At 50.3% G+C, this 275079-nt stretch overlaps 8 protein-coding genes across 8 annotated transcripts; 4 read left to right on the forward strand and 4 right to left on the reverse strand.

The window, feature by feature from the left end:
• Positions 1-11644: 11644 nt before the first annotated feature.
• On the reverse strand, positions 11645-58526 carry SLC43A2 (solute carrier family 43 member 2). Its single transcript, XM_056865050.1, has 13 exons — positions 58364-58526; positions 44535-44739; positions 42185-42240; positions 40432-40508; positions 36288-36380; positions 32107-32240; positions 30138-30340; positions 29162-29311; positions 25461-25599; positions 24012-24144; positions 22054-22127; positions 13878-14001; positions 11645-11829 (listed from the first exon to the last, which is right to left on the reverse strand). Exons 1-13 carry the CDS (start codon positions 58521-58523, stop codon positions 11680-11682), a joined length of 1698 nt encoding a protein of 565 aa, XP_056721028.1. The 5' UTR covers positions 58524-58526; the 3' UTR covers positions 11645-11679.
• A 9902-nt stretch (positions 58527-68428) lies between these two features.
• Positions 68429-83061, reverse strand: SCARF1 (scavenger receptor class F member 1). Its single transcript, XM_056864995.1, has 11 exons — positions 82952-83061; positions 81496-81557; positions 79956-80057; positions 78029-78554; positions 75101-75319; positions 74276-74404; positions 73791-73894; positions 73539-73659; positions 72958-73082; positions 70856-70996; positions 68429-69246 (listed from the first exon to the last, which is right to left on the reverse strand). Exons 1-11 carry the CDS (start codon positions 83059-83061, stop codon positions 68429-68431), a joined length of 2457 nt encoding a protein of 818 aa, XP_056720973.1.
• Positions 83062-87388: 4327 nt separating this feature from the next.
• RILP (Rab interacting lysosomal protein) lies at positions 87389-100319 on the forward strand. Its single transcript, XM_056864996.1, has 8 exons — positions 87389-87850; positions 91085-91214; positions 93876-93997; positions 94090-94281; positions 95103-95263; positions 97812-97934; positions 99396-99485; positions 100181-100319. Exons 1-8 carry the CDS (start codon positions 87389-87391, stop codon positions 100317-100319), a joined length of 1419 nt encoding a protein of 472 aa, XP_056720974.1.
• A 3077-nt stretch (positions 100320-103396) lies between these two features.
• Positions 103397-129530, reverse strand: PRPF8 (pre-mRNA processing factor 8). Its single transcript, XM_056865210.1, has 42 exons — positions 129419-129530; positions 128941-129109; positions 127923-128087; positions 127611-127829; positions 127264-127476; positions 126342-126467; positions 126158-126263; positions 125238-125428; positions 124037-124156; positions 123762-123951; positions 122998-123117; positions 122757-122891; positions 122531-122660; positions 121483-121679; positions 121185-121391; positions 120672-120835; positions 120384-120510; positions 119316-119508; positions 118851-119038; positions 118508-118746; positions 117067-117213; positions 116742-116952; positions 116495-116611; positions 116161-116408; positions 115894-116073; positions 115238-115373; positions 114887-115056; positions 114666-114795; positions 113300-113446; positions 112936-113096; positions 112633-112824; positions 111260-111497; positions 110990-111118; positions 110731-110844; positions 110409-110582; positions 109233-109426; positions 108830-109069; positions 108575-108716; positions 106777-106917; positions 104767-104906; positions 104429-104631; positions 103397-103574 (listed from the first exon to the last, which is right to left on the reverse strand). Exons 1-42 carry the CDS (start codon positions 129516-129518, stop codon positions 103420-103422), a joined length of 7008 nt encoding a protein of 2335 aa, XP_056721188.1. The 5' UTR covers positions 129519-129530; the 3' UTR covers positions 103397-103419.
• A 10562-nt stretch (positions 129531-140092) lies between these two features.
• On the reverse strand, positions 140093-149106 carry TLCD2 (TLC domain containing 2). The gene is made up of 4 exons (XM_056865209.1): positions 148934-149106; positions 147942-148024; positions 143349-143431; positions 140093-140446 (listed from the first exon to the last, which is right to left on the reverse strand). Exons 1-4 carry the CDS (start codon positions 149104-149106, stop codon positions 140093-140095), a joined length of 693 nt encoding a protein of 230 aa, XP_056721187.1.
• Positions 149107-168739: 19633 nt separating this feature from the next.
• Positions 168740-205188, forward strand: LOC130491286 (apoptosis-inducing factor 3-like). The gene is made up of 19 exons (XM_056864997.1): positions 168740-168804; positions 178318-178427; positions 179297-179406; positions 180795-180839; positions 181742-181823; positions 181938-182050; positions 182430-182549; positions 190412-190503; positions 191692-191855; positions 192104-192219; positions 194084-194155; positions 194794-194857; positions 196263-196339; positions 196479-196596; positions 198741-198839; positions 199751-199826; positions 199949-200053; positions 204769-204826; positions 204970-205188. The coding sequence occupies exons 1-19, from the start codon at positions 168740-168742 to the stop codon at positions 205186-205188; spliced, it is 1905 nt and encodes a 634-aa protein (XP_056720975.1).
• An 18609-nt stretch (positions 205189-223797) lies between these two features.
• Positions 223798-244247, forward strand: WDR81 (WD repeat domain 81). Its single transcript, XM_056865208.1, is given in 11 exon segments — positions 223798-227272; positions 229141-229248; positions 229349-229539; positions 232859-233049; positions 234305-234468; positions 235728-235754; positions 236081-236254; positions 237713-238378; positions 239722-239867; positions 239972-240151; positions 243850-244247. Coding segments are annotated over 11 exon segments (5643 nt in total). The 3' UTR covers positions 244171-244247.
• Positions 244248-252367: 8120 nt separating this feature from the next.
• SERPINF2 (serpin family F member 2) lies at positions 252368-265419 on the forward strand. Its single transcript, XM_056864998.1, has 8 exons — positions 252368-252427; positions 254762-254833; positions 257446-257836; positions 259181-259324; positions 260215-260418; positions 262222-262364; positions 262621-262825; positions 265094-265419. Exons 1-8 carry the CDS (start codon positions 252368-252370, stop codon positions 265417-265419), a joined length of 1545 nt encoding a protein of 514 aa, XP_056720976.1.
• The last annotated feature ends 9660 nt before the right edge of the window (positions 265420-275079 follow it).

Genomic DNA, 275079 nt, shown 5'->3' on the forward strand with positions numbered 1-275079 from the left:
TTTTTACTAGTAGCCATGCATAGCCCTATCTTCCATGAACATGTCCACTCCCCTCTTCAAGCCTTCCAAGTTGGCAGCCATCACCACATCCTGGGGCAGGGAATTCCAGAATTTAACGACGGTTGGATGGCGACCTTGCTTGCCGGGACGCAGGGTGCATTCTGTTACAGGAGGACGAGAGCGCTAGACCTAGGCAAAAGAGAGGCGAAGCCCAGACAGCATGGTTTACTGCTAGTGCGTTCCTACTTCTGACCAGCAAGCACAAAAGGTTTAGTTAATGCCTCACCCCAGGAACCCAGTTATTACATCCCACCCCTTCTCAGCTGAAGCTTCCCTGTTTACTTACTTCATTACCGTTCTTACTGCAATTAACTATGTGTCACTACAGTTGTTGGAACCTGCCAGGGTTGACATTAGAAGGGTTGCCAAGCTACTGCTGGCATTTGCCAGGAGCCTTTTGAGGGGCGGAGGCTGATGCGCAGATTTCATGCCGACACACTGACATTACTTCTGTCAAAAAACCCTCTAGAATTGCAAAAACGATGGTTCTACCATAGAGATTAAAAAAAACCAACCCTACAGTGCCCCCGCACCATGATGTCACTTCCGGTTTTTGACAGAAGTGACGTCAGCATGATGGCGGCACTAGGGTTGCCAACCTCTAGGTACTAGCTGGAGATCTCCTGCTATTACAACTTATCTCCAGTCAATAGAGATCAGTTCCCCTGGAAAAAATGGCCGCTTTGGCAATTGGACTCTAGGGCATTGAAGTCCCTCCCCTCCCCAAACCCCACTCTCCTCAGGCTCTACCCCAAAAACCTCCCGCTGGTTGTGAAGAGGGAACTGGCAACCCTAGCCGGCACTCACATTTCTCATTAATTCCCTCTCATTTGCGCTTCAGTCGGGCAAGGACTGGGGCAGTGGGATGTCTCCTACTACCAGCAACAGGCTGGTAAGCCTAATTAGATGTGCCAACTCTGAAGTGCGTTAAGCACTTCTCTCAAAGCTTGTCACTGAAGGCACGCTACTAATCTGTATTGATACTAAAGCAGTGTTTCCTTTTGTTTGTCCTGTACCTATTGCCCATCAATTTCCTTCTAACTAGTAAAAGTACCCTCTTTACCACTGTGTCTGCCGAGTGCCATCTGGATTGTGAGGGGGCTTCCTGAGGACATAGACCCAAGACTGTGACTCATTTGTGAGACTTGTTCTGTATCCTTCTGGTGCACAGATTCGTTGAAAGAAAAAGGGGATCGGTAGAAAAGGATGAGCAACACTCTCAAGAAGGTATGGCAGAGGAAAACTTGGTGGATATGTCACTACAAGTCCATGTACCCTCTGAAGGCATCCAGTCTTTGAGGAACTGCCAGGAAATTCTAGTGAATCTGATAACGCACTACAGGCAAAAAACAATAAAACCCAGCGAGATACCCTGAACCCCAAGCCTCGATTATCAATGAGTTGGGTTTGGCTTATGAATATAGAACTAGAGCAGGAAGATACACCCAGAAACCGTTTTGGTTGAACGATTATGCACCTTCCTAATGATTACGTTATAGTTTTAATGGTTATCGGACCATCTCTACCGACGGGTGATGCTCTTGCACATCTGAGTACACATAAAACTGCAGTTATATTAAATCAGATCGTTGGTCCGTCAAGGTCAGTACTGTCTACTCAAATTGGCAGCGACTCTCCACTGTCTCAGGTAGTGGTCTTTCCCATCACTTCCCTCCTGATTTTTTTAGCTGCGATGCAGAGGATTGAACCTGGATCCTTCTGCGTGCCAAGCAGATGCTCTACCACTGAGCCACAGCCCCTCTGTTTGGGTTGGTTCTTTATTTTTTCTAGTTGCTCTGTGCTCTGGGGAAGTTCTGCTTAACTGTTTTAAGATCTGTGCTGGAGACCACTTGGATTCCTTTCATTAAAGTTGGCTCCTTAAACCATTTGTTTGAGGATCTTAGGCTGCACCGGCTGTTCCCACCCCACCCTGCTTCGATTTCTCTGGCAGGACAGAACCACTAACAGCTGCAGGCAGTAATTGCACTGGGGACGTAAAGGACCCAAACTGCATTGCTGCTGTTACAGTAATCTTCCTTGCAGCTGCTGCCCTGGTGGGTTTCTCCTTTGCTGTTACAGTAGGAGTATTGTGTATGCGGTAAGTAAAGCGCTGCACCTGGAGTATTTTGTGCAGCTCTGGAGGCCTCACTTCAAAAAGGATGTGGACAGAATCAAGCGGGTGCAGAGGAGAGCGATAAAGATGATCAGGGGCCTGGAGACGAAGCCCTATAAGGCTGAGGGACTTGGGAATGTTCAATCTGGAGAAGAGAAGGTTGAGGAGGGACATGGTTGCTCTCTTTAAGTATTTGAAGGGCTGTCACTTAGAGGAGGGCAGGGAGCTGTTCCTGTTGGCAGCAGAGGATGGGACTCGCAATAATGGCTTTAAATTGCGGGTGGAAAGGTACCAGCTGGATATTAGGATTTTTTTTTACAGTAAGAGTTCTTTGACAGTGGAATCAGCTACCTAGGGAGGTGGTGAGCTCCCCCTCACTGGCAGTCTTTAAGCAGAGGCTGGACAAACACTTGTCAGGGATGCTCTAGGCTGATCCTGCATTAAGCAAGGGGTTGGACTAGATGGCTTGTATGGCCCCTTTCAACTCTATGATTCTAGGTTCCTGAACGGCTGTGCTGTGGCTCCCAAGTAAACCAAGGCCCTGGCCCTGGAGACAGGCTTGCTCTCAGAGAGGCGGACTGCGGTCCGAGGCTATATACTAGTAATGCCAATTGATGGACAACATTGGGAGAGAATTCTCCTCCCTGTCCTGCTTGTGAACTTTAAAGGCAGGTTGCAGAATTAGGTAGACCCACTGTTTGTCTGCTACAGACTGGATGGTTCATAAGTAGACAGTTGCATATACAAGCTCAGACTTCAGAAATAACTCTTGTAGCTCACAGAGCAATGCATGATAGAAAAAGCGGTAAGCAGAGCACGGTTTTTAAATTGATCACCAGGGCTTGCAAATGGCCTGGCATTCAAGCACTTCCTTACTACGTCATTCGCCGAGACGTCCTGCAAGCATGACCTCAGGATGGAGTCTGACCTGCTTCCTAAGAATCCAGGCCAGGCGGTTTTACCAGAGAGGTGGCTGCACCCCCATTATCAGAGTCAAGATTTATTTGATGAAGGCAACCTGAGTCATGTCTCTAGCCTGGCGCTTGTAACATCGCACGCCTGGGCATTAGGGCCTGCGAAAGGCTAAATATTAGCTTTGTTAACAACATGAGTCCAGTTTGCCTGAGACTGTCACACCACCTGGAGGTGACACCTGGTACAACCCTGGTCTGAAAAGAAAGAGGAAACGTTGGTTTAAAAAACATCTGTCTAAGGTGGGCAATTGGCTTAAGGTCAGGGCAAAGCAGAAAAGGAGCCATTGTAGAGGAGGATGGGGGGGGGGCGTTGAGCGTGGCAATAAGATCTTCATCACCTCCTGCTTCTGAGGCCACGCAGAAGACAAATCTATCCTGGCATGAGAGTGCTTTAAGAAACTTGAACTGAAAAACATCCTCAGGTGTAAGGATGTGTCGCTGCAGTCCAAGACCAATATAATTCATACTGTGGTATTCCCCATTACTAGGTATAGATGTGAAAGTAAAGAAAGCTAACAGGAAGAAAACTGATTCATTTGAAATGTGGTGAAGGAGGAGAGTTTTACAGATTCCATGGACTGCCGAAAGACAAATAGGTGGGTTCTAGATCAAATCAGAGCCAGTGTGGTGTAGTGGTTAAGAGCGGCAGACTCTAATCTGGAGAACTGGGTTCGATCCCCCCACCTCCATATGAAGCCTGCTGGGTGACCTTGGGCTGGTCACAGTTCTTTCCACGCTCTCTCAGTCCACACAGGGGCAGGCAATGGTAAACAATCTCTGAACGTCTCTTGCCTTGAAAACCCTACGGGGTCGCCATGTCAGCCGTGACTTGAGGGCCCTGTCCACCCCCACACAGATCAAATCAAGCATGAATTCTCCCTAGAAGCTGAAATGACTAAACAGAGGCTATTGCATTAACTTTGGTCACAAGACTTGCTGGAAAAAGACAATAATGCTAGGAAGAGTTGAAGGAAAAGAGGAAGACCCAACATGAGATGGATTGGCTCAATAAGGGAAGCCCATGGCCTTCAGTTTTCAAGACCTGAGCAAGGACATTTTGGAGGTAATTTGTTCATAGGGCTTCCAAAAGCTGAAAGCAACTTGAGAGTGCTTAACACGCACATGAGTGCGCTTGGCACTTACAGTACTCTCACGTTCTCCCGCCCCAGAGTGGCTTGACCATCCTGGCTGCCATGTTGCTTCCTAGCAGGATTCTTGAGATAAAATAACAGAAGGGTGGGATATAAATGGCTTCTCTAGCCATTTATATCCCACCCTTCCTCCAAGGAGTTTAGGGTGGTATACATGACTTCCCCCCACAGTTTTATCCCCACGATGATTCTGTGAGGTTGGTCAGGCTGAAATAGGGTGGCCAACCTCCAGGTAATAGCTGGAGATCTCCTGCTCTTACAACTGATCTCCAGCCAATAGAGATCAGTTCACCTGGAGAAAATGGCTGCTTTGTCAATTGGACTCTATGGCATTGAAGTCCCTCCCCTCCCCAAACCCTGCCCTCCTCAGGCTCCGCCCCAAAAAACCTCCCACTGGTTGTGAAGAGGGACCTAGCAACCCTAGGCTGAAAGAATGTGACAGGCCCAAGTTCACCTAGTGAGTTCCATGGGTAGGGTTGCCAACCTCCAGGTGGTAGCTGGCGATCTCCTGCTATTACAACTGGTCGATAAGAAATCAGGTCACCTGGAGAAAATGGCCGCTTTGGCCGCTTTGGAAATCCCTTCCCTCTCCAAACCCTGCCCTCCACAGGCTCCACCCTCAAAATCTCCAGGTATTTCCCAACCCAGAGCTGGCAACCCTATCCATGGGTGTGTGTCTGTGTGTGTACATACACATCTGGGTCTTAAAAACATTACTGGTCCTGGTCTTAAAAATATCACAGTGTAGAGTTGCCAACTAGCTGGAGATCTCCTGCTATTACAACTGATCTCCCCCAGAGCAGGACAGGGATTTATGATTTCACTAGTCAGTCCTTTTTAGAACTAATATCTGTTTGTTATGCAGTGTGTGAATTTTAAATACTGAATTTGTACATTTTACGTGGGGGAAAACTGAATGTTGTAGAGTTTTAAAGTCTGTGCTGAACTGGTCTATTGACCGCAATAAATGAATGATGATGACAACTGATCTCCAACTGTTAGAGATCAGTTCACCTGGAGAAAATGGCCACTTTGGCAATTGGACTCTATGGCATTGAAGTCCTTCCCCTCCCCTCCTCAGGCTCCACCCAAAAAAACTCCCACTGGTTGCAAAGAGGGACCTGGCAACCCTACCACAGCGCCAGATTATCTCAGAACACTTTGTCAGAGTTACAAGTTGGCCATAATAGATTTGACAGAGACAGCTGACAGGTAGCTGGCAGATCTGGGACATCTAGTTGATGCAAGAGGCTGCAAGTGCCCTGAGGTCCCAGAGTGAACTGCAGCAAACCAGATTAAGGTAGTAAAGCTGATGCAATACTGTGGCCAGGTCTACAGGTGGCCTAATTGGTTTCTGATGCTGGAATGTATATAAGTCTGTATGATTATAACTGTGTTGGGAAGTTTGGTGGAGAGAAGTGTACGTGACGGTTTGTCTTTTTGTATCTGTCCACTGTAAATTAAACAGCACTGTTTCCTATAAAGCCAAGGAGGTCTGGTGGTGTGTCCCGGACGACTGCTAATCCACTTATTCCCACGTCACACTTTGTGGTATGTTAACATTCCTCCTGGCCATGGATGGCACGGCCTTGATCCTCAGGCACCCACCAAGGGCCACTACCACATCTGTGCAAGATCTTTGTATTTGGGAGTAAGCCTGCTATTGAACAAAGCTGCCACATTTCACTGGGGTGTGTGTGTGTTTTCCTGTTGAGGTGAAGATGCTTGCATACAGTTTTGGCACAGCTTCCCCACCACCTTTCTAACTGCCCACGCCTGACTTGCACGTGCATCGTGATTACAAATCGACCTTTGCCTGGTACAGCTGTACATCCCTGAGTCTTAACATCTTTGCCTCACCCTGGGTGCTTGCTCTGCAGCAGTGGTGATAAGTCTTTGCTGCTGGTGTTAGAACCATACCACTGTTTAGCTCCACTCCACAGCTCATCGCGCCAGCTTGCTCAGCATCACTCTGGCTTGCAGTCAACCCAGCGAGGCTGGACTAGGGTTGCCAGCTCCGAGCTGAGAGGAGGCAGTGGCTGAAAAGGCCGAAGAGCATCTTGTCGGGGCTTGTGTGCCCCATCAGAGGGGTGCTGAGCCCGGCCTCCTGTTCCCAGAGCAACAGGGGTTGGAACTAGGGTTGCCAACCTCCAGGTACTAGGATGTGAAAGAACCTATGCTGAAAATAGTGAATGCTAAGTAAGAAGGCAGCACGTGGCTCAATATTCAATTCAAACAAAACCAAGGGTTAATTTATTCAAATAAAATCATTCAAAATGATGATTTTATTTGAATAAATTAACCCTTGGTTTTGTTTTGAATTGAATATTGAGCCACGTGCTGCCTTCTTACTTAACCTCCAGGTACTAGCTGGAGATCTCCTGCTATTTCAGCTAGGGTTGCCAGCTCTGAGTTGGGAAATACCTAGAGATTTTGGGAGCAGAGCCTGAGGAGGGTGGGTTTTGTAGAGGGGAGGGACTTCAATGCCATAGAGTCCAAAGGCAAAAGTTGCCATTTTTTCCAGGTGAACTGATCTCTATCGGTTGGAGATCAGCTATAATAGCAGGAGATCTCCAGCAAGTACCTGGAGGTTGACAACCCTACCTGGAGAAAATGGCCACTTTGGCAATTGGACGCTATGGCATTGAAGTCCCTCCCCAAACCCCGCCCTCCTCAGGCTCTGCCCCCAAAATCTCCCACCGGTTGCAAAGAGGGACCTGGCAACCCTAGGTACATCCCTTCCCCAACTGAATGGGGCCTAGAAGCATGGAGAGGGATTTTCAAGGCAAGATATGTTCAGAGGGGGTTTGCCATTGCCTGCCTCTGCATCACAATCCTGGTATTCCTTGGAGGCTGCCCATCCAAATAATTGCCAGGGCCAACCCTGCTTAGCTTCTGAGATCTGGCGAGATCAGGCTAGCCTGGGATATCCAGGTCAGGGCCCCTATGAATTAATGACCTCCAAAATGTCCTATCATTAACAGCCTTGCTCAGGTCTTGCAAACTAAAGGCCGTGTATCTACACACACACACACACACACACACACATGTAGATATCAGCATCCTTGCACCATTGGGTGGCTGGGTGGCAAGATTATTAGGGTTGCCAACCTCCAGGTACTAGCTGGAGATCTCCTGCTATTACAACTGATATCCAGCCAATAAGAGATCAGTTCTCCTGGAGAAAATGGCTGCTTTGGCAATTGGACTCTATGGCATTGAAGTCTCTCCCCTCTCTAAAAGCCGCCCTCCTCAGAATCTGCCCCCAAAACTTCCCGATACCGAAGAGGGACCTGGCAACCCTAAAGATTATCCTCACAATGTAGTTGTGGGGCTGCCAAAAGAAACTGAAACCGCACAATGAGTTTGCAGCTGCAGAGGCATTTAAACCAAGGCGCTTCCATCTCCCACATTCAGAATGCTTGAAATATTCCAGGCTGTGGCCAGAGCCCATTGAAATCGAGGGGATGTGTTGCAGTTTCTCTGCAGTTTGAACTCGACATTTCCCCTACCTTCAGAAGGCAGACACTGACTTAAAAGCTTATTCCCTCTCCCACCCACGCCCAACCCTGCTTCTATCCAGACATCTTTTTTTCCTTCTGTTAATGCCCCATCAGCATTTAGACCATTTATCAGAATGAAGGTCAAAAACACTGAAAAGCTTCTTGGGGGTGGGGGGAGCAGGGCTAGTACTGAGAGGCAGGGTTGCCAGGTCCCTCTTCACCACCGGTGGCAGGTTTTTGGGGTGGAGCCTGAGGAGGGCGGGGTTTGGGGAGGGGAGGGACTTCAATGCCCTAGAGTCCAATGACCAAAGCAGCCATTTCCTCCAGGTGAACTGAGCTCTATCGGCTGGAGATCGGTTGTAATAGCAGGAGATCGCCAGCTAGTACCTGGAGGTTGGCAACCCTACTGAGAGGTTTCCAGCCAACACTTTGTCTGGCCAATTTTTGTTATATACCATGGGTCCCCAACGAGGACAATGGGATAATAGACCCTGCAACGGGCACCAGAAATGCCTCTTTGCTACTCTGGCTTCCAAGGACCACCTATGTGGGAACAGCTATAATCTGTTGAGAACCAGCGAAGACAGCAAGCACCTGTTCCCGAAGAAGCCAAGTAGAAGTGGGCCGTACTAGCAAGAGATTTATGAGCAGCAACTGCTCCAGGCTTCGACCCTCCTTTCATAGGACGTTTTGGAGGCCATTAATTCAGAGGGTTGCTGTAAGTCAGAAGCAACTTGATGGCACGATATACACGCTGCGCCCCAGGTAGCTAAATACAGATAAAGAAACTGCATGGTGGAAGTAGCTCTAAGGGAGCTGCAAGTAAAATATAGGCAGGGGGAGGCAGGCATGAGGGCTGTCTTGCTATCCCTCAGCCCCTGCTTGTACACTTGTGAATAAGGCAGATATTGCAGAGACTCCAGCAGCCCAAGGGAACCAGCCCGAGAGCCAGCGTGGTGTAGTGGTTAAGAGCGGTGGTTTGAAGCGGTGGACTCTGATCTGGAGAACCGGGTTTGATTTCCCACTCCTCCACGTGAGCGGCGAAGGTGAACTGGATTTGTTTCCCCCTCCTACACACGGAGCCAGCTGGGTGACCTTGGGCTAGTCACTCTCAGCCCCACCCACCTCACAGGGTGTCTGTTGTGGGAGGGGAAGGTGATTGTAAGCTGGTTTGATTCTTCCTTAAGTGGTAGAGAAAGTTGGCATATAAAAACCAACTCTCCTTCTTTGCCTCTGGAATGCATCCCACCTTAGGTAACAGACGTGTGGTGGGTTCCCCCCCCCCCCCCATCAAGTCATATCTGACTTATGGCAATCCCTGGTGGGGTTTTCAAGGCAAGAGACGTTCAGAGGTGTTTTGCCATAGCCTGCCTCCGTGTCAGCCCCTGGTATTCCTTGGAGGTCTCCCATCCAAATACTTGCCAGGGTTGAGGCTGAGAGTGTGTGACTGGCCCAAGGTCACCCAGCAAGTTTCCATGGCAGAGTGGGGATTCGAACCTGGGTTTCCCACATCCTCATCTGACACCTTCACCACTACACCACACTGGAAAAAGCAATCCCCTTTTGAGTTTCCTACAAGGCAGCAAGGCACGCACTGCGAACACAATGCCTTTTGAAGAAACCCCAATGTGGGCAGGAGCTCCATCAGAGATGACGGGAACACATGAAGCTGCCTTCTACTGTCCCAGACCCTCGGTCCATCAAAGTCAGTATTGTCTACTCAGACCGGCAGCGGCTCTCCAGGGTCTCAGGCTGAGGTCTTTCACATCACCCACTTGCCTAGTACCTTTAACTGGAGATGCCGGGGATTGAACCTGGGACCTTCTGCGTGCCAAGTAGATGCTCTGCAGAGAACAAACTGGAGAACAGAAGGGCAACATGTGGCCGTTGGACAGCGGTTTGTCTTGAAAGACAAGACACTGGAATAGTTTTGGGAGCGCCGGAGGCTGCCCTCCCCACCTGTGCTCCCATTCTGAAACACGAGAGGGCAGAGCTGCTCCAGCTGGCTGCTGAGTCACCTCCTTCCAGGGCAGAGAAATCAGGGAACTCCATCTGCCCTCCGTTAGCCTTTGAGCTTTTCCCCACAGCTGTCCTGGGCTCGGGGTGGGGAAATCCACACCGCACCAAGGAGGGGCTGTGAGCACCTGCCACCCACACCTGCCCTATTGGCCAGTGGCACAGGCGGCTCTCCTTGGCAGGAGGAGGACACACAAGCCTGTTGGCCTGTAGGGTTGCCAACCTCCAGGTACTAGCTGGAGATCTCCTGCTATTACAACTGATCTCCAGCCGATAGAGATCGGTTCCCCTGGAGAAAATGGCCGCTTTGACAATTGGACTCTATGGCATTGAAGTCCCTCCCCTCCCCAAACCCCGCCCTCCTCAGGCGCCGCCCCAAAAACTTTAGGGTTGCCAACCTCCAGGTACGAACTTATCTTCTGCTATCACAACTGATCTCCAGCCGATAGATCAGTTCCCCTGGAGAAAATGGCTGCTTTGACAATTGGACTCTATGGCATTGAAGTCCCTCCCCAAACCCCGCCCTCTTCAGGCTCTGCCCCAAAAACCTCCCGCTGGTGACAAAGAGGGACCCTGGCAACCTTAAAAAACCTCCCACAAGGGGTGAAGAGGGACCTGGCAACCCTAGTGGTCTGGGGGGCAGCAACGACCTGTTGGAGAGTTCGGCAGTGGCAGGAAAGGAAGCCCTACACCAGACAGAAAGGTCCCCATGAGAGAAGGAATGCAGCCAGACAGCCTTTCTGTGCTCCCGCTGCAGGACGGCGACAGCCCCCCTCAGCAGGCCATTTATTGCTTTTCCAAAGGTGGTCACCAGCCGCTCCACGCTGAGAAATGGGTCCATGTGCCCAGGATGCAGCGGCAGCACCATACCCTGGCGAGCCTCCAGTGGGGACCAGTTCTACACCCAGCAGGAGCCCAGCCCAGCAGGGTGACCTCGCGCCCCAGCCGCTGCCGGTTCAACACGAATGAGTCCATCCAGGGTTTCCAACGTGGGTCTCTTGCTCTCTGTGTCCCCTTTTCCTAGTTTCCAATCCATCTGGTAGAACATGCACAGCGGATATGTTTTCTCAACGCTATGGAAATCAGCACCAGGAAAATGGGGCGGGGGCGGGATATGCTACTTCCCTCCCTGGCAATCTCCAAACAGTTGCTCTCTCTGAGCCCGGGCAAGGAAAGGAAGGGTACGCCAGGCAGAAGTGTGCTGCTGGGTTTCCTTCAGGCAGCAGACGGGGGTGGGGAGGCTGTGGGCAAGGGTGGGGCTCTGCTTTTGGCACAGGGGGGAAGTTCAGCCATCCTCTTCCCTGCCTCGGGACAGCAGAGGTCCCTTGCCCTCCATCTTGGATTGGCTTTAACGCTGAGCTGAAAGAGAGGGGTCACGCAGACCCCAGGAGGAACAGCCTTCCCAGGCCTCCGGCAGGGCCCAGCTTGTGGGTGGGGGAGCAGGGACAGAATCTCCCTCCCACCTCGCTAGAAGCCAAACACCGGGGTATGGGGGGTGGCAGGGGAAGAGAGCGAAGGTAGCCCAACGCCCTCCTGTAGTCAAGTAACCTGGTAAGAAGAGAGGGGAGCATTTGGGTGAGGGGTAAACGGCAAAAAGGGCAGGCAGCACCCCTAGCTCCTGCTGCCGCTCCTGCCCCAGGGCTTCCACCAGATGCCAGGAAAAGAAAGCTGGAGGCATCTGCCCCCCCCCCCTCGGTGGCTTTGACAGAAGACAGCACGAGCCATGCGGTTCGGAGGAGAGGTGGGCAGCCTCGGCCCTCCGTGGAGGCGGTGGAGTGTCGAAGACGAGACGGGCAGAGAGGGCCGGGGGAGAAAAGGCGGCCCCCTGCAGAACGGTCCCAGCCGCTGGCAAAGCAGCCCCCCTACACAAAGGCCTCCGAGTTGCCTTTCAGGAAGAGTTTGGCATCGTCCATCTGCTGCTGCTGCTCCCGTTCCAGCCTCCGCCGGTAGCAGATCAAGTAGATCGGCAGGCAGAAGCCGAGCATGCTCAGCCCCAGCAGGCCCACGTTGACCTGCAAGACAGGAAGGAGCAGGATTAGCGTGGGGAGGGGGAAACACACATGAACACATGAAGCTGCCTTCTACTGAATCAGACCCTTGGTCCATAAGAATATAAGAAAAGCCCTGCTGGACCAGACCAAGGCCCATCAAGTCCAGCAGTCTGTTCACACAGCGGCCAACCAGGTGCCTCTAGGAAGCCACAAACAAGACGACTGCAGCAGCACCATCCTGCCTGTGTTTCACAGCACCTAATATAATAGGTATGCTTCTCTGATCTTGGAGAGAATAGGTATACATCATGACTAGTAGCCATGAATCGCCCTCTCCTCCATGAACATGTCCACTCCCCTCTTAAAGCCTTCCATGTTGGCAGCCGTCACCACATCCTGGGGCAGGGAGTTCCACAATTTAACTATGTGTTTTGTGCCTGTTTAATATATATTCAGATCTTGGGTCAGGACTTGGAAGGGAGACTGCCAAGGAAGGCTCTGCAAAGGAAAGCCACAGCAAACCACCTCTGCTTCTCACTTGCCTTGAAAGCTCCTTGCTGGGGTCACCAGAAGTCAGCTGCGACTTGACAGCATCTATGTAGGTAATTTATATGAACCTTGTGAAGGACCTTGAGTAGGTATCTGGAGAGGTGGGGTATTTCTTTAGAAAACGTAGTGAAATGCATTCATGTGCTGCATTCTCGGTCTGGTATCTTTCGACCCCCAGTAACCCAGAATGACTTGAGTGTAAGCTGGGTGGTGGTGGGAGAGAACTGTTTGACCTTTTCCCCTCTTGTTTTCTTAACACTCCCTCCTTCTGGTTTTCACCAGCTTTTCAGCCTAAGGGTATCAACCTCCCCGCACCCCCGTGGAGGAGAAGGAAACCCGGTATCAGGGGGTTTTAGGATAAAAATGACTGGCTGGGAAAGGGTTAATCCCCATTCTTCCTCTTAAACATACTACCTTCCAAAGATGCTTTTGGAGAAAGCACAGGTGGTAGCTGGAGATCTCCCACTATTACAACTGATCTTCAGGCGACAGAGATCAGTTCCCCTTGAGAATATGGCTGCTTTGGCAATTGGACTCTATGGCATTATACCCCATCAAAGTCCCTCCCCAAACCCAACCCTGCTTAGGCTCCACCCCCAAAATCTCCAGGTATTTCCCAACTCAGAGCTAGCAACCCTACCTCTGCTGCATCTACAAAGCATCCAGCTCTCCATGTGACCTACGTTTTGAACCTCAGAGTATACCACAGATAGGGTTGCCAGGTAGCTTAAATTGGTGGGCAATCGCTAGCATTTTGGGGGTTTGAGTGCTAAAGTGTCCTGTTGCAATGCAGTGCTTTTGGGAGTGACATAATCGCATCGCGCGCAGGGTCATTGACCCTGCCCCGCCTCAAAAACCTCCCACCAGACTATAGGGGGGGATCTGGCAACTCTAACCACAAACCTTGTTCAGAGCAGCATAGGATTGGGAAATATCTGGAGATTTTTGGGGCGGAGCCTGAGGAGGGGAAGGACCTCGATGCCATAGAGTCCAATTGCCAAAGTGGCCATTTTCTCCAGGTGAACTGATCTCTGTTGGCTGGAGATCAGTTGTAATAGCAGGAAATCTCCAGCCACCACCTGGAGGTTGGCAACCCTAGAGTAACATCCTGTGCCAATGAGTTCCCCAGGCTATTCCCGTCCCTAACCTCTACTGGAGATCTTCTCCTCCCTGAGCTGGAAGCAACGTGGTGTAGTGGTTAAGAGCGGACGTTTGGAGCGGTAGACTCTGATCTGGAGAACCGGGTTTGATTCCCCACTCCTCCACATGAGCAGCGGAGACTAATCCGGTGAACTGGATTTGTTTCCCCACTCCTCCACATGAAGCTAGCTGGGTGACCTTGGGCTAGTCACAGTTCTCTCAGAACTCTCTCAGCCTCACCTGACCTCACAGGTTGTCTGTTGTGGGGAAGGGAAGGTGATTGTAAGCCAGTTTGATTCTCCCTTAAGTGGCAGAGAAAGTTGGCATAAAAATAACCAACTCTTCTTCGTCTTCTTCTTTATCATCAACAGGCCACTTACCCAGTGTGGGTCTCCTTCTAGGGGTCCCATCATCATCAGGAACAGGGGCTGCTGCAGCAGAGCAAAGAGGGCGCTGACCAAAGACTGTAGCCCCGTTAAGCTGCCAAACTGCGTAGAGGGATACCTGTTCAAAGCAAGGTGGAGACATGTTAGCCAAGCTACACACTCAGGCAACGCTCTCTGCAGCTGTTTGCTGGCCTGCTCCCTTGGGCCCCTGTCATAGAATCATAGAGTTGGAAGGGGCCACATAGGCCACCTAGTCCAACCCCCTGCTCAATGCAGGATCAGCCTCGAGCATCCCTGACAAGTGTTTGTCCAGCCTCTGCTTAAAGACTGCTTAAAGTGAGGGAGAGCACACCACCTCCCTAGGTAGCTGATTCCACTGTCGAACAACTCTTTACGGTAAAAAAATGTTCCCTAATATCCAACCGGTACCTTTACGTTCATAATTTAAACCCATTACTCCGAGTCTTATCCTCTGCTGCCAACAGGGGGGGTTACCGCATTATGTATTCCCAGTGATGTATTAAGAGTTTGAAAACGTTATAAAAAATACTGTTCGCACTTTGTTTGGCCCCTTTAGCTGTGAAGACGTCTTCCAACCTTTTTTTAGCCGTGGCATCCAAAAACCCTTTTAAAGCGATGTTTTTTATAACATTTTCAAACTCTTAATACATCGGTTCTTGTAGGTTATCCGGGCTGTGTAACCGTGGTCTTGGAATTTTCTTTCCTGACGTTTCGCCAGCAACTGTGGCAGGCATCTTCAGAGTAGTAACACTGAAGGACAGTGTCTCTCAGTGTCAAGGGTGTAGGAAGAGTAATATATAGTCTGAAAGGGGTTGGGTTTGAGCTGAGTAGGACAATACTCAGCTCAAACCCAACCCCTTTCTGACTATATATTACTCTTCCTACACCCTTGACACTGAGAGACACTGTCCTTCAGTGTTACTACTCTGAAGATGCCTGCCACAGTTGCTGGCGAAACGTCAGGAAAGAAAATTCCAAGACCACGGTTACACAGCCCGGATAACCTACAAGAACCAATGAACTCTGACCGTGAAAGCCTTCGACAATATCTTAATACATCGCTGGGAATACATAATGTGGTAACCCCAAGGAACAGCTCCCTGCCCTCCTCTAAGTGACACCCCTTCAAATACTTAAAAAGAGCAATCATGTTCCCCCTCAACCTCACATGAACACCTGAAGCTGCCTTATACTGAGATCCTTGGTCCATCGAAGTCAGTATTGTCAACTCAGACCGGCAGTGGCTCTCCAAGGTATCACGCGGAGGTCTTTCACATCACCTATTTGCCCAGTCCCTTTAACTGGAGATGCCGGGGATGGAACCTGGGACCTTCTGCATGCCAAGCAGATTCTCTCCTGGACGGGGACCCTCCCCTTTCTTTCAGGGAAGCTCTTCGGTCCAACCTTCTGCTCCCGACACTGACTGCTAGATGCCTCCAACAAAACCCACAAGCAGGGCAGCAACTGGTGTTCAGAGGTATGCTGCCTCTGGACCTGGAGGTTTCACTAGCTGGGCTAGCTAAATTGGCTGCTGATAGCGCAACTGTCCACTTGTTCAGCCAATCCCTTCCGAAAGCCATCCAAAGCCACTGAGGGGCAGATTTCTCCAAGCTGCCTATGTGTTGAAGTCAAATTCACAGGGGTTAACTTCTTTGTCCCAAACAGCCACAACTAGTTAATCATTTCTCCCCTGTACAGATAACTGCTGGAGTCCCTCAGGGGTAGAGAGATCAGGAAGGAAGGAAGACGGACTATACCCTACCTCGGTCAGGGTCAAACGACAGGTTGTTGCTTTTTTTACACTCAATTTACATACAGTTTCCCAGCAAAAAACAAGACATACATGTTTTAGAATGAATGGTTTTGTGAAACGCAGCTACGGCTTTTTTTTCCAGGAAGTAAAGTGAAGGGTGCTCCTTAACCCTGTCCTTCCTGACACTGTCTCACTGAAAAGAACCATCCCCCATGACCCCACCTGCTTAAACCCCCTAGGAAAGGGGCTTTCTTCCACGAAAAAAGCAGGCCAAGTGACTACTTAAAAAAAAAGTCTTCTAAATCAACATAAACAAATACCCCAGAGTCTGAACTTCACTCATCCTCCTTTAATTTAAGCCAGCGATCCACAACATGGTGCCCATGGGAGTCATGGCACCTGCCAACACCTTTTCTGGTGCCCGCCAAGGGTTTTTAAGAAGTGGGTGAGGTAGGTAGGGTTGTCAACCTCCAGGTATTAGCTGGAGATCTCCCGCTATTACAGGGGTGGGGAACCTTTTTTCTGCCAAGGGCCATTTGGATATTTATAACATCATTCGCGGTCCATACAAAATTATCAACTTAAAAATTAGCCTGCTATATTTGGTCGAACATTTAGCCAAGAGGCAGGACCGGAGACAGCTCCGAGCGTCTGCCACATAGAGCGACTCGCTTTTGAGCTCTCCTGTCCCCAGCTGGGCCCAAGGGATTCAGGCAGGGCAACATCCTTCTGAGCTAGAGATCTGCCAGGACCCATGAAGTGCCAGACCAAATGATTCCGCGGGCCTTATACGGCCCCCGGGCCTGACGTTCTCCACCCCTGCGCTATTACAACTGATCTCCAGCCGATAGAGATCAGTGCACCTGGAGAAAATGGCTGCTTTGGCAATTGGACTCTATGGCATTGAAGTCCATCCCCAAACCCTGCCTTACTCAGGTTCCGCCCCAAAAATCTCCAGGTATTTCCCAGCCCGGAGCTGGCAACCCTACTGGTAGGGCTTTTGCCCAGCATGGCTTGATTGGCTGTGCAGATGTCTTTAGATGTTGCTTTGCCAGCAGCTGCTACCACAGCACAGGGATCTACACTGTGTTACTGAAGTTAAGCTGTGGCTATCATTTTGTGGCCAGCTCCGCCTTCTGCGGCAGCCGTTTTGTTACTGCGCCCGCCATGCTGGTCCAGAATTCCAAATGTGCCTGCAGGCTCAAAAAGCTTGAGGATCCTTGGTTTAAGGCTTAAACAGAAATTAATCCCAGATCTATCCAAAATCATTTCAACAATAGGACCAGAAGCAGAGAGAGTGCTTGGGCCCCAGGCCCCTGTCCGCTGCCATGCCCTGTGCTTACGCCCATGTCTCACCCACTTGCCCCTGTGCCCTTTTCCCAACTACCAGTCCATAGGCCCTTTGCTGCCAGCTCACTCACTTGCAAGTCCCCAAATGGCCCACTCTTCCAGCTGCAGGCACCTGCAAGCACTTTTCCTGATGGTGCTGGGTGGCAGGAGGTCATTTGGGTGGGCGGCAAGGGAGCTCGGGTGAGAAGAAGAAGAAGAGTTGGTTTTTATATGCCGACTTTCTCTACCACTTCAGGGAGACTCATACCGGCTTACAATCACCTTCCCTCCCCCTCCCCACAACAGACACCTTATGAGGTAGGTGGGGCTGAGAGAGCCCTAACAGAGCTGTGACTTGCTCAAGGTCACCCAGCTGGCTTCGGGTGGAGGAGTTGGGGAAACACATCCAGTTCAACAGATTCCCCACTCCTCCACAGGAGCGGTAGAGGCTAATTAAACCCGGTTCTCCAGATCAGACTCCACCGCTCCAAACCACTCTTAACCACTATACCACGCTGGCTCTCACTGAGGGCACTAGAAGTGGGTTCTGCTGGAAGCCCGGCAGCTGCCCCACATCATGGTACTCTGACGCCGGCCCTGACTAGAAGCCTGAGGAATTTTAAGTGTGTGTAGAAACCCTGACATGGATGGCCCAGACTAGCCTGATCTCGTCAGATCTCAGAAGCTAAGCAGGGTCAGCCCTGGTTAGAACTTGGATGGGAGACCTCCGAGGAATACCAGGGTCGCTGTACAGAGGAAGGCAATGGCAAACCACCTCTGTTAGTCTCCTGCCTTGAAAAACCTATGGGGTTGCCTTAAGTCGGATGCGACTTGACAGCACTTTATACACACACAAACAGAAACCAAAGTCCTTAGGGTGGTATAGACATAACCAATTTCTACACAGATTTTCATATCCTATACTCGGCAGTCCAGGACAGCAAGACACTACTGATTGATTTGTCAAAACATGAGGGAGGAATCCTACATGAAATATTCCAAGCCTTCTCATTGTAACCCTACAGGTAGAAAAAGAAGAAGACTTGGTTTTTATATGCCGACTTTCTCTACCACTTAAGGTGGAATCAAACCGGCTTACAATCGTCTTCCCTTCCCCTCCCCACAACAGACACCCTGTGAGGTAGGTGGGGCTGAGAAAGCTGTGGCTAGCCCAAGGTCACCCAGCTGGCTTGGTGTGTAGGAGTGGGGAAACAAACTTGGTTCATCAGTTTAGCCTCCACCACTCAAGTGGAGGAGTGGGGAATCAAACCCGATTCTCCAGATCAGAGTCCACGGCTCCAAACCACCGCTCTTAACCACTACGTCACACTGGTAAAAAGGAATACAAAGAAATTGACAGTGGAGGCGTCAGTCACGTCCTGCGGCTGGATTGTTTACACCCCAATCACAGGCTGATTTCACACCAAAGTAGTCCTCTGGAATTCTCGTTGCTAATGAGAATGCAGATGCATTCACAGTGGCAATGAAGCATCCACACAGTGGTTTTCTCCATACTTTCCTCGCATCAGTCCCCTGCAACCACCATTTCTCCCCCTTCCCCAAAGGGCAGTTTAAAAAAAAGGAATTCCGCTATATTGTTATAAGGATGCATTGCCATGACCTACTAGTTCCCAGCTTTCCTTTTCTTAAATCAGTTCCTAGCCTATTTTGTTGCAGTTAAAAGGAAAAGGTACAGGCTGCACATTTCCCCATTTAGCTCTGCAAGAAAAAGGGCCAGAGACGGGCAGCCCAATCCTGAAGGGGGGTGCTTATGAGGCGGCTGGGGATGGCACCACCGCGCTGACGCCTGAGTGACTTGCAGTGGCGTAGGGGGGTAGCGATTTCCCCCCAAGCCCCGTGAAATCCGCCGCAAGTCACTCTGCTGGCGATGCAGGTGCCAGAGTCTCGCACCCCTACACCAGTGTAAGTGCTCTTGTGCCAGCGTCCATGCCACTTTGGACGGCACAAGCTCCAGCCCCTCCTTCAGGATTGCTCGGTTAATGTTGGGAGGAAAAAAACCTGGGAGCTAGCAGATCAAGCCAATACACTGTTATAAAACTATATCAAAAACAGGAATTGGTAGAATGCTATAACAATTTAGCGCTCAAAAACAGCCCTTCCAGTCTGGGTGGGAATAGTGGCCACAAGGGATGACGTGAGGAAAATAGCATTGACATGGATGATACCTGCCCACCTACAAATCAACCAAAGACTGTGATCTTAAGATCGTACCAAACCAGGTCTGAGAGATACTGCCGCAAAGTGGGGGGAAACACAGATTGAGGACGCCTGTTGCGCGAATGCTTCTGAAATCACTGCCACTAAATGGAAACCAAAGCAGAGCAACCCATTCATGTAGAAACAGCCGTGAACACTTAAGTAACTCTCAAGGATTCTGTTTGCTTAGGATCAGAGAAGCTGAAATTCTAAACACAGAGAAATCAAGGAACACAGAGGAAAGCAGGCATGTATATTCTGTTTCCAAACCGAAGAGGTTAAGCTAGAAAATGCTAAAATTACAAATATATAAATTTTAATAAGGTGTACAGTCAAGTTAAAAACATAAGGCCTATAACAGGCCAATCTTTCACAGTCAATAAATACATGCAATCTCATTCGCTTTTGATGTAAAATCTCTCAATGACCAAAGTAGGACCCAATACGGACCAAACGCATTTCGGCCTAAAGAAGGCCTTCCTCAGTGGTCAGACATAGAATTGTAATCTAGTAATATAATAGTGTCATAATGCACAGTAGAAAAATACATAAAAGCCCTTTGAGTATAATGAAGATTCCTGTAAAGTTATTTATTCCTTATATACTAGAACGTGGCTCCCATGTCTCACCTTCTGTTACATGCCGGGCTTCTAAGGATGTGTATACATCAAACCGTGTATTAGGTCAAATGTATATTGAACACACATGAACACATGAAGCTGCCTTCTACTGAATCAGACCCTTGGTCCATCAAAGTCAGTACTGTCTACTCAGACCAGCAGCAGCTCTCCAGGGTCTCACGCAGAGGTCTTTCACATCACCTATTTGCCCAGTCCCTTTAACTGGAGATGCCGGGGATTGAACCTGGGACCTTCTGCATGCCAAGCAGATGCTCTACCACTGAGCCACGGCCCCTCCCATCTCTCACCTACCCTCCATCAATGGCTTGCACACAAACAGCGCACGCCCTGAGGTGCTGCCCCCATGATCCGGAAGGTTTGGAAAAGCAGAATTCCCATTCACAGGAATGGAACTCCGTGCTCATGAATGAGCCCGCAGTGGTGTGTAGGTGGGGACCGCACAATCCCGCCCACTTCCCCTTTATGCATGTTGATTTCAGCACAAGTCAGGTCGCCTTCAGAGGCGACATCCTCCAACGCCTGGGCTTCCTCCCAAAGCTGGCTCAGCTAAGACGGCCCCAGCCAAGGGAGAGCTCCCTTCCGAAGGACAAACATGCTCTCCCGCACACGTCACTGATTGCAAAGTGCTGAATGCTAGAGACTGGCAATGAAAAACAGACGCCTGGGAAACCAGCTCAGAGTGGGTTTGTTCCCTGGCAGTTGTGCAATGATTAATTTGCAATGATTAATTTGCCTCTGACAAACAAACCCTGGAACGGGATCAAAGCCCTCATTGATTCGATTGGTACACATTCTTGCAAATCAAGGAGGAGCGCTGCTCCCTCCTAGCATGCTGCAGCAGACCAAAGCTACCTCTAGCTCACAAGTGTGCGTGGACATAAGCACCTAAGGAAAGCCCTGCTGGATCAGACCAAGGCCCATCAAGTCCAGCAGTCTGTTCACACCATGGCCAGCCAAATGCCTCTAAGAAACCTACGAACACAATGACTGCAGCAGCATTATCCTGCCTGTGTTCCACAGTGCCTAATATAATGGGCATGCTCCTCTCATATTGGAGAAAATAGGTATGCATCATGGCTAGTATCCATTTTTTACTAGTAGCCATGGATAGCCCTATCCTGCATGAACATGTTAACTCCCCTCTTAAAGCCTTACATAAGAACATAAGAAAGGCCCTGCTGGATCAGACCAGAGCCCATCAAGACGAGCAATCAGTTCACACAGTGGCCAACCAGGTGCCTCTAGAAAGCCCCCAAACAAGACTGCAGCAGCATTATCCTGCCTGTGTTCCACAGCACCTAATAGAATAAGCATGCTCCTCTGATCCTGGAGAGAATAGGTACGCATCATAACTAGTATTCATTTTGACTAGTAGCCATAGATAGTCCTATCCTGCATGAACACGTCCACTCCCCTCTTAAAGCTCTGCTGGATCAGACCAGGGCCCATCATTTCCAGCAGTCTGTTCACACAGTGGCCAACCAGGTGCCTCTAGGAAGCTCACAAACACAATGACTGCAGCAGCGTTATCCTGCCAGGTTCTACAGCACCTAATATAATGGGCATGTTGGACCCTAATAGAGGGTCCAACACGCCCTTCCATAAGGTTGGGCGTGTAGGTAGCCCCCAAACAAAGACGGCTGCAGAAGCATTATCCCGCCTGCGTTCCACAGCACATCCTGGGGCAGGGAGTTCCACAATTTAACTACAGATCGGCCTTTCACACACTCACACTGTCAAAAAGATGTAGCAATAGCTCCAAGGTGGGGGAGCCAAACTGGAAGGCTCGGGTATCGAAAGACATTTTGGCCTGGGAATGTCACTCCTGGCCAAAAAGGACACCGGGAGGGGGAAGGGAGAAAGAACAGTCTCTCGCTGACCCATTCAGAGCAAGGGCAGAGCCCGTTCTTAGGTAACTGTTTTGCTGTGCAATGGAACGCAGCAGCGGCTGGAGCAGATGCCAAGGAGATAAGAGCCAGCAGGTCACGTCAACCGCCCCCCTCTTCAGCAACGCCCAGAAAAAGTGGGCCAGCCTCCAGGACCCACAGCTGCTCAACCTTCTGGGCGGGGGAAGGAGAAAAACATGACCCAGAAATCAGGGGAACATTTGCATCCGCAATTGGGAGCGCGAGGGTGCAGCTGGCAGCGAGCCCCCCCCCCCCCCCCGATGCCCAGGACGGGCAGCCCAGAGCACCCCTGGAAGGCTTACACAGCTGCGTAGAGGCCTCCCACTGCCGAATGGATGAAACCTCTGACGATCGTATGCAGGATGAAAGAAAGGATCTGGAAAACAAGGAGAAAGGGCCCTGAGTCAGCGGCATGGGATGGGCTTCAAATAGGTTGCCAACCTCCAGGTAGTTGTGTAAAACTAATCCCAAAAAGGAAATATTACAGTAACGCGACCACTAATGTGCTAATGATGTATAAGGTCCCACAATTAAACATTTATTATAGTATTTATGCACAAAATATCCAATCACATACAGTATATTAACATCATGTAATACAGTTTAGTAAACAGTGCAGCCGCACCACATACCCTCTCAATTGAGGAAAATAACACACGACAATGCCCTGAACATTGAAGGAAACAAGCACTGGGAAAGACGTGCTCAATTAAAAGTCCTCCGTGATTTCAGTCCCGTTCTTAAAGGCGAAATAACGATATTTCTATGCTTTAACTGTAACTCAAATTCCGAAAAGATAGAGATGAACTGTAATGTGACTCCCCGTTAGAAATAAACTTCGTACCGGGAGGTTTTTCTTTCTTTCAAAAAGCAGTGGCGTGGATCCTACGCGCCGCTTGAAATGATGCACTTGACAGCACTGGCCGGCTGGAGTTGCTGGTCAAATGGAGCGCGGCTCCTACTGAAAAGGATGCACTTGGCTGCGTGGGCCAGCTGGAAGCACTGGTCAAAGTGGGACGCAGCTGGTCAGTGCTGTCAACTGCATCATTTCAAGCGACGCGTAGGATCCACGCCTCCGCTTTTTGAAAGAAAGAAAGAAAAACCTCCCGGTACGAAGTTTATTTCTAACGGGGAGTCACATTACAGTTCATCTCTATCGTTCCGGAATTTGAGTTACAGTTAAAGCACAGAAATATTGTTATTCCGCCTTTAAGAACGGGACTGAAATCACAGACGACTTTTAATTGAGCACGTTCTTCCCAGTGCTTGTTTCCTTCAATATTCAGGGCGTTGTCGTGTGTTTTTTTCCTCAATTGTGAGGGTATGTGGTGCAGCTGCACTGTTTGCTAAACTGTATTACATAATGTTGATATACTGTTTGTGACTGGATATTTTGTGCATAAATACTACAATGAATGTTTAATTGTGGAACCTTATACATCATTAGCACATTAGTGGTCGCGTTACTGTAATTTCCCCTTTTGGGGATTCGTTTTACACAATTTCCTATCAGTACACTCTCTGTTTTGCTTGTATTTCAAAACCTCCAGGTAGTAGCTGGAGATCTGGCAACCTTAACTTCAAAAGGGCTCTTTGGCCCACGCAACCACTTCGGCCACATCAGATGGCCCCCTGCCACCACCAACGCCCCCCCAAGAAGTTCAAAGCAGTGCAACAAGGTGAATGGGGGGGGTTCCTCAGTAGGGTTGCCAACCTCCAGGTACTAGCTGGATATCTCATGCTATTACAAACCATCTCCCGCCTATAGAGATCAGTTCCCCTGGAGAAAATGGCCGCTTTGGCCATTGGACTCTATGGCATTGAAGTCCCTCCCCTCCCCAAACCCTGCCCTCCTCAGGCTCCGCACCAATAACCTCCTGCCGGTGGCGAAGAGGGACCTGGCGACAGTATGCCTTCCCGAGCGTACAGCCCTTGGCTGCTTTCCCGACACTAAGGTAAAGGTAAAGGTCCCCTGTGCAACCACCGGGTCATTCCTGACCCATGGGGTGATGTCACATCCCGACGTTTCCTAGGCAGACTTTGTTTATGGGGTGATTTGCCAGCGCCTTCCCCAGTCATCTTCCCTTTACCCCCAGCAAGCTGGGTCGTCATTTGACCGACCTCGGAAGGGTGGAAGGCTGAGTCAACCTTGAGCCGGATACCTGAAACCAACTTCTGTCGGGATCGAACTCAGGTCGTGAGCAGAGCTTGGACTGCAGCACTGCAGCTTACCACTCTGCGCCACGGGGCTCCTACTCACTTGTAAAGGCAGGTTGGGGATCAGGCAGGTGACCCCAAATGCCACCAGTAACACGTTGGTGAAAGCGAAGGCCCTCGTGGCGTTGGCCACCTTCTGGATCTGCCGGTCGCGAGGCTTCTTCTTTTTGTCGCCCCTGCAAAGAGAGGCAGGACCACAGTCACCACACAGGACTTGTGGGGTTAGAACAGCCCATCCGGCTGCAGCAGCCCTCCTCCTAAGAAAGGAAGGCCCCCTCTAACCTAAGGATGGGGGCACTGTCCACCCTTTCTGGCACACAACTTCTCCAGCAGACAGCAGTTGTTGCTTGGGTCCTCCCCAGGTCATCGCTCGGCAATGATCCTCGTTCCCAGAAAGGGCCAGTCGAACTGGCTCCAAGTTATTCCCCAGTGTCATTTTGCCCGAACCTCAAAAGCCACAGTAAGACTCTCCCCAACCACAGGCGCTCCTCGTTTCTGGGTCAACAGGGCGAGAGCACGCCCCATGACGCCACAGGAAACTTGACCCAGTGACCTTACCCTGCCTCCAACTCCCACTTCTGGTTAGAACAGACCTTGCGCCAATCTGCTCTCGGGAGTTATTTGCCCAGGGAGCATGTTTTTTTTTTCTTATTCTGCTGAGCAGGATTCCTGCTCTGGGTTGATGTGAGGAAAGGGGTGGGGTGGGGGAGAAAGACACATGAACACATGAAGCTGCCTTCTACTGAATCAGAGTCTTGGTCCATCAAAGTCAGTATTGTCTACTCAGACCGGCAGCGGCTCTCCAGGGTCTCAGGCAGAGGTCTTTCACATCACCTGCTTGCCTAGTCCCTTTAAATGGAGATGATGGGGATTGAACTTGGGACCTTCAGCATGCCAAGCAGAGGCTCTACCACTGAGCCACGGCCCCTTCCCATGAAGCTGCCTTAAACTGAATCAGACCCTTGGTCCATCAAAGTCAGTATTGTCTACTCTGACCGGCAGCAGCTCTCCAGGGTCTCAGGCAGGGGTCTTTCACATCCCCTACATGCCTAGTCCCTTTAACTGGAGACTAGGCCGGGGATTGAACCTGGGACCTTCTGCATGCCAAGCAGAGGCTCTACCACTGAACTGCAGCCTTCCCAGGCTGGATATCTATACTTTGTGCTTCTTTCTCCTGCCCCTACACTTCTAGGACTGAAAGAGGTTACAGTTACTTTTAGACTCCTCGCTAGAAAGGTGCCCTGACCTGGATGGCCCTGGCTAGCCCGATCCGGTCAGATCTTGGAAGCAACAGTGTCAACCCTGATTAGTACTTGGATGGGAAACCATCAAGGAAGTCCAGGGTTGCTACGCACAGGCAAGACCACCTCTGTTCATCTCTGGCCTTGAAAATCCTATGGGGTTGCCGTAAGTCGGCTGTGAACGGACGGCACTTTACCAACACAGAAGGGCAGCCGGCTGCCACAGATCATGCCCAGGGGAAGTTACGTACGGGCTGGCATCCTTGTTCTCTGCCTCTTCCGAGCCGTCCACGCACTCTTTCATCTTCCAGTCCATGATGTAGCCTATCAGGGGAGCCGTCATCAGGCAAAGCAGTTGCAGGACCCCGAAGATGGAGGTGTAGAGATTGACTGGAAAGGGAGAAGCCACCCGTCATTACCATGAAAGCCCAGCACGAGCACCCACGGTCTTTCCGAAGAGACCCTCCGCTTGGCAACAGCATCCTTTGGGACACATGCAGCTCAGGGCCTCCTCTCTGGGAAGGGGCCCCAAGGATTGCTCAGCCACACCACGAGTATTCAGAAACGGGCACAAAGGCCAAGGAGGTTGGATATAAGGGTTTCTCCAGGGAGGAGCAGGAGGGCTTGCTTGGGCTCTGGGTGGGAAACCTAGGTGGGCAACTCCCAAGGTAAGCAGAAATTGGAAACCAGCGGCAGCACTCGGAGGAAAGTGGGGCTGGAAATCCAAAGTTGGCAAGGGACGGGCAGGAATGGGCTCAGCCGAGGCAGAAAGCAGGGACTCGGAGGGGCTGTTCGCTCTCTTGCTCTGTGTCCAGAAGAGCCAGCTTGGTGTCGTGGTTAAGAGCGGTGGTTTGGAGCAGTGGACTCTGATCTGGAGAACTGGGTTTGATTCCCCACTCCTCCACATGAGCAGCAGAGGCTAATCTGGTGAACTGGGTTTGTTTCCCCACTCCTACACAAGCTGGATGACCTTGGGCTAGTCATGTTCTCTCAGCCCCCCCTACCTCACAGGGTGTCTGTTGTGGGGACGGGAAGGGAAGGTGATTGTAAGCTGGTTTGATTCTTCCTTGTGTGGTAGAGAAAGTCGGCATATAAAAACCAACTCTTCTTCTCATTGCCTCTCCTTTGCCTCCCCAGTCAATCAGAAGAGCTCAAGGAATCCCTGCCGAAGTGACTCAGAGCTCGACGTGGCCTGAGGATGCCCCTTCCCCTCCCCGCTGCTCCCCCCACCCCTCTGTTTTCATGAACGTGCCTCTTTCCCGATCTGCAGCACAGATTCCAGATTTAACAAGCCCAGACTGGATCTGACTGCGCAAGAGAGAAATGGGTTTCGCCTCGGTTGCCTTTCTGCGAAAACAACCGAGCTCCTGTAATCTCGTCTCCCTTTCCTGGCTGGCATCCTTCCAACAGCTATAAATACGGGCTGCGAGTCACAGGCGGAGAAAGCAGGGACTCGGAGGGGCTGTTCTCTCTCTTGCTCCATGTCCAGAAACCGGGAAGCCTGAGAGCAAACTGCTTTCTCCACCTCACCCCCCACCCCGCTTCATGTCAAACTAGCTTCCCCAAGGCAGACTGAAAACATTTCGAGAGGAGCTAAACCCAGCTCCGAGATCACCTCGCTAGCGTTATCTAGTCTGGAAGCGTTGCTGGAAGCAGGAGCGACCAGCCCTGTGTTTGGACAGTCCAGCTGGCCCCCAGTCCTGCCAAGCCACCCACAAGGCTGCCAGGGTTATTCCTGAGGATGGAAGGGTGTAGCGGTTAAGAGCGGTGGACTCTAATCTGGAGAACCGGGTTTGATTCCCCACTCCTCCACATGAGCAGTGGAGGCTAATCTGGTGAACTGGGTTGGTTTCCCCACTCCTACACATGAAGCCTGCTGGGTGACCTTGGGCAAGTCACACTCTCTCAGCCCCACCTACCTCACAGGGTATCTGTTGTAGGGAAAGGAAGGTGATTGTAAGCCGGTTTGATTCTTCCTTAAGTGGTAGAGAAAGTTGGCATATAAAAACCAACTCTTCTTCTAGGTGCATCACCACTCAACAAGGGCATTTGCTTTGCCGTTTACACCTCCCTGCAGGGAGCCCAATGCCAATACCACTCATCACAGTGCACCCTTCACAGTGCGACCAAATCTTTCTTTCATGAGCGCATTTGTATGTGGCTTCCCCACACACTCCAATGGAGTGCTCAAGACAGCCAGCTGCTCATCTAATGAAGCGCTAGAACTAAAACAGTCCTTCAAAAAAATTCTAATAAATCAAATACAGAAACACAAATTGAAGAGCTGCAAACCATTTGCAGGAGAGGGGGGAAGACAAAAGGAAAATGCCCATAATCCAGGTTCAACCTTGGTTGAAAGGACCTGAAATGACATCATCTTGACCTGGCATTGGAAGGCTCAAGCAAGGACCAGGTGGGTAGACTCTGCCCCACACATCCCCTGACCTCACTTGCTGATGCTTCCATAGTACCCCTGTGTGGAAATTAGCCATAATTAGGCAGAGAAAGAGAGAAAGAGAAAGAAAGAGAGAAAGAGAAAGAAAGAGAGAAAGAAAGAGAGAAAGAAAGAGAGAAAGAAAGAGAGAAAGAAAGAGAGAAAGAAAGAGAGAAAGAAAGAGAGAAAGAAAGAGAGAAAGAAAGAGAGAAAGAAAGAGAGAAGAGAGAAAGAGAGAAAGAAAGAGAGAAAGAAAGAGAGAAAGAAAGAGAGAAAGAAAGAGAGAAAGAAAGAGACTGGTTCAAAGTCACTCAGAGAGCTTGATGACAAAGTGGGGACTTGAGTCTCTTGGGACTCAAAACAGCTTAGAACACGGTTCTCCCCTCCTCCATTTTCCAACAACAGCCAGGCTGAGAGCTTGCGATCGGCCCAAGGTCACCTAGAAAGCTTCCATGATAGAAATGGGGATTTGCACCCAGCCATCCCAGGATGCTAGTCCCACACTCCAGCCACTCCGGCTCTCCTCCGCCCTCATGTGTGGAAGCAGCCTGTAACAGACCCAGGAGCCAAACAGTCACATGTGCGACAGGTTGAGAGACATTTTATCTACTGAAGAGACGGCCACAGAGGATCATGTTCCCTGGAAAAAGCCAGCGGCAGAAGGGGTTCTGTCAACTCCTCCAGCCTGAAAACCTCGCCCAGCGCTTGGTGACTAGAAGTCAGCACGAAGGTTTCCTGAGGCACTTGTCATTTCCCAATGTCATCGGTCACCTGAGGCCAAGTATTTTTGTTTTGTTTTGATGTACCAAAAATTTAATCTTACAATAAAAAAAGGAAAAAAACCCATAGATATAACATTACTAAAAAAAAATCAAATACTAATGATACAATTTTTTAAAGGAAAAAAAACTAAAACAGTGCTAATATACCGGTAATTAAAATACCCAGGTAAAGCTCCCCCGTGCAAGCACCGGGTCATTCCTGACCCAGGGGTGACGTCACATCCTGACGTTTCCAAGGCAGACTTTGTTTTTACGGGGTGGTTTGCCAGTGCCTTCCCCAGTCATCTTCCCTTTACCCCCAGCAAGGTGGATACTCATTTTACCGACCTCAGAAGGATGGAAGGCTGAGTCAACCTGGAGCCGGCTACCTGAAACCGACTTCCGTCGGGATTGAACTCAGGTCGTGAGCAGAGCTTTTGACTGCAGTACTGCAGCTTAACGCTCTGCGCCACGGGGCTCCTAAAATACCCATAGCACTTAAATAATACTCTATCTAAAATCCGCATGATTATTATATCACTACCTCTCTACAATTTACACATTAGAATGCTTTCTCCATCCTTGAAACTGTTGAATTCTAGCAAGCATCAAGTTCTTCTGTATTTTTATCATTGCTATAGTACGTCAACTTAATTAAAGCACAGGTTTCCTTAACCTTGTCGAGCCAATTATTTAAGTCAGGGGATTTATTGCTTTTCCTGAGGCCAAGTATCAAGGCAAAAAGAGAGATACTCACCTGCCTCCAGGTCATTACTGCCCACCAGGAACTGGAGGATGTTGTTCATGGCTCCCATGTAGAAGATGAGCCGTAGCTGGGTAATACACATAGTGCCCAGGCTGAGGAGCAGGATGGGGCTGAAGACACTGTGCATAAAAGAGGGGGAGGCTGCGGGGGGGAGGAAGAAAAGTCAGGAGTCAGTATCCCTGTAGGACTGGGTTTCTGTAGCAGATCTTTACCCCGACGGGGATATGTGATGTACTCTACAAGGCATTGATAACATTATATAAATACAAATATTAGAAGACCATTGCTTGAAGGACTAATGAAGAATAATTTATTAAGAATTTGAAACGGTCGTATCCTCATCAAGACTCTGGCTTCAATAAGACTACTTGAAATTACAAATCAAGAATACTTATTGTACTCTGGACAGAGACAATTTTGAAACTTTCATGCCCAATTGTCACTTTATTTGTTGTTACATTATAGGTCGTGTATATGTATATTCACTTGTTTGTGTAAATGTATGTTATATGTTACTTAGTAGTTTATAAAATCACTTTTTGCACTTTGTTTGTAAGCACCTCGCTCCTGTACTAATTTTCTAGGGCTGATGTTCTCCCCAGAACCCAGACTAGCCGCCGAAGAGCTAGCATCAGGGCCATGGGAATGACCGGCACAGAGGGGGATACCCACGTTGGGCTTCCTACCACTCCCGACCAGCTATGCCATGAAGAACTAAGGCCCAAAGGTCCCTCAAGCTCAACCATTGACCTCTAGGAGCCATCAAGCTCAACCATTGACCTCTAGGAGCCATCAAGCTCAACCGTTGACCTCTAGGAGCCACCAACCGGATGCTAACCAGCCAGGGGTCAAAGACCCGCCCTCCCCTTTTTCATCCCCCCCCTCCCAAAAGGAGGCCGGGCAGCAGGTGGCGGAAGAGGGGCCGGCCTTCTCCCTGGGCTCCTGACAACCCCACGCCGAGCCACACCTGCCATGTCCGGCTGGCACTTCACTTCCAGGTCCACCGTGGAGAGGCACAGCTTGTTGCCGTCCTGCAGGGCCGCCGTCTCCTTGTGGCCCTTCATAGAGCCTCCCACGCTGAGGCGGCGGCCCACGGTCGTCACTTGCTTGTAGAACTGCTTCCCAGTGATCTTGTGGTCGAAGCCCAGCCAGCTGAACTTAATCTTCACCCTGATCGGCGGCAGCAAAGAGGGCAGACAAGAAGAAAAAGAGTTGTTTTTTATACCCTGCTTTTCTCTCCCGAAAGGAGCCTTGAAGGGCCTTGCAGTCGCCTTCCCTTCCCCCACAACGGGTACCTTGTGAGGTAGGTGGGGCTGAAAGAGTTCAGAAAGGACTGTGACTGGCCCAAGGTCACCCAGCAGGCCAGCGTGGTGTAGTGGTTAAGAGCGGTGGTTTGGAGCGGTGGACTCTAACCTGGAGAGACGGATTTGATTCCCCACTCCTCCACATGCATGGTGGACGTTAATCTGGTGAATTTGGGCTAGTCACAGTTCTCTTAGAGCTCTCTCAGCCCCACCTACCTCACAGGGTGTCTGTTGTGGGGAAGTAAAGGGAAGGTGTTCGTAAGCCAGTTTGATTCTTCCTTAAGTGGTAGAGAAAGTCAGCATGTAGAAACCAAATCTTCTTCATGCGTAGGAGTGGGGAAACCAACCTGGTTCACCCGATTAGAGTCTGCTGCTCATGTGGAGGAGTGGGGAATCAAACCTGGTTCTCCAGATTAGAGTCTGCCACTCTTACCCACTACGCCACGCTCTTAACCACTATACCAGGTGAGTGCCACTTGGCTTGGCCCAGCTCAGCCTTGCCTTCGGATCCATATCTGGTGGAAAGGCAGCCTTGGCCACTTAGTGAAAAGCTGTGCGAGAGGGAGGCTGAAACTAAGCAGGGTCAAACCCGTGTGCCCCTTCAGAGCCAAACCACATCAGGAAGGTTTCTGGCACAAGATGCACAGAAACCAAGGCCAGGGTCAGCATGCCCTGTGGTTAGGGTCGCCATCGCCGGGTTGGGAAATTCCTGGAGATTTTGGTGCTGGAGCCTGGGCAGGGCGGGGTTTGGGGAGAAGAGGGACTTCAATGGGATCTGATGTCATAGAGTCCACCTTCCAAAGCGGCCATTTTCTCTAGGTCTGTCGCCTGGAGATCAGTTGTAATCCCAGGCGATCTCCAGCCACCGTCTGGAAGTTGGCAACCCTACCTGAGTTGGGGCATCTGCCAGGGCCCAGAGTTTCTGGCAGGGCCCCCTGCCACTGAGCCCCCAGCCACACAATGCCAGGGAAGTATGCACAGGGTGTGTACAATGGAGGCGCTCCTGGTGGGCACAGTGGAGTTGCTCCCGTCTATATATACCACCCAGCACCACTGGAGAAAGGATACGAAGTCAGTGCAAAGGCTGGCAAATGGGCAGGGGAAGGACACAGGCAGGTGGAGATATGGGTGAGTTGGAAGGAAGGGGGCCCTGGTGGGAGTCCAAGGAGGAGAGGGTCCCCCTTGAGCATCTTCTGCCTAGGCTCCTCCAAACCTGGAACCTGTTCAGGCTGGAACGAAGTTGTGTGAGAGCTAGGGTTGCCAACCTCCAGGTACTAGCTGGAGATCTCCTGCTATCACAACAGATCTCCAGCCGATAGAGGATCCGTTCACCCGGAGAAAATGGCCGCTTTGGCCATTGGACTCTATGGCATTGAAGTCCCTCCCCTCCCCAAACCACGCCCTCCTCAGGCTCCCCCAAAAAAACCTCCCGCCGGTGGCAAAGAGGGACCTGGCAACCCCAGCCGGGCTCCCATTCATTGCTGTGCTAAAGGTACTCCAAGGAGAATTGTGCCTCCTGCATCCCACATCCATGGTTATGCTTGGAAGCTTTGTGCTTGATGAGCTCCCCCGCTTCCTCATAGAGAATCCCACCCCAGAGTCCCTTCACCCCCCACCCCCGAGGGGACTCACGTGTAGTCCATGTCTTCTGGCCCTGGGAAAGGCTCAAGCGGCCAGTTGAAGAAGCAGTTGAAGAAGACGAGCCCCGCACAGCCGGCCCAGACCAGCAGGATGAGGATAAAAGAGACCCCGAAGTCATAGATCACCTGGAAAGAAAAAGAGAAGACCTCCCATTACCGGCCAGATTTCAGAAAGTTGGGAGCCCAGAGGAGGCCTAGGAATTGGGTGCCTATGACCCAAAAGATGCCACTTGTGCTCACCGCTGTGGAGGTGGTACAAGTCTCAGGATTGCCTCATCTGCAACTGGACCGGACTTCCCCACTGGAGAAAAAGGGTCCACCTATTTATTCATTTATTTATTTAATTCATTTATTTATTTTGCCATCAAGTCACATTTGATTTATGGAGATCCCTGGCGGGGTTTTCAAGGCAAGAGACGTTGGGAGGTGGTTTGCCATTGCTAGCCTCCGTGTCATGACCCTGGTCTTCCTTGGAGGTCTCCCATCCAAATACTTGCCAGGGTCGAGGCTAAGAGTGTGTTACTGGCCCAAGGCCACCCAGCAAGTCTCCATGTCAGAGTGGGGATTCGAACCTGGATTCCTAATCCTACACCTTCACCACTACACCTTGCTGGCTCTCAGATTCATTTATACCCCACCCTTTCCCTTAATGGAGACCGAAAGCAGCTTACGTCATTCTCCCCTCCTCCGGTTTATCCTCACAACAACCCTGTGAAGTAGGTTAGGCTCGGAGTGCGACTGGCTCAAGGACACACAGCGAGTTTCCATGGCGCAAGTGGGGATTTGAACCTGGGTCTCCCAGATACTAGTCTGATACACTTAACCACTACACCACAGTGGCTCTCTGCCTAGCATTTGCCGGAGGCGATTCCATCAGCTGCCCCTCAGCCAACAAACTCTCCACCTCCTGCCCTTCTCATCTGTCATCTTTAAAACAAACTTATTGAATATTCCAGAGAAATGCACATTGGCATGAGATGTCAGGAATGGAAGAGATACGAGGGTACAGGAGCATCCATGTATAGTTCAGTCGTGGAACTCCCTGCCCCAGGATGTGGTGATGGCTGCCAACTTGGAAGGCTTTAAGAGGGGAGTGGCCATATTCATGGAGGATAGCTAGGATTGCCAACCTCCAGGTACTAGCTGAAGATCTCCTGCTATTACAACGGATCTCCAGTTGATAGAGGAGCCCCGTGGCGCAGAGTGTTAAGCTGCAGTACTGCAGTCAAAAGCTCTGCTCATGACCTGAGTTCGATCTCGACGGAAGTCAGTTTCAGGTAGCCGGCTCCAGGTTGACTCAGCCTTCCATCCTTCCGAGGCTGGTAAAATGAGTACCCAGCTTGCTGGGGGTAAAGGGAAGATGACTGGGGAAGGCACTGGCAAACCACCCTACAAACAAAGTCTGCCTTGGAAACGTTGGGATGTGACGTCACCCCATGGGTCAGGAATGACCCGGTGCTTGCACAGGGGACCTTTACCTTTACCTTTTACCAGTTGATAGAGATCAGTTCACCTGGAGAAAATGGCCACTTTGGCAAGTGGACTCTGTGGCATTGAAGCCCCTCTCCTCCCCAAACCCCTCCCTCCTCAGGCTCCACCCCAAAAACCTCCCGCCGGTGGCAAAGAGGGGCCTGGCAACCCTAAGGATACGGCTAGCCATGGCTATTAGTCAAAATGAATACTAGTCATGATGCATACCTATTCTCTCTAGTATCAGAGGAGCAGGCCTATTATATTAGGTGCTGTGGAATACAGGCAGGATAATGCTGCAGTTGACTTCTTTGTGGGCTTCCTAGAGGCACCTGGTTAGCCACTGTATGAACAGACTCCTGGACTTGATGGGCCTTGGTCTGATCCAGCATGGCTTTTCTTATGTATCTCATGGCAACAAATTCCACAAACTGGAGCGGCTGCTGACTTCTATGGCTTTAAAAGAGAAGTCAGTCCCCCAGAAGAGAACCTCCTTGTTCAGAGGCAGTGTACAAACACCAGCTGCTGGGTGACCAAGAACATGGGCAGGGGCCTTCGTGCCCTGCCTGTGGGCATCTGGCAGGCTGCTGCTGGCAGCAGAATGCCGATCTACATGGATTCCCTTGGGGCTCCTCCAATGATTCTCACTCTCCCATGCAGGGTGTGGCAACTCTTTACACAAACAATTCGGGGCTGCCACCTCCGCTCGTTCCTGGGTGGCTACCTGAGCTGATGCAAAGTCCCTGGTGGTTGCCTCATCCTCTTCAACCTGGCACTGATCAGTCCATAATCAAAAAGGCACGCTATGAGCAAACTTTCTCATCATTAAGACCCTGAAGGATCCAGGGCAGGAAATAAAAATCAGTGATGGGTGTATGCACACACGCGTCTCCTGTCCCATATTGTTAAAAATGCCCTGCCAGGTGTATTTTGTTGAGAGCCGGGAGAACATAGTGGCAAAGACTGGAATATCATCCTCCCAGGCCAGAATTTCCGTCAATGGCTCAAACTGCAGCTTGGTGCCTAGGGGACCAAGATATGGCCAGGGACATGCCTGGTGTCAATCTTGCCTCTTCCACAGACCTAGGAGGTGGCCTGAGGCAACCCACTCTCCCTCACTCCAAGTTGAACAAGGTAACGTGTGTGGTCTGGGAAGCCAGAGTGGTGTAGTGGTTAAGAGCGGTGGACTCTAATCTGGAGAGCCGGGTTCGATTCCCCACTCCTCCACATGAGCAACAGGCTCTAATCTGGAGGCTCTATCTTTGGGATCAGGGGAAATGATCCGGGGTGGGGTAGGGTGGGGAGGGGGGCGAGCCACCACTCCCCATGAAGCTACTATTAGCATTGGAGATGGCCATTAACAGAAGTGAGATTGTGGACTGGTTGCTCTCCAGTTGAATCTGCAGCCCCACCTCATGCTCAAGCTTTTTCAAAGGGAGATTAGAGAGACTGCTGAATTACAGCTAATAATGAAGCCCAAGACAATGCATTCTTCTGGGTTGAATAGAGACCTGGGATTCCTGTCTCATTAGCAATGCTAATTTCTCCACTACTCCTCTACATATCACACCTAATCCAATCAAGCCTGCTAATGTCATTTACTTGCTTTTGACATTTACATTGCCATTGTGTGTCTTCTTCTACTGCAATGGTTTGGTCTGCCTGGATTCTCTATAAGGAACACTCACAGGTAAGACAGAAAAGTTATAGCCTGGAACTGATAAACAACTGCCTATCCATTTAGGCCAAGCAGAAACCAAGCGGTGCTTGTTTATTTCTCTGATTGCCATCTTACGTTCTTAAATGCATGCGAATAGATCTAATTTGGGCGTTTAGTAAGCCTGCATGTTCCAAGCCGGGAATGGATTTTACCTTTTCACCCCACATTAATTGCCTTTGTCCTTCTAGCCAAACGATTAAAAAAGGAAGTTGCCTCCTCAGCCCAGGCATGCGACAGAAAGTAACAGCTCACTGCCCCAGGTCATTCTCTTGAACTAAGCACCCACCCCTAAGAGAGCCAGCGTTGTGTAGTGGTTAGGAGCAGCAGATTCTAATCTGCTGAACTGGGTTCGATTCCCCACTCCTCTACATGAAGCCTGCTGGGTGACCTTGGGCTAGTCACAGTTCTCTCCAAACTCTCTCAGACCCACGTACCTCATAAGGTGTCTGTTGAGGGGAGAGGAAGGGAAGGCGATTGTAAGCTGGTTTGATTCTCCTTAAAAGGTAGAGCAAATCAGCATACAAAAACCAAAAAGCAACTCTTCTTCTAAGAGAAAATAGCCCTGATTTGTAGTGTGTTTTAGGGCACATTTAGACTAAACACCTGTCCAATCCCATTTAGCCTGTGATGACCCCCTGGGTGCCGGAGCTACAGAGAGCAGCAAGAATACTCCGAGTTCCCCAATGAGCATCACACATCGCTGCCAAGTACCTTGGGAGGGGCTGTGGCTCAGTGGTAGAGCATCTGCTTGGCATGCAGAAGGTCCCAGGTTCAATCCCCGGCATCTCCAGTTAAAGGGACTAGGCAAGAAGGTGATGTGAAAGACCTCAGCCTGAGACCCTGGAGAGCCACTGCCAGTCTGAGTAGGCAATACTGACTTTGATGGCCCCAGGGTCTGATTCAGTAGAAGGCAGCTTCATGTGTTCATGCTTTTCCAGCCTCGAAGCTGCACCGCAGAGCTCACAATGCTCCATCCCACCTACCTTGATTCCAGGGAAAGTCACTGCCGAAGAGGCGTAAGAGCCGATCATGAGGGCGATGAAGGTGGAGCGAAGGTCGCCAAACATGTTGGGCAGCTGAGAAGGGACAAAGGATTGAGAGAGTGGTTAAAAGAGGGCTGTGGAAAGAGAAAAGGATTCTGTTTACTTGGGAGCAAGAGGGAGGGGTTTGCATGGGGGTGGGTGGTGATTCAAATGTCCCATTCATCAGTACATGCTCTAGATCAGCCGGAGGCCTTCGAATTGCACCCTGCCCAAGTCTGAAAGCAGGCCTTTTGCTTTTCCAGACAGCATCAAAAGCACTTGCACCTCTGGGAAATAGCTTTTACCCCATTTCAAAACCCAGGTCAGACCAGAAGTTACACTGCTACAAAAGAAACATGTTTCTGTCTGGAAAGTGAGCCCTCTCTCAAGTCACTTTTGATTCTTGGGCCGGAGACAACAGATTTTCAGAAACTGACACACGTGCAGAAACTCGCAAGGCAAAACATGGGAGGAGTGTGCACCCTGCGAGTAAAGGGCCCTCCAGGCTATGAGCAGGTCCATCTGAAGAAATGGGTCTAGCTGATCATTCGGGCTGCCAGAGAACCCAAATGGTGCACCTCCTTTGCCAAGGACTCTTCAGAGAGTAGTCCAGCCTGGATTTCATAAGGAAAGCCATGCTGGAAAAGACCAAGGCCCATCAAGACCAGCAGACTGTTCACACAGTGGCCAACCAGGTGCCTCTAGGAAGCCCACAAACATTATTATCCTGCCTGTGTCCCACAGCATCTAATATAATAGGCATGCTCCTCTGATACTAAAGAGAATAGGTATGCATAATGGCTAGTATTCCTTTTGACTAGTAGCCATGGATAGCCCGCTCCTCCATGAACATGTCCACTCTCCTCTGAAAGCCTTCCAAGTTGGCAGCCATCACCACATCCTGGGCCAGGGAGTTTTACAATTTAACTATGGGTTATGTGAAGAAACACTTCCTTTTATCTGTTTTGAATCTCTCACCCTCCAGCTTCAGCAGATGACCCCGCGTTCTGGTATAATGAGAGAGGGAGAAAAGCTTCTCCCCGTCCACTCTCTTCACACCGTGCGTAATTTTATAGACCTCTATCATGTCTCCCCTTAACCACCTTCTTTCCAAGCTAAACAGCCCTAAGCGTTTTAACCACTCCTCACACACACACAAGCAACTAACAAAAAACGCCAATGAGTCACCATTTGAAATGTACCCCCTGCACACAAATCCTTTCGCCACACCACCTTCGGCCAGAAAGAGTCTGCCAGGAAGAGTCTGGGGAGGGGCTGTGGCTCAGTGGCAGAGCCTCTGCCTGGCATGCAGAAGTTAGAGACTAGTCAGGTAGGTAAAGACCAGTTAGAGATTAGTCAGGTAGGTAAAGGTAAAGGTCCCCTGTGCAAGCACCGGGTCATTCCTGACCCACGGGGTGACGTCACATCCCGACGTTTCCTAGGCAGACTTTGTTTGCGGGGTGGTTTGCCAGTGCCTTCCCCAGTCATCTTCCCTTTACCCCCAGCAAGCTGGGTGCTCATTTCACCGACCTCAGAAGGATGGAAGGCTGAGTCAACCTTGAGCCGGCTACCTGAAACCGACTTCCGTCGGGATCGAACTCAGGTCGTGAGCAGAGCTTTTGACTGCAGTACTGCAGCTTAACGCTCTGCGCCACGGGGCTCCTAGGCAGGTAGGTGATGTGAAAGACCTCTGCCGGAGACCCTGGAGAGCTGCTGCCGGCCTGAGTAGGCAAAACTGACTTTGATGGACCAAGGGTCTGATACAGCTTCATGTGTTCAAGAGTCGTATAAGACAGCCAGTGGTAGAGGCAGATTCCAGCTGCTTCCCATCGGCCAGATGTGGCGCCAGAGGTGATATCATTTGCCTTCCTTCCAGGGTTTCAGAAACGGTGTTTTTACTGGCTGCCTCCGGGCTTGCTGGAGTGAGGCAAATGCAATCGCCAGAGAACGGCCCCGGGGCAGGGAGAAGAGGAAAGAACATAGCCACAGGCTGTGCCCAGTTCCCAGGCCTCTTTCGAGTTCATCTGCCTGTTCCATGTGCTCCAGAGGCCAGCAGACAGAGCACCTGCTTCACCTGGCCTCTGGCGTCACTCCTCTCTGGTTGCAGAACTTTGGATGGAATGCAGCAGCCGCGTCCTCAGGCGACCCCAGAACAACTGGTTGCACAGGGCAGATATTGTTCTATGGAAGGGGAGGGGGGGAAGCAGCATCAGAGACTGCGCGGCAGCGGCACCCTATCCCTGCCCCCAGGGCCTGGACCCGCCTACAACTGTTGCAGCTGGGGCACAAAACACACCACCGAGTCCAACTGCTCAAATGAGAGGTGCCAGGAGGAGGAGAAGAAGAGTTGGTTTTTATATGCCGACTTTCTCTACCACTTAAGGAAGACTCAAACCGGCTCACAATCACCTTCCCTTCCCCGCAACAGACACCCTGTGAGGTAGGTGGGGCTGAGAGAGCTCTAAGAGAACTGTGACTAGCCCAAGGTCACCCAGCTGGCTTCGTGCATAGGAGTGGGGAAACCAACCCGGTTCACCAGATTAGCCTCCGCCGCTCATGTGGAGCAGTGGGGAATCAAACCCGGTTCTCCAGATCAGAGTCCACCGCTCCAAACCACCGCTCTTAACCACACCACAGTGGCTGACTGATGCAAGGGGGGCTGACTCAGTAGGCAGCAGCTTGGTGTGCTCACTGAGCCCAAAGACAAGCAATTGGGACACCCCCGGTCCAGTCCTTTTCCAGCTCAGTACCCCAAACCACAGCTGCATTTCCAGGAGAACTCAGTGCACCCCAGCCGCTGGGAAGTGCGCAAGCCTCGGAGGGAACGCCTTCTTCAACATGAGTCCTTCAACTCCTCCTCAAGCCCCAGACAACCACACTGCCAACCTCCGCTACTTTAGTCGCTCCTCGGAATGGTGTGTCCTTTTCTCAAAGCCTTGCCTTTGAATTCACGCGCACAAGAGTAAAAAATCGGTTGTTCGGCTTTGCTCTCCTTCCCGCTCCAAGAGTAGCAGCAGGGAAAGGCGATTTAGGATGAGCCATGCCAAGAGAGTCACCCCTGGGCTCCGGGCTGCTGCCAAGGAAGAACTCAGCTCCGCAAGACTGCTTTGGGCTGGTTCCTTCAGGCACAAAGCCATTCAAAGCTTCAGCCTGGATTCAGGCGCCCAGCCTCCATTCTCAAACACATGACTGCTTGCATTGGTAAGGCTGGAGCCCTTTGGGAATATAAGAACATCTCATGAAGCTGCCTTATACTGAATCAGACCCTTGGTCCATCAAAGTCAGTATTGTCTACTCAGACCAGCAGCGGCTTTCCAGGGTTTCAGGCAGAGGTCTTTCACATCACCTACTTGCCTGGCCCCTTTAACTGGAGATGCCGAGGATTGAACCTGGGACTTTCTGCATGCCAAGCAGATGCTCTACCACTGAGTTATGGCCCTTCCCTTATGTGTCCCATTACAAACGCCCCCCAAACAGTGATAAAACACCACTCACTCCACAGCCGAAAACGTTCCTTGAGACTGACACCCTGGCTATTTTTTATATAAAATACAAGTCATATTTCTTTTTGTTCCTCTAATGTGTTCAGGGTACCATCAAGGGTTGGGTTTCTAAAATTCATTTAGTTGTGTTATTTATAGTCCGCCTCTCTCACTAGGACTCAAGGCAAAGTACACAGAGTGATCCAATACAATCAACAGGATGGGGCAATCAATAAACAGAGAAATAGGATTTGGGTTGCTGAACCAACCAGAAATCTAAAAACTAGAACTGAAGCAAAACATAAGTATTAAGAAGACACATTAAATGATGCAAAATTACAGAAAAATTACAAAAAAGCCCTGCTGGGTCAGACCAAGGCCCATTGAGTCCAGCAGTCTTTTCTCACAGTGGCCAACCAGGTGCCTCCAGGAAGCCCCCAAACAAGGGAAGGCGGTGGCAGGGACTTTGCCCCCCCACCCAAAGGAGTTCCCATTTCTGACACAGGGATGACAGAGGATGTCCAGTAATCAGCCTCACCGGACAGAAAGGCTGGCCCAAGTGCTCAGGGACAGCTGAGAGACACAAGCACCCCCTTCCCACAGCAATCCCGGTCAGCACTCACCGTGAGCGACGTGAAGGTCATGCACATCCCCCCAAAGCCGTTCAGCGACAGAGCAAAGAAGATCAGCACAGACAGAGCTGCGGAGGGAGGACGAAAACCCGTGAGGAGTCAGGAAACCTCCCAAGCTGCACTGGCAGCCCGGGGTCTCCTGGGAACGGGGCTTCTTCAGAGCTTGGTGATTATGGAGACCATGACACTGTGGGAGGCAGGCCAGAGAGGAGCCTGGAGGATTGTGGGAGCCTGCCATAGTCTGGCCGTTGAGAGTTTTGAACACACACGAAGCTGCCTTATACTGAATCAGACCCTTGGCTCATCAAAGTCAGTATTGCATACTCAGACCTGCAGTGGTTCACCAGGGTCTCAGACAGAGGTCTTTCACATCCCCTGCTTGCCTAGTCCCTTGAACTGGAGATGCCGGGGATTGAACTTGGGACCTTCTGCATGACAAACAGATGCTCTGCTACTGAGCCACAGCCCCTCCCTGGGGAACAGCCCTCTGAGAAGACTCTTGAGCACCAGGGAGGGAGCGCTGGAGAGCCAGGCTGTGACAGAGCACCCACATGGCCCAGGGAAGCCAGAGGTCCATTCCCTAGCAGCTCCAGCTAAAAGAGTTTCCGGAAGCAGAACTAGCAGAGGCTAGCTGAAGAGAAACAGCCAGGTGGTGCCAGTACTCAACAACCCAGCCTAGTGGTGTATTTCAGTGTCACACGAGACGGTCTTCCTACAAAGCCAAGAGCTCTCTCACCAAGCTGTTTGTCCCTCCTGTAGTTACAGTGCAACTCCAAGTAAGGCCGCCCCCTCCCCAAATCATTGTTACCTTTAATCATTTAGATGGGGCCTTTCAACTTTGCAAAGTTGGGCTCCTGTTGGCGCGGAGATGAGGCCACAGAAGCAGCAGCCCACAGGTGGGGAGGCCTTGAGTCTAGGGTTGCCAACCTCCAGGTACTAGCTGGAGATTGCCTGTTATTACAACTCATCTCCAGCTGACAGAGATCAGTTCCCCTGGAGAAAATGGCCACTTTGGCCATTGGACTCTAGGGCATTGGAATCCCCTCCCCCGCCCTCCTCAGGCTCTGCTCCAAAAACCTCCTGCCGGTTGTGAAGAGGGACCGGGCAACCCTACTTGAGCCAATAGTCAAGTCCCCAAACTCACTAGCTCTCCCAGCTAGGGTTGCCAGGTCCCTCTTCACCATCAGCGGGAGGTTTTAGGGGCGGAGCCTGAGGAGGGTGGGCTTTGGGGAGGGGAGGGACTTCAGTGCCACCTGTGTGTTTGCACATGGACTCTCCAGATTAAGTTTCATAGATATAGTTGTATCTCACTTATAGGATTCACAGGTGTGTTAGAATTCACTGTGTTTGGTTGTTAATAAAATGTTGTATTACTTCATGAGTAGCCACTCTATGTGAGTTCAGTACTGATTACCTGGAGGTTGGCAACCCTACTACCAGCCCCCCCCCCCCACTCTTTCCTTGAACTGCATCTAGGGATGCCAGCTTCCAGGTGAGACTTAAGGATCCCACAGAATTACAGCTCATCTCCAGACTACAGAGATCAGTGCCCCTGGAGAAAATGGATACTTTGGAAGGTGGACTCTACGACATGATACCCCACTGAGGTCCTTGTCCTCCCCAGGCTCCACCTCCAAATCTCCAGGCACGTCCCAATCTGGAGATGGCAACCCTACCCACCCGTCAGTGGCTAGGGAGGGCCTGGCAGCCCTAAGCACACTCCAGTTCACAGCCACATACTTACAGTCAGGGTTGCTGGCGCCATAAGCAATCATCACACAGGACACGGCAAAAGAGGCACTGAAAAACACCAAGGGCCAACCGTCACATGCAGGCAACATACACCCAACTACAGCTGCATAGTGGTGCCTCCTCCGGGGGGGAGGGGAACACACTGAGCATATCCCAAATGCACGGAAAGCAGGGGCAGCACGATCTGCTTTCCACCGAACCCATTTTTGAAACGTCCCCCCATCCATTTCACAAGCAATTGGAAAGGCTGTTAGGAATTCAGAGGCTTCTGCCCCTCTTTCGCCACTGTACAGCTGATCACTCGTGAAGCTGCCTTATACTGAATCAGACCCCTGGTCCATCAGTCAGTATTGCCTACTCAGACCGGCAGCGGCTCTCCACGGTCTCAGGCAGAGGGTCTTGCACACCAACTACTTGCCTAGTCCCTTTAACTGGAGATGCCGGGGATTGAACCACTGAGCCACGGCCCCTCCCTAAAGTCCATCAGTGCAGACCGGGGGTGTGGGGGGGGGCAAGGAATGTGCCACAGCAGCCAACAGGGACAGTCCCTTGGCACTGTTACTTAGAAGTGTGAATATCAACAGGAATCCAGAGAAAATAAGGCCACCCTAGTAGGCAGGAAGGACAAGAAAAAGTTGCAAAGTAGAGTGTTTATTGAGCCTGAATTTAAAAAGCTGATAGGAAGAAAGTAGATTCCTTTGAAATGTGGTGTTGGAGGAAAGTGTTACAGATACCGTGGACTGACAAAAACAAATCAGTGGGTTCTAGATCAAATCAAGCCTGAACTGACCCTAGAAGCTAAAATGACTAAACTGAGGCTGTCGTACTTTGGTCACATTATGAGAAGACAAGAGTCACTGGAAAAGACAATCATGCTAGGACAAGAGGAAAACCGCAGGAAAAGAGGAAGACCCAACAAGAGACAGATTGACTCTATAAAGGAAGCCACGGCCCTCAATTTGCAAGGCCTGAGCAAGGCTGTTAAAGAGAGGACATTTTGGAGGACATGGATTCATAGGGTCGCCATGAGTTGGAAGCAACTTGATGGCACTTAACACACACACAGAGAGAGATCCCTACGTGTTTCCCATTAAGCTTCGTCAGGGGATCTTCTGTGGGAGCTGAGAAATCTCTACAGAAGATCCCCTGACGAAGCTGTATGTGAAACACGTACAGATCTACAAGGGCTCAAGAAACTTTCTACCGTGCACCTTGTTCTTCTTGTCCTTCCTACTTAGAAGCGTCCCCATTTCGCCTTAAAAGATTACGTCCTCAGGATAGAGAAGTCACTGCCAAACTCTGCAGTGTGGCCAGTAGGCATGCCATTCTGGTTCTCAAGACTCAGGTCAAGCCAAGGCAAGCCCCAGGGTTGCTCTGCTGTGGTCCAACCACAAGAGTCGAGCACCCCCTGCCAAGACTCTCCAACCTTGTTTGCATGCTTCAGTTTCGTTACAGAGCTTTGCAGTCCATCCCGCCCCGTTGGGTCGGTTGTCTGGCTCAAAGCAGTGCTGGACGGGCTTGTGAAATGCTTCAACCACAAGGACATTGGTCCAACCTGGGGAGTGTCCAGAACTCCAGGGAGGACTGGCGCAAGATTGGGAGGGATTAAGGCCTCAGAGCCCGATATATGATTTCCCCCACTCCGCTGCTGGCAGACATAATTTGGGGTTTCCAAATTGCCCTGTCTTGGATGGCCCAGGCTAGCCCGAACTGGTCAGATCTCAGAAGCTAAGCAGGGTCAGCCCTGGTTAATACTTGGGAGACCTCCAAGGAAGACGGGGTTGCCACCCAGATGCAGGCAATGACAAACCACCTCTGTTCATCTCTTGCCTTGAAAACCCTACAGGGTTGCCATAAGCCGGTTGTGACTTGATGGCCGTTTCCGCCACCAACTGTACCACCCCTTGCTCCTGGGCCTTTAGCAGCAGCTTGTCCCACGGGAATCAAAGCTTTTCCAAACTCAGAACTAAGGCTTGTCCCCCAATGGTCATGGCATGAAAACATGGCATCCTTTTTTCCCCTGGCCAGTTGGCAATCTTCACAGTTTTTCTTTCAGCAACCAACTCCGACTCCCCCGGCACTCCAGAGAGTTCACTTAGTGTACTTTGCACCCACGACATCTGCAAGCTAGGGAGAAAATGTGCCGACAGGCCATATAACAGGCAGGGAGGCACTTGATGCAGGGACCAATGCCCGAACTCTCAACCTTGCCTTATCAGAGCCGGCCTGCTCCTATGCCACCTGCTGCCCGGCTGCACCCATCCAAGTGCCATGGCCCATTTCAACCCTGTGCCTGACAAAAGCCCAACTCCCAGCACAGCCCCCTCCCAGTCAGAACCCACCTGCCCAGCAGCCGCAGCTTGCGGGGACCGTATTTGTCCATGACAATGCCCAGAGGCAAAGTGATGGCGCTCAGCAGGAAGGAGCCAACGGTAAAGGCCAGGTTCAGCATCTCGTCCTGTGCCTTGCAGGTGAGCCAACCGTTCATGCGCACCGGCGTCAGGTTGTCTGTGGAGAGGCTGTCATTGGCTGGGATGGTCACGTTCTCTGGAGGAGAAGAAAGAGGAGAAGTATGTTAGTGCCAAGAAGCACTTGCTCATTCATGGGGAGAGTGAAGACAACTCACCCTTAGGCCATTTATGCTCGCTCAAAGCTCTTTCTTTAAATGCGACCTTTAAAATGCCTGTTCACGTTCCCAATGCAAAAGGAGAAATTCCACCCCCACTCACCTGCTCCTTTGTTCCTGTTTGCATAGCCATTAGCAACCGCAGTGTGCATAGCTAACACGGGGCTGTGATTTTGCATGCTTCCTTGAGGGGATCCTTCAAGGCAGAGGAGGAGCAAACACAAAAGGTCGCGTTAAAGGGGCTCTTAAGAAACGCGAAGCAGGTATGCACCAGCTTCGCAGTCACTTCCTGAATGATGGTTCAGTGTGAAAAACTCAAAAAATATGCAGGGCAATTCAGCCTGGAACTCGCTGCTAATTACCAAGCATAGATGGCCATAGAGTTTGGCAGTGGCTCGTACCTTAGCCCAAGTGATCACCCAAGAGTCAAGCTCTATGGCAGGGGTCCCCAAACACTGTCCATGGGCACCATAGTGCCCGCTGAGACCTTTTGTGGTGCCCACCAAGTGTTTTTAGGAAGTGGGAGGAGCCACGTAGGGCTTTTGCCCAGCAAGGCGTCCGATAGGAGGTTCAGGTTTTTTAAAATGTTGCTTTGGCATCAGCTGCAACCACAGCCCAAGGATCTGCACTGTGTTGCTGAAGTGAAGCTGTGGCAATCATTTTGTGGCTGGCTGCATCTCCTGTGGCAGGCCATTCTGTGGCAGCCACTTTGTTCCTGCACCCACCATGCCGTGTCAGAATTTCAAATGTCCAAAAAGGTTGGGGACCCCTGCTTGATTTTAGGGTTGCCAGCTCCAGGTTGGGAAATACTTGGAGATTTTTGGGGCAGAGCCTGAGAAGAGCGGGGCCTTCAATGCATAGAGTCCAACTGCCAACGTGGCCATTTTCTTCAGGTGAACTGATCTCTGTCGGCTGGAGATCAGTTGTAATAGCAGGAGATCCCCAGCTACTAGCTGGAGGTTGGCAACCCTACCTCAGGCTCCGCCCCAAAAACCTCCCACTGGTGGTGAAGAGGGACCTGGCAACCCTAGACGTGGATGCTCTAGCCATCTCCGTCAAAACTCTATGTAAACCCGGAAGTTACGTCCGTGAGTCGCGCACCTCCAGCCACACCACCGCAAAGCTCCCACCAGTGGAGCAGAGGGGCCTGGCAACCCTACATGAAGCTGAATCAGATCATTGCTCCATGAAGGTCAGCGTTGTCCACTCAGACTGGCAGGGTCTTTTGCATCATTAAGAACCAACATTAGGGCTGCCAGGTCCTCTTCACCACCGGCAGGAGATTTGGGGGGGGGGGTGAGCCTAAAGAGGGTGGGGTTTGGGGAGAGGAGGGACGTCAATGCCATAGAGTCCAATGGCCAAAGCGGCCATTTTCTCCAGGGGAACTGATCTCTAGGCTGGAGATCAGTTGTAAAGGCAGGAGATCTCCAGCTAGTACCTGGAGGTTGGCAAAGATCCAAACAGCACACACAAGATACTAGAAATAAGGTAATAATTTATGAAAGTGAAAATTTGTGCAAGAAAGTGAGCGTATATACAAAATGAAATACAATAAGATACACATACAAAATTACAATAGCAATCCAGCATAATATAAAGTTCAATAGAGAATATGAATATCCCGTGAATCAGGTAAGTCAATATATGTTGTCCATAACAGACAGAGAAAAAAAGTCTGTTATGGACAACATATATTGACTTACCTGATTCACGAGATATTCATATTCTCTATTGAACTTTATATTATGCTGGATTGCTATTGTAATTTTGTATGTGTATCTTATTGTATTTCATTTTGTATATACGCTCACTTTCTTGCACAAATTTTCACTTTCATAAATTATTACCTTATTTCTAGTATCTTGTGTGTGCTGCTTGGATCTTTGCCATTATCCGTACGGCACTGACCCTTTATTTCTTGCAAGTACCTGGAGGTTGGCAACCCTAACCACCATAAATATTTCAAGTGTGACACAGTGGATTAACGGCCTTCCCTCTCCTACAGAGGCCCCTTCTGCAGGTTGCTCTGTGCAAATATTAACTCTACCCACACAAACTCTCTAACATGTCAACTTAGAGAGACAACAGGTGAAGCGTGTGTTGCCTAAGGGGTGGGGGCTCTGGGGGGAAGAAGGCCGCAGGAAACAGATGGAGGGGAAATGGAGGGGAAACACGGGGCCCAGCTGTTCAACAAAACCGGCGGCAATGGATTCACGCCATCAGCACTTGGGAAGGGGTGTTCCGGGAGTGAACGGCGTTCAGTGCCCTGGAACCCCTTCTGCAGGGGCTCATGCCAATAGGGTTGCCAACCACCAGGTATTGCAAATAGACTAAGCTGGAGCAGAAATAGCACGTTTACTACAATAGTCAAGCTAAAGGGAACGGGCAGTAAAGGCTCTATAAATTATACACAAACTCATATTCTATGAAAAAGTAAATTTAGTGCCAACAGTGAAGACTTCAAACATTGAAACTAACAAAAGGAAACTTACAAAATTGCTATGAGTACAAAACAATACGAAAAAATATATACAAAAAGCAAAAGAGTTCAATTCTTATCTCGTTCAATAGCTTATGGTCCCTTAGGACTTTGTACAGTTCATATGCTTATAAATCCCACAGGCGCAGGAAGAAAAAGACTGGCGAGAAGTGGAGAGGAACGCCGTCCGGATGCTTTGCGTTTTCACTACCACGTGGGCAGCTTCATCAGCTATCCATTCATGTTGGAGTCAAAGCTCCTTCAAGTAAGATACAAAGTTTCACAGAATTACAAAATTTCATGCGCCCGCTAGGCTGCTCTGCTCTAAACTGCCAATCACACACCAGCTTGCTTGGAGAAAAGGGAAGGCTTTGAAAACAAAGCCACTGGTACATCACCACAAACATCCCAGTGTTTATAGTCCAAACAGACCCCAGAATGTGCCCCTCCCTGCCCTTGAAAACCAACCGCAGGCCTTCGCCTTTCCTGGCTGCCATGACAGGCCTCACGTGGGGTTCAGAAGGAGGCTCCGGCCCCGCTTGGGACTCCAGTGCTGATCGGCCAAACTTTGACTTTTTTGCTGCATGTGCCAATGTGGTGCAGTAGTTCGGGTGTCTGAATAGGGTTGCCAGGTGCCCGGTGGTGGCGGGCAAACCCCCGGCAATTTGCCCCTTTGCCCGCCGACCACCTGAGGATCAGCGGGCAAATGTGCCCGCGCACACTGTGGGCAACCGGAAGTGCTGCCTCGCGAGGGGCCTTTTCCTCGTAGTTTGAGTGGTAAAGAGGCCCTTTACCACTCAAACTAAGAGGAAAAGCCCCCTCGCGAGGCGGCACTTCCGGTTGTAAACTGGAAGTGATGTGCATGCGCGTTGGTGCGCTCGCAATCCCGACCGCAGCCCCATAGCCTCCCACCGGAGGAGAGAGGGGACCTTGAAGCCCTACTCTATGGTGATATATAAGGTTGCCAGCTCTGGTTTGGGAAATACCTGGAGATTTTTGGGGTGGAGCCTGAGGAGGGCAGGGTTTGGAGAGGGGAGGGACCTCAATGCCATAGAGTCCAATCGCCAATGTGGCCATTTTCTCCAGGTAGGGTTGCTAACCTCCAAGCACTAGCTAGAGATCTCCTGCTATTACAGCTGATCTCCAGCCGACAGAGAGCCGTTCACCTGGAGAAAATGGCCACGTTGACCATTGGACTCTATGGCATTGAAGTCCCTCCCCTCCCCAAACCCTGCCCTCCTCAGGCTCCACCCCAAAAACCACCCCAAAAACCTCCTGTTGGTGACAAAGAGGGACCTGGCAACCCTATCTCCAGGTGAACTGATCTCTATCGGCTAGAGATCAGTTGTAATAGCAGGAGATCTCCAGCTAGTACCTGGAGGTTGGCAACCCAAGCAATATACTACAAACCCTGCTCTCTCCAAGCTCCAATTCCCCAAATCTCCCAGAAGTTTCCAACCTAACCCTAATCTGGGGCCCATTCACTCCTGTTCAGCTTCATCCTCAAGGGGGTGTTGCATGGATAAAACGGGGGGGGGGGCACACCAAAACGCCCCCTGCCCCTCAGCTCCTTGGGTAGTGCAAAAACATGACAGGTGAAAGTTCACACAAAACTACACAAAAGAGATGTCGCAGGACGCGCTGGAGGAAACCCCCAACTCCCCCTCAGCAAAGAAAGGCCCCCCATGGGATGTTACGGAGCTACGGAGGATCAGATTCTCTCTGGCAGACAGAACCACCGCTTGTTTCCCCTACGCTGTTTACTGTGTCCACAGAGGAAGGGAACCAGAACAGCCCCGCCAGACCAAATCAAAGGCCTTTCCAGTTCAGTGTTCTGTTTCCCCAACAGCCGCCAGGCAGATGCCTCCAGGAAACTCGCAAGCAAGGGCAAAGGCGACCGCCCTCCAATGCAAAGGGCATTCCCCAGAATACTGCCTCTGAATGGGGAGGTTGCGATCTTGGCTCGTGGTTGCTGTTGCATCGATCCACGGTGAGCTTATCCTGCCAAGGGCCAGTGCGACCCATTGGGAAATAAATTCCACAAGCTCATTACGTGCTGCCTTAAAAACAACAAGCTTTTCCATCTTCAATTTACTGCACTTGTTCTAGGGTAAGGAAGCTGCCCGCTTCATGCCACTCGCAATGTTGTATGCCAATCATGCCACGCTGCGCGTGAAATGAAAAGTCCCTTGATTGTTTTGGGTTTCCTTTCTTGCACCTAAGAGCCCCGTGAGGCAGAGTGGTAAGCTGCAGTACTGAAGTCAAAAGCTCTGCTCACAACTTGAGTTCGATCCCGACGGAAGTCGGTTTCAGGTAGCCGGCTCGAGGTTGACTCAGCCTTCCATCCTTCCGAGGTCGGTAAAATGAGTGCCCAGCTTGCTGGGAGTAAAGGGAAGATGACTGGGGAAGGCACTGGCAAACCACCCCGTAAACAAAGTCTGCCTAGTAAACTTCAGGAACCCGGTGCTTGCACAGGGGACTACCTTTACCTTTTTCTGGCACCTGTTCCAGAACCACTATATCCTTTCTGAGCTGGCACAACTTGAGCTGTGCATTACTGTTTCTCTCGTGGTCACCCCCACCCTCAATACACTACTTCAGGGCTTCGTTTTGATTATGCATGCTTTTTCCAACCGTCAGAGGTCGCCTCGCTCTCCCAGCATGTACAGCCAACGTCCAGAAAACACGGGCAGAACACGTGGAAAAGTGTGGGGAGAGCGAGGCAACCTCTGAAGGTCGGGAAATGCATGCATAATCAAAACAAAGCCCCAAAGTAGTGGAGGGGAGTGACCCCGAGGGCATCAGCCGGGCATAAAAAGCCACAGTATCCCATATACTGATGCCCCAGCGATTGATACAAGGGCCTTTGAATAATTATTGCCAGTCCGTTTTTAATAATACAATAATTTCTTTGACCAATTCATCGGAGCCCTGATTTCTTTTCTGGGGAGTCACTATCAGGTCAGAACCCGTCATTGCATGCGTGGAACAAAAACCCAAACTTCACAATAAGCATTACTGTATACCCACTTACACTGAATCCCTGTGCTGCCCATTCAGAGGCCATTTATGCTTGGTAATTAGCAGCGCATTCCAGGCTGAAGTGCCCTGCATATTTTTTTTAGTTTTTCACGATGAACCATCATTCAGGAAGTGACTGTGAAGCCGGCGCATACTTGCTTCGCATTTCTTAAGAACCCTTTAACTCAACTTTTCTCCCCCCACCTCGAAGAATCCCCTCAAGGAAGCATGCAAAATCACAGCCGCCCGTTAGCTATGGAAACGGTAGTTGCTAACGGAAGGAACGAAGGAACAGGCGAGTGTGGGGGGAGATGGAATTTCTCCTTTTGTGTTGGGACTGTGAATAGGCATTTTAAAGGTCGCATTAAAAAAGAGCTTTGAGCGAGCATCAAAATTGACCCTGCATAAATGGCCAGAGATTGTTTTAGAGTTCCTCCCAGGCTGCTTGGGCTTTCATTCTCCTGAATAATCTTGGCTCTCTGTGCCCACATTGGAACAAGGTAAATAGCAGACCCCAGTGCAAATTCTTGGGGAAGCCTAATATCCAACTTTGCGAAAAGTACGCATTTGCCAACACACTCCATTCCTTATTTTGTTAACGACAGACAAGAGGGCCTGGCCTCTTCTTCAGCTACCAGTTAGCTTCTTTCATGCACACTGAACAATGCACTTACAATCCATTTTCCGCGCACTTCGCAACCAAATGGATTTTTACTGTGTGAAACAGTAAAATCCAATTGCAAACGATCACTAAAGTGCACTGAAAGTGGATGGAAAGTGCATCATTCGGCATGTGTTTAGTGACTCACAAAGTGCATGGAAAGTGGATTGAAAGTGCATTATTCAGCGTGTGAGAAAGTGCCCCAACCAGCTTACTTTGCTGGTCATTAGGTATGACTGAGGCTGCAAAACTATACAGCCTAGTCCCCATTTCCATAATCACCGCCGCTGGATAAGCTAAAGCCAAGTGGCAGGAGCAAGCTTCAACATGTTAAGCGCCACGGAAGCTACGCTCCATAACAAGCACACAGCAGCTTCACCACCCCTGATTCGCTCAGGAGTCGAGAACATGCTTTGCCTGCAGAAGCCCCCCCCCCCCTCAATCCTCAGCAATGCTGATTAAGGATCTCAGAGGCAAGGTGAGGAAAGAATCATAGAAACACAGCTGGAAGGTACGTCCAGGGTCATCTAGTCCAACCCCCTTCACAATGCAGGAAATTCACAACGACCTCCCCCCCACACTCCCCCACACCCAGAAGACGGCACAAAAATGCCAGGATCCCTGCTCAATCTAGCCTGGAGGAAAATTGCTTCCTGATTCCTAAGTGGCGATTGGCATTACCCTGGGAATGTAAGAAGAAGAGTTGGTTTTTATATGCCGACTTTCTCTACCACTTAAGGAAGAATCAAACCGACTTACAATCACCTTCCCTTCCCCTCCCCACAACAGACACCCTCTGAGGTAGGTGGGGCTGAGAGCTCTAAGAGAACTGTGACTAGCCCAAGGTCAACCAGCTGGCTTCATGTGTAGGAGTGGGGAAACAAATCCAGTTCACCAGATTTGCCTCTGCCGCTTGTGTGGAGGAGTGGGGAATCAAACCTGATTCTCCAGATCAGAGTCTGCCTCCAAACCACAGCTCTTCACTACACCACACTGGCTGAGAAAGGGCCACAAGAGCCAAACACTGACGCAGCCCTTCCTGCCTTCCCTCTCATGATCTGGCTAAGTTCACAGAATCAGCCTTGCTGTCAGATGGCCATCTAGCCTCTGCTTAAAAACCTCTACCACCTCCTGAGGAAGCCTGTTACACTGAAGAATTGATCCAATAGTTAGGAAGTTGTTCCTAGCGTTTAGCCAAAAACTCTTTTGATTTACTTTCAACCTTTTGGTTCTGGTCCGACCTTCTGGGGCAACAGAAAACAAATTCTGCCCAAGACTGGGGGAAGTTGCAGCCTTGATCAGCTCACAAGAAGGCAGCCGAAGAGGTTCCAGCTAGGGTTGCCAGGTCCCTCTTTGCCACCGGCGGGAGGTTTTGGGGGCGGAACCTGAGGAAGGCAGGGTTTCAGGAGGGGACTTCAATGCCATAGAGTCTAATTGCCAATGCGGCCATTTTCTCCAGGTGAATGGATCTTTATCGGGTGGAGGTCAGTTGTAATTAGGGTTGCCAACCTCCAGGTATTAGCTGGAGATCTCCTGCTATTACAACCGATCTCCAGCCAATAGAGATCAGTTCCCCTGGAGAAAATGGCAGTTTTGGCAATTGGACTCTATGGGATTGAAGTCCTCCCCCTCCTCAAACCCCCCCCTCCTCAGGTTCCGCCCCCAAAATCTCCAGGTATTTCCCAACCTGGAGCTGGCAACCCTAGCTGAAATAGCAGGAGATCTCCAGCTAGTACCTGGAGGTTGGCAACCCTAGTTCCAACCCCTGTTGCTCTGGGAACAGGAGGCCGGGCTCTGCACCCCTCTGATGGGCACACAAGCCCCGACAAGCTGCTCTTCAGCCGTTTCAGCTGCTCCCTCCTCTCACACCGAAGCAAAGCAGAGGACGGTTTTCCCTGCAAAGAGGCAGCATCATTGACAGGACTGACAAGACGGTGCCTCCCCACCCACCCACCCCGCCGCATCTTCAGCTGCTTACACCATCCTGGAAGGAAAAGCCCGTCAGCAACCCTGAGCTCAGAGTCACGGGCGCAGATAAGGCGAGCCGAGTCAGCATGACAGGAGACGGAAGATGCTGACTCAACAGGTTATTACCAGGGCCGGGAACAACAGCTCGATGGAGACCGGCGCAAAGGTGCATTTAGGCGATGCCATGCCGGAGGAGGAGCTGCTGCCAGCTCAGGGGTCTCCTCCTTGCAGAGGGCCCCCCCCTTTAGGGATGGAAGCCTCTTTCCTACCCAAGGACCCCAAGGACCCGAGCGGGGCACAGAGGGAGAAAAACAAGCGGTACCCACTTCAAGTGATGGTTTACAAGTTGGGGGGGGCAAGGTCCCTCTCTCCCCTGCCTCGGTCTCAAGGTCCCACAAGGAGACGAGCTTTTTGCTGATCCGGGGAGAAGGAGCCGGGGAGAAGGAGCCGGAGGAAACTCTGAGAGCAACAGGGAACAAAGGTATTCCCTCTTAGGCAATAGTGCCAGGCGTGGGATGGGCCACCCCTCCCTTGTAAGCCCCTTTCCCCCCAAGGAAGTAGGTCCCACAGCCCCCTTTTGTGCTGACCTGGGCTGCCCCACAGTGCCTCAGCCCAGGGTAGGATCCTTTGTTTCTCTTCTGATGACAAAGGGGAAAGCCCATGAGCAGACGTAGCAGCCAGCAAAGGAAACCACGAAGCAAGTCCCATGGTTGGAGTTACTCAGTTCCTACGGCTCAGCGACTTGCTGTGTTTTTGTAGCGCCTTTGGCCAGGGGCTTCAGAGGGAATGGCCCAGGCCAGCAGGCGATGAGTAGGTTATTCAGGTATGGCGATATTCGGCAGAAGGACAGCAGGGGCATGACTGAGAAACAGGCAGGTATCCAAAGGAGGAAGAGCCCCGAACGCACCAAGTTGCATCCAGAGCTGCGTGCCAGCTTTTAAAATGGGGGGGGGGAATGTGGTAACTGCTCAAGGCCCAAGACGTAGAAGCCCAACAGGTGAAGATCTCCATGATGAGTACATCATCAATTGCCAGAATTGTACAGCCAGGTAGATTTAGAGATCTTCAGGTGGACTTCTCTCTCTCGGCCCCCAACATGCAATCTAGACAGGACACTGGCAGACTTTGCAGGGAGGGTGTCAAGCACTTGGAACGCTCAAAAGTGAAAACTGTGTGAATGCTACAACGCAGAGAGATGAGTACAAGGCATTCCCACTGCTAGGGCGGGATCCCTCTCACCTTCTCCCGCTCCCCCAGTGCTACAATGCAGCAGCATCCAATGGTATTGACCTGCAGTAGGCTCAGAAGAGAAAAGAGAAAGAGCTGTTTCACAGAATCTATACTTAACCAATGGAACTCCCTGCCACAAGATGTGTGATGGCCACTGGTCTTAAAAGGGAGTTGGACGCATTCGTAAAAGAAAGGTACATCAATGGTTTAAATGGCAACCAGATCCAAATGGGACCACCAAGTTCAGGGCGCCCTGACCTGGATGGACCAGGCTAGCCTGATCTCGTCAGATCTCAGAAGCTAAGCAGGGTTGGCCCTGGATAGCACTTGGATGGAAGACCACCAAGGAATACCAGGGACACAACGCAGAGGAAGGCAATGACAAACCACCTCTGTTAGTCTCTTGCCATGAAACCCCTACTGGGTTGCCGAGAAGAGCTGGTTCTTATACCCCGATTTTCTCTACCTTAAAGGAGACTCAAACCAGCTTACAATCGCCTTCCCTTCCTCTCCCCACAACAGACACCCTGTGAGGTAGGCGGGGCTGAGAGCGTTCAGGGAGAATTGTGTCTATCCCATGGTCACCCAGCAGGCTGCATATGGAGGAGTGGGGAAACCAACCCGGCTCACCAGATTAGAGTCCGCCGCTCTTATCCACACCACCATGCTGGCTGCGACTTGACCGCACTTTACATACACACAAGAGAAGGGCAGGGTTCATGATACGACTGGAAACTCCCCTGAAGGGTCTGGCTGACAGCTGCTGGAAAGAGTCTACTGGCCTATAGTGGTCTGATCCAGTCAAGGCGTTCTCCAATGTGTCAATGGCTCAATAAAACCTGCCTATGCAGAGGGAGAGCCCTGACCTGGATGGCCCAGGCTAGCCTGATCTCGTCAGATCTCAGAAGCTAAGCAGGGTCAGCCCTGGTTAGTATTTGGATGGGAGACCACCAAGGAAGTCCAGGGTTGCCATACAGAGGAAGGCACAGGCAAACCACCTCTGTTAGTCTCTTGCCATGAAAACCCCATAAGGGGTCGCCATAAGTCGGCTGCGACTTGACGGCACTTTACACACACACACACACGCAGAGGGAGAACTCCCCCCCACCCCCCCACCAAAGGGCAACAGCTGCTGTACTAGAGAGACCTTGGTTTGATTCAGCAGGGCTCGTGGCATCTTCTCTCTGGCACTGGTCAGTTTTCTGCCTTGGCAGCTTTTTACTGCCAAGAGAGCCAGCATGGGGTAATGGTTAAGAGCGGTGGTTTGGAGCGGTGGACTCTGATCTGGAGAACTGGGTTTGATTCCCCACTCCTTCATATGAGCGGCAAGTGCTGATCTGGTGAACCGGGTTGGTTTCCCCACTCTTACACATAAGGCCAGCCGGGTGACCTTGGGCTAGTCACAGCTCTCTTAGAGTTCTCTCAGCCCCACCTACCTCACAGGGTGTCTGTAGTGGGGAGGGGGAGGGAAGGTGATTGTAAGCCGGTTTGATTCTCCCTTAAGTGGTCGAGAAAGTCGGCATATAAAAACTCTTCTTCTTCAACTAAATCCAGGTCAAGATTGAAAGTTTCCTCTTGGTCCAAGCAGAGACTCTCCCCAGATTTGGCGAAAAATTTACTTGGTGTCCAAAGTTCAGGCTTGATAATGCCAGAGGAAGTGACCAAGAGCCACATGGTGGGGTGGGGGTGGGGGAGATGTGCCCAGTCAGCTCTTGCCAGCATCAAAGTTATCATGTTTTCCCAATTTGTATAGCTTATCAGGAGAGAATTTAGGGATTATCAGACTAAGTATCACAGACTCCCCCCCCCACAAGTAGTCACAGGTTTCCCACCCCCCACAGGCCCACCCTAATTTTATCAGAACAAAAACCCCTCCATGGGCCAAAGCAGAAGCTCCCATTATCTCATGGCATTATCAGCACAAGAAAGATACACCCATTTAGGAGGAGATCCGCGGTGGATCGTGCTGAATTTCACATCCTCCACCCATTTCGACTCCTTTCAAGCTAGCTTCTCCTTTTTTAGAAAACTGAACCCGTTCATCCTTCTGCATTGTTTTGGCTTTCCTGGCACTAATACCTCACCCATTAAAGTGACACAGTTTCAAACATCATTTGACCCTCAGCTCCAGACAGACGCGGTACAAAAGAAACAAGCAGACCAGAGAAGATCAGCAGCAACAAACGTGGTCACAAGGGCCACTCACCAAGACAAGGAGAGACCAAAAGGGCAGATTTGTACATGCTGTACTGGGAGGTTTCAGGACAGCTCCTCTTCAAAACAAGCCACTCCTGGATTCGCATTAGGAAACAGCTCTGATGAGGCGGTTTTGGCCGTTAGCTGCCTTCATTTTATGACATTAACGGCCTGGAAGACGCCAGTCATTTCTGTCTCTGAGCAAGCCAGCCTTCCTTCTAAAGAGCCTGTCTCCACAGCCCTTCGAAGGGGGGGGGCATAAATAGTTTGCCCTTCTCTGTGGTCTTTTATGCAGGGACGTTTCCTGGCTGTCACCCCCACCAACTGCTTCGGGGCTCCCTTTTGATTATTCATGCCTTTTGCGCCTGTCAGAGGTCGCCTCGCCCTCTCCGCGCGTCTTGCCTGCGTTTTCCAGATTCTGGCTAAAACAGCATCTGGAAAACACGGGCAAAATGCAGGGGGAGAGCGAGGCGACCTCTGATGGGTGCAAAAGGCATGCATAATCAAAAGGAAGCCCCAAAGCAGTCGGCGGGGGTGACCGCGGGGAAACGCCCCTGCATAAAAGGCCTGTGTTATCCTCAGAACAACCCTGTGAGGTTGGTTAGGCCAAAAGCATGTGACTGGCCCAAGGTCACCCAGGGAGTTTGGCGGAGATTTGAACTCCGGTTTCCCGAAGCCGATACTCTCTATTGTAAGGTTGTGCTTCTAGTAAAGCAGCAAGATTGGAAATGAGCCTGCAGTCAGGCTCACACACCCCTGCTCACCCACTCCCAAGATGGCAAGCCTGCCACACTCCCCCTGGGGGGACTGAGGTTGCTCCCTGCCACCCTCCACATGCTGGGTACTCACTGGCACCTTGCAAGGGGGCAGAGGGTGGAGGAGAAGAGAGAAATCACAACTCCCCAAAAGTTCTGGGGCCAAAGGACAGCCCCCAAGTCCTCCAAGCTGAGGCATCCTAAGGTTGCGAGCTGGGACCCATTTCAGGGAGCCGAGCTTGGCCCCTGAACACACGTTCCTCAGGTCTTACATTGGCCAGTTCTACCTCTCAGGGATTGGAAGGAAGGCCTCGAGCGAGGCCTAAAAAACATCACATCCAGCACCACAGCACTTGCCTATTTATAACCAGAACTGGGCCCAGAGGACTGAGCACCACCAACCCTGCCCCAAGCCCTGGAAGCCCCTCCTCCAGGCCAGGAGCTGCTTGGGAAATGGTCACCCTCACCATCCCGCTGAGCCCTGTATGATCATGGGCTTGAGCAGCTAGCGAAACCTGATGGGGTGAGGAAGATTAAGCCGGCATGCAAAGCTCGAGCCATGGGCAGGCCTAGCCAGGCACACATGAATACATGAAGCTGCCTTCTACTGAATCAGACCCTTGATGCGTCAAGCTCAGTCCTGCCTACTCAAACTGACCAGGGCTTTCCAGAGTCTCTGACAGAAGCCTTTCACATCCCCTGCTACCTGAACTTTTTAACTAGAGATGCCAGGAAGGAGCCATGACTCAGGAAGGAGCCATGACTCATGGTACAGCATCTGCCTGTCATGCAGAAGGTCCCAGGTTCAGTCCCCAGCATCTCCAACTGTAAGGATCACATGAACACATGAAGCTGCCTTATACTGAACCAGACCCTTGGTCCATCAGAGTCAGTATCAACTACTCAGACTGACAGCAGCTCTCCAGGGTCTCAGGTAGAGGTCTTTCACATCACCTACTTGCCTAGTCCCTTTAACTGGAGATGCCAGGGACTGAACCTGGGGCCTTCTGCATGCCAAGCAGATGCTCTACCCCTGAGCCACGGCCCCTCCCCATATGCAGGCTCTATCAAGAGACCCAAGCCCACCCCAAGATGCGGTCTGCCGTCATGCTGCTATCTGCTCAGTTTGCGTAGAGTGGGAAGAAGAGCAGGGCACATAGATCAAAAGGTTCAGGTGTGGCCCCAAATCCTGGCCAGCAGCCCTTCCCCAGTGAGCCGACATGGGTTTTCCTTACCTGGCTCGAGACAGAGGTAGGAGTAGAAGCCCTCCGACTGGAGCATGAGGAGGAGAGACGCCCAGCCCAGGAGGACAGCGGAGAAGAAGAGGTTCTCCACCACGGCGGTGCAAGCCATCCACCAGCGGCGCCGGTGGGCAGTGGCTAGCGTGGGGGCCATGGTGACGGGGCAGTTGTACGGGGAGACCTTCTTCACCTAGACTCCTTCAAACAGAAGAGAGGGGGGGAAGACATCTCGTAAGCAGCTTCCTCACCATAGGGGAACTCACCCACCCCCACCCCGCACAATGCAGAGTTTAACCGCAAGCGGAATGTCAAGACTGGTGAGAGACGCATCTTTCACAGCCTCTAGCACGCGGATGCACACAAATGGATCCCCGTTTCCAAACAGCGAGTCTGTCCCACATATAACGAATAGTAAGCCTACATATGCACAGAATGCATTTTTAATATATTAAGGGGCAACGATACCAAAAGCGACCGCTTTAAAAAGCAAACAGAAAACACAGTTCAGATTCAGGGCAACCGGCCACACCGGCTCTCTTGTTACAAATCGTCCTGCCCAGAACTATCCTAAGAGGCAACATGAGGACAGCAAGAAGAGATGTCTGGATGCGACTGCTGTTCCGCTTCTCTCCTCTGCAAGCAGAAGATCAGACCACAAACACGGCTGAAAGAGGAAGGGCCACCCTTCTATTTTCACCCCCACTCCCTTCCGTGGCTGCTGGTGGAAAGCGCTATCAAGTCACAGCCGACATGGCTCTTTCAAGGCAAGAGACGAACGGAGGTGGTTTGCCATTGCCTGCCTCTGCATAGTGACCCTAGGCTTCCCCAGTGGTCACCCATCCAAGAGCCAGCGCGGTGTAGTGGGTAAGAGCAGTGGTTTGGAGCAGTGGATTCTAATCTGGGTTTGATTCCCCACTCCACATGAGCGGCAAATGCCAATCTGGTGAACCGGGCTGTTTCCCCACTCTTACACATGAAGCCTGCTGGGGGACCTTGGGCTAGTCACAGCTCTCTCAGAGCTCCCTCAGCCCCACCTACCTCACAGGGTGTCTGTTGAGGGGAGGGGAGGGTGTTTGTAAGCCGGTTTGATTCTTCCTTAAGTGTTAGAGAAAGTTGGCATATAAAAACCAGCTCTTCTTCTTAAGAACATAAGAACCTGAGAAAAGCCCTGCTGGATCAGACCAAGGTCCATCAAGTCCAGCAGTCTATTCACACAGTGGCCAACCAGGTGCCTCTAGGAAGCCCACAAACAAAGACGACTGCAGCAGCCTGTGTTCCAAAGTACCTAATATCATAGCATGCTCCTCCGATCCTGGAGAGAATAAGTATGCATCATGACTACTATCCATTTTTACTAGTAGCCATGAATAGCCCTCTCCTCCATGAACATGTCCACTCCCCTCTTAAAGCCTTCCAAGTTGGCAGCTATCACCACATCCTGGGGCAGGGAGTTCCACGTGTAACTATGTGTTGTGTGAAGAAATCCTTTTATCTGTTCTTCTTCTTCTACTAACCAGGGCCAACTCTACTTATCTTCAGAACCCAAAATCACAGAGCATGCAATAGCCACTCGCTGCAGGGCAATTGGAACAGCTCAGATTGCAAGCCTGCTTCTCTTCACCCCCCCCCCCCCTCCCCAAGCCCTTGGTCAAAAGAAGAGCAGATGCTGTGGTCTGCACTCAGCTTTGGGGTGGTGGGTGGGGAGGGCGACACATGCAAACAGAGCCAGGTCAGACCCCAAGAAACAAAGCCCCAGCCACAATCTGTGGCAAGCTATTCGCCCGGCTCGTCTTTCCTGGCCACAACCCGTGCAGCTCATGTTTACCCATTTCATCTCAGAGGACCTTTGCCAGATTAAGAAGAACATTTGAGAGCTAGTAAACAAGACACCCAAAAAAAGTCAACAGGGGCCATACAGCATGCAAAGAACTCAGACGTGGAACAGCTGAACTTTCAACAAAATCCTGCAACATTAAAGTAAGTTGCCTTCCCAGAAGATTGAGCAATGGCCATTTTTTGAAAAGCAAGCTAAGGACAGACAGATCTGCCAGCACCGCTGTCCCAAGGGAATGGGTAGAAAACACGCTTAAACTACGTCTGGAGACACATATTGAGGAACAAGCCCCACAAAGGAAAAGATAGCCTGGCTTCAGCCAAGAAATCCTGCTTGAAACACTTTGGATTTGTAGGTTCAGCCAGTCCAGCACATAATATTAACCCAGGTTTCCAAAAGAGAGCTTAAGTTCCTCAAAATATACTCTTAAGTAGCACAGAAACCACACAAGAAAATGGCACGTTAACGGGTTAAGGAACAGGAAGCACAAAACATACATTTTCCCCCCAAGGGAGGGAATTAAGGTCCAGTGTGGGTCATGGCAACTCCGCTCACACAAGGAAAGCACCATCATTCCGGACGATGTTGACGGGGTCTTCTCTGGTGGTGGCCCCCCAGAAAAGAAGCGCCAGGCTTGGGGCAGTCAGCACAAAGGGAATAAGGCGGAGGGGTGAAAGAACTGCACTCCATGCAAGAAGTTATTAGGAAAGGGAACGCAAGGAGTGGAGCGGTGTAACGAAGTTGGCTCCCGCTCACCTCAAAAAGAATACCACAGAGCAACAAAAGGGCAATCAATGTGGGGAGTTGGCAGCCCTTCCCAACAAGGAAAGGTTATGATGTTTGAGACTTTTCACTTTAAGGGGAAGAAAAAAAAAGAGGATGGAAAGAGGTAGCAGGACAGATACTTACAACATCCCAGAGAGGAAGCGGGCGGCTGCTTTTGCTTCCTTACACTAGAACTTGGGCTGGCAATTCAAGCCCCCCCCCCCAAAAGCAACTATTGCTTTAGGCAGCGCTTAATCAACTTGTGAATTCACTTCCCAAGATGTAGCTGACTTGGCCAGAACAGGTTAGCGGAGGATTGATCGAACAGCAACGATCAGCCAGGATCGCTTAAATGGAGCCTCCCAGTTCAGAGGCAGTATACCTCAGAACGTCCATTGCCAGCCCTTAATCAACTCGTGGAACTCACTTCCCAAGATGTAGCTGACTTGGCCGGGACAGGTTAGCGGAGGATTGATCGAACAGCAAGGATCAGCCAGGATCGCTTAAAAGGAGCCTCCCTGTTCAGAGGCAGTATACCTCAGAACGTCCATTGCCAGCCCTTAATCAACTCGTGGAACTCACTTCCCAAGATGTAGCTGACTTGGCCGGGACAGGTTAGCGGAGGATTGATCGAACAGCAAGGATCAGCCAGGATCGCTTAAAAGGAGCCTCCCTGTTCAGAGGCAGTATACCTCAGAACGTCCGTTGCCAGCCCTTAATCAACTCGTGGAACTCACTTCCAAGATGTAGCTGACTTGGCCAGAACAGGTTAGCAGAGGATTGATCGAACAGCAACGATCAGCCAGGATCGCTTAAACGGAGCCTCCAAGTTCAGAGGCACTATACCCCCGAACGTCAGATGTCGGGAGCAGGGGAAGCCCCCAGATGTGGCCGGGCAGTCTTCGGAAAGAATCGAGAGAGGGGGCGGGGGAGGGGGGCAGACCCCCCCCTGGCCCGCTCCCGCGGGGGTAAAGCAAGAAGAGGGCGCTCCCCCTCCCCGTCGCCTCACCGCAGCTGCTAACCGGGAGACTCCGAAGCGCCCCCCCGCACCGAACTCCCCCTCCCCACGCCGCCCAGACCTCCGGCCGCCTCCTCCACCGGGTGGGGGGGGGGAAGCCGGCGCTGCAGCCCGCGGACGCGGCGAGGTGGAAAGCGAGCGCCGCAAAAGCCCCCTCCCCTCCCCTCCCCTCCCCTCCCCGTAAAGGCCCAGGCAATCGCCCCGGTGCAACGATGCACCCGGTGCAACGATACGATCCACCCGGTGCAACGATGCACGGTGCAACGATGCACGGTGCAACGATGCACGGTGCAACGATGCACGGTGCAACGATGCACCGTGCAACGATGCACCCGGTAGCCCTCCACCCTCCAGCCCGCCGCGGGTGCATCATTGCAGCCGCAGAGCCCCCGGCGCAAGCAGGGCGGCCGCGCACCGGGGCGCGCAGCTGCAGCGGCTTCACCTGGCTCCTCCCGGCCCGCCGCTCGCTTCTCCCCGGCGGCCGGCCGCTGCGCCTCCCTTTATCCGGCCGGTGGGAGCCGGGAGGCGGGCCCCGCCGATTGGAGCCCGGCCTGTTTCCAGCCCCGCCGCGGCCAATCGGAGCGCGCCCGGCGTCCTCCGGCCAGGTTGCTGTCCAGCCCCGGGCCCGGAAGAAGCCACGGCCCCCCCGGGGGAAGCGGCTTTCTGAGCGTGCACCGAGTGCGGCCCGCCCGGAGGCCTGCGGGGAAGCGGGGAAGCGGCTCCTCTCCGGGCGCCGATGGGGGGAAGGGGGTTCCTGGCGCGCCCCGGGCCCTGCTCCTGCCAACCCCGCCGTTATTTGGCCCCAAGGGGCAACCCACGCGGTCCTCTCCAGGCGAAACCCGTTGGCATTGCAGTGAACCCTCCAAATACCCACAATGATGTTTTGGGGGCCGTGGGAGACGGGGGTGTGGAGGTGCTGACAGCTGCTTTCCCGACCCCCCCCCTCCCCAAACGCACACACCTCTCCTGGGTGCCAAGCGTGCCCCTTGCGTTATCCTGGTTGAGGAGCGAGGCCCCTTTCGCCTGGCGTGGCAGAGCGCAGGATCCGGGCACGAGAGGATACCCCGCCTCTGGAAACCTTAAGCCTTTTCCCGGGTTCGATCTCAGGGGAGCGGCTGTGTGGCGCTGGGGCCACCTGAACGACAAAAAGGGCTTCTGGGGTCTAAAAAGGCTCGTTTATTGGGGTTGATGCTTTCGTAAGACTCGGCTGATTGCGGCTCAGTGGTGGAGCATCTGCTTGGCACGCAGAAGGCCCCAGGTTCAATCCCCAGCATCTCCAGTTAAAGCAGGGATGGGGAACGTCAGGCCCGGGGGCCGTATAAGGCCCGTGGAATCATTTGGTCTGGCCCTTTGTGGGTCCTGGCAGATCTCTAGCTCAGAAGGATCTAAGACTGGTGATCCGCCTCCTCCTGTGGACAGGAATAGCCTCTATTCAAGGTGGATGTGAGTTTGTTTCGCTGAGAAAAGGAACCTTTTCCCCCCCTTGAAGAAGAGTCATTAGCTATGGAGCTGCTAGGACTGCCCAACAAACTGTGTCTTGTGTTTGCTGCCCTGCCTGAATCTCTGGGGCCCAGCTGGGAATGGCAGAGCTCAAAAGTGAGTCGCTCTACGTGACAGACACTCGGAGCCGTCTCCGGTCATGCCTCTTGGCTAAATGTTTGTCCAAATATAGCAGGCTAATTTTTAAGTTGATAATTTTGTATGGCCCACGAATGATGTTATAAATATCTAAATGGCCCTTGGCAGAAAAAAGGTTCCCCACCCCTGAGTTAAAGGGACCAGGCAAGTAGGTGATGTGGAAGACTTCTGCCTGAGACCCTGGAGAGCCGCGGCCCGTCTGAGTAGACAATACTGACTTTGATGGACCGAGGGTCTGATTCAGTATAAGGCAGCTTCATGTGTTCACCCCCAGCTACCTGATGAAGGCCCTTGACTGGATGGCCCAGTCTAGCCCGACCTTGTCAGATCTTGGAAGCTAAGCAGTGTTGGCCCTGGCTAGTACTTGGATGGGAGACCACTAAGGAAGCCCAGGGTTGCGACGCAGAGGCAGGCAATGGCAAACCACCTCTGAATATCTTTTGCCTTGAAAACCCCACCTGTGGTTGCCATAAGTCAGCTGCGACCATCACCTGATTAAGAGCTTTGGGTACCTGAATAGCTTGCATGCTAGGGTTTGCCAACTCCAGGTTGGGAAATCTCTGGAGGTTTGGGGGGAGAGCCTGGGAAGAGTGGTGGAAGGGCCCCCAGCAGGGTGTAATGCCATAGTCTTCCTTCCAACGCAGCCCTTTTCTCCAGGGGAACCGATCTCTGTCATCTGGAGATCAGTTGCAATTCTGGGAGATCTCCAGGCCCCACCTGGAGGTTGGCAGCCCAAACCCCAATAAACCCCTATTCATTTACTTGCTGACTCAGGCTTCATCAACTTCTCCAAGGCACTTGCTATGCCAGGGGGCTGCCCAGACCCCCCCAGGCCAGCGAGGTGAAGGAGGGCAGCGGCAGGCAGAGGCTCGGAAAGCCGGCGGCCTCCTCTGGAGGAACGGAGAAGGCCGAGGGACACAAAAAGCCACTCCCTTGGAAACAACAGCGCTAGACCGGCTTAGTCAAGCTGCAGCCGGTGCCAGTCAGCAGACATCCCAACGCTTGGGCACCGGTGCCACCTACAGGTCAAAGTCCTCTAGCAAGCTAACCAGTGCCAACAGGAGAAGAGTTGGTTTTTTATAAGCTGACATTTTTTACCATTTAAGGATGAAACAAATCGGCTTAAAATCACCTTCCCTTCCCCTCCCCACAATAGACACCTTGTGAGGTAGGTGGGGCTGAGAGAGTTCTTAATAGAACTGTGACTAGCCCAAGGTCACCCAGCTGGCTTCATGTGGAGGAGTGGGGGAACCAACCCAGTTCACCAGATTAGAAGAAGAAGAGTTGGTTTTTATATGCTGACTTTCTCTACCACTTAAGGAAGACTCAAACCAGTTTGCAATCACCTTCCCTTCCCCTCCCCACAACAGACACCCTGTGAGGTAGGTGGGGCTAAGAGAGTGTAACTAGCCCAAGGCCACCCAGCTGGCTTCCTGTGCAGGAGTGGGGAAACCAACCCGGTTCACCAGATTAGCATCTGCCGCTCATGTGGAGAAGTGGGGAATCGAACCCGGTTCACCAGATTAGTGTCCGCTGCTCATGTGCAGGAGTGGGGAAACCAACCCAGTTCACCAGATTAGCCTCTGCCGCTAATGTGGAGCAGTGGGGAATCGAACCCGGTTCTCCAGTCCACTGCTCCAAACCACCGCTCTTAACCCACTACACCACGCAAGGCTCTTCCAGAAAGTCAAGGCTGCCTGGTGACTGCAAAAGAAGTGATGCACATGGACACCCCTGGCCTGAACAACCCTACAAGGGTGGTCGAAGGCTTCTGTCCCTGGCCCAGTGCTTTGACTGAAAAACAAGGGAGGCCGGGCCTGTTCATCAGACTCTTTCCCCCAGTAGGCAGACAGGCTGGCCAAGGCCTCACAGTGATATGGGAAAGGCACTCTGTATTCACTCAGAGGCACTATTGTCCATATTATCGCTTCTGGTGTCCGGGGCAGAGTGGATTCCCTGCTACAGCAACTGACAGCTCCAAGCCTTCCCTGCCCAGATCCCTCAGCTCCTGCCCTTAAAGTAAGCAAAGCTATTTAGGATGCCTTCGTTCCTTCAGGGGTCCTTGGTGTAGCTCCCAGAGGGGGTGGTGTGTTACAGGACGGCAAAGCGCACAGACCGGTCTACCTCTGCGAAGGCAAGACACACTCTGAGCAACAGGCCGGATGGACGGCATTCCCCATTCTGTTTATTCAAAGTCGGAAGAAAGCACAGTGGACTTCAGGGAGGCCATCGTGGGAAGAGGCCACAGATGGGGAAGCCCATGGCTGGGAGTTGTTACGAGAGAAAAACAGGTGTTACTTACAGTGCAATCCTAAAGGGAGGGGGGGCGAAGAAGAGTTGGTTTCTATACTCCAATTTTCTCTACCTTCAAGGAGTCTCAAATAGCCCTCTCTTCCTCTCCCCACAACAGGCACCTTGTGAGGTAGGCGGGGCGGAGAGAGTTCTGAGAGAACTGTGACTGGCCCAAGGTCTCCCAGCTGGCTTCATGGGGAGGAGTGGGGGAACCAACCCGGTTCACCAGATTAGAGTCCGCCGGTGGTGTGGAGGAGTGGGGAATCAAACCCGGTTCTCCAGATCAGACTCCACCGCTCCAAACCACCGCTCTTAACCACTACACCATGCTGGAAGTGGACCAGCGGCGCCGTTGTTGCGCTGCAGCCAACCATCACGGCCCTCCCAGGCCTTCGGATTGTGGTGCCCAGAAACGAAAACTTCCCAGCAAGGGTTTGCAGATTGTTGTGTTGCTACTGCAGCGGGGTCAAGGTCTCCAGCAGCCAGACGGCATCGTTGGTGGGAAAGCTGCTGAAGAGGGAGATGCAAGGGAGGGGGGTCTCACCTGACACATCCTCCAAGAGCAGAGGGTGCCAGCATAGTATTAAGTATTAATTATGGAGCACCGAGCTTAGATTCCCCCACCCCGAAAAGGGAAGAAGAAAGTCACCAAGAGAATGCCGGATTCTGGCTCATCAACTGAGAAAGCAACCGTTCTTTCACTTCTAGATTCGAGTCCAGTGGTACCTTAGAGACCAACACGACCAAGTCCTATAAGGAAAGGTTGAAGGAGCTGGGGATGTTTAGCCTGAAGAGGAGAAGACTGAGAGGTGATATGATAACCATCTTCAAGTATTTAAAGGGCTGCCGTATAGAGGAGGGTGCCGAGCTGTTTCCTGGTGCCCCAGAAGGTTAGACCAGAACCAACGGGTTGACATTCAATAAAAGAGTTTCCGTCTAGATCAGTGGTTCCCAAACTTATCTGGCCACTGCCCCCTTGGTTCCATAAACTCAACCCCAGCCCCCCTACCCTATCCTATAAAAAGCATTATTCAAAATAGGGGTTTGCATGACTCAGTAAAGAAGACAATAACAATAACATTTCAAAACAGTAAGAGTTAACTGCACATCTATTCAAAATCAAATTAAAAACTTTTTAGTTGAAATTTATTCAACAAAACTGATGAACTTGATCCAGTGACACCAGCTCTTCAAAGTCTGGAAAAAAATTCTGATAGGTTCCACCAAATTTGCCAGCATGGTGCCATCGCTTGATCTATTGTAACTTAGTGAACAAGGGGCCCACCTCTAGTACCCCCCTTCTGCCCTCTTGCCTCTTAGTGCCCCCCTAGGTAATCCCACCGCCCCCCAGGAGGTGGTACTACCCACTTTGGGAACCACTGGTCTAGACATTAGGAAGAATTTTCTAACAGAGCTGTTCCTCAGTGGAACAGGCTTCCTCAGGAGGTGGTGAGATCTCCTTCCCTGGAGGTTTTTAAGCAGAGGTTAGATGGCCATCTGTCAGCAATGCTGATTCTATGACCTTAGGCAGATCCTGAAAAGGAGGGCATCTTGGCCATCTTCTGGGCATGGAGTAGGGGTCACTGGGGATGTGGTGGGGGGAGGTAGTTGTGAATTTCCTGCATTGTGCAGGAGGTTGGACTAGATGACCCTGGTGGTCCCTTCCAACTCTATGATACGATGATCCTAATATTTGGAGATCCTAAGATTTGCCCTGACCTGGATGGCCCAGGCTAGCCTGATCTCGTCAGATCTCAGAAGCTAAGCAGGGTCAGTCCTTGTTAGTATTTGGATGGGAGACCACCAAGGAATACCAGGGTTGCTGTGCAGAGGAAGGCACTGGCAAACCACCTCTGTTAGACTCTTGCCATGAAAACCCCGCAAAAAGGGGTCGCCATAAGTCGGCTGCGACTTGACGGCACTTTACACACACACACACACAAGATTTGGAGGGGGGGATAACTTTGGTCTCGAAGGCGCTATTGGACTCGAATCTAGCTGTTGTACTGCAGGCTGACACAGCTACTCCCTGAAACAGTTCTTTAACTCGTTCAACTTGTGGGAGGTCTAAGAAGACCAAGCTGGGATGCCATGCGGCTGGAGCACCCGGCCCTGTTTCTCAACCAACCGGCTGGTGGGGTGTGCAGGTAGCCGGGCGGTATCTAAGACTGCCCACTCGGGGTGGGGAATGGAAGCTATGCACAGATGGCAACCTCTTTCTTCAGCCTCTTCTGCTGCTGTCCTGCCTCCGTTTCTCAAGCACAAGAAGGGGTCTACACCAGAGTTGCCACAGCTGGCCTAAGCATTCAGTCCTATGGGTCCATTTTGCCCAGACCACTGTTCCTGGAGGGTTGTGTCTCATCAGGGGTAAAGGAGAAGGGGCCAGAGGGTAAGGGAGATGGCTGCGCTCCTCCCGGGCAATCCAACTATCAGAATGTCCAGCTTCCAGCACAGGCTGTTCCCCAGGCCACCTCTGCTTCTTCGTGGTTGTTGTAAAGTTGGGATGAAGGCTTTAGGTTGCGATGGGAAGCTGGACCAACCCAGAGACGTTCTCATACTTTGGCTCGTGGGACTCCTCTTTGGAGACGTCTTCTCCAGTTTCCATCTTTGGCTGGCTGTGGCTTTGGCTATGACCCTGATTCTGTCCAGCCTCCTCGCAGGGAAGAGCAGGCCGTCTTCCCAGAAGGCCTTGGGCCTCAGCCTCGGTAGACTTGGATTCTAGGTCAGGCTTGCCTGGGGATTGCTGCCCCCTAGTACCTCTGTCTGAGTCTGGGTTCCTCTTGCGGGGCACCTGGAGGCCCTCAATGCTTTGCCCGAGCTTGGGCCCCTCCCTCTGCAGGCTCCCCGGCTGTTGCTCTGGGCCTTTGCCCACCATCACATAAATGGTGGTGATGCTCGGCTCTCTGCCCTGAGCGGACAAGGCGGCCTCCAGGGCTTCCACGCGCTGGGCCACGTTCCGGGAGCCGGAGATTCGTTTCCTGTGGCCCCCCGGGGTGCTCCGCGGCGAGGGCTTGTGGCCCTCTTCCATCCATGAGGCAGCCTCCAAGTTCTCGTAGCAGCACTCGGGCGAATTGTCCTCTTCACGGCCCAGGGCAGGCTGGTGGAGCAAGGCGACTTGGGAGAAGCCCCGGGCTGCCTTTGGCTTCTGTGCGAGGTGGACCGTTTCTGTGGAGCCTCTGGGACTCTGGGGGCCAAAGCAGGTGCCTTCGGCAAAGGACACGGAGGGCCTCTTGGCCTTGGCGATGCTGGACGTGCGAGGGATGGCAAAGGGCTCCAGATTCAAGGCTGGCACCTCAGGGAGGAGGCCCAGCTGTGGCTCAGAGTCTGGAGCTGAAAGAAAAGGGTGGGCCGGTCAGGAAGCTGCTAAGCTAGCCTTCCCTAGGGTGTAGATAGGGTTGAGAAGGGCGGGGATTGGAGAGGGGAGGGACTTTAATAGGATATAATTCCATACGGTCTGCCTTTCAAAGCAGCCATTTTCTCCAGGTGAACTGATCTCTGTTGCCTGGAGATCAATTGTCATAGCAGGAGATCTCCAGCTACCACCTGGAGGTTGGCAACACGAGGTGTAGAGCCTGCAGTTAAGCAGGGGTTGGATGGAACTGTAAAGCAAGGTTCCATTTAAGAACATAATAAGAACATAAGAAAGGCCCTGCTGGATCAGACCGGGGCCCATCAAGTCCAGCAGTCTGTTCACACAGTGGTCAACCAGGTGCCTCCAGGAAGCCACAAACAAGACCACCGCAGCAGCACCATCCTGCCTGTGTTCCACAGCACCCAATATAATAGGCATGCTCCTCTGATACTAGAGAGAATAGGGATGCAGCATGGCTAGTATCCATTCTAACTAATAGCCATGAATACCCCTCTCCTCCATGAATATGTCCACTCCCCTCTTAAAGCCCTCCAAGCTGGCAGCCATCACCACATCCTGGGGCAGGGAGTTCCACAATTTAACTATGTGTTGTGTGAAAAAATACTTCCTTTTATCTGTTTTGAATCTCTCACCCTCCAGCTTCAGCAGATGACTCCGCGTTATAGTATTATGGGAGAGGGAGAAAAACTTCTCCCTGTCCACTCTCTCCAAACCATGCATAATTTTATAGGCCTCTATTTTATAGACCTCTATCATGTCTCCCCTTAGCCACCTTCTTTCCAAGCTAAACAGCCCTAAGTGTCTTAATCGCTCCCCATAGGACAGTTGCTCTAGTCCCCTAATCATTTTAGGTGATTCCTCAAGGGTTTTGGATACTTGGGGGGGGGGGGTGAGGCAGAAGGCAGAAAACTGAAGTGAGGCATTGGCACTTTTCTGCAGCCCACAAGCTCCTTTCCCCAGGGAGCTAGTTAAATGCGAGCTGAGCGAAATGAATGTAAGAATATAATAAAGGCCATGATGGATCAGACTGTTCCCACAGTGGCCAACCCGGTGCCTCTAGGAAGGCCACAAACAAGAAGACTGCAGCAGCGTTATCCTGCCTGTGTTCCACAGCACCTAATATATTCGGCATGATCCTCTGATCCTGGAGATAATAAGTGTGCATCGTGACTAGTATCCATTTTTACTAGTAGCCATGAATCGCCCTCTCCTCCATGAACATGTCCACTCCCCTCTTAAAGCCTTCCAAGTTGGCAGCCATCACCCCATCCTGGGGCAGGGAGTTCCACAATTTAACTATGCGTTGTGTGAAGAAATACTTCCTTTTACCTGTTCTCACCCTCCAGCTTCGGCAGATGACCCCGTGTTCTAGTGTTATGAGAGATGGAACAAAGTTTCTCCATGTCCACTCTCTCCATACCATGTATAATTTTATAGACTTCTATAACGTCTCCCCTTAACGGCCTTCTTTCCAAGCTAAACAGCCCTAAGCATGTCAACCGCTCCTCACAGGGCTGTCACTCTTGCCCCCTGATCGTTTTGGTTGACCATTGCACACAACTGTACCTTCACTGGTAGGGTGGTGGCAGGCTGGAGCTTCGTCCTCATCTGTGTCCATGTCAGAGAAAGAGCTGTCAATGGGCCAGGCCGCAGACGGGGGTTCGAGGAAGCTGGGGGTGAAGGGGATCTCTGCATCGTGGTGGGAGACTGCCCGAGTGGGAGGGAGAGAGGCATAAAAGAAAAGAGAAGAAGAAGAGTTGGTTTTTAAATCCCAATTTTCTCTACCTTTAAGGAGCCTTAAATCGGCTTACAATCGCCTTCCCTGCCTCTCCCCACGACAGACACCCTGTGAGGTAGGTGGGACTGAGAGAACTCTAAGAGAACAGTGACTAGCCCAAGATCACCCAGCTGGCTTCATGTGTAGGAGTGGGGAAACCAACCCAGTTCACCAGATTAGATTGTGTCGCTCATGTGGAGGAGTGGGGAATTGAACCCGGTTCTCCAGATTAGAGTCCGCCGCTCATGTGGAGGAGGGGGGAATCGAACCCGGTTCTCCAGATTAGAGTCCGCCGCTTATGTGGAGGAGTGGGGAATCAAACCCGATTCTCCAGATTAGAGTCCACTGCTCTTAACCACTACACAATGCTGGCTAGGCCAAAAGGCCCTTTCCCTGTGGACCCCCCCCCCTGAGCCCTGCCCCCAAGCACAGGCCGCTTCTCCTGCCCACTCCACCTCAGATCTCGCCAGCCAAGAAGGGGGCTGCCAGCCATGTCTTGCCTGCGGAACGTGCCCTGTCGGCCTGAGGGACCTCTGGTAAAGGTCAGACTTGTTTGTGCTGTTACCCAGCACAGCATCAGCTCCTGATCAACAGGGAGGAAAGGATGGGGGGCAAAGTATGCTTTGCTCCTGCTCCTAAGTCACAAGAGTAAAAGAAACCTAACTTGTTAGGAGCCCCGTGGCGCAGAGTGGTAAGCTGCAGTGCTGCAGTCCCAAGCTCTGCTCACGACCTGAGTCCGATCCCGGCGGAAGTCGGTTTCAGGTCGCCGGCTCAAGGTCGACTCAGCCTTCCGTCCTTCCGAGGTCGGTCAAATGGGTACCCAGATTGCTGTAAGCCGCCTTGAGTTCCACAAGATAGAAAGTTGGCTAAAAATGTTTTAAATAAATCCAATAAATTCTTGATCCCTCCCGCTGTGACCTGGGGACCTCCTTCCAAGCTTGGTGTATATCCCTGCGCAGGGAGCAAGGTAGGGAAATCATTTAGGAAATTCCAGACACTTGCAAAAGACCCACGGGACTGGGGCCGAATCCAGTTGGGAGCGCAGTGCCTGATGCTGCCCTGGCCTAGAGTGCCACCTGCTGGTCTATCTCAGATTCGCAGGCTTTTTATGGAGAGACATTTCCCTGCAGTCACCCCCGCCGACTGCTTCGGGGTTTCCATTTCATTATGCATGCCTTGTCCACCTGTCAGACATCGCCTTGCTCTCCCTGTGCATTTTGCCTGTGTTTTTCAGATGTTGTTTTAGCCAGAATCTGGACAATGCGGGCAAAATGTGCAAGGAGAGTGAGGCAACCTCTGACAAGCGGAAAAGGCATAATCTAAAGGAAGCCCGAAGCAGTCGGCGGGGGTGACCTCGGAGAAATGTCCCTGCACAGAAGAAGAAGAAGAAGAGTTGGTTTTTATGTGCCAACTTTCTCTACCACTTAAGGGAGACTCAAACCGGCTTACAATCACCTTCCCTCCCCACAACAGACACCCTGTGAGGTTGGTGGGGCTGAGAGAGTGTGACTAGCCCAAGGTCACCCAGCCGGCTTCATGTATAGGAGTGGGGAAACAAATCCAGTTCACCAGATTAGCCTCTGCCGCTCATGTGGAAGGAGTGGGGAATCAAACCCGGTTCTCCAGATCAGAGTCCACCGCTCCAAACCACCGCTCTTAACCACTATACCACGCTGGCTCTCAGTCTCATCTTAGCTCTTGCAGGACCACGGTGTCAGGCCAGCCACAATCCATGGCCTGGGACACAATGCCTTTATTTACACAGCTTTAGATATGTTTTAGAGGCTCTCAAAATGTGTTTGGGCTTTTTCACAGGTGTGTTTACAACAAATACTAAGCTCTGTTACTTAGCCAAAAGACCTGGCCTGGCTTGGGCTGGCCCTCTGCTCACCTGTCACCCGTGGAAGCTTGTAGCCCCCCAAAGAGAAGCAGGGGAAGGTGGAGCGGAGGTTGGCCAGCGCCCCCTGCATGTGGTGCTTCACCTGGGAGACTGGGTCCCCATCAGCAGCTGTCACCCTAGGAAAAGGAATTAACAGAAGTGGGTTTCACACTGGTAATGCGCTAGGAATACAAGAGCTGATACAAGAGTCATGTTGAAGAAGAAGAAGAAGAAGGAGGAGGAGGAGGAGGAGGAGTTGGTTTTTATATGCCGACTTTCTCTACCACTTAAGGGAGAATCAAACCGGCTTACAATCACCTCCCCTTCCCCACAACCAACAGACACCCTGTGAGGTAGGTGAGGCTGAGGGAGTGTGGCTTGCCTAAGGTCACCCAGCTGGCTTTGTGTGTAGGAGTGGGGAAACAAATATAGTTCACCAGATTAGCCTCCGCCGCTCATGTGGAAGGGTAAGGAATCAAACCCAGTTCTCCAGATCAGGCTCCGCACCACTGCTCTTAACCACTACGCCACGCTGGCTCTTTAGGCAGGGGTTTCGCTTAGCACCTGGCACAGTGGATGCTCGATGCAAGTACCTGTCGTGGGTGGCCACTGGAGCTGACCGGCAGCAGAAGCAGCAGCAAATGCAGACAAGCAGCAGCACCACCACCAGCGGGGCCAGGATGCCCGCTAGAAGGACTTCTCGTCTCTGGCCTCCTGGAGGAAGAACAGAAGTCAGGCAGAGCGGGGACGGTCACCCCCAGGATTCCAGCAGGCACGAGCCACCTCCACACTGCGAATTCAAACTGGGGTCAGCCCCAGGTTCCATGAGACAAAAGGCCACTCACCCCACTGACAGTCCCCAGAAGAGGGGTGGCACAGTTTCCCAGGGCACCGGCAGATCTCGGAGCAGTTAGACCCATAAAATCCTTCCGGGCAGGTCTGGTTGCAGCTGCGAGAAGACAGAAAGGCAGGGCAAGTTCCAAGCTGAAGCCAAAGCTGCTGCTCTCCCCCGACTCCATAAGGTAAAGGTCCCCTGTGCAAGCACCGGGTCATTCTTGACCCATGGGGTGACGTCACATCCCGACGTTTCCTAGGCAGACTTTGTTTACGGGGTGGTTTGCCAGTGCCTTCCCCCGTCATCTTCCCTTTACCCCCAGCAAGCTGGGTCCTCATTTTACCGACCTCAGAAGGATGGAAGGCTGAGTCGACCTTGAGCCGGCTACCTGAAACCGACTCCCGTCGGGATCGAACTCAGGTCATGAGCAGAGCTTGGACTGCAGTACTGCAGCTTACCCCTCTGTGCCACGGGGCTCCATACACCCCCCTTTACCTGGTGCCCCAGTACCCAGCCTTGCACACACACGTCCCAGACACTGGATCACAGCTCCCATTGAAGCAGCTCGGACAGACAAGGCGGCAGCCCTTCCCAAACAAGCCCGGTGGACAGGGCCGGTCACACCTGCAGGGAGAGAGAGGGGGCAGGAGAGAGCCTCTTTCCTTGAAGCGACTAGACTATCGCTACCGCCCTACTAGGTTCCAGGGGTGGGGTACAATGCCGCAGAGTCCATCCTCAAGTCCAAAGTAGCCAGTTTCTCCAGGGGAACTGGTCTCTGTAGTCTGGAAATGAGTTGTAATTCTGGGGGGATTCCCAGGTCCCACCTGGACGCTGTCATTCCTAGGGTGGGGGGAAGCATTTGTTCTTTGGCAGGCCACACCAAATCACTGGGCCTGCCCCCCCATCCTATTCCACCCCCCCTGGCCTCACTACATCTTTCTCAATGGCTCACAAGGGCTACCTTGTTTCCTTGTGAGGCGGTGCACACCAGGGGCATAGACTTCCCAATTTCCTGGGGCTGGGCAAGAGACATTGCTACGGCATCATAGGGAGGAGCCAGTGACATCACAGGGAGGGGCTCCCCAGAAATTTAGGGGGGCTCCCCAGAAATTTAGGGGGGCTTCAACAAATGATCTTCAGACAGCTGAAATACAACTTTAACTTGTAATTAACAATGCAAACTGTTTCTTTATTTACATTTTTTAAAATTACAGTAAAATCAAATATTCTCCCAAAACTGTACACATCGAGTCGCCCCAGCTATCGTACAGGTGTGGCAGGGCCTGGGCCCACATTTCGAGGGGCAAGCTGGGTCCCTACCTGGCACCTCGCAGGCCCGGTTCACAGTTCTGGCATTCCCCTGTTTGGGGGTGACAAGTTTCCCCTTGGTAGCAGCGGGGGCAGAGCTGGGCACAGTTTTCCCCATAGCGCCCTGGCGGGCAGGGCTGGTTGCAGCGGGTCCCATTCCAGCCAGCGTCACAGGCCAGGCAAAAGCCATCTACTGGAGAGCAGGGCTGTCTCTGCTTGCAGTGGCCGCAGCTGCGTGAAAAGAGGGGAAGGGCTGTCAGGAGCCACACGGATTCAGCCCAAGTGACCCCCTGGAGAGCCAGCATGGTGCAGTGGTTAAGAGGGGTGGTTTGGAGCGGTAGACTCTAATCTGGAGGACCGAGTTTGATTCCCCACTCCTCCACATGAGCGGGGGAGGCTAATCTAGTGAACCGGATCCACTCCTCCACATGAAGCCTGCTGGGTGACCTTGGGCTAGTCACAGTTCTATTGAGAGCTCTCTCAGCCCCACCTACCTCACAGGGTTGTGGGGAGAGGAAGGGAAGGTGATCGTGGGCCGGTTTGATTCTTCCTTAAGAAGTAGAGGAAGTTGGCATATAAAAACCAACTCTTCTTCTTCTTCAGTGTTGGTAGCAGGATCAGTGCCACGGAACGACATCTGCTGGGCCAAGCCATGCTTTTAAAAACACTACAAGGTTCCTAGGGCTACATAACTCTTCCTCAGAAAAAATGGATAGGGCAGGGGTCCCCAACTTAGTGCCCATGGGTGCCATGGTGCCTGCCAACACCTTTCCTGGTTCCCACCAAGCGTTTTAGAAAGTGGGTGGGGCCAGGTAGGCCACTTTCCCAGCAGGGCTTCTGATGAGCCACTGGAGATCCAGTGTGCATTACCTCCTACCCTTATTATAGAATCACAGAGTTGGAAGGGGCCAAAAAGGCCATCTAGTCCAACCTCCTGCTTAATGCAGGAGCCTAGAGCATCCCTGACAAGTGCCTGTCCAGCTTCTGCTTAAAGACGGCCAGTGAGGGGGAGCTCACCACCTCCCTAGGTAGCTGATTCCACTGTCAAACAACTCTTACTGTAAAAAAATAAGATTCCTAATATCCTGCCGGTTCCTTTCCGCCCGCAATTTAAACCCATTATTGTGAGTCCTGTCCTCTGCTGTCAACAGGAACAGCTCCCGGCCCTGCTCTAAGTCAGGGCTTCTTAAACTTTTTCCACTCGTGAACCTTTTTCGCCTGAGAAATTTTTACATGACCCAGGGTATATAGGTATATAAAATAGGTATACAAATCAAACATTTACTGATAATAAATCATAAAGAAATGTATTTTAAAACAATTCTTTTACTGTTGCCAAATTTTTCACAACCCCCACATTCAGTTACGCAACCCCACCCACAGTTTATGAATCATAGAGTTGGAAGGGACCACCAGGGTCATCTAATCCAACCCCCTGCACAATGCAGGAAATTCACAACCACCTCCCCCCCACACCCCCATTGACCCCTACTCCATGCCCAGATGATGGCCAAGATGCCCTCCCTCTCATGATCTGCCTAAGGTCATAGAATCAGCATTGCTGACAGATGGCCATCTAACCTCTGCTTTAAAAACCTCCAGGGAAGGAGAGCTCACCACCTCCCGAGGAAGCCTGTCCCACTGAGGAACCGCTCTAACTGTTAGAAAATTCTTCCTAATGTCTAGACGGAAACTCTTTTTGATTTAATTTCAACCCGTTGGTTCTGGTCCGACCTTCTGGGGCAACATAAAACAACTCGGCACCCTCCTTTATATGACAGCCCTTCAAGAAGCTTTGCTCTAAGTGATAGCCCTTCAGATACTTAAGAACATAAGAAAGGCCCTACTGGATCAGACCAAGGCCCATCAAGTCCAGCAGTCTGTTCACACAGTGGCCAACCAGGTGCCTCCAGGAAGCCACAAACAAAACGACTGCAGCAGCACCATCCTGCCTGTGTTCCACCGCACCTAATATAATAGGCATGCTCCTCTGATACTAGAGAGAATAGGTATGCAGCATGACTAGTATCCATTCTAACTAATAGCCATGAATACCCCTCTCCTCCATGAATATGTCCACTCCCCTCTTAAAGCCCTCCAAGCTGGCAGCCATCACCACATCCTGGGGCAGGGAGTTCCACAGTTTAACTATGCGTTGTGTGAAAAAATACTTCCTTTTATCTGTTTTGAATCTCTCACCCTCCAGCTTTAGCAGATGACCCCATGTTCTAGTATTATGGGAGAGGGAGGAAAACGTCTCCCTGTCCACTCTCTCCACTTAAAGAGAGCTATCATGTCTCCCTTCGACCTCCTCTTCTCCAGACTGAACATTCCCAACTCCCTCAGCCTTTCCTCCTAGGGCTTGGGTCTCCAGGCCCCTGATCATCCTCGTCGCTCTCCTCTGCACCCACTCGATTCTGTCCACATCCACATTCTATCCTTTTAACCGGAGATGCCAGGGACTGAACCAGGGACTTTCTGCATGCAAAGCAGAGGCTCTTCCACTGAGCCACAACCCCTCCCCAAAATTAAGAATCCCTGTCATACATTCCAACCCCATTCAGACCAATGGGCATTTTGCATCTATTTTTGCAACAGTTCAGTTCAGTTTATTTATTTATGGTCATTTGACCAGCAATTATTAAAAATTGATCAATACAGAGCCAGGATTACAATTTTTATATGCTAACCCGAGCTCTTCACACTCTAGTGGCAATGTAACAAAACTTTGCCACTGTGTAGGAAATGCTGGCAACTTTATCCTCAAGTAAATATTTAATAATAAAATCATCTGAATGTCTAAAAACTCTGGTCAACAAGGGCAATATTTTTGCAATTGGATTGCTCTTGCTAGCCTCTTTGCCTCTGAAGAGGGGCTGGTCCAGCAGTACCAGTTCTGTTTTTGGGGTTGAAATGGGTTTTCTTTTCCCAGCCACTCACCTGTATCTGCACTGTGGCCCAAAGGTCCCGGCAGGACAGGGGTCCGTACACCTCTGGCCCTGGTAGCCAGCATCACAGGCGCACTGTCCATCTAGGGGGCTGCAGGTCCCACGCAGGCACTGGCACTGGTGTTGGCAGGATGCCCCCCACGTCCCGGCCCTGCACTCACACCGGCCGGACTCCTGGGCGCAGGGCGAGTGGCTGCAGTGGCAGGTAGAGGAGCACTTCCTGCCCCACCACCCTGGGTCGCAGAGGCAGCGGCCGGTCGCAGGATCGCAGCGAGAACCCCCCAGGTTGCATTGGCACTGCCTCTTGCAGTCCGGTGCCCACCAGCCTGGCTTGCAGCGGCAGGCACCCGTGACGGGGTTGCAGTGGCCGTTGGGCCCACACTGGCAGGTGAACTGGCAGAGCGCCCCCCATCGGCCAGGGTGGCAGGAGCATTCTCCGCTGGCTGGGTCACACTTCCCATAGGGATGGCAAAGGCAGCTCTCTTTGCAGTCGGGCCCCCAGTATTCGTCAGGGCAGCCTGCAAGGGAACGGAGAGGGCGAGAAGGAAGTATGGTGAAGATCCTACTTTCCTTGACTCCACCAAATGACAGCCTCTGAGCTGGAAGCCAGAATGGAAGAAGTCTCTTAGGAATGACCAAAAAATGACCAAAGACCTCTGCCACCGGCGGGAGGTTTTTTGGAGGCGGAGCCTGAGGAGGGCAGGGTTTGGGGATGGGGGGGACTTCAATGCCACAGAGTCCAATTGCCAAAGCGGCCGTTTTCTCCAGGGGAACTGATCTCTATCAGCTGGAGATCAGTTGTAATAGCAGGAGATCTCCAGCTAGTACCTGGTGGTTGGCAACCCTAGTCTATCTCCTGGGCGGAAATGCACTCTTGACACGCGCGTTCTAGAACAGGGGTGTTCGAACTATATTGTTATGAGGGACAGATATGACATAAATGTCACTTGGTTGGGCCGGGCCATGCCTCCCCAGCCCAGATTGAGAGTGGGGGGGTGGATGGCTGGTTCGTGGGCCTAGGGTTGCCAGGTCCCTCTTTGCCACCAGCAGGAGGTTTTTGGGGTGGAGCCTGAGAAGGACGGGGTTTGGGGAGGGGAGGGACTTCAATGCCACAGAGTCCAATTGGCAAAGCGGCCATTTTCTCCAGGTGAACTGATCTCTGTCAGTCGGAGATCAGTTGTAATAGCAGGAGATCTCCAGCTACTACCTGGAGGTTAGCAAAAGTGTGACACCTCTGTGCACAAACAATAGCTGAGCAAATCCTATTTACTACTATATGGGTGAATGTTCCACAGTTCAAGTGCATTAGTTTGGTTATTGTTAAGATTCTTTATTGTGTATATTTCAGTGTCAAGATTCTTTGATGTGTATTTTTTGTAACCTATGGTTCTATTAGCTTTTTGATAATATAGTTGTGGTTCATGGGAGTCCTTCTGCCTCAGGATTTGTCTCAGCAACCCTACCCTTGGTCCATCAAAGTCAGTATTGTCTACTCAGATGGACAGTGGTTCTCTAGGGTCTCAGGCAGAGGTCTTTCACATCACCTACTTGCCTACTCCTTTTAACTGGAGATGCCGATGATAGAACCAGGGACTTTCTGCATGCCAAGCAGGTGCTCTGCCACTGAGCCACAGCCCCTCCCCAGGCAACAGAGATCAGTTCACCTGGAGAAAATGGCTGCTTTGGAAGGTGGACTCTATGGCATTATACTCCATTGAAGTCCCTCCTCTCCCACACCCCGCCCTCCTTAGGCTCAGCCCCCCAAATCTCCAGGTATGGCAACCCTACCCGCAAAGCTGCAGGCCCTGGCAAGAAATGCGTGGGAGGAATTCTGCAGATCTCACAGCTGCATGGGGCTTTGTCAGTCCAGAAATTACTCACTTCCTGCTTCGTTTGCATACCCCCCAACCAAAACTCACGTGTATTACAGTTGGCTCCAAAGAAGCCAGGCTTGCAGCGGCAAAGACCAGGTCGCACACACACCTCCTCATCTTGGCAGGCAGCGGCTCCTTCACATAGAGCTGTTGAGGACACAAGAAGACGCAAGGCAGCTTCAGTAGGGTCGCCAACCTCCAGGTGGTGGCTGGAGACCTCCTGCTATTACAATTGATCTCCAGCCGACAGAGATCAGTTCACCTGGAGAAAATGGCTGCTTTGGCAATTGGACCCTATGGCATTGAAGTCCCTCCCCTCCCCAAACCCCGCCCTCCTCAGGCTCCGCCCCAAAAATCTCCAGGTATTTCTCAACCTGGAGCTGGCAATCCTAAGCTTCAGGACTCTGGTCATGCCGGCATGACCAGCCAGGTCGGGGCATCACCTCCTTGCTTACCCTTGCCAAATGTTGGCTTAGGCTTGCCAACCTCCAGGTGAGGCCTGGGGACCTCCCACAATTACAACCGATCTCCAGACAACAAAGATCACTTCACCTTGGAGAAAACTGCTGCTTTGGAGGGTGGACGCCACGTGGTCCCTCCCACCCCCCAAACCCTGCCCTCCCCATTCTCCGCCCTCAAATCTCCAGGAATTTCCCAACTCAGAGTTGGCAACCCTACTAGAATCCCACTCCTCCCTCTAGGGTTGCCAACTGCCAGGCGGGGCCTGGAGATCTGGAATTGAAGCTGATCTCCAGACTACAGAGATCAATTCACCTGGAGAAAATGGCCACTTTGGAAGATAGACCATATGGCAATATCCCTAATTGAAGCCCCTCCCCTCCCCAAACCCCACCCTCCTCAGGCTTCGCCCCAAAGTCTCCAGGTATTTCCCAAGCCGGGAGCTGGCAACCCTACCTCCTGCCCTCCCACATGAAGAAGAAGAAGAGTTGGTTAATTGGTTTTGGTTTGGGCTTTTTTTAATATGCCAACTTTCTCTACCACTTAAGGAAGAATCAAACTGGCTTACAATCACCTCCCCTTCCCCTCCCCACAACAGACACCCTGTGAGGTAGGTGAGGCTGAGAGAGCTGTGACTAGCTCAAGGTCTCCCAGCTGACTTCATGTGTAGGAGTAGGGAATCAAAACCGGTTCTCCAGATCAGACTCCACCGCTCCAAACCACCGCTCTTAACCATTAAACCACACTGGCTCTTGTTGGTTTTTGTATGCCAACTTTCTCTACCACTTAAGGAAGAATCAAACCGGCTTACAATCACCTTCCCTTCCCCTCTCCACAACGGACACCCTGTGAGGTAGGTGGGGCTTAGAGAGTGTGACTAGCCCAAGGTCATCCAGATGGCTTCATGTGTAGGAGTGGGGAAACATACCCGGTTCACCAGATTAGCGTCCGCCGCTCCAAACCACTGCTCTTAACCACTACACCTCGCTGAGCAGAGAGGTTGTTTAGCACGAAGCGCTTTCTCGTGCCTGGCTTAGGCTGAATGCAATGCAGAGGAGGGGGAAGTGGTGTAGAACAAAGACGAAAAAAGAGATGGACAGGGGGAGGCCAAAGCCCACACACTCACCGACTGTGCACTCTTGGCCTTCTTGCTTCCAGCCAGGGCAACAGGTGAGGACTTGGATGTGGCTGGCAAGGATGAGAAAGAGGGGGGAGTCACAAGCCCCCTCTTTATTCTAGCCCCACAACTGCTGCTTGGAGGAGAACACAAATGTGGCACTTTGCCAGCTCCATATATTTGATAACCCCCCTTGGCCACCCCCACATGCACACTGGGGATGCCAGCCTCCAGGTGGGACCTGGAGATCTCCCAGAGTTACAGCTCATCTCCAGAAGACAGAGATCAGTTCCCTTGGAGAAACTGGCCGCTTTGGAGGGTGGACTCTGTGGCTTTGTACCCCACTGAGATCCCTGTCCTCCCCAGGCTCCACCCCCAAATCTCCAAGAGTTTCCCAGCCTGGATCTGGCAACCCTACCTCCCACCCGATCCCCTGCCGGAGGCCGAGGGGACCTGGCAACCCTAACTCACACAAGAAACTTAAATTTCTGTTCTGGGAGCTCTGGCGGCCACTTGCCTCCTGCTTCTTGTGGAGGGCCCCAAACATTTTTATTTCTTCTTTGTGCTCCTGAACAAAGTTATTGCAAAGTCCCCAAAAGCAGGAGAAATTTGGTAAGAGCCAAGGCGTCAACTCCAAGCGGAACACCATGCTCAGCTCCTTGGCAGGGTCACAGTTAAAATCACCGGCAGAAGAGGTTTTTTAGACACTTGCTGGATCTTTGAAACGGAGCAGAGGACACGATTGACGTAGGCTTCAGGGCCACCAGTAGGAAATGCAGTGCAAAAGGAGGCACGGAAACAGAAATTTGGGGACCCCCACCAACAGGCAGTATGGCATCACACTCACCCGCCAACCTCCTGCAAAGCTCCCCAGCTTGTTCTCAGAGCAAGTGAATCACCCCTGGGTTGTGCCTAGGGTAGACAACCTACAGGTGCAGCCCGGAGACCCCCCGGAATTACAGCTCATCCCCAGACTACAGATATTAGTTCTCCTGGAGAAAATGGCTGCTTTGGAGGGTGGACTCTACAGCATTGTATCCCATTGAGGTCCTTCCCTTTCCCAAGCCCAGCCCTTTCCAGGCTTCTCTGCCAAATGTCTAGAAATTTCCCAACCTGGAGTTGGCATCCCTAGCCTATGCCTGCTTCCCCCACCCCCCCAGGAAGCTGACAGCCCAAGTTAGTTCGCAGCCCCCCTCTTTGGCCTGGTGTAGGGTTGCCAACCTCCAGTTACTAGCTGGAGATCTCCTGCTATTACAACTGATCTCCAGCCGATAGAGTTCAGTTCACCTGGAGAAAACGGCCGCTTTGGCAATTGGACTCTATGGCATTGAAGCTCCTCTGCTCCCCAACCTCCCCTCCTCAGGCTCTGCCCCAATAACCTCCCGCCGGTGGCAAAGAGGGATTTGGCAAACCTAGTCTGGTGACTGCTGGGTCATCCTGACGGGCCTGCCCCCACAGGGCCTACCTGTCTGACCTGCAGACATGCTTCCCATTGGGGTCCAGCTCAGAGGCACATGTCCCGATCCCCGGCCCCTGGACCTGCAAGAAGAGAACCAAGAAAGGCAGCCGCTCCATCGTCTCTGCGGGGCCCGAACAGACTCCCTGCTCACTACAGCAGCCTCCCTCTAGAGCTGTGCCTCTCCCTCCCATTTCCTCCTGGCTTTTTCCTGAGGAAGTCAACTGGGAACTTGGGGGGGGGACAGGATGCACACACTGAACCCCCCCCCCAGCTATTCTTAGCTGAGGCACCCACGGGGACTTACAGGCCCTGCCTAGGAGGCAAAACGGCGGCTTCTGAGCACCGTTTCTAGGGCATAGCATCAAAAAGCACAGACCTGCTTATGAATAGGGTTGCCAACCTCCAGGTACTAGCTGGAGATCTCCTGCCATTACAACACTAGCCGATAGAGATCAGTTCACCTGGAGAAAATGGCCGCTTTGGCAATTGGACTCTATGGCATTGGAGTCCCTCCCCTCCCCAAACTCTGCCCTCCTCAGGCTCCACCCAAAAAACCTCCCGCCGGTGGCAGAGGGGACCAGGCAACCCTACTTATGGAGGCCCTGGCTTCCCTAATATGGGTGACAACTCTGGGTTGGGAAATACCTGGAGATTATCATCTGCAGAAGCTGGAGGGTGAGAGATTCAAAACAGATAAAAGGAAGTATTTTTTCACACAACGCATAGTTAAATTGTGGAACTCCCTGCCCCAGGATGTGGTGATGGCTGCCAGCTTGGAGGGCTTTAAGAGGGGAGTGGACATATTCATGGAGGAGAGGGGTATTCATGGCTGTTAGTTAGAATGGATACGAGTCATGCTGCATACCTATTCTCTCTAGTATCAGAGGAGCATGCCTATTGTATTGGGTGCTGTGGAACACAGGCAGGCTGGTGCTGCAGTCGTCTTGTTTGTGGGCTTCCTGGAGGCACCTGGTTGGCTACGGTGTGAACAGACTGCTGGACTTGATGGGCCTTGGTCTCATTCAGCAGGGCCTTTCTTATGTTCTTACTTGGGGATGGGGGTGGAGCCTGGAGAGGGTGGGATTTGGGGAGGGGTGGGACCTCTGCTGGTTATAATTCCATAGAGTCCATCCTCTAAAGCAGCCATTTTTCTCCAGGTGAATTGATCTTGGTTGTCCAGAGATCAACTGTAATAGCGAGAGAACTCCAGGTACCCCCTGGAGGTTGGCAACTCTATTCTCTAGCTCCACAGGCCATCTCCACAATCCTATCCCAGCCCCACCAGCAAACAAGGAAAACTCGTTGCCACGGTGGGCCTTCCCTTCGTTATCAGTGCTGGTCGCAGAGGCATAGGGAAAGCACTCTGTACATGCTAAGAAGCACTCCCTTGATCTGATGTCAAATGTTTCAAGTCCTTCTCCGTCATCAGACATTGAGAACGGGTTGACGTCATACTTCTCACTAACTCTTCAAGGAGCCAGCCTGTGCCTCAAGGGGCATCCAGGCATTCTGGGCAGATTTCCCCCCCCCTGCCCTCTTCCTTTTCAAACTCTCCACCTCAACAAATTCACAGGAAACACCTTTTTCCTGCTCCGACTGATGCTTCATTCAGCGGGAGGCAACTGGTCAGGGCCAGAGCACAAGTCCCACCTAGAAACCTCAGGCATTTCTGCATTGCAGACTTGGATCTTTTTTTAGCAATCATTTGCTTTGCATGGGCTGAACTGTAGATTTGTTAAGTATAAGGCCTTCTAGCAAATGAAAAAAGGACAAAAAGATGCAAGGTGACTGGTAGATTATTCATCTTATTTTGATTAATGTGCCCTTTCTTGAGCTTATTTTATCCTGCTTTTTAATTAACATTCATTTTAATGGTTTGTGATAGTTTTAAAGCTGTGGTTCTTCTATTAGTTACATTTATTGTAATGTTATGTTTTTATAGATCCTCCTGGTGAAGCTGATACAGCGAAATGCGTAGGGGCTTTCCATGACAATAAAGCTGTCACACGACAATAAAGCTTTTTGGTTTGTTGACACATTGCTTGGCCTTCTAACACAGAATTCATAGATGCCCTCGGAAGGGGGGCTCCCCGCGCCTTCCCACACTGCTCCCCCCAAGCACCAGGGCACCCTGGGATATTACATCTGCAGCCAATCACAGCCCTCCCAAGCACTCTGTGAATAGCTCAGATAAGAAGGTGTGTGGCATGGGACCAACTGAAACTCACAAAGTAAAATCGAGGATAGGAGAATTGCACAAGCTGTAGATTCTAAGGGACACCCCTCCCCAAACTCCCCCCCTCCAGGGGCACCACCCCCAAACCTCCAGGCCAATTTCCCACTGTACCAGTGCTGCCTGGTTTTGACAGCAGTCTGGAATATAGGTTGCTGGGTGCTAACTGATGTTTTATTTTGGCGTTCCTTAGGATACTATCTTACTATCTTGTATTTTAAAGATTTCGTATGTGTTATCGTTGCCGGTTCGTTGTTCTCGGAACTGCTGTGAGCCGCCCCGGGCCCTGTGACCCAGGGGAGGTGTGTGTGTGTGTGTGTGTGTGTGTTAAGCGCTGTCAAGTCGCTTCTGATTCACAGCGACCCTATGAATCAATGTCCTCCAAAATGTTCTATCTTTGACAGCCTTGCTCAGGCCTTGCAAATTGAGGGCCGTGGGTTCCTTTATTGAGTCAATCCATCTCTTGTTGGGTCTTCCTCTTTTCCTGCTGCCCTCCACTTTTCCTAGCATGACCGTCTTTTCCAGTGACTCTTGCCTTCTCATAATGTGACCAAAGTATGATAGCCTCAGTTTAGTCATTTTAGCTTCTAGGGTCAGTTCAGGCTTGATTTGATCTAGAACCCACTGATTTGTTTTTTTGGCAGTCCACGGTATCCGTAACACTCTCCTCCAACACCACATTTCAAAGGAATCTACTTTCTTCCTATCAGCTTTCTTCCATGTCCAACTTTCACACCCATACATAGTAACAGGGAATATGATGGCATGAATTAACTTGATCTTGGTGGCCAGGGGAGGGGTAGGATATAAATAGGGCTGCCAACCTCCAGGTACTGTCAATACAGATAAAGCAAAAAACTTGAGCTGTGAAAGTCTATGGCAAAATATATATATACAGCTCTTATGGCTAAATTGTAGGCACACACAGCTTCTTAGATATTCATTTGAACATTATATTTTTTCTTTTCTTTGATTATGTTACTTTCTTTGATTATAGGTACTAGCTGGAGATGCTATTACAACTGATCTCCAGCCGATACAGACCAGTTCACTGGAGAAAACGGCCGCTTTGGCCATCGGACTCTATGGCAATGAAGTGTCTCCCCTCCCCAAACCCCGCCCTTCTCAGGCTCCGCCCCAAAACCTCCCGCTGGTTGTGAAGAGGGCCCTGGCAACCCTACATATAAATCGAAAGATTTGACCTGAAGAAGTGAGCTGTGGCTCACGAAAGCTCACACCGTACCAGGAAATATCTTTGTTAGTCTTTAAGGTGCTACAGGACTCTTACCCTTTTCTATAAATCGAAAGTAAAGGAAAGCGTAGTTCAAATAGGCCAGGCGAGGAATTCCCCAGGCTGGAATCGGCCACCCTTGAAGGCTGTGGTTCCCAACTTTTTTTGACCAGGGACCACTAGGACTTTTTTGTTCGGTGCAGGGACCCCAAGGTTCGAAATAAAAATTCCGAGAAAATAAACTTGAATCATAACTGTTAGCTAAACATTAAACTTAGAATAATATTTGAATATATATATATATATATATTTATAGTAGTCAAAAAGGGCAAGAGTCCAGTAGCGCCTTAAAGATTAATGAAAATATTTTCTGGTAGGGTATGAGCTGAAGAAGTGATCTGTGGCTCACGAAAGCTCATACCCTACCAGAAAATATTTTCAAAAAGGGCAAGAGTCCAGTAGCACCTTAAAGACTAACAAAAATATTTTCATATTTTTGAAAATATTTTTGTTAGTCTTGAAGGTGCTACTGGACTCTTGCCCTTTTTGACTACTGCAAACAGACTAACACGGCTACCCACAGAAAATATTTTCGTTAGCCTTTAAGGTGCTACTGGACTCTTGCCCTTTTTGACTACTGCAAGCAGCAGGAAAAGAGGAAGACCCAACAAGAGATGGATTGACTCAATAAAGGAAGCCACAGCCTTCAATTTGCAAGATCTGAGCAAGGCTGCCAAAGACAGGACATTTTGGAGGACTTTCATTCATAGGGTCGCCATGAGTCGGAAGCGACTTGACGGCACTTAACACACACACAAACAGACTAACACGGCCCCCCGCTGTGAATTATTATTTTTTTATAACAGAGAACTTTTAATTGAAAAATATTAACGCATCATGGGTTTATAACTTTGTGTCGCGGCCCTTCATTTAGTCCTCGCGGACCCCCGGTTGGGAACCCGTGCTTGCAGGGACGCACATGGTTGCGGCGGGGGCGAAGGGAGCGCCCAGCTGCACCCCTCCCCGGACTCCCCCGCCGCCCGGAGCGAGAGCAGCCCTCGCCCACCCTTTCCGGCGCGCCGGCCTCTCCTCCTCCTCCTCCTCCTCCTCCGCTGCGGAGCCAGGCGGGGCCTGGCGCAGCAGCCGGCGGTGCAGCGGCAGCGGCGGCCGGGCCATGGAGGAGGCTTCGGCGGGCGCGGCGTCGAGCGCTCCCCGCCGGCTGGCCCTGGAGCAGGTGTACCGGCTGGCCGGGGCGCTGGGCTCGGAGCTGCAGCGCCTGTCGGAGGTGTGCGGGCCGGGCGCGGTGGCCGGCGTGGTGCCGCAGGTGGTGTGCCTGCTGGAGCTGCTGGAGGCGCTGGCGGCCGGCGCAGGCACCCCCCGCAAGCCGCCGCCGCCGCAGGTGAAGGCCGGCCAGGTGATCGCGGGCCGGGCAGGGAGGGAGGCCGTCTGGCGCGTGGCCGGAGGGGACTCCCGATGGGGGGCGGCGGGGGGGGGGGTCCCCCGCTCGGGAGGGAGGTCTTTCTTATTTTTTTCATTTTTTTTTCCATTTTCTTGATTTAAAACGTCAACATATGTTGACATTTCTCCAACGCTTCTCCAATGTTCAAGAAGGCTCATCATACTGCCAAGTCAAAGCATGTTGCAACGTTAACCCCCAATTGACTTCCCCCTCTCCCTCTCCCATCTAAAAATAAATTGTCGAATCTTTTGCGAACGGAACTAATCCCAATACTGGGAGGGAGGTCTTTCCGGGGGGTGGGGGCCTTTGCCGAGCCCCCCCCGGCCTTCCCTCCCGGGGCGGCTCTTCTCTTCTCCGCCGCTGCTCTGGACGGCGCGGGGTTCTCGCCGGCGCCGCGAAGCCGAACAGACTCGAGCGCTCGGCTGAATAGGACTAGAACATATTAGTTAAAACATACTTTGTATTAATCTTAAACTAGGTGTTGATTTCATAAAGTTAGATATGATAAGAATAGGTGAAATAAAAATATATATATTGGGATTAGTTCCGTTAGCAAACGTTTATACAATTTATTTTTAGACGGAAGAGGGAGAGGGGGAAGTCATTATATTGTTAATGACTTGTTTTTTTTTTACTATTATTATTATTTTTAGTAGTGGATATTGTTTTTATGTTGTTAATGACTTGTTTTTTTTTACTATTATTATTATTTTTAGTAGTGGATATTGTTTTTATGTTGTTAATGACTTGTCTTTTTTTACTATTATTATTATTTTTAGTAGTGGATATTGTTTTTATGTTAATGACTTGTCTTTTTTTACTATTATTATTATTTTTAGTAGTGGATATTGTTTTTATGTTAATTACTTGTCTTTTTTTACTATTATTATTATTTTTAGTAGTGGATATTGTTTTTATGTTGTTATGTTAACTGTAGAAAATAAAAAAAATGTTGTTTTTAAAAAACTTGGGCGTTCGGGCTGGAAAGCTCCCCCCGACCCCCCCCCGCCTCGGTCAGATGGGACGTCCCCGCGGCGGACGCGAAGACCGGCGGTCGGTCTCATTTGGCAGCTGCCGAGGGGGTGATGCAACGCGGCGGGGCTGGCGGGGTTCTGCGGCGGGGGACGCGCTGGGGAGAAGGCCCCCGATAGGGTTGCCGGGTCCCTCTTCGCCGCCGGCGGGAGGTTTTGGGGGCGGAGCCTGAGGAGGGCGGGTTTGGGGGAGGGGAGGGACTCCAATGCCATAGAGTCCAATTGCCCCAATGGCCTTTTTCCCCAGGGGGACTGATCTCTTTCGGCTGGAGGTCAGTTGTAATAGCAGGAGATCTCCAGCCGCTACCTGGAGGTTAGCACAGGAGCGAAGTGTATACAAAGTGCAAAAAACTTTATAAGCTACCAAAACAGCATAACAATACAGCTGTACATCACTGTATACACTATTAAGCTGAAACATACAAGCGAAGACAAACGACGTGACTGTGCAAGGTGGAAAAAAGTGTCAAAATGACACAGCTAATGTTCATAGAGTCTCTCTCAATTGTAGGAGAAGTGGTATCCAAAGGATTTTCAGCGAGGTTCCCAATGAGGAACAATTGAGAGAGACTTCTAGGGTCAGTTCAGGCTTGATTTTGAGAGAGACTCTATGAACATTAGCAATTGAGAACATTAACAATTGAGAGAGACTCTATGAACATTAGCTGTGTCATTTTGACACTTTTTTCCACCTTGTACAGTCACATTGTTTGTCTTAGCTTGTATGTTTCACCTTTATAGTGTATATAGTGTGTATAGCTGTATTGTTATGCCATTTTGGTAGCTTATAAAGTTTTTTGCACTTTGTATACACTTCGCTCCTGTACTGAGTTCCTCAACTTCCCGATATTAGTACAGTGGTGTCTATTTCTCCCCCGCTACCTGGAGTTTGGCAACCCTAGCCCCAGAGCAGCCGCAGTGCCTTTTCTCTTTGCCTCTCCACCCACCCCCCGCTCTTTTAGGAGTCCTTCACGCCCCGCAACTCCTTCAGCCTGGGATTCTCTCTCTTCGCCCCTCTCCGTCAAGTGGTGGGTGGTGGGGGTGGCTTCGAACAGGCATCATTCTGCGACATGGGGAAGGTGTGTGCATCGGTGCATGTCCTGTATCACTGCAAGGTGTCACGTGCCCCTACGTAGAAGGGAAAGGGAGTTGTTGTTGGTGAATGTCTGCATCTGTGCATGCGGCGGGGCTGGGTCGGGCCAGGCAGGTCTTAGAATCATAGAGTTGGAAGGGACCACCAGGGCCATCTAGTCCACCCCCCTTCACAATGCAGGAAATTCACAACTACCTTTCCCTCACATCCCCGTGACCCCCTACTCTATGCCCAGAAGATGGCCAAGATGCCCTCTTCAAAGACTTCTGCTGGCTCTGGGGGAGTCTAGGTACCCCGGGGGAAGGACTTTGTGCCTGTTTAATTCCCCCCCCCCCATAGTAATACACATGAACCTGCTTTATACTGAAGTTGACTGTCAGCCCATCAGAGTCACTGTTGTCTACTCTGACTGGCAGCAGCTCTCCAGGGTCCCAATCAGAGGTCTGTCACATCACCTGTTACCCAGTCATTTTAGCTGGCGGTGTCGGGGATTGAACTTGGGACCTTTTGCATGGCAGGCAGAGGCTCTACCGCTGAGCCACTGGCTCCTCCATTCCTGGCCTGGCCCATCAATGGTTTCCGCTCTTGTCCTCGGCCTGGTCCAGTGTGATGCTTCTGCTGTGGGTGAAGGCAGGGCAGTGTCAGGCTCAGACGTGTGTCTCTAGCATCCCATTAAGTAAACTCACCCAGGCAGGTAGTCCTGAAGCAGTAATACTTTATTAGGAGCAAAAGACAGATAAAAGAACTGACTGCTTGCACACAGGTAAGGCTAGTAATGGTGAAACATTGGTAGATTACATGTTTAAAAGCATTACAGGCTATGATGGTAAACATGGCTAAGCATCCCCGAGATAAGCTATTCCCAGGACAGGCAGACTAAACATCAGTGCAGTTGTGGGAGAAAGGAAGAGTGAAATTGTACACAGAGTTTACAGGCATGGGAACCAAGGACTTGGTGTGTAGCCAGAAGCTGTCTGCTCGTGTCAAGAGCCTTTACCCCTGCTAGCTGCAAAGGCCTGACAGGCAGGAGGAGAACCGCGCAGGCCTGCTCCGACCTTGATGGGAGGTCTCTTTGCTTCCTCTTTCCCACAGGATGGGGAGCAGGCCCAGACCCTCTCGGAAGGCCAGAAGAGAGAGCACCTGCTGCAGATGCGCCTGGCCCAGGTGGAAGAGGAGAACCAGAAGCTCTTGGCCCAGCTGGCTGGGGGCCAGTCCCTGGCAGGTGAGAGAGGCTTATTTCTTTAGAAAATCTTTGTGCCCCTCCCCTCCCCCCAGACCTGCTCAAGGTAGACCACAAGGTGAAAAACATACCATGTCGGGCTGTGGTGTGAGAATTTGATCCATTCTTCAGGTGGTAAGCCTTTTCCAACCGCTTGTGCAGTAGTGTGGCCCCTCTTGGTGTAGCGTGATGTAGAGGTTAGGAACGGCAAACTCTTAATCCGGTGAGCAGGGTTGGTTCCCCCACTCCTACACATGAAGCCTGCTGGGTGACCTTGGGCTAGTCACAGTTCTCTTCGAGCTCTTTCGGCCTCACCTACCTCACAAGGTGTCTGTTGTGGGGAGAGAAAGGGAAGGCGATTGTAAGTTGGTTCGATTCTCCTTAAAAATGGTAGAGAAAATCAGCATATAAAAACCAACTCTTTTTCTTCTCCACCTCCTCCTCCTCTTTGAGGTATCTCACAGGGTAAGGGGGAATGCCAGCCCATCCTGTAACCATTCAAAATGGAAAGTCTGCATCAGGCAAGAAAGTTCCGGGGGCGGCGGGGGTCTGCTGATTTTTCTATTCATAAATTAACTTGTTGGGGGGGAAAGAGGAAGGAAGAACCAGACCTGAAGGGGGGCTTTCTGGCTGAGAAACATGACTTCATCATTGTGGTGTTTGGACTGTGGTTGCGTAGATGTTGCTCTGGGGTAATGCTCGTTGACCGCCTTGGGAAGCCCCAGTGAGCGTGTCTCTTGCATGCAGGTTTCAGAGTTCCTTTTTAACGGCAGCAATATACAGGTTGGATTTTTGCTGTGCTTTTGCAGGCCTTAGAATGGCAAGAAACAGTAAAGCGCCAACAAGGCATAGCTAAACTGTGGAACTCCCTGCCCCAGGATGTGATGATGGCTGCCAACTTGGAAGGCTTTAAGAGGGGAGTGGACATGCTGATGGAGGATAGGGCTATCCATGGCTACTAGTCAAAATGGATACTAGTCCTGATGCATACCTATTCTCTCCAGGATCAGAGGAGCATGCCTATTTATTAGGTGCTGTGGAACACAGGCAGGATGGTGCTGCTGCAGTCGTCTTCTTCGGGGGCTTCCTAGAGGCACCTGGTTGGCTGCTGTGTGAACAGACTGCTGGACTTGATGGGCCTTGGTCTGATCCAGCAGGCTTTTCTTATGTTCTTAAGGCTGACTCGCACTCGCTGCAAGGCCTGTCAGCCTTGCAAGCTGTGCTGTTGCTCCGTTGCTACTGGATTGCACGTCTTGCCTTGATCTTTTTTTTAAAAAGCAAATTGGCTGGCTCAGCGACTGGTAGTTCTCGTCATTCAACACACGCACACCCAGTGCAAGTAAAGTGACTTCCTTGAATGGGTGTGTGCGGCAGACAGCAGGTCGTCTAGGGCAGCTGCTCCCTCGGGTGAAAATGTGCTGAAGTCATCATCTGAATTTTAATTAACATGTATACGTGCTTGACCTGGCCAAGGCTGGCCCAATCTGGTCAGATCCAGGAAGCTAAGGAGGGGCGGCCCTGGTTGGGACTGGGGCGGGAGGCCACCAAGGAAGCCCAGGGTTGCTATGCAGAGGCAGGCGATGGCGAACCGACTCTGAACGTCTCTTGAAAACCCTACAGCAGGGGTGTCGGACTCAATTGTTACAAGGGCCGGATAGGACATAAATGTCACTTGGTCAGGCTGGGCCATGCCTCGCCAGCCCAGATCGAGCGTGAGGGCCAGCGTGGTGTAGTGGTTAAGAGTGATGGAGCGGTGGACTGTGGTCTGAAGGGGTTTGATTCCCCCACTCCTCCACATGAGCGGTGGAGGGTAATCTGGTGAACTGGATTTGTTTCCCCACTCCTACACACGAAGCCTGCTGGGTGACCTTGGGCTAGTCACAGCTCTCTTAGAGCTCTCTCAGCCCCACCTACCTCACAGGGTGTCTGTTGTGGGGAGGGGAAGGGAAGGTGATTGTAAGCCGATTTGATTCATCCTTAAGTGGTAGAGAAAGTCGGCATATCAAAACCAACTCCTTCATCTTCATCATTGAGAGTGGGTGGGGTGGTGGCTTCTTTGGCTGGCTCACGGGCCGGATAAGAGCTCTCAAGGGGCCAGATCCGGCCCGCGAGCTGTGTGTTTGACACCCCTGCCCTACAGGGTCGCCATAAGTCAGCTGCGACTTGAGGGCACCATACACCACCATACTTGCATAGTTGTTATTCTGACAGTGACAAGGGGGGAAAATGGCAGAAGGGAACCGGAAGAGCCCGTGATGCGGGCAAGGGGGAAGAAGAAGATGAAGTTGGTTTTTATATGCCGACTTTCTCTACTACTTAACAAAGATTAAAACCGGCTTGCGATCACCTTCCCTTCCCCTCCCCACAACAGACACCCTGTGAGGTAGTTGGGGCTGGGAGAGCTCGAAGAGAGCTGTGACTAGCCCAAGTTCACCCAGCTGGCTTCATGTGTAGGAGTGGGGAAACCAACCCAGTTCATCGGATTAGCCTCCGCCGCTCATGTGGAGGAGTGGGGAATCAAACCCGGTTCTCCAGATTAGAGTCCACTGCTCTTAACCAATACACCACGCTGGCTGATGAAGATGGGCCCCCTCGGAGCTGCTGGGATGCCCTGGCTCGAGAACCAGGGAGCCTTGCACGAGGCTGTGCCCTATTTGGTTTCAGACCAGACCACACGCCAAGAGAGAGAAGTGATGCTGCGACTCAAGGAGGTGGTGGACAAGCAGAGGGATGAGATCCGGGCTCAGGCCCACGAGATCCTCGGCCAGAGCCGCGATGTGGAGGCGGTAAGGCTGCTCAGGGGTGGCCGGGTGGAGGAACAGCGGAGGCCCAGCCGGCTTTGCGTGGTGCCGAGCGTGGCTTCGGGTCTGGTTCTTAGCTGCAGGAACAGCTCGGCCGCTTCATGGCCGTGAACGAGGAGCTGCGTCACAAGCTGGCCGTTGTCCAGGCGCAGCTGAAGAAGGCCCTGGAGGAGAAGGAGGGCCTGGAGAACAGGCTGCTAGAGGCCAGCCGGGAAGTCGACAGGATGAACAAGCCTTGGGGGAGAAGAGAGCCGTCTGGGCCTGGCCTGGTAATGTGTCCCCCTTCCCAGTTTCCCTTGAGAGGTGGACCGTCTGTGTGCCATCCCGGGGCCTCTGTGGCACAGACGTTCCAGGGGTTGTGGTTGCGATCTGGGGCTTTAGCACTTGGCACACTGAGTGTCTTGTGTTGGGCATAAAGTTCCTGGATTTTATGGCTGCAAGAGACCCCACAATGCCTGACACAATCTCATAAGCCAGTGGCCTTTTGCGGGAGGGTGATGGTGGGAGGTTTTCAGGAACGTTGGAGTTCCTTTCTCTCTGTTTGCAAAAACATTTGCATCTGGAGAGCCAGCGTGGTGTAGTGGTTAAGAGCGGTGGTTTGGAGTGGTGGACTCTGATCTGGATAACCAGGTTTGATCCCCCACTCCTACGCATGAGCCGCGGACGCTAATCCGGTGAACTGGATTTGTTTCCCCACTCCTACACACGAAGCCAGCTGGGCGACCTTGGGCTAGTCACAGCTCTCTTAGAGCTCTCTCAGCCCCACCTACCTCACAGGGTGTCTGTTGTGGGGAGGGGAAGGGAAAGTGATTGTAAGCCGGTTTGATTCTTCCTTACGTGGTAGAGAAAGTCGGCATATGAAAACCAACTCTTCTTCCTCTTTCTTCTCCCTCCTCTTCTTCTCTCTCTTCTTCCTCTTCTTCCTCCTCCTCCTCTTCTTCCTCTTCTTCTTCGTTCAGAGCTTGCCTCTCTTGCCTATTCTAGCCTGGAGCCTTCTATGGTCCAGGCCTGGACCTCTGCAGAGGTCTCCTATGGGGCTGGGCTCACAGCCTGGGCCACCTTGGATCTCTTCTCTTCCCCCCTTCCCCAGGACAAGGGTGCAGCAGCAGTGCCACCTAGCGAGGAGCCCCCTTGCAGACCCCAGGGGGGGAGATGCTTCTCCAAGGAAGAACTTCAGGAGATCCTTCAAGAGCGCAATGAGCTCAAGACCAGCCTGTTCTTGGTGCGGGAGGAGCTGGCCTATTACCAGCGGTCAGTCAGGACAGAGAAGGGCAGTAGCGAGCAGTGGGCATGTGGGGAGGGTGATCTAGGTGGGATTGGTCTCCCTGCTTGTCCCTCGCAGGTGAATTTTAGAAGAGGGTGACGGGGCAGGCCTTTGGGTCCAAAATGCCTGGGCGGCATCTAACGCTGTTCTGCTTAGGAATCCCTTGGACTCTAGAATTAAGTACCCCAAAGGTCAAAAAAATATAAATAAGGCCACCTTATTTCCTGATTACTACTCCAGACTGTATAAATACTTCTTAACTATGAGATATTGACAATTGTATTTATGGCTGCAATATTACATCCCCTCATTTAAGAGGGCTGCTTACACAAGGAGTAGTGTTCCTTGTTGATGGAAGTCTAAAACAGAGGAAGAAGTGTTGCGGTTTTATATTTTAAATGTTGTTTTGCAATAACAACGCACGCATAGTCATAAAGATTTTTTATATATTTATGTATATGTTTGAGTCTTAGACCACTGAAGAAGGCTGTATGGCTGAAATGTGTACGGTCAGAGTATAATTGTGTTATTTTATGTCTTGTGTGTGTGTGTGTGTGTGTGTAAAGTGCCTTCAAGTCGCAGCCGACTTATGATGACCCCTTTTGGGGTTTTCATAGCAAGAGACTAACAGAGGTGGTTTTGTCAGTGCCTTCCTCTGCACAGCAGCCCCTGGTATTCCTTGGTGGTCTCCCATCCAGATACTAACCAGGGCTGACCCTGCTTAGCTTCTGAGATCTGATGAGATCAGGCTAGCCTGGGCCGTCCAGGTCAGGGCTATTTTATGTCTCACTGTGCTATATAAGTATGTCAATATGGTAAGCTGTTGCAATACCCTATATGTTATATGTGGTATTAGATTTTATCCTGAAATAAATGTATACATATTTTGTACTTGCATAATTTTTAGAGTGTATAACCTTGGGTCTTGGATTTTTACTTTTATTTATATTTTCTTGACCTTTTGGGTACTTAATTCTGGTGTTTAGGGTTAAGTTTCCCCCCCCCCCCCATTTGTTGTGGGTGTCCCTTGGACTCAAGCCTATTACAGGGATACAGAGCATGGCTGAATTGGTACTATTGGAGAAAAGTGGGATAAGAATAATGTAAATAAACGCACCCATGCTGGAACTGCGCTTCTGCAAGAGAGATGTGCCCTCTCTCACCTTTGGCCAAACCAGGAACGTCAAGGTTTCCTCTGCCCAGACTCTCTTTAGACAAAATGGACAGCAGAAGCGTGCTCCACCTTGGAGAAAGACCTTTGCTCCTGTCATTGCCAACAGGGGACTTTCCCGTCCAGCTCTCACCAGGAAGCAACTTGACCCACCGGTTCTAGGCAGGAGTTTCTTTTTACAATCCATATTTGACGACAAGCCCACTGGGTCAAAAGGCCTTTGCTGCAGGTGGCTCCCTGCCTCAGATAAAGGCACAGATGATTTGGCAATGAACTATCAGAAAGCGAAGCGAAGAATTTTGGGAGCTTCCTTTAGTAGATCTCTGTTGCAAGGCCCCCTGGACCAATGGTATTAAAAGTCAAGAAGGGGTTGGGGGATCTCTCACCTGGCACTGAGCTTTCAGGTGGGATTTCCAAGATGTTTGTGGTGTGGGGAGGACTCTCCCCCTGGGCAGGGGTGGCTCAGTTCTTGCCACTTCCTGTTCAGGGTTCCTTTGCTACGCACTCCTCCTGTTTCCCCAGATATTTGTCTCTCCTTGGTCTGGTGTCTCCACCTTAGAACATAATTTCCCTTCTGGATCAGGCTAACAGTCCAGCATCCTCTTCCCAGCAGTGGCCATCCAGATGCTTTTGGGAAGCTCGCAAGCAGTTCATGAAGGTGACGGCCACCCTGCCTTGTCAAAACAGATAAAAGGAAGTGTTTCTTCACACAACACATAGTTAAATTGTGGAACTCCCTGCCCCAGGATGTGATGACTGCCAACTTGGAAGCCTTTAAGAGGGGAGTGGACATGTTTATGGAGGAGGGGGCTATTCATGGCTACTAGCCAAAATGGATACTACTCATGGTGCATACCTATTCTCTCCAGGATCAGATGAACATGCCTATTATATTAGGTGCTTTGGAACACAGGCAGGACAATGCTGCTGCAGTCGTCTTGTTTGTGGGCTTCCTAGAGGCACTTGGATGGCCACTGTGTGAACAGACTGCTGGATTTGATGGGCCTGGGTCTGATCCAGCATGGCCTTTCTTATGTTGTCCCTGGATTCTGGGGATTTTAGGCTGCCTCTGAATGGGGTAGCTCTATTTGACTTGGAGCCATCAAAGTACCTCATAAACTTGTCTCCAGCTGTTTAAGACAATAACCATTGCTGCATCTTGTGGCAGTGAGTTCCCTAGTCTGCCCCAGAGTTCTTTCTCCCCAGTTTCAGCTGGAGATGGGTACATGCAAGACATACTTGGCTGTGGCTCTTTTGAAACAGTGTGTGTGTGGGGGGGTGTAGGAGCAGAGAGAAATGAACAAGCAATCCTCCTTTCCCCCAACTTACCTTGAGAATGGGCTGTCCCTTCCCTCCTCCCTCAGCGAGCTGCTTAGCAATGAGCGAATCCCCAGTCTCCTCCTGGCTGCCATGCAATCGGCCATCCGGAAGCAGCACAAGAAGGTCCGGGCCAAGATGCTGGGGACAGCAGAGGAGCCAGGGAGCAGGTGAGTCTGCCCTGCCTCCCCCTGCTGCAGCAGAGGACCTCGTGGGGGCTGACTCTGGTGTACGTTTGGGAGCTGAGCCAGATGCTCTTTGCCCTGGAGGTGCAAACGGTCACTGGGAGCAGAGGCCAGAGAGGGTGGGCTGAGGCATGCTCTCTGGGCAGCGCAGTGGGTGGTTCTTGGGAGACCGCCTGCCCGCTGTTTGGAAGGTTCCTTTCCTGGCCTCCCTTCTTGCGTGTGTCAAGCACCGTCAAGTCGGCAATCCCCAGCAAGGGGCTTTCAAGGCAAGTGAGAAGTGGAGTTGGTTTGCCATTGCCGTCCTCTGCAGAGTCTTCCTTGGTGGTCCCCATCCAAGTACCGGCCCTGCTTAGCTTCTGAGATCTGACGAGAGTGGGCTATACTATACCATTCCACATTCCAATGACCCATTGTTGGTGGTGGAAAGTGCCATCAAGTCTCAGTTGACTTATGGGGATCCCGGCAAGGGGCTTCCAAGGCAAGTGAGAAGCAGAGTACTGCAGTCCAAAGCTCTGCTCACGACCTGAGTTCGATCCCGATGGGAGTCAGTTTCAGGTAGCCGGCTCAAGGTGGACTCAGCCTTCCATCCTTCCAAGGTCAGTCAAATGAGTACCCAGCTTGCTGGGGGTAAAGGGAAGATGAGTGGGGAAGACAATGGCAAACCTTTTTAATAGATTAGTAGACGGTAGCGGGACACAGTATCAGGTTATGAAAATTTTTATTAATTATACTCGTAAGCCAGCAAGGTTATCTTGATTTTATAACCATGTAAATTTGTATGTAAACTGAAGTACTGCAGTCCAAGCTCTGCTCACAACCTGAGTTCGATCCCAACAGAAGTGGGTTTCAGGTAGCCGGCTCAAGGTCGACTCAGCCTTCCATCCTTCCGAGGTCTGTCAAATGAGGACCCAGCTTGCTGGGGATAAAGGGAAGATTCTGGCAAACCACCCTGTAAACAAAAGTCTGCCTAGTAAACGTCAGGATGTGATGGATGGATCAGGAATGACCCGGTGCTTGTACAGGGGACCTTTTACCTTTTTAAACTTGTATGACAATGTATTTAGTTTTTTTAAATACTAGTATTTGTATTGCTAATTTTCCCCCTTTCTTCCCTGATTTTTGTACCTTTTCCCCTTCCTAATAAATAATAAAAGATTATTTTAAAAAATCTTAACAGTTCTGCTGCAGGCCAATTTGGCATCCGTCTGAAACTACTTTCTGTGGAGTAAAAGAAACTGTTAATCTCAAAGTTGATTCTCTGAGGAGGGAAGGTGACCATCCTAGTTAGCCTTCCGGGAAGCCTTCACCGGGCCCAGCAATGTGTAGCGCACTGCTGGGTAGCACATGCTTTGCAGGGGGTCTTTTTTATTTTTGCTCTGCCGCCCCCTCCCCAGTTTATGCACGCCTCTCTTTGATGGGCTTTCTTTCTGGCCTCTTGTACTGCAGCGACGAAGAGGAGGATGGAGGAGTGTGGCTGGCTACACCAGACTCTGACACGGTGGATGGCCCCGTGGCCCCTTCCAGGATCAAGAGCTTGTAAGTCTCGACCTATGAGCATCCCACCAAGGATTCGCTAGCCCAGATAGGGACTGGTAGGGGGGTGGCTGCCTGGGCTGGCTTGCAGGCCGGATAAGAGCCCTCAAGGGGCTGGATCTGGCCCATGGGCCGTATGTTTGACACCCCTGCCTTAGAGCTTCAGAACTACAGTTTCTGAGGAGCTGCTCTCAACAGTATGTGGTATAGCTACGCACAGGGTGAAGGGGGGGCGGGCGGTTCTTCCAAGTGGACTTTTACCTGTAGGGCTGTTTGTTCTTTCTTTCTGGAATTCTACTTTAACACATTGGATTTGAGGCATAAAATATTTAAAACATACAGAGTAAACAATCATAGATCTAAATTACATAATTGCAAAGTTTAACACTAACTTCAACATATTGTTTAAAATTGGACTGTCACCCAGAGAAGAAAGCCCACATACCATTATCATTGCTCATCAAAAGGAGGACGTACCTGCCGGAGGATTACCGAAAACTTGAATTAACAGCAATTGCACGGCCTTTAAGTGCTGCTGAAAGAGATTTTGGCAGCAGCCCAAATAGGCCACCTGTTGCTTCTAGGGGGGAAAAATATTAAAGAGATGATAGACATAGGAACAGGCAGGAGATGTTACTAGGAAAGGAATAGATAACAAGAGAGCTGTAAAATTCTCCTTCTCTTCCCCCTCTCTGCAGTTTTGGCCTGTGGTATCTCAGCAGCAGCACCCGAGACAGCTCCACTGAAGCCTGCCCCGCAGCCTGGGAGATGGTTGATCCGCAGGAGGTTGGCTCGGAGGAGGAAGAGAAGGCAGTGGAGGAGAGGAAAGCGGCCTGAATGGAAGCTCACCCCTGCCCTGAACCAGATTGTCGGGGGCCCTGTCTGGGCTGAGGATACAGAAAAGCGGCTCCAAGCGGTCAGCCTCCTGGACACCACCGATGCCTCCACCATCCCAGCAGCTGCTTTAGTCCCGGAGAGGAAAGCCTGCAGGCGGCAGGGAAGAGAAGCTATCCGAGAGACTAAGGGCCACGTTGTCCTTCTTAAATCCCATGCAGCACACACTTGAGCCCATGGCTCACCCTGCCAGGGGGCCTGCGGTAGGCCACACTGTTGCAGGGACAATGAGCCATGCCGTCATTCCCAAGAGTGGTTTTTCTTTTTCGATTGAAACACAAATGATAAAATACCGATTGCGCATAATAGCATGGAAGTTCAATTAGTGCCATGCTTTAAACGGCTTATAAAAGGTCACCCTAATGTTGCCTCAAAAGCAGCACCTCACAGCATCTGTATTTCACACATTCTTCAGAATCCCCAGTGTGATGTAGTGGTTAAGAGTGGTGGACTCTAATCTGGAGAACCGGGTTCGATTCCCCTCTCCTCCACATGAGCAAGTGACGCTAATCTGGTGAACCGGGTTGGTTTCCCACTCCTACACATGAAGCCAGCTGGGTGACCTTGGGCCAGTCACACTCTCAGCCCCACCTACCTCAAAGTGTGTCTGTTGTGGGGAGGGGAAGGGAAGGAGATTGTAAGCCGGTTTGATTCTTCCTTAAGTGGTAGAGAAAGTTGGCATATAAAAACCAACTCTCCTTCTACTATGGGCCCCTTGCTCCATTTCTCACCCAGTAGTGAAAAAGAATTCAGTCACATTCAAGAAAGCAGCTGCAAGTTATCTTCCTCTTCTAAAATGGCAGTTATAAGCAGCTCATAACTATTTATTTGCCTTCCTCTTTCTCGAAGCAGTCTTTTCAGCGGCGGGTATCTCAGCCATCAGCCAAACCCGGGATGCCACGATCATAATGGGATGGTCTTCCACATGATGTGAGGAGTATCCTCTTACCTCCTTTTCGGCTAGCTTCTGTATGCCAGCACAGGTATAATTACTGAGTGTTCTAAATTTATTATATGGATTGTTTATAGTATTTTATGATTATATGGATTGTTTGTAATATTTTATGAACCACTTTGGCTATATTTTAATAAAAAGGAGCATTTAATGCTGTTTTCTTCCAAAACTAACCACTGAGGCGGTAATAAGTTACCTCTACTTTCTACTTTGCATTTTTAAACTGTTCTAAGCCCTGGTACTGAAACACTTTAGGTATCATCTAACCCACCTGGAGATATATCAGAATCAAGGGGTGCAGGCACAGAAATGGACAGAACTGGGAGTATGCCAATGGAGCAACGGGCTGGTCTCCCAAGCCCCCGTTTGGCTGGTACCCACCAGCAATAACCCTGCTGCAAGCCTAAAGCCATATATACACTCACACACACCCCTGCCACCTCAATACAGTAGTGCAACCCCAACACCTGTAGTCTCTCCCCCTTCCCCCAAGACATCCTATGGGGTGGTTGCTGTTTCAAGGAGAAATGGGCTAGAACAATCACTTCATCTCGCTGGCTGAGAAATGCCAAGTATTACCTGCAATGGTGCTTTGATCCAATGACAGAAATTTGAAATTCTGGGCCACCTGTTTGAGTGGTATACCACTGCTCTCGCACTAGTCTCTGCTGCCTGGATGCTATGGTGTAGAGCCAGCATGGTGAAGTGGTTAAGAGCGATGGTTTGGTTCCCTTCTCCACATGAACGGCAGAGGCTAATCTGGTGATCCGGGGTGGTTTTCCCACTCCTCCACATGAAGCCAGCTGGGTGACCTTGAGCTAGCCACAACTCTCTCAGCCTCACCTACCTCTGTTGTAGGGAAGGGAAGGGAAGGTGATGGTAAGCTGGTTTGATTCTTAAGTGGTAGAGAAAGTCGGCATATAAAAACCAACTCTTCTTCTATGAAAGAGTGTGTGGGAAACTCCACTGGAAGAACACGCCCGCAAAGTAGACACAGGCACAGTACAGAGGAGAGACGTGAACACACAGCCCGTAAGGCCACACACACTCCAGATAGTTTGAAGTTAAAACCAGTGCAGTTGACACTGTTCCATCGCAGGGGACCCTATTAAAAAGGAGAAATGATTCGGTCCCATAAGAGAATCAAACAATTCAAATAAAACCTGGCCACTGCCTTTTATGCCTGTTAAGGGTGCAGACAACCTTCAAAAGCAGCCCCCAAAAGATACGTCTCAACAGCTGGAAAGGTTACAGAATGTTCTTTCAAGAGTCATGCAAGGGCATGGGCAGGTGGCCAAGGCTATTTTCTGTTTGCTGACCTTGTTCTCTGTTGTTTTGTTTTATATTACTGTGATCTGATGGAAAAGCGGTGCAGGAGCTTTGCAGGTAAATAATACACAGGTTTAATTAAAAATCTTTCCATACCCTAGTACTGAGGGGGAGCACAAAGACTCAAGAGATGGTAAAAAAAGAAAAAACTTTCCTGAAAGGGAAATGTCACTAGGAGCATCTAGGAACATGCACTATCCAGTTCCCAGAGGGGTTTGGTGGTTAAGAGTGGTAGACTCTAATCTGGAGAACTGGGTTTGATTCTCTACTCCTCCACATGAGCGGCAGATTCTAATCTGGCTAACTGTGTTGGTTTCCCCACTCCTCCACATGAAGCCTGCAGGGCGACCTTGGGCTAGTCACAGCTCCCTCAGCCTCACCTACCTCAGGTATCTGTTGTGGGGAGAGGAAGGGAAGGCGATTGTAAGCTGGTTTGATTCTCCCTTAAGTGATAGAGAAAAACAACAACACTTCTTCCCCCTACATCCGGTATTGATACAAGAGATTGACGTAGAGTTCCCATTTATAAAAAGTTTATTAAACATTTGGTGAAACTACGCACAGATCACACACATACATATTCAACACACTGAAATGTTTGCCAAATTCCTTGATACACCTAAACGTCGAAGCCTAGCAAGGAGGGTGGGCCAAGGGGGCATGAGCTGTTCACGAGCTCCTCAGAGCGAGCAGCAGACACCAGGCTGCTGAAAGTCAACCGTCCTCTTATTTTTTGCCATGGTGGCAGCCAAACAGAACTTAGGCATAGAGGTCTTCTCGATCGGCAGAGTATACCTCACCCTCCTGGAGAAGGGCAAAGTTGAGGAAGTGGGAAGGGCGATGGACCTCATGATAGAATTCCTTCGGGTTTGCTAACTGTAGCTCATATTTCATGTTGGGATCATGCCGGACACCTGGGAGAAGATAGAAAAGGAAAAACATCAACCCCACCAAACAATTACGACATTCCTTGCTGGAAGCGACTGGTAAGATTTAAAAGGGTTGAAGACAGCTGAGGCCAGACTGGCACCGACATTCAGCAGAAAAGAGAGATGCAACACGGACTCATGCAGAACCCCTTTCCTTGCTGGGAAGACTCTCCATCCTGCTGGATGGGAAGTAATGGTGCAGCCAGGCAAACATAAGCCTCACAGAAACTAGTACAGTGGCCCCCCCTATAAGCTGCTCAAAACACAAGAATTCAGATCAGGGAGACTTTAGCCCTGGTTGTTTCCCAGCAACTAATAAAAGAATAACCAGGAAACAATATCAAAAAGCGTCTCCTTGCAGGCAGGTGTGGGCCATGACGAAGGGCTTTAAAAAGGTAAAGATAGTCCCCTGTAAAAGCACTGGGTCATTACTGACTGACCCATGGGGTGATGTCACATCACCATATTTATATGTTTACCCATAAAAGGTAAAGGGAGTCCCCTGTGCAAGCATCGGGTCATTACTGACCTATGGGGTGACGTCATATCACAGTGTTTACTAGGTACACTATGGGTTTACGGGGTGGTTTGTCAGTGCCTTCCCCAGTTATCTTCCCTTTTCCCCCAGCAAGCTGGGTACTCATTTTACCGACCTCGGAAGGATGGAAGGCTGAGTCAACCTTGAGCCAGCTATCTGAAACCAATTTCCGTTGGGATCGAACTCAGTTCGTGAGCAGAGCTTGGACTACAGTACTGCAGCTTACCACTCTGCGCCCCGGCACTTCTTAAGACAAAGGGCTTACATCCCACAAAAGAATCCTCTCTCCCTCGCAACTCACCCATAAAGTTGTAGTTCCAGGAGCCCTGGGCTGGCACCATGAAGAAGCCCAAGAAGCGATCAGACAGGAGCATCTGGACCCGTTCATAGTGGGAGGGCAGGTAGCCCTTGGGGTTGTTGCCCTTGTCGGTGTTCTGCCTGCCCCACTCGTAGCCACTGGGGGTCAGCTTGTAGGCCGTCAGGGTACAGGAGCCAGGGGTGAAACTGAAGGGAGGAAATCACGATGAAGACAGAAGTAGATGCCCAAAGACACCCTTTGCAATGCCGGAACTAGGGCGACGACGTGTCACACAGTTCCTGTGGTCCTGGCTTCAATCTACCTTCGATCTCTGGACTCACCTGCAGGTAATAATGATGGTCTTTTCTCCATCCCACGAGGGGTTTTCAGCCATGACTTTGGCATGAGTTGTAACATCTTGTGGCGAGAGCTGAGGAGACTCATTCGGCTGTGTGTGAATCCATCCCAGGGGCTCCATTTCCTAAATTGGAAGTGGGGAGAGAGGAGAGGATTAGCCTGCTCCTTGAAGTAGTTCCGTCACTGTGGTTCAGAGGGACAGTGAGAGAAAACCATGGACGGAGGACCGTTTCTTGCCCGGCCTCCCCTGAAGCCATTTGGCCATTACTTGCTGACACAATAGCCCCCTCTCTCTCAGTTGCCACTATGTCTGTCACTTGCAGACTCTGAGGGGCCCACTTCCGCCTCTCTGTGTCACATAAAGACCCCTCCCCCCATCCAACTAAACAAACTGGCTCAACTGAGAGCTGGCATACATACAACCCAGTTCTTCCCCAACCCAAGCAATCTGGGGATGACACAGCCTCTCTTAAGTAAAAAACAAAACACACACAGACGAAGGAGGGAAATCACATGCAACTGCTTACATGGACAAAGGGGAGCGAATGTCAAGTTCTGACTAAAGTCACCTGAAGAAGGGCTCTTGGCAGGACCCAGGCCAGAGTCTGGCTTCAGGTCAAGTTCTGGTTCACATGCTACAAACTCCGTGTATAGTTTCTCATCCTGTTATTCACTCAGCCTGCAATCCCCAGCTGTTGTGTTGTCTACCTTGCCCTGGGAACGTTATCTCGGAAATGTTTCACTTTATTTTTCCTTTCTCTAGCTGAAGTGCTTTTAACCATGTATTCTACCCATGTCATGCCATTAGCAGCCTTCTTTGCTCTGTAGACAGTCAGCTCTTTTATTTACCTTATTGCTCCTAATAAAGTATTAGTGCTTCAGAGCTACCTGCCTGGATGAATCTGCTTTTAAGGGATGCTAGAGGTAAACGCCTGAATCTGACAGCGGGGAAGAATTTCAGATGTACGGAGGATGCAAACAGAGTTATAAGGTAACCGTACACTAAAACCACCTGACTAAAATGGTTCATGGCTAGCAGTTCTTTATAAAGCCCGAGCCACATCAGCCTGACATAGGCCTACCCTATGAGGAACTCCCCTTACTTACCCCAAGGGAAGGCAAAAGTAACTCTTCCCCTCAGGGTTTTATCAATCTTGTTATTGCCTATGGAGGCGCTCTGTTCCTGCACTGGCTGGTGCTAAGCCAATTGGGCAATCCCTTGTGGAGGGGGAACCCTATCCCTCTTCTCTGGGGCCTTATGAGTCACTGTCCTGCTCCCGCTGTTACTAGAGACCCTGCCTGAAGGGATAGTCTGGTTGGGAAGCTTCATTGGAAGCAGAAAAATCACAGGGACCAGGATGCAACTCGCAACAACTTCAGACCCACGAATATAGCCAAGAGGAAGGGAAAGCTTGCCAGGATGAAGGGGTAGGTGGGAGCTGGAGCCCCTTCGGTTACAAAAGGAACAGAAACAGAGGTTGTGAATCCACAGGCACTTTGGCCCGCGTTCCGCTGATGAGGGGCTGTGAACAGTCCAAGGAGGATAGCATTGTGGCTAGAACATACACACCCTCTTCTGGGGACAGGGAATATTAATAATAATAAGAGTTGGTTTTTATATGCCGACTTTCTCAACCACTTAAGGAAGAATGAAACCGGCTTGCGATCACCTTCGCTTCCCCTCCCCACAACAGACACCCTGTGAGGTAGGTGGGGCTGAGAGAGCTCGAAGAGAACTGTGACAAGCCCAAGGTCAGCCATCTGGCTTCGTGCGTAGGAGGGGGAAACAAATCCAGTTCACCAGATTAGCCTCCGTCGCTCATGTGGAGGAGTGAGGAATCAAACCCGGTTCTCCAGATTAAAGTCCACCGCTCCAAACCATTGCTCTTAACCACTACACCATGCTGGCCCATTACAGTAACCAACTCCTCAGCCACCCTGGCTGCCAACTACTACAACTCCCAAGACGTTTTAGATGGCTCTGCCAGACTCACCTTGAGATACTCGTGCTGGGGCAGCTGGCCAGGGAGATGAACGGTCTGATGAGTTCCCCACTGAGGCACCATAACGATGCACCGGATCTCTTTCACCTGGGGGTTGTCCGGGGGGCTCACTCCATACAGGTATCCTGCGATCTGTAAAAAAACAGGCACCCTTGCATCAGCTGCCGCCAACCCAGGTGTCTCAAGGCCACCAAGAAGAACTTTATGAAAACAGGGAGGTAGGAGAGGAAGGAACAGGACTGAGTCCTTATTGTGGCAATAAATCTAACAAAGCCCCTGTGTTGTTGTTTTTAGCACATGGTTATGGGCCCCATGGTTCAGGTTGAAAAGCTGCAGTACAGCAGTCAAAGCTCTGCTCACGACCTGAGTTTGATCCCGATGGAAGTCGGTTTCAGGTAGCCGGCTCGAGGTTGACTCAGCCTTCCATCCTTCCGAGGTCGGTAAAATGAGCACCCAGCTTGCTGGAGGTAAAGGGAAGATGACTGGGGAAGGCACTGGCAAACAACCCCATAAACATAGGGCACTTTCACACAGCCCAAATAATGCACTTTCAATCCACTTTCACTGCACCGTAACAATTGTTTGCAAGTGGATTTTGCCAGTTCACACAGTAAAATCCACCTTCAAAGTGCATTGAAAGTGCATTATTTGGGCTGTGTGAAAGTGCCCATAATAGTATGTCTAGTAAACGTCATGATGTTCTTGCACAGGGGACTACCTTTTTACCTTTTATGGTCCTATCAGAGCAGGGAGAGAGAACAGTGGGATTTTAGCAGGCCATCTATTCGCTGACCGTTGATTGGTTTTAAATCATATACTGGGATTTTATACATTATATTGTTTTTAAATATGTTGTTGCTAGCCGCCCTGAGCCCCGCTCGGGAGAGGGATATAAGTCAACAATATAAATATAAAATGAAGAATGACGCAGGAGAAAGCAGTGCCCAAAAATTACCTTGCAGGGCAACAAGGTTGGAAGTGTTCACGTGGCCAGAAAACTGGAGAGGCAGCCAGGGGAGATGTAGTGGACAGAGGTGCCCAATTTTTCTACAATGAGCATGACCAGGGAGCCCTGCAGGCCAAATATCACCCAAGTTGAGCAGCCATCTCCCTCAGCCCCCCCTTTTACCTTCATCCCCCCCCACGTGTGTGTGTTAAGTGCCATCAAGTCACTTCTGACTCATGGCGACCCTATGAATGAAAGTCCTCCAAAATGTCCTGTCTTTGACAGCCTTGCTCAGATCTTGCAAATTGAAGGCTGTGGGTTCCTTTATTGAGTCAATCCATCTCTTGTTGGGTCTTCCTCTTTTCCTGCTGCCCTCAACTTTTCCTAGCATGACTGTCTTTTCCAGTGACTCTTGTCATCTCATGACGTGACCAAAATACAATAGCCGCAGTTTAGTAATTTTAGCTTCTAGGGTCAGTTCTGGCTTGATTTGATCTGTAACCCACTGATTTGTTTTTTGGCAGTCCACGGAATCCATAACACTCTCCTCCAACACCACATTTCAAAGGAATCTATTTTCTTCCTATCAGCTTTCTTCACTGTCCAGCTTTCACACCCATACATAGTAATAGGGAATATGATGGCATGAATTAATCTAGTCTTGGTGGCCAGTGACACATCCTTACACTTCAAAATATTTTCTAGCTCCTTCATGGCTGCCCTTCCCAATCTCAATCTCCTTCTCATTTCTTGGCTGCAGTCTCCCTTTTGATTGATGGTGGAGCCAAGGAATCAGAACTACACACACAAAACTACATCACACAAAACTAGCAGCAGACCTACCTGCGCACGCAGGTCTGAAATGCAGATGAATTTCTTCAGGACATTCTTGGGGAGGATGTAGGTGTAGCCGGTCTCCTTGATGTCATCTGACGAGACATAGATGTGGTTTGTCCGTAAGTGGAGATTGGCTGCAGAAATTGCCCTGTTTTATTGCGGGGGGAAGGGGGGGAGAGACAGAGGGTTGTTGAGTGCTTCAGGACAACGCCTTGGAAAAGCCACCCCCGTCGAGCCCGCAGCCAGGGCTTTGCCACCCACCTTACGCGCCACTCGGTCTTCGAGGAGAAGGTCTGCGTCTCGTAGTTGCTGGTGGTGGATGTGATGATCTCGTCGCCGTGCTTGTTCACAGTCCGCGTCTGGGTGGCCGTCAGCTGCGACTGCTCCTTGGTCTGCTTCTCGATCTCCGCGATCTGCTGCCGCTGCTGCGAGGGAGCCGAGATCTCCATGCCCAGGATGATGTCTCGGATCTCAGACTGTGTCAGAGAAGCCACGTTCACACTGGCGGGAAAACGAGAGCGAGCGGGGAAAGGGCAAACGGTTTTGATTAGAGCCAAGTGCAAAGAGAAAGAAGAAGAGCAGAGCAGTCTGAGTATTGTTTGAGGAATGGAAATCATTACGTCCTGGGATTTCATTCCCAGTGAAATCCACAAGGGCTGCCTACTTGTTTTTCTTGCCATAGTCTGCCAGGATCAGATCCTTCAGTTGCACCTCCACCTTGATCCACTCTTCATCCGTCAAGGTGGGCCAGATATGGTGAGGCTCAGTGATGGTCGTCTTGTCTGGCTTCAAGATAACCTTTGCCCGGTCGTTGTTCACGTGCAGTGCCCGAAGAATGAGAATCAGACGGGAGAACGCCTGGAGGAGAAGGACAAAGCAGACAGAGATCGCTTAAGCGTGATGCTCTTTTTAAAATTTTATTTGGTTATTTCATTCAATTTATATCCCATCATTTTCCTGACCAAGGATGGGCTCAGGGTGGCTAACAATCCAAGAGCTATACAAACATTTACGTCAGATCACAATGGGTATCCATGTTAGTCTGTCTGTAGCAGTAGAAAAAGAGCAAGACTTCAGTAGCACCTTAAAGACTAACAAAATTTTTGGCAGGGTATGAGCTTTCGTGAGCCACAGCTCACTTCTTCAGAAAGCTCATACCCTGCCAGAAATTTTGTTAGTCTTTAAGGTGCTACTGGGCTCAAACATTTATGTTATGTTAGATATCAAAACACACTCAAAATAGATGGTGCCAAAACCATAAAGCCCCCATGTCATATGGGTGAATAGTAGGGGACCCAGCCAAACAAGATGGGGGCAATTAAGGTACTACTGGGCTCAAACACTTACGTTATGTTAGATATCAAAACACGCTTAAAATAAAAAATTAAATTTTAATCACAATAGATGGTGCCAAAATTATAACACCCCCATATCATATGGGTGAATAGCAGGGGACCCAGCCAAACAAGATGGGAGCATAAATCCTCAAGGGGTCCAGCAGGGGAGGCCAACTGATGTACAGCGGTCACTGTCCTCAACCGTAGGCCTGGTGGAACATCTCTGTCTTACAGGCCCTGATGGACTGAACTAAGTCCCGCAGGGCCTGGGTGTCACTTGACAGAGAGTTCCACCAGGCCAAGGCTGAAAAAGCCCTGGCTCTGGTCGAGGACAGCTGGTTCTATTTACAGGACAAGCAGCCCCGAGGCAGGCTGCCCGGGACGCCCACCTAGGGACACGTTCTGAGTTCACACTGGTAACCTGCGGCAGGCGCTCAAGAGTGGAACGAAAGCTGGTTCGTCGGACTGAGGCCTGCCTGGCTGCACTACGCCTACATCCTTACCGTGTAGGAGGAAATGGTCTTCAGCCAGTCGTCGTAGAGGTTGAAGAGAACCATCTGGGGTTCTGTAGCCTTCAGGATGAGGTCTCCAAACTTCTCCACTTTCAGGCAGGCTTGGAAGGGCAGCTGCAGCTCTGAGCCTTTGATCACGATGTTGGGGAAATCCAGCAAGTGCACCTGGAGAACAGAAGAGAGGCAGGACAGAGGAAGGACTGGAGAAGAGAGAATAATGCTGCAACCCACCCTCCAGTCAAGACTGAATTCAGCTCCTCCACTTCTTCCTGTCCACCCGCCTGAGGAAAGCCTCACTCTCCTGCCTGCCTACCTCCAGAGGGTCCAACATGCCCTTCCGAGTTACGATTATCTGTTTCGGCTGCTCCTCCACAGGCAAGGATCGGATCAAGGCCGCCACCTCCTCAGCTGTCTTCCACTTGGCCAGCTGGCAGAGGAAAGAGGTTCTGAGTGAGAACAGGGTGCAGAGACCCACCTGGTCTGCTACATCTTTCACGATCCAGGCTCAAGGCCGGCAGCTGGACCACCCTCATCCGAATCTGAGGCAGACTCTGTCTCCCTCCCTTCCTCACCTGGCCCAATCGCTTCTGTCCTGCCCACACAGACGTATGGATGATCTTCAGGAAGAGCTGCCCTGTGCGGGGATTGAAGATGAATATGGCCCCGTTGATGGGCTTTGTTGTCAAGTTCCCTTCGAATGTCTGAAAGGAAAACGTTTGTTACTTTTTTAAAAAATCCTCCCCTCCCCTCAAGGTTCAGAACATGGGCTGCAACACAACTGAACGTTAGAACAAGACACAGGGAAACTCCACCCCTGCCGCACCGGGGGCCTTGCCTCTCACCTTGTGAATGGTGACCCTGTACACGTTGGTGTCGTCCACAAACCAGATGATTTGGTTGGAGAAAAGCTCCCCATAGTTCTGAGAGGAGAGGTAGGGCTCAGTGGGCTCCGAAGAGTAAAGCTGGAGGCCTTTGCGGATCCGCTCCCGCAGGACATAGAGAGCAGGGTTTGCCTTCATGATCTTGGCCATGGCCTGCTGGATCAGAGGCTTACTCCCAGGAAACCAGTTACCATAGGCACTAGAAAAGGAGGGCAGAGAAAGACACATCAGCCACTGAGGTCAAGAGCCGGTCTCCCTCCCCTCCCGGCCTGCTTACATGCCCAGACATCACTGGCGTATTGGTACTAAATACAACTCAAGTTGTGCGCCAAAGGCAGCAGTATTTTACAATACAACAGGATGATGTGAATGTTCCTGCCTTTGCTTACTTTGCATTCTTTATGTGAGTGTTAAGTGCCGTCAAGTCATTTCCGACTTGACCTTATGAATCAATGTCCTCCAAAATGTCCTATCCTTAACAGCCTTGCTCAGGTCTTGCAAATTGAGGGCTGTGGCTTCCTTTATAGAGTCAATCCACCTCATGTTGGATCTTCCTCCTCTTTTCCTGCTGCCTTCAACTTTTCCTAGCATGATTGTCTTTTCCAGTGACTCTTGTCTTCTCATAATGTGACCAAAGTATGATAGCCTCGGTTTAGTCATTTTAGCTTCTAGGGTCAGTTCAGGCTTGATTTGATCTATAACCCACTGATTTTTTGGCAGTCCACACTATCTGTAACTCTCTCCCTCCAACACCAAGGGAATTTCAATTCCCAATTTCAAGGGAATCTACTTTCTTCCTATCAGCTTTCTTCATTGTCTAGCTTTCACACCCTTACATAGTAATAGGGAATACTAAGTATGGGTGTTAAAGCTGGACAATGAAGAAAACTGATAGGAAGAAAGTATCTGCTTTTAATGGCCACCAGAACAAATCAGGAGCGAAGCAGCGTACTCTCTCTGTGTGTACGCACGTACCATCAAGTCACAGCTGACTTATGGCAACCTCGTAGGTTTTTCAAGGCAAGAGACATTGGGAGGTGGTTTGCTATTGTCTGCCTCTGCGTAGGCTGAAGTTTGGAGAGAACCATGACTGGCCCAAGGTCACCTAGCAGGCTTCATGGGGAAGAGTGGGAAATCGAACCCGGTTCTCCAGATTGTAGTCCGCCGCTCTTAACCACTACGCCATGCTGGCTCCCAAGCAGCATATTAAAGACCACAAAAGCAACCACCTTACAATTCCACTAGAGGCCCCAGCCTGCAGCAGCCAGAAGGACAAGTCACCCATCATGCCCTCAAAGCACAAACCCAATTCCCCACCTCTCGCTCTCACCCACCTGTGTAGGTTGTAGGCCAGATCGATGGCAATCAGGACGCCGGTGGGGGACGGGTAGATGCTCATGTTGTCTGTGGTGTAGTCCAGGAACTTGGCCCGAGCGTAGCGCTCGATGTCGTGAGAGTCATAGTCGCCCCAGCGCAGCTGGATGTCGATCCAGTACTTCTGTGTGGTGGTGCTATCCATCATGTCCCTGGGTTGGAAGGAAGAGCAAGCAGCTGTCAGGAGGCAGCCGTCCTTCTGGTTCCCAATGGGCCTGGGACTCCACTGCCGCCGGAGGCGCCAAGGAAGACACAGCGCTTACTTGGAGTCCGCCAGCAGCGACGGCCGGGACACATTCCACTTGTACGAGGCAAAGAGGAGTATGTCCGCGCAGGACGAGTTCATCTTGTAGGACTTCCTGGGGTGGATCGTCTCCTTCTGCACTGTCTCGATCTCCAGGGCGTCCAGTTCCTGGTCAAACACCTGCCGGAAGACGGAATCATTTCAATATGGGAAGGGGAGAGAACAGGTATGCAAACAGGGCCCCTACAACTTGAGCTCACAGGTGGTGGGACCTGCTAACTGCCAGGTGGGGCACACGCCTGGAACCGGGGAAGATGACCCGATTTTTGTTGGCTTGCTGCCTCGTAACTCCGACACTCAGCTCTGGCTCCCCTCATCCTCACCTGACACAGATCCATGACAATGCTCTCGTGGATCTTCTGCCACAAGTGGGCTCGGAAGATCTGGATAAGGGAGATCTTCAGGGTGGGAATCTTGCCATGCATGAAGATGCCTGTCAAGTCAAGCTGCACCTGGAAGCCCACGTACACCTGCAAAAGAAAGGCGATGGAAGTGGACTTGGTAGACACACAGAGGCCACCCTGGGGCTAACGCACGCTTCATGGTAAAAAAGAAAAGGCCACCTGGAACCTTGTAACAATGTAATTCTCCCACCGGCTTCCTCCCAGAGCTCTGGGAATGGGGAAAGTCAAAGGATTAGATGGAACAGGTTGAGCATCCTTTATCTGAAATTATCCAAAATCTGAAACTTTTTGAGTGCCAACATGATAAGAACATAAGAAAGGCCATGCCGGATCAGACCAAGGCCCATCAAGTCCAGCAGTCTGTTCACACAGTGGCCAACCAGGTGCCTCTAGGAAGCTCACAAACAAGACGGCTGCAACAGCACCATCCTGCCTGTGTTCCGCAGCACCTAACATAACAGGCATGCTCCTCTGATCCTGGAGAGAATAGGCGTGCATCATTAATATTAATTTTGACTAGTAGCCATGGATAGCCCCGTCCTCCATGAACATGTCCACTCCCCCCTCTTCAAGCCTTCCAAGTTGGCAGCCATCACCACATCCTGGGGGCAGGGAGTTCAACAAATTTATGCCACCTGACCTCATACAACGGGTGGAAGTCAAAACACAGGCACACAAGAGACAGTTTATTCAGTGTCCCCAAGGGAAAAAAGCCCCCTTTGGTTGTGATAAATCTTTTTTGCACTTATTCTCTGCTCTGTGGTGGGTGGCTGAGACAGTGACACCTTTGCTTTCTGACGGTTCAGCGTACACAAACTTTGTTTCATGCACAAAACTATTAAAAGATATTGTATAAAATTACCTTCAGGACATGCGTATAAGGTGTATATAAAACATAAATAAGTTTCATGTTTAGACTTGGGTCTAGGGTTGCCAGGTCCCTCTTTGCCACCAGCAGGAGGCTTTTGGGGTGGAGCCTGAGGAAGCCAAGGTTTGGGGAGGGACTTCAATGCCATGGAGTCCAATGGCCAAAGTGGCCATTTTCTCAAGGTGAACTGATCTCTATCGGCTAGAAATTAGGTGTAATGGCCGGAGATCTCCAGCTAGTACCTGGAGGTTGGCAACCCTACTTGGGTCTCATCCCCAAGATATCTCATATATATGCAAATATTCCAAAATCAGAAAAAAATCCGAAACACTTCCCGTCCCAAGCATTTTGGGTAAAGGATATTCAGCCCTAATTCACTGCTGGCCAAAGCCAGAAGAGCAGAGGGAGACGACTCACGTTGGCCCTGTTGATGGTGGGCGACCACCAGAGGGTGAACCTTCGGTTAGGGATCTGGTTCAGACCAGAGCGCTGGGCATTGGTCAGCTTCTTCCACTTCATGGACTCCTCAAACCCACTGGCCTTTTCCCTGCGAGGGAACACGACAAAAGGGAGCCAATCAGGTCTGGAAGTGCCCTCAAGGGAGGTAACCACCGTCCAACGTGCCACAGCCTTCTTACCAGAAGAGACCCTCCCAGGTCGGGAAATAGGTCCCTTTGAAGAGTGTGTGCTCCAGGATACCCTCCACGCCGCCGAGCGCTTGGATCATATCCGTGCGGTAGTTGTTCAGGTTCCACAGCTTCCCGTCATGGCGCTGGTGAGTCCACCAAAAAGGATTCTGCTTCAGAACCTGGGGGACGGAAAACAGGAGCAGGCAACGTTAGAGGAAGGGGAACAGAGGTCTTGAGGGTGGTTGGCACCTCACATGCCAATCAAAGCTTCGAGTGTGCAGCGGGGAGCAAACCACTGGCCTGCTGAAGAAAGAGGAAAGGATTCTTATAGATCACTCCCCCCATTTCCACAACTCCTACCTGGTACTGCTTAAAATCTGTCCTGACCCTCCAGCCCTTGTCGTAGGCGAGAGTGTGTCGGTCTTTCTGGAAGAGGGTGTTGATGCGAGGGATGCCCCGGTCCCAGGAGTCTTCCAAATCCTCCAGAGTCAGGCGCCTACCGAGGAAGACAGACACGTGGTTGGCTTCTTGCCTAGGCTTTGCAAGCTCCAGGCAACTGAGCCCCCCCAAGGGATGATCTCTCTTCAGCCGCCCAAAGACACAAGACGGCCGGCAGGAGCAGTGGGTGAGTCTTGTCCTTCAGTGGACTGCAGCAACAGAGACACTTTTCAAGGAAGGGGCCATGCCTCAGCAAGAAATCAGTGGGGTGGGGTAAGGAGAGGGAGAGTTGGTTTTCATATGTGACTTTCTCCACCACTTAAGGAAGAATCAAACCGGTTTACAAGCACCTTCCTTGCCCCTCCCCACAATAAACACCTTGTCAGGTAGGTGGGGCTGAGAAAGCTCTAAGAGAACTGTGGCTAGCCCAAGGTCACCTAGCAGGCTGCACATGGAGTGGGGAAACCAACCCGGTTCACACATGTGGAGGAGAGGGGAATCAAACTCGGTTCTCCAGATTAGAGTCCATCGCTCTTAATCACTACACCATGCTGGCCCCAGGCCTGCTTCCAACTCACCTGTTCTGAGCAATTGCCTCCTGCCTCTTCAGCGCATATTCCGCCCACACCCGCTGTGAGTCAATGAACTCGCTCTCCCACGGCTGGATGTAGCGGTACAAGTTGGGGATCAGCTGGTCCTCCTCGTGGCTCATCCCTGACCGGAAGTGAGTAATGCCCACGTCCGTCTGTTTGGACCACCTGCGGTAGAGAAAACAGCGTGGTAAGGGCAGCAAGCCAGGAAGACCCAGGTGAGTGCTATAAGCTCCGGGTTGGAGCTGGACTTACCTGAGATCGGACTGGGGGATGAGGACGTGGCCCATGGACAGCATGCCCAGGCCTCCCAACTCCTTAGGTGTGTAGAAGACCACCGGTGGGAAGCGGCTGGGCATTTTGGAGTTCAGGCCAATCTTGATCCGAGTCTGGATTTTGTTCTCACACTTCACCAGCAGGTCCAGCAGTTCCTGGGTGTTCACCACAGCTTCCCGGAAGTAGGTCATCAGGCCGATCAACGCAGTGTTCCACTTGTTCACGATCTGCAAGGAGGACAAGGTCTCAGCCTCTCCTCCAGGGCAACCCAGAAGCAGTCAAGTCCATAGACCAAGACATTTCCCCTACTTACCTTGGTGAAGGTAGTAGATCCTGAGGCCATAAGGATCTGCCTGACCCTGTTGTGGAACCGCTGCATGGATTCGTCGTCCACTCTTAAGAAGCACTGAGCTGTGCGCTCTTTGGTCACCTACAACAGTGACAGCCAGGACAAGTCAGCTGCAAGGCTGATAACCCCACGGCACTTCACCCAACAGTACTGGCCTGCTTAGCCTTCCCTCCCAAGCCGGCAGCGGCTTTTGCCTGCCCTCTCCCCTTACCTCGTTCTGCAGGTTCCACACGCCATCCTTATGGGTGAACTCTTCATAACTGGTGCGACACTTGGGGAGGATTCGGCATTCGAAGCCGCACATGTTGAACAGCAGGTTGGGGTTGTCCTTGCTGTACACCGACACGAAGCTGTTCTCCCACTGGACTGTGGTGACTGAGCGAGGCAGCCGGTTCTTGATGTCCCAAAACACAGCACGACCACTATATGGGGGGGGGGGGAGAGAAGAGTTAGCCACACCTGGCTCAGAAGCCCACCAATGCCAGGTTGGTGGGCAGAACAGCAGCCCGCCCTACCCTCCCAGAACCCCCACTCACAGGTTGACATCGTGCTTCATGAGGCGCATGCGAGCATCCCTGGGCCAGCACTTCTTGTTGTTGTAGCCCACGATGTTCTCGTTGTTGGGGTCTGGGTGCTCTGTGAGGTAGCGCTGGATCAGGTCCCGTGCCTCGTCCGCTGTGAATCTGAAGGGCAGAAAACAGAACACCTCAAGTCGATGTAAAGTGGCTGGAATCAGCCTCCTGGGGGCCAAGTTAAAGAACGGCAGGCTGCAAAAGGGGGTATGGATAGGCCAGGTGAAGGCCTGGATTCACACCACTCAGACAGGGATAACCTTGCCTAGTTGACTTTGGACCGTTTCAATCTGCCAGTGGCTGAACTCAGAGATGTTAGGGAGACTTTGGATCAGAACAATTAAGCAATGGAAAACAAATGGTCAAATGCTGTGCAATCTTTCTTGGAGGGGACAAAAAACCACTAGAAATACTTTCATCTTTCCAGGGGAGGGGGTTCTAGGAAGGTGGGTGCCACAGACAGTGGTGTGGGGTGCTTCATGTCTCACTTATTGTAATGAAGAAGGGAAATAACTTGGCCGAGGCAGACCCCCCCACACACACACACCTGAGGCCTTTTGGGTTGCCGCAAGAGAGACGTTGTGGCAGAAATCCTAAAACCTGCCACCTAGCGAGTCTGGGACCCTTGATTACATTACAATAAAAGGTACTCAGGTCCATCCCACATCGGACCATCCTGGCAGACTTAATCCCTTTTGGACAAAGGATGAGCCAGTTTAGACCAAGTTTGAATAGGTTGATACTTGCACACAACTTATGAGGGAGACGTATACAGCCCAGCACAAAAACCTAAGACCATCCTACCAGATGGTGGTGTAATTGGTAATATATACAACCTATCACATGCCTGGATTGTTGTATATTGCTTGTATACGTACATGTTTTATATATGATCTAAATAGACCACTAAGGAAGGCCATATAGCCGAAATGTGTTTGGTTTGTGGTGATAGACATCAACCTTAAGAAATGCTATTGTGCTATTTTAACGGTTCTTAAGTAATTTTAATTCTTATATAAAGCTTCCCATAAATTATATATTTTCATTAAATATATATATGTATTTTCTCATCCCACTCAACCTTGGGTACTCAACTTCCGTTTTCTAGGTTGGGTTCTATTCCCCTCCGATTTCTTCTACCAGTTTAGACCAAACCAGGTATTTGTCATGGGAGTTCAGAGCCACTGCCAGATGCTTGATGGAGGTGGGATATGGCTCTGATCGGTAGCAGTAACCGTCGAAACAGCTGACATCAGAGTTGGGGATTTGTGCGGGATTAGAGAAATCCGCATGTCAGAAAGGAGGCTGGCTCGGGAGAGCCAGCGTGGTGTAGTGGTTGGACTAGATGGCCTGTGTGTCCCCTTCCGACTCTACAATTCTATGTATCCCCCAGCCCTGGAAGCACCTGAAGAATATGTGGATGCGGTCGATGTATCTGCAGAAGAGGCGGATGGGGTGGGCCACTTCCGTGGCGATGTCTTGGAAGCTGAGGAAGTCGTTGGGCATCTGTGGGGGGCCGGCCATCTCGCTGGCCCGGTGGAGGCCGAGCACAAGCAGGTCCATCACCAGCCCGTAGTACTGGACAATGAAGGAGGCAAACTGAAGCCCCCGGATGATCCCGTAGGAGTTGGTGTGGTTCATGTCCTGGGTGGGGGGAAGAGAAGCATGTTGGTAGCTGCCGCAGAGTGCTCCAGCCCCCGGCTAGCAGAAGGGGCACAGACACGTTCCCATGGTGCCGAAGGAGGTACCTTGTAGTTGATGACGACGTTGTTCTTGGCCGTCATGTAGTCAGCAATGTTGTGGTCAACGATGAGGCGCAGCAACCTGTTAAGCAGCGTCAGGTCGATCTTCTCGTACATCTTCTCGAAACGGGACTCCAGCATTACGTTGCACTCCCCCTCGCCCGTCTCCCACACGTCCTGAAGGTTGTTGATGCCTGAGGAAAGCAGACAGGCGGATAAGAAGACGCCCGTCTCAACCCACCCACCCGCTTGCTCACAGATGCTGCAGCCGGCAACCAACAACCTCCCGGAAGAAGCCGCAAGTTGACTGCTGTGCGGCTAGAGCCTCATAGCCCCTTTCCCTAGGAGGAAGATGGCTTTGCTCGCTCAAAGTGGCTGCCAGTGGGGAGTGCTCTGTTCATTTAAGGGCGAGATGTTCCCAGCATTTACAGAAGGTATCGAACAGCACCTCCAAACGTATCCCCGTCTCACCTTGGCACCACTTGTACACGAGCAACGGAGGGGGCTCTGTGTCGGCTGGCTTGATCCAGGGAGGAAAGAGCCGCCTCTTGTCTGCCTCGTACCACAGGTACTGGTCCAGGTAGGCATCAGTGATCTTCTCCAGGGGCTCCACGTCATACACCGGGACCAGGTGGCTGTAAAGGTCCATGAACTCAATGCCCACCTGGCCAAGGTGATCAGAGAAGAGGAACATTCAGAAGCCAGCAAAGAATCTTTATTGATTTAGGATACTTCTATGCCACATCCTCAGAGTCCTGATACAGATGGCTTATAATTAAAAGATAAATTTAAAAGCAAACCATTCAAATAACAGCCCTGGCTCTTATCAGCTGGGACTGACTGAGAAGGCGGTGGCTGAAGTCAACGCACCCTTCCCCGAAACTCACCTTTTAAATCTTTTTTAAAATTTTATAATAAAAACAAATATACAAACCATAATAAAAACTGATATTCCTACAAATGATACAGAAGGAATCAAGCCATGATCTCCTTTACAAATAAATCAGTAAACATATTTATGCCCACAAAAAGGAAAGATATCTCAATAATAAATGTATAAGCAATATGTAATAAGATAATATGGAGTACTAATTTATGAATATCTAAATATTTTTGTCTAAAAATTCTTTAATGAACCACAATATTCATATTCATTGGTATATTAAAATGACTTCTAACATTACATGGCTAAATAGACATGATGTTAATTGTTAGATTATGTTTCTACTAAATATTAATTTTTAAAGTTCTACTATTTATTCCCAACATTAAAAAATTGAGTTTTTCACCTTATTTGAACTATATTCAATACAGAATACCAATAAACGTTTTCAAGAATTTCTAAATTTTATATCACATCATTGTACTCCTTTCTGTTCCCTCCCCTTTTTCTTTTTAAGAACAGTGTGAATAGCATGCTTTCCATTTATCATGGAACCTTTTGCTTGGTCTTTGGTTCACAGAGCTAGTCAGTTTTGCCACTGCTGCATATTCTGCTAATTCGCTCTTCCGGTCCTCTCCGTCTGGGCAGAAACTCACCTCCTTGAAGGCCCGCTGTGTCAGCAGGTGTCGCTTGATGCGGGACAAGGCCTCGTGGGGGTTGTCATAGGCCTGCTCGATGAGGCCCAGCTCCTCTCGCTGCGACTGATTCAGACGGGACTTCACACTGGGGAAGACAAAAGTTGGGAGAGTTATGTCTGTGCCCTTTGGGCCCCGTCCCCTCGGAAAAGGAGCCTCCCAGAACCCATCAGGGAGTGCTACGGCAATCGCCCCGGGAGAGAGAACTCAGCATCACCACTTGCTTGCCTGGCCCAGCTGCCGAGTTACCTGTAGGCTTCCTTCAGCCGCTCCAAGGCCAAAATCAGTAGCTTGGTGTCATGCTTGTAGGACAGTGGAGGGAAAGGAATGGGAGAGAACCGTCGACTCTCCAGCCAGTGCACGGTGGTGGTGTAGACAGCCACAGCCTCCTCTGCTGTGATGTATGGGCCATCCTGCAAGTAAAGCATAATACCGTGGTTAAGAGCGGTGGTTAGGAGCAGCGGACTCTAATCTGAAGAACAGGGTTGGTTTCCCCACTCCTACACATGAAGCCAGCGGGGTGACCTTGGGCTAGTCACAGCTCTCTTAGAGCTCTCTCAGCTCCGCCTATCTCACAGGGTGTTTGTTGTGGGGAGGGGAAGGGAAGGAGATTGAAAGCCGGTTTGATTCTTCCTTAAGTGGTAGAGAAAGTCGGCATATAAAAACCAACTCTTCTTCTTCTAAAGGTCAGTATCTAATGCGCTGTCCCTGACCTAGGCAAGGCCCCCACCCCTCCAAAAGGAGACCCCCCCCAAGCTTCACCTTTAGATAGTTGTGCTGCCGTTCCTGCTCTGCTTTCAGGTACAGCCTGGTCAAGCGCCCCAGGTTCTTCTTGCAGACTGTCTTGTCCACAGTGGCACCCCGGCGGATGCGCTCCCGGTTGTAGTGGGCCGTGTTTGTCCACCAGTCGGCTTTGGCCTTCACATACCTCAAGATCATGTTCTCGATGGGAGTTGGCAGCCCAGGCACCTGGCAGGTGGAAAGAAGTGAAGGTGGCAGATTAGGGGAGGTGGTAGCAGAAGAAGAGGGGAAGGCAGCGAGGGGTTTGAACGGCACTCGCCTTCCAAGGGATGTTGGCTTTCCAGCAGCGCCAGGCTTCGCTCAGGTGCTGCAGGATGGTCCGGGCCTTGTTCTGCTTGATCCCCTCGGGCATCATGTCCAGGATGTCGTGCATCACAGCCGCACGCAGCTCCAAGTCAAAGTGAGATTCCACACGTTGTTTAGTGACTGTCTTGGCTACACCCTTTGAGTGACGGCCTGGAGAAGGGAGGGGAAGAGGGATGAACCGAGAAGCATTCGCAGAAAGGAAGACTCACACCCTGACAAACAACTATACCAGGTCACCCAAGCTGACTGAAGCCTGCGAAAAACAGTACTGAAACGAGCCATGAGGACACTCCCAGACACTTCCTTGCAAAAGGGCTCAGGGCAGGTCCAGAGAAATCCCATCAACTCATCTGGGAGTTCAGAGCAGACTCCGAAGCAACCAAGACAAAGTGCTTCATTGGGGGGGTATTGATGGAAAGGAACATTAAGAAGCGCTACACTGAAACAAGCCAAGTCTCATCCCAACCCTGCTTAGCTGCCTTTGGAGAAAACCCTTCTTTTTAAGAGGAACATAAGAAAGGCCATGCTGGATCAGACCAAGGCCCATCAAGTCCAGCAGCCTGTTCACACAGTGGCCCAACCAGGTGCCTCTAGGAAGCCCACAAGCAAGACAACTGCAGCAGCATTATCCTGCCTGTGTTCCACAGCACCTAATAGAATAGGCATGCTCATCTGACCCTGGAGAGAATAGGTATGCATCATGACTAGTATCCATTTTTACTAGTAGCCGTGAATACCCCCTCTCCTCCATGAACATGTCCACTCCCCTCTTAAAGCCTTCCAAGTCGGCAGCCATCACCACATCCTGGGTCAGGGAGTTCTACAAGTTAACTAGGCGTTGTGTGAAAAAAATACTTCCTTTTATCTGTTTTAAATCTCTCACCCTTGGTCGTCACCAAGCACCTGGTAGGCTTGCTGAACTGCTGGATAAGGGGGCTTTGTTTCTGAGCATCACAATTACCAGGCCTGCCAAACCTTCCCAAACCAAGACCATTGCTCACCTTCAAACTGCCTGGCCAGAAGGTTGCCCAGCCAGCGCTCCAGCAGTGGGGTGATGCCTCGCATAAAGAACAGCCACACGCGCCAGCCCGGAGCCCAGAAACCACAGCCGGGGCCCTTCCCCACAGGCCCCTAGAAAAGGGAGGGGAAACACATTGAAACCACGGGGCAGCTGGGAATTATGATGCCCCCCTTCAATCCCCAGACCCACTCCAGGTTCGGACTCACAGTGTTGAAACGGTAGTAAATGAGGTGCTTCAGGTCTTTGCACATCCGGATCTGCCTCATCAGCTTGTATTTGTATCTGTACATCCCTGTCAGCTGCCCGACGTGGGCAAAGATATACTGCAGACCGTCTGACAGCTTGCGGGGAGGGGAAGAAGAAGAACGCATTAAGAAGTGAAAGCAGCAACAGAAGGGCTGCCCATTTCTGCCAGCCCAGCTCCTATGAGCATCGCTGTCATGGTACCTGGAAAGCATCCACGTTTCCTAAGCGGTACTGGACATGGCTGTCCACCACCAGCTTGGTTAGCCGCAGCACTTCTCGACACAAGTGAAAAGCGTTGCCAAACCGGGACTTCTTCCTTTCCTGCAAGGGAAGAAGAGGCAAGGAGTGATGAGGGAACTGCAAGATGAATCCTTCACCAGCCACCGCACAACCTGCTTTGGGGCTGCCCTGCAAGGGAAGGTGTGGAGCCTTCCCCAAAAAGCATGCAGAAGCTCTTGCATCTGGGAAGCTCTTTGAGGAGGAGGAGGAGGAGGAAGAAGAGTTGTTTTTTATATGCCGATTTTTTCTACTTTTTAAGAACAATCAAATTGGCTTACAATCTCCCCCCCCCCCCCCAACAGACATTTTGTGAGGCAGGTGGGTCTGAGAGAGTTCTAAGAGCGCTGTGACTAGCCCAAGGTCACCCAGCTGGGTTCATGTGGAGGAGTGGGGAAACCAACACGGTTCACCAGATTAGCGTCCACCACTCACGTGGAGGAGCGGGGAATCAAACCCAGTTCTCCAGATTAGAATCCACCGCTCCTAACCACTGCACCACGCCGGCTCCAGATTTCACTCAACATAACAAGTCTCCTCTGACCAGCAATGGCTCCTCAAGATCCCTTTAGGGATGGAGATGCTCATGAGGAACTCTGATGTAGTCTACATGCAGAACCTGCCCCGAATGGAACTGCTGATTGACACCAGCTTTGCAACTACTCCAGGAATGAAGAAGTGGCAGCCACCTTGGTGGTGAGAGTCTTGACAGGCTTGAGGTTGAAGTTGTAGTCCAGGTGGAGATAGTTGAGGTTCTTGCGGTGGATCAACAAGTTGAGCATGTTGTAGCCCTGGCGGCAGACCTGGAGACCCACTTCCACCCAATCCAGCTTGGTCGACTGGAAGAACTTGGTGGCCTTGAAGGAGCGGAAGAGATACCTGAAAATGAGAGGACAGAGAGGGGTCACCTTGTAGCTGGCTTTCTCCCTGGAAACTAGGCCAACGGAAGAAGACTGCCACTCACCGCTTCTTCTGAGCCTTGGGGGGCCGATGCTTGAGCGCGTTCAGGACGTAGTACTTAAGCAGCTTCTGGTAAGAGACCCGGACTTTGACCGGCTGCCCAGCAGGGCAATGCTCCCGGTACCTGAGGGCAAGAATAGGAAACATAAGACTTCTACACCACCAGCCAATAGGAGCTCTGGGAGGCCTATACAGTAGTTTGATTAGCGCTTTGGACATTTAAAAGAAATTCAGTGGGATAACCCTTGCGATAAGAGAAATGCACAAGGGGAAACCAACAATGGCCTCTGCCAACTATTTTGAGAATTAGAAAACATTTCAAGAGGTTGTGGAGAAACTGCTAAAATCCTGTATGGAAAGTTAAAAATACAGAGTGTAAATCATTCTTCTGCATCAAACTGTAATGTTTATTACTAAGAACTGTAAAATTATGAGGGAAGTGTGTGGTGACCGGGAACTTAACTGCCTCGTTGAGTGGGGTGGAGTCCCCATCTTTGGAGGTCTTTAAGCAGAGGTTGGATGGCCATCTGTCGGGAGCGCTTTGATTGTGGGATCCTGCATAGCAGGGGGTTGGACTGGATGGCCCTTGTGGTCTCTTCCAACCTTGTGACATTTTGTGAACTAAGAAGAATGTAGGCCTCTGTGCAGGTTGCCAAGCAGTGGAGCTGATGCTTAGATACCGTTACCAAGGGCATGGTTTTCAGGAAATCTCATATTTTTACGGGACACAAGAATTCAAAATGTGTCACTTCTGATGAATTCATGACTGGATGGTCAGTGACGGTTTAACCACTCGCACTGGCCACTGACACAGAATGAATGAATGAAGAAGAGTTGGTTTTTATATGCCGACTTTCTCTACCGCTTAAGGCAGAATCAAACAGGCTTACAATCACATTCCCTTCCCCTCCCCACAACAGACACCCTGTGAGGTAGGTGGGGCTGAGACAGTGTGACTAGCCCAACGTCACCCAGCTGGCTTCATGTGTAGGAGTGGGGAAACAAATCCAGTTCACCAGATTAGCCTCCGCTGCTCATGTGGAGGAGTGGGGAATCAAACCCGGTTCTCCAGATCAGAGTCCACCACTCTTAACCACTACACCACGCTGGCTCACCAATGAGATGACCCATACTCAGCTCAGAGCTGAGAAACCATCACTGCTGCTATGCCAGATGTCTTGCCCTCCCTACTGAAGTATCTTTACCAGTTCTTGACGAGAGGGATGTCCAGGGCCCGTCGGGTTCGGCCAGAGCGCAGGTTGAAGGGTCGAGGCGCCCACAAGAGCGCAATGCCATTGGCTGTGTTGTCCGAATAGAGGGGCGTGTCCTTCAGGAAGGGCTCCAAGAATTCCGGCAGTTCAAATTCCTCATCGTCGTCGGGGAGAGGCTCTTGACTCTGCAATTGCACACCCACACAGTCAGTGGTACCCCACTCCCAACACAGGGAGCCTGAAGGCGAGTCAGAGGGCACAAAAACCTACTTGGAAACTCTTAGGCCATTTATTCATGGAAGGTTTTGCCTTGGATTTGCCACTCTATAGATGCACATTTCCCCCATCTGAATTCTCAAAACTCTGCATGGGGGCTTATTGTTGAGTTTTGAGAATATGAATGGGGAAAAAGTGCATCTAAAGAGTGGCAACTCCAAGGTAAACCTTCCATGAATAAATAGCCTTAGCCAACAGACTTCGAAAAAGAACAACACACAAGTTCACCAGGAGTCCCCATGGGTAGCTGAATGGATGTTATTTCCATTTCTGGCCCTACGTGCCTGCCAGGAAGAGCTCCAAAGATTTTGCAGAGCCCACCTGCGAGATCTTACTCCCTGACCTCCCAAGTCTGCACATAGTAAAGTCTGCACCTTAAATTATGAGGGACTGGGGATTTTTGTTGCATTCTCCTTGGTTTAAACCACAACTGGAGGCCATAATTCCACATATATTCCTCATGAATAGTATGTGCAGCGACTGAAGAGAAGTGACCTACAATACAGGCGGGTTCTTCACCATTTTAAACAGCATCTATACATAATATGTGTTGCAGCCAACACAGCTAATTAAGCTAATCAGTGACAGGGCAACTCCCCCCTTCCATCATTCATCAGCCTTTTCACAAGTTATCCCACCTTAACAGAGTGTCTGTGCGAAATGGGGTTGATGAGTGGGTCGAAGTAGAAAGCTGGCAGGTCTGGATCCTCAGTTTTGATAAAGACCACGTTTGGTGTGTGATACCTGTAAAGTACATGACATTAGGCAAGCTGTCTCCTGCATTATACCAGCTCAGGCCAGCCAGTCCCCCACAGATCTTACCAGGTGAGATGAACATGGTGGGGGAGGTTGTTGTAAAGATAGGGGAAGGCGATCTTGTACTCAGTCCGGATGGGCTGGCGGATGATGATCTTGTTGATGTCATTGAACTCATTCCAGTCCTCATCCCTTTTTGAATCAGTGAGAGGGGAAAAGGTTATTCGGCAGACAGATCAGAAGGGAAAGCCCCGGGTGCTGACCTCAAGGAAGCTTATATATCACATATTCCATCTTTCTGACCTCTAAGAAGCTCATTTTATCTTTAGCAGTCAACTTAAGAGAGAGAGACTGGCCTCAGTTCCCCCAGGTAGCTTTTGAATCTAAGCCATCTCACTCCTGGTTCCTTGTTCTAGCTGCAACAACATACTGGGCTCTCGCTCTAGCCTTTCCTGGGAGAAATTCATCTCAGTACAAAAAAGTGAGTGGCTAGCACAATACTTCCTGGCCACAGCCCGAGGGCCAAGCACTTCAGGGAGGAATGGAAACTGGATGGAACCATGCGGCAAGCATTACCCGCGCATGCCAAGCAGACCCAAGGACTGCCCTGTGGTCTCATTCCTCTGCCTCCTGTACCTACTCAGCAAAGGTCCAGGGTGGCACGCAAATCAGACTCCCTTAGAAGAGGCCTCCCATACAAGCACCCTCGCTCCTAGAATACCAGCCAGGATCATCACTCACTGCCCACCCCATGACAATTAAGTGCTGTCGAATTACAAGTGACTTATGGCCACCCCATAAAGTTCTCAAAAGGAGCTTCCAAGGCAAGTCAGAAGCAGAGATGGTTTGCCCTTTTGCCTTCCTCTGCTTAGCAACCCTAGTTTTCCTTGGCGGTCTCCCATCCAAGCACTGGCTGACCCTGCTTGGCTTCCAAGCTCTGACAAGCTCAGATGATAGCCTGGGCTATTTAGTCGGCCGCAACACTTACTGCAGGTTAATGTCTCGGACCAGGGGCTCAAACTTGGGGCCCCCTGGGATGGCCATGTTGAGCGCCTTAGAAGTGAAGAAGGCCTTCAAGTCAAAAAGGTAGAAGTAGTTGTCATCCACAAGGTCTGTGAGGAGCTGGTTGGCCAGGCGGTAGAGTGTGGACATCATGGGAAGGGTGAACTGCCAGCGTTGGTATGTGGAGCCATTGACATATCTGCAGAAGCGGGGACAAAGATCAATCCATCAGTGTTTCTTTACCCACACACAGGCCCCTGTTTAGGCTATTTTTTCCAAGCATGGAGGTCTGGGGGTTCTTCTACCACCAGCAACCCCTCACAGGATACCCACTTGCGGTTGTCCCTCAGAGGCTGATGGTCGTAAAACCAATCCAGGACTGGGGCATCCTCCTCAAGGTCCAGCTCTAGCTGGATGGCCTCGAGAGGCTCCACATCCAGAATGTTGTCAGCATAGTCGAGGGGGGGCTCCTCGTCGTCGAAGGGAGGAAAGCGCATGCGCTTGAAGTGGCGGCGGTCCCTCTTTTCTCGCCTCATCATGATCCACATGGACCTGCAATTTATTGTCAAGCATCAAGAACACGTACCCTACCTTCTGGGTGGAGGTCAGGCTGCAGGTACACAAGAGTCAGGAGAGCTCACTTACCCCCACTGGGCAATGTACACCGGCTCAATCACCCAGGGTATCTCATTCACAAAGGAGATAGCACCCGTGATGTGGTACAGGACGGGCACATCCCGGATCTGCTCCCAGGGCATCGGCATGTTCTCTAGAAGCTTCAGGACTGCATGAGGCATGTATTTCAAAGCGCTGGGGGGGGGGGGGAAGAGGATCTGTTACAATGGGTGCTAAGGGCTAGCCAATCACAGTTTTGCACTTGACATAACACATACTACTACCAGGACCTTCAGTTTCAGGACTGGCATTTCACCTCCAGAGTCAGTGCCTCACTGCATTTTACTGACAGTCAAGAGATGTAACATTTCTAGCAATGTCAATGAGTTGGAAAAGGGACCGCACAGAAGAAAGCAGAAAAACACACAATATTAAGTTTATCTGATCTAAAATTACTTTTGTGTTTTAAGAACATAAAATGCAGTATGTATAACATCTGTGATCATGTGGCACCCTAAAGACTAATTTTATCCAGCACAAAATTCCTTGGTTTAGAACCCTACTTTGGCAGATGCAGATGATGGGTCCTCACTAGGCAGACGTCTACATATAAGGTTATGGGGGGGATCAAACAAAAGAATCAAGGGACTGTGAAATGCACAGGGTGAAATGTAATTATGTAAATTACAATGTAATCAAAGAAGACTATTCGCCACAGCAATACCCCACCCCACCGTTCTCTCTTTGCTGGCCTTCACATTTCTAGGGCATTCACACATTGCCTTAACACCCAAGTCCTTCATAAAAGAAATCATACACTTCTTACTAGGTTCTACGTGCAAATCCTCCACAGGATTAGGATTTCTCCCCCTACATACTGAACAGCTACCTGATTCTACTTCTCAGCTTGAGTTCCACGTGTAGCAGTTTCCAGATGCCAAGTTTCAGCCAAAACTCCTTCAGCCAAGCCAAAATTCTGCCCCAACAAAAGCAATGCCAGAAACATCCCAGACAATGCAACATAAGGTAACATTCCCCCTTTTCTCACCCCAAATAAACTCGCTTGTCATGCCGGAATTTTCTGTTGGTCATGTCACCATGGTCACGGATGATCTTCCTCACATGCTCAGGAGGCATGTCTTCCTTCTGGGCATCCACAAAGCCAAACTTCCTCTTCTCAGCATAGCGCTTGGCCTGTAGCTGCTGCCACTTGCGGGCTGAAAAGAGAGAAGATGCCACATGCAATGGCTATATATGCAGCTGCTAATAACCACAAATCCCCCTAATTCAGCACTGTTTATTTGACTGGCAATAGCCCTCCAAGATCTTTCCCAACATCTGGTGATAACACAGATTGAACCTGAGACCTTGTTCTTGCAGAAAAGGTGCTTTACTACTGACATATCTCTCAAGTCAGAGCTCACAGGATGATAACCAACCCACCCACCCCTCAATTAGTCTCAGGTTAAGGTGTCTAGCACGCTAGCAAGGAAAGAACAATTCTGCACACTACCACTAGATCATACCTTTCTCCTGGAGTTTTTCCTCAGACATATAGTCAGGGAGTGGGGTCAAGGGAGCAGGCATCGGAGGGCAGGGCCCCCGGAATGGGAACACACCTGCCATAGCAAGGGAACAGGGCTGGGAAGAGAAAAGAGACACCACAGTAAGAATCCACAGAGACACAAGAGGATTAATGCAGACCACAGCATGGCAATGCCCACAGTTCTTTGGTCTCCTGGAAAGACAGGGTGGGGTCTGAAACCAAAGCACACCAACAAAACATAAGCATGTGTTTAAAATAATAACTCTTCATCTGTAAAATAATTTTCTAGGATGTTTACACTTCTGGAAGACTCAATTTTCCCATGTAAATTACACAGAAGCCCAACCCGGAGGGAAACCTACAAGCCACAAACCAGTTATCATCAGTGTGGGACCTATCCTTCGGGTTCCACAGGGCACACTCCTACCCCCCCATGCTCTTCAATTTATATGTAAAGGCGCTAGGCCAATTCATCCACAGTTTTTGGGTTAGCTGTCATCAACATGCAGATGACACTTCATATATATATATATACACACACACACACACACACACACACACACACACTTATTCAGATCTCCTGGTGATGTGGTAGAGGTCAAGAATCGCTACCTGGTTGCTGTGGTTAAACGGCGAAGGAGAAGAAATCTGGTTTTTATATGCCGACTTTCTCTACCATTCAAGGCAGAATCAAACCAGCTTACAGTCACCTTCCCTTCCCCTCTCCACAACAGACACCCTATGAGGTAGGTGAGGCTGAGAGAGTGTGACTAGCCCAAGGTCACCCAGCTGACTTCGTGTGTAAGAGTGGGGAAACTAATCCAATTCACCAGATTAGTGTCCGCCGCTCATGTGGAGGAGTGAAGAATCAAACCCGGTTCTCCAGATCAGAGTCCACCACTCCAAACCACTGCTCTTAACCACTACACCACGCTGTCTCCTTTCTGGGACTGAAAACGATTACACAGAAAAGCCAATACAATCAATAGAGTAAAAATTGAAACTAAACGCTGAAAAGACAATGGTAATACTGGTTGGGAAGGTGGAGGGCTTGAAGGACTCTATGCTCCCCACTTTCAATGGGGTTCAGCTGACCCTTACTGACTTAGTTAAGAGCCTTGGGGTTATATCGGATCCAACATTACTGTCAAAGTAGCAAATTAACGCAGCTGCAAAAACTTCTTCTAACTCAGGCTAGTCTAGAAGATGGTCTTGCACCTTGATGGAGATGATCTGGGCACCTCGACCCACACCATGGTAACATCAATACTAGACTATCGTGATACTCTCAACATAGGTCTCCCCTAAAAGCCAATTGAGAGATTTCATTTGGTACAGAATATCACAGCTTGGTTATAATCGAGAACCAGGCAGAGCATGCATATCACTCCCATTCTGCAGTCACTCTACTGGTTACCTATCAGTTACCAGGCTTAATTTAAGGTACTATCACATGCAAAGCCCCTCATGGCTTTGGAATCTCATATCTGTGGGACCGCTTCTCCCTCAATGCTCTGCCATAACAGCTTCACCCATCTGAGTACTGCCTTCTGCAGGTGCGACCCTGCAAACGTACAAAATTAACAACTGCCCATATACATGCATTCTTTGCTGTTGCCGCTACCTTGTTGTATGGCCTGCCCGATAAGGTCAGGAAGGCTCCCACCCGCCTGGCTTTCCACAAACTATGCAAAACTGAATTATGCAAGAGGGCTTTTTGCAGAGGAAATGGGGCTCCACTGTAACAATATGTTTCAGAAAGAAGCTTGTAGTGAAAGGTTAGGAACTGTAGACTACATCGCTCTGTATAGCTCATACTATCTGATGCTGTAAATAGGGTCCCACTATGCAAATTTTGCACTCATTTTACATGTCATGTTAAAACTTCTGCTGCGTGTCACCTCTGGTTGGTTTCCAGATCTCTGTAAGTAAGATCCTATTGCATATCTCGCCCTATTGATTGTACTGACTTTTCAGTGTCATCCGCTTTCAGTCCCACAAAGAAAAGCAGACTACAAATAATGGATCAACTTTTCAGTCTCATCCGCTTTCAGTCCCAGAAAGAAAAGCGGACTACAAATAATGGATTGATTTTTTTGTGCAATTGCTTTCACTCTTAGAAAGAAAAGCGGACTACAAATAATGTAAATAAACAAACACGTTCAGCTCACATGAACACGTGAAGCTGCCTTATACTGAATCAGACCCTTGGTCCGTCAAAGTCAGTATTGTCTACTCTGACGGGCAGCGGCTCTCTGGCAGGGGTCTTTCCCATCACCTACTTGAAAACTGTATGAACACATGAAGTTGCCTTATACTGTATCAGACCCTGGGTCCATCACAGTCAGTATTGTCTACTCAGATGGCAGCTGCTCTCTAGGGTCTCAGGCAGAGGTCTTTCCCATCACCTACTTGAAAACTGTATAAACACATGAAGCTGCCTTATACTGTATCAGACGCCGGGTCCATCACAGTCAGTATTGTCTACTCAGATGGCAGCAGCTCTCCAGGGTCTCAGGCAGAGGTCTTTCACATCACCTACTTGCCTAGTTTCTGGAGATGCCGGGGATTGAACCTGGGACCTTCTGCATGCCAAGCAGATGCTCTACAAACTGAGCCACAAGCCCTCCCCAGAGGAACTCCCCTCCTTTCCTTCGCCTGCTGCACAGTAACTCACACCCGACTTCCCCAACCATACACATAATTAGAAAAGGGCAAGAGTCCAGTAGCACCTTAAAGACTAACACTAATATTTTCTGGTAGGGTATGAGCTTTCGTGAGCCACAGCTCACTTCTTCAGATTAGATCCATAAATTACCATATAGCATATTCCACAGTGGGTCGCCGTGTTAGTCTGTCTGCAGTAGTAGAAAAGGGCAAGAGTCCAGTAGCATCTTAAAGACTATCAAGAATATTTTCTGGTAGGGTATGAGCTTTCGTGAGCCACAGCTCACTTCTTCAGGTATCTGAAGATGCTCTACCAACTGAGCCACAAGCCCTCCCCAGAGGAACTGGAAAAGGAAAGGAGGGGAGTTCCTCTGGGGAGGGCTTGTGGCTCAGTTGGTAGAGCATCTTCAGATACCTGAAGGTATTCTTCAGGTATCTGAAGAAGTGAGCTGTGGCTCACGAAAGCTCATACCCTGCCAGAAAATATTGTTGTTAGTCTTTAAGGTGTTACTGGACTCTTGCCCTTTACTACTACAGAAAATATTTTTGTTAGTCTTTAAGGTGCTACTGGACTCTTGCTCTTTTCTACTACAGAAAATATTGTTGTTAATCTTTAAGGTGCTACTGGACTCTTGCCCTTTTCTACTACAGAAAATATTTTTGTTAGTCTTTAAGGTGCTACTGGACTCTTGCCCTTTTCTACTACAGAAAATATTGTTGTTAGTCTTTAAGGTGCTACTGGACTCTTGCCCTTTTCTACTACAGAAAATATTGTTGTTAGTCTTTAAGGTGCTACTGGACTCTTGCCCTTTTCTACTACAGAAAATATTGTTGTTAGTCTTTAAGGTGCTACTGGACTCTTGCCCTTTTCTACTACAGAAAATATTGTTGTTAGTCTTTAAGGTGCTACTGGACTCTTGCCCTTTTCTACTACAGAAAATATTGTTGTTAGTCTTTAAGGTGCTACTGGACTCTTGCCCTTTTCTACTACAGAAAATATTTTTGTTAGTCTTTAAGGTGCTACTGGACTCTTGCCCTTTTCTACTACAGAAAATATTGTTGTTAGTCTTTAAGGTGCTACTGGACTCTTGCCCTTTTCTACTACAGAAAATATTGTTGTTAGTCTTTAAGGTGCTACTGGACTCTTGCCCTTTTCTACTACAGAAAATATTGTTGTTAGTCTTTAAGGTGCTACTGGACTCTTGCCCTTTTCTACTACAGAAAATATTTTTGTTAAGTCTTTAAGGTGCTACTGGACTGTTGCCCTTTTCTACTACAGAAAATATTTTTGTTAGTCTTTAAGGTGCTACTGGACTCTTGCCCTTTTCTACTACAGAAAATATTTTTGTTAGTCTTTAAGGTGCTACTGGACTCTTGCCCTTTTCTACTACAGAAAATATTGTTGTTAGTCTTTAAGGTGCTACTGGACTCTTGCCCTTTTCTACTACAGAAAATATTTTTGTTAAGTCTTTAAGGTGCTACTGGACTCTTGCCCTTTTCTACTACAGAAAATATTTTTGTTAAGTCTTTAAGGTGCTACTGGACTGTTGCCCTTTTCTACTACAGAAAATATTGTTGTTAGTCTTTAAGGTGCTACTGGACTCTTGCCCTTTTCTACTACTGCAGACAGACTAACACTGCGACCCACTGCGAATTATCATACGCATAATGAACGCGTGCCAAGTAACTGATGGCTTTCCTCTCTAAAGAAAGCGCAGGATCCACTTCGTCGGGTTCACACGTACGGGCGGAAACGGGCCTCCCCCCCCCGGGCCCCGCAAGCTTCAAAAGGTCTCCCCCTCCCCGCTAGGCCCGCTTTGGACACGAAGAGGCAACCGACCGTTCGCCCTCTCGGCCCCCAGGACTCGGCCAGCAGCGTCGCGGGCCTAGGCCGGGCCCAGGCGGCGGAAAGCCGAGTAAGAGCGCAGACCGAAGGGGGAAAGGGCGAGCCTCGGGCCTCGGCGAGAGGCCTTGCTCCGACCCCCGACCGTACCTTCCCCTCAGCCGGAGCCTTCCCGCCCGCTTCTGCTCTCCCTCAGGCCGCGGTCATCCAGCGCAGGAAACCTCCAATGGCGGCAAGCGCTACCGCTCCAGACGCGCATCGCCGGCACTGCGCAAGCGCGCGGATCCGGATGCGAACGAGCGGAGCGGACTAGGAACCGACCAATCAACTGCCAGTGGTGCAGAGGCTGGGGGATAGCCATTGGCTTATCGGCCCCAGTAGGGGCGGGATGATCCTTTGCCTCCGCCTGTGTCGTCCCCTGTACACCGGAAGACATACTATTACTTCCGGGGAGAGAAAGACAAGGTTTCTTTTTAAAGGTGTGCTTCGCGTTCTTGGTCTCTCTCTCTCTGTTTTTTTTTTGAATATTTTTTTATTATTTTCAAATTGGTTTACAATCTTAATTATTTTTCAATTCGCAAAATACATAATATAAAAGATTTCTATCTTATCTCTAAGCAAATATATATATATTTAACTTCTCCTCTCCCCTCCTCAGTCCATTTAATATCCACGTTTCTCTCTTTGTATTCAATTCTAATTCATTATAATAAACCAAATCTGTCAATCCTACAATAGATGTTTCAACTTTGGTAATTTAATCACTCCTAACATTTTGAATTAGATCAGTTCATATCTCCTGATATTTCTTCGCGTTCTTGGTCTCCATCTGTTGTGTATGTATATAGTTGGGGAGTAAGCAAGGGAGATTTAGTAGCTTGAGTTCTGCACGAAGGATCCTAAACCCTGCTCACCCTTGGTCAAGCAAACGGACCCCATTGGCTCTAAGCCAATATGTACCATTGGTCACCAGGAGGTTATGTCCCCCTATCACGGATCAAGGGGGGAGTGGCTGCAGGCAGCCAAGGGGGCATATAAACAGGGGCTGCCAACACCATCTACGCTACTCTCAACACTAAGGGACACTGATTAGCACATTACCTTTGATACGTTTTGCAGGGCAATGATTCAGCTCAAACCCTACCCCTTTCTGACTAAATATTACTCTTCCTACACACTTGACACTGAGAGACACTGTCCTTCAGTGTTACTCCTCTGAAGATGCCTGCCACAGCTGCTGGCGAAACGTCAGGAAAGAAAATACCAAGACCACGGTTACACAGCCCGGATAACCTACAAGAACTAAGGGACACGTTTGCAACGAGTTCAGAATGTTTCCTGTGACAAGTGCAGGCTGCTTCCCTTTAGGGCATCTCCTATTCTGCCGCAGCCCGGAGGGAGCATCAGAGCTCAAGCCCCAGAATCTATTTGCAAGGCATGAAAGATGCGATGTGATTATGAACACATGAAGCTGCCTTATACTGAATCAGACCCTCGGTCCAACAATTCAGTACTGTCTACTCAGACCGGCAGCGGCTCTCCAGGGTCTCAGGCAGGGGTCTTCCACATCACCTGCTTGCATAGTCCCTTTAACTGGAGATGCTGGGAATTGAACCTGGGACCTTCTGCATGTAGAGCACATGCTCTACCACTGAGCCACGGCCCATCAAGAAAAAGAGAATACCTCTGAACAGCAGCAGTGTTCTTGTCCCAGGCTGTGCTGTCATACAACTACCCCTTCCTCACTATGCTGGTTTTGAGGTTCAACCAGCCTTCAGGCTGGACCCTCAGAACCACATGTTCTTGGAAGGGACGCCCAGGAGGGAGGGTGCAGTTGCACGACCTAGATAAGAGGAATAAGCTGAAATTGAATCTGGATAAAGTGGAGATGCCCTGACCTGGATGGCCCAGGCTAGCCTGATCTCGTCAGATCTCAGTAGCTAAGCAGGGTCAGACCTGGTTAGTATTTGGATGGGAGACCACCAAGGAATACCAGGGTTGCTGTGCAGAGGAAGGCACTGGGAAACCACCTGTTAGTCTCTTCCCATGAAACCCCCCAAAAAGGGGTCGCCATAGGTCGGCTGTGACTTGATGGCACTTTACACACAAGATGGAGATACTGCTGGTCAACTGCTGCTTGAGGCCAACTTTTGCTTCCTTCTATAGTACAACTCTGCAAAGAGATCAGATCCCGACCTAATCTATAGAAGCTAGCAAAATAATTTAAAAATGTGTTCCTTTTACAGTATATAACCTGGACGTGACTGCTTTGCAGGGAATTTTAATAAGAGAGCCTTTAAAACTGAACCTCTGCCTGTATTCTTGAGTGGTGCAGTCCATACTACCACTTCGTTGTCCTGCACATGTAAACCAAGCTATAGACCCGGAAATCGGAACTGTCAAGGACACCTTCAACACATTGTTTCCAGATAAAATGAGCAGCTTGGAAGTACCCTATGCATCCTATCCATGTTGTAGCAGCATGCCTACGCCTGCACAGAGCCACTTTCCGAAGTGCAGGAAGGAAAGCCACACAGCCACCACCCAAGAACAAAGATTTTTGAAAGCAGATGGCAGCTTGCATAAGCAAAGAAAGACTGGCTGTCTGCATAAGCCACTTCTGCACTGACATTCTTAGAATGCACTTGAATAATTGCCGAGTTTATTTTTAGCGATTCAGGTTTTTTTTTAAAGTAGAAAAGCAAGTTTTGAATTAAGAAACAAACCTACAGTGCATTGGTTCTTGTAGGTTATCCAAGCTGTGTAACTGTGGTCTTGGTATTTTCTTTCCTGATGTTTCGCCAGCAGCTGTGGCAGGCATCTTCAGAGGAGTAACACTGAAGGACAGTGTCTCTCAGTGTCAAGTGTGTAGGAAGAGTAATATACAATGGTTCCACATTAACATACCACACCCTCATTAGCACATTATCTTCTTACAGGACAATGATTTGCACATTACCTTTAATACTTTGCAGGACAATGATTCAGCTCAAACCCAACCCCCTTCTGACTATATATTACTCTTCCTACACACTTGACACTGAGAGACACTGTCCTTCAGTGTTACTCCTCTGAAGATGCCTGCCACGGCTGCTGGCGAAATGTCAGGAAAGAAAATACCAAGACCACGGTTACACAGCCCGGATAACCTACAAGAACCAATGAACTCTGACAGTGAAAGCCTTCAACAATATTTTGAAAACCTACAGTGCCCTTTGATCTCACCAGCCTGTTTTCCCACTGGCCAGTTATACTTCTCTCACATGTAGAAGAACAGCTGGCATTTATATCTTGATTTTCTTGACCTTTAAGGGGTCTCAAACCAGCTTACAATCACTTTTCCTCTCCCGAGAACAGACACTTTGTGAGGTAGATGGGGCTGAGAGAGTTCAGAGAGAACTGTGACTAGCCCAAGGTGACCCAGCAGGCTTCCATGTGTAAAAGTTAAAGGTCCCCTGTGCAAGCAACGGGTCATTCCTGATCCATGGGGTGACGTCACATCCCAACATTTCCTAGGCAGACTTTGTTTGCAGGGTGGTTTGCCCGTGCCTTCCCCAGTCATCTTCCCTACCCCCAGCAAGCCGGGTACTCATTTTACCAACCTCAGAAGGATGGAAGGCTGAGTCACCCTTGAGCCGGCTACCTGAACCCAACTTCCGTTGGGACCAAACTCAGGTCATGAGCACAGCTTGGACTGCAGTACTGCAGCTTACCACTCTGCGCCACTGGGCTCTTCCATGTGTAGGAGTGGGGAAACAAACCCGGTTCACCGCTCTTAACCAATACACCATGCTGGCTCTCCACTCAGTTTATGCATTTCTCTCTTGTGGTTTGATTGAAATGCCTACATTGATTAGAAACTCAATATGGCGCAGTGGTTAGTTTTGGACTAGGACCCAGGACAACCATATTCAAATCCCTGCACGGCCATGGAAGCTTGCCAGGTGGCCATATACTCATCACACTTTCTCAGAATGTTTGTTTAATGATAAGGTGGAGGAGGGCAGAACAATATGATAAGCTGCCTTGGGTTGCCATTGAGAAAAGCAAAATATAAATTTAATATTTATTTTTATTTACACCTGTCCGTTTTCCCACCTGAATGCCTACCATTATTACTGATATGGAGGTGTTGTTGGAGCCATCTGGATCTTAGATTTTCTGGGTTTCATTTACATTGTATTATGTATTTTTAATTAATTTTATATTGTTCTATCTTGTTATGACGCAGATCAAATTGGACTATGTGCCTTTATGTTGGATGTAACCCGCCCTGAGCCCTACTCCAATAGGGATAGGGCGGGATAAAAATCAAATAAATAAAATAAGCATACGTTTGATTTCTCCTTTCTGCCCCTCATATCCACAAGCAATGCCTTCCATATGAAAAGGAGTCTGGAGGATCATTTGTGTCAATGTCCTTAACTGATATACAGGGAAAGATGCGGGGGGAGATATCTCATGTCTTCACATTTAATATCAACTTTACACTTTAGTTCTGTCCTAGAATTACATGTGGCTATACTGACTCCTTGATTGATCAGCAACACTCCTTTATGGTCTTGCATCCAGGTCACTGAGACTTCTTCCCCACAGAACTGGAATAGATTTTTTTTTCTTGCTGTGACACTCCCAGGTAGGGTCAAGCACCAACATTAATTTGATTTATTATTATTTTTATGTGCAAACACATTCAGACAGCACCATGAACCAAGGCATTATGAAAGTGCATTTCCCATAAAATATGCACAGCACTGCAGCCAAGCCTCAGAGTCATGTGGCTTGTCCCAGGCTGAGAGCAACAGCACAGTATCCTGTCTAGAGAAGGGACCAGTAGGTAAGCGAGGGATTGCCAACTGGCATTGAATTCATTTGGAAAGCTTTATCTCCACTCCTTCCAAAGGGCCATAAGCAGCATCTTAGCAGTGGCTCTTGTTTTCAAGGGCACTTTCCTAACTGGGTTGGTGGTGTTTAAGTTCTTCTGACTGTGTATGTATGTGTGGGGAAACTCCAAAGGGCCAAGTGTGAACTGGTCCCCTTCCAACCCTCATGGGACTACAGGGGGCTTGTAAGGTCTCACTGCATCTGGCCAAGCCCTTCAAAGAAGTTTCCCCACTCCGAATCTGGGCAAAAGACTTGTACTCTAGTCCAGGGAGAAATGCACCCCAAAGAATGTTAGATATGAAGAGGTTGAGTGGAATGGCATGAAACAGCAACAAAAGGATAGACTGCTTAGAAGTCCATCCTATACCCCAAAGATAGAGGCAGGCCATTTTCAGGCCCTACAGAACAGTCTATAATACATGGCTAGGAGAGAACACTGGCTTCCTTCCTTTTTTTCAGGGCTTTCCACTATCCAAGGTACCAGTCCAAGTGCAAAGGTCGGTGTTGGACAGAACTTCCCCTAAAGAAGCACCCCCTTTGCACAAGGAAGTCCACACTGCCCTGAGCCATGGGGGAGTGGGAGGAAAGTGACAGTGCTGGAAGCAAAGGTCAAAACACAGTTGTGCAGGGTGAAGACCCTTCAATAAAAATCCTCATTGTAGGGACCCTACATCACACCCTTTCCCCCTCAGCATGCCCACCATCCTCAGGCTCCTTCCTTTACAGCTACAGAGCTCCACAACCAGAATGCACACATACACCCCCCCGAAGAAGAAGAGTTGGTTTTTATATGCTGGCTTTCTCTACCACGTAAGGGCAAATCAAACCGCTTACAATCACCTTCCCCTCCCCATAACAGACACCCTGTGAGGTAGGTGAGGCTGAGAGAGCTCTTAAGAGCTGTGACTAGGCCAAAGTCACCCAGCTGGGGAAACCAACCCGGCTCAGCAGATTGGCATCTGCCGCTCATGTGGAGGAGTGGGGAATCAAACCCGGTTCTCCAGATTAGACTCCACCGCTCCAAACCACCACTCTTAACCACTACACCACACTGGCTCTCTTTGTGCCCTTCCCCTTCCTTGAGGCAGCTTCTGCTTTTTCATAATCCAGCCGGAGAGGATAAAGGGAGTTGCAACCTGGAATGCAGGTTTATGAAGACCCTTCTTATTCCCACAGCCCTTCTGTCTGTCTGTCTCTCTCCCCCTCGCTGGCCTACAGACAGTTCTTAGAGGGGGCGAAGTAGCATCACCGCTCCTTGTCCTACTGCTTGGACTTGAGGCAATCGTTGCGCAGCAGACGGTAGAAGAGCACAATGTTCATTGGGGTTATGAGGGCCAGGCCCACCACATTCACCGCACAGGTGGCCGGCGGGATGATCTCCCAGTTGAGAAGAAGCCAGCGAGTCATCCAGGCGAGGATGCTGACGCGAAACACCATGTAGGTGCCCAGGTTGGCCAGGCTGTTGACGCGGTAGTAAGGAGTGTGTGACAAGCCGGCCATGAGCAGGATTGTTCGCAGGTGCAGGAAGACAGAGTTGATCTCCACCAGCAGGGCCACCATAACCAGGCCGATGTAGCGGTGGTACAGGAAGGCGATGCCAAAACAGACAATCACCTGGAAGAGAAGGCCGGAGGTTAGTCAGGCCCCGGGGCTACAGTCGCTGAAGACAGACTGCTGGCTGCAACAAACTGTGAGCATGACGACAGCTGTCACGATGCATACCTATTCTCTGCTGGGTACTCAAGGTTGGGTTGGATAAATACAATATATAGATAATGAATTATTAAAAATTATTTTAAAAACGTTAAAACAGCATAATGGAATTTCCTAAGGTTGATATCTATAACCACATGCCAGACGCGTTTCGGCCTGTTTGCCCTTCCTCAGTGGTCAATTGAAACCCATGTAAAACATACACACATATTTACAGATATATGTACATATAAAAGGTAAAGGTCCCCTGTGCAAGCACCGGGTCATTCCTGACCCATGGGGTGATGTCACATCCCGACGTTTACTAGGCAGACTTTGTTTACGGGGTGGTTTGCCAGTGCCTTCCCCAGTTATCTTCCCTTTACCCCCAGCAAGCTGAGAACTCATTTTACCGACCTCGGAAGGATGGAAAGCTCAGTCGACCTCGAGCCAGCTACCTGAAACCGACTTCTGTCAGGATAGAGCTCAGGTCATGAGCAGAGCTTCGACTGAAGTACTGCAGCTTACCACGCTGCGCCACGGGGCTGCTCATATATACATATACAGACAGTATATGACCAGGCATGTATATAGGTTGTATAATATATTACCTAGGAGCCCCGTGGTGCAGAGTGTTAAGCTGCAGTACTGCAGTCAAAAGCTCTGCTCACGACCTGAGTTCGATCCCGACGGAAGTTGGTTTCAGGTAGCCGGCTCAAGGTTGACTCAGCCTTCCATCCTTCCGAGGTCGGTAAAATGAGTACCCAGCTTGCTGGGGGTAAAGGGAAGATGACTGGGGAAGGCACTGGCAAACCACCCCGGAAACAAAGTCTGCCTTGGAAATGTCAGGATGTGACATCACCCCATGGGTCAGGAATGACCCGGTGCTTGCACAGGGGACCTTTACCTTTACCTAATATATTACCAATTATACAAACATCTGGTAAGTGTCTCAAGTTGTTTTGCTGGGCTGTATGTCTCCCATATAAAATGTTTGCAGGTAGGTGAGGCTGAGAAAGTGTGACTAGCCCAAGGTCACCCAGCTGGCTTCGTGTGTAGGAGTGGGGAAACAAATCCAGTTCACCAGATTACCAGTTCACCACCGCTCATGTGGAGAAGTGGGGAATCAAACCCGGTTCTCCAGATCAGAGTCCACCGCTCTTAACCACTACACTACGCTGGTTCTCAGCTTAAGTCATTTCAGGACTAAAATCTCTGCCACTCTTCAGGATTAAAGGCCCTTCTCAATTTTTCTGTGATTACAGACCTGGGTGCAAAACTAGGCAACCAATTGCGTTGTTTGGTGGTTCTTTTTGGACAGAAGATATTCAAGTGATAAGAGTATCTGCTTGGATGCAGGACATCCTTGGTTCAATCCTTGCCATCTCTAATTAAAGGAATCAGGTCACAGGTGATGTGAAAGACCTCTGCCCGAGACCCTTGGGAGAGCCACTACTAGAGAGAGGAGACAATATTGACCTCAGTGTACTGATGGTCAGGCAAAGGCAAAGGCAAGATATATGTGTTCATGGGAGAAGGGGTGTGTTGCTGGGTGGTGGTGGGGGGTCATAGTGTGACAGAATGGTAGGAACAGCAAGTGGCATCAGGACGGTGACCCTGCCCGCCTCCACAGCACTTAGTGCTGCTGTTTCTATGGTGATGGTGCCTTTACCCACCTCGAGGTAGAAGCATACACACAGACACATCGCTGCCTTTCTATGATTCAGACCATTAGTCCATCAAGGTCAGTACTGTCTACTCAGACTGGCAGCAGCTCTCCAGAATCTCAGGCAGAGGTCTTTCACATCACCTGCTACCTGATCTTTTCAACTGGAGATGTCAGGGATTGAACCTGGTACTTGCTGCGTGCCAAGCAGATGCTCTGCTACTGGGCAACGGCCCCTCCGGCCCTGGATCACTAGCCCATCTGATCAGGAGATTGCCTCCCAATGCTGCATCAGCCATATTCTGAGAGCAGACCACCAAAACGTCTTGCGATCTGCCAGCCGCTGAACACAGAGAAATCAGCACACCCTCTATGCAGTAAAAATACAGAGCGCATGCACACTGATGCACACACAGGGCGTGCATCCCAGTGCAGAATCCCAGCCATTGCCTCTGGACCTACGTGCTGGGTGCGCGGTGCCTTTTACTGTCCCTTGTGATTTTCAACTTCTTTGCTTCTGTCAGGCTCAGGCGTCTGTCCCTAGCATCCCATAAGCAAATGCATTCAGGCAGGAGATCCTGAAGCAGTAAGACTTTATTAGGAGAAAAGGCAGATAAAAGAAGCTGACTGCTTACACGCAGGCAAGGCTCGTAATGAGGAATCGTTGGCAGGTTACATGTGTAAATACAGGCAAGGAAGGTAAACATGGCTAGCATCCCGAGATAAGAGATTCCCAGGACAGAAAGACTAAACAACTCTGTGGGAACAGGATGAAGGAAACTGCACACAGAGTTTACAGGCATGTGAATCAAGGTCGTGGTCTGTGGCCAAAAGCTGGCCTTTACTCCAGTTAGCAGCACAGGCCTGACAGCTTCTCCTGGCAAATTTTGGCCAGTCTGAGGGGAATTTGCCCCGCTCTTAGGCATGTTTCTTTCAGGGTCTCCTGCCAACGTACCCATTGTCCGTACCTAGAGAAGAGGGAGTGGGAAGATGCACTCTGCCTCAGGCAGATTTGAACCAGGGCCCACACAAAGATGAATGTGTTCCGCCAGGTCCTCTCCTCATCCTCAGCTATTGGCCATGGGAGACTCCCTCTGTTTTCTCCCTCATCCCCCAACTCACAGTTCTCTCCCCCCTGCCCCCGAAAAAATACCTCACCACTGAGTGATGGCTCAGTAGCTCCCAGCACTGGTAAAACTTCTGATTAAACGCCATATCGAGGAAGTCCTGTAGGAAATACCCTGAGAAAGAAAACAGGCCTGCTCAGCAAACATCCTTCTCACTTACCCTCCTTACCAAAATAAGAAGACCCCTTCCTTGGCAGCCTGGGTTAGGAACAGATTCTGTGAACTGAAGATCGCAAGGCTGGAAAAAAAATACTTCAAATTCCTGGGTTTCAGAACCGGTCCCCACCTCCGCCCCCATTGTCTAGAATCAAGTGTGGAAGGGTCAGGGTCAAATTATCAATGAGGGATGAGGGCCAGAGCCGCATCTTTTTAGGTCCCTGGGCAAGCAGAGGCCTGGGAGCTTGGTATCCCTTTTCTAGCTCTAGAGCTCCTAGGCCCAGACTGAAATGAACACACGAAGCTGTCTGATACTGACTCAGACCCTTGGTCCATCAAAGTCAGTATTGTCTACTCAGACTGGCCGCGGCTCTCCAGGGTCTCAGGCAGAGGTCTTTCACATCACCCACTTGCCTAGTCCCTTTAACTGGAGATGCCGGGGATTGAACCTGGAATCTTCTGCAAGCCAAGCAGATGCTCTACTGCTGAGCCACAGCCCCTCTCCTAAAAGGTTAAGAACACATGAACACGTGAAGCTTGAACACATGAAGCTACCTTATACTGAATCAGACCTTTGGTCCATCCAAGTCAGTATTGTCTACTCAGCCCGGCAGCGGCTCTCCAGGGTCACAAGTAGAGGTCTTTCCCATCACCTTCTTGCCTAGTCCCTTAAACTGGAGATGCTGGGGATTGAACCTGGGACCTTCTGCATGCCAAGCAGATGCTCTACCACTGAGCTACTGCCCTTCTGGAAACAGAAGGGAAGAGGGTTCACGGTGGAGAGAATGCATTTTTCTGTCAGGATGGATTGCAAGGAAGTTGCAGGCTCTGCCCTCTGCTCCATCCAAATGGCAGACACCTAGAAAAACTCTGCCTTTCCTCCTCTCCAACAGCACCAGTGCCCAGGGCCATCTGCATGGCTTAAGTATGGCAACTTCCCAGGGCTTTGTTGCTAAAGAGGGTACCTCCAGGGCTCAAGCCCTTAATGATTGACTTGAAAACCCAGAACACCTTTGTTACAGCTCAGGAGAGACTTGAAGAGCCAGCGTGGTGTAGTGGTTAAGACTGCGGTGGTTTGGAGTGGTGGACTCTGATCTGGAGAACCGAGTTTGATTCCCCACTCCTCCACATGAGTGGCGGACACTAATCTGGTAAACCAGGTTGGTTTCCCCACTCCTACACATGAAGTCAGCTGGGTGACCTTGGGTTAGTCACACTCTCTCAGCCCCACCTACCTCACAGGGTGTCTGTTGTGGGGAAGGGAAGGTGATTGTAAGCCGGTTTGATTCTTCCTTAAGTGGTAGAGAAAGTTGGCATATAAAAACCAACCTTCTTCTTCTTCTCTTGCCTTAAGGCCCCTGGCACTGAGTTCAGGTTCTGAGTGTTGATGTCAACTCCATTTTTGTTCTGCCAGCTCAAAAAAGGCCCCCACCCCTATCCCGGGGCCCATCTCAGCAACTCATCAGAAAGCAAACCATGCTGCTATCCTCACCCCTTGAGTGGTTCTTCCCTCCACCCCTGCTGCCCCTTTTCACACATGCTTATGAAAGTGAGGATTCTCATTTGGAGAGGTTGGAATTTTTATTAACTTGCCACCAGGCCAAAAAGGTAAAGGTCCCTTATGCAAGCACCGGGTCATTCCTGACCCATGGGGTGACGTCACATCCCAACGTTTACTAGGCAGACTTTTGTTTATGGGGTGGTTTGCCAGTGCCTTCCCCAGTCATCTTCCCTTTACCCCCAGCAAGCTGGGTACACATTTTACCAACCTTGGAAGGTTGGAAGGCTGAATCAACCTTGAGCCAGCTACCTGAAACCAACTTCTGTTGGGATCAAACTCAGGCTTGGACTGCAGCTTACCACTCTGCGCCACAGGGCCAACCAATCTCAAAATGGGTCTTCAGGAAAAGGGTGGGGCCGTGGCTCAGTGGCAGAGCATCTGCTTGGCATGCAGAAGGTCCCAGGTTCAACACCCAGCATCTCCAGTTAAAGGGACTAGGCAGGTGGGTTATGTAAAAGACCTCCGCTTGAGACCCTGGAGAGCCACTGCCAGTCTGAGTAGACAATACGGACTTTTAAAAAAAAGTTTTTATTATATTTTAGGGAATACAGAAGGAAAAAAAGGGGAAAGGGGAAAAGATTTGCATCCATTTGCAACAAACGATATTGTCTCAATCATTAGTATACTTTTTTTGTTTTTTTCTTTTCTTTTCTTTTTTTTGTTTATTATGAAAATAAAAAAAATCATTAAAAAAAATCATTAGTATACACACATAGTACCATTATACACATTAAGAGCGGTGGACTCTAATCTGGAGAACCGGGTTCAACTCCCCACTCCTCCACATACAGCCAGCTGGGTGACCTTGGGCCAGTCACAGTTCTCTCCAAACTCTCTCAGCCCCACCTACCTCACAAGGTGTCTGTTGTGGGGAGGGGAAGGGGATTGTAAAGTGGTTTGATTCTCCTTAAAAGGTAGAGAAAGTCGGCATATAAAAACCAGCTCTTCTTCTTAAAACCTGATGGCATCAGCTCTTCCCACTTCTGCTAACTCGGGCCACAATAAAAGTGTGTAAAGCGCCACCAGGCTTTTGACTGCTATAGCTCCTCAAGCTGGGCTCCTTTAGGACCAGGGCCATTGCTGCAACTCTGCTCGGCTCTGGTGCCGAGAGATCCAGAGCAGTCTCTGAACAAGCTCCCCGGCAGCTTGGATAGCCAAAAGGGACTTCTGGAATTTCCCTGGCCGGGAACAGCGGCGATGCTCCCACGGGCAGTAGGGAGGGGGTGCAGCTGAGCTCCAGAGCGGAATTTGCTGCACTGAGCAAGAACAGGCTTCATTGTTTGCTGCCACTATCACATGCAGGTGAGCGGAATGGGGAGAGGCACAGGCAGGGCTGGTGCCAGTCATTTTTGTGCCCTAGGCAAGGCTAACTACTTGCGGGGGACCCTCCCATTGTTAACCAGTTTTCAAAAACAGATGTCTTGTAGAAAAATAAAAGCACAAAACTTTTTATCAGACATTATAATTAATTGTGTTCCATAGCACTGTTGTGGCACTTATCTTAAAATAAAAAATATATAAATGGTCAGTTGCGTTTTTGTCAAGAAACCAATCGGTTTAAAACTGTGCCGCTCAGGCTAGTTCTGCGCCCCTCTGAGGTCTGCGCCCTAGGCGACCGCCTAGTTTGCCTAATGGTAGCACTGGCCCAGGGTGCAGGCCTGGCATCACCCAGCACCATGTCTGCCTCCCCGTCATTGTCTGGGATGCACAGTTGCTGAGGTGGCTCCCCCACAGGAGCCCCACAGCAGAGGAGAGAGGGTGGTGGGTTCAAGATTGGGTTTGCTCAAGTGGATCTGAGCAAGAGTCGGGTAGCATCTTCAAGACTAACCAAATTTCTGGCAGGGTATATATGAGCTTTCATCGAGTGTATTCCCTATTACTATGTATGGGTATGAAAGCTGGACAATGAAGAAAGCGGATAGGAAGAAAGTAGACTCCTTTGAAATGTGGTGTTGGAGGAGAGTGTTACGGATACCGTGGACTGCCAGAAAAACAAATCAGTGGGTTATAGATCAAATCAAGCCTGAACTGACCCTAGAAGTTAAAATGCCTAAACTGAGGTTATCGTATTTTGGTCACATTATGAGAAGACAAGAATCACTAGAACAGACAGTCATGCTAGGAAATGTTGAGGGCAGCAGGAAAAGAGGAAGACCCAACAAGAGATGGATTGGCTCTCTAAAGGAAGCCACAGCCCTCAATTTCCAAGATCTGAGCAAGGCCGTTCAAGATAGGTCGTTTTGGAGGACTTTGATTCATAGGGTCACCATGAGTCGGAAGCAACTTGACAGCACTTAACACACACACACACACACACACACGAGCTTTCGTAAGTCACAGCTCACTTCTTCAGATACAGGAGAATACAGATACAGAGGATACAGGCTGTATCTGAAGAAGTGAGCGTTGACTCAAGAAAGCTGATACCCTGCCAGAAATTTGGTTAGTCTTTAAGGTGCTACTGGACTCTTGCTCTTTTCTATGGACAGACGAACATCGCTACCCATCGTGACCTATCTCAAGCGGATCCAGGCATTGCAAGGGAAGAAAAAGGTATCGCCGAGCCCTGCGCATCTGCAGTGTTCTCCCCCTCCCCCCTGTGGCCCTCTGAGCCTGGCCAGATGCCCCACCTCTAGCAGCGGATAACTGCCTGCAGCTCCCCTTCATGCCCACTCCCCAGATTGGAGATGTGTCCACCCCAGGAGGCAGCAGAAGGCTTCCTCCACGAAGGTTCTCTTTGCTGGCCTTAGCCCCACAGCGATTCCCCGTCCCAGGGGGCACAGGCTAACAATGGGGGACAAAGAAATGTAATGTCAAGCCCACACATCCCCTCCTCTCCCACCAAATAAAGCTCTGCACCTGTCCCTCAGGCAGCATGGCAGCCGGGCGGGAGGGAAACCAACTCACCGATGGAAACCCCCACTAGGCGATGCGCCCCGGGCAAGTGCGTGTCGATCATCTCCTCGGCCATCTGCGGGTGAAGGTAGAGCCTGCGCCGGAGCAAGAGAAAAAGCGGGAGGTGAGACACATGAAGCTGCCTTCTACTGAATCAGACCCTTAGTCCATCCAAGTCAGCATTGTCTACTTAGACCTGCAGAGGCTCTCCAGGGTCTCAGGCAGAGGTCTTCCAGGCATCTTGGCCATCTTCTGGTCACTGGGGATGGGTGGGGGTGGGGGAGGTAGTTGTGAATGTCCTGCACTGTGCAGGGGGTTGGACTAGATGACTCTGGTGGTCCCTTCCAACTCTCGGATTCTATCACCTGCGACCGGATCCTTTTAACTGGAGACGCCGGGGATTGAACTTGGGACCTCCTCTGTGCCAAGCAGATGCTCTACCACTGAGCCACGGCCCCTCCCCAACGAACACATGAACCTGCCTTATACTGAACCAGACCCTCGGTCCATCAAAGTCAGTATTGTCTACTCAGACCGGAAGCGGCTCTCCAGGGTCTCAGGCTGAGATCCTTCACATCACCTCCTTGCCTAGTCCCTTGAACTGGAGATGCCGGGGATTGAACCTGGGACCTTCTGCATGCCGAGCAGAGGCTCTACCACTGAGCCACGGCCCCTCCCCAAGGAACACATGAAGCTGCCTTATACTGAACCAGACCCTCGGTCCATTAAAGTATTGCCTACTCAGACCGGCAGTGGCTCTCCAGGGTCTCAGGCAGAGGTCTCTTGGCCATCTTCTGGTCACTGGGGGGGGGGGCGGTAGTTGTGAATGTCCTGCCCTGTGCAGGGGGTCGGACTAGATGACCCCGGCGGTCCCTCCCAACTCTAGGATTCTATCCCCCGCGACCGGATCCTTTTAACGGGAGGCGCAGGAGGGTTGAACTGGGGACCTCCTGCGTGCCAAGCAGAGGCTCTGCCCCTGGGCCCCGATCCCGATCCCCGCTCACCCGAGCAGCGCCCCGAGGCCGCTGAGCAGGCTGTGCACGAAGGAGGTCCAGACGTTGCGCCACTTCCAGCGGTTGCGCTGCGCCGGCGGCGGCGGGGGGACGAGGCGCTCCAGCCCGGCGTTGAGCAGCCGGAACGCGGCCAGGGAGCCGCCCAGCAGCAGCAGCGGCTCCATCGGGGGCCGCCGACGGCGCGGCCGCTGCGCCTCCCTCGGCCGGGCGGGCAGCCTTATGCCGAGCGGCCGGCGCCTGCCATTGGCTCCCGACGGCGCGCCCGCTCCCCCCGCCCGGGGCCGCCTCTTCCAGCCCCTTCTGGGCAGCGGCCCGAGGGCCATAAGGCGGGCCGGTTGGGCTGGGACCTCACAGAGCGCCTTCCGACGTGCGCGGCGCGTCGCCAAGCCCCCCCACCCCGACGCGGCCGGACGAGCGCGCCGGCACCGCGCTGCGCCCCACGTGCCGGGCAGGGCCGGCGAGCCAGGGCGCTCCCGTCCCCGGCGCGTGGCGGGTCGTTCCCCGGGGCCCCCCTGCCCGTCTGTCCGGCCAGTCGGCGCCGGAGAAGAGGAGCGAGGGAGGCTTCGCTTCCCTTGGCCGTCGATGCACGCACTGGTTCCCAACCGGGGGTCCGAATTTTTATTTTGGACCTTGGGGTCCCTGCACCGGACAAAAAAGTCCTAGTGGTCCCTGGTCAAAAAAAGGTCGGGAACCACTGATGTAGGGCACTGGTTCCCAGGGGTCTGCGAGAACTAAACTAAGGTCCGCGAAACAAAGTTATCAACCCATAATAAATTAATATTTTCAATTAAAGGTTTTCTATTATAAAAATATATATTCAAATATTATTCTAAGTTTAATGTTTAACTAACAGTTATGATTAAAGTTTATTTTCAAATTGTCGGAATTTTTATTTTGGACCTTGGGGTCCCTGCACCGGACAAAAAAGTCCTAGTGGTCCCTGGTCAAAAAAAGGTTGGGAACCACTGATGTAGGGCACTGGTTCCCAACCGGGGGTCCACGGACCCCCAGGGGTCCGCGAGAACTAAACTAAAGTCCGTGAAACAAAGTTATGAACCCATAATAAATTAATATTTTCAATTAAAGGTTTTCTATTATAATATATATATATATTCAAATATTATTCTAAGTTTAATGTTTAACCGTTATGATTAAAGTTTATTTTCAAACTGTCGAAAGTTTTATTTTGGACCTTGGGGTCCCTGCACCGGACAAAAAAGTCCTAGTGGTCCCTGGTCAAAAAAAGGTTGGGAACCACTGGTGTAGGGCACTGGTTCCCAACCGGGGGTCCACGGACCCCCAGGGGTCCGCGAGAACTAAACTAAGGTCCGCGAAACAAAGTTATCAACCCATAATAAATTAATATTTTCAATTAAAGGTTTTCTATTATAAAATATATATATATATATTCAAATATTATTCTAAGTTAAATGTTTAACTGTTATGATTAAAGTTTATTTTCAAATTGTCGGAATTTTTATTTTGGACCTTGGGGTCCCTGCACCGGACAAAAAAGTCCTAGTGGTCCCTGGTCAAAAAAAGGTCGGGAACCACTGATGTAGGGCACTGGTTCCCAGGGGTCTGCGAGAACTAAACTAAGGTCCGCGAAACAAAGTTATCAACCCATAATAAATTAATATTTTCAATTAAAGGTTTTCTATTATAATATATATATATATATATATTCAAATATTATTCTAAGTTTAATGTTTAACAGTTATGATTAAAGTTTATTTTCAAATTGTCGGAATTTTTATTTTGGACCTTGGGGTCCCTGCACCGGACAAAAAAGTCCTAGTGGTCCCTGGTCAAAAAAAGGTTGGGAACCACTGATGTAGGGCACTGGTTCCCAACCGGGGGTCCACGGACCCCCAGGGGTCCGCGAGAACTAAACTAAAGTCCGTGAAACAAAGTTATGAACCCATAATAAATTAATATTTTCAATTAAAGGTTTTCTATTATAATATATATATATATATTCAAATATTATTCTAAGTTTAATGTTTAACCGTTATGATTAAAGTTTATTTTCAAACTGTCGAAAGTTTTATTTTGGACCTTGGGGTCCCTGCACCGGACAAAAAAGTCCTAGTGGTCCCTGGTCAAAAAAAGGTTGGGAACCACTGGTGTAGGGCACTGGTTCCCAACCGGGGGTCCACGGACCCCCAGGGGTCCGCGAGAACTAAACTAAGGTCCGCGAAACAAAGTTATCAACCCATAATAAATTAATATTTTCAATTAAAGGTTTTCTATTATAAAATATATATATATATATTCAAATATTATTCTAAGTTAAATGTTTAACTGTTATGATTAAAGTTTATTTTCAAATTGTCGGAATTTTTATTTTGGACCTTGGGGTCCCTGCACCGGACAAAAAAGTCCTAGTGGTCCCTGGTCAAAAAAAGGTTGGGAACCACTGATGTAGGGCACTGGTTCCCAGGGGTCTGCGAGAACTAAACTAAGGTCCGCGAAACAAAGTTATCAACCCATAATAAATTAATATTTTCAATTAAAGGTTTTCTATTATAATATATATATATATATATATTCAAATATTATTCTAAGTTTAATGTTTAACAGTTATGATTAAAGTTTATTTTCAAATTGTCGGAATTTTTATTTTGGACCTTGGGGTCCCTGCACCGGACAAAAAAGTCCTAGTGGTCCCTGGTCAAAAAAAGGTTGGGAACCACTGATGTAGGGCACTGGTTCCCAGGGGTCTGCGAGAACTAAACTAAGGTCCGCAAAACAAAGTTATCAACCCATAATAAATTAATATTTTCAATTAAAGGTTTTCTATTATAAAATATATATATATATATATTCAAATATTATTCTAAGTTTAATGTTTAACCGTTATGATTAAAGTTTATTTTCAAATTGTCGGAATTTTTATTTTGGACCTTGGGGTCCCTGCACCGGACAAAAAAGTCCTAGTGGTCCCTGGTCAAAAAAAGGTCGGGAACCACTGAATAGGGTCACATTGGGTTTGGGTTTGATGAGGCCCTAAGCCAGGGGTGGGGAACCTTTTTCCTGCCAAGGGCCGTTTGGATATTTATAACATCATTCGGGGGCCGTACAAAATTATCAACTTAAAAATTAGCCTGCTGTATTTGGTCAGACGTTTAGCCAAGGGGCACGACCGGAGACGGCTCCGAGGGTCTGCCACGTAGAGCGACTCGCTTTTGAGCTCTGCTGTCTCCAGCTGGGCCCAAGAGATTGAGGCAGGGCAGCATCCTTCTGAGCTAGAGATCTGCCAGGACCCATGAAGGGCCAGACCAAATGATTTCAAGGGGCTTATACAGCCCCCGGGCCTGACGTTCCCCACCCCTGCCCTAAGCTGTTGATGGGGCCCTTTCTATGTCCTGAGAAGAGGTACAACAGCTTGACCTGCATTCAGCTGTGCTGCGCTGCTGTCTGCAGCTGCATGCTACATGTTGCCATGCAACCAGTCCGTGCGGAATGGAGGCACCCTATATATAGAAATTAGCAAGCTGAAATGGTCTGTATTATTGTATTAAATTCCAATGACAATAACGCAGTAGGAGGTTGATAGTTCAAGCAGTTTATTAGGCCCAATCGATACACAGTTGGTCCTTGTGGGTTATCCGGGCTGTGTGACCGTGGTCTTGGTATTTTCTTTCCTGATGTTTCGCCAGCAGCTGTGGCAGGCATCTTCAGAGGAGTAACACTGAAGGACAGTGTCTCTCAGTGTCAAGTGTGTAGGAAGAGTAATATATAGTCAGAAAGGGGTAGGGTTTGAGCTGAATCATTGTCCTGCAAAAAGTATCAAAGGACAATGATTCAGCTCAAATCCTACCCCTTTCTGACTATATATTACTCTTCCTACACACTTGACACTGAGAGACCCTGTCCTTCAGTGTTACTCCTCTGAAGATGCCTGCCACAGCTGCAGGCGAAACGTCAGCGAAGAAAATACCAAGACAGTGGTCACACAGCCCGGATAACCTACAAGGACCAACTTATACCCTGGGCTTAGCATCTTTATAAGTGTGAGAATGCGGACTGAGTATAAAAGCATACATTTCAGATAATAATGAAGATTATAGGCATTACAAAACCAGTGATATTTTAGGGAGCAGGCTAGCAGGCGGGGCCCATTACTTACATCATAGGAGCCTACACAACACAAAACACTGTTGCTGTATGTAGGTTTTATTTTTTTATTTTTTATCTTCCATTTTGGAAATGTACATCCAGTTGTTGTTTTTCCTTTAAATTTTTTCGGGGCCCCAAGAGAGTGGGGCCCTAAGCTATAGCTTGTTTAGCTTATACGTAAATCCAGCACTGGTCACATTTGATGCTCGCTCACAGCTCTTTTTTAAAATGCGACTTTAAAAATGCCTATTCACTAGGGTTGCCAGCCTCCAGGTACTAAATACTAACTTGAGCTGCTTATAATACAGTTAATCAAATATATGCTGCCACAATGGTTTATATTTTTCAAAAAAAGAAGAATGACACTACTCACATTTGCATCTTTGAGTGTTGCACCATACAGCGTAAAAGCGGCAACCGGGATAATGAAGACGGCATCATAAACACACACAGAAATTGCCATGTTAAATGAGTGAAGAAATTTATTTTGAAACCGGAAATTGTACCGGAATCCTGTCTCGTCGTTGTTATACTATACCTTCATACCGCGTTGCAACACTCAAGGATGCAAATGTGAATAGTGTCATTCTAATTTTTTTGAAAAATATAAGCCATTGTGGCTGCATATGTTTGATTAACCTCCAGGTACTAGCTGGTAATCTCCTGCTATTACAAATCATTTCCAGCCCATGGAGATCCGTTCACCTGGAGAAAATGGCCACTTTGGCAATTGGATTCTATGGCATTGAAGTCCCTCCCCAAACCCCGCCCTCCTCAGGCTCCACCCCAAAAACCTCCCGCTGGTGGGGAAGGGAGACCTGGCAACCCTACTATTCACTATCCCGATGCAAAAAGAGAAATTCAGCCCCCACACACACACTCGCCTGACCCTTCGTTCCTGCTTGCATAGCCATTAGCATGTGCATAGCTAACGCGCCGCTATTGTTTTGCACGGTTCCTTCAGGGGATTCTCAGCTGCAGCGGAGCAAATACAAAAGGTCGTGTTAAAGGGGCTCTTGAGTAATGCGAAGCAGGTATGCACCAGCTTTGCAGTCACTTCCAGAATGACGTTTCAGCATGAAAAATTAAAAAAATATATATTCGGGGTACTTCAGCCTGGAACGCGCTGCTAAGTAGCATGCAAAAATGGCCCTTGTCTTTTAAGGCCATTTATGCTTGGTAATTAGCAGCGCATTCCAGACAGAAGTGCCCCGCGTATTTTTAAAAAAGTTCTTCATGCTGAACCGTCATTTAGGAAGTGACTGCGAAGTCGGCGCATACCTGCTTCGCATTACTTAAGAGCCCCTTTAACGTGACCTTTTGTATTTGCTCCACCCCCAAACTGAAGCATTTACTGAAGGAACCCTGAAAAATCACAACCGCTGCTTAGCTATGCAAACAACCATTGCCAATAGTTTTGCAAATGAAGGAGCAGGCAAGTGTGTGTGGGGGGGTAGAATTTCTCTTGCATCAGGACCGTGAATAGGCATTTTAAAGGTCGCATTTTAAAAAAGAGCTTTGAGCGAGCATCGAAATTGACCCTGCATAAATGTCCCAGTGCGATCCTAGGGCGAGTTGCTCCAGTTTGAATCCACTGATTTCCATCCCCTGTGTAGGATTGTGCTGTTAGGAAGCAGCCCAAACCTGCCTGCCCCTCTAGGGCCACATATATTTATTTACTGAGTTACTAAGCTTATGGTCCACCTTTCTTGTTGGGGTTCAAGGTGGATGACAGAATGAGAAATCAGGAGAATAAATCTGGATTGAAAAAATAGAAATGTGTAATAAAGTGGGCATGTTTGCGAAGGATAGGGCTATCCGTGGCTACTAGTCAAAATAGATACTAGTCATGATGCATACCTATTCTCTCCAGGATCAGAGGAGCATGGCCATTATATTCGGTGCTGTGGAACACAGGCAGGATAATGCTGCTGCAGTCGTCTTGTTTGTGGGCCCTGGTTGGCCATTGTGTGACCAGGCTGCTGGACATGATGGGCCTTGGTCTGATCCAGCAGGGCTTTTCTTATGTTCTTAAAGGAATGTAATAGCTAAAATAAAGAGTACAATGGTTTTTTTTTACAATAAACTGCCTTTGAAAGACCCAGACATTGAACCTGCTATCCCTCTCCATTTATAAAAAGTGCTCTGCTCCTGCACAATTTCGTTTGACTACAACCCTTCCTTTATTTAAAAACGCCTTTGTTTATTAATAATAGCAAAATCTAAATATTGCCTTTAACCTTGCAACCTTAAACGGAGTTACAGCCTTTGAAGGTTTAGAAGGGCGTGAGTCCTTCTGGCAATTAACGTATAAATAGGTAGGCATGCTTTGCTGCTTTTCTCAGACACCTTGGAAAGGCTTTTATTCACCGCAGAAAGGATTTTATCACACCTCTGTCATTCTGCAGAAGGAACAATACAGAAATTACCATGAGAGTATTTTTATGAAGGGATTGGAACTGGAGTGTAATAAAATAGGGCAGGACGCTTTTATAAGGGATGAAGAGGTAAAGGTAGTCTCCTGTGCAAGCACCTGGTCATTCCTGACCCATGGGGTGACGTCACATCCCGACGTTTACTAGGCAGACTATGTTTACGGGGTGGTTTGCCAGTGCCTTCCCCAGTAGCCTACACTTTAACCCAGCAAGCTGTGAACTCATTTTACCAACCTCGGAAGGATGGAAGGCTGAGTCAACCTTGAGCAGGGGACGTGGGCGGGCCTCAACGGCAGAAACAGGCAGGAGGGAGCAGAAAGGTACTCCCCGCCAACACACGCACGCACCCAGGCCCTCAACGCCACTTGCTCAGCAATCCCACATAAGCAGCCTCAGCCATTTACCCGTGCCACTTTTGGGCAGTCCAAGCACTCCCTGCTCGTACGTTGTCTCCGCTAGCTTTTACAACATCCCTGCAAGGTAGGTCAGTGTTATCTCCATATTGCGGGGGTGGGGAGCTGAGAGTGGCTTGCCTAAGGTCAGAGAAGTGGGTGGCAGAGGCAAGAGCTGAATTGCAGCACTGCTATAGGGATGCACGCTTGCCAGAGAGGAAACCCTATGAAATGAAGCAGGGTTGGCTTGAGAGTAAACATGCATTAGATCAGCACTCTTAACCACTCTCAATTCAGAGTACGCAGTATTTGTAAATTGCTTACATGCCCCAAGCATTAATAAACTCTCTAAAATCTAGTTAAGCTTCTCATAACAAAACATAGATTTTAAGATAAAAGGAGATACAGTAGGTTAGGGAAATTTACTGCATGTAAAGAGAGAGAGAGCCTTACTAACAAACAGGTTTCTTCTTTCCCCCCATACATTACCACCACACAAAGTACATATGAACACATAAAGCTGCCTTATACTGCATCAGACTCTTGCTCCATCAAAGTCAGTATTGTCTGCGCTGGCTCCAGGGTCTCAGGCAGAGGTCTTTCCTATTACCTACTGCTACATCCTTTACCTGGAGATGTCAGGGATTGAATCCGGGACCTTCTGCATGCCAAGCAGATGCTCTACCACTGAGCCACGGACCCTCCATATTTCTATAGCACATGTATATACAGCATCATAGCACATCCGTATTCAGAAAAGGAAGAGGCACTAGAGATCATATTGCAAATGTACATTGGTTACTGGAGCATACGAGAGAATAGCAGAAGAAAATCAACTTGTGTTTTGTAGATTACAGCAAAGCTTTTGACTGTGTGGGTCAGGAAAAGCCATGGTTGCAGCAGGAAAAGAGGAAGACCCAATATGAGAAGGATTGACTCTATAAATGGCAAACCACTTCTGAACATGTCTTGCTTTGAAAAACCCACCAGGGGTCAACATGTCAGATGCGACTTGATAGCAAAAAAAAAAAAAAAAAGCATTAATAATGGTCAGCACAATTTCTTCTATGTTTAAATGAGTTGTTGTTATATATGTATATTATATACATTGATGATATACATATATATAACAAAAATCTATATAATATATGGGAGCGTCATTTTGCACTTTTGTCCCTTCAAAATAAATTCTCTTTTGTACTGTCAACAAGGGGTCATTAACAGGTGGTTTTTTGCAGAAACTTTGTGAGCCCAGAGAATTCTGTTTTTACTCAGGGTTTTCTTTCTACCCACTTCTTGCAAAATATGCAGAGGAAAAATAGGAATGACCAGTTCACATGAACACATGAAGCTGCCTTCTACTGAATCAGACCCTTGGTCCATCGAAGTCAGTATTGTCTACTCAGACCGGTAGCAGCTCTCCAGGGTCTCAGGCAGAGGTCTTTCACATCACCTTCCTGCCTAGTCCCTTTAACTGGAGATGCCTAGGATTGAACCTGGGACCTTCTGCATGCCAAGCACATGCTGTACCATTGAGCCACAGCCCCTCCCACAGCCAGGTGGAACCTTAATAACAAACTCCAGTATTTGAACTAAGGTGATTCTTACCCTGCTGGATTTCATCTTTGTGGCACTGAAGTCCAAAAGCTCTTGTGAACCCTTTGCCTACTTGGATTCATCAAACACCAAATTTGGATGCCTAGAAGTGGCACAAGCCCTGACCTGAATGGCCCAGGCTAGCCTGATCTCATCAGATCTCAAGCTAAGCAGGGTCGGCCCTGGTTAGTAATTGGATGGGAGATAGGGCTGCCAACCTCCAGGAGGGTGGCTGGAGATCTCCCGCTATTGTAAGTGATCTCCAGGCAACAGAAATCAGTTCCCCTGGAGAAAATGACCACTTTGGCAATTGGACTCTATGGCATTGAAGTCCCTCCCCTCTCTAAACCCCACCCTCCTCAGGCTCCACCCTCAAAATCTCCAGGTATTTCCCAACTCAGAGCTGGAAACCCTAATGGGAGACCACCAAGCAATACCAGGGTTGCTATGCATAAGAAGGCAATGGCGTGGTGTAGAGGTTAAGAACTGTGGTTTGGAGCGGTGGACTCTAATCTGGAGAACCGAGTTTGATTCCCCACTGCTCCACATGAGCAGTTGACTCTAATCTGGTGAACTGGGTTGGTTTCACCACTCCTACACATGAAGCCAGCTGGATGACCTTGGGCTGGTCACAGCTCTCTCAGCCTCTCCTACCTCACAGGGTGTCTGTTGTGGGGAGGGGAAGGGAAGGTGATTGTAAGCCGGTTTGATTCTCTCTTAAGTGGTAGAGAAAGTCAGCATATAAAAACCAACTACTACTCCTTCTTTAGTTTCTTGCCTTGAAAACCCTATGGGGTTGCCATAAGTCAGCTAGGACTTGACGGCCCTTTACACACAGAGAAGAGACACACACAAACAGCTGGTCTGAAAAACTAATCTCATCTGCTACTTAAAAAAAATTATTGCATTTTTAAGGAGAAAGAAAGAAAGAAAGAAAGAAAGAAAGAAAGAAAGAAAGAAAGAAAGAAAGAAAGAAAGAAAGAAAGGAAGGAAGGAAGGAAGGAAGGAAGGAAGGAAGGAAGGGGGAGACAAGATAACATTGTTGGGTTGGTATCCATTCCAAGCCCTCATCAACATGAAATTTTCTGACATAATTTTACTTGCAAAAATATTTTCTGATAGGGTATGAGCTGTGGCTCACAAAAGCTCATACCCTACCAGAAAATATTTTTGTTAGTCTTTAAGGTGCTACTGGACTCTTGCCCTTTTCTACTACTGCAGACAGACTAACACGGCTACCCACTGTGAATAATTTTACTTCTTTCTATGCAGCTTTAGGAGAGGTGAAAAAAGATCTAAACTTCTCATATTTGTCATTGTTGTGAATAATTCCTTAAAATATATACCCTTGCTCTTGTGTGTGTGTGTAAAGTGCCGTTAAGTCACAGCCGACTTATGGCGACCCCTTATGGGGTTTTCATGGCAAGAGACTAACAGAGGTGGTTTGCCAGTGCCTTCCTCTGCCCAGCAACCCCTGGTATTCCTAGGCGGTCTCCCATCCAAATACTAACCAGGGCCAACCCTGCTTAGCTTCTGAGATCTGATGAGATCAGGCTAGCCTGGGCAATCCAGGTCAGGGAACCCTTGCTCTTTCTGGCCTATAAAGTTCTTCTATGAAACTAACAACTGTAAACTCGACTTCATCTAACTTTAAAATATCTGCTCTGTTCACATATGAAATTTAATGTTACCACTAGTTTAACACATATCTATTATAGAAAGGTTGCCATCTCTGTTCATGTTCCTCCATCATCTTTTTTCGAAGCAAGTTCGTTAGTTTTGCCATTCAAACATTTTTGTAATCCCCTCTTTTAGCATTGGTGTCTTCTTTTCTTTCCAGTATTTTTCAAATAATCTGCTACTTTTAAATTGCTTGATTTGTTGCGGATTGTGACATTTTTCTCTATATGTTAGATGTTTGGGGGATCTGTAAGTTGCAAAGTGCCCTAACCTGGATGGCCCAGGCTAGCCAGATCTGGTCAGCTCTTGGAAGCAAAGCAGGGTCTGCCTTGGTTGATATTTGAATGGCAGAGCAGCAAGGAAATGCAGGGTTGCTGCGCAGAGGCAGGCCATGGCAAACCACCTCCCTTCCTCTCTTGCCTTGAAAACCCCCTAAAAGTTTGCCATAAGTCAACCGCAACTTGACAGCACTTTCTACCCACCACCACCACAAAGTTGCAAAGCAAGGCTAGGGTTTCATTCTTTTCAAGGATTGCTGTTGGTGCCGACTTCTTCCAATAATGATGTTTTTTGGACACCCCCATGGTGGCCAGTGTCTCTGCAGGAAAGCCTATTCCACAGTCACACAAGCATTTCAGCCCCCCCCTTCCGAACTGCCCGCCCCAGACCCTATAAGCCTCCTTTCCCTTGGGCCCACCCCTCTTCATGCGTCAGGCCCAAGGATGAATGGAGACTGGCTCTCTGTTCCCGTCACTGGCAGCCAAAATCCACCCCTCCCATCACTTATTAGAAGGTGGGATGGGGTGCTCATCTCTGCAGGAAAGCCTATTCCACAGTCACGTCAGCATTTCAGCCCCCCTCCCCATTGTGAGAAGCTCCTTTGGTAGGGTTGCCAACCTCCAGGTGGTAGCTGGAGACCTCCCACTATTACAACTGATCTCCAGCTGACAGAGATCAGTTCACCTGGAGAAAATGGCTTCTTTGGCCATTGGATGTAGGGTTGCCAGGTCCCTCTTCACCATGGGGGGGAGTTTGGGGAGGGGAAGGACTCCAATGCCATAGAGTCCAATTGCCAAAGTGGCCATTTTCTCCAGGGGAACTGATCTCTGTTGGCTCTGGAGATCATTTGTAATAGCAGGAGATCTCCAGCTACTACCCGGAGGTTCAAAAAAGACCTCGTGCTGTAATTAGCACTGTTTGGACAGGAATATGGACATTTATACCATATAAAACTGTGTACTGTTGTTGTAATATTGTGGTATCTACTCTGTGTATTGAAGTGGCATATATTATGCATCGCTGTGAATAATTACATCTAGAGACAACTGTATATAGTAAAAGCAACTTATAGTAGCAATTTATTGTGACATTCTTGCATACAACATTTAAGAATATAATTGCAACAATATATTTGTTATATTTAGCCATCAGTGCTGGTTGTTTCACCACCTGGAGGTTGGCAACCCTAATTGGACTCTAGGCGTTGAAGTCCCTCCCCTCCCCAAACCCCGCCCTGCTCATGCTCCGCCCCCCAAAATCTCCAGGTATTTCCGCAACCCCTATCCTTTGGATGAGAGAGCAGTGGGTGGAGGATGTGTCAACTGCCCCGTTGTGGGCTAGTAGCTTATCCACGGCATAATCAGCAAGGAGTTGCAACAGAAGGCAAGCATGAGGTCGCCTTGCTCGGCGGAAGGCCCCAGGGCTGTGCTTGGCTCGACGCCCATCAAGAGGCATCACTTGTAGCAAATGCACCGCTTTCGAAAAGAAACGTTTAACCTGCGGTCTGCTGACAAGCAGCATTCTGGGTGGAACAAAGGGGTATCAGACAAGTTCAACAAGTCTGGGAATCTGTGTGGCTGGAAGATTTGGAGCTGTGTGACAACCCTGGAGTAAAATACCCCTCCTGAGCCAAAGTCACCTTGGAAAGAACAAGTCTGCATTTTCCAACAAGCAGAAGGGGTGGGGACTGGGGTGGGGAAAAGAAACAGGAATTCCTTCCTTTGAGGCCTCTGGTCAGTTCCTTCCCACTAGGGTTGCCAGCCTCCAGGTAGTAGCTGGAGATGTCCCACTATTACAACTGATCCCCAGCCGATAGAGATCAGTTCACCTGGAGAAAATGGCCGCTTTGGCAATTGGACTCTATGGTACTGAAGTCCCTCCCTTCCCCAAACCTCGCCCTCCTCAGGCTCCGCCCCCAAAATCTCCAGGTATTTCCCAACCTGGAGCTGGCAAACCTACTTCCCACCTATTTGGAGCTACAGGGGGTGATTTACATGCTAGCCAAGCAACAAAGGGAAACTAAAGCATCTTTTTTCTGCTTTGTTAACATTGAGGACAAGGTTGTTTTTTTTAATTTAGAAAGAGCAATGCTTTGATTAACTTTGCTCAGGTGTCATCAGACATGGATGGACTAGACATTTGATCCGCCTTTCAATTTTTAAAATCAGTGGCTTTAATTGCAAATACAATTACATTTTTCTTTGTATTAAATTTGTGTTGGTGGCCCTTTTGTGTGAGTGTTCAGTGCCGTCAAGTCACTTCTGACTCATGGCGAACCTATGAATCAATGACCTCCAAAACATTCTACCTTTAATAGCCGTGCTCCAGACTTGCAAAATGAAAGTTGTGGCTTCCTTAATTGTGTCAATCCATCTCATGTTGGGTCTTCCTCTTTACCTGCTGCGTTCAGCTTTTCCTAGCATTTGGCCCTTTTGCTCCATGTAAAAAGCCTAAAGGGTACATGCTCACCACACAACAAATGAGGAAACCCTTGCTCAGATTTTAATTACTAAGGCTGGCTCAACACATAACATTTGGCTCCATGGTCAGCATGAGTTAGAGGGTGGTGGCTGGAGAAAGCGTAGCTGATTCTTATTAACACACTGAAGTCTTGATCCAAATCAGAAGCTGTATGTGGCTGAAAATTAATGTATAAACAAAATTACTGGGGTTGTCCGGGCGGTAAACAGCCCTGGAAAGAATGGTTTTGTTTCCAAGACAGAATTAGTAATTAGGAGGAAGAAGAAGAAGAAGAAGAAGAAGAAGAAGAGTTGGTTTTTATACGCTGACTTTCCTCTATCGCTTAAGGAAGAATCAAACTAGCTTACAATCACCTTCCCTTCCCCTCCCCACAACAGACACCCTGTGAGGTAGGTGGGGCTGAGAGAGTTCAGAGAGAACTGTGACTAGCCCAAGGTCACCCAGCTGGCTTCATGCGTAGGAGTGGGGAAACAAATCCAATTCACCAGATTAATGTCCGCTGCTCATGTGGAGAAGCAGGGAATCAAACCCGGTTCTCCAAACCACCACTCTTAACCACCACACCATGCTGACACCACGCTGGATTAAAATGGAAGCCCCATCTGTGTAAGTTTGGGGTGGCAGATCAGGCTAGACAGGCTAGACAGCTAAACTCGTTGAGGTCCTGTAACCTGGGACCTTGGTCAGCGGAATAAATCTCCCATTCCTTTGGTAAAACAAAGGTGCCTACAAGGGTTGTTCCCTACAGTCCCAGCCTGTGAGTTGGGGTGGCAGGCTTCATTAGTCTGGTGGGTAATAAATATGCAACATCACAGGATTGTTGTGAAGATATCATGCAGGATCTCCATTGGGGAGAAAGGCGGGAATTAAGGAGGCTATGAGAAAAGTACTCACATTTCCCACTCCACAGGGTAACATGGTCCCATGTACATTTGCCCTAACAGAGTACATAACAAGGTTGATTCAGGTTTGAAAACCGGGGGGGGGGGAAGGGGGGTTAAACCCTCCCTCCCTGTGCACTGAAGTCTTGATCCAAATCAGACCCTCTGTGAGCCTGAAAATGAATGTTTAAACAAAATTGCTGGAAGCTCTGACCAGGGGATGATAGAGAGGTAAAAACAGCCCTGGAAAAGCACCCTGCCACCCGGTCTGCCCTCCAATGGGCTGGGGGGGGGGAGAGAAGTGAGAAAGAGGAGGCTCTCCCCCCACTCTGGTGCGGGGTTGGGGCTGTTGGCTTGCAGCTGCAACTTTGCAGAAGGCTGGGGCTGCTGTAGGGTTGCCAACCTCCAGGTACTCAAACCAGTAATTTTAACTGTAGGTATAGTTGTAATCAAAAACACAGTGGTAGGCTATATAAATAAACTAAATGTGTTGTATTTAAAGCATATAACATGTGGCATGAAAAAAGCAAATAGTTTTTGTTATATGTACATTATTATTTCCATAATGTAACATAAATACACATCAACAACAACAAAATGCTGCAGAGCAGGCGTTAACGGAAATACATATAGATATAGCAACGTCTTCTTCTTGAATTAAGTATTATAGGCTGTTGTCCGTTTGGTAGTGGTACAGGATGCCGGTAAATGTCTGTTTCAAATCTTCTTCAGTTACCCCAATAATTCACGGAAGCCTTATTCAATTCAATTCAACGTCTGGGTTTGTGTATATACCTCAGAAACGCTTTAGCTGTTAATTACCTTGTTTTCCTTTTATCCCTTGAAGCTCCTTGATCAATTGATCTTGAGCAGCATATATCTAGTGTTGGAGGGACATAAGGACTGAAACAAATCTTGCCACTGCCAATGTAGCCTTGGGGTCCCTGTCGCTTAGTAAAAAAGGCATTATGTCAGTCACAGAGGCATTGAATTTGTATATTAAAAGGGGGGAAGCTGTTAATTACAACGCCAGCATTATTAATTGGAAATTCCTAATAAACAGTTATAGGTTATTTACAATAAAGTTAAGTTTTCATACTCTCATGTCCTTACATATGATTCATTCTTTATCACAGTAACTTGTGAGGTCAGACCTGACAAAGATTCTATCTTGTTCACAGTCATATAGCTGATAGTTAACATCATATTTAAGTACATATTAGTTAGATCCCAGGTGCAAGAAAGGTGGTTACAGAAAAGAGGTGAGGTCATTCATCATGTTTAACCCTTTAGGTGTCACACAATCAAAAAGATGTACAAAATGTGCTTCTTATCTATATCGGTCCTTTGATATTTCTTAGGCAAAAATTGCCAGACTGCAAAATTTGTTAAATCATCCTCAGAGTGTTTGAATCGAGTAAAATGTTCTATGACGGATGCGTCCATCATGTGATTTCTGATTCGTGAGTGGTGCTCCCCAATTCTCAATTTTAGGGGGCGTACTGTCTTACCGGCATAAATTAATTTGCATGGGCAAATTAAAACATAAATCACATTCATAGAATTACAATTTGTGAAATGACGCAGTTCAAATTTAAAGCCGGTATCCTCCCAAGTAGGAGCCCCGTGGCGCAGAGTGTTAAGCGGCAGTACTACAGTCAAAAGCTCTGCTCACGACCTGAGTTCGATCCCAACGGAAGTAGGTTTCAGGTAGCCAGCTCAAGGTTGACTCAGCCTTCCATCCTTCCGAGGTCGGTGAAATGAGTACCCAGCTTGCTGGGGGTAAAGGGAAGATGACTGGGGAAGGCACTGGCAAACCACCCCGCAAACAAAGTCTGCCTAGAAAACGTCGAGATGTGACGTCACCCCATGGGTCAGGAATGACCCGGTGCTTGCACAGGGGACCTTTACTTTACTTTTATCCTCCCAAGTAAAACTTTTTACAGGCAGGGAGAAGCAGCATACTGCACATGATCCACAAGAATGGTGGCCGACTGCCCTTGTTGTGGGTGGAGTTTTTGTTAAGTCTGTGTAAATCAGCAAGTCTCTTAAAGAGACAGTCCATTTCAACCCTATTAAGGGCAATTCTGAACAGCCTGTTATTCCTTGTACTATGTGCCAATGCTTAAAAATAATGTTTAATTTTGTTGGCTAGAGGTTTGTAACTGAAGGAGGCAGTCAATTTTTGCATATGGCGTTCCTTAGGAGTAAAAAGAGTAGAGCGGTTTACACTGTTGGCTTTTTTTTTTCACCAAATCAATAATGTGTGGAGGGTAGCCCCTCCCTATCAGGACTTCCTTTAAGTTTGTCGTCACGGTCTCATAATCCTCTATTTTAGTAGCATTTCTTTTCAAATGTAAAAATTGCCCATAGGGTAAGTTATTTTTTAAGAAAAGAGGATTATGTGAATCATAATGTGGGAGCACTCCCTTATCAGTAGGTTTCTTGTAAGGTGTAACCCACAGTTTTCCTTGTGCGTCTACGTTTACCACGGTGTCTAAAAAAGGAAGATTAGATGCATCGACTTTGTGGTCAAATTGAATGTGTGCATCATGCTGATTGATCCTATTAATAAATGTTTCACAATTCTGCATATTATCAAACAGCATAATCAAGTCATCCACAAAACGGCGGTAAAACAATACATGGTGTTTAAAGATCTCATTAACATAAATAAATTTTTCCTCATAAGAAATCATATGAATGTTAGCCACGGATGGTGCCACCGTTGAACCCATCGCAACCTCTTTAACTTGCTGGTATATATCATCCTCAAATCTAAAGTAGTTATTTTCAAAGAGTAAGTCCAGCAGATCTAATAAGAAATGTATTGGAGGGTCTTGTTCAGTCCTACTCTTGAGTAATCTTTCAATTTCAGCACGTCTTCAAGTGGTACATTAGTGTACAAGGATCTAACATCCAACATGGCGATAACAGCCCCCGGTTTTTTTGGGGTGTTTTCTATTTCTTTAATAAACTGTGTGGTGTCTAATATATATAAAGGAGTTCTTGTGGAAAAATTGTGGAGATGACTTTCTAAGTACTTCGAAATGTGATCTAATGGACTGTTCATACCGGAGACTATGGGGCGTCCGGGAGGTGAAAAGAGGTTATTCCTGTCCACAGGAGGGGTGTGGATCGCCAGGCTTAGATCCTTTTGAGCTAGAGATCTGCCAGGACCCACGAAGGGCCAGACCAAATTATTTTGTGGGCCTTAAATGGCTCCCGGGCCTGAAGTTCCCCATTCCTGCTCTACGGTATTGTATCCAGGGAGCGGAGCCATCTAGACGTCCACATGGGGCTGTAACCCAGGAGAATCACACAGGCTGCTGCAGTACATGAGAATCTTAGGTTCAGTCCTCAGCCACAATCTCACCGGTGAAAAGGCTGGGAAGATGCGTATACTGGAGGGCAGGGCAGGCAGGGAGGACCCGTTATTTTTTCCAGGCAGTAGCCAAGTTCCAGAGGCCCAGTGGGTCTCATGATATGTGTGGCTGTTAGTGCCTGCTTGTTATTTCCCTACCAGACCAGCTGTCCTGAGCATCGTGCAGCTGGTGAATTGGTCAGTGGGAGGGAACCCAGCAGTAAATAAGAGGAGAGAGGCAGGGCGGAGCCCACATTGTCAAGAGGTTGACGCATCTACTTTGTGGCAAAGCTGACTTTGGGAGTGTTCTCCTTGGCCTCAGGACTCGAATGCAGGAGCCCAGACGAGCACTCAGACAGCCACCCCCCTTGCCCGAGCGCAGTCAGCATGAGTGCGTGAATCTGTCCCTGATAGGGTTGCCAGCCTCCAGGTACTCAGCAAAACAGTAGCACTGTGACTAAATGGAACTAACAATCTCAAACATAGAACAATACCGATCTCAAACTAGAATGATATATATTGAATATTACAGACAATACAAAAAACCCTTCTAGGTGCAAAGCATCAGATGGGTACAAGGAGAAAAATCAAGCAATTAATAAACCTAATGTGCCCCAATAAACTTTTCTGTATATTTGATACATAATTTCCCGAAGGCACATTGGGAAAGGCACAAGCTCAGTACAAACAGTGCATAACAAAAATGAAGCGAATGGCGAGAAGAGCATACGGTCTAGGTCCCCTTTCACATCAAAGTTTCTTCAGTCGCACGTTCATTCACTGAGAAAATATAAACTCCAGCCAGTGCTGAAAGATGCACGTGATCACAGTTGCTCTATGTGTAAAATTCACATCACTTGTAAGAAATGTATATCATATTGTTCACGGACAATCTATTAGTCTGCCGATAGAGATCAGTTCACCTGAGGAAAATGGCTGCTTTGGCAATTGGACTCTATGACATTGAAGTCCCTCCCCTCCTCAAACCCTGCCCTCCTCAGGCTCTGCCCCCAAACCTCCCGCCGGTTGTGAAGAGGGACCTGGCAACCCTACATCCAAAGGCCCTGGAGAGGTTGCACAGGGAATTCATGGAGGGAAAATGGGGGCCATGGTAGGAAATACCTGGAGATTTTGGGGCAGGAGCCTGAGGAGGGCAGGGTTTGGAGAGGGGAGGGACTTCAATGCCATAGAGTCCAATTGCCAAAGCGGCCATTTTCTCCAGGGGAACATCTCTCTGTCACCTGGAGATCAGTTGCAATAGCAGGAGATCTCCAGCCACCACCTGGAGGTTGGCAACCCTACCCATGAATGAAAGCTCCCATTTCTGGGGTGGAACATCTCTACTTTGATCTCTCCTGCTTAGTCCGTAGATGGCAGCAAGACATCTTTGTTGAAGAAGGGCTTTGTTTTTGCTCTTCTACCTAATTTCCAAATGGCAAAATTGCTCCATCGCACACTACCACACCCTTCCCTGTGCATCAATTACACCTTAGTAGGCTGCCGATTCCGCATCCGGGTGCATTCAGAAGAGCCAAGCCAGCTCAATTTCTCCATTCGTGTTCCTAGGGGAGGGACACAGGTCTGGTTGCCAAGATATGAACCAATAGTGCAGGTTGGATGCTGTGCAGGTATGGAGGTGTGGCTGATGCAGCCCGATGCAGGAGGTGGTGGGGCAAACTGGTTCCTAGTTGCAGACAGCTGTCTCTATTCCAGGAGGGAAGCTCAAGCAGAGCCACGTTCCAGGGAATGAAAAGCTCCTTCTAGGTGAGTAATCGCTGTGGACAATCCCCTCCCTGCACGCTATGCAAAGGAGCTCCCTTCTCGGCTGCCTCGGCAAATGTTGGCGGTACTCCTTCCACCCTTTGTCAGGGCAGCACAAAGGGTTCTCTTCACCATTACAGACCCGTGACAACCCTATGAGGTAGGCTAGTCTGAGACAGCGTGGTAGAGAAAAGCGGCTTCCCCATCTCCAGCCGCCCTAGTTCTGGAGCTGCTACTGCATCTCACATGCTGGGAATCTCACCTGCTCTTTAAGAATTGGCTGTTGCCCCCCTCCCCATCACTTGGTTAGGGTCACCAGGTCCCCCCTGGCCACCAGCAGGAGATGGGGGCGTAGGGTTGCCAGATCCAGGTTGGGAAACTCCTGGAGCTTTGGAGATGGAGCCTGGGGAGGACAGAGGCCTCAGGGGGTACAATGCCAGAGAGTTCACCTCCAAAGCATCCATTTTCTGATTTCTGTAGCTATAATTCTGGGGGATCCCCAGGTCCCACCTGGAAGCTGGCATCCCTACACCTGGTGCCTCTATTTTCAAGAAGGCAGGAAGCAAGGGGGGCAGGTAAAAGTGATCTTTCCCTTCTGATGCAAAAAGACCCACCCCCCAAAGGCTTCTGACCGAAACTGCAGGCAGCCAAGGAGGCCATTAGACATGGCTTCTTCTGTGCTCCCTTTCTATCTGGACCTGGCATCCACAACTGGCAGGGGGGGAAAACAGCAGAAAAGCAGCTTCCTTAAGAAGGAAAGCCATTCCTAAAACCTCTTCTTCTTTTCTGGGATTCAGCCTTGAAGTATGGAGAAAGGAGGCGACTTCATTACGCAGCAAGTCTGCCTGGAGGAGGACATGGGGGATGGAGAGTGAGTATTGGTGGGGCATGGGTTTTATTGGGGGGGGCGGTCCTTGCTAATTTGTCTGTGTGTGGACTTCATAGGACCCCCCCTTCAGAGGAATGCCTTTCCAGATCTACAGAACGGCACTAGAGAAAGATATGTGTTGGGGAGAATGATCAAAAGGCATAGTGTCTTGCAGACTGAGCAGGATACCTTCTCTAGAGAAAGCAACTTCTGATTTTTCGACATGCTGCTCGGCCAAGAGGGCTCCCAGCTGTTCCAACTGATCCTATTTCCCAGGGATTATTTGGGGGGGGGGTACTTGTCCCTGGTAAATTGCTACCCAGTTCTTGCCTTTTGGTAGATGCCTTTTTTTTTTAGAGCCAGTGTGGTGTAGTGGTTAAGGTATCAGACTAGGATCTGGGAAACCCAGGTTCGAATCCCCATTCACACTATGGAAGCTTGCTGGGTGACCTTGGACCAGTTACACACTTTCAGCCTTGACCCTGGCAAGTATTTGGATGGGAAACCTCCAAGGAATACCAGGGTCGTGATGAGGAGGCAGGCAATGGCAAACCACCTCTGAACGTCTCTTGCCTTGAAAACCCTATAGGGCAGTGATGGCGAACCTTTTAGAGACCGAGTGCCCAAACTGCAAATCAAAACCCACTTATTTATCACAAAGTGCCAACATGGCAATTTAACCTGAATACAGAGGTTTTAGTTTAGAAAAGACAACTCATACATTAACATCCCCACTTCATCCCATGCTAGCGGAGTCTCTCTGCACAGGATCACACGGCTGGACAGTCTCTGGGGGGGGTGCCCCTCACCTTATAGAGCGCAGGTACAGGTAGAGTGCAGGTACAGGTAAGGGGTGCATTGCTGGAAGTCGCTCAGGGTCTCGGCTGGCGTGTAGCAAAGCTGGAAGATGGGCAGGCCACGCTTGCAGCGCTGCAGGCAGGAGGCACACCGCAGGACGCGCCCGAAGAGCTCCAGCTCAGCCAGCCCCTCGTCCGTCACGGCGCCGGGGCCCAGCTCTCCAAAGGCCGGCTCCCTGAGCCAGGGCTCCCCCGGCGCCTCACCGGTACTGCCGGTGCACTCCTGGTGGCAGTGCGCCTCGCTGTCGCGCAGCAGTTGGTGGAGGCGCAGGCTGGCCTCCAGGGCGCTGATGCTCTCCTTCCAGCCTTCACCCTCATACTGCTCCAGCTAGTAGGTGTGCTGCAGCGGCAGCAGCTTGGCCACCGGGAAGCCGTGGAAGCTGTACTTCTCGTACTGCGCTCTGGCCAGGGCAGCCAGCAGCAGCAGCAGCCCCCAGCTTCGCTGTTCCATGCCCGCCCCGCCGCCGCCACCTGCTGCTGCTCCGGGGCCACTCAGAGGCCCATCGGGAGGCTCCGGGAAGCAGAGGGGAAAGGAAGGCAGGAAGCAGGCCTGGGCGGATCCCGCAGGGTCTTGGCATGGCGGGCAGGCGAGGGGAAGGACCAAATGGCCAAAACGCATGGGAGGTTTTGCCTTGGATTTGCAACTGTCTAGATGTGCTGGGGTGATAGCGCGCTTGCCCACAGAGAGGGCTCTGCGTGCCCCCTCTGGCTTGCGTGCCATAGGTTCGCCACCACTGCTATAGGGTCACCATATGTCAGCTGCGACTTGATGGCAAAAAAGAAAGAAAGATGCCTTTTTGACTGAAACTTTGTTAGCACAAGCTACCAGAGCTGACATTCTTCAGAGTTCAGCTGTCTGCCCAAAGCTTGTCAAAAGTTAGATTTCCAAGTGGGAGTATGTGTGGAATGGCTGCATCCTGTAAATGTGTGCTCTTGAATCCTCCCAGCACACCCTGCCATTTTCACACACAGCAAGTGTCGAGCTGTGGGGAAGGGCTGTAGGTCGGTGGTAGAGCATCTGCTTGGCATGCAGAAGGCCCCAGGTTCAATCCCCGACATCTCCATGGAAGGTGATGTGAAAGTCCTCTGTGGGAGACCCTGAAAGAGCTGCTACCAGTCTGAGTAGACAATACTGACCTTGATGAAGGCAGCTTCGTGCATTAATGTGATAGTGCAGGCGTCCCCAACATGGTGCCCACCAACACCTTTCGTGGGGTCCATCAAATGTTTTTAGAACATGGACGGAGCCAGGTGGGGCAACGCTTCTGATTGGCTTAGATATGTGCTTGTCTGTGATTCTGCCACCACAGCACAAACATTTTCACTGTGTGACTGAAGATATTGTTGTTATTATTAATAATAATAAATTATCAATAATATTATCAACATTAATATTAATAATATTAATACTACTAATAAATTGCATTTACACCCTGCCCACCCCTGGCAAGCCAGACTAAGGGCAGCTAATATCAAATATGTATAAATAATGTAATATAAATTTAAATTGCAATTAAAATCATACTTACTAATACAGAATATCTATATATGGCACCATAATCAGCTATTCCACCTTAGGGATAGGGTTACCAGCTCTGGGTTGGGAAATACCTGGAGATCTTTGGGTCGGAGCCTGAGGAGGGTGGGGTTTGGGGAGAGGAGGGACTTCAATGCCATAGAGTCCAATTGCCAAAGCGGCCATTTTCTCCAGGTGAGCTGATCTCTATTGGCTGACGTGACTTGTTCTAGAGAAACCAGTGCTGGCTCTCAGTAGTCACAGCTATTCTTTCGAAATGCTGAAGGACTGACTGATGATTTGTTCTAAAACTTTTCCAGGAATAGACATCCAGTTGATGGGTCGGTAGTTACCTGGATCCTCCTTTTTCCCCTTCTTGAAGATGGGGACAACAGTTGCCTGCCTCATCTGGCAACTAACCTGTTCTCCAAGAATTCTCAAAAATAATGTACAGAGACTCAGAAATTACATCTGCGAGTTCTTTCTGTACCCTTGGATGCAATTTATCTGGCCCTGAGGACTAACAGCCCGTTCCTCAGCCTTCGGCAGCTGGGGACAGCATGGCCAAATGCCACCGTGGCGCCTCCAAAGCTGTTCCCTGGCTGCCAAAAGGCTTTAAAAAGCCTTTTGAATGGTTTTTTTTTTTTAATGGGGGCATTTTGCCCCATTGAAAATAGTCTTTTTTATTTCTCCAATCTTTAGAAAGCTGTTTATGGAGCCACCCTGGCTTCTTTAGGCTCCCCCCCATTTTTTCTTCGCATAGGAATCGTTTGTGATTGTGCCTTCAAAACTTTCCTTTTAAGAAACTCCCACCCCCTCTTGAACTCCCTTCTCCTTAAGTATTTCTGACCATGGAATTCTAACCAGCATAACTTTAAGTTTGTTCAAATTTGCTTTCCTAAAGTCCAACCTATACGTATGACTACGTACAGCTTTTCCTTTGCCCAAGATTGTAAACTCCAAAATTACAGGATCACTACTACCCAGGGTGCCCACTACTTTCACCTTGTCAACCAGTTCTTTCCTGTTGGTGTGAATCAAGTCAAAGATAGCAGACCCTCTTGTTTCCCTTTCCACTTTCTGTATTATGCTGTTGTCAGCAAGACACGCCAGGAATATATTTGACCTTTAACTTTTAGCAGGATGGAAGGCTGAGTCAACCTTGAGCCAGCTACCTCAACCAACTTCCGTTGGGATCGAACTCAGGTCATGAGCAGAGCTTGGGACTGCAGTACTGCAGCTTACCACTCTGCGCCATGGGGCTCTTTTATGCTTTAATTAAGTTGACATATTATAATTGTTAGATATTGAATACTGCTACCAATACAGAGGTCTAGGATCTTTAGTTATGGCTTATTGAAAATAGAATGAGTCACACACACGCACAGAAAAGACAGAGTCGTTGCTCTTATAAAAATAAAGTTTACTTGCTAAACTCAGGATAGGGTCACTGGGAAATAAAACAAATAATCCTTTCTACATTCTACGTTTCCTATCCTTGCCAGAAGCCTCTGGCAGGCGCTAGCTTACTCACGAGTAGGCTTTCTTAAATAGCAAGATAGCCTCTCCATCTTAGCAGGCTGGTATCGAAACTCAAACTGGGGTACTGCTTTCACTATCGAACAAAGGATATAGGAAAGCAGTAATATGTAGATTCTCGTGTACGTGACAGGATGCATGCAAGCAAGGGATGCTTTCACTGACCAAATGGCTAATTAACACATTGCAGGTTACATCATACCTTGAACTGGTTAACAGCATTATTAACCCTTGCCTGTCTGACATGTAGCAAAGCTCGCCAATACCCAACAATCCCCTTTTCGAGGTTTAGTTACATTCAGACATGCAAACACAATCCATCACGTAAGTATTCAAACTGTTGTCTAGGCAGCGGCTTCGTCAAAATGTCAGCCATCATTTCTTTACTTTCACAGTACTTTACTTTTACAAGCCCTCTTTCTTCTTTGTCCTTTACTGAGACCATGTGGATTCGAAGAAGCTTTTTCCTTTTTCTAGAGTTCTCGCCTCTCAGTATCGCTATGCATGCTTGAGTGTCCTCAGACACTGTAGCAGGTGTCAGTCCATCTATTCCAAAATCGTGTAGCAGTTCAATTATCTCTTCCAGTTCTATACATGCGTCTTTGGCTGCAATGCGTCTTTGCCACAACTTGATGTTTCTGGCTGGTCCAGGAGATCAGGTTTTCTCCAAGGTAGAACAGATATCCGCTTGTAGATTTGCTTTCTGTTCTGGCACCACCTAAACTGGCATCCATGTATCCTGTCAGTTTCAGCTCAGCATTTTTAGTTATTTTCAACTTCAAATTGATAGTTTTCTTTAAGTATTGTGTGAGATGTTTTATTGCATTCCAATCATGTTCTGCAGGTGTGCTGGTCCTTCTACTTAGGATTCCAACCACTGCACTTATGTCTGGTCTGCCAACGTTGCTCAAGTATAGAAGCTTTCCAATAGCTTCTCTGTATTTGTGATTGTTAGGCAATAGATCACCTCCTTTTAGGTCCATATATCAAGGGTCAAGTGGAGTGTTCTTGGTCTTGCACTCCTTCATGTTCATGAATTGTAGAAATTCCAGAATTTTGTTCCTCTGACTGATCAAGAATTCGTTGTCTTGGTTTCTTTCAATCTCCATTCCAAGATAATTCTTTACTTGTCCAAGTAGTTTCACTTCTACTGATTCATTCAGTTTGGCTGCAATTTGCTTTGCAGCCATTTCAGTATCAACATATAAGAAGGTCATCAACAAAAGTTAAAATGTATTCCCATCGATCGTCCATTTTCCTTCTGAATAAACATTTTTCTATGTTTCCTTGTTCGAAGCCTTCAGCTTTCATTAATGAGGTAGGTTTGTGGTTCCATGCTCTTGCAGACTGTTTAAGCCCATACAAAGTCTTTTCAAGTTTACAAACTTGATTTTTAGTATCACAGTCCTTTAATTCTGGTGGAAGTTCCATGTATATTTCTTCTGATAAGTCTCCATTTAGGAAAGCTGTTTTGACACCCAGTTGCAGTACCACTTTATTCCTGGAGGCGGCTATACTCAGCAAAGTCCTTATAGCCGTGTGTCCAGTCACAGGTGCATAGGTTTCTGTGTAGTCAGTTCCATACTTTTGGGTGAATCCCTTTGCAACTAGTCTCGCATTGTATTTGTCAATAGTTCCATCAGCGTTTTTCTTGATCTTGAAAATCCACTTACTTCCCACAGTCTTCTTGCCTGGTGGGAGTTTGGTTAGCTTCCAAGTATTATTTCTCTGTAGTGAGTCTAGTTCTTCTTGGATTGCATTCAGCCATCTTGACCGCTCCCCATCGGGCAACTTTTGCAGTTCGTCCCAACTTGAGGGTTCCATGTGGCTGCCCATTCCAGTGAAGAGACTCAGTTTCACTGCTAGTATTCCTTTTGTAGTCCTTGTAGATCTCCTTAAGGTTTGAGAGGGTTGGGCTGTTCCATCAGCACCGGGATCAACCCCTTTTCTTTCTGCAGTCTCTTGAGGTTCTGCAGGACCAGGTGGATTGTAATCCCATGCTGTAAATGGAATCTCAATGGTTTCCTCTTCACAAACCTCTGGATCATCAAAGTTATTAATTTGTTTGTTATTAATAACATTTCTTTCATCTATGTATACTGCATTCAACGCTTGCACATTATAAGTCTTAATGTCCATTACCCTGTACCCTTTTGAGAAGGGATGGTACCCCACGAGAATTCCAAGTTCTGTAGTAGGATCCATTTTTCCCTTTTCTCCTTTGGGATGTATGCATTCACACGAGATCCAAATGCTTTCAAGTGTCTCAGACTAGGCTTCCTGCCATTCCACTTCTCATACAGAGTCATGTTTATAGCACTTGAAATTGTTCTGTTGTAAAGGTAAGCTGCTGTATTTACACATTCTCCCCAGCAGGGGTAAGGCAAGCCTGCCTGTAGCAGTAGACATCTTGCACTTTGCATCAGAGTCCTGTTAAACCTCTCTGACAACCCATTGTGCTTGGGCTTGTAGGCGACAGAGGTTGCATGCTCTATTCCCTCAGATTCAAGAATCTCCTTCATTTCACTATTAAGGTACTCAGTCCCATTGTCAGTATATAGCAATTGTATTCCTCTATTGTGCTTATTCCTCATCAGAGCGACATAAGCCTTGAATTTTGCAGCTACTTCAGTCTTTGATTTCAACAAATACACATATGCAAATCTTGAAGCGCTATCAATGAAATGCAGAACATACTTTGCCCCTCCTGCTGATGACTTGAGTGGGCCAATCAAATCAGAGTGTATTTCTTAAATTTTTTGCCTTAACAATGCTTGGTCACTGTACATGCCTAGGCGCTGTTCCCTTTGCCCTGAGACATATTTCACAACGTTCTTTGTCCTTAAAGCATTGCTTAACTGGCATTCCACAATCAATCAGCAATTGTTTCACAGACTTCGAGTCTCTGTGGCCAGGCTTTACATACCATTTGAATAGGCAGTCCTTATGGTCACAATCTGCAGCCTTCTGCTCTGTCAATCCTTTATTAAATGCAGTTAGGCATTCTGATTCCTCATCACCACCAACATCATCTTCATAAAAATCATCTTCATCAGAATCAACATCACTCTCAGAATCATTATCTCATCTGCAACATTCTCCAAGCAATAATGAGAGCCAATTGAAAGAACTTCGTACTGCCTCCCTTCTGAGTCAAATAAACAGCATTCGTCTTTGGGCATAGTCACTTCAAAATTAGCATTCACAAGCCTTTTTACTGATAGCAGACACTCTTCAGAATTTGGCATATAAATCACGTTTTGCAACCTTAGGTCCATTACAGCTCCGCAGAGACTTTTAATGGAAACTAGAATTTCTCCCTTCTGAGTGCACTCATGTATTTCCCCATTTGCCATAATGAGGGTTTCATTGCAAGGTTCCATAAAATCAAATGCCCCTCTTAAACCACATGTATGCACATCTGCACCGCTGTCTAGAAGTAACCTTTGTACACGTTTAGGATCATTGCTACTTGAGGAAATGTTTCTAGATTTGATCATTAAAGCAGTAAGTTGGTGCAGTCTTTTATTTTTACCTCTTGTGGCTAACGGGCGTTGTTGCCTGTCTTCCCTTTGTCTAAAATTCCCGTGTTTCTCAGCTTGGCTTGAGCGAGAGGGGGGGGAATTGCCCCTTTTGAATCTCAATGCCTGCATTCAAACAATCTATGGCCGCTTTTCCCGAGGGAAAACACTTAAAACTTCTCTTCTCATTCACACGCAATACAGACACCCCATTAGAGAGCTCACTGTCCCAGCTCCGAGCCGTTTCAAACTGTTTAAGAGCGGTTACCAGCTTAGTAAGGGTTAAATTCTCTCTCCCCAAGAGGTTCCGCTTTTCCGCGTTAAACCGTGGGTGCAGGCTTCCTATGAATATTGTGAGGAAGTCTTCATCACTCAATTCCCCTCCTGCAAATTTTAATTCAAATTCCAAAGTCTGCACATTCTTAAGATGCTGGAGGAGGCTTATGTTTCCAGGCATTTTACTTGAGAAAAGGTTTGCCTTCAGAATCATTTTCTGGTTATCAGATAAAACGCCAAACTTTTCATTTAGTGCAGCCAGCATTTCTTTGGCTGAATTACTTTTCAAAATTATGCTTGTCTCATCTGGGTTTATAGAATTAGCTATTAGGCACATGGCTTGGGCATCAGCCTTTTAAAACTTTTTACAGTCCTCGCTAGCTTTAATTGTAAATGGGTCTTGGTCAAGAACGTGTTCCACCCCGATTGCAGTTAATGCAAATTCTACCGTCCGTTTCCATACGGGCAAGGAGTCTGGCTGATGTGCGGTACTGATACAGTCTTTGAACTCACGCTTCCCTGGTAAGCGCTTATTTCTGCGGCGTGGGGCTGCTCTCTCTCCTCTCAGAATACAAGCGCTGGGTTGAGTTTTCCTGTCGTCCGTTGCAGACACGGGCTGGCGGCTCCAACACAGGAAGATCCCTGCAGGCGTTTGTAAATCCTTTCGGTCTCCAGTGAAAAACCCAAAATCAAAAAGTGCGGTGTGACTTTATTTCAATAGCCAATAATTCAACCGTATGATGCTACCACTTGTTAGATATTGAATAGTGCTACCAATACAAAGGTCGATGGATTGAAACCATCCTCTGCTACCACTTGTTAGATATTGAATACTGCTACCAATACAGGGGTCTAGGATCTTTAGTTATGGCTTATTGAAAATAGAATGAGTCACACACACGCACAGAAAAGACAGAGTCGTTGCTCTTATAAAAATAAAGTTTACTTGCTAAACTCAGGGTAGGGTCACTGGGAAATAAAACAAATAATCCTTTCTACATTCTACGTTTCCTATCCTTGCCAGAAGCCTCTGGCAGGCGCTAGCTTACTCACGAGTAGGCTTTCTTAAATAGCAAGATAGCCTCTCCATCTTAGCAGGCTGGTATCGAAATTCAAACTGGGGTACTGCTTTCACTATCGAACAAAGGATATAGGAAAGCAGTAATATGTAGATTCTTGTGTACGTGACAGGATGCATGCAAGCAAGGGATGCTCTCACTGACCAAATGGCTAATTAACACATTGCAGGTTACATCATACCTTGAACTGGTTAACAGCATTATTAACCCTTGCCTGTCTGACATGTAGCAAAGCTCGCCAATACCCAACAATAATAACGACAAAAATACGGAAGAACTGGACACTCACTGGAATTTAACAATTTCAAGGATGGAAAAAACACTCCAATGTGTAAATCACAGAGAAGGAGTGATGTAATAATCATGCGAATTTTAGATAAATGGATAATTGCTTGGTTCACTGTTATGGGTATTTTAGTTATATTAGCAGCACGGTTTTAGTTTCTTTTCAAGAATTTGTATTATGAGTATTTTATTAATGTTCAATTTCCATTTGCTTTTATTGTTATGTTCTCATTTTCTCTTAATTAGAAAGAAAGAAAGAAAGAAAGAAAGAAAGAAAGAAAGAAAGAAAGAAAGAAAGAAAGAAAGAAAGAAAGAAAGAAAGGAAGGAAGGAAGGAAGGAAGGAAGGAAGGAAGGAAGGAAGGAAGGAAGGAAGGAAGGGCACCACATTTATTGTGGGAAGCAGAGATGGGTCAGTGCAGCAGTGTCTGTCTTTTGGTTGCAGGATGCGAGAGGTGGAGGTTGCTGGTTACCCAGTGCTGCTGGTGAGGGAGCAGCTACAGATCCGTGCGGTGGGAAGCAAGTGTCCTCATGCTGGAGCACCTCTCTGCAAAGGTAAACTGGCCAGGAGCCCTGCATGGGGGAAATGGTAGTGGGCCTGGCCCCTTTCTATTGACACACGCAAAGGTCCAAACCAGAACCTGCAGCACTAACACCTGCAGCTGATCTGGGATAGTCTCTTGCAAGCGAAGGGTTGGCCTGCCATCTGAGCGAACCAGTCAGGTTCAAGTACCACCCTGAGGCTGACTCCTGAGGAGGCCATGGTAGTAGGGTTGCCAACTGCCGGGTAGTAGCAGGAGATCTCCTGCTAATTCAACTGATCTCCAGCTGATAGAGATCAGATCACCTGGAGAAAAATGGCCACTTTGGCAATTTGACTCTATGGCATTGAAGTCCCTCCCCTCCTCAAACCCTACCCTTATCAGGCCCCGCCCCCCAAACCTCCTGCTGGTTGAGAAGAGGGACCTGGCAACCCTACATGGTAGTGTTACCAGGTCCCTCTTCGCCACCGGCGAGAGATTTTGGGGGCAGAGCCTGAGGAGGGCGGGGTTTGGGGAGGGGAGGGACTTCAGTGCCATAGAGTTCAATTGCCAAAGGGGCCATTTTTCTCCAGGTGATCTGATCTCTAGCGGCTGGAGATCAGTTGAATTAGCAGGAGATCACCTGCTGCTACCCGGCAGTTGGCAACCCTAGGCCATGGGCAAGAGGTTGTGTTGGCCCTCGTTTCCCAAGGGGGGGAATTGAGATTTCAGGAGGGGTTTACGGAGGGCGCCCTTCAGTATATACCAGCAGCCATTTGCATATACAAGAAGGATGGCGTGGGAAGCATCTTGGTTCATTTGTTGGAGCTACTTTCAACCATCCCTTGCCCAACTGCTCCCCTTCCCCCCCCAACTCAGTAGGCATCTCTTTCTGAATTTCAGGCTATTTGAAACGTGGCCGGTTACGCTGTCCCTGGCACGGCGCCTGCTTCAGTACCCAAACTGGTGACATCGAAGAGTACCCCACTCTGAATTGTCTTCCTGTTTTTGAGGTGAGTACAGACCCGCCTCATTGGCTGTGCAGTGGTTAAGAGCAGCGGACTCTAATTTGGTGGACCAGGTTCAATTCCCCACTCCTCCACATGAAGCCTGCTTGGTGACCTTGGGCCAGTCACCATTCTCTCAGGACTCAGCCCCGCCTACCTCACAAGGGGCCTTTTGTGGTGGGTGGGAAGGCAGTCTCCAAGCTGAAATCAAGAAGCTTTTGAGTCCTCGCCCTGGGGGCGAACATGAGTGAAAGTACCCATGCATAAACAACCTTTGGGTTGATGAGTGAGCCAAGAAATGTGTGTGTGTGTGTGTGTGTGTATAAAGTGCTGTCAAGTCACAGCCGACTTATGGCAACCCCTTTTGGGGGGTTTTCATGGCAAGAGACTAACAGAGGTGGTTTGCCAGTGCCTTCCTCTGCACAGCAACCCTGGTATTCCTTGGAGGTCTCCCATCCAAATACTAACCAGGGCTGACCCTGCTTAGCTACTGAGATCTGACGAGATCAGGCTAGCCTGGGCCATCCAGGTCAGGGCGAGCCAAGAAATAGCAGATCTTTATTTCAATTTCATCATGTTCAGCCTTCAAGTTGTGTAATTCATTACTTTTGTCTTCTTGATGTTCAGCTGTAATCCTGCTTTGCCACTTTCTGCTTTAACTTTCGTAGGTATTCAAGTCTTCACTATCTACTCCTGGTAATCTGCATATCTCAGATTGCTGATGTTCTTCCCACCAGTTTTCCCCCACCTTCCTCTAAATCTAATCCAAGTGTACTTATATGTTCTGCATATAGACTGAAGAGATAGGGAGATAAAATACATGTCTTACACCTTGGCCAGTTGGAAGCCATTGTGTAACTGGGGTATACATTAATTAATTAAATAAAGAGTGCCGCAGTAGGAAGCCATGTCTTGGCAAAGAACTTCATCTCTGAGAGGGACCAGGAGCTGTTGAGACAAAGCTTGGCAGGGAGCCGGTGGTACGGTGTAGGTGTGCGAGCCAAAGGCAGAAGCAGGAACCATACCTGCCAGCGTGATATAGTGGTTAGGAGTGGCGGACTCTAATCTGGAGAACCAGGTTTGATTCCCCACTCCTCCACATGAGCGGCGGACTCTAATCTGGTGAACCAGGTTGGTTTCCTCACTCCTCCACGTGCAGCCCGCTGCATGACCTTGGGCTAGTCACTGTTCTCTCTGAATTCTCTCAGCCCAACCTACCTCACAAGGTGTCTGTTTTGGGGAGAGGAAGGGATTGTAAGCCGGTTTCTCTTTTAAAAGGTAGAGAAAATCTGCATATAAAAACCAACTGTTCTTCACAGAAATGTGGAGGAGGCAATGAAAACGGGAATATTCTAAGAAATCCCCCCTCCCATTGAACAGTTTGTTCTTTGCAGGTGACAGTAGAAGATGGGAAGGTGTTTGTTACTGCCAGCAGGAAGGTATGGATGTCTCCAAGACAAGATTTCTTACTTTGGCGGGGGGATGGGGCAAGACAACTTCAGGGTAAGGATGCCAGTCTTCAGGTGGATCCTGGGGATCCCCTGAAATTACTGCTCATCTGCAAACTACAGAAATCAGTTCCCCTGGAACAAATGGATGCTTTGGAGGGTGGACTGTATGGCATTGTACCCCACTGAAGTCCCTGTCCTCCACAGGCTTAACCCCCAAATCTCAAGGAGTTCCCCATCCCGGAGCTGGCAACCTTCCCACCCCACCCACCTGCTGGTGGTCAGGCAGGACCTGGCAACCCTACTTCAGGAGGAGGTCTTGACCTTTGGGCCCTGCTGTTGGCCCTCCAGAGTAACTGGTTGGCCACTGTGCGAGACAGGATAAACACATGAATTCATGAAGCTGCCTTCTACTGAATCAGACCCTGGGTCCATCAAAGTCAGTATTGTCTACTCAGACTGGCAGCGGCTCTCCAGGGTCTCAGGCAGAGGTCTTTCACATCACCTACCTTCCTAGTCCCTTTAACTGGAGATGCCGGGGACTGAACCTGGGACCTTCTGCTTGCCAAGCAGATGTTCTACCACTGAGCCACAGTCCCTCCCCTAAAATCAACTCTTGAACACATGATGCTGCCTTATATTGAATCAGACCCTTGGTCCATCAAAGTCAGTATTGTCTACTCAAACTGGCAGCGGCTCTCCAACGTCTCAGGCTGAGATCTTTCACATCATTTACTTGCCTGGTCCCTTTAACTGGAGATGCCAGGGACTGGACCTGGGACCTTCTGCATGTCAAGCAGATGTTCTGCCACTGGTCTGATCCAGCAGGGGTCTTCTGATGTTCTTAACTTGCCTGGAGTGGCTTTGTACTTTTCTTTCTTTCCTTCCCATAGGAACTTGCAAGCATGGGCTGGGTGAAACCTATGACCCAGCGAAGCCCACTTTCCAGGCAGATGGTTCTGATTCTGGGAGCAGGTGAGTTCCAGGTACCAAGGCTTCCTTCCCCTCCTGGGTCTGAAGCTGCTGCTGTTCCAGCATCTGCCCGCCAAAACCACTGTGGGGATCACCAGCTGGATGCTTCCCTTCTAGGGCCGGCGGCATTGACATGTGCCGAGACACTTCGCCAGGAGGGCTTCACGGGCAGGATCCTCATGGTGACGAGGGAGCGGTACCTGCCCTATGACAAGACACATCTCAGCAAGGTCCAGCAGGGCAGGCCTCAGCCAAGGGATGGGTGGCACTGTGCACGCAGGGCAGAGGGTGGGGTGGCGCTGTGCATGCAGGGCAGGCAATGGTTGGTTCAGGCTCTCCTCTACTGCATGCTCCTGGCCATCTTCTGGGCATGGAGTATGGGTCACTGGGGCTGTGGGAGGGGAGGTAGTTGTGAATTTCCTGCATTGTGCAGGGGGTTGGACTAGATGACCCTGGTGGTCCATTCCAACTCTATGATTCTATGCTAGCTCATCTCAAGTGCCATGGTGCTTCTCATTGGCTAAAGAAGTCTTCTTTCCCCAAGTCTTTCCTGCTTGTTCTGAACCATGATTTTCCCAGGCATAAAATGGGCTTCTTTCCCACTTGCAGGACATGGAAGCCAAGGCAGAGAGCCTTTACCTGCGGCCTCAGAGTTTCTTGGATGCTCACGATATAGAAGTCTGGAGAGAAACAGAGGTGAATGTTGAGCTTTGTGGCAAGGGGGCTATGGTGAAGACGGGTGGGCGGCAGAAGGCCTTGGTCACTCTGGAGGCATCAAATGCCAGCCCCTGCCCTCCCCCAAACAGGCAGTCAACAGGGAACCAGTTGCCCTCTGGCAATCTCTCAGCTTTTCTTTCAATGTGGTGCTCCAGCCGTGGGGCAGAGGGGGCTGCATTGCCCCACCCAAGGCCCAGGCGAGCAGCATTCTGATTGTAGGGTTGCCAGGTCCCTCTTTGCCACCGGCGGGAGGTTTTTGGGGCAGAGCCTGAGGAGGGTGGGGTTTGGGGAGGGTCTTCAAGACCATAGAGGCCAATTGCCAAAGCAACCATTTTCTCCAGGTGAACTGATCTCTGTCGGATGGAGATAAGTTGTAATAGCGGGAGACCTTCTGCTATTACCTGGAGGTTGGAGCAACCCAAAACAGCACTATGACAATATAAAGCAAATAAGTGAATTTTATAAAGTGCAAAGTGAATAAATATATACAGCATATACAAAATGGAGTACAAACCAGATACAAAATTTACAAAAGCAATCCAATAAATATGACTTGTCCAAAGGATATCATAGATCCTAATTCAACAGGTAAGTCGAAGTATATCACCAATTAAGGTGTCATTTGATGTAAAAGTTTTTTTGAGTCTTTTAAATTATTTTTAGGTTTCAGTTATTGGAGCAAAATTACCTGGAGGTTGGCAACCCTACTGTGAGGGTCTCTGTCTTTGTGTCTCTGCTTTCCATCACCTGCTGTGTTATCAGTGAACTCGTAAAAGCAGTTCACACCTTCTGGTCTCAGGCGCCAGGCCTGATGGCCCATGTATCTTCCCCCCCCCCGCTGTTCTTCCTGCCAGTACTCCCTCAGGCCGATGCGGCCTTGGAAGTGTGATAGCCGCCCAGACTTCCTGGGATCTGTCTGATGTTTTGTATTATGCCAAGCTTGTAACTTCCCATAACAATAAGTGTGAACCCCAGTGCCCCAGTGCCCTGGAGTCAATATATTCTGTAAACCCGTATAGCCCCTCACTTGCAACTTTCTACCTGTGCCTGTCTCATCTCCTGAAGGCTTCAATAAATCGATTGTTTCTGTATCAACGTCTGAGCAACTGATTTGGAGAAGCAAACTCAGAGAGGGGGATCTCTCACATTAAGTTGCAAGTCCTTGCCTCTCGGACTGCAGCTGTACCGCTTTGGACAGAATGTCAGCCGACGAGGACACCACCCCTAACCCCGATGCCCCCAAGGAACCGGACGAGCCGGAGAAGCCGGACCCTAAAGAGGAGGGAGCCAAGCCAAAGAAACCGAAGGGTCGCGCCCCCGACCAAGATCGGGACGGACGTCCCCGGGGGCTCACTTATTGGCTGGACTCTCCCAAGGGCTGGTCGCTCTCGCGGACTGCGGCGAAGGATCGCCGGTTGGCCTTCCCCAGCACGGGACTCGAAGGGGACCCGGCCCGCAAAGAGGCCCTCATGGAGGAAGAACGAAAACAGTGGCAGGAAGACCGCCGGGCTATGCAGGAGCAGATGGAGATCATGCAACGCGTAATGGGTGAGATGGCCACGACCCTAGATGCGCTGAAATTGCAACCTCCAGCCGGTGCTCCCCCAGACGGGGCGCCAGTAGTTCCGCCCGCAACCCCTGCCCCCCCGGCCCGTCGGGACCTGAAAGTCACGTATGACGGGTCGGGAGACCAGTTGACCTTTTTTATGGTCCAAGTAGACATTTTTATGCGGGAACAAGGCCGAACCTTCGTTTCTGAGGAGTCCCGGGTGCAGTACGTGGCTTCCTTACTGCAAGGGGAGGCGGCTGCCTGGATGGTGTTGCAGTATGAACTCCGCTCGCCGGTGCTGCGAACCCTGGACGAGTTCATGGTAGCACTCCGAAACCGTTTTGAGGACCCGACTCTAGGTGAGCGGGCTAAAGCCTCCCTGATGCAACTGCGCCAAGGGACTAAGTCGGTGGCGCAGTATGCAAGTGAGTTCCAGTCACTGGCTAGCCGAATTCTGGACTGGAGTGAGGCTACCTTGGTACAATGTTTCAGGGAGGGTCTCAACCCAGACCTCCAACATTGGGCCTTCATGCAAGGGAACCCCCCGGATGTGGAAGGTTGGGTTCGCCATGCTGCTGACATCGAGAATCGCAAACAACTCCTGAACTTGTCCAAGCAACGGATTGGGCGAGACCCCAGGCCCCGGGGTGACCGTGGCCGGGAACTCCGGCAAGGGGGTGGCGGGGTCCTCTCGGCCGCGGAACGCCGCAAGCGGTTCGAGGCCGGCGTCTGCCTGATCTGCGGGGGAAAGGGTCACTTTGCATCGCAATGCCCCTCTCGCTCAGGCCGTCCGACCCCTCCCCGCCAAACCCAGGCCGAGCCGACGAAACCGGCCGCCGACAGCCAGCCTCGCCGCAGAAGTGGACCACTGAGCCGGCGCTCCGGCGCACCCTCCGCTCTCCACGCACGTCCCCAGGATGGGGCATCCGACTCTACGGTCCCATCGGGGTCCCGGATTACAAATACCGTCTTTGATTCGGACGGCTCCCCGGAGGCCACTACCCCGTCCCCCTCTTCCAGCGAGGAGGAAGAGTGGGAACAGCCGGCAAAAAACGCCGTCGGTCTGCTGTAGAGGGGGCTCCGCAGCAGACCGTCCCTATCGTTGTGCAAGGAGCTCCACCGATGGTAAGCGCCCAAGAGGACAATGTATTTGTGCGTGTCCATCTGTCCCTACCCAAAGGGGGTCCCCCGTTAGAGGTCCCCGCGTTGGTCGACTCGGGGTGTGCCCGCACCATGATAAATGAGGAAACTGCCAAGAAGTTGGGTGTCCGGCGCAAGCGGCTTCCGGGACCTCTCCGTTTTTCCCAAATGGACGGGAGTGACTTTAAACGGGGCCCGGTGACCCACAGAACTGCAGCCGTGATTATGTCCGTGGGGGAACATTGGGAACGGTTGTATTTCACTATCGCCCCTATTGTAACCCCTGTGGTGTTAGGGATGAACTGGTTAAGGGGGCACAATCCCTCCATTGATTGGGTTAAACGGGTGCTTTCCTTCCCCGAAAACCCCTGTGGGTTGCATGACAAGGAACGGGTACTCAGGACTCCAGCCGCCGCACTGGTAGGGTCCCCCGCCCCAGTCTCTCCTCAATTACCCTCTGAGTACTCGCAATTTACTGATGTTTTTGATGTTAGAGAGTGCGACGAACTGCCTCCCCACAGAGAAACGGACTGTGCCATCGAGATTGTAGGGGAAGGCAAACTGTCTAAGGGAAAGGTTTACCCCATGAGCCCTAGTGAAAAGACAGTGTTGCGAGACTATCTGGATGTCAATCTGGCGAGGGGTTTCATACGCCCCTCCAAGGCTCCTTATTCAGCCCCAGCTTTCTTTGTAAAGAAAAAGACGGGAGATTTAAGACTGTGTATTGACTTTCGCAGACTGAACGCAGTCACCCAGTCTAATGCTTACCCCCTCCCTCTTATTCCTGACCTTCTAGCACAATTAAAGGAGGGCCGAATCTTCACCAAACTGGACTTGGTAGAAGCCTACCACCGCATTCGCATCAAAGAAGGAGACGAACCCAAAACGGCCTTTTCCAGTTGTTTTGGGATGTTTGAGTACCTAGTCATGCCGTTCGGACTTTCGGGGGCTCCGAGTGTCTTTATGCAATTAATTAATGAGGTTTTGCATGATTTGCTGTTTCGGGGGGTGGTGGTATTTCTCGATGACATCCTTATTTACTCTGAAACCATGGAAGACCATGTGCGCCTAGTGCGAGAGGTGCTCCAGCGGCTGCGGGAGCACAAACTGTATGCTAAGGTGTCCAAATGTGAATTCCACCAACCCTCCATTACATTTCTGGGGTATGTGATCTCCCACCAAGGGTTGGAAATGGACCCCGCCAAGGTCCAGGCAGTGCGGGACTGGGAACCCCCCACTACCCGCCGCCAACTTCAGCAGTTTTTGGGGTTTGCCAATTTTTACCGGAACTTCATTCCTAACTTTGCCCAAGTTGCGCTTCCCCTCACTGCCCTGTTGCGTACCAAGGACAAGGGGGCTAGCGCCGCGCTTCCCTCAGCCCGTTTGCAATGGTCCCCCCAATGCCAGCTAGCTTTTGAACGTTTGAAGCTACTTTTTTCATCCGAACCCGTTTTGGCTCACCCAGATTGCACCAAGCCTTTTGTGGTGCAAGTGGATGCCTCGGATGTAGCCATGGGCGGGGCCCTATTGCAGAGGGATGAGGGGGGAAGGTTGAGACCATGCGCCTACTTCTCCAAGAAGTTTTCCCAGTCTGAAATCAACTGGGCCATTTGGGAGAAGGAGGCAGCAGCGGTCAAACATGCCCTTACCATATGGCGACACTTCTTGGAAGGGGCCGAACTGCCATTCGAAGTGTGTACCGATCACAAGAATCTTGAGGCCCTCAAGGGGGCTAGAAAACTCAATGCCAAACAGGTTCGGTGGGCCCAATTTTTCGCTAAGTTCCGGTTCACTCTCAGACATGTCCCTGGCAAAGAAAATGCCCTAGCCGACGCTTTGTCACGACTTCCCCAGTATCGCAACGATTTCGATCGCCCAGTCGACTCCCTGTTCACTCCCGAGCAGCGAGGGGAAGTTCCTAGCTTAGCCGTCACCACCCGGTCCCAAGCCCGACCACCGGAGACCCCCCCTACACTCAAAGGCATCCCGGAAGCCTTCCAACAGCGACTCCGGGACGCCTCCTTGCAGGAGGAGGAGCATCATCTCCTCCCCACTGGTCTGGAACGTACCAACACTTGGTGGGTGCAAGGGGGGAAACTGTACGTCCCCTCCTCTCTTCGCAAGGAAGTATTGGGACTTGTACATGGTGCCAGGCTAGCGGGTCATTTTGGTTTCATAAAAACGCTTCACCTGGTTCGAAGACAATTCTGGTGGCCCGGTATGAGATCTGATGTAGAGTTGTATGTGCGCAGCTGCCCCACCTGCGCCACAGCCAAGAAACGGATGGGAAAACCCCCAGGGCTTCTCAAACCGCTTGAGAGCCCCTCCCGTCCCTGGGAAGTCATCGCCATGGATTTTATCACCGACCTACCTCCGAGTCGGGGAAAAACGGTTCTTTGGGTTATCACAGACCTCTTTTCCAAACAGGTTCACTTCGTTCCATGTGCAGGCCTTCCTTCAGCCCAGGGCTTAGCTAAACTGTTCATCACACACGTCCTCAGGCTACACTCGATCCCGAGGAAGGTCCTCTCCGACCGGGGGGTCCAGTTTGTTGCCAAATTCTGGCGGGCCTTCCTAAAGTTAATGGGAGTGGAAGAGCAGGGCCTTTCTTCCGCCTATCACCCCCAAACGGATGGTCAAACAGAACGAGTAAATGCGGTGGTAGAATGTTATTTGCGTTGCTATGTAAATTTCCACCAGGACGACTGGGTCGACCTGCTGCCATTTGCCGAATATGCGTATAACAATGCGCCTCATTCCTCTACCGGCTTTAGTCCCTTCCAAGTTATATACGGGACGGATTTCGGCCCTTTCGGTTCTGCCCCCGTCTCGCCAGAGCTCCAGTCTACCCCTGACCTTCAGGAGTGGATTCAGGTGGTCAAATCCACCTGGCCATGGTTGCTCGAAAATCTGGAAAGGGCAAAAAGCAAGTACAAGGAACAAGCAGACAAACACCGGTCTCCGGGATGGGAACTCAAGGTGGGGGAGCAAGTCTATCTGTCCACCAAAAACCTCCGCTCTCTTCGCCCCTGCAAAAAACTGAGCGACCGTTATGTGGGACCTTTCCCCATTACCAGAGTAATCAACGAGGTTACTGTGGAACTGGACCTCCCAAAAACTCTGAAAGGAGTCCATCCAGTCTTTCATATAAGCCTCCTCAAACCCTATGTGGCAGCCCCCCAGTTCCACCCCCCTCCCGCACACGAGATTCCTACCGTAGTAGGAGGGGACACCCATTTGGAAATATCCAAGGTTTTAGACTCCAAATGGAAGAAAGGGAAACTGTTTTACTTTGTTCGCTGGAAAAACCTTGGCTCCGCTCATGACGAATGGGTGGCCGCACCCCACATGGCGGCTCCTCGCTTAGTCCGGGAATTCCACCTTGCTTATCCCGATAAGCCTCGTCCTCTCGGGGACCCCGGGGGGGGGCCTTAAGGGGGGCAGAATGTGAGGGTCTCTGTCTTTGTGTCTCTGCTTTCCATCACCTGCTGTGTTATCAGTGAACTCGTAAAAGCAGTTCACACCTTCTGGTCTCAGGCGCCAGGCCTGATGGCCCATGTATCTTCCCCCCCCCCGCTGTTCTTCCTGCCAGTACTCCCTCAGGCCGATGCGGCCTTGGAAGTGTGATAGCCGCCCAGACTTCCTGGGATCTGTCTGATGTTTTGTATTATGCCAAGCTTGTAACTTCCCATAACAATAAGTGTGAACCCCAGTGCCCCAGTGCCCTGGAGTCAATATATTCTGTAAACCCGTATAGCCCCTCACTTGCAACTTTCTACCTGTGCCTGTCTCATCTCCTGAAGGCTTCAATAAATCGATTGTTTCTGTATCAACGTCTGAGCAACTGATTTGGAGAAGCAAACTCAGAGAGGGGGATCTCTCACACCTACGATTGTGGCAGCGTTCAGATGACACTTCTGCACCCAGAAATAGCATTGCCAGCCTCCAGGTGGTGGCTGGAGATCTCCCGCTGTACAACTGATCTCCAGGCGAGATCAGTTCCCCTCGAGAAAATGGCCACTTTGGCAATTGGACGCTGTGGCATTGAAGTCCCTCCCTCTCAAACCCCGCCCTCCTCAGGCTCCACCCCCAAAATATCCAGGTATTTCCCAACCCGGAGCTGGTTACTGGCAACCCTACCCAGAAACCAGGAGGAGCAACAACTTCTTTTCTTCTCCTTTTCAAGCAGGCCTCTTCAGCCTAGTTTTGCCAGGTCCCTCTTCTCTCCCGGCGGGAGGTTTTTGGGGCAGAGCCTAAGGAGAGCGGGGTTTAGGGAGGGGAGGGAGATCAATGGGGTATAATGCCATAGAGTTCATCTTCCAAGGTGGCCATTTCCTCCAGGTGACCTGATTTGTGTCACCTGGAGATCAGCTGTAATAGCGGGAGATCTCCAGCCACCACCTGGAGGGTAATAATCAAAAAGTACAGCACTAAGGCCAAAAATACCATACTATACAATCACAACTAGATGCCAAAATTTTTAGTGTGGGAATACAATTATGGTGCAAGGATACGTATACGAAAATACTACAATACAATCTCTAAAACAATCAAGGTTATGCAATTAAGTACAGTTATTCAAGTACAACATATATGAAAGACCCGAGGAGACGATAGGTAAAACACAACGGAGCAAAGTGCACAGAGCATAAGGTGATGCACAAAAAAGCGATGTTAACAGAAAAGTCCCAGCTGGGACCGCAAGTCAAGGCTTCTCTTTACGCAAGAGCCATAGCGAAATTTAAAGAGACACCGTCTTCTATGTTGGAAATGTTGCAAATGGCTATTAGCATATATATTTTAGCATGGTCCACTTTACTACTGGAGCATCTCAGAAAGCAAGATAGAACTGGATCCAAAATTTGTCTATTTCGATATTACTTCTTCAGCTGCATTTCTCTTATTCAAAACGGACGATGATGACACAAAGTACATCCATATTTAAAGGAACTTATTTTCCTGTTGTGTATAATTCCACGAATTGTGGTATCTTTTGTAATCCGGAGGGATACACTGATCTCCTTCAGTTCGGGCTAGATGGAGGTTGCCAACCCTAACCATGGGCCTGATCCAGGAAAGCCAACACTGAGCTCTCTCCAAATTGTTCAGAATTTGGGTCAAAAATCAGTCTAGGAACAAAGTGCCCGTCCAGCTGTTCAGGCCCCCTCTCTTTGTGTGGCTGCAGGTGGTTTCTGTGGACATGACCAACAAGACGGCATCTTTCAGCGACGGGTCCAGCCAGGCCTACGATTCTCTGCTTATTGCTACAGGAAGCGAGTAAGTGATTCTTCTCCCCGCCCTCCAAAAAACAGGGTGGGATCCCTTCTGTGAGGTGGCCTAATGTGGCCTCTCCGTCTCTGCCAAAAGAAGGAGAAGAAGAGCTGGTTTTTAAATGCCGACTTTCTCTACCACTTAAGGAAGAATCAAACTCGCTTACAATCACCTCCCCCTCCCCACAACAGATACCCTGTGAGGTGAGTGAGGCTGAGAGAGCTCTAAGAGCTGTGACTAGGCAAGGTCACCCAGCTGACTGCATGTGTAGGAGTGGGGAATCAAACCTGGTTCTCCAGATTAGAGTCCATTGCTCATGTGAAGGAGTGTGAAGGAAACCAACCCGATTCTATAGATTAGCAACCACCACTCATGTTGAGTAGTGGGGAATCAAACCTGGTTCTCCAGATGAGCGTCCGTAGCTCATGTGAAGGAGTGGGGAAACCAACCCAGATTAGCAACCACCACTCATGTTGAATAGTGAGGAATCAAACCTGGTTCTCCAGATGAGCGTCCGCGGCTCACAGGGAAGAGTGAGGAACCAAACCCAGTTCTCCAAATTGGAGTCCGCAGCTCATGTGGAGGAGTGGGGAAACCAACCCGGTTCTCCAGATTAGCGTTCACTCTTCATGTGGACGAGTGGAGCATCAAACCCAGTTCTCCCGACTGAAGTCTGCTGCTCACATGGAGGAGTGGGGAATCAAACCCGGTTCTCCAGATATGAATCCGCTGGTCATGTGGAGGAGTGAGGAATCAAGCCTGGTTCTCCAGATTAGAGTCCGCTGCACCAAACCACCGCTCTTAACCACACCACACCACACTGGCTCACCACAGGTTGTGCCACAGGGCTTCCAGCCCAGCTGTGCCACCACTACCCAGTAGTGGCATTCCCTTCCTTCCTTAGCTCCCAGGCTATAGAAAAGGGCCAGGTACCACTTTGGCCAAAGGCTCAAGGAACCAGCAAATGGGAGGGACTGAGAGAGGCATCCAGACCTGGTCTGGGCCCCCCATGCCTCCCTTTCCCCACGTACAGAGCAGGGCAAGTGCTTGTTGGTTTCCAATCTCCCCTGTCACGTGCCCCAGGGAAGGCCAATGGTGAAGAAGCCCATGTGGGCAAACCTTGGGAGGGGTCAGTCTTCCGTCACAGAAACAAGGTAGCCCCTGAACTCCCGCTGGGCTTGCCCCCTCCTCAAGCATGCCCATGCCAGCCAAGTCCTCTTTTGCCAGCCCCAAGCGTCTCAAAGTCCCCGGCGTCAACCTCCAGAATGTGTGTTACCTCAGGAACCCAGACGATGCCAACAGGATCCTGCAGTTGGCATCTGGCAAGAAGGTTGTGATCATCGGAGCATCGTTCATTGGTAGGAAAGGAAACCTTCTGGTGGGGGGGGGAGAGAAGGGGCTGCTGGTACCCACTAGAGTTTCTCCCCCCAGGAAAGCCTTGGCTGGAATTCTACCTTCTTCCTGCCTCCGTTGGGCATACGAGGCTAGCAAGCGGGCAACAGGGAGCCTCCTTCTTGCCCAGTTCCTAGCCTGGTTGGCCCTGCTCCTTGGGAGAGGGGAGGTACATCAACACCACCCCAAGAGCATCCCTGTCTTTTCCTTGCAGGCATGGAGCTGGCTGCCACCTTGTCAAGCAAAGCCGCCAGTGTCCATGTGGTAGAGAAGATGGAGCATCCGTACAAAGAAGCACTGGGGCCCGAGGTTGGAAATTTCACCATGAAGGTGAGGAGCCCAGTGGGAGAGGGCATATGGGTGCAGTTACCAGCCCCTAGCAATTCCCTAGGCTCAGGGGGGTCCTACAGCTGGGAGGAACACTTGAACATGTCCACCTAAACATTAGGAAGAATTTTCTAACCGTTTGAGCGGTTCCTCAGTGGAACAGGCTTCCTCGGGAGGGGGCAAGCGCAACTTCCCTGGAGGTTTTTAAGCAGAGGCTAGATGGCCATCTGTCAGCAATGCTGATTCTATGAGCTTAGGCAGATCATGAGAGGGGGGGCATCTTGGCCATCTGGGCATGGAGTAGGGGTCACTGGGGTGTGTGGGGGAGGTAGTTGTGAATTCCCTGCATTGTGCAGGGGGTTGGACTAGATGACCCTGGTGGTCCCTTCCAACTCTATGATTCTATGATTTCTATGAACATCCAAAAATCCCACTTCTCTAAATGTTAACGTCCTCTTTCACAGGGAGTTTTTATCCTTGATATATAGAAAGGTTGCCCTGACCTGGATGGCCCAGGCTAGCCCCATCTCAGAAGCTAAACAGGATCGGTCCTGGTTAGTATTTGGATGGGAGACCACCAAGGAATACAAGAGTCACAGAGGCAGGCAATGGCAAACCACCTATGAATGTCTCTTGCCTTGATAACCCTACAGGGTTGCCAGAAGTCGACTGTGGCTTGACGGCAAAAAACAAACAAACCCAACAACAGCAATGGGGCTTACCGGTAACAGCTGGGATTTCCCGCTTGTGGTCAGCCAAAATCCATATTATTAAAGAGATGCTCACAGTATAAGGTATCCATTGGGTGGTGGGAGCTGGATTCCACATGAGGGGTTAACGTTTGAAATGAAATTGAACATTTTCAAATAGGTGCAAACATTGCTTTCAGCTGTAGAGTTTGGGGGACACGGGTTTGTATTCTCCTGCTGTACACGACATGGCTTCTGTGAATTGTGTGTGTCCGCATAAAGTGTCATCAAGTCGCAGCTGACTTGCAGCGACCCCATAGGGTTGTCAAGGCAAGAGACTCACAGAGGTGGTTTGCCAGTGCCTTCCTTTGCACAGCAACCCTGGACTTCCTTGGTGGTCTCCCATCCAAGTCCTAACCAGGGCCAACCCTGCTTAGCTTCTGAGGTCTGATGAGATCTGACTAGCCTGGGCCATCCAGGTCAGGGCTTCTGTGAATTACCCATAAGCATTTCCTTTTGCTTGTCTCTCAGCTGGTGCCATGGTGCTGCCCTGCCATATCAGGGGTGCTGCATTCGACAGCCTCCGAACAGGATAGAGCCAACGTGGTGTAGTGGTTAAGAGTGGTGGTTTGGACCGGTGGAGTCTGGTCTGGAGAACCAGGTTTGATTCCCTACTCCTCCACATGAGTGGCGGAGGCTAGTCTGGTGAACTGGATTTGTTTCCCCACTCCTACACATGAAGCCAGCTGGGTGACCTTGGGCTAGTCACAGTTCTCTCAGCCTCACCTACCTCACAGGGTGTCTGTTGTGGGGAGGGGAAGTTGACTGTAAGCCAGTTTGAGTCTTCCTTAAGTGATAGAGAAAGTCGGCATATAAAAACCAACTCTTCTTATTCTTCTAGAGGAAGCCCCTGACCTCACTATGGACATTGATCGGGCCCTAGCCAATGGGCTTCAGAGTTCTCTCTTGGGACCCTGCACATTCTCTCCTTTACCAGGAAGCACCAACTTACCCAGGTCCTTCCAGGGTCGCCAAACACGGCTGCTTCAAGAGAAGTGGCCCTGGACGCCACCTGCCTGTACACACCTCCTACATATTTTAGACTAAGGGGCCCTACCAGGATTGGGTGTACAGAACGGGACTTTTTGAGTAACACCCACTCCCCTTTCTCCATCCAGATGCTCCACGATCAGGGAGTCCTTTTCTCGATGAAGACCGAGGTTGCTGAGCTGATAGGGGAGCGTGGGAAGGTCTGTGAGTTTCTCTGGCTGAGCCTCATCCCAGCCTGTCCAGAATGTCTCTCATCTTGGCAATGAACCAGACAAAGAGGCATGCCTCTAGGAAATGCAAGCTGTGGGTACAGCTTGCCCCGATGGGGTGGAGCTAGCCTAGCCGGGGCAAGCATGCAGTGGAGGAACGCCTCCTAAGAAAGTGTGGGAATTTAGGTTTACCAACTCTGTGCTGGGAAATTCCTGGAGATTTGGGGGTAGAGCCTGGGGAGGGCAGGGTTTGGGGAGGAGAGGAACTTCAGTGGGGTATACGCCATAGAGTCCACCCTCCAAAGCAGCCCTTTTCTCCAGGGGAACCGATCTTGGTTGTCTGGAGATCAGTTGTAATAGGGGGACATCTCCAGGTGCCACCTGGAGGTTGGCAACTCTATGCCTAGGGGAAGGGTGAGTCATGCAAGGTTGACATTCCAATGAAATTAAGTGCTGCTCCTCTGGCTTTGAATGCTAGTTTGGTTGGATGGAGAGCCTCGTGTAGATCTCTGTGGTCTGGAGATCAGCTGTAATTCTGGGATATCGGGTTGGCAACCCTATATGGGACCATGGGAGGGGCTGGCAGCAGCCACCCAACTGTTTAAGCTGTCTTTTTTTCCTCCCTCCAGGTCACGCAGGTCCTTTTATCCAACAGGCGCAGGATCCTAGCAGATGTAGTGGTGATAGGAATAGGTAAGACATGGTGGAGGGTTTGGGGATTCAGAGGAGGGAGCAGCTTCTGTACCGAACAGATGAGATCCAAGCCCAGGGGCCATAGCTCCACCCCCATCCTAGGCTTCTCTCTCTGTGTGTGTGTGTATTAAGTGCCATCAAGTTAGGGTTGCCAGGTCCCTCTTCGCCACCGGAGGGAGGTTTTGGGGCGGAGCCTAAGGAGGCAGGGTTTGGGGGAGGGGAAGGACTTCAATGCCATAGAGTCCAATTGCCAAAGCGGCTATTTTCTCCGGGGGAACTGATCTCTACCGGCTGGAGATCAGTTGTAATAGCAGATCTCCTGCTAGTACCTGGAGGTTGGCAACCCTACCTCAAGTCGTTTCCAACTCATGGCGACCTTATGAATCAATGTCCTCCAAAACATCCTATCATTAACAGCCTTGCTCAGGTCTTTAAGACTGAGGGCCCAACCTTCCTTGATGGAGTCGATCCATCTCCGGTTAGGTCTTCCTCTTTTCCTGCCACCTTCGACTTCTCCTAGCATTATTGTCTTTTCCAGTGAGTCTTGTCTTCTCATAATGTGACCAAAGTACAATAGGCTGGCACTTTAAGCTAACCCTAAAAGAGAAAGAGGAGGAGCTTATATATTAATTTTCTGAAAGGGAAGGGGGAAATGGTCAGTAGTGTCTTTTTTCCCCCTAAGCCAAAAGCTACTCCGTGAGAATAAGTTCCCACTGGCATTCTATCGTCTGACCACATGGGGGTGCCATTGATGCAAGCAGCAGCTGTCGAAAAGCCAGTCGTTGGGAGAGGCTTTGGGTCTCCTGTGAGGAGGAGCAAGACAGACTGCACAGTCGGTGCCTCCCCGGAGGCGTGCCCTTCCTAGGAGCCATCCATTGCTCCCCCTCTTCCCACTGCCCACAGCTCATAATTGCATACGAGGTCACAGCATCCCTGGGCCAACGGTGACACCCCCCATCACTAGGGTTGCCAACTCCAGATGATGGCTGGAGAGCTCCCTCTGTTACAACTGATCTCCAGGCGACAGAGATTGAAGACCCCCCCCCTCTCCAAACCCCACCCCTCAAAATCTCCAGGTATTTCCCAACCCGGAGCTGTCAACCCTACCCATCACCCTAGAATATGGTTGCCAGGTCCCCCCTGGCCACTAATGGGAGATGGGGGGGTAGGGTTGCCAGTCTATTTGCTTTGCCAGGCCTGGCTCTTAACCTCGCCCTCTCTTCTCCAAATGGCCCTTCGGAAGGCCTGCTGCTCGGTTCGGGACGAACCGAATCGACAGCCCTACCTGCTGCTGGTTTACATGGCCTTCTAGAACCAGTGCCCAAGAACATGGCACCAAGGGGAATGCCCACTTCCCTGCCTGCCAGCCAGGCCCGACTCTTCACTTCCATCTTCTTCCTCTCAGGGGTTGCTCCCAACACCCGCTTTCTTCAGGACAGCTCCATCGCGCTGGACGAGAATAAAACCATTCTTGTCGATCTGGTAAGGCTTATTTTTTTGGACTTCTATCCTGCCCTAAACTGGGCTCAGGGCAGTTTGAGGTTGGCAGAGGGCATGCTCTGCACCACACAGGCCAACCCCCAATCCCCTTCTCTGACCCGGCTCTTCTTTCCCCCTCCAGTTCATGCAGACAAATGTCCCTGATGTCTTCGCTGCTGGGGACGCCGCCTCGTTTCCCGTGGCCCTGTTTGATTGGAAGAACACCCACATCCACCACTGGCAGATTGCTCAAGCACATGGTAGCAAACCCCTCTCCTTCCAGGCTTGGTTAAGAACTTGACTGGGGTGGGAAGGCTGTAAGAGGCAAGTTCCTATTCCTCATTGCCGCAAAGCTGAACTTGAGAACACAGGAGTTAACTGTTTGATAACACCTGCAAAAGCTGGAAGTGGAAGTGAAAAAGTAAGCATGATTCTTTGCTGGGGGGGGGAGCTGGAATGGGAACAGCGCTCTGCCCAGCTCCTGATGACACCCACAGCTTGCTACTGGGATCCAACGGGACATTCACACGTGCTGTCATTTATTTAAATTGCTGCCACTCTTGCCAGAGACTTTAGGGTGCCCCTGCCTGGCTGTGGTAGGTAAGGCAGCATGCTACAGCCCGATCTCGGTAGATCTCGGAAGCTAAGCATGGTCAGTACTTGGATGGGAGAACACCAGGGAAGACTCTGCAGAGGAAGGCCATGGCATAAGAACATAAGAAAAGCCATGCTGGATCAGACCAAGGTCCATCAAGTCCAGCAGACGGTGGCCAACCAGGTGCCTCTAGGAAGCCCACAAACAAGACAACTGCAGCAGCATTTTCCTGCCTGTGTTCCACAGCACCTAATATATTAGGCATGCTCCTCTGATCCTGGAGAGAATAGGTTTGCTCATGGAGGAGAGGGCTATCATGGCTACTAGTCAAAATGGCTACTAGTCATGATGCATACCTATTCTTTCCAGGATCAGAGGAGCATGCCTGTTATATTAGGTGCTGCAGAACACAGGCAAGATAATGCTGCTGCAGCTGTCTTGCTTGTGGACTTCCTAGAGGCTCCTGGTTGGCCACTGTGTAAACAGACTGCTGGACTTGATGGACCTTGGTTTGATCCAGCATGGCCTTTCTTATGTTCTTAGGTGGAAGCTTTGCTCACGAGCAAACCACGGATTGTGAATCAAAAGGGGGTTTACGACTGGGACATTAATGCAAGCCACAGGATTCAAACTCCCAAGTCAGGAAAGGTGGCTTTGCCGCCCCTCCTTGCAGCAGGAGGAACTGGAGAGAGGGTGGGCAGCGGCAGGACATTCTCCACCCGCCCACCCATTCCTGTAGCCAAGACCCTTTTTCTTTTGGACGGGTTCCACCCCACTAGATCCCAGCTGAGGCCCAGCCAGCAGTGTGACAGGGGCTGAAGGGTAGAAGTGGGCCCCACCTCAGACTTTTCGGAAACTGCTTTGTGTGGGGAGGCTAGTTGTTTTTTCCTCAAACACACACACATGATCTTTAGCCAGAGTCAAGGCCAAGGCTGCAAGCTGCTGAGAGCCAGCATGGTGTTGTGGTTAAAAGTGGCGGGATCTAATCTGGAGAATCAGGTTTCATTCCCCAGCCCTCCATATGAGCAGTGGACTCTTAACCTGGAGCATCGGGTTTCATTTCCCACTCCTCCACATGAGCGGCAGACACTAATCTGGTCAACGGAGTTTGTTTACCCACTCCTACACATGAAGACTGCTGGGTGACCTTGGGCCAGTCACAGTACAGCATCTGCTTGGCATGCAGAAGGTCAGAGGTTCACTCCCCAGCATCTCCAGTTAAAGGGACTAGGCAGGTAAGTGATGTGAAAGACCTCTGCCTGAGACCCTAGAGAGCCGCTGCCGGTCAGAGTAGACAATACTAACTTTGATGGACCAAGGGTCTGATTCAGTTTAAGGCAACTTCATATGTTCTCAATTATTTGGGAGGGGCTGTGGCTCAATGGTAGAGCATCTGCTTGGCACGCAGAAGGCCCCAGGTTCAATCTCCAGCATCTCCAGTTAAAGGGACCAGGCAAGTAGGTGATGTGAAAGACCCCTGCCTGAGACCCTGAAGAGCCGCTGCCGGTCTGAGTAGACAGTACTGACTTTGATGGACCAAGGATCTGATTCAGTGTAAGGCAGCTTCATGTGTGTTCTTGCTGAACTCTCTCAGCCCCACCTACTTCACAAGGTACCTGTTACCGGGGTGGGGGGGTTGGGGATTGTAAGCCACTTTGAAACTTCTTAAAAGTAGGGGTAAGTGGGGTATAATAACCAACTCTTCTTCTTTGGGGTCCCCCCCGGCCAGCCTATGGGGCCCCTGGCCCAGCCAAAGCTTCTTCTCCTATCCATTCTCTGCTTCTTGGTCTCTCCTCTTTCCCCTCCCAGGGCGTGTGGCTGCCCTCAACATCTTGCAGAGGCAGGAGAAACTTCACACAGTACCTTTCTTCTGGACCAAGTTGCTCGGGAAAGTCATCCGATATGCAGGTAATGAAGACAGCGGCAAGAGGGGAGGGAGGGCTGGGATCCAGGAGGTTGCAGCCCCTGGTGGGAGAGCAGGGCTATGTTCCAAGGGGAACCCAGATGTCAGGCCATGGACCCCCTTGCTGTTGTAGGTCGTAGGACACAGCTCCCCTACTAGGTGGGCCGCCAAGATGCTGTTCCTGCCTGGTACCTCTGCACCTCATTAGCCCATTAACCAGGCTAGTTCCCAATCAGAGAGCTGGATCAGGAGATAATGCCTCCTCCTGTTGTCACTTAGAGGCAGCATGGTGTAGTGGTAAGAGCGGTGGACTCTAGTCTGGAGAACCAGGTTCGATTCCCCACTCCTCCACATGAGCAGTGGAGGCTAATCTGGTGAACTGGATTTGTTTCCCCACTCCTACACACCAGCTGGGTGACCTTGGGCTAGTCACCGCTCTCTTAGAGCTCCCTCAGCCCCACCTACCTCACAGGGTGTCTGTTGTGGGGAAGGGAAGGTGATTGTAAGCCGATCTGATTCTTCCTTAAGTAGTAAAGTTGGCAGATAAAAACCAACTCTTCTTCGTCCACATGAAGCCAGCTGGGTGACCTTGGGCTAGTCACAGTTCTCTCAGAACTCTCTCAGCCTCACCTACCTCACAAGGTGTTTGTTGTGGGGAGAGGAAGGGAAGGTGATTGTAAGCCGGTTTGATTCTTCCTTAAGTAGTAGAGAAAGTTGGCATATAAAAAACAACTCTTCTTCATCCACATGAAGCCTGCTGGGTGACCTTGGGCTAGTCACAGTTCTCCCCGAATTCTCTCGGCCCCACCTACCTCACAAGGTGTCTGTTGGGGGGAGAGGAAGGGGATTGTAAACAGGTTTGAGTCTCCTTATACGGTAGAGAAAATTGGCAAGTAAAACCAACTCTTCTTCTTAGGCTATGGGAAAGGCTACACAGACATAGTGTTGAAGGGCAACATGGACCGAGAGAAGTTTGTCATCTTCTACCTCAGGTGAGTGATGAATTTCACTGTAGGGGTAGGTGGATAGAGACGGCTGAGCAGCTGCCAGCCCAGCCAAGGGAAGACAGGATTTCCCCCAGGTTGGGTCTCTCACCAAGAGCTTCTTATTGCAGAGAGGGCTTTGTGATTGCAGTCGCCAGCCTGAATTTTGACCCTGTGGTCGTCATGGTGGCTGAGTTACTCCTCTCAGGGAGAAATATCTCCAAGCAAGAGGCAGAGTAAGTAACTCAGCTGCCCCGACAGCTACCACCACCAATACTTGTGCTTAGGTGCATCTGCAGACCAGACTCCACATGTGGTTGTCTCTTTTCAGGATGATGGATGGGTGGAAAGGTTGACCCCTGGGCAGGAGCCCCAGGTGGAGACAGAGCCGGCCACAGTTCCTGCCAAGCTGCAATAAATTATTAAATCCAGCTGGGACTTGGCTGTCTTTTTTGTGGAAGCGCCGGGAGAGGAAGTGGGAATCGGAGAGCAGGAATTCCTACAGCACAGAGCCCCTGCGAGGATCTGACTCAAAGCATCATCAGAAGTGCCCCGCTGGATCCAACCAGCAGCCCACCTAGCCCAGGAGCCTGTTTCCCATAACTGTGTCTGACATACAGAAGGCCCCGAGTTCAACCCCTGGCATCTCCAGTGGAAAGAGTGAGGGAATAGCTGAGAGAGCTGCTGCGCTGGTCTGAGTAGACAATACTGACCTTGATGGACCGATGGGACTGCTTCAATATAAGGGGGCTTCATGTGTTGCAGACAGGCCAAGAGGCCAGGGCCTTCCCCCACGTTGCTTCCTGGCACTGGTAGGGTGGGTTGCCAGCTCCGGGTTGGGAAATACCTGGAGATTTTGGGGGTGGAGTCTGAGGAGGGTGGGGTTTGGAGAGGGGAGGGACTTCAATGTCATAGAGTCAAGTTGCCAAAGCAGCCATTTTCTCCAGGGAAACTGATTTATATCACCTGGAGATCAGGTAATAGCCGGAGATCTCCAGCCACCACCTGGAGGTTGGCAGCCCTAGGCACTAGTATTGAGGCTCACTGCCTCCAAATATGGAGGTTCCCTTTAATCACCTTGATTAGTTTCCACTGCTGGCACATGGATCTGCCTAACCCCATTTCAAAGCCATCTGTGTCTCATGGCCATCAATATATTTACTGGTGTGTGTGTATAAAGTGCCGTCAGTCACAGCCAACTTATGGCGACCCCTTTTTGGGGTTTTTTCATGGCAAGAGACTAACAGAGGTGGTTTGCCAGTGCCTTCCTCTGCACAGCAACCCTGGTCTTCCTTGGTGGTCTCCCATCCAAATACCAACCAGGGCCGACCCTGCTTAGCTTCTGAGATCTGACGAGATCAGGCTAGCCTGGGCCATCCAGGTCAGGGCATATTTACTGGTAGTAAATGCCAAAGTTTACACGGAACTACGATGCAGCCTTATTTGGAATATCGTATGCTGTTCTGGTTGTGTATCTCTGAGATATCTCTAAAAGGATATTGCAGAGCTGGAAAAAGTACAGAAGAGAGCAACCAAGCTGATTAAAGGGGTCGGAGAGTCCATCCTATGAGAAAAGGCTGGAGAGTAAGACATTTCAGTCGAGGGGGGAAAAAACACTGGGGGAGAAATGATAGACGTTATGTATGGAATGAAGAAAGTGGATACGGAGAGGGGTATTCCCCCATCTCCCATACTAGAACTCAGCAGTACCCAAGTAGTTAACTACACAGTCATATTTTTTAGACTTGGTGGTACCTTTCCTAATTTGACATGCGCATTCCATCCGGGCCTCAGTTTTTGTGTAGTTTCCAGGCCTCCTGAACGCATTTGACTCTTTTTAATTCACCCTTTTAACTTCCTTCTGACCAATCCCGTCATTTTAGCAAAGATCCCCTCTTTGGAAATCCAAAGGAAGCGACTGGTATTTTGGGGCCAACTTTCCGTTGACAGAAAGGTTCAACTTAATTGCAAAGTGCTCGCTATTCCCTATCAGGGCAACCACGTGGACATCTCACACCAGGTCTCAAGCCTCCCTCCATAGCAAGTTGCTACACCGCTAGTTGGCTGCGGGACCAACTGTTCCCATGCACAGTCATTTATGACGTCTAGGAATCTCATTTCAGCAGCATGCCTTGATCACGTATTCACCTTATCAATGCAAAGGATGCTGAAGCCACACAGACGTATTGCAACATGTTCTGCTTTGGCCACATCCCTTATTTCCATCTCATGATCTGTCTTGTGGTTATAATTGGGGGGGGGCACCCCCACTTTTAAGTAATCCGTACAAGCTCATTATCTCCCCACACAGTGACTCCATAGCAGAGAGAGCCAGAGTGGTGTAGTGGTCACGACCGGTGGTTTGGAGTGGTGGACTCTAATCTGGTGAACCAGGTCGGTTTCCCTGCTCCTCCACGTGAAGCCAGCTGGGTGATTTTGGGCTAGTCACAGCTCTCTCAGGCCCACCTACCTCACAGGGTGTCTGTTGTGGGGAGGGGAAGGGAAGGTGATTGTAGGCCGGTTTGATTCTTCCTTAAGTGGGAGAGAAAGTCGGGCATATAAAAACCAACTCTTCTTCCTTCCCTGATGTTATCAAGCCTTGTCTGACACAGGTCCTCTTTGATATACAGAATGCTCCCCCTCCCTGGGTTCTGCATCCAGGGATAACAGTGGGCCATTGATTTTCCCCATTCTATCCCGTTTCTGAAAAGTCCACTATCTCCGGAGGTGGAAGGAGCCATCAAGACACAGCCAACGTATGGTGACCCCGTAGGGTTTTCAAAGCAAGAGACCTTCAGAGGTGGTTGGCTGTTACCTTCCTCTGTGTAGCGATCCTGGAATTCCTTGGTGGTCCCCCATCCAAATACTAACCAAGGTTGACCCTGCTCAGCTTCTGAGAGCTGATGAGATTGGGCTAGTCTGGCCCATCCAGGTCAGGGCCAGCTATATCTACATTGTGATTTTAGTTCTAAGCACTCCAACCCCTACTGTGGCTCAGAGACTTCTAGAATTAGCAGACAGGCACCGGTGCTTCATTTCCCTCTCTAAATCCCTTAAGTTTTCTCCTTTACTGCCCTTGTCTCATTCTCGAATCCTGTCCCATTCCCACCAATATTTTCCAGAGTTTACCATGGGATGGGCCACTCCAAACCGGAGGCTCTCCAGTTCCCTGCTGGCTTCCCACCAGGAGTTAGTTTAGAAGCCGGGAGGAAGGGTTTAAATCTGTTAGGCCCTGGGGAACTTTCTAAAAACCAAACTCTCTTGTCGATAGGCTGAAGGCAATACCAAATGTTAAACAGGCCACGTTCAAATCCTTTTGCAAACCTGGTTGGTTTGGGAGTCTCCCCCACCCCTCGCCTCAACCCTCCACCCTTAAATACCGCAGCATCTGTTCTGAACATTCCCATAATTAGGAGCATGCAAGTTTCCACTTCTGGAAGCAACTCAGCCTCCTTGGGGACCCCATTTGGATGGAAAGATAGAATATCAGTTTTAAATAAATATTCCAGCCAGGAAAATTTAACCTTACGAGACATAAAAATATCCCCTATTTGGTTGAGATGGGCAGAAAACAGCAATGCGCCTCTTAGTCAGCAGAGGGAGCTCTAGCCCCCCCAACATATACACCACCTTGTTCCCTGCACAGAGTGGGAGAATTTACTTGGAAGAGGTGGGCTGGGGGGGGGGGCAAAGGAGAGAGGAAGGCAACCCCTCTCCTCTGCAGGGCAGAGCAAGGCTCTCCTCACTAACTGGATATGCATGCTGCCTGGCACCATTCCCTCCTTCCCCCGTACTTCCTCAGAGGTAAATGAGGGCTGCAGAAGCGTTTGAGCCTAAAATGTACTTCAAATAGGGATGAAACACCACCCCAGAGCCAGCTGCATTACACCAATTGGGTGGGGGGAGAATGGTAGGGAGCTACCATCAGAGGGGCTTTCCCCCCCCCTTCCTCCACTGGTCATGGTGAAGATGAAGAGGCTCCTGTGGGAGGGGGTGTGGCTCAGTTTGTAGAGCCTCTGCTTGGCATGCAGAAGGTCCCAGGTTCAATGCCCGGCACCTCCAGTTAAAGGGACCAGGCAAGTAGGTGATGTAAAAGACCTCCGCCTGAGACCCTGGAGAGCCGCTGTCAGCCTGAGTAGACAATACAGACTTTGATGGACCCAGGGTCTGATTCAGTAGAAGGCAGCTTCATGTGTTCCTGATCCACACGCGACCCAGAGAACGCAGGAAGTAAGCCTAAATCGGCTGCCGCTTCAAGTCACAGCAAAATCAAGAGAGTCTTAAAGATAAGCACATTTATTGTGACAGCACAGGAAGGGCGAGGCGGCTCTTCGTCTGAGGCACGAAACACAATCTTCCGGGTTGGCAGATGGGCACAGGTATTGGAAAAGACTGGACAAGTGGGGTCAAAGGGCTACAAAATGCCAGCAGCCTGCCAGCTCCGTACCATTCCTATGCAAGTCCCCAGCTTATACAAGCACAGTATAACCATGCCCCACTTGTAGGAATGGGCAAGAAAAGAATCTTTGTCGAGCTGCAGTGGGCGAGAAAGCTTCAGGCTAGATCCGGGCTTCTGCTAATTCAGTCCCAGACGCATTCTGGAGTCCTTGCGCTGAATAAGGGTGACCCGCAGCCAAGAACGCCAGATCCAATGCGGGTGCCCAGCAAGGGCAGAGGTCTTTCCCCATGGCTCAGCAGTCCTGGCACCATCCATGAGACAGCCGCAGGGCCGTAGCAACTGCCTGTGCCCCCAACAGCAGCCCAGAAAAAGAGCCACTCAGGAGGCAAAACCTCTCTCGAAATACGTAAAGCCCTCTCCTTGCCGCAAGACGCCCTTTGCAGCCTCCAGACCTTCGTCTCCACTCTCAGCCAAAGACATTTTTGTAGGGAAGGAAACCAGAAAGTGCATTCAAGACAGGGCTGTGTCCGAGCACATTTTTGGCCCCCACAGGACCCCAGACTCGGTGCCAGGCATCGCTCCTGTGAAAAAAACCTTGTGCAACAGGTTGGTAGGACTCCCACTCCTCACGAGTAAGGCCCAATTCCACCCAGGGCAGACTCAAACTCTGGTACTCCTGGGCGGCAGGGATAAAAGAGGAGAATTCTGTTTCTTCGCTGGCTAAGGGAACATTCCTCCCTCCGCATTCTCCAGGCAAGGCAGCTTACGTATCTCAACTTGGTTGACCCCAAGAGCAGACGCCGGGGCAAGGGGGGCTCCGGCGAGCAGCTGTGCAAGAGAAATCTGTGGCTTGCCCACCCTACGGCCAAGGCCCTGCCTGCTCTAGCCAAATGCCACATGGGCCAGGCCGGCTCCGCTCAAGCAGGGTGTGATCCAGAGCTCTCCGGCCTGCCATCAAATGCGCAGAGCTGACCCAGACTTCACCGTTCCCAGTCCACCGGTGCCAGACTGCCTCCTGCTATGCAACCACCACCGCTTCACGGCCCAGCCTAACAACCCCTTCCCATCCCCACTAGAGGGTGGACGCCTAATCCCTCTGCCCCTGGTAGGAAAAAGGCATCAGCCAGAGCACCAGGAGTCTCCTGCCTAACCTTCAAAAGGGCTCTCAAACAACCACATACCTTCCTAGGGGGTGTACAGCCCCCTCTGGTTATCACTGATGGGAGTCCTCTGAAAAGAGGGCTGACCCCAGCGCTTGGGGAGGGAGTTACTAGGGACACCGAGGATAGAATCATAGAGTTGGAAGGGACCACCAGAGTCATCTAGTCCAACCCCGCCGTAGCTCAGTGGTAGAGCATCTGCTTGACACGCAGAAGGGTCCCAGGTTCAACCCCCGGCCTCTCCCGATAAAAGGCTCAGGTAGTAGGTGATGTGAAAGACCCCTTGCTCGAGACCCTGGAGAGCCGCTGCCGGTCCCAGTAGACAGTGCTGACTTGAACCGAGCGAGGGTCCGATTCAGCAGAAGGCAGCTTCATGCGTTCAATGCAGGAGATTCACAACGACCTCCCCCCACTCCCCCTACTGTCATGCCCAGAAGAGGGCCAAAATGTGGCTATTGCAAGCCCCCCCCCCACCGCCCCCACCCCAAGGGCCCTTGGCTGCACAGGGCAGGTCAGGTCCTTCCAAATCCCTTTCTCCCTCCCTCCCTCCCAGAGCGGAGTGTGCCGCCGCCTCCCCGCCCAGCCGTCCGACTCACCCGTCTGGCAGCCCTAATCCGCTCCCGTCCAGCCCGAGCCGAAGCGAGTGGCCCCGGGCAACAGTTCTTCAACTGGCAGCTTTAGCAGCTCGAAGGGACATAAAGCATGCCACTGAAGAACTGCTGCGGGGTAGCCCGGAGGGGCACGTCGGGCACCGGCCAGGAAGACGAGGCCAAGAGTCCAGCGGCAGGGGAGCGTCGCCCTCCCCCGCCCCCCCAACCCGGCTCTTGCGGCATCGCCCGGCCCGGGCGGGCAGCCTGCCCTGCCAGGCCCCCCAGGAGCCGGCGGCAGGGCGCTCCCCCGGCCCCCCTGACCCTCCCAGGGAGGCCGCCCCAGGAGCCGAAGGTCGCCGTCGGCGGCGCGGGCCGCCCCGGCCGGGCCAAATGCCGCGCATTCCAGGCGCGCCGGGGACAGCTGCGCCGCATTCCAGCCGTCTGAAGTCGGGTCCAAGCCGGCTCCGCCCCCGCCCGCCCGCCCGCCTCCCTGCCGTCCAGCCCTGGCCTCCTCCGAGGCATGAATCAGCAGCTCCCAGAGGGCCTCGGCTCCGTCCTTGAGCGCGGGGGGCTCCGGAAGGGCGGCCGGGAAAGTTTCGTCCCTCCGTCCGTCCCGTCGGGGGGGGGGGGGCTGAAGCAAGCAGGCAGGCAGGGCGAGCGGAACCGGCCCCGCGACGCCCCGACGCCGGGGGGCAGCCAGGCCGCCCCCCCTCGGGGCAGGGGGAGCCGCCCGGAGCGAGGTCCCTCGCCGTCCAGCGAGACAAGACGGCCGGGCTGCGGCCAAGTTTCCACCCACTTGCAGCCCCTTAAGCGGCCTCCGGTTGCATAACCGGCCGCCGGGGCTGCCACGCGGCCGGGAAGGAGGGATCCCCGTCGGGGGTGGGTCGCCCTCTCCCTCTCCCCCTCCCTCCCTCCCTCCGCCGCCCGGGGTGGGGGGCACAGCCCGGCCCCGCGCCCCCTCCTCGCCTCCCTCCGGCGCTCACCGGCTCCCGCTGTCTCTGATCAGCTGGCTGCCCCCGCCGCTGCCCAGGCGCGCCTCCCCGCGATTGGCAGGAGCGCCCAGCCAACCCGGCGCCGGCGAGGGCCGCCTTTGTACCCGCCTCCTGCCCATTGAGATAAACCGCGCGACGCCCAGCTCGGGGGGGGGGGCATTGACAGAAAGGGCGTGGCCTGGGAGGAAAAAAGGCACATGCGTCCGCGGGGCGTGCTGGGAACTGTAGTCCGAGCGGCCCCTCCTGGCTCCCCCCCTCCCATCATGCCTCGCGGACTGTGAGTTGGCATTTTCAAAGTAGGGACTCTAGGGGCAGGAGCTTGGGAGCGGGGAGGTGGGGGGGGTCTTAAAGAAACCTCCAGTTCTCTGCATCGTTTTATGATATCCTATAATAGATCCTATAAAAAATATAGGATCCTATAAAAAAATACTCTCCCCAATCTCTCCCTCCCCCTCCTCGCCTCCTCACGCCCACTGCAGGGCGAAGAACAAGTGACGCAACCAAGATTCCGAGAACTTCGTTGCAAACTGCCGCAGCCAATCAGAAGTGGCTCGGTCTCCAACGGCGCGCCAATCGGAGCAGGCCGAGGGGGCGCGGCCAGGGGAACTCGGCTGAACCCGGTGACTTGGCAATCTTCGCCGGGCGGACGATGACTGTGCAAATTCTTTAAAGGGCCAGGCCGCCCTCTCGGAGCTTCTGCGGCGACGGCTCGTTAACAAAAGAGGCGGCGCCGCTGAGCGTCGGCCGTCGCTAAGTGGAGCTTCTGCGCGTGGGCAGAGGGTGCGGGCTCCGCTTTGGAACCGTTATACCCCCGCGCACGCAAGGAACGTTCGCAGCTTGCCCGATGGAGGTGCTCTGTGCATATGCAGAGTGCCTTTGCTGCTCCAGGGCCTACCCCGTGTGACTCAAGGTCTCCGGTCTGTTACGCCGGTAGAGGCTGCATTGCATTGCGCGGCAGGATTGCCCTTCGCCCCACTGATAGCTAATGATGCAAAGCAGCCACAGGGTACTCGAGGGACCAATCAGCTGTTTCCACATCTCGGCCACGTGACTCCCACACGGTTAAGGAGTGGGGGGGGAGAATAGAGGAACTTTACTTTCCCCCCCCCCCGGGGGGCTAGGAGGACAGTGGGGCTGCCTCTTAAAGCAGCCGTGCTGTGATGGAAAGCGGGGGGGGGGGGACATTTCAGTCTCAGAGAACAAGCGGTGGCCCCTCTTCGACAGGATAACTTCAAAGGGAAATTGCAGCGTGAAGCCGCTGAAGAACTCACCAAAGAAACGTTCTTGCATTTGCCAACACCTGAATTTTAGTTCATTTTATATATATATATATAAGCTTGATAAATATTAATGAACCAAAATATATTAAATAAATATGTAATAAATTATATAAATACATTATATAAACTAGATAAATGATATATAAATATTATATAAATAGTCAAAAAGGGCAAGAGTCCAGTAGCACCTTAAAGACTAACAAAAATATTTTCTGGTAGGGTATGAGCCTTCGTGAGCCACAGCTCACTTCTTCAGAAAGCTCATACCCTACCAGAAAATATTTTTGTTAGTCTTTAAGGTGCTACTGGACTCTGGCCCTTTTTGACTACTGCAAACAGACTAACACTGCTACCCACTGTGAATTATATAAATGTAAATTATATGTATATATAGTTCATGGTTATACCCCATCTTTCTCCGCAGTGGGGACTCAAAGGGGTTTGCATCCTTCTCCCTTTTATCCTTACAACAACCCTGCGAGATAGGTTAGGCTGAGAATGGGTGACTGGCCCAAGGTCACCCAGCAAGCTTCCTTGGCAGGCTGAGGATTCAAACAAGGGTTTCCCAGATCGTGGTAGGACTCTCTTAACCGTTACGCCATATACATGAAACATAGATTATATAACATCTGCCATTGGGAGACTCACCTCAAGCCTTTGATAAAAAAAAATCTATGCTAGTTTGTTTTCCATCCTAGGCATGCACCAGGTTCTTAGGCTCGGGAACGGCTGAATAAAAACTGTAACCTTACTTTGCAAGATGCCGCTCATGATCTCAAGAAAATGCTTCCAGGGATCAGTCCCCCCCACCCCGGCTTCAAATCCGTCTGGTGTCCTTCAAAAAAAGGTTTGGAAGAGCAAGCTAAACTCTCCTCTTCCTTTTGCCAGGCTCTCGAGCCAAGGCCTGGCTTTCCCAAGCTCGTCATTTGGCATTATTGAGCTGGAGGCCCCAAGGATGGAACTTGACACCTTTGACATGTGAAACACAGACACCTGCTGACCGCTGACAGGGGTCCCTTGCACTTGACCTTGGCTTCCTGCAACCCCGCCTAGGCTTTCACTTGGAATCACTCCGCGGCCACATCTGGTATGGGAGGACCTCTGGTGTACTAGCAGGAGGAGACCAACTCCAAAAAGCTTTGGCTGGAATCAGCCCGATTTGCCTCTAAGGTGCCGCTTGGGTTCCTTTTTTGCCTGGCAGCCAGACTCCCCGGCCAGTGGGGTGGGGTGGGAGGGAATAAGACCTTTGGGACCAGGTGCAGAAGCTGCTTCCTCCCACTAGGGTTACCCAGGTGGGACCTGGAGATCTCCCAGAATTACAACTGATCTCCAGACAACAGAGATCTGTTCCCCTGGAGAAAATAGCTATTTTGGAGGGTGGACCCTACAGCATTATACCCTGCTGAGCTCCCCTCCCCAAACTGATCTCCGGACCAAAGAGACCACTTTCTCCTGGATAAAATGGCTGCTGAGGAAGCAGTAGACCCTGCTGAGGTCCCTCCTCCACAAACCCTGCCCTCCCTAGGCTCCACCCCCAAATTTCCAGGAATTTCCCAACCCCGGGTCAGCAACCCTAACTCCCAACCTCCTCTCCAAGAGTGAAGGGAACCCTTTGTTCAACTCCCCCGTCACTTCAGCTCCTCTCTGTCTGCTGCCATCCCTTAGATACGTCCCCCCCAAAGAGCACCAACCAGCCAAAGCTGGGCTTGAAAACAACCCAAGCTGCAGGTGACCCATGGGGCAAGAATGTCAGCCATCCACCACCACCCTTTCCCCGGAGGGAGCATGCCAGGCACCTGGGACTGATATGCCTGTATCATTGTATCAATTCCCAATGACAATAACACAGGAGGAGGTTGATAGTTCAAAGCAGTTTTTTTATTAGGCCCAATATACACACCTGGTGAAAATTGCCCAAATGCGCAGGACAATTCACACAAACATCAAAGGAGTGCAAGCACGGATATAATCTTTGGTAATGGGAGGTACAAAAGACGAAAGACATGGCGTCAATACATAGAACCAATAATAGATATTTGAATACCCTATTAGAGATTCGGAGGCGTTACATAGAAATGGTGATCTCATTCTCACTAATGAGCAGTGAAGACCCTCATGGTCAGGTGCTATTCTATATGATCCTACATTACTGCAGTTCTTCTTATCTTGGACTCTGGCAGCTGCCAAGGCTAACTAAGAGGGTTCCTAGCTGGTTCTGATCTCTGGAAAACCAGCTTATGCAAGCATACTAAAGCCATCTACGGAATGCAGATATACTTTATTGAGTACAATGAATATATTTCAAATCAAAGAATACATTTCCAATACATTTCCCATAGCATATAATGATTTCAGGCATTACAGGATCTACAGCAGGAAGAGCGAGTTGAGTGGGGGGGGGGGAACAACTAAAAGCCAACAAGATTAGCAGCTCGAGCCAGGAAACGTCAAGCGTCCAGCGAGCCTTTTTCTCACGTCGGAAATGCCGTTTGCGTTTTTCCCCTTGTTTGGTGCTTGTTCCGCTGGCTCAGGAAAGACACAATGAGCTTGGCCGGAGAGAGAGAGGGCCTCCTCCTTGCACACGGGGGGGGGCGCGGGGGGCAGCATTCTTGAGCCAAACTGTGTTTACACGCCCTGGTGAGATGGCATTAAAAGGGAGCCCCGTGCAGCCACGGACAGGCCCCGGGGGGCCTGGGAGGGCTTCTTTTTCAGACATTCCTGGGTGAGTCACCCATCAGGCTGTGTCTCATTTCCTGGCACCGCAGGGCTGCAGCCACTGGGGCAGAGGGCTGCCAGCCCTTCCCAGCACCCGTCTCGGCCCTTCCTGACTCACCAGAACTCTCCCTCCCACCTCCACCCCCCCAGCTTGGCTAGGAGGCCGGAGATCTGTTGCTCACATGCTGGAGCAACAGGGTACTCGAGCGCAAGCTGGCCTCTCCACATATGAATGGGTTTGAATTCCGGCCAAGGTCTGGCAGGATGGGGAGGGGGGGTGAGATTCCGGCCTAGATTGCATTTTGGAGGGGTGTTTGCTGCAGCTGGGAATGCAGGCACCATTCACAGGGCTTCAGGATAAGCAGGTAGAGGCAACCTGTGAGAGCGGGGTTGGGAAATTCCTGGAAATTTAGGGGTGGAGCCTGGGTAGGATGGGTTTGGGGAGGGAAATGATCCCAGTAGGGCTGGGATGCCATAGAATCCACCCTTCCATGGAACCATTTTCTCCAGGGGAACTGGAGAGCTACGGATCAGCTGTGATTCCAGACCTCCAGGTTCCACCTGGAGGTTGACAATAGGGTTCCCAATCTCCAGGTACTAGCTGGAGATCTCCTGCTATTACAACTGATCTCCAGCCGATAGCAATCAGTTCACCTGGAGAAAATGGCCGCTTTGGCCATTGGACTCCGATGGCATTGAAGCCCCTCCCCAAACCCTGCCCTCCTTAGGCTCCGTCCCAAAAACCTCCCGCAGGTGGCGAAGAGGGGCCTGGCAACTCTAAGTGACAACCCCAGCAAGAAGGCAGACTGACATTTGAAAATCCTGCCTGGAGGCTGCTTGTTCTGAAATCCCTGTTGCGTCACAACAAACAGTGGATGGTCCCAGGGCTGCTGCACATGCTCAGAGGCTAAATTTCGATGGGCTTTTTCAAGAGCTCATTTGAATGCCTTTCCATCTGCTTTGTCAGTGGGAGATTTCAGCATTTACCTTTGGGGTCTAGGCTGTGCCCTTGAAACTCTGATGTTGACACCCATATTTGATTGTATTGTGAGTTTTATCAGAACATCAGAAATAGGCTGGTTTTGCCCTTGTTGACCAGAGTTTTTAAACATTCGGATGATTTTATTGTTGAGGATAAAGATGTCAACATTTCCTACACAGTGGCAAAGTTTTTTTGCTTTGCCAGTAGAGTGCGGAGAGCTCCGGTTAGCATAACAAAGTTGTAGTTCTGGCTCTGTACTGATCAGTTTTAACGTCTTTTATCTGCTGGTCAAGTGAAGAAAGCTGGACAATGAAGAAAGCTGACAGGAAGAAAGTAGACTCCTCTGAAATGTGGTGTTGGAGGAGAGTGTTATGGATCCCGTGGACTGCAAAAAAAAAAAACAAATCAGTGGGTTCTAGATCAAATCCAGACTGAACTGACCCTAGAAGCTAAAATGACTAAACTGAGGCTATCGAAGGCAAGAGTCACTGGAAAAGACAGCCATGCTAGGAAAAGTTGAGGGCAGCAGGAAAAGAGGAAGACCCAACAAGAGATGGACTGACTCAATAAAGGAAGCCACAGCCCTCAATTTGCAAGATCTGAGCAAGGCTGTCAAAGATAGGACATTTTGGAGGACTTTCATTCTAGGGTCGCCATGAGTTGGACGCGACTTGACGGCACTTAACACACACACAAGTGACCGTAAATAAATAAACTGTTCATGCTCAGAGGCACTCTCCCCTCTGGGGTGGGAGGAAACTTCTGTGTGTACAAAAAAAAAGTAACCCCACCAGGAACTGGGGACTGGAAGGAGATTCCGGGGCCGGATGCTGCCATGACATCTTGTCGGAGTGCCCTGCTGAGTTCCAGGACACCTTGGCTTTGCCCAAAAAGGGCATCAGCCAAGCCTCCCTGTCGCTGGCAGCGTCTCCGCTCTGAAGGGTGGGATCCTTTAAGAGCAACTGCCTCATCAGCTTGGCTTTCCAAATGCCGGCTGACAGCAGGGTAGGGGGGTGGGGGTTTTGACGTGGCTCTGACCTCAGCAGAGGTTGCCCGCTGAATGCGGCTCCTGTCATTCTAGCCTGGGGACAGAAATAACTGCAGCCATGCTATCTATAGGCACCAGCCCGGGGCACCAGGCCGGGCCTTACGTAACTCACATTTGCTGCCACTGGCAAGCACCGGGCACCGGCCCAGCCCCACCTGTCCACACTCAGTGAGACTCTGTCCCCCTTTCCCCACAAGGGCAGTTCCCCATCTTTAAGCCACATGCAGCCATTCATTTTCCTGGATTCTTTTATCCTGCAAAATTTGAATAGGATACCCCTCTCAAAACCCTCATGAAAAAGGCCCCTACGATTCCCATTTTGCCTAGGCTGAGGAAGAGTGACTTGCCCAAGGTTGTGAGAGGAGTTTGTGGCACAGGCAGCTAGCTCCACCCCTAGTAGGGCTGCCAACCTCCAGGAACTAGCAGGAGATCTTCTGCTATTACAGCTGATCTCCAGCCAATAGAGCTCAGTTCACCCGGAGAAAATGGCCGCTTTGGCAATTGGACTCTATGGCATTGAAGTCCCTCCCCTCCCCAAACCCCGCCCTCCTCAGGCTCCGCCCTATAAACCTCCCACCAGTGGCGAAGAGGGACCTGGCAACTCTAACCCCTAGGGATGCCAACTCCAGGTTGGGAAATACCTGGAGATTTTGAGGGTGGAGTCTGAGGAGGGTGGGGTTTGGAGTGGGGAGTGATTTCAATGCCATAGAGTCCGATTGCCAAAGCGGCCATTTTCTCCGGGTGAACTGAGCTCTATTGGCTGGAGATCAGCTGTAATAGCAGCCATCTGCTAACGGCCTGCGGTTATCACTGCTCAAGGGGTAAGATGGACACTTGCTACGCCCTTCCTCATTCTCTCCATCTGTCACCTTCCTGCTTGCATTGTATGTTCCTCAGGGCAGAGATTGGGGGGGGGGTCTCCTTGTATTGTTTTTTTTAAAATTTTATTATTACATTAAAAAACAACAAATTCCAAAAATTCCATACATCATTTCAAACAGCAAACCCATACATTTCAGGACAATAAACCCATAGAACATTCCAAAACCGACAAACACTCGACATATCCTCATCTCCACATTCTAAATTTTAAACCTATTTTCTATTCTAGAAATTATTAGATTCTATACAACGCCTAGATCTTTAGAGTTTTATATTATTTTGGTAGCAAGTCAGTTTAATTAATACGTCGGTCTCTTTAACTTTATCCATCCAATTATGGAAATCTGGATATTTGTTTCCTTTCCAGTATCTCGTGATTTTTCACACAACGCATGGTTAAACTGTGGAACTCCCTGCCCCAGGATGTGGTGATGGCTGCCAACTTGGAAGGCTTTAAGAGGGGAGTGGACATATTCATGGAGGAAAGGGGTATTCATGGCTATTAGTTAAAATGGATACTAGTCATGCTGCATACCTATTCTCTCTAGTATCAGAGGAGCATGCCTATTATCTTAGGTGCTGTGGGACACAGGCAGGACTGTGCTGCTGCAGTCGTCTTGTTTGGGGACTTTCTAGAGGCTCCTGGTTGGACACTGTGTGAACAGACTGCTGGACTTGATGGGCCTTGGTCTGATCCAGCAGGGCCTTTCTTATGTTCTGATGTGAAATTTATTCTTGCTGTTGTTACCATATGGAGACATATATCACGATGTTCCTTTTGCACTTCTGGTAAGCAATTTCATAGAATTGTTTCTGGTTTCGCCGGAATATCTATTTCCTGACCTTTAGATATAATTTTAATCACTTCCTTCCAAGAAGATTTAGCTCTGATACGTTGCATGGAATGTATCCTTGCACTGTTTTGCAACGCAGGAGTACTGCACCGTTAGCGATCGAAGTTTTCCACAGAATAATTTCTTTTCGCACACTTTGCTCTTAAAGTTTGTACATTGCCTAAACAAAAAAACCTAACTACTTCTTTCAAGAGTAACAGGGCAACCTGGAAACTCCCTTTCCTGACAAATCCGACTGCATGTGCCATCTGCTGGTCGGAAATGCTTGCTGCACCAGAAGTGGAATTGGGAGCCCAGTCGGAGAATCGGGGCTGCCCCAGCTCAAATCTCCCCTCTCCAGGGGTCGCCCAGCTATCAAGGCAGGTTAGACAAGTGACCCAGCTGAAGGGGATTCCTTCCATCCTGCAGCAGCAGCAGCTGCAGCAGCAAAAGAGTTGGTTTTTATACCCCGCTTTTCTTTACCTTTAGAGAGCCCCATGGCGCAGTGGTAAACTGCAGTCAAAAGCTCTGCTCACATTCTGAGTTCGATCCTGACGGAAGTCGGATTCAGGTAGCTGCCTCAAGGTTGACTCAGCCTCCCATCCTTCCAAGGTCGGTCAAATGAGTACCCAACTTGCTGGGGATAAAGTGTAGACAACTGGGGAAGGCGATGGCAAACCACCCTATAAACATAATGTGCCTAGTAAAAGCCAGGATGTGACGTCACCCCATGGGTCAGTAATGAATGACCCAGTGCTTGCACACGGGACTACCTTTACCTTTTTTTCTTTACCTTTAAGGGGTCTCAAAGCGGCTAACAACCACCTTCCATTCCCCCCCACACACAACAGACACCTTGTGAGGCAGGTGGGACTGAGATATTTTGGAGAGAACTGTGACCAGTTCAAGGTTACCCAGTAGGCTTCCCGGTTCTCTAGCTCAGAGTCCACCGCTCCAAACCATCGCTCTTAACCACTACACGACGCTGGCTCTGGAAGGCTCTGCAGAGGAAGGCAATGGCACACTACTTCAGTGTGGTGTAGTGGTTAAGAGAGGGGGCCTCTAGTCTGGAGAACCGGGTTTGATTCCCCACTCCTCCACATGAGGGGCGGACTCTAATCTGGTGAACCGAGTTGGTTTCCCCACTCCTACACATGAAGCCAGCTGGGTGATTTTGGGTCATTCACTGTTCTGTCTGAACTCTCTCAGCCTCACCTACCTCACACGGTGTCTGTTGTGGGGAGAGGCAGGGAAGGAGATTGTAAACCGGTCTGATCTTCCTTTTAAAAAGGTAGAGGAAGTCGGCATATAAAAACCAACCCTCCTCCTCCTCCTTCTTCTTCCTTGCCTTGAAAGCCCCTTGCTGGGGTCACCATGACTCAATTTTGACTTGATGGCACTTTACACACACATATAAAGATTCCCTGACTGGGATAGCCTAGGCTAGCCCAATCTCATCAGATCTCAGAAGCTAAGCAAGGCTGGCCCTGGGTAGTAAGGGATGGGAGACCACCAAAGAAGACTAGGGTTCCTACACAGGGGCAGACAATGGCAAACCACCTCTATTTCTCTCTTGCCTTGAAAACCCTACAGGGTAGCCATAAACTGGCTACAACCTGATGTCACTTCCCTCCACCATATAAAGCTATTTTTTAATCCTCAAATTTAAGAAAGATGTAGACAAGCTGGAACGTGTCCAGAGGAGGGCAACAAGGATGGTGAGGGGTCTGAAGACCAAGTCCTATGAGGAAAGGTTGAAGGGTATGTTTAGCCTGAAGAGGAGGACTGAGAGGGGATATGATAACCATCTTCAAGTACTTGAAAGGCTGTCATAGAGAGGATGGTGCTGAATTGTTTTCTGTTGCCCCAGGAGGTCGGACCAGAACCAACGGGTTGAAATTAAATCAAAACAGTTTCCATCTTGACATTAGGAAGAATTTAGAATTTAGTTAGAGCAGTTCCTCAGTGGAACAGGCTTCCTCGGGAGGTGGTAAGCTCTACTTCCCTAGAGGTTTTTAAGAAGAGGTTAGATGGCCATTTGTCAGCAATGCTGATTCTGTGACCTTAGGCAGATGATGAGAGGGAAGGCACCTTGGCCATCTTCTGGTCACTGGGGGTGTGGGGGGAGAGGTAGTTGTGAATGTCCTGCATTGTGCAGGGGGTTGGACTAGATGACCCTGGTGGTCCCAACTCTATAATTCTATGATTCTATTGTTTTATATTTCAGTAAAATTTATGTATGCATTTTACATTTTCGGTATTCTTTTTAGCATTGTATTAATTTTGATTTGGCTTGTCTCAGTCTCTTGGTTATCGAATTCTTTTTTTTGATGGGTTTTTTCCCCTTCGCTTGTCTTTTTTAGTCTTCCTTGTTTACGGGCAGCCTCCCAATCCAAAACAGCTTCTCGCCAACAACCGGGGATAGCGTTACAGAGACACAAGCCCAAGAACAAAACCCTACTACAAACCTCAGCGCCAGCTGCTTCCATGTATACTGGGGTAATATTAGTAGAGGATCTAACACCATCAACACATTCCATCTTGGGCTCATCCACTTCTTCACCCTCTAATTTAATACATGCCTTCATATGTCAACAATCCCCTGCTGCCTTCTACACTGGACAAACAAAACAGTCCCTACGCAGAAGAAGGTAGGGACATAGACAAATCTGACATTAAAAATCACAGCGCTTAGAAACCCATGGAGGCATATCTTAACATGTTGGGGCATGCTGTGGTTTATTTCCAGGGCACTGTTCTCCTTCAAAAGAACATCACAGATAGGACCCAATGTAGAGCTGCAGAATTAGAATTGGTAATTCAAGACAATGTGGTGTGTCCCCCTTCCCCCACAGGCTTAAGAGGGTCCTTGGATTCCTAACTCACTAGACATGCTCATTGGTTGAAGCTGCTCAGTTGCTCCGCTGTCTCATTTCTTCCTGCATCAGACCTAATATGCATTCTGCTCCGCGCTGTGGTTGGGAAGTGGACACGACTCCCGCTATTACAGTTGCTCTCCCGGCAACAGAGATGACTTCACTGGGAGAAAATGGCCTCTTTGGAAGGTGGACTCGATGGTATTACCCTCCTCGGGCTCCACCCACAAAATCTCGAGGGATTTCCCAACTCAGAGCTGGCAACCCTAGCTAGTGGCCAATGATTTCCTCCCAAGCTTGCCTCTGCTCTTGCAGCATTCACATGACCAGTGGCAGCTTGGCATTACATGAAGGCTGGTGAACCTAGGCCCGCTTGGCAATGGTGGACAATGCTGTCAAGTCACAGTTGACTTACTGTGACCCCGTAGGGTTTCCAAGGCAAGAGACGTTCAGAGGCGGTTTGCCATTGCCTGCCTCCGTGTGGGCTGAGTCTTGAGAAAACTGTGACTGGCCCAAAGTCACCCAGCAGGCTTCATAGGGAGGAGTGGGGAATCGAACCCGGTGAGAGACTAATGAACTCCACACATGCTTAGAGAAACTTTCTATACTATAAGGGGGCCTGCTGGGGAGGGCTGGCACTTGACCCCTAGCCTTCAGGCTCCTAGAAAGAGGGCTGGACCGAAACGGACGTAGTGGAATCTCTGAACATTGGCAGGGGTGGAGAAATAGGGGCACTTTCACACATGCTGAATAATTAGGGTTGCCAGGTCCCTCTTAGCCACCTGTGGGAGGTTTTTGGGGTGGAGCCTGAGGAGGGCAAGGTTTTGGGAGGGAAGGGTCTTCAATGCCATAGAGTCCAATTGCCAAAGCGGCCATTTTCTACAGGTGATCTGATCTCTATCGGCTGGAGATCAGTTGTAATAGCAGGAGATCTCCAGCTATCACCTGGAGGTTGGCAATCCTATCTGTCAGCAATGCTGATGCTATGAAATTAGGCAGATGATGAGAGGGAGGGCATCTTGGCCATCTTCTGGGCATGGAGTAGGGGTCACTGGGGGGTGTGGTGGGGGGAAGAAGTTGTGAATTTCCTGCATTGTGCAGGGGGTTGGACTAGATGATCCTGGTGGTCCCTTCCAACTCGATGATTCCACGACCCAGTCCACCACTGGTTTCCAAACTGCCCAGCCCCTCCAGAACCGGAAGAGAAAGCGTCGCCGCCAAGCATGGTTGCCCGGTCCCTCTTTGCAACCGGCGGGAGGTTTTGGGGCGGGGCCTGAGGAGGGCGGGGTTTGGGGAGGGGAGGGACTTCAATGCCATAGAGTCCAATGGCCAAAGCGGCCCATTTCCTCCAGCTGAACTGATCTCTACCGGCTGGAGATCAGTTGCAATAGCGGGAGATCTCCAGCTACTACCCAGAAGTGCAAAAATGTTTATAAGCTACTACATGAATATAAAGACAACACAAGACAAAGTGTACACAAAAGACCTACAAAAGCCATCTATAAATATTCATATGTACAACGGGAGTACTTTTTCAAAGTTGTCTCAGGTATGAGTACAAATTCTTCTTTTGAAGGCAAATATCATGTAGTAAGATAGAAGCCACCAGTTTATAGAGGCAAACATGATAGAAGCCACCATAAACTGGTGGCCACCAGTTGGGATGTACTAAAACATCCCATTTATAGAGGCAAATATCGTGTAGTAAGACAGAAGCCACCATAAACTGGTGGCATATTGCCACCAGTAAGATAGAAGCCACCATAAACTGGTGGCCACCATATTGCCACCATATAGAGGCAAATATAATGTATTAAGATAGAAGCCACCAGTTTATAGAGGCAAATATCATGTAGTAAGACAGAAGCCAGCATAAACTGGTGGCCACCAGTTTATAGAGGCAAATATCATGTAGTAAGACAGAAGCCAGCATAAACTGGTGGCCACCATATTGCCACCATATAGAGGCAAATATAATGTATTAAGATAGAAGCCACCAGTTTATAGAGGCAAATATCATGTAGTAAGACAGAAGCCACCATAAACTGGTGGCCAGTTTATGGTGGCTTCTCTCTTACTACATGATATTTGCCTTCAAGAGAAGAATTTGTACTCATACCTGAGACCACTTTGAAAAGTACTCCCGTTGTACATATGAATATGCATAGACGGCTTTCTTAGGTCTTTTGTGCACACTTTGTCTTGTGTTGTCTTTATATCCATGTAGTCGCTTGTAAACATTCTGGCACTTTGTTTTAAAATCGCCTTCGCTCCTGTACTGATTTCCAAATCTCCCGAGACTTGTACGGTGGCGTCTATTCCCCCCCTACCCGGAAGTTGGCCTGACCCCAATGCAGGGGGCGGGGCGGGGTTGGGCTCCGCCCCCTCCCGGCCACGTGGCGTTTGTGTCTTTCCCGGGAAGCGGCGCCACGTGACCGGCGGCATCAGCTGACTCAACATGGCCGCGGCCCGGGCCGCTGAGGCCGCAGGCAGCTCGCTGGGCGTCCTGCGCCTCTGAGCGCGTGCAGAGTGGCGCCTGCCAGCGACCCGGTGAGGCGTCGGGCTGGGGGTGGGGCCGCCTCTGCGCCTTGTGCCGCGCCTGGCGCATCTTTTCCTTCCCGGCCACGCTGCCGTCCGTGGGCTCGGGGTGGTGTGTGGGGGGGTCCCGTTTGTGAAAGCAGACCCTTCCCACGACGTCTCTTCCAACCACACGCTCCCCCCCCCAAGCTTTGCCTCGCCAGAACCTTGTGCTGAAGGAAGCCGTGCCCCTGGGCATACGCAGAGTGCCTTTCCCCAGCCGCCTGAACCTCGAACCCTTCTACTCCCGGCCAGGGGGGCCACCGAGCGAGGCTTTGGGGCGCCTGTGTGTGTAAAGCTAGCGTGGTGTGGTGCGTGGGATAGGATTGGGGCCCAAGGTCCAAGCCCTGGCTCGGCCATGCAGCTCCCTGGGTGGTTTGGGTCTCTTGTCAGCCTAGCCTACCTTGCAGGGTGGTTGTGAAGGCAAAATGGAGGAGGGGATAATTCACAGTGGTATCTGAAGAAGCGAGCTGTGGCTCACGAAAGCTCCTACCCTGCCAGAAAATATTTGTGTTAGTCTTTAAGGTGCTACTGGACTCTTGCCCTTTTCTACTACTGGAGGAGGGGAGACCCGGATATGGGGCCTTGAGCTCTTTGTTGGAAGGGTGGGTTAGAAATCAGATAGAACTACATCCTGGAGTTCAGGCTGCTTGGTCTGTTTTGTTGCGGCTTGACCAAGGCTCATGGGGCAAAGTCCAATTAATATTTTGCCGGCAAGTCGCAGCTGACTTATGGCAACCCCGTAGGGTTGGAGGTGGTTTGCCGTTGCCTGCCTCCGCCTCATGATCCTGGTATTCCTTGGAGGACTCCCATCCCAATACTAGCCGGGGTCCGGGCTGAGAGTATGTGACTGGCCCAAGGACACCCAGTAAGCTTCCATGGCACAAGCAGGGATTTGATCCTGGGTTTCCCGGGTCTTAGGCTAGGGTTGCCAACCTCCAGGTAATCAGCACAGTCAAAGTACAAAATTATTATTAGTGATTAGGACAAATTACAACAAGTGTTATACAACAACAACAAATGCTATCCTACTATGATACATATATACAAAATTCTCTCAATGTCAACCTCACAGATGTACACATATTCTCAATGCTATAGATGCAAATATGCAATTTTTCTTTATGGTGAGGTTGAAAAGTCCAATCCAAGTAGGATATCCAATGAATGGTATAATCCAAAAAGAATGAGCTGGGGGACGACCGCTTCAAGATGTTTTCTTCAGCCCCGTGTTCAATTCTACATTCAAACATACAGTGTAATATGTGTACACCTATGTGGTTGACATTGAGAGAATTTTGTATATATGTATCATAGTAGGATTGCATTTGTTGTTGTATAACACTTGTTGTAATTTGTCCTAATCACTAATAATAATTTTGTACTTTGACTGTGGTGATTTCCAAACTTATTAGGTACAGGCATAGTGATGCTCTTATTTGTTTAACCTCCAGGTAATAGCTGGAGATCTCCTGCTATTACAACTGATCTCCAGCCGATAGAGATCAGTTCACCTGGAAAAAACGGCCACTTTGGCAATTGGACTCCATGGCATTGAAGTCCCTCCCCAAACCCCGCCCTTCTCAGGCTCTGCCCCAAAAACCTCCCACTGGTGGCAAAGCGGGACCTGGAAACCTTATCTTAGTGTGACACCTTAACCACTGCACCACACTGGCTTTCTCCAGAGTCGAAGTGGAGATGCAGAAAAAGGTCAGAATTTGACAGCTATGCTTGTTCCGCCCCGTAATTCTGGCTGTGTTCTTATCAAGGGCACTGGAATCCCCTTTCCCTCTCATAAGGGCTAGAAGCTTGTTTCTTGCAAAAAAGTCAAATGGCCCCTGGATTTCAGCGCCACATCCCAGGCACAGAGTTGAGTGTTCCAACAGCCCTGGTTGAAGGACAGAGCGGGAATGGGGAGGCGGGTTGCTGGGGCTATGCGCAAATCTTGAGCAGCTTTCTTGTTTCGATCAAAGATCCCATCCTGCTTCATTGCTTAACAAGTTTTCAGGGAGGCTAACAAAAGCTTGAAACCATAAACCGTTTTTGAAAAATTCCTCTCTTTTTTATTAAAACAACTGGCCAATCATGAAGGCAGTGGAGCAGATGGGAATCAGCAAGCGGTAGCAAATATTATAACAGCTCTATCAAAGGCCAGAGAGAATACATAATGTTTGAAGAACAACGTGCTGCTGAGCCAAAGTTATGTAGAATCTTTATGCATTCAAGATTTAATTGCTCTTTTTTCAATGGTTTTGCTCAGCCGTATGCTAAAGATCCCTTTTCCAGACCGGCTGTGTCCCTGCCCTCTTCAGTCAGTGGACTCCTTGGTACATATCCTTTTGCACTGTCCTTGTACCAACTTAGGCTAAAATGGATTATACCATGTTTTAACAAGTGGCCTGCATTTTCTTGATCGACTTTGGAGCAGACGGTTCAGTTCCTCTTAGAGGATTCTGACACTCAGTGTACTTATAGTGTTGCTCATTTATTTGGAGGCTGCAGAGAAGAGTCGAAGGGAGGTGTTTTAGAGATGGGTCTTATTTGTTTTATGGTTTTATTGTTCAAGACCTCGGTCTAAGAACAGGGGGAAATGAAAGAAACGTGCCTCTGACTCATGACTGACTCATTACTTCCACGGGGCGTTCCAAGCATGAGATGTGCAGAGGTGGATTGCCGTTGCCTTCCTCTGCATAGCAACCCCGATCTTCGTCGGTAGTCTCCCATCCAAGCACTGACTGCAGCTAACGCTGCTTAGTTCCCAAACCCTGACAAGCTTGGGCCAAACTGGGCTAATTGGACTGCTATAATGTTGGAACTTGGTGTTGAAAAGCTAGTCCATTAAGTGCCACCTGAATATCTCCGGGGAGGGAATTTCATAACTGGGGGGGGGGGGCAGCCACAGAGAAGGCCCTTGCCCCAGCCACCACTTGCCTAAGACTTGAACACAGAGAAGGGGCACATCTCCACAGACTGAGAGCCAGCGTGATGTAGTGGTTAAAAGCTGTGGTTTGGAGCGGTGGACTCTGATCTGGAGAACCGGGTTTGATTCCCCACTCCTTCACATGAGCGGCGGAGGCTAATCTGGTGAACTAGATTTGTTTCCCAACTCCCGCACATGAAGCCAGCTGGGTGACCTTGGGCTAGTCACAGCTCTCTCAGCCCCACCCACCTCACAGGGTGTCTGTTGTGGGGAGGGGAAGGGAAGATGATTGTAAGCTGGTTTGATTCTCCCTTAAGTGGTAGAGAAAGTCGGCATATAAAAACCTACTCTTCTTCTTCAGCATGGTGTAATGGTTAAGAGCGGTGTTTGGAGCTGTGGAGTCTGATCTAGAGAACCGGGTTTGATTCCTCACTCCTCCACATGAGTGGCTAATATGGTGAACTGGATTTGTTTCCCCACTCCTACACACAAAGCCAGCTGGGTGACCTTGGGATAGTCACAGTTCTCTCAGCCCCACCTACTTTACAGGGTGTCTGTAGTGGGGAGGGGAAAGGGAAAGTGATTATAAGCCGGTTTGAGTCTCCCTTAAGTGGTAGAGAAAGTTGGCATATAAAAACCAACTCTTCTTCTTGATCCTCATTGACTTTCTGGCTGGCTGTGTTTCCTGCAGGGAATGGTGTGAAGTCGTCCCTCTCCCCCGCAATAATGGAGCGCCTCCTGGAGCGTGTGGAGAAAGACCTGGGCATCGACCGCAGCCAGCTGACTGCAGCCCCGGAGGGCGCTCATGTGGTCGCTTTGGTGCATGCCAAGTGGCTGTCGAGCCTGAAGGAGCGGGGGGTGCTGCCTAGCCTGTGCCCGCGCCCCGAGGGCCTCAGCGAGGCAGAGGTGGGCACCTGTTTCCAGCGCTCGGTGCAGAAGTTGCCCCCTGGCTGGACCAGGGTGGAGGTGCACGGACTGAGGAAAGACCGGCTGCGCTACCCACTGGCCACGGCACATGGCGCGCACTACGATCCCAAGGGGCGGCCGGAGACCCTGCACAGGTTCATGCAGAACGTGGCTTCGCAGAACTACCGGAACTTGTGGGGCCGGGCCCACCGCTTGTATGTGCAGCCCTACGGCCATGGCCACAATCCGCCCGTCGCCCCGGTTTTGGAGGTGCTTTGTGCCGCCCTCCAGAAACTCTACGGCTGCCCCTTAGTGCAGGTGGGACGGGGCGTGTCCTGCCCCTCTCCTGCTAAAGAGTGGGGCTCGCCCAGCAGGGGCTGGCAGCCCGGCCCCAGCATCCTCCCCGCAGAAGCGCTGCTGGAGTCCTCCGAGATGCTCTACATTCTCTTCCCCTACATGCAGTACTCCCTCCACGACATCGCCACCTTCAGCCCCGCCAAGCTCTTCAACAGCCACGCCAAGCTCCTTTTCATCCTCTTCCAGATCCTGCAGGCCATGCAGGCTTGCCACGGGGCCGGCCTGGCATGCGGGGCCTTCTCCTTGCACGAAGTGGCCGTGGACGAGAAGCTGTGTGCTCAACTCCGGGTTCGCCTGCAGGATTACATGCGAGCGCCGGAGGAAGAGGGGAAGGATGCGGCAGGAGGCGGTGCCAGCAGGGGCCCGGGGGCTGTGGAAGACAGCCCTGGGGGGAAACCGGCAGCCCCCTTGGAGGGACTTGGGGGTCTCATGCTGGACTGGGTGAATGGCCGGCTCAGCAACTTTGACTATCTCATGCACCTCAACCGCTTGGCTGGGCGGCGGGTGGGCGACCCCAACTACCACCCGGTTCTCCCATGGGTGGTGGATTTCACCACCAAAAATGGCAGGTTCCGGGACCTGCGGAAGTCCAAATTCCGCCTCAACAAGGGGGACAAGCAGCTCGACTTCACCTACGAGATGACCAAGCAGGCCTTTGTGGCCGGAGGGGGCCTGGGGGGGGAGCAGCCCCACGTCCCTCACCACATATCGGACGTCCTTTCAGACATCACCTACTACGTCTACACGGCCCGGCGGACTCCCAAAGCGGTGCTCTGTTCCCACGTGAGGTCGCAGTGGGAGCCTAACGAGTACCCGGCCAACATGGAGCGCATGCAGGCCTGGACCCCGGACGAATGCATCCCCGAATTCTACTCAGACCCCACCATCTTCAGGTCCATCCACCCGGACATGTCGGACCTGGAAGTGCCGGCTTGGTGCCACTCCGGCGAGGAATTCGTGGCGGCCCACCGGGCTCTGCTGGAAAGCTGGGAGGTGTCGCAGGACCTCCACCACTGGGTCGACCTGACGTTCGGCTACAAGTTGGTGGGGAAGGACGCGGTCCGGGAGAAGAACGTCTGCCTCCACCTAGTGGACAACCACACTCACCTGACCAGCTACGGGGTGGTGCAGCTCTTCAACCAGCCCCACCCCAGGCGCTTGGTGGGGCCTCTGCTCCTCCCAGCCGAAGCCCCCTTGGCTGTGAAGCCTCTCATCCCCCCTGTGGAGGAGGCCAGGGTCCTGGAGGACCTTAAGGACCACCTGGCCGACGGAGCTGGGGGGCTTTTCTTGGAGGTGGAGCAAGGGGCCGAGGCCCTGGAGGCCATTCCTGCCGCTGGCAGAGGGGCGGAGCCGCCCTCTCCCAGCGTACTTTCCGCCCCGCTTCCTGGGGCCCCTGCCGAGGGCAAGCATTCTGGCCGGAGGGCCAAGGCCCCCCCACAAGCGGAAGGGGCGGAGGCGAAGATTGTGCTTCCAGAGGGCTGCAATGTGCTGCAGGCCTTGGAGGAGCTGGAGCGGCTGGACGCTTTTGTCCTTAAAGGCTTGCACGGGAAGCTGCCTGAGCCGGAGCAGGCCCAACCCACGGTGCCATTGGGGCTCTTGGCCCTGTTTCAAAGAGACATGCAGGCCCTGGGGGTCCTGGTGACCGAGATAATCTTCGCACCCAAGCTGCGGGCCTTGAAGCCTGGCGCCACCTTGCGGGAGCGCTTCCAGGTGGCCCGGCGGCTCTGCCGGTATCACCCGAAGGAGGTCCCGGCCCCGCTCCAGCATCTGCTGGAAACATTGCTGAGGCTGAGTGTCCCGGACAGCCAGTTTTTGGGGGAGCCGGCGGGCTCGGGGGAGGCCCCACTGTTTGCCTACGAGCCCGTCTGGCAAGGCCTCCCGCCCCCCTGCCCTTCGCAGTTGCTGAGCCCTTTTGGGGCAGTCCTGCCCTTCCCACCGTACTTCCCGGCGCTGCACAAGTTCATTTTCACCTACCTGTCAAGGAGGGCCGAGGATGAGGGGCAAGGGCGGGAGCTGGTCTTCCAGCTGTGGCGGCAGCTGGAGGGGGTGCTTCAGGACAACACCCCCGAGGGCCTGGAGATCCTTTTGCCTTTCGTCCTGGCGCTGCTGTCGGAAGAGAAGACAGCTGTCCACGCCGCCTGGTACCTCTTCGAGCCCATAGCCAAGGCCCTGGGCCCCAAGAACTCCCACAAGTACCTGCTGAAGCTCCTGATCGCCGCCTACGAGAGCCCCCACGGCCTGCACGGCCGCTTCTACCTCTACGCCGATTGCTTCATCGCCCAGCTGATGGCGCGCCTGGGCCTGCAGCCATTCCTCTCCCACCTGCTGCCCCACATCCTGCAAGTCCTGGTGGGGGTGGAGGGCTCTGCCCAGGAGGAGGGTGGGGCTCTGCTGCTGGGCACGGCAGAGGACGACGAGAGCGGGGAAGGCAGCCCCGTGCCTGGCTCCTTCGGGGAGGAGATCAAGGCCGACGCTGAACGGGGCTCGGGGGGGCTGGAGCTGCTGGACTACATGTCCGGCGTCAGCTTGCACGACCAGGGTTACCTGCCGGAGGGCGAAGACTTCCAGAACGGCCTGTACGTGGCTGAGGGCCTGCAGGAGCCGGAGTCCCTGAGCCTGGGGCACCTGAGCGATAAGAGCAGCGCCAGCGAGGTCTCCCTGGGGGAGGACCGGCCGGCGGCGGACGGGGAGTCCCTGAAGGAGAAGGTCAGCCTGGAGTCCCTGGACAGCAATCAGGACCTGAAGCACAGCGAAGAGGAGGATGAGCAGGGTCAGCGGGACCGGGAGGAAGACCAGGACGAGGCCCCCTTGGTCGTCGAGCTGCCGGCGTGCATGGAAGCCAGCCTAGCTGAGGAGGAGGAAGAGGAGGAGGAGGAAGACGGGTCAGAGCAGGACTTGCCTGTCCACGACGGAGATAAGGAGCAGACAATCTTGCTGGGTGAGCCGCCCTCATCCCTTTGAGAATGTTTTCTCATCTGTGCAGTGGTTAAGAGTGGCGGACTCTAATCTGGAGAACCGGGCTTGATTCCCCACTCCTCCGTATGAGCGGCGGACTCTAATCTGGTGAACCGGGTCCGTTTCCCCACTCCTCCACATGCAGCCTCCTGGGTGACCATGGACTAGTCACAGTTCTCCCAGAACTCTCTCAGTTCCACCTACCTCACAAGGTATCTGTTGTGGAGAGAGCAAGAGAAGGTTATTGTAAGCTGCTTTGAGACTCCTTAAAGGTAGGGAAAAAGCAGGGTACAAAAATCAACTCTCCTTCTTTGAGGAGGGGCTGTGGCTTAGTGGTAGAGCATCTGCTTTGCATGCAGAAGGTCCCAGGTTCAGTCCCCCACATCTCCTGTTAAAGGGTCTGGGCAAGTAGGTGATGTGAAAGACCTCTGCCTGAGACCCTGGAGAGCTGCCCCAGTCTGAGTAGACAATACTGACTTTGATGGACCAAGGTTCTGATTCAGTATAAGGAAGCTTCATGTGTTCAAGAAGAAGAAAGAGCTCAGGTGGGAAGTTGGTTTTTATACCCAGTTTTTCTCTCCTGCAAGGAATTTCAAAGTGGCTTACAATCACCTTCCCTTCCCCTCCTTGCTGCAGACACCTTGTGAGGCAGGTGAGGCTGAGTGAGTTTGGAGGTCTCATATGGAGGAGTGGGGAATCGAACCCAGTTCTCCAGATTAGAGTCCACTGCTCATGAGGAGTGGGGAATCGAACCTGGTTCTCCAGATTAGAGTCCGCCTCTCTTCACTACGCCACACTGGCTCTCAAGAAGCTGTGTCTGGTGGTGGGAGCTGGTGTTGGCTGAGGAGCTGTGCCCCTCTCTGCTGCTCTTCCATGACAGGTTAGTTTGACCTGCCCTTTTCCTTACAAAGGCTCCATCGGTTGAGGCAGGGGTGGGAGCCGGGAGGCCTGTCCAGAGGGACCGTTAGGCCCAGGGAGTAGCTGGACCCTCGGCTGGCTCACGTCCTTTCCCTTTCTTGGCTTCAAGACACAGCCTATACGATGTCTAAGCACACATGAAGATAAACATTACAGCCCAACCTCACGTGGAGGCTAAGTGCGATGATCTGAATCTAACATGGCCAGAGGCTTAAATGTCCTATGAAAGAATAGAAGGCTACACACAGACTCTTCTGAGATCGAATGACTGATGAAGCCTTTGGCAGAAACAGACTTTTAATTTGTATCCGGAATGACCGTCGCCTTCTTTGATCTCCTTTGGACTTTTTGATCCCATTTGGATCATTGTTCAGCATCCACACTTACCTGGTCACTTGTGTTCTTCATGTCTTGTTTAACTCCTCTGGATTTGTTCTCCACCACGTGAGGTTGGGCTGTAATGTTTATCTTCATGTATGCTTAGAAATCATATAAAGGTAAAGGTCCCCTGTGCAAGCACCGGGTCAATGCTGACCCATGGGGTGATGTCACATCCTGATGTTTACTAGGCAGACTTTGTTTACGGGATGGTTTGTCATTGCCTTCCCTAGTCGTCTACACTTTACCCCCAAGCAAGCTGGGTCCTCGTTTTCCCGACCTTGGAAGGATGGTAAGCTGAGTCAATATTGAGCTGGCTACCTGAAACAACTTCCGTCGGGATCAAACTCAGGTTGTGAGCAGAGCTTGAACTGCAGTACTGCAGCTTACCACTCTGCGCCACGGGGCTCTAGACATCATATAGATTGTTATATATTGAGTATTCCTTGTGTGTTTCCTGTCTATTTCACTACATATTGTTCCTTTCTTTAGCCTGGTGTTGTTTTTGTTCATGAGTTGCTTTTTACAACACTATTCTTTATTTTTGACTTCAAGACACCGCCAGCAAGACGGTGAGGTGGCTCTCAGCCAAATTGGGCCCCACCACAACCTGCCGATACATTGCCAGGAACCTCCTCCGGCTGCTGACCTCTTGCTACGTTGGTAAGGTTTCTGGGGCAGGAGTGGGAAGCCTGTGGGGCAGGAGGGGGTGGGGTGGGGCACTGCTTTTTCACTTCCCAGCTGAGCTCTTTCTCCCTGTCAGGTCCCCACAGGCAGCAGTTTGTGGCTGGCCCGGAAGAGAACAGGCCTCTGAGTGCCGGCAGCATCTACCAGAAGCGACCGGTGCTGGGGGACGTCGTGTCTAAGCCGGTGCTGGTTTGCCTGATGCATATAGCACACCTGTATGGAGAGCCTGTCCTCACCTACCTGTACCTGCCATATCTCAGCTACTTGGTCAGTACCTGCAACCAACAGAGAGTTAGGAAAGATCAGTCCCCCTAAACCAGGGGTGGGGAACATCAGGCCCAGGGGATGTTTAAGGCCTGCAAAATCATTTGGTCTGGCCCTTTGTGGGTCCTGGCAGATCTTTAGCTCAGAAGGATCTAAGACTGGCGATCCGCCCCCTCCTGCGTACAGGAATAGCCTCTATTCAAGGCAGATGTGAGTTTGTTTTGCTAAGAAAAGGAACCTTTTTTCCCCCTTGCAGAAGAGTCATTAGCTATGGAGCTTCTAGAACCGCCCAAGAAACTGTGTTAACCCTTTCCTACCCGGGCCATGGACAAACGTATTGGTCGGCAAACTTTTAAGTTCATAATTTTGTATGGCCCTCAAATGATGTTATAAATATCCAAATGGCCCTTGGCGGAAAAAAGGTTCCCCACCCCTGCCCTAAAACTTTCCTCTTATTGTCTGGGCTTCTTGGTCACTCCTTTGCCTTATCCCTGGACCTGTGATATTCAAATAGCCCTTGGCTCCTGGATCTGTTCTTGGGCAGTCTCTGCTCCTTGCTGTGGGAACAAGGAGTGGTTAAAACACTTAGGGCTGTTCAGCTTAGAAAGAAGGTGGTTAAGGGAAGATATGATAGAGGTCTGTAAAATTATGCATTCTATGGAGAGAGTGGACAGGAAGAAGCTTTTCTCCCTCTCATAATACCATAATGGGGGGTCATCTGCTGGAGCTGGAGGGTGAGAGATTCAAAACAGATAAAAGGAAGTATTTCTTCACACAATGCATTGTTAAATTGTGGAACTCCTGGCCCAGGATGTGGTGATGGCTGCCAACTTGGAAGGCTTTAAGAGGGGAGTGGACATGTTCATGGAGGAGAGTGGTATTCATGGCTACCAGTAAAAATGGATACTAGTCATGATGCATGCCTATTCTCTCCAGGACCAGAGGATCATGTCTATTATATTAGGTGCTGTGGAACGCAGGCAGGATGGTGCTGCTGCAGTCGTCTTCTTTGTGGGCTTCTTAGAGGCGCCTGGTTGGCCACTGTGTGAACAGACTGCTGGACTTGATGGACCCTGGTCTGATTCAGCATGGCTTTTCTTACATTCTTACGTTCTGTGCACACAGATGAGGATCAAATAGTTTGTTAAAAAGCTAAAAATAAAAATAAAAATCTGCTTAAATATGTATGAATACCAGGACCTGCTTTGGATGCATGTGGGGGTTGTCAGGGAAGTGCTCAAAAAACCCAAGGGGAGAGACCTGAGCAGGAGCAAAGAAAGCAGTAGATGCAGATGAAAATCAGAGGGGTTGGCTGCCCGGAATTGACGCTTGAGGGTTTTGTTCTTGTTTTAAAGCGCAAAGCACGGCCCCGACTTTTCTCCAGGGTGCAGCTCCCAGCCAGTGCTTGGAAATTCTTGGGAAAAGAATCTCTAGTAGATAGTCTCTGCCCAGAGGACCACATCCTCTGCATTACAATGTGTTGGATATTTAATGTGCAAAATTACCATTGAGTAGCAACCATCGCCCTTTCTGTGGGAGCCGATGTCTCCACTGTTGTGGGCCTGAGAGAGATGTGGCCGGATGAGGACTTTCATTTCCTCCTGTCAGAGTTTCTGCTGAAGGTGACACTGGCTCGTATTCAGCTGCAGAGCTGTGAGCCTCTGACTGAAGATATGGAGAGCTGCCTGACATGATTCTGCACTGTTGACACGCCAGATCTGCGGGAGCGCGTTCCCTGTACCCTGTGGTGGAAGGAGGTGTTCTGAGAAAGGGTAGAGAGAGTCAATGGTGGCAATATTTGAGTGACATGCAGAGAATCAGGGCACCGGGTTCCTCTTTTTAAAAAGGCCCTGTTCATCATTCCCTGCTTTACCTCCTCTTTAAAAACAGAAGCAAGAAAGTGCGCAATGAACAGAAGTACATGGCCAAGTTGACAGTGGGGTGGTGACGGAGGAAAGTGGCAGTCTGTAGACTGTGTCCAGCAAGAGCCACAACTAGTGCGACGGGCAGGGCAGCAGAGGAGAGAGCCTCGGGATGCTAAACTAAATAGGAAGAAGCAGTTGGTTTTTATATGCTGACATTCTCTACCTTTCAAGGAGAATCAAACCGTTTTATAATCGCCTTCCCTAAACAGGCACCTTTTAGGTAGGTGGGACTGGGAGAGTTCAGAGAATTGGGATTAGCCCAGGGTCACTCAGCTGGCTTCATGTGTAGGAGTGAGGAAACAAACCCAGTTCACCAGTTTAGAGTCCACCGCTCATATGGAGGAGGGGGGAATTAGAATATGTGTAGTGGGGAAACCAACCCAGTTCACCAGATTAGAGTCCTCTGCTCATGTGGAGGAGGGGGGACTCAAGCCCGGTTCTCCAGATTAGAGTCCACCGCTCTTAACCACTACACCACACCGGCTCTCAAGAAGAGACGTTAACCTCTTCTAATTGACTTGGTGGGAGAGCCAGCGTAGTGTAGTGGTTAAGAGCGGTGGACTCTAATCTGGAGAACCGGGCTTGAGTCCCCGCTAAGTGCGGCAGATTCTAATCTGGAGAACCGGGTTCAATTCCCCACTCCTCCACATGAAGCTTGCTGGGTGACCGTGAGCCAGTCACAGTTCTCTCAGAACTCTCAGCCCTTGCGGAGGCAGGCAATGGGGGTTACCGCACTTGGTATTCCCAGCGATGTATTAAGAGTTTGAAAATGTTGTAAAAAACATCGATTTAAAAGGGTTTTTGGATACTACAGCTTATAAATGGTGGAAGACGTCTTCACAGCTAAAGGGGCCAAACAAAGTGCGAACAGTATTTTTTATAACGTTTTCAAACTCTTAATACATCGGTGGGAATACATAGAAAGTGCGAACGATATTTTTTATAACATTTTCAAACTCTTAATACATCGCTGGGAATACAAGTGCGGTAACCCCCAATGGCAACCACTTCTGAATGTCTCTTGCCTTGAAAACCCTACGTGGTTGTCAGAATTCAGCTGTGACTTGGCAGCGTGCATCCACACACACAATTGACTTGATAAGTTTTGGCTCCCAGGAAATCCTTGCAGCCCTAGCATGAAGCCTTCAGGCTTCTTGGGATATGCTCTTTTTGTTGCATCCCAGAGATCTGAGAGGTTTCAGGCTGGTCAGCTGTGAGGCATGGCAGGAAAGTCCCACTTACTCCCCATGTCCGCTTCAACATTGGTTGCGCTCTCACTTTTTTTGACCAGGACTCTTGTGCATCATGGTCCGTGTTCGGCTAGGCTTTTTATTTCTGGCTGATGTCATTTTGTAGCAGGTGAGGGGACAAACTTGAGGCGTCTCTCTTTGTTCCAGGTGACCCCGAGCATCGGGGCAGGCGCTGGCCGGCTAAACAGCCGCAAGGAAGCTGGCCTTTTGGCTGCCGTGACGCTGACCCAGAAGATTGTCGTCTACCTCTCAGACACTACGCTGATGGACATCCTTCCCAAGATCAGCCAGGAAATCCTGCTGCCTGTTCTTGGCTTCCTCACTTCGCCAACCATCAGGTGAGTCTTGGGTGGTGGTGGTGGAAAGTGCTGTCAAATTGCAGCCGACTTATGGCGGCCCCATAGGGTTTGCAAGGCAAGAGATGAGCACAGGTGATTTGCCATTGCCTTCCACTGTCGAGTCTTCATCGTTGGTCTCTCACTGAAGTACCAGCTGTGGCCAGCTCTGGTTAGATCCCAAGCTCTTCATGAGCCCAGCCTAAGCTTTTATGATTCTGGTATGGGTGCAGTGCAAGCTGGGTAGTGGGTTCCCTCCCCAAAAAAAACCCACAATTGGAAATAGTTTCAATTTGATTACAATTTGATTACACTTTAGATTATTATGTTTTCATATTTTGTGTATGTGTGAAGTGCCTTCAAGTCGCAGCCGACTTATGGTGACCCCTTTTGGGGTTTTCATGGCAAGAGACTAACAGAGGTGGTTTGCCAGTGCCTTCCTCTGCACAGCAACCCTGGTATTCCTTGGTGGTCTCTCATCCAAATACTAACCAGGGCTGACCCTGCTTTTCTTCCGAGATCTGACGAGATCAGGCTAGCCTGGGCCATCCAGGTCAGGGCTTTCATATTTTACAATGGCTTTTTTACTTAAATCTTACATTCTATTATTTTTTTATTAATAACTGTATACTCAAAGAATATTTTCCGCTTATCATAAAACTCAGAGGTTGATGTGTTGTGCACTAAAGATGTTAGTTTAGCCATACTTGCATATTCTGTTAGTTTATTTGCCCATTCAACGGCACCTGGATAATCTTCTGCTTTCCACTTTCTTGGGCCACAGCCAATTGTTGTTATTTTTATGAAAAATAAGTCTTTGGAAATTAAGCATTTACCTTGAGAAAGAGAAAAGCACTGAAGAACATTCCATTTGAAAATCCCTTTTGTAAATGTTCTCCCTCGCATCTTGGAGTGGATAACAGGGCAAAGGTTAGAGGCAGGGGAACATAAGAACATAAGAAAAGCCCTGCTGGATCAGACCAAGGCCCGTCAAGTCCAGCAGTCTGTTCACACAGTGGCCAACCAGGTGCCTCTAGGAAGCCCACAAGCGAGATGACTGCAGCAGCACCATCCTGCCAGTGTTCCACAGAACCTAATATAGTCGGCATGCTCCTCTGATCCTGGAGAGAATAGGCATGCATCATGACTAGTATCCATTTTAACTAGTAGCTATGAATACCCCTTTTCCTCCATGAACATGTCCACTCGGGATGCCTGCTGGAAAGACTGTTGGCTGACGTCATTTCCTTGCTTTCAGTTTTCCTAGTGGGGTCCAGGCTCGGATGATCTTGTGTATCAAGGCTATCAGCCTTGTGGCGCTAGTGGCTTTGCGGATCGGGTCGGAAATGGTGCAGCAACACCTGAGCAGCACCCTCCGGATGTTCTTTGAAGCGTTTTCACTGTCACTGGCAGAGCAGGTGAGTTGGTCTGTACGGGAGGGGCTCTGCTCTTTCCAGGACATGGGGTGGGGCTGCCGCTTATTGGCCGTCTAAGCCAGTCACGGCTGCAAGACACAACAAAAAGATTCCTTCTGTGGGAACGAGACACACCACCCAATCTCATGGGTTCCCATGGAGAGCCAGCATGGTGTAGTGGTTAAGAGCGGAGGTTTGGAGCAGTGGACTCTAATCTGGAGAACTGGGTTTAATTCCCCACTCATCCACATGAAGCCTGCTGGGGTGAGCTTGAGCCAGTTGCAGTTCTCTTAGAGCTCTCTCAGCCCCACCTACCTCACAGGGTGTCTGTTGTGGGGAGGGGAAGGGAAGGTTATTGTAAGCCGGCTTGATTCTTCCTTAAGTGGTAGAGAAAGTTGGCATATAAAAAACAACTCTTCTTCTTCATTGTCTTTGGAGGCCCTGCTTCGGCTGGGCCCAGCATGAGTGGCGGCCCAAGAAAGGGCATTCTCTGTCATGGCACCTAAACTTTGAAACTCCCTCCGCAGGGAGGGGCTGTGGCACACTGATAGAACATCTGCTTGGCATGCAGAAGGTCCCAGGATCAATCCCCGGCATCTCCAGTTAAAGGGACCAGGCAAGTAGGTGATGTGAAAGACCCCTGCCTGAGACCCTGGAGTGCCGCTGCCGGTCTGAGTAGACAATACTGACTTTGATGGACCCAGGGTCTGATTCAGTATAAGGCAGCTTCATGTGTTCATGTGAGGTTTCTTCTGTCTCCATCTAATGGTGTCTTTTGCCAGCAGGTGAAGACATTTTTGTTTCATCTGGCATACCCTCAATAATGGTGATTGGCCCTCCTTCTAGGGTTGTTTGTTTATATGTTTTCAATGGAACTTTATATCGTTAATTGTATTTTGATGTTTGACTGTTTTTATGTTTGACGCTGTGTCGACCTCGATTGTGTGGAAAGGTGGCATAAAAATGTTTTAATAAAACAAAATAAATGAATGAAATCTTTGTACATGTGTCATGGGAAGCTCTAGCGGGGGTGCTGGGGACCCAGTTTCCATGGGGCAAAGGCATCTGTCACATGGCTGATACCCTATGTTCCAAGCCTGCTTCCAATGTATAGAGCTGCCAGGTCCCGCTTCGCCACCGACGGGAGGTTTTTGGGACGGAGCCTGAGGAGGGTGGGGTTTGGGGAGGGGAGGGACTTCAATGGCATAGAGTCCAATTGCCGAAGCGGCCATTTTCTCCAGGGGAATTGATCTCTGTCGGCTGGAGATCAGTTGTAACAGCAGGAGATCTCCAGCTAGTACCTGGAGGTTTGCAACCCTACCAATGTACCATCGGTCAAAAATATCGAAAGCCTTCCTAAAATCAAACAGGAGAAGGTCCTCAGAAGGTCCCGCCCCAAACTCTAACGTAAGATCTCTGTGGGTTGCAACTTTTTCGCGGGGACTCGTGCTTGTTAGAGGTGTGCAAAAGAAGAGTTTCGGCAGCTTCAGCTGGGCCAAAACACAGGCCAGGTTGCATCCTCTGAGTGCCCTTTAGCATGATGGCTGCTGAAGGTGGGTGGAGCTTGCTCTTCTGGGGTGGGTTCCTGCAGCCTTCAGCCCGTCCCTCCTGCTCCAGAGTAGCAAACGTTGGTAGGCTGACCGGCTTGCTTCCTTCCCAGGGACTGCCCGTGGAGTCGGCTGTGAGCCCGGGGGGGCCGCTGCCTCACGACCCGTCCGCTCTGGAGGAGCTGCAGAAAGTCTTCAACCCGGAGATGGCATACTCCACCTTCGTGCCCTTTTCTTGCCTGCTAGGTAAGATGCAACTGCCTCTTCTTTATTCACTTATAGTCCCATCCCCCACCCCGACGCACGCACCCCCTCCAGGCTATTGTATGCTTTTTTAGAAACAGCGTGGTGTAGTGGTTAATAGCGGAGGTTTGGAGCAGTGGACTCTGAGCTAGAGAACCGGGAAGCCTACTGGGTAACCTTGAGCTGGTCACAGTTCTCTCCAAACTCTCTCAGATCTGGAGAACCAGGTTTGATTCCCCACTCCTCCACATGAGCGGCGGAGGCCAATCTGGTGAACTGGATTTGTTTCCCCGCTCCTACACATGAAGCCAGCTGGGTGACCTTGGGCTAGTCACAGCTCTCTCAGCCTCACCTACCTCACAGAGCGTTTGTTGTTGGGAGGGGAAGGGAAGGTGATTGTAAGCCGGTTTGATTCTCCCTGAAGTGGTAAAGTCAGCATATAAAAACCAACCCTTCTTTGAACTTGGGTGTAGAAAGTGTCCAATGTGGCCCTGGGTAGGACTAAGCCACTAGCAGGCGTTAGTGGTGGGGGCTTTCTCTGGGAGCTTGCTTAGAAGGCGCTGAGAAACAAGCTGATGCCTTCTTGGCTGCCTTCGCTCTCTTGGCCTACCTGTGCTTGACCTGGTGAGAATCGCCAAGCTTGGGTGGTCTGGGTTGCCCTGGATAGGTAACCTTAATAGTTTATAACTGCTCCAGACCTTGAGACATCTTTATGACTATGGTATTATGACAACTTTATTTATGGCTGCAATATAACATCTCATTTAAGAGGGAAAAGCAGAGGGATTAGTTGCCCGTTTGTATGGAAGTATGAAATAGATGAGGAAGTCTTGCAGAAGACAACATACCCACAGTCATAAAGATTTTTTTAGAAAGTCATGTACATTTTTAGTCAGGAGCTGCGATTGTTTTGACCACTGAAGAAGGCCCTTTGGCCGAAACGCGTTTTTTCTGTGATTTTAAGTCCATTTGTGTTGTATGGTTTACATGAATATGTTGGTTTAGTGGGCTACTGCAGGGCCTTATATAGGTTATTGATTTTAGCCTGTAATAAACATATACATATTTTGCATTGATATAACCTTTACATTGAATAATCTTTGGCCTTGGATGTTGATTTTTTCTTGACCTTTGGGTACTTAATTCTGTTGTTTTTAGGGGGTTTTCCCCCTTTGTTGTTGGTGTTGCCCTGGATAGGACCAAACCACTGGCAAGGGGGATGGGGCTGGCTTTCTCTGGCTGCTTCTGGGAGCTTGCTGAGAAGGCTCAGAGAAACCAGCTGATGCCTCCTCGGCTGTCTTCTCTCTCTTGGCCTAGCTGCGCTTGGCCTGGTGAGAATCCTCAGGCCTGGGTAGTTTGGGTCATCAGAGGTGCTCCGAGCCCGGTCTTGGCTGGTGGAGGGTGGGTAGAAGTTTGATAAAATAAATAAATGCAACTGTGTTGTTCTCTTTTGCCGGACAGGAGATGTTATTCACGCCGTGGTCCCAAATCATGAGTTGGTTGGCCATCTGGCCAGCGTGTACTTGGCGAGCATCCCATCCAGCGGGGATCCTGGACCGGGCGTGGCTTCCTCGGAGCGCAACCCTCTGGGCACAGACCCCTTCTCCAGCTCTAGTGAGGACCCTCACTCAGGCACCTTTGGGAGCGTGCTGGTGGGCAACCGCATCCAGATCCCCACGGAAGCCCAATGGGAGGACTCCGACAGTCCTGGCGGCTTCTCTCTCGCCACGGGCGGCAAGGAGGAGAGCGCCCTGAAGCAGGAGCTGCCGCGCAGTGCCCACCTGCTGTGCGGCAACTGGCTGGCTTACTGGCAGTACGAGATCGGCGTGAGCCAGTACGACGCCCGCTTCCACTTCCACCAGATCAAGCTGCAGAGTTTCGTGGGCCACCTGGGGGCCATCAAATGCATGGCCCCGCTGGGCGGGGAGGACTTCTTCCTGAGCGGCAGCAAAGACAAGACGGTCTGCCTGTGGCCTCTCTACAACCGGGGCGACGGCACCCACGAGACCAGTCCTCGGCTGACCTATGCCCAGCACAGGAAGTCGGTCTTCTATGTGGGCATGCTGGAAGCGCCGCAGTATGTGGTCAGTTGCGACAGCGCCATCCATGTCTGGGACCCCTTCACGGGTAAGTCTGTAGACGGGCAATGGAGGGCGCTCAACTGAGCTAAAAGGAGGGAGCTGTCTCCCTCCCTGCCAAGGGGAGGCTCCTGTGACTGGATGAACTTCTTGCTGGGATGTAGTGGTTAAGAACCAGTGTGGTGTAGTGGTTAAGAACGGTGGTTTGCAGCTGTGGACTCTGATCTTGAAAACCGGATTTGATTCCCCATTCCTCCACATGAGCGGCGGAGGCTAATCTGGTGAACTGGATTTGTTTCCCCACTCCTCCACATGAAGCCAGCTGGATGACCTTGGGCTAGTCACAGCTCTCTCAGCCTCACCTACCTCACAGGGTGTCTGTTGTGGGGAAGGGAAGGTAAGCCGTTTGTTTCTTCCTTAAGTGGTAGAGAAAGTGGTAGAGAAAGTTGCGACAGCGCCATCCATGTCTGGGACCCCTTCACTGGTAAGTCTGTAGACGGGCAATGGAGGGCGCTCAACTGAGTTAAAAGGAGGGAGCTGTCTCCCTCCCTGCCAAGGGGAGGCTCCTGTGACTGGATGAACTTCTTGCTGGGATGTAGTGGTTAAGAACCAGTGTGGTGTAGTGGTTAAGAACGGTGGTTTGCAGCTGTGGACTCTGATCTTGAAAACCGGATTTGATTCCCCATTCCTCCACATGAGCGGCGGAGGCTAATCTGGTGAACTGGATTTGTTTCCCCACTCCTCCACATGAAGCCAGCTGGATGACCTTGGGCTAGTCACAGCTCTCTCAGCCTCACCTACCTCACAGGGTGTCTGTTGTGGGGAAGGGAAGGTAAGCCGTTTGTTTCTTCCTTAAGTGGTAGAGAAAGTCGGCCTATAAAACCAACTATAAAAACCAACTCTTCTCCTCCTCCTCCTCCTTAGCAACAGAGTTTCAGGTGGGTAGCTGTGTTGGTTTGCTCTAGAAGAGCGAGAGCAAGATTCAAGTCCAGTAGCAGTGAAAAGACCAACAAGAATTCCACGGAGTAGGCTTTCGAGAGTCAAAGCGCCCTTTGTCAGATACCTGTCTGACAAAGGGAGTTTCGACTCTCAAAAGCTTATGCCTGCTTTCTCTCCTGGTGAACTGGATTTGTTTCTCCACTCCCAACACATGAAGCCAGCTGGGTGACCTTGGGCTAGTCACTCTCTCTCAGCCTCACCTACCCCACAGGGTATCTGTTGTCGGGAGGGGAAGGGGAGGTGAATGTAAGCGGGTTTGATTCTTCCTGAAGTTGTAGAGAAAGTCAGCATATAAAAACCAGCTCTTCTTCTTCTTCAGAGTTACTCATATGTGTATCTGATTGCAAACCACTCATGCGCACTGGGGTGTGTGGGGCTTGGGGCTTTTTGCAGGAAAGCTCATCCACGGCTTTGAGGCGCCAGACAGCAAAGTGCCCATCACGGCCGTGAGCACCATGCCGCCCCCCTACAGCAGCGTGGCCATGGCCAGTGCGGATTCGGTCTTGCGGTTCATCGACCACCGGAAACCAGGATTGCAGGTACCAGCCAGTTGCTCCCTGTTGGTCTAAGTACGATCTGTCCCAGGGTTTATCTCCCTTTGCCTTGACCGTGAACTCTCTCCCACCTTCTTCCTCATTTGCAGCATGAATTCCGGCTGGCCACGGGGGCAAACGCTGGCCTCATCCGTTGCCTGGCTGTCAGTCCCAGTGGGCGGAGCATAGTGGCCGGCTTCTCTTCCGGCTTTATGGTCCTGTTGGACACCAGGACGGGCCTCATCCTGCGGGGCTGGCCGGCGCATGAAGGAGACATTTTGCAGATTAAGGTAGGAGCTGGTGGCAGGAGCTGGTGGGTCATCCCCCCCTGTACCCTTTCATGGGGCTTCACCTTTCCTCAAAATGAATTGGGGCCACTAATGGCAAAACCCCACACATGTGGGAGCTCGATGAGGGTCTGGGAGAAGGCCTGGTTCTTGGGCAGCAGTCTGGTAGTTTCCTGTGTGTCCCCTGGCACTGTAAGCTGCTTCTAGGGCAGAGCTCTGCAGAGAAACCATTTTCCCGCAGCTCCAAGATGTACTCTCTTCCTACCTTCAAGTACTTGAAGGGCTGTCATATAGAGGAGGGTGCCGAGTTGTTTTCGGTTGCCCCAGAAGGTCAGACCAGAATTAACAGGTGGATATTAAATCAAAAGAGTTTCCGTCTAGACATTAGGAAGAATTTTCTAACAGTTAGAGCGGCTTCTCAGTGGAACAGGCTTCCTCGGGAGGTGGTAAGTGCTCCTTCCCTGGAGGTTTTTAAGCAGAGGCTAGATGGCCATCTGTCAGCAATGCTGATTCTATGACCTTAGGCAGATGATGAGAGGGAGGGCATCTTGGCCATCTTCTGGGCATGGAGTAGGGGTTACTGGAGGTGTGGGGGGGAGGTTGTTATGAATTTCCTGCAGGGGGTTGGACTAGATGACCCTGGTGGTCCCTTCCAACTCTATGATTTTATGATTCTGCCTTCTCTTCCAACAAACACCTGGCATGTTGAATTTCCTGCACAGCTGGAAATCCGGGCTAAGGCTCTGCTGTTGTGACAAGGAAGCATTTCCAGCTGTAGGAGATTGAGGCTGCGCTGCCTCCAAGGCCAAGACGAGAGCCCGCTCTTGGGCCTGGGGAACTGCAGTACCATAGAGTCCGCCCTTTGGGGGCATATGCCGGGTGCCTGTAGCTGCTCCTAGAAGCCACTGCAAACTCCAGCTTCTTCTATGCGGAAATTTCTAAGCCCTTGTAGTTTCAGGGAGACGCTGGATAAATGAGAGTAGTGCCCTGTGCAAGTCTCAGAAGCCTGGCCTGCCCAACTGCCATGCATCACAAAGAGCATGGATAATGTGTCATAGCCTGTGCTGCTATTCCGTGTGAGCCCATGGGAAGCTAGAGAGCCAGCGTAGTGTAGTGGTTAAGAGCAGTGGTTTGGAGCGGTGGGCTATGCTCTGGAGAACCGGGTTTGATTCCCCCACTCCTCCACACGAGCGGCGGAGGCTAATCTGGTGAACTGGATTCGTTTCCCCACTCCTACACAAGAAGCCTGCTGGGTGACTTTGGGCTAGTCACAGTTCTCTCAGCCTCACCTATCTCACAGGGTGTCTGTTGTGGGGAGGGGAAGGGAAGGTGATTGTTATACAGTTTGATTCTTCCCGAAGCGATAGAGAAAGTTGGCATATAAAAATCTCCTCCTCTTCCAGTGTGGTGTAGTGGTTAATAGCGGTGGTTTGGAGCGGTGGACTCTGAGCTAGAGAACCGGGAAGCCTACTGGGTAACCTTGAGCTGGTCACAGTTCTCTCCAAACTCCCTCAGATCTGGAGAACCGGGTTTGATTCCCCCACTCCTCCACATGAGCGGCAGAGGCTAATCTGGTGCACTGGATTTGTTTCCCCACTCCTACACATGAAGCCAGCCTGGTGACCTTGGGCTAGTCACAGCTCTCTCATCCCCACCTACCTCACAAGGGTGTCTGTTGTGGGGAGGGGAAGGGAAGGGGATTGTAAGCCAGTTTTATTCTCCCTTAAGTGGTAGAGAACGTCAGCATATAAAAAAACAACTGTTTCTTCTTCTAGAGGGAGGAGGCGGTGGCAAGGACACAGGTCACAGTACAGGGAGGAGAAGGGAGGAGAGGGGGAAAGGCCTGTGTGGGAGGAGCCAGCCTGGGCTCCCCCCCCCCATACTGGCTGGCTGCCCTGCTCAGAGCCCCCTTCTAATGAATAACCCTCCTGTTTGTCTACCCCCGGGAGCCACGAGGTCCCGCGTCCTTCACCCAGCAGCAGTCAAACAAGCTGCTTATGTTTCCTCCCTCCACGGGAGGCTCAGAACAAGGCCCTGTTTCCCAGCTGGCAGGCAGCTTCCACGGCAGCGGGAGAGGGGGGCACTCTCTTCCTACCCACACAACTCGGTGGTTGACCAGTGTGAACTGAAAACTGCTGTAGAGTGGGGTTAAAGCCAGGCTTCTTGATCCTTTCCAACTGCTGGGTTAGGCATGTGCCCCTCCTGTGTGGCAGGAGCAGCTGAAATCCCATGGCTAACTTGGACTTTGCCCCCATCCCCATCAGGGGGCCGGCCAAGGCCAGTGCAGAAGGCCTACCTGAGTTAACCCTGCGTGCTTGGCCTTTGTGTTTGCCGGGGCTTATTTAGGGCCTGGATTTTCTGTTGGGAAGTGAGTGTTCATGTTAGTGGAGGGGCTGTGGCTCAGTGGTAGAGCATCTGCTTGGCATGCAGAAGTTTCAGTCCCCGGCATCTCCAGTTAAAGGGACCAGGCAAATAGGTGATGTGAAAGACCCCTGCCTGAGACCCTGGAGAGAAGCTGCCGGTCTGAGTAGACAATACTGACTTGGATGGACTGAGGGTCTGATTAAGTTTAAGGCAGCTTGATGTGTTCTCAGTCATTTGGGAGGGGCTGTGGCTCAGTGGTAGAGCATCTGCTTGGCACACAGAAGGTCTTAGGTTCAATCCCCAGCATCTTCAGTTAAAAGGACTAGGCAAATAGGTGATGTGAAAGACGTCTGCCTGAGACCCTGGAGAGCCACTGCCGGTCTGAGTAGACAATACTGACTTTGATGGACCCAGGGTCTGATTCAGTATAAGGCAGCTTTATGTGTGTCCAGCTTCATGTGTGAATAATGAAGAAGAGTGACCTGGGGCGGGTGCAGAATTCCTTTTTCTCACCACTGAGTAACCACAGCTCGCTCCCGCACAACTGGGATTTGGGGTAGATTGCATCTTCCTTTTATTGTGGCGTCCCATTCGGTTTCCCCAGGGCTCGTGTAGATAGCATCGGGGGTGGAAGAAGTCACCATAGCTCAGTGAACCCAAACATGGCAACTGTTACCTCCATGAACATTTGCTGGCAGTCATTTGCTCCCCCCACCCCCAGCAAAGTCCCAGCCCTAGCTTTCCTCCACGTCATTGGAGCAGAAGGTGTTTCGGAAGAGGCCAAGAGGCATCAAAGCCGAACGCCAATTTGGAAACCACTCCATCAGCAGAGACTGCTTTGACTTGACCCCCAGTTGTGACGTTCTCATAATTCCAGAAGTGCCCACAAGCTCAGCAAGATTTGTGTTAGCTCATGGAAACTTCCCCTTCTCTCCCCACCCCCATAAGAACATAAGAAAGGCCCTGCTGGATCAGACCAAGGCCCATCAAGTCCAGCAGTCTGTTCACACAGTGGCCAACCAGGTGCCTCTAGGAAGCCCACAAGCAAGACTACTGCAGCAGCATTGTCCTGCCTGTGTTCCATAGCACCTAATATATTCGGCATGCTCCTCTGATCCTGGAGAGAATAGGTATGCATCATGACTAGTAACCATTTTGACTAGTAGCCCTTGATAATCCTCTCCTCCATGAACATGTCCAATCCACTCTCAAAGCTTTCCAAGTTGGCAGCCATCACCACATCCTGGGGCAGGGAGTTCCACAATTTAACTATGGGTTGTGTGAAGAAATACTTCCCTTTTATCTGTTTCGAATCTCTCCCCCACCCCGCCCCGCAGGCCACAGAGGGTAACACGCTCATCAGTTCCTCCTCTGACCACTCGCTGACCGTCTGGAAGGAGCTGGAGCAGAAGCCGCTGCAGACTTACAAGTCCACCTCCGAGCCGATCCATGCCTTCGACCTCTATGGCAACGAGGTGGTGGCCGGCACTGTGGCGAACAAGATCGGCGTCTACTCACTCCAGGAGTCCTTGCCCCCCAGCGTCACCAAGCTCAGCTCTGAGAACTTCCGGGGCACCTTGACCAGCCTGGCCGTTCTTCCCACCAAGTGCCATCTGTTGCTGGGCTCGGACAATGGGACGGTTCGCCTCCTGGCGTAGCCCTTCTCCGCTTGGCGTCTGTGACGGATTTCCTTTTAGGGACTGTAGCAGAGCCTGTGGCCAACGTGCGGGAGAGCAGAGAGGAGGGAACGGGAGACCTCATTGAATCGTTCTTTCTGTCCCCAAAGCCTAAGAACAATGGGACCCATTCCTAGCAAGCGGGCTGCTGGGCAGCCAGGGGCCAAAATCGTCCCGTCACCTCACGTGCCTAACTTTCTTTGGGATCAAGGGGTGTTTCCCAGAGAAAACCCACCAAGGAGGGACCTATGACTTTTTCCTCCCCACCCCTCCCTCCATGGCATTCCACTTCCTCAAATCTGTTCCTCAAATCTGGGGAGGACTGAATAGTTCCTTTGCTCCCCTCCAGTTGCTATATTCTTGCTACCGTCCTCCCGTGAAGCGTGGCCAGTTGGAAAAACTGAAATGGGTGTAGGACCCCGTCTTGCCGGGGATGGAAGTGTGTGGGGGCTTTGTACCTGGAAGGGGATCTTGGGGCGGCCAGAGGGAAGGGCTCTTGTGGTCCAAAAAATGGTACATCACTCTCTCAGCCCCCCATCCCATCCCACGCTCCTGTCTCATGGAAAATACTTAAGTGGGACTTGGACCAAGCCGTAAAGATCCCTCTTTTTATAGAAGGGCCATCTCTTCCTTGGCTGTCCAGCAGGACTCAGAGGCTCTTGTCCCCCACTCTATACCCACAGGCCAAGTCTAGGGTGGGCTGGGGCGTCCCTCCACCCACTCACTCACATAACAGTGGTCCAACTCTGTTTTGCCACTTTGTACACTGGTGTTCCACCAAGAGGCTGGGGCGACAGCATTGTAAGCGCTTGTTTTCATTCTTCACCTGGGGTGGGGAAAGAGACAGCCCCTTGGGACTAATTGCAATAGATTGTATAAATATTCTAATAAACACTTTGGAGTTGCTGATGTCCTTTTCGGCGTGTGTGTTTGCGTGTGCTTAAGAAGGTGTGTTTGTGTGCAAGCCCAATGTATGGGACCCTTGGGGAGGGAGTGTGGTCCTGAGGTGAGAGTCAGCTTGGTATAGTGGTTAAGAGCAGTGGTTTGGAGCAGTGGACTCTGATCTGGAAAACCGGGTTTGATTCCCCCACTCCTCCACATGAGTGGAGGAGCTAAACCGGTGAACTGGATTTGTTTCTCCACTCCTACACGTGAAGCCAACTGGATGATCTTGGGCAAGTCATACTCTCTCAGCCCCACCTACCTCACAGGGTGTCTGTTGTGGGGAAGGGGAAGGAAGGTGATTGTAAGCCGGTTTGTAAGCTGGTTTGATTCTTCCTTAAGTGGTAGAGAAAGTCAGCATATAAAAACCAACTCTTTCTAATCTGGAGAACCGGGTTTGTTTCCTCACTCCTACAAAGGAAGCCTGCTGGGTGATCTCGGGCTAGTCACAGTTCTCTCTGAATTCTTTCAGCCTCACCTACATCACAAGATGTCTGTTGTGGGGAGAGGAAGGGAAGGTGATTGTAAGCCAGTTTGATTCTCCTTTAAAAAAAAAAAAAAAAACAGAAAGTCGGCATACAAAAACCTACTCTTCTTCTGTGTTGTCTGGATGTTTTCAGGGCTGTGGAATTCAGCTGGAATGTTGAAGCAGTGGAGGGAAGAGCATCATGAAGATGTAACTGGTTCCTTATCTGAAGGCCTGGAAGCAGGCTGCCCTAGCCTGGATGGACCAGGCTAGCCCACTCTTACCAGATCTTGGAAGCTAAACAGGAGTGGCCCTGGTTAGTACTTGGATGGGATACCACCCAGGAAATCCAGGGTTGCTACACTCACCTCTGAACATCTCTTGCCTTCCAAAACCCCATGTGGGGTCACCACAACACAGCTGCGACTTGATGGCTCCTTCCACCCCTTGAAGCAGCCTACATCAGGAATGGACCTTTGCGTGCTGCTGCCTTTGCCTAGCAGTTTGGGCCGAACCAGCGTAAGAGTGCCCTGCCAACTGCTTCCGTGCAGCAGCCAGCCCTGAAGCCTTCAATTCCTTATGCAAAAGTGTATTGGAACTCCCTGTCCCAGGACATGGTGATGGCTGCCAACTTGGAAGGCTTGGGGAGGGGCCGTGGCTCAGTGGCAGAACATTTGCTTGGCATGCAGAAGGTCCCAGGTTCAATCCACGGCATCTCCATTTAAAGGGACCAGGCAAGCAGGTGATGTGAAAGACCTCTGCCAGAGAGCCGCTGCCGGTCTGAGTAGACAGTACTGACTTTGATGGACCGAGGGTCTGATTCAGTAGAAGGCAGCTTCATGTGTTCAAGAAGAGAGTGGACATGTTCATGGAGGAGAGGGCTGTCCATGGCTACTAGTCAAAATGGATACTAGTCAAGGTGCATATCTGATCTCTCCAGGATCAGAAGAGCATGCCAGTAAGTGTGGGATTATTATGGCCCGAAATATTCTTAAAGCTGCTGGTTCAAAATGGTTTCCCTTTTGATAAAAAAAACAGGATAATAGGTGACATCTTGCTCTTGGATGATATAAGAAAGCATTCCCTATGAATAGTCCAGTTCAGGTTATACGAAAGCAGCATCCCCAAATACCTAAATGATTTAACTTGTTCAATTTCCCTGTCGCCAATTCTCCAGACTACCCGTTTCCAGGATCTTGAAAAAAAACAGAATTTTACTTTTGTTATAATTGATGTTTAGGAAATTTTTGTCACAGTAGGATGCAAAGGCTGCTAAAGCTCGCTTCATACCTACTCTAGTGTAGGGAAGCACCACTGCGTCATCCGCATACAACAGCACAGAAACATGATGAGAGTTCAGTTTCGGGGTATGATTTTCCGGTCTGGACATATGGGAGGGGAGGTCAGAAAGAAATAGATTAAACAGGGCTGGAGCTAGGATACAGCCTTGCTTCACTCCTTTAGTCACCAGAATCTTTTTCATCAGGGAACCTTTATTATCCACTCTAACCTGGCAGGTGTTTGAAAGGTGGAATGTATGCAATAGCCATAGGAGGCATGGATCTATGAGCAATTTTTGCAGTTTCTCCCAAAGGGCAAGCCTATTGATTGAGTCAAAAGCACCCCATAGGTCTATAAAGGCAGCATATAGCTTCCTTTTGGGGGAGTGAAGGTATTTTTCAGCTAGGAAAGCCAGAGTTATACAGTGGTCTACGGTCGAGTGATTCACCCCAAATCCTATTTGTTCTTTCCCCGGAACATTTTGAGTGCTCATCCACTCGGATAATTTTAATTGCAGATGTTTAGAATACAGATTCCCTAATATGGAGAGTAAACCTATTGGACGGTAATTCTCAGGAACAGCCGGATTACCTTTTTTAAAGATCTGGAATTATAATAGAATTTAACCAGGAGTCTGGGAGGATCCTGTATTTATCAATCAACGTAAATAGTTGAGCAAGGGGGTCCACCCACCAATCAATATTGTGCTTGATAAGTACTGCAGGTATACCGTCAGGGCCTGGAGCTTTATTTGGTTTGAGGCTAGTTATGAGATCGCGTATCTCCTTTGGGGAGACGGGTGGCCATTCAGGCATGCCTAGACAATCTAGTGATTCTCTATCAAGACTAACAGGAAATGGGTCATTGAAAAGGGTAGTAAAACGAGAGACCCATTTCTGGGCAGATATTGAGAGATTAGAATCCCCGCTAAATGGGTGTCCTCCCCTATGTATCATGGGCCAGAACTCTTTATTGTTCTTGCTTTTGAACCCATTGTGAAGTTGGGACCATTTCTCTAGAGAGTGGGTGTGTCTCTTTTGCATTAAGAGGGCCTGACATTCCTTCCTCAGTTCATAGTATCTGGAGATGGGCCAGGTACATGCTCCAGAGCGGATTTGGCGGAACAAAAAGCAAAGTTCCTTTTTGCATTAAAGCATTCTTTATCAAACAGGGACACACCTTATCTTTCCTGGAATTAGTTCTGGGGGGTTGTGAGAAGGCCTCTAAATTTGAGATGACAGAGTTGTAAATTGAAAGAGCCTCTGTCATACTGTTTGCGCTGGATAGTTTGAAATTTAGATGGAGAGTGCTATTGCTATGCAGCCATTGATTCACTTGGGTCTGGCAGTCAGATGTCCATTTAATCCTTTTAAGGTTACAATGGTTCAGGCTATCCGGACAATATGAGGTAGAGCTTTCTGGATCATAACTAAGCTCAAGGGTCTATAGAATTGGTAAGCGGTTGCTCTCTTTTCGATGCCCAATTCTAAAATTAGTAATGCAATCCTTCAGCTCCTCTGAGCTGATGATATAATCCACAACACTGCAGCCACGGGGGAAAACATAGGTAAATTCTCCTAGAGGGTCATGTTGGCTAGAACCATTTAAGATTTAAAGATTAAGACTAGAGCATAAATCCACCAAATACTGCCCGGCCTGATTAATAGCCTGATCTTTTGATTTTCTTGAATGTAGAAAAGAAAGCTGCGTAAAATCCTCGTCATCCCAGTTCAAGACCTTACCCAGCTTATTGTTGCTGCTACCCAGACTTGCATTAAAATCCCCCCTCCCCATAAGTAGTGCTGCCCCGGGATATTTATCCATCAGGATTGCCGTATATGACTCTAATGTTTCCCAAAGGGATTTATGATGGTTATCGACAACAATTGGTGGCATATATACATTAACTAATAAGATCTGAGAGCTTCTAACGCCTAGAAGGAGCTTGGGCAATCGGAGGACAATCCTCCAACTGTCTTACATTAAGGCTGGCTGAATTGTTGATCAAACAGCATAAGCCTGCTTTAGGTCTACCCTTTGTATTAGGTTTCAAGGCCGGTAATACATAAGAGCCCTGACTTGGATGGCCCAGGCCAGCCTGATGATCTCTTCAGATCTCAGAAGCTAAGCAGGGTCAGCCCTGGTTAGTATTTGGATGGGAGACCACCAAGGAATACCAGGGTTGCTGTGCAGAGGAAGGCACTGGCAAACCACCTCTGGTAGTCTCTTGCCATGAAAACCCCCAAAAGGGGTCGCCATAAGTCGGCTGTGACTTGACGGCACTTCACACACACACAATACATAAGAGGTGAATCCATTAAATGAAATATCCCTGACCCTCCAGGTTTCTTGGATCAGAATAATATCAAAGTATTTCGCAAACTCTATTAAGTCGGGATCATTCTCTTTACTGCCCCAACCAGCAAAGTTCCAGGACACGAGACGAATATACAATCTCTGTTCCTGGTTGCAGTAATCCAGTCAGTCCAGATCCACTGTTTAAGGTCTCACTATGTTCTGGACAAGTACAACCATGTAATGGAACGTTGGTTGCATTGCCTGATATGGGGCATGCTACAGTCCTAGTACATGGTGATCCCATTAAATCTTTGATAAGGGAAATTGGGGACACTTTTTGGGAGGGGTCGCTATTAACATCACACAAGTTAGAGCACTCAGGCAAAATATTTAGAGGATCTTCAAGCATATGAGAAACGCTGCAAACCTGATCAATACAATTAGGCACACTCTGCCTTTCTTTATCTTTAGGGGGCTCTGGTCTTAACATACTTTTTTATGCAGCAATTGGGTTTGGAGGGAGGATTTTCTCTCCCAGTGGGCACTATGAAGTAAGCCAATTACAAAGCAGCATTTAAAGGGGCAGAACTTGATTTGAGCTTGGAGACTGCCGGTGCGTAGATTCCCAACTGGAAAGTGTGGGTCCAGCCAGCAACGAACCTCAGGTAAAACCCCCATGCATAAATGATCCTACTCTTTCTCTCTGCATTCCTACCTCTGCGGTGACCTGCTGGCTCAGATCAGTGGGCCAGCTAGTCCAGCATCCTGTTTCACAGGGCCTAAGAACTGGGCGCTTATGCCAAGGCCTTCCCTTGCTGTTTTCCTCCATCGAGTTGCATCCTGATTTGCTAGGATTGCAAACCGCCAGGTGGTGGCTGGAGGTCTCCTGGGATGACCAGTGATCTCCAGGCAACAGAGATCAGTTCCCCTGGAACACATGACCACATGAAGATGCCTTCTACTGGATCAGACCCTTGGTCCACCCAAGTCAGTATTGTCTACTCAGACTGGCAGCGGCTCTCCAGGGTCTCAGGTAGAAGTCTTTCACATCTCCTACTTGCCTGGTCCTTTTAACTGGAGATGCCGGGGATTAAACCTCGGACCTTCTGCGTGCCAAGCAAATGCTCCACCATTGAGCCACAGCTCCTCTCCCCTGGAGAAAATGGCAGCTTTGGAAGAGGGACTCTGTGACATCATACCCCACTGAAGTCCTTCCACTCCCCAAACCCCACCCTTCCCAAACCCCCAACCCCCCCAATCTCCAGGAATTTCCCTACCCGGAGATGGCAACCTTTGGGGCAGGAGGTTTCCTTTCCTCATCTTGGCTAGTTGTTCTGGAGCAAATGTTTAACGGATTGCAGAAAGCAAATATTTGTAAGGTGGGGGGAGAGAGAGAAAGAAAGAGGGCTTCCTCCAAAAGAGGCGTTGCTGTCACCGGCCCCAGCTCGGGGTCCACTTCTGCCCCCAGGGAGACCGAGCAGGTGGCGGCAGAGGCTCGAAGCAAGGGAGGCGGACCAAGGTGAGGGGGGGGCAAGTGGGGGGGAAGAGTGCCAGGCAGCAGCTGGGGGCTGGAGCTTGGATCCCCGCAGTAGGGGCCTCTCCCGGCATGGGGTGGGTGGGGAGGCTGGCCCCTGGCCTTTGATGGGAGGGGGAGGCAGGAGGGAACGCCCGGCTGGGGGTGGGTGAGAAGGGTGGGGTCACAAGTGTCTTTGGAGAGAGAGCGGAGGGGGGGGGCACCGACGGCTTCCCCGGGAACCCCCCCTTCGAAACTTCAATGGGTGCCTGCCGCTGGGGTTACCGCACTTTGTATTCCCAGCAATGTATTAAGAGTTTGAAAATGTTGTAAAAAACATCGCTTTAAAAGGGGGGTTACCGCACTTGTATTCCCACCGATGTATTAAGAGTTTGAAAACTTATAAAAAATACTGTTCGCACTTTGTTTGGCCCCTTTAGCTGTGAAGACGTCTTCCAGCCATTTATAAACGCACTTTGTATTCCCAGCAATGTATTAAGAGTTTGAAAATGTTGTAAAAAACATCGCTTTAAAAGGGGGGTTACCGCACTTGTATTCCCACCGATGTATTAAGAGTTTGAAAACTTATAAAAAATACTGTTCGCACTTTGTTTGGCCCCTTTAGCTGTGAAGACGTCTTCCAGCCATTTATAAACGCACTTTGTATTCCCAGCAATGTATTAAGAGTTTGAAAATGTTGTCAAAAACATCGCTTTAAAGGGGTTTTTGGATACCACGGCTTATAAATGGTTGGAAGACGTCTTCACAGCGAAAGGGGCCAAACAAAGGAGGGGGGTTACCGCACTTTGTATTCCCGGCGATGTATTAAGAGTTTGAAAATGTTGTCAAAAACATCGCTTTGAAAGGGTTTTTGGATACCGCGGCTTATAAATGGTTGGAAGACGTCTTCACAGCTCAAGGGGCCAAAGTGCGAACAGAGTTTTTTATAACGTTTTCAAACTCTTAATACTTCGGTGGGAATACGTAGAAAGGGCGAACAGTGTTTTTTTATAACGTTTTCAAACTCTTAATACTTCGGTGGGAATACGTAGAAAGGGCGAACAGTGTTTTTTATAACGTTTTCAAACTCTTAATACTTCGATGGGAATACGTAGAAAGGGCGAACAGTGTTTTTTATAATGTTTTCAAACTCTTAATACTTCGGTGGGAATATGTAGAAAGGGCGAACAGTGTTTTTTTATAACGTTTTCAAACTCTTAATACTTCGGTGGGAATACGTAGAAAGGGCGAACAGTGTTTTTTATAACGTTTTCAAACTCTTAATACTTCGGTGGGAATACGTAGAAAGGGCGAACAGTGTTTTTTATAACGTTTTCAAACTCTTAATACTTCGGTGGGAATACGTAGAAAGGGCGAACAGTGTTTTTTTATAACGTTTTCAAACTCTTAATACTTCGGTGGGAATACGTAGAAAGGGCGAACAGTGTTTTTTATAACGTTTTCAAACTCTTAATACTTCGGTGGGAATACGTAGAAAGGGCGAACAGTGTTTTTTATAATGTTTTCAAACTCTTAATACATCGCTGGTGCCGGGGCGCACTGACTCTCCACTCGCCTGGCACTGTTTGGCTGGGGGGGGGCCACTTCTGCGGGGGTGCCCCATCCCTGCCGCCCCCTTGCTATTCTCAGCCGTCTGCCCCGTTTGCTTTGCAGAGAGGATGGCCGCACCGCCCCGGCTGCTGCTCTGCCTGGCTGCGCTGCTGCTGCTGCTCCCACCGGTAAGTCCGGGCCGGTCCGTCGCCGGGCGAGTGAGCGAGCGAGAGCAGCCTCGAGCAAGTTCCTCTGCTTGCCTTTCTCAGCGCCCTTTGAGCATGTTGAAAAAGCTTCTGAACTAGGGTGGCCAGGTCCCCCTTCGCCACCGGCGGGAGGTTTTGGGGAGGGCTGGGTTTGGGGAGGGGAAGGGCTTCGATGCCGTAGAATCCAATAGTAGAAAAGGGCAAGAGTCCAGTAGCACCTTAAAGACTAACAAAGATATTGTCAAAGGCTTTCACGGTCAGAGTTCATTGGTTCTTGTAGGTTATCCCGGCTGGGTGACCGTGGTCTTGGCATTTTCTTTCCTGACGTTTCGCCCGCAGCTGTGGCAGGCATCTTCAGAGGAGCAACACTGAAGGATTGTGTCTCTCAGTGTCAAGTGTGTAGGAAGAGTAATATACAATGGTTCCACATTAACATACCACACCTGCATTAGCACATTATCTTGATTCTTACAGGACAATGATTTGCACATTACCTTTAATACTTTGCAGGACAATGACTCAGCTCAAACCCAACCCCCTTCTGACTATATATTACTCTTCCTACACACTTGACACTGAGAGACGCTGTCCTTCAGTGTTACTCCTCTGAAGATGCCTGCCACAGCTGCGGGCGAAACATCAGCAAAGAAAATACCAAGACCACGGTCACACAGCCCGGACAACCTACAAGAACCAACTAACAAAAATATTTCCTGGTAGGGTATGAGCTTTCGTGAGCCGCAGCTCACTCCTTCAGATACCTGCTGCTCTGCTCACTGCTCTGAAGAAGCGAGCTGTGGCTCATGAAAGCTCATACCCTACCAGAAAATATTTTTGTTAGTCTTTAAGGTGCTACTGGACTCTTGCCCTTTTCTACTACTGCAGACAGACTAACACGGCTACCCACTGTGAATAGAATCCAATGGCTGAAGTGGCAATTTTCTCCAGGTGAATTGTTCACTGTTGGCTGGAGATCAGTTGCAATAGCAGGAGATCTCCAGTTAGTACCTGGAGGCTGGCAACCCTAGGTATAATGTCATTAGTCTACCCTCCAAAGCAGCCATTTTCTGCAGGGGAATTGATCTTTGAAGTCTGGAGATCCGTTGTCATTCCAGGAGATCTCCAGGCCCCACCTGGAGGTTGGCAGCCTTCCCATGAAAACATTTGGGAAACTGCCACAGAATTCAACCATCCAACTAGGGTTGCTAGGTCCCCCTTCACCACCGGCGGGAGGTTTTGGGGCGGAGCCTGAGGAGGGTGGGGTTTGGGGAGGGGAGAGACTTCGATGCCATAGATTCCAATGGCCAAAGCGGCCATTTCCTCCAGGGGAACTGATCTGTATTGGCTGGAGATCAGTTGTAATAGCAGATCTCCAGCTACTACCTGGAGGTTGACAACCCTATTCTTAACTTTTCACTTTTGTTTTTTCCTCCTGCCAATCTGGGAATTCCCTCAACTTTGTAAGCACTTTCTCCCCCTGTTGTCCCATTGTGTGGAAGTTGTGATCCTAGGGTTGCCAGGTCCCTCTTCACAACGGGTGGGAGGTTTTTTTGGCGGAGCCTGAGGAGGGTGGGGTTTGGGGAGAGGAGGGACTTCATTGCCATAGGGTCCAATTGCCAAAGCGGCCATTTTCTCCAGGTGAACTGGTCTCTATCGGCTGCAGATCAGTTGTAATAGCAGGAGATCTCCAGCCACCACCTGGAGGTTGGCAACCCTATGTGATCCACATCCTGCCAGGGTCAATGCTACCTGACACTCAAAGCAAACACTGTTCAGTATTTTGTAACTTACTGAATGCAGGCGCACCAGTGGGTTATGAACCAGCCATGCCAGGGAGAAGCCCTGGCCCTGCCCTACTGTGGAGCCCACGTCAGACCACGTGGCCAGGGTCGGAATCGCCACGTGGCTTGAGAGAGAGGACGTCCTTCAGGCATGTGGGGGTCCCAGCCATAAGCTGCACCATCAACTGAACCCAGCACAGTCACAAAACAAACTGTCAGGACTAGATATGAGGTGGATGTACGGTTGCCAACCTCCAGGTACTAGCTGGAGATCTCCCTCTATTACAACTGACCTCCAGCAGACAGAGATCAGTTCCCCTGGAGAAAATGGCCCCTTTGGCAATTGGACTCTATGGCATTGAAGTCCTTCCCTCTCCAATGTGAAGTTCCATATTGCACAAGAGTCCCTCTTTCACCTCAATTTTATACATGTCTTTCGTGAGCTTCAAGTTATGCCTCCGTAGGGGTGGAGTAAGCCAGCAGAGGTGGGCATGGGGCAAAGAGTCTGTGCTGCTTTGACACGTTTTCCTTCTAGGCCATTTTGTCATCTTCCTCGGACCCGCTGACTTCTGCGCAGGATGAAGCTGTCACGAAAGCAAACGTGCTGGTAAGAGGAGCTGACTCCCATGTTGGCTGGTTTAAAGCTTAAAAAAAAAAAAAAAGACGGCTACTATTGGGGGGGTGTAACAGGATCTCTGGGCTGCGTTGGACCCAAAGAGCATTTACAAAGAGTATTTAATTTACAGACTAAATGCACCTTTTAATCCAGACTAAATACAAAATTAAAAAGGGTTAATTTACACCTTTAAAAGGGGTTAATTTACAGACTAAATACACCTTTTAATCCAGACTACATATAAAATGCTTTGTATTTTGTATTTAGTCTGGATTAAAAGGTGTTAATTTGTAAAACTGTGTTACAAATGTTATATCTACCTTTGTTACTATTGAATTGATTTGCATATATACAAATACATGAGCACACTGTGAGTCTTGAATATAATTTCATACCATAAATTGGGTACCAGTTGATAAATTGTCTTGCACATTTAGTACCTGACTCCCCCCATTATTATCATTCAGCTACCCTAAAAGGCTGTCAGGGAGGAAAGCAAGGGGCAGAAAAGGACAATCCACATGCTCAACGGGCTGGAGTACCTCCTCCAGAAGGAAAGGCTGATTAAGTTTTGAGGCTCAGCTTTTAGTTTGGGGGTACGACGCTGATTAAGGAGGGGCCTCATAGAGGCTAGGCATGGTGCAGAGAAAGGATATCTTTGTACGTAGGAGCCCTGTGGCGCAGAGTGGTAAACGGCAGTACTGCAGTCCAAGCTCTGCTCACGACCTGAGTTCGCTCCCGACGGAAGTTGGTTTCAGGTAGCCGGCTCAAGGTTGACTCAGCCTTCCATCCTTCCGAGGTCGGTGAAGTGAGTACCCAGCTTGCTGGGGGTAAAGGGAAGATGACTGGGGAAGGCACTGGCAAACCACCCCGTAAACAAAGTCTGCGTAGTAAACGTCGGGATGTGACGTCACCCCATGGGTCAGGAATGACCCGGTGCTTGCACAGGGGACCTTTACCTTTACATATGTATGTGCTCTCGCAACTGACTTAGGATGACCCCCAAAGAGGCTTTCAAGGCAAGTGAGAAGCAGCGGTGGTCTGCCATTGCCTTCCTCTGCGGAGTCTTCTTTGGTGGTCTCCCATCCAAGTATCAACCCTACTTCGCTTCTGAGATCTGACAAGATCGGACTATAGCATGCTGCCTTCCAGTGCTGCAGTCCAAGCTCTGCTCACGACCTGAGTTCGATCCCGGCGGAAGTCGGTTTCAGGTAGCCGGCTCAAGGTTGACTGAGCTTTCCATCCTTCCGAGGTCGATAAAATTAGTATCTAGCTTGCTTGGGAGTAAAGTGTCAACGGCTGCGGAAGGCAATGGCAAACCACCCCATAAACACAGTCTACCTAGTAAATGTCAGGATGTGATGTCACCCCATGGTGCTTGCCCTTTACCATTTTTACTTTCCCTTCTGAGAAAGGGACTTGGGACCCAAAATGTTCTCTCGTAACCCTGGAACTTGAGGTCATTGATTGGCAAAAGATTTGGAGAAAAGAGTGAAGAGTTAATTCAGGGAAGTGGTTGGCTGCTGACTTAAATGGTTTCAATATTAATGTCGGATAGTCTACTGCAGGGGTTTCCAACATTGTGCCTGTGGGTGCCACGACGCCCACTGACACCTTTACTGGTGCCCGCCAAGTGTTTTTAGGAAGTGGGCAGGGCCAGATAGAACTTTTGCCCAGCAAGGCTTCTGATTGGCCATTGGAGATTTGATTGGCTGTGCAGATTTTTTTAAATGTTGCTTTGGCAGCAGCTGCCACCACAGCATGAGGATCCACACTATGTTACCGAAGTTAAGCTGTGGCAAAGATTTTGTGGCCGCCTCCGCCCACCATACCGTGTCAGAATTCCAAATGTGCCCACAAGCTCAAAAAGGCTGGAGATTCTTGGTCTAGTGACTGCTCTTAGAAGTGACAGCTCAGTGGGGCCTCCATGTGCAGAAGCAAGCTAACTCAGAAAGTCAGGTGCAGGAAGAGTTAGGCCGTTGCCATTGTGCCCTGTTTGTGGGCTGGCCAGAGTTGCAGGGGAGGAAGTCTCTCGGTTGGCTTCCCAGAGGCAGGTGGCTTGTCGCTGCTGATCCGCTCTAATCTCCAGGACTTTTCTTCTGTTCTCATGTTTTTGGTCAGCTGTGTTGCAGTGCCTCGAAGACATTGAGTGGGAGGAAGGCGGGGCGGGGGGGTTCTCTCTTGGCACCCTCCCCTTTCAGTTCCTCTACCTGCCCAATCGTTTGCAGGGAGGGGCCATGGCTCAGTGGCAGAGCATTCGTTTGGCATGCAGGAGGTCCCAGGTTCAATCCCTGGTGTCTCCACTTAAAAGAGTCAGGTAGGAGGTGATGTGAAAGACCTTTACCCCGGCCTCTCCAGTTAAAGGGACCAGGCAAGTAGGTGATGTGAAAGACCTCTGCTTGAGACCCTGGAGAGCCGCTGCCGGTCTGAGTAGACAATCCTGACTCTGATGGGCCAAGGGTCTGATTCAGTCGAAGGCAGCTTCATGTGTGTGTTCATGTGACCCTGGAGAGTCACTGTCAGTCTGAGCAGGCACTACTGTACCTGTTGGACCAACAGTCTGATTCAACATAAGACAGTTTTGTGCGTTCATGTATTTGCAGGGATTAATTGATGACATCACCAAGCCTGAGCCTACTCTTTCTCCAGGGCTAGAGGATGAGTCAGTCCTGGCAACCCCCTCTGTGCCAAGCTCAGTGCCTGAGATCCAGGAGGGGCCCCTCAGTGCCACGTTGCTGCCCTCCAGTCCCCCTGCCCTTGAAGATGGCATTCCCAGACAGCAGGGAGAGCGAAAAAAACCCTCAGTGAGTTCAGAGGAGGACACCGGGAGAGGCTGTGAAGGGGGTTTGCCCCTGGAGAAGACGCACGTGATCGCCGAGGCCATGTTCAAGTTCACCGAGGATCTCGTGCGAGAAGTGGAGCTGGAGAAGGGCCGAGACAACCTTTTCCTCTCCCCGCTCAGCATCGCTCTGGCGCTCGCTCACTTGGCTCTCGGTCAGTATTTGCCCAGCTGCACTTCACTGTTCCAGTCAAGCAGTGGATACTCGGCAAGGGGAGGGGCACGAGTGAGAATTCTTCCTGTCTCTGCACGAGTCGCTGGTCTGAGCGTGTCTCCCGATTGGGCAGGGAGCAAGTCCGAAGCAGCGGCTCCTGCAGATCGCAACAGACAGCCTCTACTGAAAGGGCCAGGATTCCTGCTGTGTCTCTGAATGCTCATGCCGCTGGTCTGCGGCTGAAACAGCTGCCCCCAGTAGAGGCTGACTGTGAACCAAGCAACGCTGAGCCGCTATGTTGTGCGCCTCCTCTCTGAGTGAGTGTTTTGGGTAGTTGGGAGCCTTTGATGGAGTGACCATCCCTGGCACACGGTTTAGGAACTGCTGCTTGGCATAAATTTTGCAAGAGAGATGGGGGCAGTTAGAAAAGCACCCGTGCCTTCAGCATGGGGGCTTCCTCTCGAGAGCCAGCGTAGTGTAGTGGTTAAGAGCGGCAGACTCATATGGAGAACCAGGTTTGTTTCCCCACTCCACATGAAGCCTGCTTGGTGGCCTTGGGCCAGTCACAGTTTTCTCCGAGCTCCCTCAGCCCCACCTACCTTGCAAGGTGCCTGTTGCGAGGCGGTGAAGGGAAGGCAATTGTAAGCTGCTTTGATACTCCTTAAAGCAGGGGTGGGGAACGTCAGGCCCAGGGGCCGTATAAGGCCCGCAAAATCATTTGGTCTGGCTTTTCATGGGTCCTGGCAGATCTCTAGCTCAGAAGGATGCTGCCCTGCCTGAATCTCTTGGGCCCGGCTGGGTACAGCAGAACTCAAAAGCGAGTCGCTCTACGTGGCAGACACTCTGAGCTGTCTCTGGTCATGCCTCTTGGCTAAATGTTTGACCTAATATAGTAGGCTAATTTTTATGTTGATCATTTTGTATGGCCCGCGAATGATGTTATAAATATCCAAATGGCCCTTGGCAGAAAAAAGGTTCCCCACCCCTGCCTTAAAGGTAGAGAAAAATAAGGATATAAAAACCAACTCTTCTTCCTCCTCTGACTCTTCCTCCTCTTCCTCCTTGCTTGCTTGCTATGGGGGGTGCTCCTTCTTTGTGCTCCCCTCCCTTGTGCTCAACTCCCCCCTTCTGATGGCGCCATGAAGTTCTTGCAGTGCTACATCCGCTGTTGACCATGCCTCTGCTGGTGCCGGATTTAAGACGAGGGCATTTGGCCACCCAGATTGGAGGCAGGCCTGGATTTCATCACGCAGACAGGCAGAGGAGCCGACCACCCGACATCCTCGGGCACCGAGTGCCACTTCCCTGGGTGCTGAGCATTAACCCCATCCATGGACTTTTCCAGGTGCTGCCAATCAGACGGAGAAGGCTTTGCTGCGGGCTCTGCACCTGGCGGATGTGCCCTGCCTCCACCAGACTCTGAGGCAAGTTCTCCAACAGCTCGACCAGTCGATGCTCAGCTTTGCTGCCCGTCTTTACCTCGCAAAAGGTGAGAGGGAGGGGCCATGGCTCAGTGGTAGAGCATCTGCTTGGCATGCAGAAGGTCCCAGGTTCAATCCCCAGCATCCCCAGTTAAAGGGACTAGGCCAATAGGTGATATGAAAGACCTGCCCTCCCCACGAACCTCCCGCAAAGACCTCTGCCTGAGACCCTGGAGAGCCGCTGCCGGTCTGAGTAGACAATACTGATTTCAATGGACCAAGGGTCTGATTCAGTACAAGGCAGCTTCATATGTGTCTAAGCAGGGCAGGCTGGCAGTATGTTGTGTGGGGTGGTGGTCATGAAAGAAGCCAGGGAGATGAGGGGAGGTGCTGGTGAGACTTCAATTGGCCTTTGAGCCCCTGTTGGTGATAACGTCTGTGTTCAGGGAAGAGGTGGCATTTGTAATGCCAATTAGCATCTTGGCCAATTTCTTGTCAATTCAACCAGAACATAAACAACACTGTGAGGTCCTTTAAAAAATATATCAGTAAGGTTGTGATTCAAAGAGGAGACCTGTCCTGGGGGGGGGGGTGTTTAAAGAGGGGCTGTTTAATACTGTTGTATTAATTGTATCTCTTAGATGCCTTTTCCCCTTCTGGGTATAATTTGTTTTGCAGCAGGGGTCATTTGGGGGGTCAGTTTTCAGCAGGAGAAAAGTGCTAGGAGACACACACACACACAAAAAGACCACAGAATTGTACGTGACCCCTCTGAGGTCTACGCCCTGGGCAACCGCCTAGTTCGCCTAATGGTAGCACCAGCCCTGAGAGAGTGCACGTCCTCCAAAAACCAGCATGGCATCATCCCCCTCTAGGGGGCAATGTGTGCCCCCCTGATCTTAGGGGAGAGGCTTCGTTCCACCCGTTCTCCCTTATTCTCACGTTGGGCTTCCCGCAGGATTTCAGGTTAAAGAAGCATTCCTGGAGGACTCGGAAAGGTTCTACAAAGCGAAGCCGGTCACCCTGTCTGGTAAAGACGAGGAAGACCTCAAGGCCATCAACAGCTGGGTGAAAGAAGCCACTAAGGGACTCATCCCTGAGATCCTGTCTGAGCTGCCCGCCAACATCGTCATGATCCTGCTCAACGCCGTGCACTTCCACGGTGAGCTCTGCTGAGGGCAACAAAGATGGTGAGGGGTCTGGAGAGCAAGTCCTATGAGGAAAGGCTGAAGGAGCTGGGTATGTTTAGCCTGGAGAGGAGAAGACTGAGAGGGGATATGATAACCATCTTCAAGTACTTGCAGGGCTGTCATATAGAGGAGGGTGCTGAGTTGTTTTCTGTTGCCCCAGAAGGTCGGACCAGAACCAACGGGTTGAAATTAAATCAAAAGAGTTTCCATCTAGACATTAGGAAGAATTTTCTAACAGAGCGGTTCCTCCATGGAACAGGCTTCCTTGGTAGGTGGTGGGCTCTCCTTCCCTGGAGGTTTCTAAGCAGAGGCTAGATGGCCATCTGTCAGCAATGTTGATTCTGTGACCTTAGGCAGATGATGAGAGGGAGGGCGTCTTGGCCATCTTCTGGTCACTAGGGGTGTGGTTGGGGGAGGTAGTTGTGAATTTCCTGCATTGGGCAGAGGGTTGGACTTGACGGCCCTGGTGGTCCCTTCCAACTCTATGATTCTATGATTCTCTTCCACTCGACGGAGTGAGGTGCTCACCTCAGGGGCCACTCCCTTCTTCTGCCCCAGGCCCTTTCTGAGCCTAGGAATTAAAATTAGAGCCAGTGTGGTGTGAGAGCCAGCGTGTTGTGGTGGTTAAGAGCGGTGGTTTGGGGCGTTGGAGAACCAGGTTTGATTCCCCACTCCTCCACATGAAAGGTGGAGGCCAATCTGGTGAACTGGATATGTTTCCCTGCTCCTACATATGCAGCCAGCTGGGTGACCTTGGGCTAGTCACAGTTCTCTCAGAACTCTCTCAGCCCCACCTACCTCACAGGGTGTCTGTTGTGAGGAGGGGGAAAGGTGATTGTAAGCTGGTTTGAATCTTCCTTAAGCGGTAGAGATAGTCGGCATATAAAAACCAACTCTTCTTCTTTTTCTTCTTCTTTTTCATGTTGGACTAGGATATAAGAGATCCAGGTTCAAATTCCCACTCATGTCATGGAAACTCACTGGGTGAACTTGGGCCAGTCACACACTCTTGGCCTAACCTACCCCGCAGGGCTGTTGTGAGGTTAAAATGGAGGAGAATTATGTAAGCCCCTTTGGGTCCCCATTGGGAAGAAAGGCAGGGTATAAATGAATTAAATTAAACAAAAGAATAAAATAAATAAATGCAGCCCGACTTGCATGCACAGTAACTAGATCTATGAACGAGGTCTCCATTTGCCAGCTAGGGTTCTGCATAGACAGCCTCGCTGAGAAAGGAATTTCCCGGGCTGTGGCAGACCAAATACCATCTAAAGAATGATCTCTCTAATTCAGGAGGCCAGCCATGGGCTCCCGAAGCAGTTTGCTTGGAAAGTTTCTTAAAAAGTAAAGGTAAAGGTCCCCTGTGCAAGCACCGGGTCATTCCTGACCCATGGGGTGACGTCACATCCCGACGTTTTCTAGGCAGACTTTGTTTACGGGGTGGTTTGCCAGTCCCTTCCCCAGTCATCTTCCCTTTACCCCCAGCAAGCTGAGTGCTCATTTCACCGACCTCGTAAGACTGGAAGTCTGAGTCGACCTTGAGCCGGCTACCTGAAACCGACTTCTGTTGGGATCGAACTCAGGTTGTGAGCAGAGCTTTTGACTGCAGTACTGCAGCTTTACCACTCTGCGCCATGGGGCTCTTCGAAAGTGTCTGACGACCCCTTAATTTCTGGGCTGAAAAGGAAGGAACCATAAGGACCCCAAAGCCAAGCCAAGTCTGCCTTCTGGCTTTCTTCCTTTGATGTATTTTTTCCCTGTGTTTTGGGGAGAAGGGTTTTGGAGGACCGAATTTGATCCCAAAATGACTAAGCGGGGCGCGTTTCAACTGGACGAAGAGTTTTTGGTCTCTGCCGAGATGATGAAGGCTTCAGAATACTCCCTAAGCCGGTATTCTTTGAATTCCTTGAATGCTCAGGTGAGACTGGCCTGGCCTGGCCTGTGAATCCCATTATGCTGGTTTGGGGGCTGTCTTTCCCCTGCCTCTCTATGCCCAGATTTGGACCCTCCTCCCCGGTGGCGGGTTGTTTTTTGGAAACTGGGCTCCAAGCGGGAGAGCAAGCTGATGGTTACCAGGCTATGCCTTGGGGCCCGCTTCCATTTTCTGCCCCCAGCTTCCTGCTTCTATATTCTTCCTTGTTTAATTGGTGTTGTGCCGTGCTCCCTCCTTCCAGGTTGCCAGGTTCCCCTTCAAGGGCAACATGAGTTTTGTAGCTATTGTGCCCATGGTCTTTGGAAGGAACGTCTCCCAGCTGCTGTCTGAGGTCAGGCCAGCCAGTCTCCTCCGCCGCTTCCCCAGGGAGAGGCCAACGATGGTGAAGATGCCCAAGATGCACCTGGAGTTCCATCTGGAGTTGAACCAAGCCATCAGCCAGTTAGGTGAGTGAATAGCTGCTGGGCTAGCCTACTCCCCTCCCTTGTGTGATTTTTTTTTGAGGGGGGAGGTAGTTGTGAATTTCCTGCATTGTGTAGGGGGTTGGACTAGATGACCCTGGTGGCCCCTTCCAATTCCATGATGTAGTGGTTAATTTATTTATTTATGTTTGGTTTTTTTAGACTTATAACCCGCCCTCCCCAGCAAGCTGGCTGAGGGCGGGTAACATCATTTAAAAACACAAACAATCAATATATATAACCCTGAATAAAACCAAACAATAAAACTCTAAAACCCTAACATAAGGGCGCACTAGATCCTAAGTAAACTGTAGGCACCATACATAGGGTTGCCAGGTCCCTCTTCACCACCGGCGGGAGGTTTTTTGGGGGGAGCCTGAGGAGGGCGGGGTTTGGGGAGGGGAGAGACTTCAATTCCATAGAGTCCAATGGCCAAAGCAGCCATTTTCCCCAGGGAACTGATCTCTATCGGCTGGAGATCAGTTGTAATAGCAGGAGATTTTCAACTAGTACCTGGGGGTTGGCTACCCTAACCAAACAGGTAGCAACCCTTCAATTCATATTTGTGCATTATTTGTTCTCTGCTGTGAGTATGTTTGAATGGAAAGTAGGATAGAAATAGAATTGATAAAAAAGTAATCCAACACACATACCCCATCGCCATGAAGAGAAAATAGCATGGGTAATGAGACAGGAATCTCAGATCTTTATTTAATCCAGGAGAATGCATAGTCTTGAGTTTCATTATTTGTTGTAATTCAGTAGTCTCTCTTTCTAATCTCCTTTTGATGGAGTCTGTCTGGTCCATCTTCAAATCATTGGACTATAGAGCAGAAAGGGTGTTAGCTGCACAGCCCCAAACATAGAATGTGGGGCAATGATTACATCCTATCTAGCAAGCATGAAAACTGTGTAGTGGTGGAAAGAGCTGTCAGTTGTAGCCAACTTATGGTAACCTTGTAGGGTTTTCAAGGCAAGGGATGTTCAGAGGTGGTTTGCTGTTGCCTGCCTCTGCGTAGCAAGCCTGGACTTCCTTGTGGTCTCCCATCCAAATACTAACCAGGGTTGGCCCTGCTTAGCTTCCGAGAGCTGACGAGATCAGGCCAGCCAGCTCACGCGAAAAGCTGTGATCTGGTGCAAAATGTAACATTCTTCCTGGTATGCAGGCCCCATTGATTTTCCGAACTTTATGTAGAGGAGGGCTGCGAAACTCTTTCAGGAATTAGGCCTGGGGGGTGGGCAATTCCCCATCAAATCAAATCAAATTTATTAATATGGTTAACTGACCAATCACATGCCAACACATCAAAATTTCCAGACTCAATAGTTTTGCGCCACAGAATCACAGACTGCCCATACAAAGATCAATAAAAACAACCCCTGATTAAAATTATCACCTTAAAGTTGATAAAATTGTAAAATATTCTAACAATCGTTCTCTAATAAAATTCTGTGTATTTTAATAGCAACTGCACAGAACTTGGCAGTTTGGAGCGTAAGCTGAGGATCTTCTCCTAATAGGAGCTTCTTTGCCAAAAGCTCAACTGACTCTTTACCCTGACCTGGATGGCCCAGGCTAGCCTGATCTCGTCAGATCTCAGAAGCTAAGCAGGGTCTGCCCTGGTTAGCATTTGGATGGGAGACCACCAAGGAAGTCCAGGGTTGCTGTGCAGAGGAAGGCACTGGCAAACCACCTCTGGTAGTCTCTTGCCATGAAACCCCCCCCCCCCAAAAAAGGGGTAGCCATAAGTCGGCTGCGACTTGATGGCACTTTACACACACACACACACACACACACACACACAACTGACTCTTCAGGGAATTTACCAAGCAGGGGGGAAATGAGCTTTGATCTAACTTCGTGGTAGAACAGGAAACATATCAGTGCGTGTTTGATGGTTTCCATGTCCCCTGTCCCATACGGACAAAACCTCTCTGATCTAGGGATCTTCTTATATTTCCCTTCTAAAACAGCCAGTGGTGGGGCCTGGCAGGGCGATTCCCCATTATCTCCTCTTCCTCCCCTGACTTCAGTTGCCGTGTTTCTGCACTGCTGCCCAAGTCCAAATTCTTTGAGAACGTGACTCTTGGAAGCATCAGAAGTCATGCCCCAGAAGCAAATATATGCACATTTCATTGGAATCGTTATTGCGGGGACAATGTTTGTTTCCTGAGGCTGTGCTAGGCTTGAGTTCTCAGTTGCCTTCTCCCCCAGCCGCTGCGCCCTTAACTCCCTTTTCTGTTGCTCTCTAGGCCTCGGGGAGCTGTTTTCCTCCCCGAACCTCAGTCGCATCGCAGATGGACCCCTTGCTGTCTCCAGTATCCAGCACAGCTCTGCCCTAGAGCTTGCGGAGTCCGGGGTGGAGGCCGCAGCGGCGACCAGCACGGTGATGTTCCGCTCGTTCTCCTCTTTCATCATCGACCGGCCTTTCCTCTTTTTCATCTTGGAGGACACGACGGGCATCCCCCTCTTCTTCGGCAGCATCCTGAACCCCAACCCCGGGGCTCCCAAGCAGAGGAAAAAGCAGGTGGATCGACCTGGCAAGGGACATCTGGCTCACAACAGAATTCCTAAATAAGGGCGAATCCACATGGTGGGGTGGGGGTGACCAGGTGTGGCTTTGGCTTCTCTAAATACCTCTCCTCCCCCACTCCCCAGTTTGTCTTTGGGAGCTGCCTGGGAGCTTTTCCTCTTGGAAGTCTGGCATATAAATTGTTACTTCTCAGAGATTTCCCTGCACTCTTCCAAAAATATGTGGCGTTTTCAACCCTCACCTACTTCTCCTTGACCCTTTGCTCCAGTCCCTTCTCTGGAGTCTGGATCCCAGTTAAGAGTTCATTCAGGTTTTCCTCTGCTCTGATTCCCACCCCCCAATAAAAAAGATGCTGAGTCAGTGAAGATACTGTGGAGAGACTTAACCCTTACTCCACTATGTCCAGACTCTAATCTGGACTCTAATCTGGAGAACCGGGTGTGATTCCCCACTCTTCCACATGAGCAGTGGACTCTAATCTGGTGAACCAGGTTGGTTTCCCCACTCCTCCACATGAAGCCTGCTGGGTGACCTTGGGCTAGTCACAGCTCTCTTAGAGCTCTCTCTCAGCCTCATCTACCTCACAGGGTGTCTGTTGTGGGGAGGGGAAGGAAAGGTGATTGTTATCCAGTTTGATTCTTCCCGAAGTGGTAGAGAAAGTCGGTGTATAAAATCCTCCTCCTCTTCCTGGCTTGTAGGTAAAGGTAAAGGTCCCCTGTGCAAGCACCGGGTCATTCCTGACCCATGGGGTGACGTCACATCCCAACGTTTCCTAGGCAGACTTTGTTTGTGGGGTGGTTTGCCAGTGCCTTCCCCAGTCATCTTCCCTTGACCCCCAGCAAGCTGGGTACTCATTTCACCGACCTCGGAAGGATGGAAGGCTGAGTCAACCTTGAGCCGACTACCTGAAACCAACTTCCGTCGGGATCGAACTCAGGTCGTGAGCAGAGCTTTTGACTGCAGTACTGCAACTTACCACTCTGCGCCATGGGGCTCTTTCCTGGCTCGTAGCCCGTACTAAATCTGCTGCGGCACTTGCTTTTGTGTCCTCGGTTATATACACAACAAACAGCAATTGAAAGCCACTAGTAGCTGGGAGGTGGGGCTGAGAAGGGAGGGCCAACCTCTGGGACATCCCCCTCTACAGCAGAGAACTGGGAATTCCCCAGGGTCCTGCCCCGCTGCTGCACTAGTTGGCGCTTCTTTCATAAGTGTATGTGTGGGTGGGGAGGAAATCCTAGAAATGTGCATGTCAGCAGTTGGCTGTAATTGAACAAAATTGTCTAAGGAAGAGGCAGGAGTGAGTCAAAATGCAAGAAGGATGTGTGTGAGCCAATGCTAGAGGAACGGCCTCCCCTGCCATCGAGATTCACACTTGTGTATTGCGATGGATTTGAATTGTAAGCCGCTTTATGTACCGACCTGGCTGCAAAACGGAGTGCACATACAAAAAGGAAATGAGGTAAATAGTGCACGTTCTGTACCAGTCTCCTCCTGAGTTCACACTGTCACCTCAACTCTGGCTTACTGTGTGGAGGGACTACGACAGAAGCTTCTTTACCCTGTTCAGGTTTGCCTGTAACCCAGTAGCCAGGGTAGTGACCTGAACTTCCGTGTAGAGGCACTGAACACCATAGCTATACATCTAATTCCCACACGTGCTCTCAATCTGCAGATAGCTACATCTGTGGATCAGGCGCCACACTTACCCCCAACAGATGTTTCTACACACCTGGGGGGGGGCTTTGGTCTGCAGGAAAATCAGACATTTTTTTAAACGGAGGGAGTTAAATCCCCCTCCCCCAATAAAAAGCGTTCTCTGCACAAGCACAGAGAATGTGTTTACTTCAGGCTGAAGGCGGTGGAGAAGACTGGGAGCGGCGCTGGGCTTGGTGGCAGTGGCAGCTCCCGGCGGGGGCCTTGGTGTGCCCACCTGGAGCAGTCCAGGTGAGCTGCTGAGAGAGAGGGTGTGGGGGAAAGATTCGGTACGCCCACCCGGACTGCCAAGAGGAAAGGAGGGTGGAGAAGCCTCGGCGGAGTGCCAGTTGAGAGGGAGGGTGGAGAGGGAAGCCTCGGTGTGCATTGTGGGCAGGGGGGGGGGAAGCCTCAGCAGGCCATTGGGTGGCGGGACCTCTGCCCACCTACCTCTGCAAGTTTATTGTGGGTCTCCCCTTGTGCTGCTGATAAACCACAAGGGGAGCTTTTATGCCCTGCCTGTGAGGTTTCTGGGAAAGACAATGCTGGACTCGAGAATCCCGTAGTCTAATCCAACCTAGGCAGTTCTGATGCTTTAAAACATTCTTTAGGTTAATAGTATTTTTCCCCAGTAGGTAAATAAAGAAAAATAGAATTACGAAAGTAGAAAACAATGCAGTAAAAAGATAAGATGGTGCATACAATGAACAGTGGAATAGACTGCAATCTTGTACCCTTGACAAAAGCAAACTCCTCATTCCAACATTCCCAACATAGAATCATAGAGTTGTAAGGGGCCACCAGGGTCATCTAGTCCAACCCCCTGCACAATGCAGGAAATTCACACTACCTCCCCCACACACACACCCCAGTGACCATGCCCAGAAGATGGCCAAGATGCCCTCCTTCTCATCATCTGCTTAAGGTAATAGAATCAGCATTGTTGACAGATGGCCATCTAACCTCTTCTTCAAAATGTCCAGGGAAGGAGAGTTCACCACCTCCCGAGGAAGGTGACATGGGCTGCTGTATGAAAGGCTGCTAATAAATCCAGGAGGAACAGCCAAGTGCCTCAGAGATCACAGACATATGGCTATAGCTTGAAATTGTTAATTGAGCTATAAAATGGTATAGCTTAACCTTATCCCCTGTCATTTATCAATGTAAAAAAAAAAAGCATTCCCATGGTGATAGGGGAATGGCAGCTCCAGGGGACCAAGGCAAGGAAAATGGCACAGATATGAGTGGGACTTGGAAATAGGGTTGCCAACCTCCAGGTGCTAGCTGGAGATCTCCCGCTATTACAACTGATCTCCAGCTGATAGAGATCAGTTCACCTGGAGAAAATGGTCACTTTGGCAATAGGACTCTATGGCATTGAAGTCCCTCCCCAAACCCTGCCCTCCACAGGCTCCACCCCAAAAACCTCCTGCCGGTGGAGAGTGGGGACTTGGCAACCCTACTTAGAAAAGTACATACCTTCCTGTGCTTTGACTACATCCGTTCCAAGAAGATTGTGCCAGATCAGATCTGAGAAAAGTAACAACCAAAAGGGGGAAAGCATGGAAAGTGGTATATGGAAATTTTTTAAACATAAACACACACACACACACACACACTCCAGTTTAGGCATGAAACCTAAGCAACACCTCCATGTGGAGGCAGCCTCAAAAAACTGTTTTGGAGCCCCATCGATCTTGCATAGTGCTTCTCATGCAAAGAAGGACCCCCCCCCCCAATAGGTCAGAACATGACCCCTTAGTAGGGATGCCAACCTCCAGATACTAGCTGGAGATCTCCTGCTATTACAACTGATCTCCAGCTGATAAAGATCAGTCCACTTGGAGAAAATGGCCGATTTGGCAATTGGACTCTATGGCATTGAAGCCCCTCCCCAAACCCTGCCCTCTTCAGGCCCCACCCCCAAAACCTCCCGCCGGTGGCAAAGAGGGACCTGGCAACCCTACCCATTAGAAAGCAACTGCTTGTCTCCCCTGTTGTGCATCAAGATATTGTTTTCAGAGGACTGAATCTGGAATAAGAAAACCTTGGCTCATGTTGCGTGAATAAAAACAAAGCCAATTAAACTTTCAAGTCACACACCATTGTAGGTATCAGGAGAAAGTCTGCAGCTGTCCTGGAATCAACCTTACAAAAGTACATCTTTCGCTGCACAGACACCATCTATCACACTTCTGCAAACAGGAAGAATGTAGTGAGCCTTCTTTGCTATTTGTGGCCGCTACCCTTTCTCCTGGGCCTTTAGGAGGCGGAAGCTGCCGACTCAGACCCGTCAAGTAAATACGCCAGAAACCTTACTTTGCTAGAGAGGAGAGAGGAGCAAATTCTGTCTTCTAAGCACCTGGGAAGGAGAAATTCCTGCTATGAGTGTTCCTGAATTCAGTGTAATCTTAAACCTTGTGTAGTCTGTTAACCCTTTAATGTATTGCTGTATACATTCTATGTGGTTAAAGTTGTAGAATCTGCCTTCTTTGTACCTCTGAGAATGAGGCGGATCAGTTCCCAGCTCCTTAATCATAGTTCTTTATACTCAAAACCAACCACAAATACTGTTGATACTTTGCACCTCAATCATACTTCCCTAGTAGGGTTGCCAGGTAGGGTTGGGAAATACCTAGAGATTCTGGGGATGGAGCCTGAGGAGGACGGTGGTTTGGGGAGGAGAAGGACATCAATGGGGTATAATTAAGGTTGCCAACCCTGGGTTTGGAAATACCTTGAGATTTGAGGGTGGAGCCCAGGAGAGTGGTGTTTAGGGAGGGGAGGGTATCATGGTATGCCGTCCACTTTCTGAAGCATCTATTTTCTTCAGGAGAAGTGGAATAGATGTTTTAAATACATAATTAATTAATTAATTACACGATTCATGTAGTCTGGAGATCAGTTGTAATTCCAGGAGATCTCCAACCCCCATCTGGAGGTTGGCAACCATAGGTATCACACCTATATAGGTATCATGCCTATAGGTATCGTACAGCCTGCCTTCCAATGTGGCCATTTTCTGAACTGATCTCTGTCACCTGGAGATTAGTTGTAATCCCAGAAGATCTCTAGCTACCACCTGGAGGCTAGCAAACCTAATTCCTAGGCCCAGAGACTTGGTCCTTCAAGGGGGCCTATGCTGTTCCCCTATCCAAAGCCTGGTGTTAGTTCTAACTGCTCCAAAGCCCCCAGAAAAAAACGATGATTAAGAAGCTGGGGGAATTGTGAAAAAGGAATTGGGAATAAGGAACCAGGAACCAACTTCAGCCTCATTGGACTTACTTGCCTCAAGTAGTAGTTACTGTTGTTCGGCAAACAAGGCCACTTGTATCTGACGAAGGGAGCATATACATGGAAATCTTATTGGTCTTTTAGGTGCTATCAGACTCAAATCTTGCAAGACCACTTGGACAACGCATCTGCCTTGCATTGCTCTTGCTCTGGGCTATATCTAGAAGCCATACTCTTGACCCTTCAGGCTGTTCTGGCTGTTTATCAATCAGGATTTTAAACCTTGAATGTCATTCTGGACATTTAACGCTCTGCTGGAGAGAACCCTCAGTTTGACCAAGCTGCACGAGGGCACTCTCTTTCAGGCAGCATGGTGTAGTGGTTAAGAGTGGTGGTTTGGAGGAGTGGACTCTGATTTGGAGAACTGGGTTCGATTCCTCACTCCTCCATGTGATCGGTGGACGCTAATCTGGTAAACCGGGTTGGTTTCCCCACTCCTACACATGAAGCCAGCTGGGTGACCTTGGGCTAGTCACAGCTCTCTTAGAGCTCTCTCAGCCTCACCTACCTCACAAGGTGTCTGCAGTGGACTCCAATCTGGAGAATCGAATTTGATTCCCCACTCCTCCACATGAGCAATGGACTCTAATCTGATTCCCCACTCCACATGAAACCAGCTGGGTGACCTTGGGCTAGTCACAGCTCTCTTAGAGCTCTCTCAGCCTCACCTACCTCACAAGGTGTCTGCAGTGGACTCCAATCTGGAGAATCGAGTTTGATTCCCCACTCCTCCACATGAGCAATGGACTCTAATCTGATTCCCCACTCCACATGAAACCAGCTGGGTGACCTTGGGCTAGTCACAGCTCTCTTAGAGCTCTCTCAGCCCCACCTACCTCACAAGGTGTCTATTGTGGGGAGGGGAAGGGAAGGCGATTGTAAGCCGGTTTGATTCTCCCTGAAGTGGTAGAGAAAGTTGGCTTATAAAAACCAACTCTTCTTCTTCCACACAGGGCTGTGGTTTTCTCATTCACAAGCAGCTCTATCCAGCTAGGACAGCAGTGTGCCAAAAACAGGAGGAGGCTGCTTTAAGAGGACTTTGGGAAGCTGTAATCTGAAGCCCGCTGAGGAGGACTGGGGGCTGGCAGACGGCAGAGGCAGATGTGGTCCCAGAACGGGAGCGTAGCACTCTTCCTCTGCTCTTTCATCTCACACAAACGGGGCAAGGAGAATTACAGATGTGGACAGGTAAGGGAGAACTCTGAGGAGCGATCCAAATTCATTCCTGCATGTTTGGTGGCCACAGGGCCAAGGGGGCAATCGGAAGTTAGGAGGGCTGGTGTGTCTGGATGGCCAGAGAGTTCCTAGAATGGCACAGTGGGGAACAATAATATCAGATGGGGTGCCACGTTAATCCGAGTGGTATCTCAAAGGCTAATGAAAATTTTGGAGCTTTAATGAGCCTCGCTTCATCAGATGAATTGAAGTGCCTACCCATTAGGCAGACATAGTTATCCTAAATGCCACAGACAAAACCCACAAACCAGAGGTTCCCAAAGGTCATGGAGCACTTTTCAGGAGATAAATTCATCACGGAGCGCTAATTTTCACCTAGCACCTACATACTGAACCGAATGACAGTAGTGTTTTTCTTTCCAAACTTTTCGTGGAGCACTAGGAGACGTTTCGCAGAGCACCAAGTGCTCCACAGAGCAGAGTTTGGGAACCTCTGCCACAGACTAACCCCTCTTCGTCATACCTCTCCATCTGTAGTTCTGTTCTTTGCGGTTTTTAGTATGTTTCCAGACCTATCTGCATGCATCTCGTGAAACGTCCGCAGACTCACAGAAGCTTGTGCGGGAATACATTTTGTTAGTCTTTAAGGTGCCGCTGCTAGATTCTTGCTTTATAAGCGAGCCCACACAAAAAGGCAGGTGTGAGGAATCATCATGAGGGGCAGTGGAATGTGTGTGTGACAAAAACGGATGCTCTTCTTCCTCCAAAATGTGGCAGAGTGTTAATTTTTCTCCCTGTCGCTAACTTTCATTTCCCTCTTAGGTCATTTCTGCAACTGCAAAAAAGTTTAGCAGCTTAAGAGGGAATATACAGGAATCCAGAGAGGGGGGCCAGATGCACATTGTCGGCTCCAGCAGCTTCCTGGTACAGGCAGCTTTTCAGTGTTGCATTCTGACAAGCCTGTAGTGCATCCGCCTTTCCCAAAGGGAACTGCAATCAGTTTAAAACCTCCAGCTGCAAGAGCCATTCATCCCTTTGGCCAGCTGCTTATTTCCTCCCTGCTCAAGAAATGGGGCCCTTCAGCATCCCAGTTCCTTGTCCATCGGCCAGCCTTGTGATGTATCTTCATTCAGCTTACAGAGTTCAGGGGAAAAAATCCATCCCAGGAAACACCCAACTCTGGCTAAAATAGAGGTCTTTCCTGTATTCCCCGTCCCCCGGGTTGCATGTTTCAGAGTTGTGCTAATCAGAGCCAGATGTTTAGAAACGTCGGCGCTCAGTAAGGCTTCAGAGTAGCTTCTTGGCAAACCCTGGAAATTCTGAACCTGGCAACAGTGACCAAGAGAGGACATCCAACTTCCCTTCTGAGGACCCCTCTCTAGAACGGAGTGTGGTTGGGACCAGAACACACTGGTAGTTTTTTCCAGTTGGGCTAGGCTTAACAGACACCCCTCCCCATCTTTGCATACGTACCATAGGCTATGCTTTCTAGATAGCCCTTCCAGTGCAGATGGTGAAAGAGACTCTCATCCGGCAGGCAATTTCTTCCTCGGGAGACTCCCCCCCCCCATTTCTTCTCAAGCTGCAAAACTTTTTTTTTCCTGCTGCAAAGATGATGTTTGTAAGAGGAAAAATAAAGTTGGTGGCAGGGAGGGTAATTAACTCTCTGCCACTCCTGTCGTGTTAATTTTAGGAGAGTGCAGATTCTGAAACTCATGGACAACCTGCTAATTAGGCTGCCCCGGCTCCTAGCTCCCGACACTGCCTTCCCTTTAATCGTAGGCTTGGAAGAACATAACTGCTGTTTCCACACAGTCCGTTTGGCGCCAGCTTTCAGGGACACGGCAACCATGGCTGCTGGGGTTATGTGGGCTGTCCTTTGGACTGGATATAACAGTCTAAAGTTCCTTTGCAAACACCAGGGAGAGGTTAACCTGGAGATCTGCCAAATAGCCATGCTGGTTTCTTTCTCACAGAGGTCTCCTCCAAGTTCATTTGCTCTCGTAAGCACAGTTAGGGCCTTCTTTAAAGGCCCATTGAAGCCAATTAGCTTAGAGTGGTTAGGGACTTCAATGGGGTATAACGCCATAGATTCCACCTTTAAAAGTGGCCATTTTCTCCAGGGGAACTGATCTCTGTTGCCTGGAGATCAGCTTAGGGTTGCCAGATCCCTCTTCGCCATTGGTGGAGGTCAAACGTAATAGCAGGAGATCTCCAGCTAGTACCTGGAGGTTGGCAAGCCTAGATCAGTTGTAATGGCGGGAGATCTCCAGCCACTACCTGGAGGTTGGCAACCCTGACCCCAATGTCCCCTCCTGTAACTGGAAATAACTATCAAGTCTTGCCCTCTTGAGGAGCAAAGAACAAGTCTTGAGCTTCTCCTTGGGCCCTCTGGTAAATTAAGAGCACAATCACATTTCCCCTTAGTCTTCTCTTCCCCAGGCTGCACATACCCAATTCTTTTAACCTTTCCTCACAGGCCTTGCTTTCCAAACCCACAGTCTTCTTTGTCGCCCTCTTCTAAACTCGTTTCAGTTTGCCTTCCTCTTTCGCAAAGAGAGACAACCAAGATGAGACAGAATATACTCCAGATGAGGTCTGACTAGCACAGCGTTGAGGGAAACCATAATTTCTTGTAACTTATCCAGTATGCTTCTACTAACACAGGCTAAAATTGTATTAACCTTTTTTGCAGCTGCATCACGCTCCTGACCTGTCCCACTTGAGCTTGATTGTGAGCCTAAGACCCCCTTTTTACATATTTTCCTGCCAATTTTCCCCCAAATTTTTTTGGCCTAAACGCAGAGCTTTGCATTTAGAATCATGGAATCATAGAGTTGAAAGGGACCACCAGGGTCATCAAGTCCAACCCCCTGCACAATGCAAGAAATTCACAACTGCCCCCCCACACACACCTAGTGACCAGAAGATGGCCAAGATGCCCTCCCTCTCATCATCTGCCTAAGGTCACAGAATCAGCTGACAGATGGCCATCTAACCTCTTCTTAAAAACCTCCAGGGAAGGAGAGCTTACCACCTCCCGAGGAGGCCTGTTCCACTGAGGAACCGCTCTGTTAGAAAATTCTTCCTAATGTCTAGACGGAAACTCTTTTGATTTAATTTCAACCCGTTGGTTCTGATCCGACCTTGGGCAACAGGAAACAACTTGGCACCATCCTCCATATGACAGCCCCTCAAGTACTTGAAGATGGTTATCATATCCCCTCTCAGTCTTCTCCTCTTCAGGCTAAACATACCCAGCTCCTTCAACCTTTCCTCATAGGACTTGGTCTCCAGACCCCCTCACCATCTTTGTTGCCCTCCTCTGGACACATTCCAGCTTGTCTAAATCTTTTTTAAATTGTGGTGCCCAAAACTGAAATTTGTCTCCATAGGATTTCATGTTGTTACTTTCAGCCAGACTTTCCAAACTATCATAGAATAGAATAATAGAATCATAGAGTTGGAAGGGAATGCCAGGGTCATATAGTCCAACCCTCTGCACAATGCAGGAAATTCACAACTACCTCCCCACACATT

Source organism: Euleptes europaea, chromosome 19, assembly GCF_029931775.1.
Source record: "Euleptes europaea isolate rEulEur1 chromosome 19, rEulEur1.hap1, whole genome shotgun sequence".
NCBI lineage: Eukaryota > Metazoa > Chordata > Lepidosauria > Squamata > Sphaerodactylidae > Euleptes > Euleptes europaea.

Bases quoted from the DNA above. Each gene is read 5' to 3' on its own strand.
- SLC43A2 (XM_056865050.1), bottom strand. From the start codon at position 58,523: ATGGCCCCCACGCTAGCCACTGCCCACCGGCGCCGCTGGTGGATGGCT. The intron at 29,312-30,137 runs GTGTGGCTCGGC...TCCCCCCCGCAG, and splicing joins GTGCCAGCCGGACATGGCAG to CCTCCCCCTCTTTTATGCAC. The intron at 11,830-13,877 runs GTAAGTGGCCTG...CCTGTCTTGCAG, and splicing joins TAGAAGGAGACCCACACTGG to GTCAACGTGGGCCTGCTGGG.
- SCARF1 (XM_056864995.1), bottom strand. From the start codon at position 83,061: ATGGAGCGGCTGCCTTTCTTGGTTCTCTTCTTGCAGGTCCAGGGGCCG. The intron at 75,320-78,028 runs GTGAGTGGCTGG...CTTTTCACGCAG, and splicing joins GGGCCACAGTGCAGATACAG to CTGCGGCCACTGCAAGCAGA. The intron at 73,895-74,275 runs GTAAAGGGGGGT...GTCTTCTCGCAG, and splicing joins GCTGGGTACTGGGGCACCAG to CTGCAACCAGACCTGCCCGG.
- RILP (XM_056864996.1), top strand. From the start codon at position 87,389: ATGGTTGCGGCGGGGGCGAAGGGAGCGCCCAGCTGCACCCCTCCCCGG. The intron at 87,851-91,084 runs GCCGTCTGGCGC...TCTTTCCCACAG, and splicing joins CGGGCCGGGCAGGGAGGGAG to GATGGGGAGCAGGCCCAGAC. The intron at 95,264-97,811 runs GTCAGTCAGGAC...CTCCTCCCTCAG, and splicing joins GAGCTGGCCTATTACCAGCG to CGAGCTGCTTAGCAATGAGC.
- PRPF8 (XM_056865210.1), bottom strand. From the start codon at position 129,518: ATGGCAGGTGTGTTCCCATTCCGGGGGCCCTGCCCTCCGATGCCTGCT. The intron at 117,214-118,507 runs GTGCTTCCAGGG...TCTGCCCTTCAG, and splicing joins CGCATCCACATATTCTTCAG to ATTCACAGCGGACGAGGCAC. The intron at 116,612-116,741 runs GTAAGGGGAGAG...TCACTGTTGTAG, and splicing joins TGTGGAACCTGCAGAACGAG to GTGACCAAAGAGCGCACAGC.
- TLCD2 (XM_056865209.1), bottom strand. From the start codon at position 149,106: ATGGAGCCGCTGCTGCTGCTGGGCGGCTCCCTGGCCGCGTTCCGGCTG. The intron at 148,025-148,933 runs GTGAGCGGGGAT...GCTCCGGCGCAG, and splicing joins GGCCTCGGGGCGCTGCTCGG to GCTCTACCTTCACCCGCAGA. The intron at 143,432-147,941 runs GTGAGTTGGTTT...TTTCTTTCTCAG, and splicing joins CCTAGTGGGGGTTTCCATCG to GGTATTTCCTACAGGACTTC.
- LOC130491286 (XM_056864997.1), top strand. From the start codon at position 168,740: ATGGAGAAAGGAGGCGACTTCATTACGCAGCAAGTCTGCCTGGAGGAG. The intron at 182,550-190,411 runs GTGAAGACGGGT...GTGTGGCTGCAG, and splicing joins TTTGTGGCAAGGGGGCTATG to GTGGTTTCTGTGGACATGAC. The intron at 190,504-191,691 runs GTAAGTGATTCT...CCCCTCCTCAAG, and splicing joins CTTATTGCTACAGGAAGCGA to CATGCCCATGCCAGCCAAGT.
- SERPINF2 (XM_056864998.1), top strand. From the start codon at position 252,368: ATGGCCGCACCGCCCCGGCTGCTGCTCTGCCTGGCTGCGCTGCTGCTG. The intron at 254,834-257,445 runs GTAAGAGGAGCT...ATGTATTTGCAG, and splicing joins TCACGAAAGCAAACGTGCTG to GGATTAATTGATGACATCAC. The intron at 262,365-262,620 runs GTGAGACTGGCC...CCCTCCTTCCAG, and splicing joins TGAATTCCTTGAATGCTCAG to GTTGCCAGGTTCCCCTTCAA.